Source organism: Amblyomma mixtum, chromosome 2, assembly GCF_055824585.1.
Source record: "Amblyomma mixtum isolate Tamu chromosome 2, ASM5582458v1, whole genome shotgun sequence".
NCBI classification, from domain to species: Eukaryota; Metazoa; Arthropoda; class Arachnida; order Ixodida; family Ixodidae; genus Amblyomma; species Amblyomma mixtum.
The window spans coordinates 90,823,120-91,111,477 of NC_143013.1; the positions used below are offsets into that span (position 1 = coordinate 90,823,120).

The window sequence follows — 288,358 nt, forward strand, 5'->3', positions numbered from 1 at the left end:
CAATCGTAGTTTGGTCTTCACGTGCTCTTTTGTTGTCTCAATCTCTGTTATAAGTTTTAGATTGTCATCCTAAATGAACTTGGCCGGATAAAAGTCTTGCGGCTCGGTTATTGGCCGTTAAAACTGTTTCAAATTTTAGATTAACACCAGATTGCTTGTCACAGAAGTTTACTTTTAAATTCCTAGAAAAATACGCTGAAGGAACGAAACGTTTATGCGAGCTTGTACAAAAGCAACCACAGCACTGGTCAGGTTTCAACACGCAAATTTTTTGTAGGCCGAGTTGCTTCTGTGAATAAAAATGCATTTTTTTGCTTCATTCATTCCGAGTTCTCTTAATCATAACAGAACTTTCTGTTGGGCTTCTTGGTTTTGGTTCATCGCTGATTTAAAGACACTATAGAAACACAGGCCATAACACCAATGGAGAGGAGTAGGAGGAAAAACGTTTATTGACTGATAAACAGGTATTGTCTGAGCTGATGGTTGGAGTCCTCAGTCCAGGACCCCAGAGGCTTTTGGATGAGCACCAGCTGAATGAGCGCTGGTTGGCTCACCAAGGTGAGAAAGAATGGTCATCTGTGCCTCCCACTGCTCGGGTGACGTGTCCGGTGTCTGTAGATGTTGCAGTTCAGCGTAGCACCCCCCATGATATGTGAGGGAGTGTCGGACTAGCGCTGCACTAAGGGCAGACATTTTGGTATCGGGTGGGATGGATTTTGTGGAACGTTGGAAGGTTTGGAGAGGTTGCGGGAAGGGAGACGACATGACGAAGCGCCAATTACAACTGGTTTATTGCGCCTGCGACATGAACACGTGAGGACAAAAGTAAACGGAACAAACTATAGCCTTCACTCTAAACACTAATGCGCCCATATGGGAGTTAAAAAGGAGTAAGCAGACTTCTAACAAACATTCTTTTGTAAAAGAGAGCGCGCTAGAGGACACCTTGCTTCATTTTTACTCCTCTATGCTTAAAGTGTTCTAACATTTTTCACGCGATGCCCAATTGAAACTGGCAAATGTGGCACGTGCAGGCTGGTAGCGAACGTGAATGCGCTTTCACATAGACAAATAATATTTCTTCACATCCGATAGGGAGGGCGTGATTGCAATTAAGACGGATTTGCGTGTTCTGTTTACTTACGTCCCATCACATCATGTATAGCTTCTATCGTCACATCCGCAGACAAGTCACCTACAGATCAAGAACGGTCTGTAAAAGCACGCTCAAAGAATTTCTTCTCGGCCGTATGCAATAAAACCTAAAATTCTCTCATGCACAGGCTGCCTTCTGAGTGAATCGCGCTCGAGCAAAACCCCTCAGTGTGTTCTAAAATCTTGGGTGCACAAAAATGCCGACCTCGCTTAGTGCGATGCTAAAACAGCAACGCAGGATATCCTTGCATTATATTCTATTTAATAAAGGCGAGTCCTAGCTGTGCAGCATATCTGGTGCCATTGGCTATATTGTTACGAAAAATACGAAGCTGGCAGTGGCGCGGGACGGAGCGCTCGCGCTAGGCCAGCGGCCATTAAATCATCTCTTGTTCATCGTTCATCCCCCTTCATTCTTCGGCTGGCAGCCACGTAACGATATTGGTGGCCACCAGAAAACATGACGTCTGACAGCCGCCCGCAGGGGCGGTCTCGGGAACATTTGTGCCCAGTTAGACCGCTTGTCGCCTGAAATTACTCAGGCCAATCCCGTTTGCCAGCAATGTCGCGAAGTCAGCTTTCGCTTACACGGGCAAAGGCGTCTAACATCGCATTTTCCAAAATGCTATATATGAAGTTTCTGCATGGATTGTGTGCCAGCCAGCTGGTTCCACCTTGCGGCTTGAAGGCGCTTCCCGCGTCCCTGGCCAAGTGAGGCCGCGGCGCGGCCAAGGTCAAGGCTCACAAGAACGACGAAGCCCGGCATGTAGTGTAGGGAGTGAAATTTTATTTACGTTTCCGCAAAGGAAGAAAAAAGGTGTGGCATCAGCCTCAGCAAAAGGGAGAAAGAAGCAAAATAATAAAAATAAACATGCGTGATTGCACTAACAAGATTGCACTAACCTGCCTTCCTTTTTAACTCCACAGCGTTAAGGAGCTCGTGTCGCAGAAAATCGGGCGTCGTCGTCGTCGATGTTGATCGTGAGCGAAAAACCCACGAAAAATCACCAGAGAAGCTATCCCAGGAAACAGTTGGGTCACCTAGGTCACGTGACCTTGTGGCGTCATCACAACCTGCCCACCTGATTGTGAGCGAACTGCACACCGCTTTAGGTGGCGGTTGAATTAATGGTTTGCTTCATGGGGTTTAACGTCCCAAAGCGACTAAGGCTATGAGAGACGCCTTAGTGGAGGGCTCCGGAAATTCCGACCACCTGGGGTTCTTTAACGTGCACTGACATCGCACTGTACACGGGCCTCTAGAATTTCTCCTCCAAAGAAATTCAACCGCCGCGGCCGGGATCGAACCCGCGTCTTTCGGGTCAGCAGCCGAGCACTATAAGCACTGAGCCACCGCGGCGGGGCGGTTGAATTAATGATTGGTCTCGAGAGGTTGTTCTGGAAGAGCAACTTGGATCGCACAATCACCACCGGTGGCAGCACCTGTCATCTCACTGCAGTGGCGCATCGCTTAACCGCTGCACCACTGCGCCAGGAGGGGTACCTGAACTCCCAGGGATCTATTAATGTAAAGAAGATAATGATCAATTCCCCATATATGGGCATTAATCCAATAACGCTATCGCGTCATACCCTTAAGGCGGGGCTTAAACGTCCCCTCCATTTTTTTTTTTCCGTAGGAATAATGCTCCCGTGCGTTCACCTTGCTTTTACAGCAGATAGGAAACATTAACAAAGACAGGCGGGATAGCTGGTGACTCGAATTGGAATGCACATTTTAGCCAGGTAAAGAAAAAGGAACGCAGGAAAGAAGGGACAGGGTAAAGCGCGAGAAACATTTTCCTATACGGCTCAGCCGTAGGAAATTGTTTTTGTTTCTAAAAACTGTCAGCGAAAACTCGACGATAATCACTCTGTGCGCGTTCAACGCTTGAATGATGATCTATTGGCTTGTCAGAACTGGTGTTTGAATAACAACGCGAATCCATGACTGAATACTAGGCATGTACTCAGTGCAGAAATTATTCAGGTAGACAAATAAGGTGCAAGAGAGAAAGAGAGAGAGATGCATTCTTGAGGGCAGCAACGCAATAGACGCTGTCCAAGCGCGGTCCTTCATTCCTGGTACTACGGACTCTGCTACTAGTCCTAACCGTCATCTTGATAGCCCCGTCCTCTTGGCTTCGTTGACAGAGCTCGTCCTGTGTTCCCTCTTTCTTCCCCGTCTTTTTCTAACTGTTGCCCTCAAGAAGAGATAAATGAAGCACTGCCCTCGTTTCAAAATGATAAGAGACCGCACTATATATCTCTCTGGAGTGTGTGTCCGCCACTTCGTAGCGTTGATTTGCACGTGGTCCATACAAAAAAGCGTACTCATCAACTACACTGCAGGGAATTTTCTCAGTAGTGTCCCTCCCTTTAAATGACGTACCAGCGGATCCCTACGAGTTTTCAGCTCACACGAAATCATTTTTTTTTTCGTTTTTGAGTATTTTAACTTTCTAAGCTGTTACTGCTGTTACTGCTGTTTCTGCATACTGTGCTGGCGATACAAAAATCCCGATGGCCCCAACGTGCTGTTTATTCAGTTGCCGTCATTGAGGTGCAATTAATTGGGCATGCCCACCACACGTTCCTTCTCCATAGGTTTAAAACAGCACGGGGCGATACTTTTGGAAAGAACAAAGGTACAGTTATGCCAGGGTGAATAAGAGAGACGGCTGTGTTTGCGTCTTGAAGCAACTGAACGCAGTTTCACAGATTTCAGATGCGCGTTATTCCTTTCGGGTGTATCCAAAAGCACGTTACGAAACTCACCGACATATCACGCCCTGTTCTATCTGCCGTGTGGGAGGCGTGAATAATGTGCCAGCGGAGCCCCTTGAAATTTAAGATTAACGAGATACACGCTGCAAGGTCGTGATCCAAAAAGAAGCTTTTTTTCTCTACATTTTTGCTTTAAGAAAATTGCCTCACGTGGGCCATGTACGATTCGCTGCTTAGGACAGACCGCCTGACTGGCGCCGTCAATTATACCAGTGTCAAGCGAGCAAAATAAAGTGCACTTACGAAGAGTGTCGCATGCCAAAAACACTCTTTAGCACAGCTGAACGGCGTAACGTAAATGCACTCGCCGAAGTGCGCACTCAGGTCGGAGTGCGTTCGCTGAACCCACTTTGAGGGCCGAGTGCGTAGCCTCGCCAGCACCGACTTCGAAGGCATAAAAAGTGCGCATAAGTTCATTTTACTTGTTTCAAAATTGCTCTTAAAAAAGATATCTTCGGTATAGCTACAAGCGCAGTAACACAACAAAGGAACGCGATCAGATGATGCAACTCCGCTGTACGCCGCCATTTTGTTTGTCAAAATTCTGGATAATCTTTGCTGTTGACTTTTTCTTCCTTTTCTATCTTTTGTATCGTTGTTAAAAGTGTTTAAGCTCTTTTTATCTGCGTTATCACGTCAAACAATCAATTCTTAAAGAGTCCTTTTTCTTTCTCATCGGTGTGTCCAAAAACTCTGCTTATTTTCTATCACCTTTTTTTTTTACTACGAGTGCACTTTGCTTTCCCGTTTAGCACCGCGTAGCTTAAAGTGTCACTCGAGATGCCGATGCGCACTCCCCGTAAGTGCGCTTAACTTGAGCGCTTCACAAGGTTGCGTGTTTCCTGAATTTTGAGCCAGTATGCACGTTCACGTAGGCGCCTCGTGTTCTTTTCATGATTTGCTGCGGTTCGTTTGGTGCTCTGTAAGTAATGAACAAAGAAGCTTTGTGGCCCCCCCAAACGAAAACAAAAATGGCTGTTTTAGATGATGGAGCATGTTGCAACAAGAAACGTTACTGACCGCGTGTTACCACTCGAAACAACACGCGAACTTTGCCTGAGGTATCGTGAGGACAGTCGCCTGTATGTGAAGATTTCATTGTACCAATCTTCATATCGCTTCTTGTGCGTGAAGACAAGTTTCACGCTGTCCAAACAGATAACCCGAGATTTTGTGGGTATAACAGAATCTAAGCCTTTTATATGGAAACAAAGAATAATCAGCTTACTTTAACATGTCCAAGTACAAATATTATCTGAGATACGCATTCTCATGACAGCTGTTTTACATAACATGGCCGCACCGATATCACTGCGCGTGCTCAGGAGGAGTCCGGTAAACCGATATACGCCTCGTTAATACGTCTCCGGTATGCTAAAAACGCCTATTGACGCCTACAGCGTACACATGCATGACACTCTTGGCTGACTACCTACCGTTTTGGAACTCTCCAGAAGATGCAAAAGTGTCATCCGTGCCGCCCTATCTTTAGCGCAATTTCGCTGGAGCAAGGACTTCGCACCTAAAGCTGCCTGCTAGCGGATTTCAGCCTCCATATTCGCCATTTCATAAGGTAAAGCCTGCGCCCTTTTTTTCTGTTTTCCCACGAAAGACCAACAAATGAAGCATATACGTTACAAACGTCTAAACACCAGCGGCCTCCGGAGCCTAAGCCAGTGGTCACGCTAAGCAAGTGGTCGCTTACCGGCTGTGAACTTTATGTAATGACGTAATGACTCCTTACCGACGCGACTGCGACAGTCGCTATGAGCTAATAGCTGGCAAGCAGTGTCAGTTAGGAATTCCTGTACCAAAAGATGGATTTACCAATGTCAACAAAGGAAAATAATCTATTGGTCAAAGAGTCAGTAACATATGAAGATATATTATAACCGTATCAGACCATGCCCTACAATCACATCATTTCGGGGCTAATTTCTTGCAAAGGCTGCCGCGGTAGCTCAGTAGTTATGGCGCTCGGCTGATGACTCGAAAGACGCGGGTTCGATCCCGGCCGCGGCGGCTGAACATCGATGGAGGCGAAATTCAAGAGTCCCGTGTACTGTGCGATGTCAGTGCACGTTAAAAAACCGCAGGTGGCCGAAATTTGCGGAGCCCTTCACTACGGCGTCCCTCATAGCCTGAGTCGCTTTTGGACGTTAAACCCCAATAGACCAAACCAAAGAGTCATTACAGAAAGCTATTGAGTATAACTCTCCTTTCTTCAACGCGGCAAGAATTGATAAAAACATGAATTTTTTGAGCGTCACAGTGACAACCAGTTATTATAGGAAACTAAAAGATGTCCGGTACAAGTGTTCGCTTCCCGGACAGCACTGCCAAGCACAACACATAATTACATTCCCAAAGAAATTAACATGCCAGCGGTGAAGTGGCACAAAAGTGCGACGCTAAATGTGCACTGGTATATCCCTTCACAACAGTACATGACAGTCACGTTTCAGCCTGAGTACAAGAAAAAAAGCTACAGAAAACGTTAACAAGCGTTTATATTCTTACTAAAACCAGCTCATCAGCATCATCATCGCGATGTATTATCCTTGTCGGATAATCCCTAAGACGGTCCCTGCCGCGAGAACTAGGCGTTTCGCTGACTGTTAAAGGCGGCAGCGTCACGTGCCTCACAGTGTGTTCGTGTCCGTACCCTTTGGACGGACCCTTGCCTGCAGATCGTCCGCGCTTTGAGGACTTCTTTCGACGCCTGCCGAATAATATGTACGGTACTTCTGTGACTGAACTAGAACTGCGATCCACTGCCCCGCTGCCAGTTCCTCTATCATCTGGATGTGCAGCGCTAGAGCTGATGTATTCCGCGAAAAATTCGCTGTAGTCAGGCAGGCCTAAACTAACCGCCCTTGTACTGAGGAGCTCCGTATTGTGCGCACTGGCTAACCTGTAACTAAATTCTTCAGTTAAAGTGTTAGTGGCGTTTGAAAAGCTATTTTCGAATATGTCTGTTGCAGCTCCAGTGGTGTGTGAAAAATTACTCTTAACTGTGATGTTACTCTTAGCTGCAGTGATGTTAGTAAAATTATTCTTAACTGTGTCCGTTACAGCTGCAGTGGTGTTAGTAAAATTGTTCTTAACTGTGCCCATTGCAGCAGCGGTGGTGGAAAAATTATTCTTAACTGTGTCCGTTACAGCTGCAGTGGTGTCTGAAAGACTATTCTTAACTGTGTCCGTTGTAGCGCTGGTGGTGTCTGAAAAATTATTCTTAATTGCGTCCGTTGCAGCAGCGGTGGTGTCTGAAAAATTATTCCTGTCTGTGTCACTGAAAATAGCGCCGGTGTCCGAAAAACCGCTCTCGTCTGCGTGCGTTACCGTACCGCTGGTTTCCGAAAGATTGTTCTTGTTAGCGTCAGTTCCAATGGCAGTGGTTGCTGAAAGATGAGTGTTGTCTTCGTCAGTAACAACGGCGCTGCCATCCGAAGAATCAATCCTGTCTGCGCCAGGCAAACTGGTCTGCGCAGTATCAGAGAGGGCCACAGTAGACGAGGACTCCCGCCTGACGTCGGCTTTGGTGGTACTGGTCGTGAACCAACTGCCCTCAGAACTCTCAGGCTGTGACGCTGCAGATGAGCTACCGAGAGTGACGTATGATTTTGTAGCGGCTTTCCGACCAGCGGTTCTTCGTGCTGTTTTGCGCAATTCGTCGTACGCGCTCGGAGTCGGGCGCGCTGTGACAGCCGCACTGGTACTGACAGCCTTTGGTCGAGGTCTCGACGCGATGTCGACGTCCAGGATAGGAAGCTTCGTCGTCAAGAGGTCAACCGTGGTAACCGTCTCGAAGTAGTCCTCTTCGAAAGGCGTTCGAGGCTGGGTTCGCCGTCGCTCAGGGTCTCGCTGGTCAGGCCTCGTTCTGCTCCTGGCGTTGACGCGGCGTGTCGCTGCGGTCGCCGAATCTGCCGGAAGCGGAGGGAGCCCCCGTCGAGCCAAAGGCGTGCCGTTCATCACCCTCGTGAAGAGGGACAGGTCGACCACGTCGCGGTCTTCCGTCTCCGAGTACAGGGCACCGTTTCTCACATCGTTCACGTAGGTGTAGTACCAGAAGGTGTACACGGGCACCATGATGGCGCCCAGCCAGAACACGGAGACGCACACGCACAATCCCGCGAACTGCGAACGAGATTGGGACAAAAAATGAGCGGCTGCTAAGCGTGTTTCAGTCTACTGCAGTAAGAGTTGGGTCACCAAACGACAATATTTGTAATAAAAATTATGGTAGTGAAAGTTTTTTTTATGAACGAAAGCCGAGGTGCATTCAAAAAACATAAAGGAGTAAAAATATAGCAAGATGTCCTCTAGTGCAAGCACTTTTATAAAAGGAAGTGCGCTAGAGGATAGCTTATTCCCTTCTACTATCTCAGAGGCGTATTAATGTTCATAGTGTAGCGGCTAAGAGGCGAAGGTTGCCAGATAATTTTTCGACCATCTCGGAATCTTCTACATGTACCAAAGCCTGAGACGCCATCATCATCGACGTCACACCGGTTATGCCCGCCCGCAGAACAAAGGCCTATATCGCGGCCGCGGTATTCTCGTTTATTTCTCTACCTCATTCGCCCAACTGACTCTGTCGTCGACTGCTGCGTTCTCCTTTTCTGGGAATCCACTACGTTGCCCTGGTGGAGCATCTATTAACGCGATAACGTTAAGGGTCCCGTTCAGCCGGAAATCCGGCGTTGGCGTTGGCGTGTTAAGAAAATCCGGATTGGTCGAGAGGGTCCTGGCATCGCAACAATGTGACCGCGCGCGGATAATTCAAACACTCCACAACGATCACACAGTGCAACAGTGATGACTTCGATGAAGGGTCGTGACGTCATCCCACCACCTTAACGTAGTGCCTCTGAATATAAGAAAGCAATTACGCTAGAAACAACAATGGTCGAGCCGGGCCTTGAACCGCTGCCCCTTGGGCCGTGAGGTGGGCTTGCTACCCCTCGCCCACTGAGGAACATTAATTCGTCCGACTTGGTCAAAGGGAGGCCTTCTGTGTCGTGCGGTAAATTCTTAAAAAAGTTAGGAATAAAACGATATAAATAAAACGAAGAACAGTGTACGCGTCTGCCAAGACATATGCAAACAGGACGACAGAAAGAGGATGAGACCCATACCCTTTAGGCGAAACTTAAGTGTACCTCCATTTTTTCTGTTCGTCCTGTATGTTGCACCCATGGCCACCCGAGTTGGGCATTGGGGTGATTTTGCACCTATCTGCCATCTAAATGCGACCACCGTGGCCGAGTCCGAAATTTCTATCTCGTGCTCAGTAACAGAGTGTCTCAGCAGCCACAACGAAGCGACACGCGAAACTGGTCGTTTGAAAACCATTTTTGTAAGTTTGTTTCGAAAGGGCCCTGCAGAAAAGAAGCAACATATCCTTTGTGCACCTTGACGTTAAGGGCAGCAGCTGCTTGATACTGGATCGGTGAAAATTTCGAGCCTTACCGATACAGTTTCATTTCAGTGCCTTGATGGATAACAGTAAACGCTGGATGAAGGGGCAATGGGACTATAAACGCTAGCATAAAATGGGTCTACATCAGCGAATCAGTCTATATTCGTCAGATAAGCAGGTTTCACATAAAATTGTGTAATTTGTAAGAGAGCAAACAGTGCAAACATCTAGCATAAAACACACTGACATGACGAACAAATTTGTTCAATTTATTCAAAGTTTCCCGGCTAAAAGACAGGTTCTCAACAGGTCAGCCATCTGCCCCGAAAAAAAAAAGAGATCTATTCCCACTGCAGTATTTTCACGTCTTGAGAAAGAAATATTGTTCAAACGCTGCGTTTCTCAACAGTTCCGAAGACATAAACAAGAATATCGAAAACGGTGTTAAACTGTCTTGCAATTTTTGGACTCTTTCCATTCGTAAATTTTAATATTGTGGTCTGTCCACAATATCTTCAGGGAACTATGGGTAAAAATTTGCAGAGGATAAGTAAAGCTGACGAGCTATAGGTATTTCACCATCCGCCAGTTCACCAATAGAATTTTTGAGCTAGCTCCTTTAACGCCAATGATATCGGTGATTAAAAATGGCGTTCCTCCTCTCCCCGTTCACTCAAATCTCCAGCAGCCCAGAAAATAAAGAAAACAGGTTGGGGCTGAGACCCCCCCTCCGTGAATACGTCACACTTCGCCACCCGGTTCGTTTGCCGGCCCATATATAGCGTGAATCCTGAAAAGTATTCCTTCTATGCACTGAACACATTTGCCGGCAATCTTCGATGCAGTTTCGCAGTCCCTTGAACGTTCTGTGGCAAAACGTATCTTGCGAGTCGTGACGAACTGAAGCCGAAATATAATTAGGAAAATGTAACACTGGTCCGTGCAGACCTCCTCGCAATACCTTCTCATTCAAGATGAAGTACATTCCGCGGGCATGTGTGTTTAGCCGAGTTTCGCCCACAGACTACTGTCGGCTACAACTGAAGAGCGAAGCGGCAGATGCCCCCCAAAGGAGCTCCTCCAGTCAATGGCGTCGAAGGATTTTCATGAGGACGAGGTTAATCCGATTAAGCCTTGGGTGATCGCCTTTCATCAGCCACACACTGCGATTGAACGCTAGCAGGTCAAAGGGGATTAAACGCGGCGTCATGAGAATCGGTTAACGCCATTGGACGGAAGGTATCATTTGAGGCTCCTTTGCCGCTTCGTTCCTGAGTTGTATATGACTATAGAGGTTCAGGGGATCTCATACCATCACGCGTCATTTCGGCGCTTTCAACTCTCGTATGTCGCAGTTTTCTAGTGTCGGATACAAGTCGAGAACAAAGCGGCTTTTCACCGTCAAATGACCCCCTTTCCGCCTCTGGCTTCGCCCATTTCTCGTGAACCTGCTAGCGTGAGCAGCACTGCAATGCAGGGAAGAGACTATGCCTTTTCATCTTCCAACAACTGCATTGTCACGCATAGGAGGCTTATGACGATCGGCCGACGCCATTGACTAAAGGGGAAAAAGCCTCTTTTTTCTTGACTTGTATCCGACTATAGTCAGCTCGCAGTTCTTCCCGACCAGGCTACAAGTATACATAGAGCAGGGGTGAGCTAACGAGGAGAGGAATTATAAACAGCTCATGGAAACTGCAGCCTTGGCAATTTCGGGTTTGGTAATTATGAATAGCTAGCTCGCGGGCGCCGGCCAGCCGACAACTACTTTCAAGGCCGATGGCTCATAGGCTCTATGGTGTCCGACTGGAGAGCATGCACGGGTTCGAGGGCTGTATAGCAGCGTGACGGCCGCACTTCGATGGAGGCCAGACAAAATTAATCCAGAGCCATGCAAGCTGTCTTCCTTTAAAAGTTTACAAAGCTTTTAACGATTTGGGTATAAGCAAAGTACTGCGGATACGCAGCAGATTAGCCGGTGCAACAAAGACGTGCGTGGTTCGTGTTCGGCCGATTTTAGGGAACACTCACCTGCGCTTGCACAGCGTCGCGCCGCGCTCCGGGCGACTTATTGGGGTCGATAGGCTGCTCTGGAGGCTGCGGGCGATGGTCGTGACGCTGGCATAGCGGAAGGCCTAGCTCGTCCGTCGCCACGAAGCCCCGCTCCACATCCAAGATTCCGAGGCCGCGCTTCTCCCCTTCAGGCGCCCGACGGGGGCTGCACGGAGGGTGTGGGGAGTCCGGAGACAGCACCGCATCGCAGGACTGCGTGGAGAGATGCAGAACAAACTTTGTTAAACGAAGAGGACAGGCTTGAGGTGGAGCTCTTTCTCCAGGGTTTTGTAGACAGGCGGCGGCGTCGCAGACCAGGCGATCAATCAGACAGAGCCAGCCAGCGGCCATGAAGACTGTTAGCTACGCCTCCCGTTAAGTTAAGGGTTGGGTTTAGGGTGAATGGTCAGGCTGAGGACAGCCTGGAAAGCCAGACAGCATGGCAGGGCGACCACAGCGGAGACATTAAGTGTGCCACTGTAACCACGGAAATGATGAAGACAGGGATGATGAAGGAATCTACCTTCCGTTAGCGGAAGGTAGTGTCCCAATGTCACGAAAGTAAGGGTTGGCTGGCAAGGAAACTCGAAAATGGTAAAAACGGTAGCTCTCGGATCCACTCGGCCGCGCAGTTGTCGAGTTTAGGCGGCTCGCCGATAGCATGGATTAACAGCTCTTTGAGAGAATGCCTGCTAACTGCTAGAGACCACTTTATGCTACCCAGCGTCTCCTTTTGTCCTTCTGTCACTGTGAAGAGAAAGAGCAGCTTGTATAGCTTTTGCCATAACTCATGCTGTCTTCGGCTGAGACGCAATGCCTCCGCGGCGGTGCGCAGGAAGTGACGTCAAACACGAGACGAGTTGCACTTCCCATTGTACCTCAACCTAACATGCGAAACACTCGCAGGGAGTCGCCTCTTTTTCTGCCCTCTGGTAACCCGTGGTCTCTCTTAGACTATTGGATATCTCGGAGACCATTTTTACTGGAAGACTATGCCAACGAACAGCATTAGCGATCTGTGCATATAAATCATTCAGTAAGGGCGCACAGAGCGCGGGATCATGCTTGAACCAGTTTGAAGGAACAGCACGGGCAACGCGGGACGTGCGCGCACACGTGTGCCTCGCCTTAAACACTGTCTGAGGAACAAATAAAGCAAACAAAAATCTTCGATTACCGACCTTGTCAAAACGGGAACAAACGTGTCTGACCATGACAACTAACGTTTTGACGTTGTCTGTCCGCCCTAAGCCGGTTAGCTCCTCCTTAGACAGCCTGGCCACCACCGGGCTCTCCTGGGGTCACCATATCGACACCCTGCTTAGCGCGGACACCTGATCAACATAGGTCAGCATGGGGCAGAGCTCCCTGCCTCAACCTGTCCTCTAGAGACGGCCTCGAAGTCCTGATCAGTTGAGTGTTTCTTCTGCTCCTGCGTTTTTCTTCATTTTGAGTGTGTTCCCCGTTGCTTTGGAAGCAAGTCAACCGCAAGAAATCGCTATAGACCCTACAGGGTCTCAAATGGCCCCTCCCCCTTGCCCTCATCGCCGAAATGTTGCCAGCAGCTGGGCATTAATGGTGCCCCGGAGACCACCATGATAACGCTGTAGCTGAAAAGGGCTGGAGAGAGTGACTTGCTCAGCGAGGAGACTGCGGTCAGCCGCTGCGGAGGAGCAGCAGGACACTGACACGTCACCTAACGATGCCTCGATTGTTGCTAGCGGCGCTGAATCCATCGCCGAAGTCGAAGACGAAGGTTTCAATCTGGTGAGCCATCGTAAAAGTCACTTGGTGTGCATGGGGATGCTCGCCAAACCATGTGACGTCAAGAGAGACTTGCGACATGTGAATCAGATAGCCCTCCTTTCTTCCATTGAAAGTACCTTTAAGACTCCGCCTAATCGCACCCGATTTACCGCCCAAGCTGCTCTCTTGGTAGATGTGACATTGGAAGATCATGACAACTCCCTTCTTCACTGCCGACACATTTGTAGTATCGAGGTACGCGCCCGAATTCCAATGAGTACTAGCAAAATACTCGCATATTTAAAAACGTCTCAAAATGGTATTTAGACGAACTGCTATTCTATCTTCGCTACCAAGGCGTCATAATGCTGGGCGTTTCCTACGAAAGATGAAAATATTCTACCAGTCGGAAACAAAACCAACGAGCTCGGTAGTCTTGGCTTTTTCGCCCAATACTGAGCGACCTCAGAAGATAAACTTCGGTTTCACGAGGCATCTAAATCTCGACTATACTCCGCATCCACCAAGATGCCACACGCGTCAACGCTTTGGCCATATCGCCAAGTGTTGCCGTGGCGATCAGCGCTGCAGGAGGTGTGCAGGGCCACACGAGTTTCATAACTGCAAGGCAGAACCATCTTGCGCCAACTACCGGAGAAATCAACCTGAGAGTTTCAGTGGTTGACCTACTCGCGCGGCTGCTATCAAGAGAAAGCGTAGTTTTGTTAACAGGCACAAACCCATTTCTACGCAGTCTCAAGACAAGTCTTTGGCCCCGCCCTCTGCGCCACAGCCACAAGCTGATGCTGCCAAGTGGAAGAAAAATAAGTCATCTACTGCTGCTGATGCTACTGGACCTTATTTACCGTGTGCACATCTCCCAGGGCCAACGCCAGCAGAAAAAATTACGAGGAACTTTAGCGGCTAAAGTGGTGAAAGGCGAAAGCCTGAGTGCTGCATTCTGCTACGCGATTGTTCAGTGCAAATTTTATTGGTGCATTAACTGGCAATTAATGACGCTTGAGCTTCGCCTTTAGGAGTGGAACGCGACAGCGTGTTGTAGCGCTGCCACGGAGTCCAAGGAACGCCACCACCCGTTCGGCGCGATGCGTTGCCCTTTGAACGCAACGCTTTTTGAGGAAAGGAAATGGGGCTGTAATTCTCTGTCATCTCGGTGGACACCTGAGCCGCATCGTACAGGAAGGGAGAAAGTGTGAGTGAAAGAAGAAAGAGGGGCGTAATGAAGAAAATGAAAACTGTATTAAAGGAAAGAAATTACGCAGTAACTGTTTCACATATCTCAGTAGACATTAGTCGAAAATTGTATTTGAGGAAAGGAAGTTGCGCAGTACCTGCCTCACATATTTCGGTGGACACCCGTCAAAATTCGCGCGTGGTGACGTCACGACAAGTTGGACCGATCTGAAACGCGGACAAATACGCCTGGCTCGGCGGTAAATTGGTTTTTGAGCAAAGGAAATGTATCTGTCTCTCATATCTCGGTGGACACCTATACCTCGCCGCAACGGGAAGGGAGGAAGATGGGGGTGAACGAAGGCACCGTATTTACTAGACGCACCTTTGTTCATTCCAAACCATCGAGCTGGCATGGCGGAGTGGGGTTTGATTCCCAAGGTCGGCCAATTTCATACTCGGTTGAATTATTTATCTGGTCTGACTAGAAAGGCTAATGACACTAATTGGTTAAGTAAGCAATTAACTAAACTAAGTCAAACTTACTTAAAGCATCACTAAACGATCCCTTTAATTGGTGGCATGGTTAGTAGCCAAAGTACAATTGGCCCTGTTTGAAATTCGCGCACTGTGACGTCACGACCGTTTCGACCAATTGAAAAGCGTGACATTTCTGTCGACAGCTCCTGCTTACAACGATGAGGCATTAAAGGCTTCCGCCTTAATAGGAGCTTTCTCCTCGGAATGCTCCCACGAGCACGCAAAAGCGCAGCTCTTACATGGCCGTGCTGCAGAGTTCGCGCACAAGAGATATTTAAAGAGATGATGAAGACACAAGTGGAATTATCAGCGCTCTATTTGCAGCTCTATGTGCGCAGTCGGAAACGATGTCATTCGATATTTCGAAGAGCCTTCTTGCAGCGCTGCTTGCTTTGGAGTCCGTCATACTATATGTTCGTCAGCGCAGGACTTCCTCGTCTATAATGGATATCGGAACAAAGTCTCGCATCGAGGAGATTCTGTAGGACGACAGTGGGCATGCAGTGGAACTATGCTGTCCTTCGTACACGTCTAGCTGGTCTTTCATTTTATTTGAAAGAGTCTCCCGTAGCTGTTTTGACGTTATGTAAACTTGGTCTCCCAACGAGTCATGTAACACCGGGATATGCACCCAGCCAGAAGCACACATTGCCAACGTTCCCTAATGTAAGCGCTGCTGTTTATATCCGGCGAGATGTCTCACACATTGAGCTTCCTGTACATGACATCTGCACGGAATTTATTGAAGTTTCAGCAGTCCAGGGTTGCTTGGGAAACCAAGAACTCTCCGCGGCATCGGTCTGCGTGCTCCCACGAGTCAATGTTGAACTGAAGCGCTGAAGAGCCTATGTGATCTCTGCCCGGAGCCTTACCTTATATGTGGAGGTTTCGAACCTTTCCATCCATGTGGGGAGGCAAGGATACAGACCTTCGGGGTAGGGTGCTAGCTTATTTTCTGGACCCCTTAATGCTGACAGTTGCCAATCATGGAACGCCGACATTCTTCTTCGTACAGCGCCATAGACATCACCAGGTGCTCTGTAGGTTTGTTGCCATCGTGGTCAACGTTTCCTGCTAGAATGTGCAGTGATCACTACCCCAATTTTATTGACATTACTGGTGTCAGCATGTCAGGGGTTAGAAAAGACCGAGTGACTAGCTAGGATCAATACAGAGATCAGCTTAAGTTGCTTTCTAATGGCATCTCCGTCGGCATGAAAAGGAGTCACGACGCTGCCACTCTGTCGTTAAAGCTACCTGCATCTTTCCCAGTATCGGACCTCAGGTTGACAAACCTCTGTGCTACGAGACGGAGGGCAGAGCTGCGACTCATGCGCAGCAAGGGTAATCCAGCTTGTATATAGAACGACGTTCGATCGGATGAATTCGGCTGTTCGACGGTACGTGAAAGAGCTTAGAAGAGAACAGTGGGTTTCCATTTGCGCTAAACATTGTGTCTTCCTCACTGCCAAGGCTAAAAGCAATGAAACGTTTTGCAGACGCGACGTGGGACAGTGGTGCTTCAACAATATTAAAGATGCACTCAGCTATTGGCACCAGCAGAATTCTTTATTTTCTGCCTTTCCTGTCGCCATCAGAGAGCCAGTATAAGCGCCTTGAAATCATTAACAAGAAAGGCCTAAAGATTGCGCTGGGAGTTCCACGCCAGGCTTTTTCTATCAAGGTCTTAGAAGAAGCCCGTTGCCTTCGGTCACGTCTTCAGGCCTCCAAAAAAAACTGTACAATTAGTTTGCCTTGGAGAGACCCGTACAGGTAAGGTGCTGCTTCGTCGACTACGAGCTAGGACCCAAAGTCACTTCTTTGCAGTCCTTCACATCTTAAGCACAGTGGGTTGACCACCCACGGGATGCAGGCGTCAGCAGAACACGCCATGGTTTATTGATGACATTCACTGCCGCCACGACATCCTAGGCTTACGCACAAAACGATTGCTATCTCTGGCGGGAGTTAAGATCCTTGGTCCTTGAACAATCTGAACAGCGCCTACGATGGCCACCTACAAGTATATACTGATGGCATTTGTAGTTCCTGACCTTGAAACACTTGAAATATTCTGGGCTTGGCACCTGCAAAGAGTACTGTCGGGGATCGAACACGGGCACCCCCCCCCCCCCTCAGGGTTCGAACCCGACCGCAGCGGCCACGTTTCGAGGGAGGTGAAGCGCAAAAGGCGCCTGTGTGCTGTGCGATGCCAGTGAAAACGTTAAACATCCCCAGGTGGTCGAAATTATCCCTGAGCCTTGCGCTGCGGCACTTCTTTCTTCCTTTCTTCTCTCACTCCCTCTTTCGAACCGCCGTGGCGGTTGAGTGGACATTGCACTCGGCTGCTGACCCGAAAGACGTGGGTTCGATCCCGGCCACGGCAGTCGCATTTCGATGGAGGCGAAATTCTAGAGGCCCGTGTACTGCGCGATGTCAGTGCACGTTAAAGAACCCCAGGTGGTCGAAATTTCCAGAGGTGAGGGTGATAACTTTTTATTCAGCGAAACAAGAGTTTTCAGGCAAAATGGCCCTTTACACAGGTGGAGTCCTTAGTCCGGAATCCCACTGGGTGAGGCCGTTACTCGCGCCCGTTGGACTAGAGCCTTTGAAACTCCAGCCCCGAGCAGTTGAGCAGGGCTGCCTCCCATGCCTCTTGGGAAGGGGAAGGGTTTGGGAGAAGGAAAGGATTCTCCTGACAGGCTCAAACCATGTGGAAATTATCGGACACTTCCCTACAGTGAGGGCAGCACCCATCAATTTTGAGGTCAAAATGTTTCGCTATAGCAGGACACAACAAAGCGTTGGTCTGCAAGCGCCTCAGAGTTCGCTCATCGGCTTTACTCAGGCCCTTAGCAATGATCGGAAAAAGCCGACGCTGTTCGCAATAGTATTCTAGAATTTCCCTGAGCCGCTGAAGCGGTTGTCTAATCTCTGAGCTTAGATGTCCGGTGGGTCTACGCGCTCAGGCGGCCGCGTCCGCAGCCTCGTTACCTCTAAGGCTCTGATGGCCCGGAGTCTAGACTATGCGTGTGGGTGAAGGGTCCGATTCCCTTACTGTCAGCTTTAGAATATGGTAGGCTAAAGGTGAAACCTCGCCGTTGCTCCACCGCCACCACCGCAAGCCAGGTAGCGTCACAGGCTCAACGCTAATCTGTGACGATTACCTTCGAATTCGGGTCCGAAGCGGCAAGAGCGATGGCTACCTCCTCGGCCTGCGTATATAATCCAATGGGCGACGGCCCTCCAACATCCCTGGTTGGATGCGTGTTGATGTTCACGAGGGCCCGAGCGCGGGTCTCTCGACTAAACAGGTGGTAAATTAGTTTTTGAGGCAAGGAAATGGTGCAGTATCTTTCTCACATATCTCGGCGGACACCTTAACCGCGCCGTAAGGAGAGGGAGGCAGGTGCGAGTGAAAGAAGAAAGAGAGGCCGTAGTGGAGGTCTCCGGAATAATTTCGACCGCCTGGGGATCTTTAACGTGCGCTGAAATCACACAGCACACGGGCGCCTTCTGCGTTTCGCCTGCATCGAAACGTGGCCGCCGCGGTAGGGTTCGAACCCGGGTACTCCGGGTACTCCGGCTCGGTAGACGGGCGCCTTACCACTGAGCCACCGCGGCGGGTGGCCTCTCAACTGCCTTCGTCGGATTCCGGGGCTATGGCATAACAGCTCTGGGCGAAAAATTTCCGGAGCCTTTCTCTACAGCGCCCCCCATGGCCTGAGTAGCTTTGGAACGTTAAACCCCCATAAACCATTACTCCCTCCTCTATCCCTTTCCTTACGGCGCGGTTCAGGTGTCCACCGTGATAGTCACGGTTGGGGTAGGGCCCTATTGGCCCTTTCCCCTCACAATATTAGGTGGAGTCCCTATGTCAGTGCACGTTAAAGATCCCCAGGTGGTCGAAATTACAACGCTCAGGCCTCTCCTCAATTCCACGCACTGATCTTTCGCCTTTCCTTCCCGAGCCCTCCACTACGGCACCTCTTCCTATCTTCTTTCACCTCCACCGTCATCCCTTCTCGTACGGTGCGAATGGGGTGTCCACCAAGATGTGAGACAATTACTGCGCCATTTCCTTTCCTAAAAAAAACACATTTTTTTCCACCCAGTCTGGTTGATGGAGTCATGACTCCAAACAAAATCTGCCCATTGGTGGGCAAAATTGCTGGCTTTTCGCAGTTTGCACTACAATCTCGCACAAATCGCTCAAGCAAGCGCATTTAATGCAACGGGAAGCGATCCAGAAACGAGCGAAGCGATGTTTCGAGCAGAGTTCATTACGCATTTCAGGCACTATAGGTCGTGTCTTATGCTGCATCGTTCATCATACTGCAGAGAAGCTGTTGGTTGCGTCGACTGTCGCTTTCGTCGCTTTCGTCGCTTTCGTCCCCGTCGCCTTCGTCGCTTATGTGCGCATGGAAAGAGGAGCTTTCGGAGCGCCTACAGCGTCTTTTACGTGCCACCTCTTTGACAGCGGCTGCATGGCGTTGTCGACGCAGTCCAACTGCTCATCCTGAGGTGCTTCGGTTGGCCCGCCAAGAGCTGTTGTACACTCAAGGTGCCCCTGCGTTTGCATCTTCCGCCGGGGCTACGTCCCAACCAGGTGGCAGGAATTTCAGTGCGTTTTTTAGCCATTTCAGGGGTATTGCTCAGTCGGTCATTCTAGTTGATCGCAATGTCGTTTCCGCAGCCCCATTTTTAGCAGGCTTGCCGCAGGTTTCAACTGAACTCCATGACGGCCTTATGGCTGTGCCAACAACAGATGAAATCAAGGAGGCGTTGGACTCCATGAAACGAGGCTCAGCGCCTGGTCCAGACGGCCTTCCTGTGGAGTTCTATTTAGAATTTTGGGATATTGTGGGCCCTATTTTCTCGGAAGTATTAAAAATATGCTTTACTGAGCACGTATTTCCTGAATCATTCAAAAGAGGCCGCATTGTCCTTATTCCTAAAAAGTCTCCTATTTCGACATGTCCGGCAGATTGGCGCCCTATCACCCTGCTAAATTCAGATTACAAAGTATTAGCAAAATTACTCGTTCGTCGTCTACGAACTCTCCTCCCGTCACTTATTTCCTGCCACCAGGTTTGCTCCATCCCAGGCCGTGAAATACACAGTTTATCTTCTGTAACGCGAGACATCCTAGCGTATACTTTACGACGGCGCGCACAGGGTCTTCTTGTTTCCCTTGATCAGGAAAAGGCGTTCGACTTCTTAGAGCACGAGTACATTTACGGGATGCTGGATGCTTTCGGCTTCCCACCTTCTTTCGTGCTTCTCATTAAAGAGATGTACAGAGATATTTCAAGCACTCTGTTCCTCGATGGCCGGGAAAGTACCGCATTTGATGTTCGCCGCGGCGTCCGTCAAGGTTGTCCGCTCTCCCCCCTTTTGTTTGTGTTAGCATTAGAGCCTTTCCTCTTGGCAGTCAATCGCCACTCCTTTATTAGAGGTTTGGCTTTGCCAGGCAGCGAAGCGGTACGCGTCACTGCTTATGCAGACGACATCACTCTGTACTTAGCTGATGAACGCAGCCTGCTTGAAACTTTAAATGTTTTCCGTGAGTACGCCTCCTTGTCTGGGGCTGCTCTTAATTACTCGAAGAGTTGTTACTTTTTTGTGGGGTCTACCCAGACTCGTATTGCACCTTCAACACCTTTGCAGTGGTGCGCGCAGATGCGCATTTTAGGTGTGACCTACGACTGTGCTGGAATATGGAATGGTGTGTGGTCTTCGGTCGTCGAAGACGAAGGGCGCGAAGGGCGCAGGCATTCGATTTGCCTCTGCGTGAGAGGCGCTACCTGGTTCAGTCCGTCATGCTCGGTGCCTTCTGGTACCTCTGCTACACTGTTAAACCACCCCTCCGTGTCATAAGGCGAGTGCAGACTACAGTTTTTTCGTTCTTTTGGTCAGGCGGAACCGAGCTTGTGGCCCGTGCTGTTCTTGGACAACCACGGGAGAGAGGAGGGTTTGCCTTTCCAAATTTGTCCGTCACGTCCTCGCTGTTAGCGTTGAAGAGTATTTTGCGTATCCTGCTAGGAAACGCGTCTCCAAAGGTCTGGACACGTGTCGCGGGTTACCGAAATCCCACCCGAGTGGGGAATTCGGTAACCCGCGACACGTGTCCAGACCTTTCTCTCGTCAAAAATGCTAGAGCGGCTGCTTGGGAGAACTTGGGAGATTCTCTAGGCAGCGATCACCTCCTTCTCCGGATTACACTCATGGCGAAGGCAGCGCGCAAAAAATGGGGTCAGGCCAAGCTGACCGATTGGCACAAATTCCGAAATCACACTATCCCTCCCGTACTATTTTCCGGCGGCTACGCGGAGTGGGCTAACCACATATACAACATTCAGAAACAACACGTCACAACACTACAAACCACCGAAGAGATCCCCGCAGTGGACACCCACCTCCTGCATTTGTGGGAGGCGCGCCGGAGCTTAACTAAACGGTGGAAAAAGCAGAAAACTAATCGCAAATTACGCGACCGCATAGTCAAACTCACAGAGCAAGCTGCAGCGTATGCTGCCGAACTCTCAGATTCAAATTGGATAGCACGCTGCGACGCCGCAGCTAATCAGATGAGCTCGAAGGGGACGTGGCGTCTCTTTCGCAGTCTAATCGACCCCTCTCAAACGAGAGGGGAGACGCAAAAGCAGCTCCGGCGGGCTCTGCAAGGGTATCAAGGTACGACGGCGCAACTTGCGGACACTCTGTGCGACAGATATCTTTGTCGTACGGAGGACCCGCCTGGGCCTGAGTACATGTACTCTGGCAGGCCTAATGAAACACTTGATGCCCCTTTTGAGTTGCACGACCTTAAGGCGGCCTTAGCAAAAATGCGCCGGGGTACGGCTCCGGGACGGGATCACATAACAGTGAACCTGTTGGCGAACCTACCGGACTCAGCCTACCTCCATTTATTAGAATACATCAACCAGATCTGGGACGGTCGTCCACTCCCTCCCGAGTGGAAAACGTCACTTGTGACGTTTATCCCTAAAACAGGTAAGGCCGTGAATACGGACAACCTGAGGCCCATATCACTGACCTCATGTGCGGGCAAGCTTATGGAGACGATGGTTCGGGATCGCCTCTCTCCATACCTGGAGAGTAAGGGCTTCTTTGCAGTTACCATGTTCGGGTTTCGCCCCCACATGTCTGCACAGGATGTCCTTCTCCAGCTGCACAGGGATGTAATACGACCCACAACTATGCAACACAATGACAAAGCCATCCTCGCCCTTGATCTGAAAGGAGCTTTCGACAATGTTAAACACGGAAGCATCCTGGCCAACTTGAGTTCTACCGATTGTGGGGCTAGGGCCTACGCGTATGTAAGAAATTTCTTGACTAATCGCCAGGCCTTTCTTCGGATTGAGGGCGAGGAATACGGCCCTTACATGATGGGAACACGGGGTACACCTCAGGGAGCGGTGTTATCACCGCTCCTGTTCAACATAGCTATGATGCACCTCCCAAGCCAACTGGCCCGGGTGGAAGGCATTCAACACGCGTTGTATGCAGATGACATTACAATTTGGACCACTGAGGGGAGCCTTGGGGACATGGAGGCCCGCCTTCAGCAGGCCGCTTCCATAGTCGATGCGTATGCCATTGACTGTGGGCTCCAATGTGCTCCAGCGAAATCAGAGCTTTTGCATGTCAGAGCGAACCCAAAGGATAGGACAGCAATTCACATCTCTCTGTCAGGAGGTCCTATTAGAGAGGTGGAGGAGCTCCGTATTCTGGGCCTTTTCATTCACCACAGACTCAGACCGGACTCCACCATTCTGAAACTCAAGAGAGTAGGCGAACAGGTAGGGCGCATGATCCGCCGCGTTTCCAACAAGCGGGGCGGTCTGCGGGGCAGGGACGCGCTTCGGCTCGTCTATGCCTTCGTGACTAGCCGGATCCTCTACGCCGTGCCATATCTCCGCACTACTAAGCAAGACGAGGCGCGAATAGACGCTGTCATCCGCAAGGCAACTAAGCGAGCCCTGGATCTCCCGGTGACTACCTCTAATGCCAAACTCAAGGCATTGGGGGTGCTAAACTCCTACCAGGAGCTGCGGGAGGCCCACCTCGTGAACCAATACACGCGGCTCATGCAGACGGCCCCTGGGCGCCGCCTGCTAAACCGCTTACACATCCAACACGACTGCACTCCAGAGGAGGCGGAGCGTATCCCAGTACTGTGGCGCCATATGCTCTGGGTCTCCCCGCTCCCCCGTAACATGGACACCGACATGCACGTAAACAGGCGACAAGCGCGGGCTCGGGCTCTTGAGAGACAACACGGCTCCCGACCCGGTGTATATTATGTAGACGTAGCAGGCCCATCGCCCACGGGATTTTACACGGCCGCTGTCGTTCACCAGGAAATGCACGTTGATGGACTCTCTTTTCGAGCCCCGAATTCAATGCGAGCCGAGGAAGTAGCGATAGCGCTTGCTGCCGCCCACGCCAATTCGAGAATCATCATTACGGACTCCCGAAAAGCATGTGATCATTACTTGGCAGGGGAGATCTCCCCCTTAGCTGCTTGCATTCTAAGACGGACTGCCACTGATCCAACACCCAAAAGAATCATTTGGGCTCCTGGCCACCAGGGCTTACGAGGTAATGAGGCCGCTGACGCGGCTGCCCGAGCGCTTACTCACCGGGCTCCTCATCCCAGCTCTTCTGGCTCGGAGACTAACCAGCCGCTGCTGCGATTCAAGGAAATTATAACGCATTATAGCGACATCCACCGCCTTTTCCCGGCCCCTGCAAAGGGGCTGAGTAAGACGGAGGAGCGAACTTTAAGGCGCCTGCAGACAGGTACTCTACTCTGTCCTGCAATCTTAAAGCATTACGATCCTAACACGGATGGGCGATGCCCACACTGTGGGGAGACCTGTGATATCTTCCACATGGTGTGGGCATGTACTCAAAATCCCCACCTCCCCCCTTCCCCTACCCCTTCCAGAGAGGCATGGGAGACTGCCCTTCTCAACTGCTCCTCGCTTGAGTCCCAAAGGGCTCTGGTGAAACGGGCTAGAGACGGGGCATTGTCATGCGGTGTCCCGGACTAGGGACGCCGACCATGTAGCGTGGCCACTCTGTGGTTCCCAAACTCTATTTCCGAAATTAAAAGTTTTCACCACCACCACCGGCGCGAATCCTGGCTCGGTACTTTTTGGGCCCTTCTTTACGCTTTTTGGATCCGGCGGCCCCTGTTAATCATGGACCCCAGTCAGAGCAACCTACAGCTTTCTACGCTTCATCAGTAGCCTTTTACAGGCATGTTAGAGCAGTAGCACCTGCTGTCAACATCGTTGCAGACCGTGTGGTGGACATTATGGGCACGCTATTGTTACCTGTTGTGCCGGCGTCTCGCCGCTCACCTATGCGCCGGGTTCAGTGGGCGCGTTTAGCGTCGACACCTCTCCCAGATCATCTACGTGACTTTGTCTGGAAACTTGGCTGGGCAGTGCTCCCTACTTGTGATCGGTTAGAACGGTGGGGTGTGTTACGCTCCAGTACCTGTCCGAAATGCCCGCTCCCGGAATCTAATCGCCACGCTACAGTCACCTGTGTTGTAGCGCGTGTCTTTTGGCGCGCGGTTCATGCGGGATTTCGTGGGCAGGGCATTTCGTGCTTCGTCTCCCGCGGCCGCTTCCCTAGCGGCCGTTTTGCTCGCCTGTTAATAGTTGCAGGTCTTTTTAGTTTATGGCGCAGTCGATGCGCCGCGGTCGCTAGTGGCTTTCGACGCCGCGCTGTGTGGCCAATTCTCGGCCGTCTCCGACGGGAGCTGATCAGTTTTTTGTCCGAGGAACTCTTTTTCTTGGGTGAGGAAGAGTTTCTCCGACAGTGGTCATGCCCATTTATCTCTGTAAATAACGGTCGTATTGTCTTGGTTTTTAGGCCAAACTGGCGCTAAAGTATCCTTTTCAATGTTTCAATGTCCAGTTATTGCCTTTTCGCTCTTCTGACAATCGGTATATATGCATTCCTATTTTACATCGCCCATTAACTTAGAAATGTTTATGGTACCTCTTTAATTGGCTCGCCTTACATGTGTCATGTGTTCTTGTAAATGTGAATGTATCTAGTAACCTTGGCATGTGTACATATGTAAATAAAATTTTTTCTAAACAACCACATCTCTGACGCATTTACGCGTCACTTTTCGGAGCTGTTTGCTTCCGAGGCCGAAAGGCGGGACGACGCCTCTTTCACGGACTCCCTCCGTAGTTTCTGCGCTACGCTACCGCAGGTCCCGAGCGATCTCGGCGCGCAGCTGAGCGCTCCCGTAGGTGCGGAAGAGCTCTTCGCCACCGTAAAGGGCATGAACGCCGCCTCAGCTCCAGGCCCTGACGGCATTCCCATCAGCTTTTATGCTAGGTTTTACACCGTCCTGGAGGATCACCTCCTCAGGATGGTGAACGCCTTCGTCAGGGACGGCGAGAGGCCGGAGTCTTTTCGAGAGAGCCGCGTAGTGCTCATCCTGAAGCCCGGCGGGTGTCGATCTGACCTGCAGGCGTGGCGCCCGATCACTCTGCTAAATGCAGACTACAAGATCGTGGCGTCACTGCTGGCTAAAAGGTTGAGTAAGGTTTTATCGGTGCTCGTAAGCCCTGCGCAGACCGGCAGCGTGCCTGGACGCTCGGTGTTCTCGTCTCTCGCACTAACGCGTGACTTGTTCACGTTCACCTCGAGAACAGGAATTCCGGGTTGTTTTGTCTCTCTCGATCAGGCTAAAGCCTTCGATCGGGTCGAGCACCGATACCTTTTTGGAGTTCTCGGGGCTTTCGGCTTTCCGCCGGAGTTCGTAGAGCGGTTGGAGCGGCTGTACTCCGATCTCACAGCTTGCTTGCTCTTCAACGGGGCGTTGACCGCACGTTTCGGGATAGAGCGCGGTATACGCCAAGGTTGTCCCCTGTCACCTATGCTCTTCGTGTTATGTTTAGACCCGCTCTTGCGTCGCGTAGCAGAGTCTCCATCGACTCGCGGTTTCCCTTTGCCTGGCCAGGGCCAGGTGAAGGTGTCAGCGTACGCTGACGACGTGTCCTTGTTTCTGAGGGACGCGGACAGCTTCGTAGCGTTTGTACGGCTTTTTTCCAGTTACAGCGAGCTGTCCGGCGCCCTCCTCAACAGGGGCAAGAGCAAGGCTCTGCGTTTCGGGGCCTTCGCGTCGGACCTGCTGGGCGAGGTGGAGTGGGTCCCGGCTTGTAAGGTGCTAGGAGTCGTGTTCCTTTCCTCGGGGGAGGTGGCCCGCCACTCGTGGACCGAGTTGAGAGCGACCGCTGAGCGACGCCTGACAGTAGCAGCGCGTTTCCGCCTGTCGCTGTCGGAACGCGCGTTTATCATCAGGTCATCGGTGTGCGCGCCGCTCTATTATATAGCTCGCGTCGCTTGTCCGCCGCGCGCCTTTACGCGCCGCTTGGCCACTCTCTGTGGCAGTTTTTTCTGGGCGGGAAAAACGGAGACCGTCGCTCGCGCGCTCCTCCGTCTTCCCACGCGCATGGGCGGGTTCAGCCTGCCCAACCTGCGCACAATGTGCAGCGTGCTTGCTGTTCGAGGCGTCCGCGACCTGGTCGACGCCACCGACTTCCCGGGAAGAGGGCTCCTCGCCTACCTTCTCGGGACTTCGCGGCGCCTCTTTTTTGGTGAACCTCGCATTGGAAACAGTGTCACACAGGACAGCTGCCCCGATCTCACTTTCGCCCGCAACATCCCAGACGCACGCTGGGAAAACCTCGGCATGAACATAGGTAGCGACCACTATGTTCTCAGCACAATCTTCACGGCTACACACAGCAAAACCCCCAACCGAACAATCAGGCACACTAACTGGGACGCCTTCCGATACGTGCGCGCCAAACGCACTTCGGCCCCCATAGACGACCTGGACACATGGACAAACTCGCTGCTCGAAGACACCGCCAATGCCACCTCCACGACTACCCAGGACGAGGATGGCCCCTCTCCCGACGCCAAACTCATACACATGTGGGAGGCCCAGCGCAGTCTTAGCGCTCGCTGGCTGCGCCAAAAACACAATCGATCCCTCAAGCTCCGTCTCGTTCGCCTCGAGCGAGAGATCGAAGCTTACTCCATCAAACTGAGTCAGAAGCAATGGCATCAAACCTGCGACCGTCTTAACGGCCAGTTAGGATGCAAAAACTCGTGGTTCTTGCTCAGACATCTACTGGACCCAACTCACACCAAATCCACATCTCACAAGAACCTCACCCGTGTCATACACGCTTTTCAGGGCACAAATGAGGAACTCATCGCTACCCTGAAAGACAAATACATCAATACTTCCACTGAAATTCCCATCCCTTCAGGGTACACGGGTGCTCAGAACACCAACATGGACGCCGACATCACGGCAGGAGAAGTCCGCGCCGCCCTCAACGGAGACGCCGCGTTTGAGCGCGGAGTGATCGGACGCGTGGTGCATCGGCTCCGTCGATTTCTCGGCTGGAACCGCGGTAACCTGATGTAACGCCTATCAAACCTGTGCGACTGCTACCGTGAAGTCAGCAGGATCCTGGAGAACCCGCTCACACCCAGGTACGCTGAATTTTCGGCCATTTCGAGCAATCCTCCGCATCACCACATAGCGGTCGAGCTAAGCCTAACGGCTCCGGCTCCTCCGCCGCTGGCTGCGGAGACGCCTGCCGGCCAACCTCTCAACATGGCTCTACCTGAACAACGCGGATACGACCCCACGACTCTGTCGTGGTCATCTGTCCCTGTAAGCCAGCCAGAGGACGGCCCATCCACCATTTCGGCGCAGCAAGCTGCCCTTTTCCAAGTCGTTGAGAGCCGGTGCCGCCGCCGGCAGAACGCACGAGGAGCGGCAACACCCAAGACTCCTCTCAACAATTCAACAACGGGAGACGCTCGCGCTCCGTCTTCTGCACCTCCACAGAAGACTTCTTCACCAGTCTCGAAGTGGACTCCCAAGCCAACGGTCAGGATGGACCCTGACGACTACGTGGTCGTGCTGCAGCCACGCAGTACGGTCTCCCTCAAGACGGCCTTCCAGCAAGGTGAGCTCGGCGCTGCCATTTCGCAACTCATCGGTAGGCAGCACATGAACATCATCACCATTTCACCAAATTGGGAACAGAACATCATCGTCTGTGGCACGCAGAATCCAGAAGTGGTTAAAAAGCTCCTCACGGACATTCAACTTAACACCAGCAGAGGATCGCTCGCATTTCACGGCCACCTCAAGCTCACCGGTGATGTGTGTCGCGGTGTGATATCTGTTCACAACTTAGAAACCAGTGAGTCACTAAAAGGTAATGCGCAGTGGCGCGGTGGTGAACTAGTTCATGTGCGCAAGCTGGGACAATCAAACGTAGCTGTGCTGACTTTCGAGGGACGCACTGTTCCGCGTTACGTCCACTATAACGCAGAACTGACTCCCGTCAAGGAGTACAAAAAAACAATGCCAGCGTGCTACCGTTGCGGCACACTGGGGCACCGGGTGGACAACTGCCCCACCCCGGTCAAGGAAAGATGCGGCCTTTGTGGCCAAAACGTGGGGCTTGGTACTGAGGGGATGGCCCCCCACGTCTGCAATCCTATCTGTTTAATCTGCGGGGGCCCGCACCTCACCAGCTCCCGCGAATGCACCGCGAAATTCATCAAGTTGCCGCAGCCAGGGCCCAGGACGCCACCCAATGGAGCCAATGCCGGCGCTACACGGGGAGGGCGGCAGCGAAACAACCAGAAGACGCCACGGCGTGGCGTGATGCCTCCCCCTGGCAAGACAGCAACAGTAACGCCACCACCCGGAGCAGCGGAGTTCCCAGCTCTCAGCGCTTCATCTGGCGGCGCCGCCTGCAACCAACCCAAGGTAGGCAGCTGGGCGAGGGTCGCCTCCTCTCCTTCCCCTCCTCCCTCCTCCCCCACCAGCACCGCCGAGACACAGGAACTCAAGCGCGAGCTCGCCCTCTTGCGAGCTCAAAACGAAAAACTAGCCAGCGAGCTTAACTCGCTCAAATCCCAATTCCATACTCCGCCCGCGTCGAGCGACGAGGCAGAAAACATAACAGACAGGGAGATCCCTCCTCCTGTGGAGAGTCGCGCAGCGGCCCTGGAGACCCGGGTGACCGCAATTGAAACACAATTGGCTGACCTCCCCAAAATTATCCATGACACCATCGCGCGTCAGGTGGAGAGTGTCATCGCACAGGTGACACAAGCCGTAACGCACATTATCCAAAAATGGATAAAAGATAATCCGCGCGTCCTTAAACGCGTAGGACCCATCAGGGACGCTAACCGCCCCTCAAAATTCAATAGAGCTATTCCCGATGAGTTTGACTTTTCGGAAGACTCCTGCACGTCTGCGCCGGGCACTAGCGGACTGGGGAGTCTTAACAACGTGACCCCACCCTCCGCCTCCGACCATGGCCCCCAACCCTAAGTCGCGAGCAAGAACAACTCAGCCGCTTACACTAACGCAGTGGAACTGCCGAGGTCTCAAGGACCACAAGAAGCGGACTCATCTCCGCCTCTATCTTGAGACCTTTGAGTTCCTCGTCGCCGTGGTTGCCCTTCAGGAACCCGGCGCCGGTGCCAAACTAACAAACTACACTACATTTCAACACAACCCGCAGACATGTATACTTGTTCACAAGCGATACACTGCGCAGGAGGTCACACTTCCCACAACACCGTCTTTCCCATACACGATGGTTTCAGTGCTGCCCCTGAAGCGGTCTGACCCACCTGTACACATTCTAAATATTTACTGCCCACCGAAACTTAACAACGTCACGTTCAATGAAATTTTCACTCAAGCTATGCAGGTGGCGGGTAGGGATCCCCTCCTAATCGTCGGCGATTTCAACGCCCCGAGCAGGCTATGGGGATACCCCCGGGAGGACAGGCGTGGGAGGAAGCTTGCGGAACTTCTTTCCACACTTGGACTCACCCTGCACACTGACCCCGCCAACCCAACACGTGTCGGCAATTCCATTCAACGTGATACTTGCCCGGACCTCACATTTACACGCAACATACGACATGCCGACTGGCTGAATACAGAGGACACTCTAGGTAGTGATCACTGTATAATCAACACAACCATTTACATGCGTCCCCTGAAACGCCCACTAAAACAAGCTCCTATCCCTGACTGGACGACTTTCCGCACCTCTCTACCTATTGTAGGCCCCCTCCAGTCGGGATACGACGCCTGGTCCAGATCGCTCACTTCTATACTCACACAACACGAACAGCAGATACAGCTTACAGAAACACAAACAGACGTGGACAACCACCTTCTCCACCTTTGGGAGGCCCGTCGCAGCCTCACGAAGCGATGGAAGAAACAGAAACATAACAGACGCCTAAAGAACCGCATCCTCGAACTCACACAACAGGCAGCGGAATATGCTACTCAGCTAGCCGACACTAACTGGGTGGACCGGTGCAACGCGGCTGCTCGCCAGATGTCTGGCCGCAACACGTGGCGCCTGTTCCGCGCTCTCATCGATCCAATACAAACGCGCACGGAAACCCAACGCCAATTACATAGGGCCTTGCACAACTTTACAGGAACGACAAAACAACTAGCGCACACGCTCAGGGATCGCTACCTGTGCACCACTAAGGACCCCCGGCAGGCGGCGTACTCGTATGCAGGCGAAGAGAACACGGAGCTGGACAAGCCGTTCCAGCTCCACGACCTCCGGGCGGCCTTGAGCAAAATGAAGCGGGGCACTGCACCCGGGCGCGACAAATTTACGGTCAAGCTCTTGGCCAACCTTCCCGACGCAGCCTACGCCGCGCTCCTCAAATACATCAATAGCATTTGGGACGGAGAGACTCCTCTCCCTCTCGATTGGAAATCGGCTCTCGTGACCTTTATTCCGAAAGCCGGCAAACCTATTGATGTGGAGAACCTTCGCCCCATCTCCCTCACGTCTTGTGTCGGCAAGCTGATGGAGACGATGGTGCGCGACAGACTCTCCGATTTTCTAGAAACACAGCACACTTTCGCGGACACCATGTTCGGTTTTCGCCCTCACAAGTCTGCACAGGATATACTTCTGCAGCTTCACCACGACATCTTAGATCCTGTCGAATGTCCCCACAACGACAAGGTGGTCCTGGCCTTGGATCTTAAAGGGACACTGAGGAGAGCACTATTAATATATTTTTTATAGCAAAATCCGATAGTTCGGCATGTCATGGCTTTGTTGCCGCTTGGCCGGCAGCGAAAAATGCATTTATTTCTAAGAAATTTGGATTCGAAGTTGAAAAGGTTTTTCCCGCCGCTGTGATTCAAACTTGGGATTCGGCTATGACGACAGAGGACTAAGTGACGTGAAACATGACGTGATGCAGACTCCGTTATTTGCCAGCAGTGCGGCCTAGCAGCAGCCGAAAAGAAAGCTACCGCCGGCCGCACGTTGAAGGCATCTATCTATCGGCTATTGCGGCCGTCGCTACAGTCGCTTTGCTTACGTTTGCACCGGCGTTTTGCGAGCGTTACGATGGATCTCGTTCTCGAAGTCGTCAACGAAGTTCTCGCAAATAGACACCTTTAGCATACCGTGTACCTTGATACCGCTAGCGGAATACCGGGAGCCCGCCTAACGCCGGCGAGCAGGCGCTGATTGGTCCCGATGCTTCAGGCGAGCGCGTAGCTGCCCAGCACGTGGCGCCATCTGGCGACGTCAAGGAGATTTGCGCATGCATTGGCTGCGCCTCAGTGATTTGTGCTTCTCGTGTCCTAGCGTTGCTAGAACCATTGGTTCCAGCAACACTGTTTTGTTATATGACGTCATGACGCTTGTACTTGCGAGTTTGGCCTGTGGCGGCGATACCTGTATTTTGGTTCTTGCTCTTTTCTACGTCACAATAGCTTTGTTGTCAGTATGAGTGGCGTTTTTGTAATCAGGAGCTGGTATTCTGTCGATACAAGCCAACTTCAATTTCTCCTCAGTGTCCCTTTAAAGGCGCATTCGACAACTTCAAACACGAAGTAATCCTGGACCACCTCAGTAACACCAACTGTGGCCACAAAACATTCAACTACATAAAACAATTTCTTACAGACCGTCAAGCCTACATACGCATACAAGATGCGGAACACGGGCCATACACCATCGGCTCGAGGGGAACACCTCAAGGCGCGGTCCTGTCTCCCCTCCTCTTCAATTTGGCAATGCTTCATCTTCCCTCCAAATTGTCCTCTTTGCCCGGGATACATCACGCTCTTTATGCGGATGACATTACAATCTGGGCCACGCAAGGTAACCTGGGCCACATGGAATCCTGCCTGCAAGCAGCGGCGACCCTAGTCGACGACTACGCGGCCTACTGCGGACTGCAGTGCGCCCCATCGAAATCAGAATTTGTGCACATACGTCCCTCCCCTCGGGACACAACCCCGCTTTGCATCAGTCTCCCCTCGGGACCGATCCGGGAGTCCAAGGAGATCCGCGTCCTTGGTCTCTTCATACACCACCAACGCAGAGTCGACACCACCCTAGCCAAACTTCGCACGGTGGGAGACCAGGTGGGCCGCATGGTCCGCCGGGTCTCCAACAAGCGGGGCGGATTACGAAGCAAGGATGCACTGCGGCTTGCCCATGCTTTCGTAACGAGTAGAATCCTCTACTATACCCCCTACTTGCACCTGCGCAAACATGATGATGACCAACTGGAGGTCATGAACCGGAAAGTCATCAAGCGGGCTCTCGACCTCCCGGTCACCACGTCCAAACAGCGACTTCTGGCCTTGGGCGTGGTGAACACATTTCGGGAGCTTCGAGAGGCCCACTTAGTCAACCAATACACGCGTCTTGCACAGACCACGTCCGGTCGCCGCCTCTTGGACCGGCTACACATCAAACATGACTACCATATTGAGGAAAGGGAGACAGTGCCAGAACCCTGGAGACGCGCCCTCCGGGTCCGACCCCTTCCCCGCAACATGTCCAGAGAAGACCATAGCGGTCGTCGCCAGGCGCGCGCGGAAGCGTTGGCGCGATACTATGGTAACCAACAACATGTGTATTACGTGGACGTTGCCGGCCCACACCACGGGGTGTGGTACACGGCCGCAGTCGTACACAACACAAACACAGTCAACGGGCTCACTTTCAAAGCCTACAGCGCAACACACGCGGAGGAGATTGCCATTGCTCTTGCTCTCACTACTCCCAAGTCGAAACACATCATCACCGACTCGCGAGGGGCCTGTCGGAACTACGAGTTGGGCTGGGCTCCCCCGCTTGCCTGGCGCATACTGGAATATAGCTGTCGATCTGAAGATCCAACTCCACGCAACCTGATTTGGGCCCCCGGTCACCAGGGACTCCAGGGAAACGAACAGGCCGATCAGGCCGCCCGCGCACTCTCTCCCCGGGCTATCTCCCTGTCCTTGGAAGGGTACTCCCAATCAGACAATCTGGCCATTACATTCAAACAAATCACCGATTACTACAAGGAGGAGCACCGGCGCTACCCGGCCCCTTGTAAGGGTCTGGATCGCGCTGACGAGCGCCTCCTCATCAAAATTCTTACTAACACTGTACTGTGCCCGGCGGTGCTTAAACATTTCAATACATCCTTTGATGGCGCGTGCCAGTTCTGTGGGGAGGTGGCTGACACCTTCCACATGGTTTGGGCGTGTCAGTCAAACCCATCTATCCCCCCCAACCCCAACCCCACTAGAGAGGACTGGGAGGCGGCCCTGCTCGGCTGTCAGGACCTAAAGACCCAAAAGGTCTTGGTTCACCGGACGCGGGCGGCGTTGCTTGCCAATGGGGCCCCGGAATAGGGGCTCCACCTAGTATTGTTAGGGGAAAGGGCCAATAGGGCCTACCCCAATCACCTCTCTGTAAATATTTATTGCATTATAAATGTTTTTCACCACCACCGCCCTCAACCAGATTAAAACCACCGCAGCCGCTGGCGACGACCACATAACCAACAAGATGCTTCGTAACCTCGAAGATCAGTCCGTCGAGGCACTCACGGACCTCTTCAACCAACACTGGCATGAGGGTCGCCTTCCAGACACTTGGAAGCATGCCAAAGTGGTTTTAATACCTAAGCCAGGCAAACGACTCGAGCTGGGCAACCTTAGGCCGATCTCGCTCACGTCCTGCCTGGGAAAGGTCATGGAACACGTCATACTCAATAGACTCTACACTCACGTAGACCAAGAGGACCTTTTTCCCCCCACTATGATCGGCTTCAGGACCGGCCTCTCCACTCAAGACATTATGTGGCAAATCCAACACGACATCCTCGATCCGAGACCCATCCGAGCTACACGAACCATCCTAAGCCTAGATGTCAGCAAGGCTTTCGACAACGTGTCACATGCTTCCATCCTGGCAAACCTTTCACAAATGAATGTAGGCACTCGCACTTACAACTACATCGCCGACTTTCTTCATAACCGTACAGCAGAACTTCACATTGCAGACCTCCACAGCGAGAAGATCACACTAGGCACCCGAGGAACACCACAAGGAACAGTCCTATCTCCGTTCCTTTTCAACACTACAATGAGAGGCCTCCCTCCGCTCCTGGAAGAGATACCTCACATTAAACACTCAATATATGCTGACGACATTACCCTGTGGACCAACTCTGGCTCTGACGGGGAAATCCAAAACTCCCTCCAAACAGCAATCGATAAAGTACACTCCTTTGTACAGGCGAACGGGCTCACATGCTCCTCCACGAAGTCCGAATTACTAGTCAACAGGGACAGACGAGTTCGCATGCCAGTCCCCGACCCGCAAGAACCTATTGCGCTTGAAGTCGACACACATCCCATACCTCCGGTCCGCACCATCCGCGTTCTGGGTATGTTAATACAGAACAACACGCAAAACTCGGAGGCCATTCAGCGCCTCCGCACCACAGCCAATCAGATCAACGGCCTTATCCGCCGCATCAGCACCCGCCGCAGAGGTATGAAGGAGGATGACCTCTGTCGGCTCACGCAAGCTTTCCTCATTAGCAGGATAGTCTACTCCTCCTACCCCTACTATCACCTCCGCCGGAAGGACGAGGAAGCTGTGAACAGCATTATACGTTCAGCGTACAAAGCGGCACTGGGGCTACCTCAGTACGCCAGCACACAGCACCTCCTCCAACTCGGCATCTACAACACGCTCACAGAACTCATAGAGGCACACAAGACCGCCCAAATCCACCGCCTCTCCCGCACTAAACACGGGCGGCTCATACTTGACCGTCTCAACATCAACCCCATAGGCGACGTCCACCCCACGACGCCCATTCCGATAGGGGTCTATAGCCGCCTAGTTATAAAACCAATCCCCAAAAACATGCTACCTGGCCGCCATGATACGCGCCGTCAGCTGAAAGCACAAGCACTAGATGCCACATACCTTGCCGACGAACACGCAATATACGTAGATGCTGCAGGGCAAAGTGCAAACACATACGTGGCTTGTGCAACCACGCCACAATCTACTCTCGTCACCGCCGCCACAGTAGTAGCTCACTCTCCGACAGCGGCAGAAGAAACCGCCATCGCGCTGGCCATCGCTGACCCACGTACGCGCACAGTCCTAAGCGACTCCAAAAGAGCGATACAAAATTACTCGTCAGGTTTTATCTCCCACCCCGCTGTACGCATCCTTCGCGGCTGCACTCTCTACCATAAGATCAACCTGGTCTGGGTACCCGCCCACGCGGGAAACTCTGGAAACGAAGGGGTCGACCGACTAGCCCGAGGACTAACCAACCGGGTGGCCGGCCCCACGGACCCAGACGCTCTTGCCGAGGCTCCCCAGACCTTTGCCGAAATTACTAACCTCCACAGAGAGATGAGACGCCAGTTCCCGCCTCCACACCCCGACTTGAATCGAGCGCAAGCCAGCTTGCTCCGCAGGTTGCAGACGCACTCCATCCTTAGCCATTCTAGACTTTCACTCATCACAGACGGGGAATACGACCCCGTCTGCCAAAATTGTTACCAGGGAGAAATCGCCACCCAGGCACACATCCTCTGGGGTTGCGCGGGAAATCCGCCACCTCGAACCTTACTGCCAGCTCCCTCCGAAGAAGGATGGAACCAACTCCTCAAAAGGCCAGACAAGAGCATCCAACTGGCTCTCATTTCGTGGGCCCAGGAAGTCGCCCCCACCTGGGGGCCACACCAAGCCCACCTGCCCTAAATCCCACCAATCTATGGCAATAAAGTTGTTTCTCTCTCTCTCTCTCTCTCTCTCTCTCTCTCTCGCGTCCCCATAGCGCATGGTAAATTTGTTTTTGAGGAAAGGAAATGGCGCAGTATCTGTCTCACATATCTCGGCGGACACTTGAACCGCACCGTAAGGGAACGGAGGAAGGTGGGAGTGAAAGAAGAAAGAGAGAAAGAGGTGTCGTAGTGGAGGTCTCCGGAATAATTTCGACCACCTCGGGATCTTTAACGTGCACTGACATCGCAGAGCACACGGGTGCCTTTTGCGTTCCGCCTCCATCGAAACGCGGCCGCCACGGCCGGGTTCGAACCCGGGTACTCCGGCTCGGTAGAAGAGCGCCTTAACCATTGAGGCACCGCGGCGGGTCATAGTGCATGGTTATTGGTAGTTATAAGGAAAGGCGCGGAAGTAAAAATTAGGGAAGAATTTTGGGGGAAGGAAATGGCGCAGTGGCTCTCTCTCTTCTCGGTGGACACCTCAAACAGGCAGTGCGGAAAGGCGTAAGGTGGGAGTGAAAGGAGAGAGAGGTGCCGTAGTGAAGGGTTCCATAGTTTCGACGACATAGCGATCTTAACGTACACTGACATGGCACAGCACACTGGCGCCTTTTTCGCATTCGCCCCGCCGCGGTGGCTCAGTGGTTACGGCGCTGGGCTGCTGACCTGAAAAACGCGGGTTTGATCCCGGCCGCGGTGGCTGAATTTCGATGAAGGCGAAATTCTAGAGGCCCGTGTACTGTGGGATGTGAGTGCACGTTAAAGAACCCCAGGTGGTCGAAATTTCCGGAGCCCTTCACTACGGCGTCCCTCATAGCCTGAGTTGCTTTGGGACGTTAAACCCCGACTCCAGTGCGCCCCAGCTAAATCAGAATTTGTGCACTTACGTCCCTCCCCTCGGGACACAACACTGCTTCGCATCAGTCTCCCCTCGGGACCGATCCGGGAGGCCAAGGAGATCCGCGTCCTTGGCCTCTTCGTACACCACCAACGCAGAGTCGACACCACCCTAGCCAAACTTCGCACGGTGGGAGACCAGGTGGGCCGAATGGTCCGCCGGGTCTCCAACAAGCGGGGCGGATTACGAAGCAAGGATGCACTGCGGCTTGACCATGCTTTCGTAACGAGTAGAATCCTCTACTCAACTCCCTACTTGCACCTGCGCAAACACGATGATGACCAACTGGAGGTCATCCTGCGGAAAGTCATCAAGCGGGCTCTCGATCTCCCGGTCACCACGTCCAACCAGAGACTTCTGGCCTTGGGCGTGGTGAACACATTCCGGGAGCTTCGAGAAGCCCACTTAGTCAACCAATACACGCGTCTTGCACACACCACGTCCGGTCGCCGCCTCTTGGACCGGCTACACATCAAACACGACTTCCACATTGAGGAAAGGGAGAGAGTGCCAGAACCCTGGAGACGCGCCCTCCGGGTCCGACGCCTTCCCCGCAACATGTCCAGAGAAGACCATAGCGGTCGTCGCCAGGGGCGCGCGGAAGCGTTGGCGCGATACTATGTTAACCAAGAACATGTGTATTACGTAGACGTTGCCGGCCCACACCACGGGGAGTGGTACACGGCCGCAGTCGTACACAACACAAACACAGTTAACGGGCTCACTTTCAAAGCCTACAGCGCAACACACGCGGAGGAGATTGCCATTGCTCTGGCTCTCACGAATCCCAAGTCAAAACACATCGTCACCGACTCGCGAGGGACCTGTCGGAACTACGAGTTGGGCTGGGCTCCCCCGCTTGCCTGGCGCATACTGGAATATAGCTGTCGATCTGAAGATCCAACTCCACGCAACCTGATTTGGGCCCCCGGTCACCAGAGACTCCAGGGAAACGAACAGGCCGATCAGGCCGCCCGCGCACTCTCTCCCCGGGCTATCACCCTGTCCTTGGAAGGGTACTCCCAATCAGACAATCTGGCCATTACATTCAAACAAATCACCGATTACTACAAGGAGGAGCACCGGCGCTACCCGGCCCCTTGTGAGGGTCTGGATCGCGCTGACGAGCGCCTCCTCATCAAAATTCTCACTAACACTGTACTGTGCCCGGCGGTGCTTAAACATTTCAATACATCCTTTGATGGCACGTGCCAGTTCTGTGGGGAGGTGTCTGACACCTTCCACATGGTTTGGGCGTGTCAATCTAACCCATCTATCCCCCCCAACCCCAACCCCACCAGAGAGGACTGGGAGGCGGCCCTGCTCGGCTGTCAAGATCTAAAGAGCCAAAAGGCCTTGGTTCAACGGACGCGGGCGGCGTTGCTTGCCAATGGGGACCCGGAATAGGGGCTCCACCTAGTACTGTGAGGGGAAAGGGGCAATAGGGTCCTACCCCAATCACCTTTCTGTAAACAATTTAATTGCCCATAAATGTTTTTCACCACCACCACCCACAAACCAAACCAGCCTTTTCGCATTCCGGTTCAGGGCAAAGGGTCTGGGAGGCGGTTAAAGAGAAACGATGGCTGAGCACCTACTTGTGCTAGATGCAGCGTCTGCGACGTTTCAAATTCGGGAATTTTCGCTTTAGAAAATTTCAGTCACTACTTTGGCGAAAAATAATTTACGGAATTTTAGAGAATTTATTGAATGGTCGAATTCAACCCACTTTTTTCCAAGCTCAGTTTTCAAGCTGCTACAGGAAGGTATACCTTAACTATAGGGATTTTTTGGTCTGAGGGAATTTTCAAGCGGGTTCCAAGAGAGGGCAAGCGTAGCAGGGTGCGGCAGAAAGTGAGGTGGGGGGATGAGATTAAGAAGTTAGCGGGGATACGGTGACCGCAGCTAGAAGGACAGGGTTCATTGGAGAGGCATGACAGTGTCCTTTGCCCTGCAGTGCGTGTAGTCACGCTGCTGCTGCTGCTGCTGATGATGATGATGGTAATGAACAACACTGCAGCGTAATGCCCACAGTAAGCGTCCACGTGTGAAGGCCCTATCTGGCATGTTGGGAACAGCGCTACCGCAGGACAGAGCGAGAACACAACAGGCGCTCCGTCTTGTGTTAGCGCTGTCCCCAACATGATCGTAAACCAGCAAACCAAACTCTCCTCTATCTGGCATCTACCTAATGCGAGTGCGCAAACTAAGCGTCAACAAATGACGCTCACCAGTGTCGATAAGGCGTGGTTCAGCAGAAATGAAGTAAATGCTGTCCGCTTACGGCTGATGATGTAAGATTCATCTTTCTTCACTCAAGCTGGTGAGTTCGCAGCCGAGGGGATGGACCGTTGGTCAATACTAGGCTGACCTAATCAGGAAAAAGCCGAAGTACAGCGTGAGAACACTAATGCGACACGTATACTGTCATACAACAGTTATTTTAGGAGCCGTAAGCAACAACGGCCCGTAAAACAGCTAAACATACCAACCAGCAGTAGTGGCCAACGCCTGAAGAAAGAACTTTCTCCTCTTCTTATCCTTCGCCCATCGGCGCATGGCCACAGAGGCTCTTTCATAACGCCTTTCTTCTTTTCAAGCGTGTCTAACCTCAAAGTGCATTCTGCATTCTTATGGCAATAAAGCCCGATATTTTTCTTGTTTTCTGCTTCCTTGCGTTGCCATGTTTTTTTATGTCTACCTCGACACCCAATGAACACAAATTTCGGTTGCATGTTTTCTTCTTTACAGTGATGCGTACATTACTATACATGGATAACAATGCAATATTCGCCTACGACCGCTAAATGATCTATAATTGAATTTCTTTTCTCACCTGTGTCAGTTTCGGTTTCAAGGACCGAGCGTGGCTATGACGTCAAAAGAAGAAAATTGCAGTATAATCTGAAACGGGCAGGACAATACTCGAATGGGTAGGAATCCGGCCAGAAAGTAGCACGCACAAGATGGTAAACATCCCGGCAGGAATCAGGGCCAAGATATGCGTCCCACCTATGCCGCGGAACATGCACCCCGTGTATAACAAGGAAAGGCGAGAACATAGGGCTAAGGCCTACGAGAGGAAGATGAAGGAGCGACCGGCAGACCAGGTGGCGTACGTAGACGCGGCGTGCGGACAGCACGGGGCGGCTGTATCCGCTGTGGTCGACGGGGCAGGAGTACCAACGGTAGCGGCTTCGAGCCGCACGAGAGATGCCAATGCGGCGGAAGAGTTGGCGATAGCGCTCGCTTGCGTCGGTACCAAGGCCACGACGATTTTAAGTGACAGCAAAACTGCAGTGAGAAACTTCGCGAAAGGAAGAATCTCGGAAGAGGCCAAACACGTCCTCGAGGCGAGGCCGATAGAACGTAACATAGAGATAATATGGATCCCAGCGCATGAGTCTATTGCAGGAAATGAGGCTGCACACGAGCTTGCCCGAGCTCTCTATCACCGGGCGGCCGCAGAGCAGCCCTCCCGCATAGACATGAAAGATAGCCTAATTTCATACCACGAGATCACGGAACATTATAAGCTGAGCAGGAGGGTCTATCCGCCGCCCGACCGTTCCCTCGCAAAAGAGGAGGCAATTGCGTGGAGAAGATTGCAAGGGGGGAATCATATAAGCCCCTTCTGGGTATACATAACAATCTCCAAAGAGGAGAAAGACCAATATTGCATAACGTGCGGGGAGAGGGGCACTCTCGACCATGTCATATGGGAATGTGCTGGAAGCCCGGGCGCCGAGCAAAAGTTAGAAGATAGAGAAGCCTGGGAGACCTTGCTGCGGAGCGAGGACCCCGCTAAGCAGCAACAAGCCATCCGCCTGGCGGCTGAGGCCGTGAAGAGACAATGTGTCTTCACCAGACCTTAGTTTGCGAGGCTCCTAAGTAGGGCTCCCTTAGGCCTGCGTGCCGGGGGGTCCAAAAAGGAGTCTCATTTCGGTGGAAATAAACGTTTTGATGATGATGATGATGCAGTATAATCTAATGCCAATCTGCCTCAACAGCCGGAATATAACGAGTGCACAAGCACTGATAATATTGCAGTTTTCGTCATGCCTCACCTTTGACGTCATAGCCACCGCTCGCCTGTTGAAACAGAAATCAAAACAGATGAGAGAAGAAATTCGATTGCAAGCTATTTAGCGGTCGTCGGCGAATATCACATGGTGATCAATGTATAGAAACATCGTACGCGTTATCTCAGATAAGAAAGCACGCAACGAAAAATTAGGTGTCTATGCAGAGGTGGCACATCGGTTAATTGTTAAGAGTCTTCACTCCACACGGCACAGACTTGCGAAAGACCATAAAAAAATTTAGCATAAGTTAGGAAGACAGGTCTTTAAATCTAATGCTACCAAAAAATAAAAAGGCCTAAAATTTTCAACTTCAACGAACTGAATTTCTGCAGTTACGTTTATAGCCATCCAATCGGCATCAACTATAATGAACACAGCCTCTGTGCCCAACAGCCAGAGGCAACCATACTGCATCCAGGAGATATCCATAAAATACACCTGCCAAGTAGTCTGGAAATTTTGCATGCCTGTGCTAACTTTGAAAGCTGAATTCTATTTTGCTGAATACATTGCGATATTTATGATAGTAGCAGTTGGAAAAAATATTTTTGACTATCTCCTGGATGCCGCAGTCAACCCGTGTTGACCAGGTCCATGTGACCTCCCGATTTCCCAAAGGCATGCAGATTCTGCAAACCACGCCTGACTGATGCCACCCTCCTTTTATCAAGAAAGGAGCGCCACTAACGCCGCATAGGTGCTCTCGTCCCTCCGTGTGTGGCAACCCTTTCCTGCAGCCTTACCCGTGCAGTGGAGGAATTGTCCTTCAGAGGATCCGGCTCCGGGTTGCCCTCACTCCTGCCGTAACTAGAAAGTGCCCTCAATTTATAAATTTGTATCCCCGGCCCTGGGTGTCCGGTCTGCAAGATTCGAAAAACCGATGCAATATCAATCACCTGGTATGGGTTTTCCCGGCATTGAAGTCGACAAAAATCCTTGCACCTGTGTGCAACGGGCTGTCATCACCGCGGCGGCCGAATTTCGATGGAGGCGAAATTCTAAAGGCCCGTGTACTGTACGATGTCAGTGCACATTAAAGAACCCCAGGTGGTCGAAATTTCCGGAGCCCTTCACTACGGCGTCCCTCATAGTCCGAGTCGCCTTGGGACGTTAAGCCCCAATAAACCAAACCAGACAGTCCTTTGTCATGTACTTACGGCTTGGACGCTGTGGCAGCATCACCGATCACTCCCAACTTCATTGCTCAGGACAACCTTTTTAGTGCACTAGAATTAAAATCCCCATTCTCAGATTCCGCCGATGTTTGCCTGCCTATATCCATGAACTGCTGTGGGTTTTCTTGGCACTGCAGCCGACAAGAATCCGTGCGCTTGTGCGCAGCGGGTCACGCTGTAGGTGCGCTACACTAGTAGCGTATATACAAGCCCTGTAGAACGTGTTAGGTACGGACCGTGTCCGTTTGTGCTGTCCAATCGGAGCATTGTTCTGCCCTACCCTCCTCCGCTTTCCTCCTCATGCTCCTGTGGTTTCAACACTCCTACCACCGCCGCAATGCCTACATGCGCTGTTTTTCTTCTGACGTCACCATGCCTTGCCACCAATCAGAGCTCTCACACTCCTACCCCGGCCGTCACCCCTTTACACTTCTCCTGCCTCCTCGCGCTCTTACGGCTACCCCACCATCGCCTTACACCGCTCAAACTGGGAATTGGCACTTAACAGGTGCACTGTAAATGGGTGACTGACATGACATATAACTCACTTCTGACTTCAAAAAAAGCCGCCCCAGCTCTGAGTGCACTGGGCTGCAGCCCCGCTGGAGCCACCTTTGTACATGCCACGAGGCGAAGTGGCATTGGAGTAAGTGACGGCAATACCACCCGACACTACTTATATCAATGCCACTCACAACTCCGTTTAGGGAAAGCGAGGTAGAGTGCAACATCAAATTGCAAATCGTTGCCATAAATTTTAGTGTGGTAGCAAGGTGCAGCTTCCAATTTAGGGCATACATACGTACATCACTGAAGCTTTTTGGCAGGCAGCCCACTGGGTTGTGGGCAACCTGCCAGGTGTGTATACCTGGCAGGCCTTCACCTATATGAAGGCTTTTAAGGTAAAGGCCTTTAGGATGAAGGCCTTCATAAAAATGCCTTCTGGATAAAGGCCTTTATGGATAAGGTCTTTAGTGTAAAGGCCTCTAGGCCAAAGAATGCTCTCGCATTTACAGCACGTAACCTTAAGTGTCCACCGTAAGTAGTGCTACTGCACGATATTTCGTGCTTAGCCACGCTACTCCATCTGCTATTTTTATTCACAAGTATCAGAAACAACTTTTACACATTATTTGCTGCCATTTAGCGTTGTGTTCATTAAACATGAAAGGCCAACAAAAGAGGAACATGTAAAAACTGAATGATATTTAAACTCTCATCCATACAATATACCGTTACGTGACGGCAAGCCGATGAACTACACATGATGACAGGTGGCGATGATAGGATTTTAATAGCTGCGAGCCTAGCACGAGTGCTCCTGCCCGCGCCACTGCCCGCTTCATCGTATTTTAGTCCGTCACATGATTCAAGGCTACCGAGCGATCGTTCCGATTGCACAAACTAGAAGATTTGCAGTGAGATGCAACGCAGGACACGGCGATGCTCGTGATAGAAGGTATGAACAGAGAAGAGCAGATGAAGGGCTTGCCGTCACGATGAAAGAGGTGAACAGATGATGAGTGGATGAAGCCAGGTCTACGAAGACTGAGGAGCCACCACTCTCCGGAGGTCAACGCCAAGGCCCATGGACACACCCGATGGCAGGGGCTGGGGTACTGTGTTCTCATGTGGGGGTGAGTGGTCAGTGTGGTCTCTGGTCAGTGACGCCGGTCTCGGATCAGTGGGGTCATATGGCGTTGTGTCTTCTAAGCTCTCACGTGTGGCCGGTCAGTGGCGGCGGTCATCGTGTCTCCTGGTCAGGACTTGGGGCGGGGCACAGGAGAGCGACGACGTCGGGGCATACCTGGCAGGATGGTGAAGCGCCGGGAGGTTCGAAGCCAAGAGCATTCCACAGAAGACCGCGGTGGACAGCAGGCTCCTGAGCTCCGGGACTGGGATGATGAATGTACCTAGCACCTCACACAAATGTTATGTGACGGCAAGCCCATGAACTAGACGTGATGACAGATGGCAATATGATTTTTAATGGCTGCGAGCTTAGCATGAGCTGGCAGCCAGCATGAGAGGATGCTGGCTACCAGGTATCCCTCCATTGGGCTCCTGACCACGTCGGCATCCAGGGCAACGAGGACGCCGACTCCCTCGCAAAGGCGGCCCACAACGATGGGTCACCTATGTCTGCCAAAGTAGCCCCCCACGATTTTGCCCGGCAGCCACTAAGGCAGGTGGTAAGGGCACAGCACCCTGACAGGCGCATCGCTGCGTGCCGGCCCTTCCACCGACTCCCGGACAAGATCCCCCGCAGGGAACGTGCCGTCCTGCTGCGACTCCGGATCGGCTGTTCCTGGACGCCGACGCGGAAGTTTGTAGTTGGCAGAGCCCCCTCCCCTGCCTGTCCATCGTGCGGAGATACGGGCACCCTGAGACACTTGTTGCGTGCGTGCCCAACTTTTGACCTGCCCCGCAGCCGCCTCTTTGCAGGTTACCGTGCCCTCGGCCTTCCAGCAGACACGGAGGACCAGCTGCGCCTGTTCCCGGCCAGGAACCACCTATCCGCCTGCCGGGTCCCGCTGGCCTACCTCAAGGTGACCGGCCTCGACACCCTCCTCTAGTCCCGCGGAGGCCTGGACCCACAGCCCCTGTGGACCCGCGACCTCCAGGATATTCGGGACTCCCTACCGTGTCCTGCTGGCCTGCAGCAAGGAGACCGGCCAGGACACTTTCTTCGAGGCCTGCGGACTCCTGGACCTGCAGCCCCTTGGACCTGGACCCTAGACTTTCAGCACCTCTCAGCCATATATGGAGGTCTAGGAGACCGACTTCTCCTTGCCCGATGCTTGCACACTACCCCAGTGCATCGTGGCTCCTCCCCCTGCCAGGCATCTGCACACTCCCCCAGTGCGCCTAGGCTCCTTCCCCCAACCCAGTGCTTGCACACAATCCCAGTGCGCCGAGGCTTCCCCCCGCGAGCTGTTGTTGCGGCGGCGACACGATTTCAAGACCCCTCGCGAGGACAGGGACCTCTCCCGTCGCGGTGACCCCCCCCTCCCTTCCTCTCCCCCTACATCCCTCTACCTTCCCCTGGTCCCCAAGAGTGATGCCACTAACTGGCCAACATATGTCGGGACCAGTAGCCTCTCCCCAAAATACCACGTAGTTCCACTACTACTACTCTTCTGCTTGAGACCGGGGAAGCGCGTGGGCGTTCACGCACAAGGCTCCGCTCTTCGCCGGCAGGCGACCTCGTGTGGAAACATGTTCCCGTCAGCTCATCCCGTCCGGCCTCGGAGCTTCCCTCTTGCCCTAGCGTGGGCGAACGTTCGCTCGTAACCGTGCTGATGAGTCGGACGTCTCGATTCCTCAGCGTTGCAAGCTGGCCTTATTGTGTCGTTCCTTTGTTCCCTCAGAGCAAGGCCCACCGTGGTCGGCGTGCGCTCGGTAGCGTACGCAACCACGGGGTGGTGTCCGCGCGGTTTTGAACTGGGTCACACGCGGTTAAGCGGGGAGAACGTATTTTTATCTCCCCAATAATTAAACCCCACACAATACAGATATGCAGATAAGCATACACAAACAAAATTTAAAAAAAAACATTTTAATGGATATTTTATACACCCCTAAAGTAAAAATGGTGAAGGACAACTTCCGTGAAATGTGGAAGCACAAAATGAAAGGTAAATGGGCATGCTCAAAATGATTTCCAAATTCGAAAGAACAGCAGTGATAAAGACAAACAGCAGAATTAACAGGTACATGCAGCGTATACAGATCAAACCTGAGAAAAAATATTTCATAAAAGGTAGTGCATAGATAGTACATCTATAACATTTGCAAAAAAGAAATTACTTTTTCTCAATGCTATTTCCAAACTACTAAAAGAATATATCTCTGAACTCTGTATTTGAATGCTCATCAGATCAATTTCTTTGTGGGAAAAATAATTTAATATACTTGGTACTTTGTGTTGTAACATTTATTAACCATAATTAGTGCTGCTACGATGGACTTCCCAGTGCTCAGGATGCCTAGTGGTACAATAATCCACATTCATTTACAAGTTTGCTAGATTAGTTATGAGATTAATGCCTTGTTTCTTTTTGTCCCTCAACTTTTTACAAAGGTGATAGTTTTACAAGAAATTTGTTAATTAGTCTAAACCTCTTAAGCAAGCAGTCTGGTGAAAGATTTGCAATAATCCTGATTATGTTGCATTCCTGTCAGTTTCCTCATGTTTCATGAGGTTGTCTTGCCCCGTACTAAAAAGTAGTAATTTATACGCGAAATTAGCAGTCTTGTGTTAACTAGAAATAGGTCTCAATTAATTGCACTAGATTAATCCTATGGAGTTAGCTAGACTCATAACATGATTAGTGTGGGACTGCCACACCATGTCCTCTGAAAAAATTACGCCTAGAGTTTTAAATTTCCTCACAATTTCAGAAGGCTGACAATTCATTTCAAGAAGATTATTCGAAACAATGTCTCTGCCTTCAGCTCGGAAAACGACTGCTTTAGTTTTTTTGTGCATTAACAACCAAGCCATTGTAAGAGCGCCAATCATCAAGTTTGCTTAAAGTGCTGTTTACGCGATTAACAAGCTTTTCGTAATTGTCACCCTCAAAAAACAGGCTCGTGTGATCTGCGTATATTATGAATTTCATGCCATCACGAATGTTAACATTATCATTCATGTAAATATTATATAAATACGGTCCCAAGATGCTGCCCTGAGGAACACCAACCAAGGTAGGTTTAAGTGTGGAGGTGCTGTTGCTTACTGAAACAAACTGCATGCAAGTACTAAGAAGGTACGATTCAATTAGTTTCGAGGCAATGCCACGAATCCCTTAGAATTCTAATTTTTTTCAGTAAAATACCCCAGTTAAGAGAATCGAATGTCTTTGTAAAGTCTATAAAGACACCCAGTACATATTGTTTTTCTTCAACGGCTAATGCAGGGAATGGCCACAATAAGTGCTACACTGATAAAAGAAAGAGCTTGCCATTTCTATATAACCTTCCATAGCACTCGCTTGACGAAGTTGACAAATGTCTAGATATTACTATAACCAATAATCCTAGCTGGAATAAGCATATATTAAAAATATGAAGTTCATCTTTCTGGAAACTTTGCTTTCTTAGGCATAAATTAAAAGCTGTGCCTGGTAGTGCCACAAACTCTTAGCTTACGCATCCATCGGCAGACCTAGACTCCAGTACGAATGCACCATCTGGGACCCTCGCACAAAACATAACATTGAGGCATTAGATATGACCCAGCGAAAGTCTGTTAGATTCATCTTTAACAAATATCGTTCTACTGACTGTATAGCCACTCTGAGGCATGAGAAAACATACACTGCAAACACAAAGAAAAATTGAAAAGATTGAAGTTTCTTTTCTTACTAAAAAATAATAAACTCTCCATGAGCCCTGATGCTTTTATTAAACCCGTCAAAATGCGACTAACTAGACATCGACACGTATAATCACAGACACCATGAGGCACTAGAGTCAGTGTTTTTAAATGCTGATTTTTTCTGCACACAATAACTGAATGGAATGAACTCCCCCTGAAGCACTAAACAGCATTAATTCCAATGATAAGTTTGCTTACTGAGAGTTGCCGAGTTATTTTTTGTTCCTTGCCATGTGCTAGTAGTCACACTTGTTTTTCTGAGATATTATTTGCTGTTTTCTTTTACGTTTTTCTGCCCTTCCTGCTAGGGCTTATTTTAGGATTTGCAGTATACTTAAATAAAATAAAATTTATTCCGGTCACTTGAAGTCCAAATTTGTGAAGTTTTACTAACCATCATATTATTTTTATTTGCTAGTCATGTGTCAATTCATGCATTTCATTTTGTTACTCATCTTGCATCACCACGTTACAGACTATATGCTGTTATGCTATCTAATCAAGTAGTATGCACACTTGTCGGAACATTGTTGTTTTATTTCCTATCGTTCTCAGTCAGTCTAAGTTTATTGGTTTCAGCTGTGAAGGCCATACACTGTTCTGAAAAAAAAAAAGAAGAAAAAAAGCACCAACGTTTGGTTATTTATCTTTTCCTGAAAATTCTTGTCGCACTGAACAGATATTCGATATTTGAAGGTATTCTTTCTTTATATTCAAATTAAAAGATTTCATTATTCACATACGTTTCATGTTTCGTCTTTAACTCATTGACTTCTAATCCCTCCAGATTCACGCCCACCCTAAGCAGGACCATTACAGTGTCGACAGCCTCTGGCTTTGAACAGTTCTTTTTAGCCATTCTGGGATCGCATGCTGTGATCAATGGATGTTGGACAATTTTTTTATAAATGGCAGCAATGTTTGCACATTTCTCAAGTAATTCATCCCACTGAGTTCCTTACCAAGGCGACATCACTGGTGAAGAACTGGTTCGTGAAGTATTCCATGCTGATCCTTACATGCAATACTTTCTAACACAGCACTCCGTGTATTCTCTGCATAGCGGTGTGTGTATTCAGCGAATAATAAAAGATATGCTTGATCTCGTTGCGTCAGATGTTTGTAAAGTGCAGGGTGGAATCGGAAGTGTCAAGGTAATAACTGCAAAGCTTGCACCCACTTGTGTACAATGTGCCGCAATGAATGTGGTAAGTTGTGCACAACGAGTTGGTAAGAATAGTGAAGAGAATCACTTTGATGACTTCCAGGATATTTCAGTGCTTAGGAGGTGCCTCATGAACAACAGGCATACACAAATGCAGACTGCACGCTGTTATTTTAAGACCAGAAGAAAACAGTTAACAGCACGTTATCTTCCAAAAACATAACATTAGAAAAGAAGTCAACAATAGCCTGTTGCAATTTGATTAAGTCACCTTATTAATGTTCCGAGACAAAAAGACATTGGCAAACCTATATGGAAGGGCATTATCCTGATGGCATGCAATCTGTACTTTTCTAGCACTACAAGTATTTACAAATTATGGCAAAATCTAGCTGATACGCGTTTCACAGTAATGCAAAAAGATTTGTAAGAATTGAAATTTTTATCCTCAAAAAATAAGAGAAATCCGTATGCTGAAGCATCAAAAATGCAATTATGCAAATTTATTCGTGGCTGAAGTAAATTCTGGAAGCTGTTATAGTAGGCTGATGTCAATTCTCGAACGTTCTCACGGCTTGCAAAGCTGGACCCATGAGTGTGTACATATTCACTCAGTCTAGTATACAACAGTAAGAATGTTTGCACTATGTTCTTTGCATGCGCACTAGAGAATGGAAATTTCAGCACCGGCGATGTGCGGACAATGCTGTACTGGTGTAGGAATGCTTAGGACACCCGAAATTTTGCACACTGTACACAGCACACTTTGGCCGTGAAAGCTAGTGAATTTGTATCGCGTCAAAAACTATTCCAACTGTGACTGTATCACTGAGATATCTCGATCTAAGGCACAGAATAGATGTAGTAGGGTGATCACAGTGGCTTTTTTCAATATCAATTCAATGTATTTCAATGTAACAGCTGAAATCACTCAGTCAACCATGTTGAGTTTCAATTAACTTTTTATTTATTTCTCTCCATCAAATTGCAAGAGGACACAAGAGCCCACCCGCAGGTTTTTCCCCTCATTGAAACGTGATGATATGGCCAAGTCTTTGTACATACACTTGCCGGTGCTCCTTAAAAACATGCAAATATATACATATGTTACAACAGGTAGAAAAACTGCACATTGTTTTTCATCACATGCTACACAAGTGAATGGCTGCTTCAGCACTTAAAAACCTTCAAAAGATACCAGGCTGACTCTGAAAACGATGTTATGCCTCGCGGATCTTCCACAGATGACCATCTAAAAAGCAGTGCTGAAAAAGAAAAATAATAAAGAGAAGGGATCTCATGACATGTGCTGGCTCAATGAATTCAAGCAGTAAAGCATATGCACAGCATGCAACTTGGGGGAGCAAGAATAATATCACTGAAAGCCTTTTCCTATTATGTATACAGTAAAAGCTCGTTAATTCGACACTGACGGGGCCGCGAAAAATTGTCGAATTATCCGAATGTCGAATTATCGAATGAACAACAAAAAAAACAATGTTTGCCGCAACCTTTATTTGGCAAAGAAATCTGTTATCGTTGCCTGCTTTTTCGAGCGAATTTGAGCGACTACGATAGCTCTAACAGCTGCCAGGTGCTGCGCGGCGCACGCACCGTCAGGGGTTTTTTCACAGAAGTCCTCCCGCACGGACAAGGCTTCTGCGGCTTCTTTCACCGTGCACTTCAGCATTTGGGACAACTGCTCACAATTGTCACCTTCCGACGAATCGTCGTTGTCAGCGCCTGTCACTTATATTATTACATCCTCGGTCAGCTGACAGGACACAAAGGCGAGGCGCGCAGGCACTGCGCGCTACCCACACGAAAGCAGCGCGGGGAGGAGGTGAAGCAAGCGCGGCTTCGGCCGCTTATCTGTTCTTTCAGCCAGCGTCCGCTTTGCGGTTGTTGCTGCGACGCGCGTCTTATCTTTTCTCTTTATCTTTCCTCTGATCTTTTAACTCTCCTCTATCTGCACGCAGCGGCGGTGGTTGCTCGGCTGAGCCAGTAGGCAGGCCCATGCAATTTCCTTTCACCCTTCTCTCAGTCGCAACAAAACAGCAACAGCAAGCAGCCCGATAAACACGCTGACAAAGCGCAAAATTACCAAAAAAGGCGCCGCCTTATGGTTAAATAACCACGATCGTAGCAGCAAGAACACCTGGAAATGACGACACACGCCAAAACGAGACTTGCTGTCGATAGGGTGGACGACACCAACAGGACTGCTGCGAAGCACAAAAAAAAAAGACACCAGCCGCTTCGGCCGCCGCCGTGGCCGCCGCTAACCTCGCTTCCCTCGCCCTCGCTATAGTGTACTAGAATATGGGCTGACGGCGATGACCATACAGATGGCCTATCAGCCGTACAGTAGCCCTGCTCGTGGCAGTGTTTTTTTCTTTTTGCTCTCGGCACACCGGCTTGGCGGGCTGCGGAGTGAAGTCAAATTAACCGACGCACGGCAAAATTTGTTCGAATTAACGAGAGTTTCGCCCCATATACTCCTATGTATAATTGTAGGGACCTCGCGTGCGCGTCGAATTATCCGATTTTCCGAATTAACGGGGGTCGAATTAACGAGCTTTCACTGTACTGTCGATCATTGATATGCCAAACCTGCGTATATGGAATTATTGTTTACATCCAATAGCCGTAACATCCCCTTGAAAATCTCACGCAAAAGTCCGACTGTAGCAGTTGCGCTTATCAAAGAACCATTCAGTCTAACATTCAATACATAAAATGGCGCTCCACGCCCCTGTAAGTGGTGCTCCTCCTAACTGCCCTCCTGTGATAACTTCACACGCACAGAACTGCGTCACTAGCGCCGATCGCTGAGCGCCTTCAGAGAACGGGAAGTGCAGTTGCATCGACTGTGCGCCCTTGAACGAACGCTGCCTTCGGTCTGGCATACCCATTTTGCACGTTACACAGCTGTCATGCAGAGAAACCGGCGTTCGGAACACTGCTTGTCATGCACCGCTGGGCAGCTTTGATGACAAAGGCGCTGCGGAAGCCTACCATGCATTAATTTTAATGAGTAATTATTGTGTTCAGTGTATTGGTATGCCACCATGGAGATAACAAACTTTCGTGTGTTAACCTCGGATATAACAAACTTTCGTGTGTTACCTTGGATATGATGAACTTAATTACCTATGCCATGTCGGATATAACAAACTTAAGCGTGTCAACCGCGGGTATAACGAACATCGGGCCGCTAAAGCGTCCAAACAATCTGCTGAGGAGAGCATAAGAGTTCTTTATTTGCATGTTTCACACATCGAATTATCAATGTATAGAACAATTTTACAATCCCCTCCGAGCTCGGTACATCCCGGGTCAAGTGTATTAGAAATGAACTCTTGTTCTGGCTACAATTAACAATATTTTTCTTTTTATCGAAAATAAGCTTCTCAGTTGCATGAATTATTTTCTCCTATTTAAGATCGACAGCGATGTGCACTTGCACTCGGGACACCATGAATATGCAATGTTCAAAAGGTGGAACACAGGCAAAAAGTTCTTTATAAAGAACTGTTTCTACTGTGGCTAGTTTATGGGTGGGGTTTCCTTAAATTCTTGTCTTGCTACACCGACTGTTGCTCCGTAATTGAAACAGTACAAAATAGCTGAAATTCCTTTTGTAATAAAGTTTGATGGCAAAACTTGGTGTAATTCTATAAACTCCTTTTCAAAGCTACTCACAGTGTCAACAGTCTGCCGTCCTTGGCACTGATAGCCGAACCATACTTTATACTGGCCGTCCTGCTCCTGCAAATCAGTGGAACAGTGGGAAACATGAGTTCAGCGCTACGGGGAACAGGTATGGTGCGGCAACCCCAAAATAGCAGCCACAAGATACTGAACAGAAAGATGTGTGTTTGCAAAACGCTGATATAAACATCAGCTGCTTGTCAGCTTAAAGGTGCACTGAAGAGGACTCTGAACTCGTCTTGTTGCCGCGGGAACTCAATCTGCACGTTCTGAGCATTCTTAGAAACTTCGATTTATTGCCCTGTGTGGCTGATTTTCCTAATTAAATCGAATTAACGCCCGGCTCCCGCCTTTTGCTCCCGAGGGCAGAGCGGCGGCTTGCCGCTCTGCCCTCGGCGGAGTAATACGTAGTAGTCCGGAGAAGAAAATAGTCCGCATGTATTTTTATTTCTGCGGGCTTATTTTGCGGCTATATTATCTGCGAATGAAATTATTTATTCACGGAAACCTAAAAAACAAAATAAAGCGAAAGCAAAGCCTCCACGGAGCTGGCTGAAAGGCACTCCACGCGTTGGTCGACTCAGCGGACCGTATGAGGGAAAATTAAAAAAAAAAGGCGGGAGCCGGACGTTAATTCGATTTAATTAGGAAAATCAGCCACACAGGGCAATAAATCGAAGTTTCTAAGAATGCTCAGAACGTGTAGATTGAGTTGCCGCGCCAAAAGGACGAGTTCAAATTCCTCTTCAGTGCACCATTTTATGAATTTGAACGATACAATAAAAACCAGTCCACGGTTCTATTTTATGACAATGTATCAGACGTTTTCTGTACTTTTCCTTGCATACTGAAATAACTGGACAACCGAAACAAAAATGACATATCACTGGGTTTCAAGTGCTAAGTGGTGTTTTATATGTTCATATGAAATTTGGCAAGAGTCAATTGCTCCGTGAGTGTGCAGCAATAGTATCAAGAGAGCTTGCACACGAAAATGTAAGGCGAAATTTTCTACTTCAGCACGAAATTGTCCCAAATGTGCCCAGCTAGACTACCGTATTTATTCGAATCTAGGCCGATAGTTTTTAAAAAAAAACGAGATGTAGAACTCTTATGTCGGCTTAGATTCGAGGATTTCGTTTCGAGGTTTCGTATTCGTAAAATACGAATAAATGTAGCACGCAGGTGGCGCCCCCACAAAACGCCAACGAAAGACAGCACTGTAGCCGTTGCTATCCGTAGCCGTTGCTATCCGTAGCCGATACTGATCAAAGCACACATGAGCACTGGCTGCCATTTTGGCCTTGTTCTGTTCTCGTGCGGTGGCATGAGCACATTCGCAGCAGTGAAGTTTTCGTGCGTGGTTTTTATCACCAACACCATGGCACCAAACAGGCGGTGCCATTACAGTGCCGCCTTCAAGCGGAAAGTTATACTCGCTGCAGAGCAGTCGTCAAATCTTCAAGCCGGGCGGGACGGCTGATCCCGGGCTGGCGTTGCATATGTCTCCTCGCCCAAACGCCAGCCCGGGATCAGCCTGAGCGGGTTCCTGGCAATAAATGTCGTTTGCGTGCTGTACCTCTTGTTCGCAGTTGTTTTTTCGGCCGGCCTACAATCGAGGTAAGTTTTTTTTTTTCTGTGGCCTTCAACTTTTGGGTCTCGGCTTAGAATCGTGGCCGGCCTAGATTCGAGTAAATACAGTAGTGCTGAGCTTGAAGCTGGTGTCACTTACTGAAAGTGTAGTTCCTATGTTGTTATTGTTGCTATTTTGCAAAAGTTCACCACATCAACCAGCAAAATGAAATGGCTGGCACTAAAACCATGCAGGCATAACAAGGAACAGGAAAGAGAAGAAAGGTGAGTAGCATTTTAAACTTCCACATCATTTCGTTCGATCTCTCACATGAAAGGTGGTTAGCAATTATCCAGATGCACAAGTCCACAGGCCTCAGTGCTTACCAGCACAGAGCACAGTCAGGGCACGCGTGGCCTGGGATATCAGCTCACGATTTGTTCTGGCATCACCGTTGAGCGCATTCAGGCTCTTCAGCAGGCTTGGCACTGCAGACTGCAGGATCCTGTAGTGGAAGTAGAGAGTAGAGGCATGTTCACCCAGACAGTTATTTCAAAGTATTATCCTTCACATACTACTAGTATAGTAAATATAGGTTTCTCATCTTCTTGATTGCTCTGGCATAAGGACACTATAGTGTGGAAGAAGTCTCTTGAAAGTGATAACAATCACAGGTGGTAAAGACAAATACAGGTTACAAGATATTCAAAGCACATACTCTTTAAAGGGGGAAAAAAAAAAGGCGAACAGATTAGTCCTCATGTACAGCAGTTGGTAACTGATGTGATACCTTCACAAGAAATTTGATTTGCAATCTACTGCCTTCAATAGACTACCGTATTTACTCGCATAATAGGCGCACTTTTTTTCCAGAAAATCCGGCTCAAAGTTCGGGGTGCGCCTATTATGCGGGGTAAAATTTCCGGAAATTTTTCGACTCGCAAAATTGAACACACCGCGTAAACGCACTCGTGTACGGGCCGCACCCCGTTTTCGCGAAGAAAATATTGAAAGAAAAAAAAAAAGATCCGTGTAGGGCCGCACCGAAACTTTCCACGACACACGCGGGAATAGCCTTCGGAATGCATGCGCCGAGGCCTCCGCGATCGGCTCCGGCTGCGCGCAACGAGCGCTTGATCGCGGAGGCCACACACGCGCACAGGAGCTTCCAGATGCCGCCCACGGAGGGCGCCCAAGGCCAAGCTCATCATCATCATCGTTTTCCTCCGCCGCGAGCTTTCGCTATCTCTATCGCCATCAGCATCACCAGCTCGTTTTTTTTTTTTTGTTGCTGTCAAGTGCCGGGATTTGCGGTAGCGCGATAGTTATCATGGTTTATGGCTTTGCCGCGGAGCGTTGCTGTTTTATCTCGACGGGCAAGCACCTTAACAGCTCCACAGCTGGGAGTTTGCTCTCGAACACGCAAGCGTGCGGCAGGTCGGAAAATACGACGTGGCCGAGAAGTGCGGCAGTTGCGACTGCGGCGTCCCTAAATTTTCGTACACGACTCCAAGCGCCGAGGTTTTCGCGGGCCTAAGTCGGGAACGTTTCCGGCTGGAGATGAAGCTTTCCAAACAGACGATTAAAGTGAGCATCCCTGAAAACTGTGTGCGGCTGTTCTACGCAATGTCGTTGTGCGTGCTGTGGGTCTGCAGCAGCTGCGACGGCAGCAGCACTAGTGAGGACTAGTAGTCAGTTCAGTAAAAAATTTGTTAAAATAAAGATTGGGAAGCGGGGGGTGGCGAGGCGTCGGCTTGCAATCGTGTAAATACAGTATTGATCACAGTGCCAAGTTTGGGATGCGCCTATTATGCGCGGAAATAAAAAAATCTGATTTTTCGCGCCCTAACTTGGGGTGCGCCTATTATGCGAGTGCGCCTATTACGCGAGTAAATACGGTATACTTGGACAGTTTATTGAACACCAAGAAATTTTCTGGTACTCATCACAGCAGAACAAACTAAATTCATTCAATACACAACCCTTTCAATTGTAGCCCAAACAAAGTATAGCAGAACCTCGTGAATACGTTCCAGTTCCCTACGCTCAAATTAGCGGGCAATAAAAATATCCCACAGATTTACACTATTTTTTCACTGGTTAATGCGTTCCCGGACAATACGATTTTCCAGCTATGCCTGCAATATGGACTTCACCACACAACTAGAATGTCTAGCAATAAGGTGGCTTCACTGCACTACACCGGTGTAGTTGGGAGAATAGGAACTCAAAGAAGCCAAATAAACACTTTCAGGCCACACTAACATATGGGTGGGCCGTTCCAGCACAGAGCGAAATGAAGGAGAGGAACACAGCTGTATTTTAGCAAAGCATAGAGGCAAGGAAAAGCATCTGAGAACTACAACAGTTAAAAATGCTGCAGTCAGCCCTCGTGATGCCTTCCCTGCATCATTTGAGCGAAAGGTGGTGAAGTATAAAAAAAAAAAGTTAATGGCATCCATGGAGGAAGGAAAGAACTAAGGAGAGGCCCTGACGTCACGTTTTGGGAAGCCGCCCCGCAACCGGAAGTTGGCTTGGCTCTCCTCACTATCTGCCTTCTCCACCGAGCTACGGGGCGGGGATCGCGCGCGGCTCGCAAGCGCTTTGTAAAAGAAAGGTATAAAAAAAACCGCGCCGCTCGCCGCTACACTCCTACACCTCCCTCCCCGTAAACACGCACTTAGACACAGACCGGCGCACAGGTGCGGTGAACCTTTTCCGACGCCAGGCGAAGAAAGACGACATTGCGCGCCGCTTATAGCTCAGCTCACCATCCTCCTCGGGCTACCGTACACCCGCCATGTGGCCTTCGAAACGCAGCTCAGCATCGCCGAGAGCGGCTTCATGTTTCTCTGCTGTTTGGTGAGGTGCGAAAGTTCGCTGATCAAAACAATCAACGCTTCTTCGCGTGTCGAAGCGCTGTTCCGGAGTGCCACCTTTTCGCGAGATTCATTTCAATGCATCGATCGCTCCGCGTAACGACACCAAGTTTGACGAACAAAATATCAAATTAGCGGTTATTTGCTGCATTAAAAAGCAACCTTAGATGCGTGCGTAACGTCACGACGCCAGGCATGTAGACTTTAAAACGCAAAGCCGAACACACCGTGCCGAAAGCCCGTCCACCGCCACCGAGAAACACTCGGGCCCCCAGCAACAACGACGCTAACGACGCCGTACGCCGTTGCTAGTGGCCCGAGTTTTCTTAGCAACAACTACAACGTTGCTAGTGGCCCGACTTTTTAAGCCTAAATTTTGACGTCACTTCCGCCACATTCTCGCCAATGCATTGGGAATACGAAGGGCCTCTCCTCAGTTTTCCTTCCTCCATGATGGCATCCCAGCTACTTCCACCATTGCCATTGGCGTATCGGATGTGTTGCAAAGTTTTTTTTCCACACTCGGGACCACGAAAATGCGAACTAAACTCTGTGAGCTTTAGGCATGGAACTGCTCTGACCTTGTGCCAAGCAATGCCAATCAGCATTTTTATAAAGTTAAAGTGAAATTTCAGAAGTGTACCTCATCCAGCAGTCACATCTCTCAAAATCTGGCGGCTTGCATCACAGGTCTTCCCAGATTAAAGGGACACTGAGGAGAGCACTATTAATATTTTTTTTATAGCAAAATCCGATAGTTCGGCATTTCATGGCTTTGTTGCCACTTGGCCGGCAGCGAAAGATGCATTTATTTCTAAGAAATTTGGATTCGAAGTTGAAATAGTTTTTCGCGCCGCTCTGATTCAAACTTGGGGTTCTGCTATGACGACACAGAACTAAGTGACGTGAAACATGACATTCACATGACGTAACGCAGACTCCGTGATTTCTGGCGGCCAGCAGTGCGGCCCAGCAGCAGCCGAAAAGAAAGCTACTGCCGGCCGCACGTTGAAGGCATCTATCGGCTATTGCGGCCGTCGCTTCGTTTACATTTGCACCGGCGTTTTGCCAGCGTTACAATGGATCCCGTTCTCGAAGTCGTCAACGAAGTTCTCGCAAATAGACGCCTTTAGCATACCGTACGTGTACCTTGTTACCGTTAGCGGAATACCGGGAGCCCCCATACCGCTGAGAGCAAGCGCTGATTGGTCCCGGCGCTGCAGGAGCGCGCGTAGCTGTCGGGTACGTGGCGCCATCTGGCGACATCAAGGAGATTTGCGCATGCATTTGCTGCGCCTCAGTGATTCGTAGCTTCTCGTGTCCTAGTGTTGCTAGAACTATTGGTTCTAGCAACACTGTTTTGTGCTATGACGCCATGAAGCTTGTACTTGCGAGTTTGGCCTGTGGCGGCGATACCTGTATTTTGGTTCTTGCTCTTTTCTATATTACAGGAGCTTTGTTGTCAGTATGAATGGCGTTTTTGTAATCAGGAGCTGGTATTCTGTCGATGCAAGTCAACTTCAATTTCTCCTCAGTGTCCCTTTAATAGGTTTTCCCTTGCACCTTTTCAAAACTTATCAACGAAGTTTTCTTTTCAGAAATACATTAATATATTTTTGTATTTCTTTTCCAGTATCTTGGCATATGTCCGAGTTGAGATAAATCTAAACTGTTGGCGAGCCAAACTATGCAAACAAAAAACTCACTTTGAGCACTCGTTTCGTAGTGGCACCAAGCGCTTTGACAGCTCCAGGAGAAAACGAAGAGCCTGCATTGGAAAAAAGAAAATAATTAAAGGTGGGAAAGCACTAGTCACAGCTACTGTTCAAAGGCAGCAAAACATTATTTGGTGCCCATACCAACACACTGCACATGATCATATGAGACACCAAAGCAGTCACAGAAAATGAGCCACTACAGAGCTGAGCTATCTGCACACAAAAGCAGAAAGCATCGTTATTCTTGCTTTCCTGTACAGCTGGAAATTTCTCAGGCTCTCGTTATGTTGTGGAGCTGGAGAAGGTTCTTCATACTTTGACTATTTGTCCCAATAGGCAGGTGAAACAAATGTTTTTATTACGATAGCACTTAGGCTGTCATCATGTAGTTTCCTGCTACTCCGTAATGAAATTTCATGATTGGTCGCTTCCCTGATGACATCATTGGGGTCATGTGACCCCAATAAACCAATCAGAGAGCACCACCAAATTCGAAATTCCCTGATTGGTCAAGAGAGGTCACATGACCTCGTGACATCTTTACAACCTGCTCACTGTATTGTGAGAAAACTACCCACTACTGCAAAATTCAATACAGGCTGTCATGTAGTTTCCTACTACTCCATAATGAAATTTCATGATTGGCCAATTCTCTGATGACATCACTGGGGTCATGTGACCCCAATCAACCAATCAGAGAGCACCACAGTAAAGTTCAGGTTCTCTATCTTCCTCGCACCAGAGGTGCCCCGCCAGAGACGGTTGGTTTAACTCAAAGACTGAAACTTGATCTCACGCACCGGGGTGCCCCGTCAGAGACGCTCTCGTGATGAGTTGAGATGCAGGGGTAAGGCTAACACTTGACGATTTATATACAAATATTTACATTGCATATACAAGTTCAGGCACTCGAGACAAATTAAACCAACCGTCTCTGGCGGGGCACCTCTGGTGCGAGGAAGATAGAGAACCTGATCTTTACTGGCGCAGTCGACAGGATCCTGCGGCCATCGGAAGACGGCGCAGGAAGAAGATTGAACGCAGGGAGAAAGGCGACGACAAGGTAACAGGTCAGCGTTCGAGAACGGACCTGCGGAGAAATGGCGGCAAGGATGCAAGGACCACGGCAGTAGTCCAGCGACGCGGGACTGCATACGGTCCAGAAAAGCAGCGCGTCGATAACTCGACAGTCACCGGCGTCGCGAAGCAAGGCGACAGCAGCGGGCACAGGACCAGCGGCGTCGGACAGCTCATCGCAGCGTGCGGTGAAAGTGGCGGTGGACCCCGACGCCAAGGAGCTGGCAATGCGTATCGACGCATCGAAACCGTGAGTTTCCTTGGTCGCATTGTTCACGTCCCTGTGTTCGAGCCGGTAGGACAGTTGAGGGGTACGGAAGGCGGTATGGAGAGTTATCCAAGCCGGCCCTCACTTGATGTGAAGTATCGAGTGGAATTGGCGAAGGCGCGCTTAGCTTATTATCAGGCTGAGCTTGCAAAAGTGAATGGAGGAAAGGCGCCGCAATGCGAGGAAAAACCTCCGGATGTTAAGTGCGTCTTGGAGGTATTAGAAGCAAAACGCCAGCAGCTAGCGCTGGAGCTCGCTGAGCTGAAAGACTCTAGAAGAGCCAGTGATTCAGCCAGGGAGAACTGCTCCGAGTCCTGAGAGGTGAGGCCGCCTGTGCTGGAAGCCAAAGGATTATGCTTGTCATGCACAGGTCAGGGAAACAGCAGTGAGGACGCTGAAAGCAATCAGCCGGTATGCGGGAACGCATCTTTGATAGGAAACGCCGCAAAAGGTTCAGGAAGTGACAACAGGATTCCTGAAGGACGCGGAAATATCACAGCTTTTCCGCCACCGCGGGCGGCTAGCGAAGAACAGGAGCAGCCCAATTCTCACGATCTAGGACCAATCGAGACCAAGGTGTCCGATAACAAACAGGACAGCGGTGGAATTCCTGCAGGCTCTATGACTAAGATTGTGACCTCGGACAGAGAGCTAGTAACAGGTGAAAATCTGGCGTTGCTGCAAACACACACTGTGTCGGCCATAGGGCAGGAAGTGCCTCGTAGCGTCAGTGATGGCAGGAGCGTTCCATCCGAGCCAGAGAACGGAGGTGGGCCTGTTGCGCCTACCGGGCGGAGCTCCGTGCAGTTGTTGAACGCACTCGGTGTGTGTCCGGCCAGGTCGTTTGAGGACCCGGAAATGAGTGGCGACTTGCCGCAAGGCAAGCTCGGGTCAAGTGACTGCGAGGAAGCTCATGGAGCCTCGGAGTTAGACGATGCCACGAAGCCGGCAAATGCCTATCAAGCAGGGAACGGCAACGTCAAGGTTTGCCCGTGCAGGAACGGGACAAATGGCTCCAAGCGAGGCAGAGTAGCTGGAGGCAGGTGCGTGGCCTTCACGTTGAAAGTCAGCGCGTGGAGCAGTACGTTCCGTACTGCAGTACGCCAAATCCCATGTGGCAGAAGCGGCCGCACTGATATGATTACACTGGACAGGGGCTATGCTCCTTACGCAGCACGCGGTTCGTACCGGCGCGCCAGAGAGAGCGGGCCCTCAGGTGCGTCGTGTAGTCAGGGGTTTGGACCCATCAAGGATCGGGACGTTTTTGATCCTGGAGGGCACCAGCTTTTGAGCTCTCGCCCCGCTGTGGCACCGGCCTAATGAGCGTAGTAGCCATTGGGCGTTGATCGTATCGATTGAGACGCGTGGTGGCTCGAACGCGCACAAGGACGCTCGGTGCGACTAAGGAGGCTCACGTGGCCACTTACGGACGTCGTGCGAGTGCTACTGAACGCTCAAGTTGTGTGTGTGCGTGTGCGTGCGTGCGTGTGTGTGTGCGCGCGCGCGCGCTCGTTCGCGAGCAAGACGAGGGTGTCCACTTGGAGGTGGTGAACTGGGTGCAACGCACTAACTTGGACGCTGTGTTACGGCGTACGGCAGGCATGCCACTGTGTGTATTTAAGTGTGCATTTTCGTAATGTTGTGCTGGTGCCCGTGTGCATTTTTTTTGTTTTTGGTTTTGTTGGAGCAACTGGTCGCAGCGCGACAGCTTGGACTTTGGTGAATACGCTGGATTTACAGGTGTGAAACGCGCATTTGAATGTGTACGTTTTGTTTATGTTATTTCACCAACAGGGTGGTTTTGTGACACGTACCGATCCCTTTGTTATAAATCTAAAAGTGGCATTAGAGCCCTTTGTAGAATCTTGGGAAGGGCGTGTAAGGGATCGTTAGCGTTCGCGGGGGTCATTGGAACGCGGCTGGGGGCACTCAAAGCGGAGCATCTCCTTTCTTGGAACGCGGCCGCTCGCGAACGCCGGGAAGTACGGGTGTCTGGCACGAATGTGTATTTGTGTTTGTTTTTATTTTTATTTTGTGGTGGAGAGAACGTTCTACTCCGCACATGCTGGCACGACCGTGCGTTTGTTTTTCTGGAAAGGGTGTTACCCTATGGTAGTTGGAGGGCTGACCATGCTCTCGATTAGCCAATGATATGAAGAATGTAGAATGATTGGGTGCTACGGAATGTGGGCCAGGCCTTTAGGGCTTTAAAACGGCCCCGGAGCCGGAATCGGGGTTCTGGGCTAAGGTGAGATGCTACGCATCTTCGGCTACGCCGAGTAGGGGCCTCCCCTAGTATTAGCCAGTTCCACCTTTTTATTGTTGTGTATCTCTTTCCTGTTTAATTTGTCTCGAGTGCCTAAACTTGTATCTATTGTAAATTGCTGTACATAAAACTTCAAGTATTCGCCTTGCCCCTGCGTCTCAACTCATCACAAGACCGTCTCTGACGGGGCACCCCTGGTGCGAAGAAATAAGCTTCAGTCTTCGAGTTACCAACCGTCTCTGGCGAGGCACCTCTGGTGCAAAGAAGAAGAAGAACCTGATCTTTACTACCACCAAATTTGAAATCCCCTGATTGGTCAAGAGAGGTAATGTGACCTCGTGACATCTTTACAACCTGCTCACCGTATTGTGAGAAAACTACCCACCACTGCAAAATTCAATACAGTTGCCACCTGCCCACCGTGGTGCTGCGCACGAGCCTTGTACATATATGGGAGCTTTTTAACTGTAAGTAAAAGTAGTAGGTAGGTAGGTGGTCAAAATTTCCGGAGCCCTTCACTACCGTATCCCTTATAGCCTGAGTCGCTTTGGGACGTTAACCTCCCATAAACCATACGGGAGCTTAGAAACAGCAGCCTGGGTCTCACAAACCTCACCGGTGGCTCTGTTTGAAACAGCCATCTACCACTGCAGTGGTGCATTGCTTAAATGCTGCACCGCTGCACAAGTAGGTGCATATGGGCTCTCCGCGATCTATGAATGCAATTGAGAGGGTTGTGACGTCATCAATACTGCGCGGACACCAGCAGACCAATCATAGGGCACTGCTGAAGTTGAAAACGTGATCATAGGGCACTGCTGAAGTTGAAAACGTGAGGACCCCCAAAATTTGAAAGTTGGCCGACCCCCAAAAATTTCTAAGGACCGTCAAAATTTTGGAAGTAGGCCCACCCCAAAAAATGGATTAAGGTGGATTAGTGGGTCAGACTGGCATAATCCCATACATAGTAATCCAATGGAAGGTACTGAAACATTCTAGAGGGTGATGACTCACGCATACCTTATAAGGGCAATGGAGCCAGTTCCAACAGGAGTTTTGGCAGGAAAATTGGAAGAAGTATTTTAGATACTCATTACAGAGACCACATCAGGCACTAAATGCTATTGCTTTTCATCTCTTGGATTTTGGCTGCCATGTTTTTCCCACTACAGCATCAGAATTAACTGCTATTCTAACAATATTCTAACCATCATATGACCAGGTGCAAACAAACTGTCTAAAAAGATCATGGAATGAGAAATCCACTATTATGACAGAAAAAACACATACATACAGATTCCAGCATGGCTGCAAAGCTCTTCCAATATGACACAGCTGTACAGGGTCACAAGGCACAGTTCCTGACAAGCCTTTTAAGTAAGCAAGCTGCAGCCATAGTGCTCGAAATAATAATTTTGTCGCCTACTCCTTTAATCATTCTTTGTAAATTAGACCCCAGCGTTCAGGAAAGCCACTCCTTACACTCCCTTTAAAAGTGTTAGACAACACCTGTGACATTTAGAAAAGGGAAAAACTGACAAACACTTATACTATCCTGCCCAATACTTACACTATCCTGCATAATACAAGAGCCTAGTGGCAGCTGTCATGCTGTGCTAAAAGTGCAATGAAAGCAATGTCAGTAAAAGGAAGAAACTCTGCACATGCAGCACAATGCAACAGCTATCCCAGCCCTTCCTCCTCTCATAGTCTACTGTTGTGCCTACACCGAAGTCATGGATCTGGGGCTTGGTGCCAGTAACAGCTCTCGCTGTACAATAAAGAAGTGAACCCAAAAGCCTCATAAAAGCTGCCTGCATCTTCAAGTTACTCGACCAGGTTGGTGTTGCATAGAAGACGGTTATACCTGGTTGAGGTGGGTGCCTGACGCACTCTTCTTGGCCACAAAGTGCTTCTGGGTGAAGTCCAGCAGGAAGCCGACGTACGCCGCCCTCCTCTGCGTGGCGGCATGGCATGCTCCTCCGCATCTCTCCAGCGTGACCTGCCCACATGCAACCGCATTTAACAGCCGCAGACTTGAGAGGCCTCAAGAAAGCAGGCCTTTTACGAGCGACTAGTAACTTCATGTAAATCAGTTCTGAGATGCATGCACAAAACGAATTTCATGATCATACATATATCTTCTTTTTGAACCTCATTTGCACGATTGCTGCAGCGTTTGGCTGCTCCTTCTTAACAACTAATAGGCACAGAACTTGCCCTATATCGGTGTAAATTCGTGTACCATGTACAAGCGCTCTGACATGGTCACTTCATAAATAAACATCCATAAAACAAATCTTATTTGAAATGCAGTACTATTTGGAGTATACAGTAGAACCCCGTTCATACGTTTTTCACCGGACCGGGAAAAAAAAACGTAACAGCCGGGAAAACGCAACAGTGAGGAAAGCACCGAAAATTAATGAAAACAGTGCAGCTTTGACTTGAAACAATTAATTTCCGCAAATTGACCCTCGAGAATGGTGGATTGCAGTTTCTTCCGCTCGCTGGAAAGAACAACGCGTTTCTCAATAGCAAAGGCCGCATTGCTGTCAGCGTCGCTTTACGGTGCGGCCACACCGCACGCACGCAGCAGTGCTGTGCAGTTCACGCGCTCACTGCAGTCCACGCTGAAGTGACGTTGTGCACAGCGTCAAGCACTGAAATGTTCGTAGGCTGCTCGCCGCGCTGCTCCGCGTAAGCCGCCCTGGCTGCCTGTCGACTGCGTTTAGTACGTCCAGCTTTTCCTCAAGGGAAAGCCCCTTCTGCTGACTCAACGCTATCACGCCATCAAAGCACAATAAAGATGTTGTTGCGACTGAGAAGGATGAAAAGGAAATTGCACGGGCCCTGCCGACTGGCTCCAGCCGAGCCACCACCGCTGTCACTTGCAGATAGAGGAGAGTTAAAAGATAAAAAGAAAGAGTGAAAGAAAAGACGCGCTGATAAGCGACCGCAGCCGCACGCCTCCTCCTCACCACCTCCCACGATAAAGATCGCGGCGTTCGGCGTGCGAGGCAGATAGCCACCTAGTGGCGGCCTCCCCAACTCGCGTGCGGCTTCTTGCAGCCAGTTCCGTAGCCAAGCCGGGCCAAGACTCGTCAAAAATCAAAATGGCGGTTGGCGCGCATTGCCCGGGCGGGTTCGGGGAGCCCGGTTGCGACGTATCATGCGGGATCGTTTCCTCGGCTACGACGTAACAGCGGGGTTCCCAATACATTGGATCCTATGGAAGCTATGCCGGGACCCGAAGAAAACGACTTAACAGCCGGGAAAACGCAGCAGTGAGGAACGTAACAGCGGGGTTCTACTGTACAACCCAACAAAATCTACAATTACAATGAGACTGTGAAGAATTGCAAGGAAAAATGCTACTCAGTTGTCCAGGCTTCAATGTACTGCAAACAAAGTGTTGAATGTTCCCATAAACATTAAAGACATGCAAGGCAGAAGACCACAGAGCACAGAACTAAAGCAAAAGGCTATGCAGTCAAAAGAATCCGAATTCTGTACACCAGAAGAAGTCCTCACCAGAAGTGGATGTTCTCCAGTGCTGTGAATGGAGCTTTGTGTTTGCTGCAGAGAGAAACCACGAAATGGTCACTGTGTTGAAAGCTCTTCCACACTGTTTCGGCAAGAATCCTTAAAATCAGAACACACACTCAGCAACGCTAAGCAAGAGAAGCAGGTGTGGTCAACTAAGAAGGGCTGCCACATTAGGTTCACACACGTACCGATGGAAAGAGTGGCAGATAGTGGACAACGACGTCCTTCAACTTCCTCTCAATGTAGGCGTCGGTCTGCGGGCTGAGCGACAGGAGTCCACATAGGAACTGCACGCAGAGACAGCAAGGAATTGACGGTCATGATCGCGCTGCAATTTACTCTGTGGAGCATTAGAATATTACGGCAAGTTTTGCATTTTTAAATGTCACCAAGTGGAAGAACAATACTGAAAACCCAGACTGCTTCTCCTTATTGTTGTGACATACTATTTTGCACAACTACAGTAGAATATCGATGATAAGAAATTTAAGAGGTACAAATTCCCTGGACTAAGTGCACTGTGTGCAATGTGCACAATTTTGGATGTTCCGAACATGCTCCTGAGCCACTACAGATGATCTGAAGGAATGAGTCGTGACTGCACCCCCGAGCAATAAGCACTGGTCACACCTCGTCGACGGTACGATCGCCAATTACGTGGTAAGCGTTGCAAGCAGTGAGTGGCGACACGCGACCTACACATTGCCGATGTTGTGAGTGAGCAATGGCGCACAGCCATAAATAAATCCTGTCAGCTCTAAACAGATTTACGTGAGTGTGATTCCCACGCATCTGTCTACTGGATTTGTTAGTTTTGGATGATGTGAATGAAGCGTACCGTATAGTGCGGAATATAGGTCGAGGTTTTTTCCGAAAAATATTTCCAAAAGGTCAACCCTCGGCTTATATACCGGCCTTTGGCACAAACTGAATAGTCGTCTGGCAACATGTGCGAGCCGCGGACATTTTGGCATCCGCATCATTATCGCTTCCATGTTGACGGTTCTTTCCTTCCTCTTTCTCAACCGACGCGGCCAAACGTTGACGGCGGTAATCGTTCTTGGCGTTTATTAATTTCGCGTCAGCCCGCAAAATGAGTACCGGTACTCGATGTCAGTTCACTGCGGCGTTTAAAAAAAAAAGTTATCGAATTCACCGAAGAGTATGGGAACATATCCGCCCAGCGACACTTTGGAGTCTCGGAGAAGAGCATCTGGTACTGGCGAGCGCAGAAAATCGAGCTGTCTGCCTGCAACGCGCGGAAGACGTCCTTTCGCGGGCGCTGCGCGGTGCACCCTGAGCTCGAGGAAAAGGTATGCGGGCATTCAAGAGATGTTGCATTAGCAACTCGTTGGACGGTACCGAGGACGACATGCTGTGGGACGCAGCCAGCGCGAAACAGTCGTCTTCCGACGAGAGCTCAGACAGCTCGGACGAATGAGGCGGCTACGAGTCTGGTGGCACCAGTGAATAAAACGAAGTTTTGTGCCTCATAATTTTTATATTGACTTTTGTGCTTAAAGGTAAGGGGGTCAGCCTATATTCCGCCTCGACCTATATTCCGCATTATACGGTAATGTGAGCATCTTTTCCGGCCTCGTGAGGTTCATGGCATAAAGATTTTACCGTATACTGCAACAAGTTATGTACAAGACTCATCACTGCTTATCTCATGGAAAGAGAGCTCCTACTGTAGAATGCCAGGCAAAACATAACACACATTCTGAAAAGTCTATGCCAATGACTCCCGCCTGAAACCCACACCCCGTAATTCCTGTGCCCCAAAGTCCTGCGCCAAATGTCACGGTATTCTGCATCAACTGCAACCACCCACACCTGTAAGAATCCTGCAGTAGGTTTGATCAGCAGCATGTAGATGATTCGGCCATGCTTTTTAAAACAGTGGTCACATAAACAAGGTCTGTGCAACACAAATTGCAAAACTTGAAGACAAGACACCAATGTAAGGGCTCTGCGTGATGCTGAGTTATCATGCCTGTCATATAGGCTATGTTTGGAGTTTAAGCAGAACTTGAACCATTTGCTGGCAACGAAAAAGGCTAAAAGAAGAAGAAAAAAAAAAGAGATAACACCCTTAGAAGGCGTCTTTGAAATACAAGTAAAACCCGCTGAAAATGCAACAGTTTACAACAGGCAGCCAAATGGTTCCAAATTTGCTGCATGAACCCCAAATGGCTTTTGCTGACAGGGGAGGCCCAAATGCATTCAAATCTAGCTAGTAAAGACTAGCCGGAATAGTCCAAAGCTCGAATGGAACCAACTGAAATCTAATTTCTTCCAATTAGTGTCTGATTGGTTCCAATTGTGTTGTGGCCTATTCCAATTGTTTTTTTAGAGCGAGAGCTCTACTCTTAGGGGTATAACATCCGATTTCGATGTGGATGAGACAATGACCTTCAATTCTTCACAAGGTCAAGACTGAACTTATCAGCGTTGTGGTATGGCCCCAAGCTATGGTAGCAACACCAAGTGATCATATGACTGTGACCACTGGCTACCTTACCTTGACCCTTGACCTTGACATTTGATTTGAGACAGTGGGCACCTGACCTTGACATTTGATTTGGGACAGTGGATACCATGCTTAACCGAGCTTTCGCTCGTATAACTAGGTTCAAGCCATGTTGAACCCCAGTCACCATTTTTGTTAACTGGGAAAGAAGAAAGAGAAGGATCACTGGTTTTCCCTGTCACTGTCAACCACTGGCCTGCACCATGCCAACTTCCCGGCACTGGTCATTAGTGCTGTCCACTGCACTCCTCAAAGCCCCCCCAACTGCAGCATGTTACTCACCAGTGGCAGGTGCTGTTTGATGGCGGTCAGCTGCACCTGGGGAATGGGCTTCCCCATGTAGAGGGCACTGGGCAGGACCAGCGAGTCCAGCAGCCTGGGAAGCACACAGTCTGCCATGCCCTGCAACACGGTGCCAGCGATGGCAAGAGGACAACTGAAGGAAAAATGGCTGGCGCTTTAGCATTGCTATGGAGTATTGTGTGAAAGCATGGTTTCTTTGCAGATGGACACCACAGCCACCTACTTCAAAGCGCGATTGAGGTGTCCGTAACCCGAGTGTCAGTTATACGCATTTCCTTGCAGAGTATAAACCTGGTTACTAGTTTTTAGAAAAGAAAAAAATGCATAACTGCCTCAATTTGTAGGCGGACGCTGCCGCCTACTCACAGCGTGATTGAGTTGTCCACTGGCCCTGTCAGGCAGTTACAATTGCTACTCAGAGGCTTCACACAGACGGACACAGCTGAAACCAAAAAAAAGGCGGGGAATGGGAGTAGAAGTGCTTTCGTACTAAAAAGCTGCGTGACGAAAGCCGGAGGCTTCAAACTGGCTAGAAGTGAAGCTGGCAGAAATTGATTGGTTTGGTTGGTTTATGGGGTTTAACGTCCCAAAGCGACTAAGGATATGAGGGACGCCGTAGGGAAGGGCTCCGGAAATTTCGACCACCTGGGGTTCTCTAACGTGCACTGACATCGCACAGTACACGGGCCTCTAGAATTTTTCCTCCAAAGAAATTCAACCGCCGTGGCCGGGATCGAACCCACGTCTTTCGGGCCAGTAGCCGAGCACCATAGCCACTGAGCCACCGTGGCGGTTGGCAGAAATTGACAAGAACAGATAAGAAACATATGAACTGATGGACACAGCAGTTTCTAAGCCTAAAAGAGAATGCTTTTCATCGGCAAAATATGGTTCGCGTTTTGAATACCAGATGATCTGACATTACTAAAAAAATACTGATGCGACATAAACCACCACATCTTTCAGTGTTTGTGCACACTTAAACACGAGCGTGTGTATGCTATTTTAAAACTTACCTTCTAGATCACTGAATTTCAGTTCCTTATTTTCCCAAACTTCTCCCAAACGTACACCCCTAAAGGAAGCCGAGCGCCAGGCCGGGGAACGCTTGTACCCTTTTGTACCGGTGGGTGCCCGGCGGTGGGTTTCGAACCACCCACCTCCCGCAGCCGAGACGGGCGCTCAAATCACTAGGCCACGACTGCGGTGACCCATATTTTACCATTTTCCAGTGACCATTTTCGGTGACCATTTTCCCATACTTTATCGAATATTACTTTCAAAGCCCTCAGCACAGACACAAAAAAAAGAAATGAAAGCAATTTACAGGTGCCAACAATTATTCCAACATAAAAGCTTGAACTGGCATAATCAACATCTAGAAACACAACTGAACCTGAATGCAACTTCACAATTAATTTCACTGCGTACAAGCTACAAAAAAGTTGACTAAGTTTTTGTTTTCCAAGGAGCACAGATCTCTTTCACTAAAAGAAGAATTTCATTAAGACGAAGAACCACCTGGTTTTATCCACATCTGCACCAGAACCACAATATCTTCGCTAAATAAAATAATTAAAAAAACTGAGCACGGGTGACTTGAGGTCTCACTCTAACAGTTTTCGCAGCACTGCAGGACTTTCGCGCATGTGCTCGTGCTGGGCCCATTTCCCTGCCCGTTGCCTTTCCCGTTTTTCTCGCGCGTTACCATGGAAACAGGAAAAATCTGTGCCCTTTCACTCACCCTTGTGTAGATGAGGTCAGCGCACAGCCGGAACAGCTGACCGCACAGGTGGTACACATTGCGCAAGCTGCCACGTGACGCAGCAGCCGCAGCACAGCTCCGCAGCTGGGCTGTTGCCACGGCAACAAAGTCCCGCAAGTAGAGGGCGACACTCTGCTTTAGCTGAGCCAGGGAAGAGATGCCGTCCATCGCGGTGACGATGTCAGCGTACTGTGCCAGGCAGTCCAGGAAGTGCACGGCAAGGTCATCGTGTGCCGCAACCTCGTCCGACGGAGCTGCTGCTGCCACCAACTCATTGTAGCGGGCACACTCCTTCCGCCCAAGGACAATCCTGAAATCGGACTGCCATAAATGTCTGAAACAGGCCGGGAGGCTCAGCACGCTACAGTGGATTCGGGCTAAAGCTGACTGCGATGCACCCAGGGAGCCTCTAGATAGCATGAAACTGTTATGAACCGTCCTGTGGTCACAGTTGCATGAATACTAAATGCTGCCACAAGCTTTTGGTGAGGTTATCCCTTTCTTTACAATGATACTATTCAAACTACTATTCAAACCACTATTCAAAAAACATTGTTCTTCCCTAATCTTCTATTAGCTCTGTGCCTCACTTCTGTCAACCCAGCGATAAAGCAATAATTAAAATTCGGCTATTTTTTTATTGTTGGTTCATTTAAGCAGGCGCATAAATTTTTGCTGAATTTTCAAGTTTTCTAAGCCCACACAAAGTGCTCACTTTTTAGGCAGGTGTATGGTTTAATTCAAGCATTCTGCTTTCTTGGTTAAAGTACTTAAAAAAAAAAAACACAGCTTCTGTCACCAAACGCAGCTTAACACGGAGATTCATCGAATGCTACGTCATCATAACATGCTGAGGTTCAGAATTTGAGCATGGAAAGCTTCAATGCCCGGAAGCAAGGCAGAAAGTGCAATAATAAATCCATCACAAGTAGTTTTAAGCTATTACTTAGTGTTTACATTGATATTGTTTGTATTCACCTTGAGATAACAAACGAAAATCTCAAGCTCCCAGAATGTTTAATTAACAAGCACTAATCACATTTACAAAATGATTGGTAGTTGCCAATAATGCTGCTGGCAAATAAAGTGAGGCTGCACTCCCTTATACCCTTCAAGTCATCATCATCCATCATCAGCCTGACTACGCCCACTGCAGGGCAAAGGCCTCTCCCATGTCTCTCCAATTAACCCTGTCCTTTGTCAGTTGCCACCACTGTATCCCCGCAAACTTCTTAATCTCATCTGCCCACCTAACTTTCTGCTGCCCCCTGCCACGGTTGCCTTCTCTTGCAATCCACTCCGTTACCCTTAAGGACCAGCGGTTATCTTGCCTTCGCATTACATGCCCTGCCCAAGCCCACTTCTTCCTCCTGATTTCAACTAGGATGTCATTAACCGGCGTTTGTTCCCTCACCCACTCCGCCCACTTCCGATCTCTTAACGTTACACCTATCATTTTCCTTTCCATAGCTCGCTGTGCGTTGTTCTTGACTTAAGATGGACCCTCTTTGTTAGCCTCCATGTTTCTGCCCTGTAGGTGAGTACCGGTAAGATACAGATTACATCAATTCGAAGGCGAGCTAGCACGACTCTGCGTGCGGTGTCAGCCAGCACTCACCGCGAGAGTCTCGTCATCTCGGAGCAAGGTGGCTCCACCCCTATGCAGCATCGCAGCCAAGCCTGGACCAGCCTCACTTCACTGTTTGCGACCCGGGCCTCCAGCTCCGACGACCCCTGGTCGTCTTCCAGCACCAGGCACAGGAAGCGGCCGGACGCGCTGCGGCGTTGAATCAAGAGTGACGAGCATGCCTTCGGCTCAGTCAGAACTAGGGGAGCATGATGAATGAAACCTTACTGCATTCATTCAGGATGAATTTTTCTTTAACTACAAAGTTTCTGAGAAAGCTGTTAGCTTTCCTTTGTAGCCGTATGGCTGTGCTTGGGTGGATGTCAGTCAGTATAATCACTCCCTTATTACCAAATTACTCCACCTCGGGGGATTCCCCTAAACATTTGACCAACACTGTTCCCACTTCGAGTTACTGATCAATTCGCTCTTGCCCTACAATGAGCTTGCCGTCCCGGTTAGCTCGATTGGTAGAGCGACTGCTCCGGTGAAGCTGTGGTCCCAGGTTCGAACCCCGGACCAGGATGAATTTTTCTTTAACTACGAAGTATCTGAGAAAGCTGTTTAGCTTTCCTTTGTAGCCGTATGGCTGCGCTCGGGTGGATGTCAATGGGTAATTACTCCCTTATTATGAATTCATTCTAAATCAACGAGTGTCAAATACTGACCTATAAGCTCAAATTTGATTTTAATTGCAATATAGGAAACTGCACACCGAGTGATTGGAAACCAAGTGAAGAAAGCAACCTGCACTGCTGAAGATGTGCACTCATTTTTCCATAGCAATGCATCTGTAAGCCCTGTTAGATAAACCGCTTTAATCGATGAAGTGAGGTCAAAATTGCACAAGGCATAAAGACGGCTCAGACCTAAAACAACAGTTTGAGGGCCGTGTGTGTGACATGGCAATAGATACATACATGAGAATAGATACCGGTCTTAAAATACGCATAGCAACAAGCTGCTACTCAGACTCGTACAGTAATACAAGCTGTTTCATCACTTTACTTGCAAAAGAAAAATGCTTGCACGAAAGAAAGCTCCATGACACTCAGCTTCAGGAATTTGACTATGTAAATTACATAAATTAATGTGGCATAGGTATCAGTTTGTGTTCCGAGACAGAACGCCTACAAATAACACACACAGAATACTTTTGTATGCCTCCCCAGTGAATTTATCTTAATGGCTTATAGCGCTTTCACAACACAGCCATTAACAATAAACATTTTTTCCATGATTTTTTGAGAATGCGCAAGGCAATGTTTCAATCAAACATCAAATAATGCTTCACGCTATTCAATTTGTAGTGGGCTCGCTAAACAAAAAACATTATTGCTCTCAGCATGTTCAAATATTCATATAAGGCTGGATATTTGAGCTGACAGGAATGCTACCACCAGGGTCCTCTCTTTCCTCTCTTTCTCCAGCTCACTATTTCTGCATTAGGATGTGATACTATGCAGCATTCCGGATTTGCATTTAGCTCTCTTTCTATGAATTTAGGTCTAGAGGTGTGAGAATATCAAATTTCTGGTTGTCAATCCAATCGAATATTTTCAAACAATTTCGAACATCAGTACAGGTAGTTCAAACAAAATATAAATGCTTTTCCCCAAAACACAGCTGCCAAGAGAAACAGAGATAATAAATTTTGTTAGCGTCATAATCAGCATAATATGCTATGCCTGTGAGGACTACCAGGCATTAATGAATTTCATTAATGAAGATTAACAACACCTTATTTAAAATTCTCTGAACAACACTTGCATTCAGAGAAAAAGGGCTAACATCGCAGTCTGATTTCTCATCACAAAGAAGCTCACTAAATGCTGCCATGAAGCATAAAGGTGGCCATGAGGTATTTGCAGAGAGGATCTGCTTGATCAACACCACACAAAAAAAAAATCAATTAATTAAAAAATCCCCTGTGCTCCTTGGTTTCTGTGGCTGTTGGCTTCTCTCATATTTATAACGAGCCCCTCATTCCCCTTCCCTTGTTTGCTTAATTGCTTAGCGAGGGCCTCGGTTCTGGCAGCCTTGACACCATAGGAAGCATAAGAGGGTTCTCACGCAGCTTCCACCCTCTCCGTTCGATGGCGTTCTACGTCACACCAGCGGTAACTCAGGACGTTCCACGTCCGCCGCTTACGAACGTGGGTGGCGCTGATGAACACTCTCAAGGTTAGATTATTTGTAAAAATAAATACCCCCAAAAGCAGAAGGTTTGACAGCCGTCGCCGTAGCTCAGAGGTAGAGCACCGGACGCGTAATTCGGAGGTCGTGGGTTCGGATCCCGCCGGCGGCATGTGGTTGTTTTTTCTTCTGCTTTTCTAATCAATTAGCTTTAAGCGACAACATATTCAGTAATATTCTTACTTGATCAACACCACACAAAAAAAAAACAATTAATTAAAAAATCCCCTGTGCTCCTAGGTTTCTGTGGCTGTTGGCTTCTCTCATCCTTACTGACAGGTTACTTATAACGTTTACGTATAACCTGCTTATAATGGTTATTTTTGCAGCTGCATTAGTGCCTCATCAACCCCAGTTCCTGCTCCATTCAACACTGCTGGAAGAAAGAAAAGAAAGCTCAGTAAGCACACATATAATTCGCTCATGATCTAGCTCCATGAACATTGATGAAGTGAGTTCTTTGCGCCCTGCCTCTGCAAAAGTGGGAGTGCTTGTCAAGACTAGTGGTTGGTCACCAGAGACCAGTGTAAGCAGCAACCCAACTCACCTTGGGTGCATGTGTGGCGAGCATCCAAAGTGCTCAAAGAGGCTTGCAAAGCTGGCCTTCAGTGGGACTGCCTGCGCCGAGGGCCTGCAATGACAAGTGCTTGCTGGTTGCAGTGCGCAAACCGCTGTTTGCAAGCTGTTCGTTTGAGGTACGAGAGATGTAGTGATGCTTAAAGGGTCAGTCTACTGAACTTTATCGGCCATATTTTCTTTGCGGCAACCGATAGCTCTTTACTCAAATTACCGTTTAGCCAGGTGTGGTGCCATGAAGTGTGGTAGAACATTTTAAAATAGAATTTATTGATATAGCAGCACATCTGTATGAGATGGTATCCTCAACTGGCAACCATCTGGATTTCCGCCGCGCGGCGACAAACATGGCGGCGCCCGTCGAAGCTGGACCTCCCACTTCGGACTGAATTCTCGTTGTTGCTGCCTTTTTCAGTGCGTTCACTGGCCATAAATGGGGCACCGGTCTTTCGATTCGTCTCATCTCGCCTATAAGAAAACGTATAAGTGATAAATTTGCTTTATTTTAATGATTAGAGTGATGATTCTGGCGCTTCTAGGCTTAAGTAGTGAGTCGGATTGTTTACAGCAATGCTTCCCGTTCTGACAACCAGATGGCGCCACTATAGGCTGAGTTTATTTTTGAGTCTCTGCTAGCATACGCTGAACTAAAAGTGGGAATGTGCCTGCGTTAAGTGTACGTATAACAATGAATATTCATGTGATTTACACAGAAAAAGCAAGAGGTACACCTTCCACAGTTTATTAGAACAAAACGTACGTTTCTGTGACATTGGGGCATACAAACGGTACATAGTATATTCAGTTATGCTTCTACAAAAAAAGACTACCACCTGCTGCAACAAAATGAACGTTTGTGGTCGCCACCATGCATTTTTACGTGACTTTTAACGCCGAAATAAAATATAAATTTCTGCCTAAACCGGGAGCAGTTCCCTCGTTATTGATGTTATAGGGTGCCAACTACCAGAAGATGCCATTATTTATACACTCATCTCGGTGAGTAGACTGACCCTTTGGGGGATGAGGTTCTTAAAGCTAATTTTTTTATTTATGGCTAGAATCTCATGAAATTCTGCACACAGATGCGTTTTTCTCTTTTGATTCCAAAAATGTAATCATAATTGAGCTGGTGGTCTTAGATTAAAAGTTATCTTAAATTCTAGAGCATAATTAGGTGATTTCTTAAGCAGCTTTAATGAACTTTCTGATTGCATTTTGTTGATTTTAATTACGTGAATTGATAGCCACAGATTTCCCATACCCAATGACATTCCTACTTTTTTTGTTAGGCCATGTATAAATAGCAATTTACAATTAGCTTAATGCCTTTAGAGAAAAACGAAGAATGTCATCGGGTATGGGAATTTGCTGGCTATCAATTCATGTAATTAAAAGCAACAAAATGCAACGAAAAAGTTCATTAAAGCTGCATAAGATATTACCTAATTACGCTCTAGACTTTGTAAGATTATTTTTATCTAAGATTACCAGCTCAATTATGATTACATTTTTCGAATCGGAAGGTAAAAACGCATCTGTGTGCAAAATTTCATGAGATTCCAGCCATAAATAAAAAAGTTAGTTTTAAGACCCTCGTCCCCCCCCCTTAATTAAGCTTGGTGCACTAGGCTGGATATCTAACAGCACTTGGTCCCATAAAACACATGTTCCACATTAAAAATTGCTTAGTTAAGATTGCAAAAGTTAAGATAACTTTCGTCATAGCAGTGCACAACTTAAAGTGGCATAAGGCTGCTGTGGTGGAACATCAGACCTCAGTGAGCCAAATAAAAAAAGTGGCGGATGCATTTCAGTGATGCAAATTTTTTTGCGCACAACACCATAAATAACAAAGATGGCAAGCTAGCCTGCTAGTTGGCAGTCTTTGCCTTTGCCTAGATGAGCACTGCTGCCATTAATGCTTGCTGCTGATCTGAGAAATCTTTTGAAGCAACTGGTTAGCCAAATGGAATGAGCTCATTCAACGATAATAAAAAAGAACTGCTCTGAACCTCTTCTGCTGTTCATCGGTGGGCATTTAATGTTGCAAGCTTAATTTGATGAAAGCCATTCCAAATTAACAGCTTGGCATTCAACAAGGCAGCACTCCTTACAAACTCCCCCTGATTTGAGAACTAAATGTTTTTCTCTCTCTCTCTCTCTCTCCCTGTGAACTTACAAAGTCCTTATGTTTCGCTTGCTTATTCAATATAACTGTTTATTTCTGTCATTTCATTTTCACACGTGCCTTGTCTGTGGTCTTGCATGAAGAGTGAAAGGTTTTAAATCAGGCTAACTTCTCAGGCTATAGAGGCCACATACATAAAAATTACGCATGAATTTCAATGGTTAACTAGCATGCAAGGAACAGAGACAAAAGATTACACTTAAGGCATATAAAATTTACTTGAGCGAGAAAATTCAAACGTGCCAAATGCAGTCTGAGTGATAAGCCCCGAGGCAATAAAACAGTGCAAGCCTTGTTACAACCTCTTCTTGTCTCTTTCCATGTGTGCACTGCACCATTATGAACATATTCCAAACTTTCCACTGCAATATCAATAAGCATTCTATGTGCACGGCCAGAAACAGTACTCCTCGGTTTTGATACCACAGGATGTTACGAACAAAAAAATTAGGCGCCAACATCTGATGTGACAATTCTGCAGAAGCACTTGGATTTACCCTCCATAATTACTTTGAAGCCTCTAAGCCGAGGCTTCCCACAGGTGACAGAACTTATGTGGAGGATGAAGGTGGGTGGGAGTGGGTTGATGATGGTGCGTGGCTTATGGAGGGTTGGAGAGGTGGGTCGAGTGTGGCAGTGGGTGGGCAGGCAGCCTCCTAGCTAGGGGGGTGAGGTGGGGAGGTGGCTGGTCGGGGGGGTGTCTCTGTAGGGTGAAGGCTTCACTCTCAGAGGCCACAGAGCGACAGACACAGCCATTTTCACACACTGTGACACCGGTACTACTGCTTATGCAGTGAAAAGGGACTCGCACCAAACATTCGACCACCTGCCACTCAAGGATTAATTTTTCAAGCCAGCAAACATGTTCCGGTGGTCGCTTGAGACTAATTAGCACCCCCATGTTTTCACAATGCCTCATGAGTGACTCACAGGTCGAGTGCCAGCAGAGTGATGTTTGCTGCCAGGTCAGTGAAGCAGGTGGGTGGTGGCGCAGACTGGACAGGCAGGGCAAGCGCCTTGTGCAGGAACTGCAGAATGCTCTTGAAGATGGCCTCACTGAAGCCTGCACGAGAATTAGGCTTCTCACTTGAGTGTGCTGCCGGTGGTGATGGGAGCTTGTACAGATGCCACGCCTGCCCCAACTAGTCCTGTTAATGGAATCTTTTGATTGGAATCCTGATGACGATGTGCAATAGTGGCTCTCATCCCTTTTTTCATCTGCTCTGTTGGAGCACAGAGTTTGCACTGGGGGGGCCTATCCTTGCTGGTAGTAGCACAAGCAGTAAGGAGACAGTGCCCCAGTGAAAACTCAGCACTTAAGGGGGGACGAGGGTCTTAAAACTGACCTTTTTATTTGTGGATAGAATCTGATGAAATTTTACAAACAGATGTATTTTTCTCTTCTTATTCCAAAAATGTAGTCATAATTGAGCTGGTGGTCTTAGATCAAAAGTTATCTTAAATTTTAGAGTGTAATTTGGTAATTTGTTACGCAGCTTTAATGATCTTTCTCATTGCATTTTGTAGCTTTTAATTGCATGAATTGATAGCCAGCGAATTCCCATACCCAATGACATTCTTACTTTTTTTGTTTAGGCCACATATAAATAGCAATTTACAATTAGCTTAACGAGTTGCAGTGTCAATACTGTGACCTTTTACTCTTGGCATAGTATATCAGGATGACATCCCTTCAGAGAAAATTGAAGAATGTCATCGGCTATGGGAATTTGCTGGCTATCGATTCATGTAATTAAAAGCAACAGGATGCAATGAGAAAGTTCATTAAAGCTGCGTAAAAAATTACCTAATTACACTCTAGACTTTGTAAGATCTAAGACCACCAGCTCAATTATGACTACATTTTTGGAATCGGAAGAGAAAAACACACCTGTCTGCAAAATTGCATGAGATTCTAGCCATAAATAAAAAAGTTAGTGTTAAGACCCTCGTCCCTCCTTAAGGTGGCGGGCGGGAGGATGATGCAGAGGACGAGAATGACAGCTGCTATTGCAAATCGCCGCCAGGATACCGATCGGAGAGCTCCTTTACCAGTTGGAACCCGACAGAGCATCAATGCGCATTACTGTGATTGGAGCGTTATGAGGGACTGATCAGGGCAAGTGCTGCATTGGTCTCCGCTGCCAAAGAGTAAGCCAGAAAAATGTTTGTCACTGCCAGCATGCCATACCAGCACTTGTGATCACGAATTCCCAGTTTCACTGGTCTGGCAGCACCACACAGTAGCACGCTGTAACTCAGCCAAGAGGTGGCACAGGGCAAATGGAGCAGCAGAAACAGTGCACTGTGAACAAACCAATGCATGACGCCGCCATCTGTAGCAGTGGAAATTGGTCAGCTTTAGGAGTGTACAAATGGTTCAGCCTTTGAGAACGAATTGGACATTTGCTTGCATTTTGGAATGCATGTGATTAAACACCACACCACATTTTTTCACACTCAGATGTTCAAGCAAATAAGATTACTGCAGCCTAAGTTTTCCTGTCTCACTGGTGACAGTCGTGTTTGCAACACCAATGCAAAGAGTGGCGTTGTAGCCTGTACTTGGTGCTCTTTAGTAGTGCTAACAGTTATTTTCGCAGCGACATGAGCACAGAAGGAATCAAACTTCCTGTCTGCATTTCATCCCCTGCAATCCCCCTGTTATGATGCAACTGTTGCATGATAATAAAATTGTGCTGACCTCTCACTTTCCGCACCCTTCAATGCCTCATCTTTAAACGTGCTTTCATTTCTTTCTATTTATTCCAGTCCAATCCATTCCACGTCCATTTCGGTGTTCCAGTTGTCTATATAGTACTTCCATACTAGTTGACGTTACATGCATTGAAGGAACATGTCTCATATTTAGTAATGGCACTCTTGCATGTCACTATCAGCTGTCACATTTAATTCACTCGGAAAATTTTGCCCTTTGCAAAGAGCCCTTGTCAGCAGAGATCTGCTGAGCTTTTCGTGGTGCCTTACCAAATATTTATACCCAGTACAGTTAAATGTAGTATTTGATGTGATGTTTTTAAAACCCAGTCTTGACTGTACAACGTCTACGATAATCTGATAGACGGCAATAGGAATAGGCAATAGGATATACGGCAAAGAAGGAAAAAATGCACCCCAAAAAAAAAAGAATTCAGGTAATTCACCACAGAGGAGAGTGTCATGGTGTAGCTATGATTCTGCAGCAGCATCCACATTTTCAGTGAAAGATTAGACAAACCAAGCTAAATACATGAATTGAGCACTTCCCAGTAGTATTCCCACAGAAGATGAGGCGCTCTTCAAGAAACTTGCATAGATAGTGGCACCTCTTTTCTCTCAAGATAATTTCGAGAAACTCCATGCCTATATGCTGGAAGCACAAAAAAAGTGTCAATTCGATCTGCAACAATTAGATGACTATGCTAGAGAGAGTGAAGAGTCTTTTCATTGGATTTTGCACCCAAAATGAGATAGAAAAAGGAACAAACAAAAAAGAAAAATAAACCAGGCTCTGCTGCGCTGTTGTTTTGTATAATACAGTAACAGCTCGTTCATTCGAACCTCGTTAATTTGAAAATCCAGATAAGCCTAACTGCCAGCAAGGTCCTAGGTAACGGCCATATAAGCCTATGGCATCACATGCTCGCTAATTCAGATGCTATGGGTCTCGCATCAGTTAATTTTAACAGACTCCCAAAGGGAGACTGTATCCAGCTATGACCAGTGCAGCAAGAAATAGTCTTTAAGCCTACTCAAAACCTGACTTCCATGCTGCAGAGTCACACGTGCACCTCGGACGCACCCGCAGTGGCAGGTGTAACAACAAACCGATGGCCCTGCCTCTAAGAACAGTCACACCACATAGTTTCGGTTTCGTTTTTCTGAACTTCATGCCAGGCCACACCAACCAGCCAGCCGAGCTCAGCTATGCACCGTTTGTGCTCTGACTGGCGCTTCGCGCTAGTCTTCTCTATCCCCATTTTTTTTCTTGCCGCTTTGACACTGCTCAGCGCGTGACATTCGCAGTTTGTGCAGTGAAGTCTTCTCACACAAGGTGCTGCCACTTGTGAGGTAAGCTATGCAGTAGCGGTGAAGCTCCACCGCTAAAAATAGTCATTTTCGCGCCGTTCTCACCTTAAAAGCAAGCAACCAATGCCAGTCTTTCCCGAAACCAATTTACCGTGACACAAGCGGTTCTTATTAGTTTTTTAGGGGTCATTCAATAATTTGGCCTTTCAAATAATTTGGAAATTTTTTTCGGACCAGTGAAGTTCGAATTAACAAGCTTTTACCGTACAGTAAAATGCAGGGAAATACATTTAAAAGATTGTGTATTCGATACTGTGGCCAGCAGATCTAACACAGCTCAACAAATGGCATAGAGAGGGCGGGTAGATGTTTCTTCCAATCACAAAGTGAACAAAGCAGGGGAAGCCTCAGGGAGCTTAACCAATGTTTCAGCAAGAGTGCTTGTCTTCGCCCAGTCAAAGGCAAGTCCTCTTGTCGAAATGCCGGCAAGCTCCCTGAGGCTTCCCCTGCTTTGTTCACTTTGTGTTTACAACTCAACAAACTTGTTAAGTGACTAAAATGCAGCGAAGAAAAAATCAACACCTACCCTTGTGTTGTGCAAGAACCTTCCGGTCGTTCTCAGTTCTTTCAAGGCCTAATGAAAGAGTCCGCTTGTGAACACTCCTGCACGGGTAGATGCAAAGCTTAAGGGAATGGAAAAAGCAGAATTACCATAATTCTCAGTCTATAAGCCGTGCCTGTCTAAGAGTCACACCCTTCTGCAAAAGGCACTTATTAAAAAAAAAAACGTGCACAAGTTGCACCAGTGTATACTGATGCATCTGTCAGCCCTTTAACTGCCAAATAAATTCCCGAGAAACGTAGCAAAGTCGCCAAGTTTTTTCGTGAAAATGACTGCTGTCGAGCTCAAAATATGCACTAAAGGTATGAAGTATGTCTTTTCATGGACAACTACTGCCCCGCAGCATTGAAATTATCAACCGACATAACTGCCGACCGTAACTCGCCTTTGGCAGTGGAAGCAGCACAACCATGGGCCGAACAAGTGTGAATCATCATTGCCAGTACAGTTGGACCTCGTTATAACGAAGCTGAAGCAGCTCTACGATTACTTTGCTACAGCCGTAGCTTCATTACAGCCCGTGTTGACCGAACATGCAAAGGGGATCATCGTGCCTTCGTTATATCCCTTATTCATTGTAAACCGTTTCGTTATAACGGGGTTCGACTGTATTGGTATGCTCTTCCATGGCGAGTACAGCCCAGGGTTGGTGGTTAAAGGGTTAATTTGGTAAGCTCCACAAAAACGCACCGAGTATCCCTTCCTCAGAGAGTGCAAAGAAAATACACGCTTGTGGCAGCTACCCCGGGCAGACAATTCTCGAGCTAGAGCCACTGTGCCTTTTTCCCATGGTCTGCCTCTTTTGCTGGCTTCATTGACCAGACCTCTTGTGCGGCTTTGTGCCAGTCCACAATAGTTCTCTCATTCTCGACGAACTGTCTCCCCATGTGCAGTTCCCAGTGCATATTCAGTGGCATGCCACTTGGATTTTCCATCAAAGCTGCTTTCCCTTGCAAGAGATATATGTTTGCGTCATGTCTGTTAGGCGCAAAGAAAAATCAATGTGACAATGAGATCGAAGCTTTCGAAAATATGGCAGGACCAGCTGGACTAGAAATGAATGCACCGAGAGCTGCCTGGCGAACCTTCTCTGTTCAACGGTGCATTTTTAACAGTGCGCAGACCCTGGTGCACAAGTCACAAAATCATGTACCGTATTTTCCGGTGTATAAGACGCGGCTTTTTTTCGAAAATCTTGCTGGTGCGTCCTATACAAGGGTGCGTCTTATATGAGAATTTTTCATCTTTTTTTTGCGAGTTCATCGATTACTCCGGTTCATGCTCAAGCTTTTTTCACCTAAAAATATCACTACCAATAACGCGGTTGTAACACGGTTAATACTTCAATATCGGGACCGCCTTGCGTGACATTCTAGGTGATCTTTATCATAAAACGGCGGGGATGACGACTTCCGGGATCACAAACGTGCGGCTGTTTCGGAGGCCCCAAGCAAAAGTAATGAGAAGCGCCAAAAGATGACGACAATCGCGCTTCTCGCCATTGTCAAAACAAGCCGGCGTTCTTTTTTATGATGGCTTTCAAAGCACCCTTCACCCCTTTGCAACTTTTTTTGCTCCGTGTACGTAGTGCATGTTTCAGCCGAGTTGCTCCCAAAAATTGAAGCAACCTTTTGATAGCGCATCTGAAGATGAAGACTTCGAAGGTTTCAAGTAGAAATAAAATGTTCTTATGGGCATATGGGGAGCTGTATCGTTTTTTTCTTTATTTTTTGCTAAAACGTGGCGTGAGTGCTGCCTTTTTAGATCACTTAGCGTTGCTTAAGAATTGCTCACAGGTACGGTGCATTTCGCGATAGTCGCGCAAGCGTGTTTAATTAAGCCTCACTAGCCTAACTGGGTAAACTGGTGTGCGTCTTATACACGGGTGCGTCTTATATACGAACTTTTTCAGTGACAGCTTGCATATAGGGCAGGTGCGTCTTATACAAGGGTGCGTCTTATACACCGGAAAATACGGTAAACTGCTCTCCCTTTTACTGGTCTCAGTAAAAATCAATTTTATGGCTCGTTCTGCCTATGTTGATGTTTGTCTGCCAGCAAAAAAATAGAAAAGCACTCTTATTACTGAGAAAATTGCATTTAAAAGTTTCCCCACCGCTCAATTTCAAACTCGTAACATCTACACCAAATAAAGGACTCTGTGATCACTGTTCTGAAGCAAGTGACAATGTAGGCTAGCCTCTGAGATCTCTGCCAAAAAAGTTTGTTCCCGCCCTGCAGCTTACTTGCGAAATCAGCCAGTGTTGGTGACAACTGTACTGCATTTTTTTTTAACTTTTATAGCTTTAAAACCTCCGTTTTCAATTAAAGTAGTGTCTTTGTCACTTGAATACACTGACCTACCGAAACAGACAAACTTCATTCAGTCCTCAGTATTCATTTAAGGATCACGCCCACCTTGCCAACATTGTCTTTGGGCAACAGGTGAAGGCGGGAGGACTCAGTTTCGACACACAATGGTGCCAGCCTAGACAGAGTCTAACATGGAGCAAACGTGGCAAGAGGAATCAGAGGCAGTAGTCTCGGTCGGGCTAGTTGTTCAATGGACACATTCACCATGCAGTACGAAACAAAGAGGGACACGACAAACGAACGATAGGCATTGGTCCACCACGTCGTTTGCGCGCCGTGTCCCCGTCAATTTTGCACCACATAGTCGAGGGAGAGAGAGAAATGGACAGAAAGGCAGGGAGATTAACCAGGCGATGCCCACACAGTCAAAATGTTCACACAAAGCATTCACTTGTATGCCGGGAAATTATCCTCGGCCCTATAGTACCTGAGCTTGTCTACTGCTTCGTGGATGGTGCCCAGCATGTCCTCCTGCTGAGATGGGGAGCACTGGTCCAACAGCAGGGACGTCTCCGGCACTGGAGGAGAGAGGCAGAGAGAGAGATTTCCTTGCTTGCTTGTGAAACAAACGAAAAACAAGGCTGAAAGTTTAATTTCTTTCACTTGTGCTGTGTGGCAGTGCTCACAAAGAGAAACTAAAACGGGCTCGCATTGATGGTAGACACTCTGACAAGTGAAACCAAAGTGTTTACATTCATTCATGTTTATTATTAAAACCCATTAATTATATTATTTAAGACATTTAATCAGCAAGCTAATCACATTAAAACACTCCTATCTGCACTAGACTCTGATGTGTGTAAAGAGAGTTTCCTCCAAGGCAAAATCGCTTGAGCAAGATTTTCTGGTAAGCTGAACAGTTAGGTGACTGCTGTTTTGTTTCCCGTTGGTCAGTTGTGTGTCCAGTACATTTGCGCAGTTAGGCCAAACGGGAATTCGGTGCGCTAGAAGTTTGGTTTTCACTTCGGTTCCGTTGTTCAGATCCAGTGCTCATGGATGACATTTGTTCGGATAGAGATGGGTTAATGTCTATATACGCGGAACTGGTCATTCTCTACATTCATAGATCCCTGGCAGTCTCCCTACCACTCCTGGGGCAGTGGTGCAGCGGTCAAGCAATGCACCACTGCCCTTCTATAACAGGTGTTCCGATCCATGGGACTTGGGTTGGTTGGATTGGATTGCAACGCTGTAAATTTCTGCAGTCCCACAAGAACATAACTGAATGAATTTGCATGTGTAGACATCCTTCTAAAACAGGTGTAGTATTTTTATTTGTGAAATTTAGCTAATAGTTGGCACAGTGTGTACACCCTTTTTTGGTTCTATCTTTTTACAGTTCCCAAATGTTTAACATGCAACAGCAGCCCAACCACTAACTTTGTTCGGTTATCCCCAACTTTTTAACATTTTGGCATGTCCCATCTAGTTGGAACTGCCACCTCATCGGGGAAAAATGTCAAGCTCTATAAAAGTCGCTGAAGAACATTTCGAAGAAATACAGTCTACCACAATCTAGAGAGCATCATTGATGCTGGGAAAGGATACACAATGGCTTAGGTATCTGCCAACCTTCCGATAACGAAACGCAGTTTCACCTTTAAAAGGCTAGCTGTCACTTTGCACTGAGGAAACCCACCTAACCATTGTGCATCCCTCGGCCGTAAATGCAACTCAAGCCCCCACAGTTCGGAAGAAGTGTCAGACTGTTCCTATTAATTGCCCAAAGGAAAGGACAGGGCCGCACTCACCCAAGAGTGCGTGCTCCGAGTGGTCCAGCTGGGAGCTGCTGTCCATCACTTCCCGGATCCCTTCCGTGTAGACCGGCAGCAGGGAGGACCGCAGTGACTGGCAGGTGGTGCTTCCACACTGGGAGCCCAGGCCCCTGCCAGACGAGCATCATCAGTGCCCGGAACACGACAGTAGGCCTACGCCAGATCCATGCCCAGTAAGAAACTACGTAATAGAACTACTTGTCATTGTGATGGATTTTAATAACAACTGTACAAGTAAGCAGGAATGAAAAAAAACTATCATTAAAGCAGCTACTGAAATACAAAATCCGTCCACCGCTTCACATGCTCTTCTCATATCTCATCTCTTCATATGTGCGTATCACCATATTTTACCTCTTCATATGATCTTACCATATCCTCTAGCCAAATTCAAGTTTCTTTATTTCAGCCTCTTTTACATCGATACTGGGGGCCGTAGACTAAAAGCCACAAAAACGGTTCAACGAAGCCCAAGGCCCAATACACTTGACATAGGCTGACACAGCAGGAAACCGTATACAGTGCAAGAATTTACACACACATACACATACGCATGCAAGCAGGGAAATTAAACTGAAACCAAAAAGAACGAAAACAGAAATTTGCACAGAGAAATCAGTTGAGAGATGAGCAACCGGAAGAGGAGGAGGTGCAGTCGCTCACACGCAGCGCTCGAAGAACCAGCTGGCCGTCCTCTGGGCTGCCTTGGCCAGGTCGGCGGCACTGCTCTGCAGCAGCAGGAGCACGGCAAAGAGGCTCCGCAGTGCCACGCGGAGCTTCTCCACCGGGCTCTCCGCAGGCACCAGGGACAGCACCGAGAGCAGCCGGTCCACCTGCACACCGTCAGTGGGGCACCCTCATCACCTGAGAACAGTCTCTCGATTTTGTCGCCAAAGGGTGCCAAAAGGTAAACTGCACAAAGTACAGAGTCAATCACACTTGTCTAGAGCGCTCAAGCGGTGTGCTGGGGAGCAAATGAAGTCAAATCTTATCGCAGCTGCTTTGCTGGGGGTGAGGCGCTGGTGCCTGTGTGGAGCGCATGTCTGTTAGGCTTTTCCCCAGCGTGAGTATTATCAGTGAAGGTCAATGCCTTCTTTAAAATTTCGCATTATTTCCACCGGACGGCACAGCTCGAGCGCTCTAGACAAGTGTGATCGACTCTGTACCTGCACAAAGTGAACAAACGCATGGCATACACTTCGGCGCATTTGTTCCATGAGTCTCTTCATTTTGAGAAGTTTATATTTTGACATACTTTTGTGAAGAAATGCTGAACCAATTTGCCCAACAGTATGCATTAATATCTTGAAGCAATACTGCTTAGTGAACCACGGAAATTTTGTGTTCAAACTCTTGCCAAATCATTGAATTTAGTGAGTGTACTGACCACAGTTAACATAATTTATATGTGCCAATTATGAGTCACTGTGGAGAGAGCATAATTTTTTTTTCAGGGACATAAACTCTACATAATCAGATAAAAGTAGTTTCATAAAAAAAATTTTAATAACTGCGTGCAATTTGAGTGTTGTCACACGGCCAGAACAAAAACCAGCTCTTATTTTTTAACTACAAAGTCTGCTGATGAGGAACCAAGGTGGTTCATATTGCAAACACATGGCCAAAATTAATTAAATGGAGGGCGAATTTCCTTTTCACACTGTTTGTGTTCTTCTTTACGGTAATTAAGGCCTTTGATCCTACATTCATGACTTATTCAACTGGAAATTGACCCAACACACTCCAAATGAGTGCATGTGTAACGCGTCGTGGTGGTGGGGAAGAGAACAAAAATACTACCGTAATTCCTCGCGTAATTTGCACACGCCTAATTTATTACATGGGTTTTTTTAAAAAAAAAACACTTTTACTAGCACATTTTGTGCTCATGTCCCTGATATGCCAGACCCCCAGTGTGCACGCGGGTGCGCGCTAGGCAGGCTTGGAAAGATCAGCGTGACTGCGTCGCTGTGCGCACCAGCACAAGGTGTGAGTGGTGAGGGGACAAACTGCGTGCTGTTTACCTAGATTACTTGCGCTGGCGGTCACTTCCCCAAACGAACAGTTGCCAAATGAAATTTCCAGCAACCACTGGCGTGCACTAGAATCCGAAACTACCTTACTGTATGCAGTTTGCTTTGCCACTAGTCAGCCAGGCTGCACGCGAGGGCGCCTCTTTATTGCCTTTTATCTCCATTTGGCTGCGACTGCTATATCTATGATTGTGTATAACTGCATGTTTATTGCTTTGAGCTGTACATGCACTGTCATGGCATCCCTCACGGAACTACATAACATGAGGTGAGGTAAGAGGGGTTATGCGTCAACGTTTTTCTGGTCACTGAAGGATAAGAGTTTGGGGTGGACGTCTGAAAGGGATGGTCACACTTGCGTCGCAGTTCAGGTTGCTGCTTTTCTGTCCGTTTCGTGAACCATCTTGCTTTGTTCTGCCTGCAGAGCACTTGCACCTCTGACAATCAACTGCCGACCTCACTCCTCCAGTAAGAAGGTACCTGGCCACCTTATGATTTATCACAGCATTCAGTAGACTTCTCTGTCATGTAAACATTCATTCAGACTGCAATAATACTTCACTAAGCACAGTTATGTTATTCAAGCAATTGCAACAAAATAAACCTTATTCTACTATTGCGGCATGATTCCACCTGGCTCTCAATGCCTTGTAGTCCTTACCAGGATAGTAAATTATGGTAATGACAGGTGACAACAAAACTGGTCTGCAATATTTTTTTTATTAGTTTGAAACTACCTGTATCGATAAATTTTCAAAATGATTAAAATGTATTCAATTTCTTTTACAATCAATTTTTAATACTTTTATTCGTTTTGAAACCAAAAAAGTTGGTATTCGCACATCGCTACCGAAGACCTCGCATCCCATAACGGCACAAACGGCTTGTCAGAGAAAGCCATTAAGGGTTCTGTAAAGTATGTGACCTGATGAGTGTCCTTGACTCCATCAGGCTCCTTCCGCGGAGGCTGCCACGATGTGCCACTCACCGGCTCCTCGAGGTCGACGGAAAGTGCCAGCACCAGGAAGAGCAGTGAGCAGTTCTGCAGGCCCAGCTCCGTCAACTCCTCCACCCGCTTGGCATGGAAGCGACTGCAGATCCTGTTGCCACGGTAACCCCAGTGTGAGTTCAAGCACCAACTGAGCAAGTCTCTCAAAGCCTCACCCTGTCTATCGGCTCTTGGAAAAGAGGTGTGCATACTGACACTTTGCCAACTACCCTGCTAGCACCACCAAGCCATTGGAGAGTTAGACTCTCCTCGTTTCATTGCCTGGGAGGGAGTTGGGGTGGTGCAGTTATGAAGAGAGGACAGGTGCAGTAAACTATGAGCTCCCTACGTGATTTCAGTCCCATTTCAGTGAAGCTCCTCTTTCCCAGGTCCACCATTGAAAACAGTATGGAGCTTTGTGTTACCTTTGCTTGTTTTCTCAAGAATGTAGAGAGAGAGATCAGATGGTGCAAGAGAGTTCGAAGCCCATTAGAAAAACACCACGAAGAGGATTTTGTCTTGATGTTCACCCAAAACACAACACTTTGATGCACTGGCCATCACGTATTAGGCCTAAGAAAAGGCCATCATTTTAGGCCTTCACTGCCCTGCAATGGCTTCACACTAGAGATCTAGAAACCATATTTCTGACGTTCCACAAAGCACCATCTCTGCAATGAAGCCCCCCTAGTTACTGAGCACCTAGTCAAATACAGCTGCTCTAACTACAATGGGGGAATTGCAATCTTACCCTGAAAATTAATTTCCACTTCCTGCACCTTTCCCAATCCTGCCATTATTTTGCATGAAAGCAGCCATCGTGTTATGTAAGCAAGCAAGCGTGCTATTTTGTAGAACAGCTTCGAAAATTCACATATTAAAGTATCCACTATAGCACTCTCTCTGCCTCCTTGTGCAGATTCCATATCTGTTGCACAATGTTTAATTCCGCATGCAGTCTGTGACAATATCTGCCATTGCATGCAAGTTCCCTATGCACGCAAACAAGCGACAATATCCTGCGAGGAAGTCAGAGGGTAGACCTTACCGTCCTCGCAGTGACTTCCAGGCGCTCGCAGTGCCCTCTAGGGAGTGCCTGTGCAGACTCTGTGCCAGCAGCATGAGGAAGAGCTCGTAGCTATTCTCCGCGCCCCTGAAAAGACGTGGGAGGGTGAACAGCTATCGGCAGAGCATATACCTAATGTTGCCCTGGTTCTGCCTGAGGCAGCTTTCCTTACGAACCCCTTCCAGCTTTTCATTAGTTGGACACGAAAACCAGTGTAAGGCAGAGGAAGAAGAATGGTCTACCGTGTCTACAAAAGCTCATCATCTGCACTAAGCACTATATACAATCACTGCATAGGACTAGCCAATCATGCTTGATGTCCTTGTCGTTAGATTGCAATCAAACTTTACACCTACCTGGGTACTGGGTCATCCACACTGGCCAGTGCCCTAGCCCGAACCTGCATCTGCTGGCTTGTCTGGCTGCAAACACACAAGCGTTTGCCAAATGGGGATCACCAACATTTCCTGACATAGAGGTGGCAAATGGCAAAGCTGACCTCAAAAACAGAAGAACAGTTGTTTGGCTCCCTAATGAATGCAAATTGATGCCCATCAAAAAACATAATCCCTCAAGAATTAAAAAAATGAATCACAAAAAATTACAATTCTGGATTTCTAAATCTTGGAATAAGATTTCAGATGCTATATTAAAGCATCTACATAAGCTGCACAATGGTTCTTATTTTGCCTCCCACAGAACAACTATCTAGACTCTTTCAGAGACAGAGTGATGCCTTAGGCATACAGAAATACGATCCTTATTATGGACTGTGCCTAAACATGCAGACTTTGATCACAGATCAAATCACAGATCACAGTGTACCCACATTTAGAATAGAAAACTTCCTTAACGCTGCAATTTAAACAATCCATAAAAGTGGGATCTTACTAATAAATGTACAACAAAGAGAGCTTTTAAATCTGTGTTAATTTTTTTCTACATAAAATACACAGCAGCCAAAAACAAGCAAATACTAATGGCTGTAAGGCAAATATTCTCCTCGCTTCACCCATTTGCTGAGTGAACTTCAGTCAGCCTGAACTCTGACTAAATGTACATTAAGATTTGTCCCATAAAGAGAAAACAAATACTACTGCTGTTATAAAACTTTCATGCCAGGTACAGTCTTTGTCAAAAGTAATTGGGCACAGGTGGTTTGTTTCTTAGCCGTGTAACGAAGCACTTATGGCAGGCCTTAGGTTCTGATTCTGTGTAATAGTAGCCTTGTACTCAAGTTCTGACATCTTTCAGTCTTTAGGGGTGCCATAAAGGCTCCATCATGCGGTTGAGAAGCACAAAAAGGGGAGCACTTTGTTAACCTAAAGTGCAGTGAGGCGGAAGCCTTAAGTGCGGTGTTGCTGCGTGTGTCACTGATGTGTGGTCAAGATGTTAAAGGTGCACTGAAGAGGAATCTGAACTCGTCTTTTTGCCGCGGGAACTCGATCTGCACGTTCCGAGCATTCTTAGAAACCTCGATTTATTGCCCTGTGTGGCCGATTTTCCTAATTAAATCGAATTAACGTCCGGCTCCCGTCTTTTTTTTTTTAATTCTCCCTCGTACGGTGGGCGGAGTCTACCAACGCGTGGAGTGACTTTCACCCAGTCCCGTGGCGGCTTGCCGCTCTGCCATCAATGGAGTAATACGTAGTAGTCCGTAGAAGCAAATAGTCCGCACGTATATTTATTTCTTCGGGCTTATTTTGCGGCTATATTATCTGCAAATGAAACTATTTATTCACGGAAACCTAAAAAATAAAATGAAGCGAAAGCAAAGCCTCCACGGAGCTGGCTGAAAGGCACTTCATGCGTTGGTCGACTCCGCCCACCGTACGAGGAAGAATTAAAAAAAAAAAAAGGCGGGAGCCGGACGTTAATTCGATTTAATTAGGAAAATCAGCCACACAGGGCAATAAATCGAAGTTTCTAAGAATGCTCAGAACGTGTAGATCGAGTTGCCGTGGCAAAAAGACAAGTTCAGATTCCTCTCCAGTGCACCTTTAAGCTTCACCTCTAAGAGTGGAACGTGACCAGGGAGTCAGGGAGTCCACAGAACGCCATCACCTGTTCCCCTGTACGCCTTGTTCGGTTTTTGAGGAAAGGAAATGTATCTGTCTGGCATATCTCAGTGGACACCTGAACCTCTCCAGAAGGGAAGAAAGGAGGATGGGAGTGAACAAAGACACCCTATTCACTAGACACACCTTCCTTCAATCCCAACAAGTGAGCTGGAGTGTGCTGGTCTCGCACTCCGGAGACCCTGGTTTGATTGCCCAGCTCGACCAATTTGCTACTCGGTTTTATTTATTTATCTGGCCTGATTAGAAAGGTTAATTAGGCTAATTGGGTAAAACTGAACTCAGTCCCACTTACTTGCAGCATCACTATACGATTCCTTTAATTGGTTGCATGGTTACTAGCCAAAGCACAATTTGAAATTTTGGAATTCGCGCAATGTGACATCACGACCATTTCGACCACTTGGCGGCCACCTAAGGTCTCGTTTTGTTTTTCGGAGTGTTGCTTTTGCAACAAAACCTGTTGCTCAGTTACTTCTGGCAAAAGGGGTACCTGCCTCTTCAGCAAAAATCCTTCTTGAGACATAGGAGACAGTACAGCCACATTCAGCACCACTGCTGTGTAGCTTCTGGTGAAAGCGAGTGGAAAAGGAAGATTGTTACCTGCCTTTTTGGATATCTCATCTAAATACTACATAAAAATATAGATTCGTGAAAGGGGAAATTCCAAATCACACTGAATTCAAATTATCCGCAGAGAAGATATATTACAGTGAAACCTGACTAATTAGAGACCACCATTAATATGGACTGCCAGCATAGACCTGGCAAAAGCCCATGCATATCTATGGCATCGGACACTCGTTAATTCAGACACAGGTGGGCTTGCACCGGTTATTTTGGAATGGCTCCCATTGGAGAGTCAAGTCAAAATGCGACCGAAACAGGCATTCATCCAAATAGCCCTAATCAAGCATGAATTGCATGGTGCAGCAGTATTGCCTATGAACCTCTGCAGTATGTGAAATCACAAGCGCAATGACAATCATTGTCGAAAATGGCCAGGTGCAAAGTTTCAGTTTCACTTTCCTATGCGGGCTATTGGCCACGCATCAGCCAGCCAGCAGAGCACTGCTGTGCATCGTTTGGACACTGACTGGCACATCGCTGGTCTTTTCTATTCAGAAACTGTCTTGCCATGTTTGTACTGCTTCCATCCCTGTGATTCTTCTTTCCTGTGCACCGAAACTGCATAGGAATATGAATCCCTAATGACCCTCAACAACTTTCTATTCAGAACACATTTTCACTTCTTTTTATAATGCCAAACTTGCCTAAGTAGGTCAGCTACCTCCATCCTACATGTGGTGTGGTCGTAACACAACAAAATGAGCATGAGGTGTTGAAATGCCTCTGTCCCATGCTTGAGGTCTCAAGACCCTCAAACATTTTTTGAAAAGGTCCTATTTTTCGTCGTACAGGATCTTTTCTCTAGCACCTCTCCTTGTTGGAGAGGAAGAGAGAATGTACACATGAGCACATCAGAAAATGCATTCTGAACAGTGGGCCCCACAGAAGGTGCAACATTCTGCCGCCCGACTGGTACAACCTCAGGAGCAAGTCGTGCGTGCCACAGTGGCACTGCTGGGCTCACCTCATTGGGTGAGCCCGTGTACCTTATATTCCACTAGTGATACCAAGAGGCCACAGAAAGGAAGAAAGCCTCAAAAATGATGAACTTGACCACAGGATCAGGAATAAATTTTGTCGCAGTTTAAACTCTGCTCTCACCAGACAACCTGGAATGCCTGGACCCCACACGAACCAGTAAGGAAGCTTTCATTCTGCAAGAGAGAAGAACAACACTGGATCAGAGACAGACATGTCTTTCTCGGATAACATGCTCAAAGCTAGCATAAGTGCATGCCAGATTAGAGCACCTTCAAAACTGTGCACGTTCCTTACATGGAACATGCGTGATGCCCTCTCCTTTTTCATGCGCCCCAACTACAGCTTAACTTTGCTTGGACTCTGCTAAATTAAATTCAAATTGGAGTTCTGCACTAACGTTCATAAAAATGAGCCTCAAACACAAAGAAATGAAGTGTTTGCTATTATAAACAGCTACGGTTCAAGAATGGAGGTGCACCGACCCTCTTGGTACTCGGAAGTCAATATGGCGAGGTCCGCGAAGTATTTCCTCTCGATCGAAGCCAGTGAATTCCTCAGCTGTATGAGGCGATGAGGTGGCACATCACCTCGCATGCAAACTTCAAACCCCGGGCATCTGGAATGCCCTAGCCTTATCCACCAAAGTAAGACACTACTCTCCATTAAAGGGGCTCTTATACACCTTCCAAGGGGAGTACACAAACTTGCTCAATCACTACCCTGTGTTGTCATGAACACCAGAGCCAAATAATACAATTTCACATGCAGTGGGTGGTTGCCTCGTCTTTTTTGAATTCGCCATGGCTCTTGCTTGCTGGAATAGTATTTTGGCACAGCCTTGGTGCCAAATTTCACCAAAAACCCACCAATTTATAGCAGCATGAAGCAGGTTTAATGCATACTACACACGTTGGTGCAATTTGCACAGCATTCTTACCACTGTGTTTCTTCTCTAAGAGTATAAGGAACCATATACAGTCAAATCCACTTATAGCAATACTGAAGTGCCATGGAAATACCATTGTTATAACCAATAATTGTTATAACAGGGTTGTGCTGAAAATACCATAGAACACATGCAAAAGCTGACGGTGCCGCAACTGACCATTGTTATATCCGATATATTGTTATAACCGGTATTGTTATAAGTGGGTTTGACTGTATAAAAACATAACACGGCAAATGGCATCTACAGTCCTGCTTGTGATCACGAAACCCCAACTTTGTTTTTGTGTAGTTGAGACTGTACAGTACGCATTTCTTCTTTTCAGAAAAACTTTTCACGGGCACCTGACTGTGACACTGCTTACGCTAATCAAGCTACGGCCAGGGAACACCTCCAAGGATGTTGTTACAGGCATGGGTAAAAAAAAATAGCCTTGATTTTCAACCCAGTCACATTGTTTAAAAACTGAAACAAAGACACATAAAAACACATGGCTACCAGGTTCTTGAGGAAGAAGTCGAGCAGTGGCTGCAGCAGGTCCAGGCTGGCCTCCCACACCCTGTGCAGGCCCATGCAGGAGCGGACCACCACTCGCATCAGCACCTCCTTCTGCAGGAAAGCATTGTTTACTGCACAGTACAGTAATTAGAACGAAAGGGTGTCTACAGCTGGGGCACCTGTGGCCACTTCAATTAGTGCTGCATCAGTGTTGCTCCAGAAGGAAAAAGAAAGTTGGACCGGGAAGAATGTCACAGGCAAGCATTGCTTTGTCATGCACCAACTCACTTTTCAGTTGATACATCCTAAGTTAGAGTATAAATGTGTGTACATTACACACATCCCATCCAAATGCAACATCACCTAAAGCTTTGCTTTGTCAGACTTCTCAAGTGTCTTCAGCTGCAGCCCTATGAAAGCATGGAACTGCAGCCTATCTTTGTTCACTAGGAGAGTGCAAATACAGTAGAACCCCGCTGTTACGTTCCTCACTGCTGCGTTTTCCCGGCTGTTACGTCGTTTTCTTCGGGTCCCGGCATAGCTTCCATAGGATCCAATGTATTGGGAACCCCGCTGTTACGTCGTAGCCGAGGAAACGATCCCGCATGATACGTCGCAACCGGGCTCCCCGAACCCGCCCGGGCAATGCGCGCCAACCGGCATTTTGATTTTTGACGAGTCTTGGCCAGGCTTGGCTACGGAACTGGCTGCAAGAAGCCGCACACGAGTTGGAGAGGCCGCCACTAGATGGCTATCTGCCTCGCACGCCGAACGCCGCGATCTTTATCGTGGGAGGTGGTGAGGAGGAGGCGCGCGGCTGCGGTCGCTTATCGGCGCGTCTTTTCTTTCACTCTTTCTTTTTATCTTTTAACTCTCCTCTATCTGCAAGTGACAGCGGTGGTACACGCCGAACGCCGCGATCTTTATCGTGGGAGGTGGTGAGGAGGAGGCGCGCGGCTGCGGTTGCTTATCAGCGCGTCTTTTCTTTCACTCTTTCTTTTTATCTTTTAACTCTCCTCTATCTGCAAGTGACAGCGGTGGTGGCTCGGCTGGAGCCAGTCGGCAGGGCCCGTGCAATTTCCTTTTCATCCTTCTCAGTTGCAACAACATCTTCATTGTGCTTTGATGGCGTGATAGCGTTGAGTAAGCGGAAGGGGCTTTCCCTTGAGGAAAAGCTGGACGTACTAAACGCAGTCGACAGGCAGCCAGGGCGGCTTACGCGCAGCAGCGCGGCGAGCAGCCTACGAACATTTCAGTGCTTGACACTGTGCACAACGTCGTTCAGCGTGGACTGCAGTGAGCGCGCGAACTGCACAGCACTGCTGCGTGCGTGCGGTGTGGCCGCACCGCAAAGCGACGCTGACAGCAATGCGGCCTTTGCTATTGAGAAACGCGTTGTTCTTTCCAGCGAGCGAAAGAAACTGCAATCCACCATTCTCGATTTTTTAAAGTCCTAGGGTCAATTTGCGGGAATTAATTGTTTCAAGTCAAAGCTGCACTGTTTTCATTAATTTTCGGTGCTTTCCTCACTGTTGCGTTTTCCCGGCTGTTACGTTTTTTTTTCCGGTCCGGTGAAAAACGTATGAACGGGGTTCTACTGTATTCGATGATTTCAGTTTCATTTGGTTTATGGGGGTTTAATGTCCCAAAGCGACTCAGGCTATGAGGGATACCATAGTGGAGGGCTCCGCATAATTTCGATCACCTGGGGGTTCTTATAACGTGCGTTGACATCGCACAGCACACGGGCCTCTAGAACTTCGCCTCCATCGAAATTCAACCGCCGCAGCCGGGATCGAACCCGCGTCTTTTGGGTCAGCAGCTGAGTGCCATAACCACTGAGCCACCGCGGTGGCGATGATTTCAATGTTTCGTCAAATAAGTAAAGTATTCTATTAGATTCAATCCAAAAGTTTGGTCTTTGAAATATTGAAGCAATCGTCTTGAGCGAATGATGTTCCTTGAACAAAGTAGTTTCTATTCAGCGTACTAAAGCGCACGCGCAGTCAAAGCCCCTACTCTATGGACACTTCCTAGGCGTATGCGCCACGCGACTGTGTGTCCGCATGTATGCCGGAGTTGGTCTGCGTACACGCACAACAGCAGATGTGAGCAGGCACAAGCACAGCACCAAGACCTGCACCTGTCGATGCCTGCAGCCGCGCTTACACAGGACGAGTCTGAGCTGACTGCAATGGCCACAGCCACTCTTCTCCAAAAGAAATTTGCTAATCAAGCTTGACGGTATGAGCACGAAGAACACTAGTACGAGACACATCGAGATGGGTGCCCTTTCCTCATGCCTGGTGTAATGTGGCGTTGGGCGCGCGGTGCATAAGCCTAGTAAATGTCACGGAGTCACTGTTTAAAAGCAACGACTGCGCTAAAAGCGAAGACTGGACTAATGAGGAACCAGTTCGATTTAATTCAAGCCTACATTTGCCATATTAATGGAAAACTTCTTTAGTTTTGCACTGTTAATGAAAGCAGCTGTACCAGTAAGACGGTACAGTCAGACAGGGGCTAGATTGAAAGTAATGAGTGACAAAGGTTTATTGGTCACTTTAAAATTTTACATGGCTCTTGCAAAGAACTTTACACGAAGAAAAAAAAAAGGCACAAAAAGGAGGGTCCCCCAATTTATGAGACATGAAGCAAAAAAATTTTGGGTAGATCAATTGGACTGATGCTGAGGAAATGTGATATAGCATTTTTCTTTCACTCGCCACTCGATTCCAATCGATTATATTGCAATTCCAATTCTATTCTACTCCTGATTCTATTACCTTTTTGATCGCTTCTTGTATTCATTTTTGCTATGTCACTCCTAGTCATTTTCATTAGAGCAGAGTCATTCTTAGTCTGGCATCTCCCTCCTGTCCGCTGCAAGCGCAGAGAGAGAGAGAAGAAGGGGGGGGGGGGGGGGGGGCAAGGGAAAGGGAGAAAGACGGCTGGCAGGTGGGCAGGTGGCAGGTGTGGCCACCTGCCAGGTGTGATGACGGTGGTCGCCAGGTTTTTCACTCCAACTAGGTTCTAAGCTATCACCTAAAAAATGGAAGCAAGGAGAGACCTGCCACTCACCGGCTCAGCTGTCACTGCCATCAGGAACCTCTGGGCTGCACTGTAGTTGCTCTTTCCCTGCAACCAAATACATGGAAACACTTCAGACACAAGTGCACTTCTTGGACATACGATGTTGACCTAGTTTTGATGAATGAAGAGGTTAACCACTCACTTCACCATTTGGATAATGAAAACAACTCCATTCCATCTGTATTCTTAATAAATATCCTTTCTGTGGCTTTTTCTGGCTATGGTGATGTTTGTCCAGCATCAAAAGACACAAGAGTATTTTTTTCGGAGAGAAAATAAAAGCTTGCATTTCTGACCGTAAAATTAAACATACATGTCCGCCGCTTATGAACGTGGGTGGCACTGATCAACACTCTCAAGGTTAGGTTACTTGTAAACATAAACACCCCCGAAAGCAGAAGATTTGACACCCGTCGACGTAGCTCAGAGGTAGAGCACCGGACGCGTAATTCGGAGGTCGTGGGTCCGGATCCCACCGGCGGCATGTGGTTGTTTTTTCTTCTGCTTTTCTAATCAATTAGCATTAAGTGATAACATATTCAGTAATATTCTAAATTGATTAACACCACAAATTAAATAAATAAATTTTAAAAAAAATCCCGTGCCCCTTGCTTTCTGTGGCTGTTGGCTTCTGTTTTATTTATAACGAGCCCCTCATTCCCCTTCCCTTGTTTGCTTAACACACATTACGTTGTGTTTACACATTACAGCCCCATTTGCAAGCATGCCACTAACCCTCTACAGTAAACCTCATTAAGGCAAATTTGCTTTGGTGACATTTATGTTTAGGACATACTAGTTGCATAGCGGTTTGTAACGAATGTCTTGGTTAATGAGTACCTATCAAGCAGGTGAGGCAGAGAGGGTCTCTCATACAGCAGCCACAGACTATGCTGCTCATTACAAGGAAGCTCCACCAGTGCTTCTAACATGCGGATCATGGCAACACGTCGATACTATGACGCGGCATGCAACGAGCATGCCTGAGTTAGAGCACTCTCCCCTCCTGTTGCCAGAGGTACCAGCATAACTGTGCCATACCAGACCATAGCCTCGACTACCCAGTTTGCGCGCACAGCACCAGTGCCGAAGCGGTCATGGCCTAAGCTGACCAAATGAATCCATCACCTGATTCGACCCCATCTCGCTGCGTTTTCTCACTACTGACACTGCTTGGATTGCGCGCTTCCCATGTCCAGTGCTTCCCATGAGACATCACTCATCAGAGCAAGTTTTTTGAGTGGTAAGGCGCTTGGAAACTGTCACCTTTTGCGTGCTTGCAGACACAGACAGTGAAGATGAGACTTCTCTAGAGTGGTCCAATAGCAGAATTGTTGCTGCTATCACTGACAAAATGCCGTCCAATGCAAAAAGCTCTGATGAGGAAGATGGAGATGGCCCAGGCCACAGCGTTGGAAAAACTATGTGAGTGCTAGATGTGCTTCGCTTGCTCGCCTAAATGTGGGGCCTAATAGAGGAGTTGGGACCTACTTTAAGCTGTTTGAAACTTCATCAGTAGCTGCAAGGCCACTTTGACAGCAGACATAAATAATCGATTCCTATGGTCCTATGTGTCTTCGGTTGAGGCGCATTGCTGCTTTGAGCATAGTTTTTATGCTGTCTAGCAAGGTACACCTTAATAAGTTTTAGTGTACCACCACTACTGCTACTACTAATACCACTACTGCTACTACTGCTACTGCTACTAATACAACTACTACTACTACTACTACTACTACTACTACTACTACTACTACTACTACTACTACTACTACTACTACCAGTCTACTACTGCTACTACTGCTACTACTGCTACTACTACTACTACTACTACTATTACTACAGGCAAGATAAGCCTGTTGCTGATGATGATGATGATGCTTCTTTTTGTCCCACCTTGACGCCCCAAGTGGTGTCCCTTGTGGCCTCAGCAATGGCGCTCAGCATCCACAGGCAGAACGCAGCCTGGCCAGTGCCTTCCACGTTCGCCGAAAAGGAGGAAAGGCAAAAACCACCTGCGAAAGGCAAGCAGTTTAAATTCTGTGCACCAAACTGCCACAGTCTAATTCACACGATAAGCTAATATATATTCAACCCTCAATAATTCTAACTCAAAGAGGACCGAAAGTTTGTTCGAATTCACAGTGTTTGAATTAAGGGGACCCTCTTTGAAACATTTGTTGCGGATGGAACTGAGGTGCTAATAGGAATAAACCGGAAGTTTGAACTAATGAGTGTGCACAGTTTTGGAACATACAGAGTATTGTGAATATGCACTGCGACATCATTCATGCAACAAAAACCTGTGCGTCAAACTCCACGCCCCCCACCCTTTCCCACTTTCTTTTATTTTGTTAAAAAAGCATTATAGAACAAATGTCCAGCTGGTAGCACACAATTTATCAAAGCTCAAGCATGCCACACCTACCAAGATCCAGCTCCAAGTTTCGGCCAGCCTTTGGGCACACCACTTCGAGGACAAAGTTCACATAGCTCCAGAATGTCTGCGGGAAGAAAAGAAAGTGAAAAAAATATATATATATTATTAAAGTAGCCACTGAATGCCCTTCAATGAACAGACAAAGATACTGCACGACTGTATATTTGCAAGACACGTACGGTTACAAAAGCATCAAGAATGACTAAAAATTTCTCAGCTTGTAATTTCTTTATAGTGAAAGTCAGGTATGCAGAAAGGAAGCCTGTGGGCGGCAGAAGCTTTATATAATGTGACCCATCGCACATAGAATAACAAGCACAGTTAAACGCAAAAGATATCTGCATCTCACCCTTTTCAAGGATCATTCCAGTCCACTCCTCTGCATTGAGCAAACTGCTCTTATCTTTACAAACTTCAGATTCACATAAACAATACAAACATTTGGTTACAATACCCCTATTTCCATAATTCAGGAGTTCTGTTAGCTCGAAGGCCACTTGATCTGTGGATGGAAAACTCATAACCATGACAACAAAAAATTATCTTGGGACTAAGAAAAAAAATAAACATGACAACAGAGGTCTACGCTTCATTCAGTTCAGTTCAGTTTTATTTCCTTAAACGGACCTCTTTTACTTCGAAAACAGTCCTACTGAACCCCCGCTGTGAATCTGATGTCTGCTGATGCGTCCAGCCCAAGTGAGGATTCTCCATCTTCCTGAAGTACCACCCACCAGCTATCTACCCTCTGCACCCCCTAGCTGGAGGCTGCCCACCTGCCCACCACCACCCTCAACCCACCTCCCACCCAACCTTCGCTCTGCACAAAAATTTTCCCACTTGCACGAAGCCTCGGCTTAAAGTAAAAGCATCAAAGTATTCACTGAGGGTAAATCAAACTGCTTTCGCAGAATTGAGCATCCGGTGTTTGATTGTCTTGCAATTTTTTCAGGAAATGTAGCATGAGGAGTGGGATTTCACCTGAGTGAAAAAACAAACCATGATATTATTCAATGCTGAAGGTGATTGGTCGCATGCTACAGCACTAAAACGCTTAGCTAACAAGAATGTGAGAGGAATTTCAGTGTTCATGACAGGTTGTACTGTGAATCGATACATATCCCTCCAAGTTCTTGTTGGGTTTAGTGCTGCCATGAGTTTCATGAAAGAGCAAGAGTACCATTAGGGGTGAAAGTAATATTGTAAGCACAACATGCGACCTTCGTCTTCATCTGTACATATCCATCATCATCGCTCAAAGCACAACATGCGATCTTCGTCTTCATCTGTACATATCCATCATCATCGATCATCTTCTTCTTCGAAGGGTTGGTCGCCATACTTGCGGGTGCCATTAAAGCTCGCTCCATCCTGCGCTCTGTCTCCTGTCTCACAAGTGGTGGAGTGTGCTCTCGATCCCTGCGTCCTCTCCGCCGCCAGACTGCAGCTACGTTCCGGTCGCCACCTGCTCGTACCATCCGCACCGATGGATACCGTCAGCGACAACACCACTCGTACTCCCGATGGGCCCCCCGTTCTTCTTCCTCTCGATTCGAACCGTCTGGAGCCAGCCATGATGAGCCAACCCGGTTCTTCCCAATCTTCTGGACACCCCACTTGGACCATCACCACACTCCAGCGCGAGCCTCCCATTTTTGCTGGTCTTCGTGGGGACGATGTCGAGGACTGGCTCGACCAATATAACCAGGTCAGTGCCTATAATCGTTGGGACTCAGCGATGAAACTTGTAAACGTGTCGTTCTACCTCACTGCCGTGGCCAAGACTTGGTTCGTCAACCACAAAGATGCCATCCCGGACTGGGCTCACTTCTCGGCACAGATACGACAAATCTTTGGCACATCTGGTGCAAGCCCCGCTGTCTACAAAAAAAAGCTAGATACGCGCGTTCAGCTACCCGGTGAGTCCTACACATCCTACATTGAAGACGTGCTTTCGCTGTGTCGACGTGTCAACAGCGCTATGTCAGAGAACGATCGGGTACGTCATCTTCTGAAAGGGCTTGGGTCATTTGCCTTCAACACGCTTGCTGCTCAGAATCCAACGTCAGTCCAAGACATCCGAACAACTTGCCATCGTCTTGACGACCTTCAGTCGCTTCGATTGAAAGACACCTGGGACACCCCAGTTTCACCCGACGTGGACTTACGCTCCCTGATTCGTTCCATTATCCGGGAGGAACTGCACGGCTCCACCTTACCGCCAGTTGATTCCCACCCGCCTCCAGCTCCGCCGTCCTCTCCCACCGTGCCATATTTTTTCACCCTGGTGATGAGGTACTGCTGTGGACTCCAGTGCGTACCCCGGGATTGTGTGAAAAATTTTTGAGCCGTTATATTGGTCCGTATACTGTACTCGAACAAACGTCCCCGGTGAACTATCGCGTTGCCCCTGTTCATCCTGTTAATGATCGTCGTTGCCGAGGTGCCGAGATTGTTCATGTTTCACGCCTCAAACCCTTTGCCCGTCGCCCTACTGAGCTCTAATCTGCGCCCGGGCCGGTCGCTTTCGTACGCGAGGGGAGAAAGTGTAAGCACAACATGCGACCTTCGTCTTCATCTGTACATATCCATCATCATCGCTCAAAGCACAACATGCGATCTTCGTCTTCATCTGTACATATCCATCATCATCGATCATCTTCTTCTTCGAAGGGTTGGTCGCCATACTTGCGGGTGCCATTAAAGCTCGCTCCATCCTGCGCTCTGTCTCCTGTCTCACAATATAAGTAAGTGCCCACCATAAACCTGACAAAAAGTAGCACTGTCCTCCAATGCTTAAACACTGGCACCAATGCCCTCAAAGTGCACATAGCCAACCATGCATCCAACCTCCATCAAGGTGCAACCACTGCTCAGAAACTGGGAAGCGACAGTGCAGCCTCAAAAGCAGGGAACAATGCATAGACCCCTCACCGGAGGGGCAACACTAGTAACAAAAAGGAAGAAAAGACCAAGAACGCATCAGTAATTTGGTCTCTTCACCAGACTTACTTAATTAACACCATTGAATCCATCCAGAATCGTGCGGCACGCTTTATTACTTGAGATTATGATTTTCACCACAGCATTACCGCTATCAAGTCATCATCGCTATCAGCCCACTGGCCCTTAGACGTAAAGTTTCCCGCCTATGTTTATTGCACAAATTATACTGCAGCTTTTCTAACCTACGTGAGTCCCTTCTAGTCCCTCCTGTGCACACGTCATCCCGTTTATTCAACTCCATGAGCATCCAACGTTTACACGGATCAACTAATGCCTTTAACAAATCTTTTTTGCCAGCCGCTATTCAAGACTGGAATCAGCTTACTGACTCTGTTGTCATTGAATGTGATCCAGTTAGGTTTAAAGAACTTCTGATGTCTTATCTTGCTGTATAAATTGTTTCATTTTCCCTTTCGTGACATTATTTCTATTTATGCTTTTGTCGTGGGTGTGTTTTTTTGATTGATTTTTTTTTCTCCCCACCAATGTGAGTCATGATGAATGTACTACTCCCCCCCCTTATGTAATATCCCACCAGGGGCCTATAAGGGTCAAATAAATAATGATGATGAAACCTCTTCGGCGTAGTGGTCGTGCCTCCGGCCAATGATGTCGACCACCATGGCCCAGGCATCCCGTACACAGCTGCAGGGGAATGCTCCACCACTCTCCTGAGGTGCACCTCCTCGGCTCTGTTCAGGAAGAACAGGAGAAGCATGGACAATCAATCAATCACTCCACACCAAAGCCCAACTGCCAAAAGATGCTCCAAGTGGCGCAGGACACAAAACAAGGCAAGGGGGGGATAAAGGGCATACAACCAGCACAAACCACTGGCAACAAAAACGGAAATTTTTGCATTCAAAGCCGCTGCACTGACAAAAAAATTTCAATAATCGCAAATAAACTTAACCCTGCTTTTAGTAAAAGTGTTTATTTTTTCATATTTCTCTCACAATTTTATTACCTAATGTATTTATGTGAAATGAAGGATCCTCATTTTTAGTACCATTTGCTTCCAGACGGCCATATTTAAATAAAAATGTGAAGTACCAAATCTAAACGCAATTAAATTCTAAGCATACTCCCCAAGTTCAAGGCATTTTGTGACAGAAAAATTCCTAGGGGCTTAACGTAGTTAAGCCGAGCAGACGTGTGAAAGCAGGTGTTCATTCTTTAATTGGAGAGGAAAACTTAAGCTCTGTCTTAAGGATATGACGTGATACTTTTAGTGGGTTAATGCCCACATATGGAGAATTAATTGGCGTCACCCCGACATGACATGCATTACGCCCTGACATGGGATGCGCTGAGGAGTGATGTCACCTGGGAAGCATTAGACGTGGGAAGTGCGCTACCCATGACAATGTCAATGACGCAACAGCACAATGAGATGGGAAAGAATCACAGCTGAGTAATGACACTGGTCAGCCCACAATGTGGCAATGGCAGCTGTGGCACACGAACGAAAACGAAGGTTAGGCCCAGTAAGCCGTGCTGCAGAGAAGCCGGGTCCCTATAACGATAAGCGATAGCTGTAGATATGGGCACATTCACGTGGGTAAGAACATACTGGCACCCCCGGCAATGGGATGGGAGAATGCTTTCTTTCTGAGTGTCTCACAGCTGAAAGCACACTCGACGCGCGCTGCAATGTGTCACCAGCGTGTCGCTTTTGCCATGTCGCCACAATCTATGCATTGGGATCATCGATGAAGTTTTCTTGCAAAGCATGGTGTAGTCCATGGCTGCTTTACAAGAGACCCCTTCGGCCTTGCACAAGATGATAGGCACATGCTAATCGAGACGTTCACAATAAGCCACTACGACAAAAGCAAGCACTGAATGCATAAGGTTCAACGGAAGCCAAGTCTGGGATTTTATGAGACTGCACTGTAAGCGGACTTACATATAAACAAGTACGAGATTTTACTGTAGCTGTACATAGTAATGGTATATGGTAGTGGTATACAGCAGCACTGCGCTAAAAACCACTTCTCTTCGAGGCTATTCATTAGAGCACCGAAAAGCGCACCCTACTGGAAAAACCAGCCAGAGTTTGTGCTATGCGTAACAAGCATGCACAGTAGAAGCTGCTACCAGGACGCTGGTGTAATGCGTAAGTGGAAAAACATGAACACTTCTTCCCGAACAGCAAACTTGCATAAGCTATAGAATAAAGTGAAACTAACTACACAAAATCAAGCATCACAGACTGGTAAGTCACAAAAAAAAAGCTCACCTGGAAAAACCGGGAGGAGAGGCAGCAAAGGTCCGAAAGAAAAAGCACTGCCACTTGGGCAAGCAGGCCATTCTGGCCAAAGCCACCCAGGTCACAGAATGAGACCTCCAAACCTGCATGCCACGCAGTAAACATGCTTTAGTTACTATGCCAGTGACACCAGATTCAACTCTGACTCTTCTGTTTGTTTTGCCTTTTTGGGAATAGGCCAAAGCAACAGGGATTGGGTTCTTTAATGATTGCTTTTAACCTAAACTTTTTTCTTCCATGAGATACTACATCCACTAACACAGCTCACGGTAGTGAAGTCCTTCGCTAACATCACCCCGCTTCATCTACACATCCGCCCCCCACAAGGAGTTTGTATAGTGGTCCTGGATGCGGTTGTGAACAGGGCAAATGCAAAATTTTGAGCATCAAAACCAAAGACAGGAGAAGACACAGAGCATATAAAACTTTGTGTGCTGCAAATCATACTGTGCACTGTACTTATACCTTAGTGCTTCAGACCCAGTGTGCATAATGTGCACCCCCAAGTCTTTACACCTTGAGCCAGGCTTTTATGAAGAGTAGAATGCCAAGCACTCAATAAATCTGTATGTCACTGACAGCATCTTTGCTCATATCTCACCTACATTCACTGCAGCAATGATTTTTGAGCCCCCAAATCTTCGGCCACCCTTGAATTTTCTTGGACGTGGTGTGACTTGTGCAGGCCCTTTGAACTTACTGACGTATCCTACGACTGAATCGCATGACCCAGCATTCAAGGCCATACAGCTTACATATGCAACATGACCAAGTGACCCATCACACTGTGAACGTGTTAATTACACAATTTATCTATTACTCATTAAAGAGCACTATAAAGACTTGAAAGAAGCGCACATGTTAGCTGCTGTACGGTCAATCCAGCAGACCACATGAGCAGCTTAGCTTAGTTCCCAGAATGGAAAGCATGCACGGCCATATCCACCCACCATTGCATACGCCCAGGCCCAAGCGTTGCCGCTTTGCCAAAGCTACATGCAAAGTGCACTCGACAAAATCCTATACAAGGTACGGTACAAATAAAAACCACTCCTCTCGTTATTTCTTCTGTCTACATGTCCATTGAAATAGGGGGCTTGTCACTTGTTCAGAGTCAACATCTGTGCTTCTTTCATCTAAGACACACCAAACAGCAATGCAAGACAAATGTGCAAACTGGCAAGCCAATAATTTTTTTTTTTAGCCAGGAAACAAAGCACTGCGTCGCAGGTCGTCACCGCAGACCACTAGGTGGGTCGTTTGTGAACGTTGTTTGCAATTTTTCAAATCATCACCGCAGTGCTTTGAAATGAGTAACTAAAAACTTACACCATTACTCAATTGGCACAATATACAGAATGCTCCAACCTTTGCAGCAAAGCAGCCTAAAAGATATAGCTGGTTTCAGCTACGTGCAACATTAAGTCTTCTTCTTTTTTTAGCTTCCTTCAAGTCACATGGCACTCCCCAAGACAAAGCAAAAAAAAAAGGAAGAACACGCACAAGGCAGGAGCAAAAGTGCTGCTAACCTCTGAGCACATGGGACGAGGTCATGATGTCAGCCACCTGAAATGCAGTCCACCATGTCTCGAGCGCAATGTGGAATCGCCGGTTGTCACTGAAGCGGCAGTGCTGTACAGCGAAGAAAAGCAAAGCAGGAGCAAAAAAGGGTTTGTTCACAGGAGCTCGTTTGGCAAGATACAGAATGTGTGCACTGATTATGCATAGATTATGCATAGCAATTCTTGGTGCAAGATACGAACAGCTCCTATGAACCCAGTCCACTCATCCATGTGTAAGCGCATCCCTGTAATGCTCAGATATCGCACCCCTTTGCCCCTCGGCCCTGGGAAGCCACTGCCCTTCTCCTCTTGATGGCGCTTCTCCAGGGGAACAGCCTTCTCATATGTTACATAAGTTAGCACATCGTCTTTTTTTGATGCCTCTACCCTTCGCACCAAGGCGCTGCAGAGAAGCCACCATGGCTGGTGAATGCTGCTGAGCTCTGACACCTACCCTTCACACGCCCAACAACTGAACAATCGGAGGTACCATTGCACAGCTCGGAAGCCGCTGCTGTATGTTTGATCGCTAAACATACTATATAAGACTAGAGTTTGTATAAATTTTGAACGCAGCATTCGGAAAATCGTGTTACCCGGGAAACGTATTAACCAGAACAAAAACAGTGTAACTCTATGGGATGTTTTTATTGCTCATGATATTGAGCGCATGAACCAGCAGTGTATCAGTGAGATTCTACTGTGTTTACCTACAGCCGCTAAATAATTTATAGTTCAACCTCTTCGCTGATGCTATTTTTGTTTCAGTTTCAACAACCAGATGATGGCTATCACATCAAAGGTGCATCAGGTCATGTGAGGCACAAAAAAAAAAACCTGCAATAATATCGCTGACATGTCACTTGTTATCACTCCAGCTCTTGAGACAGGCTAGCTTAAGTGTTGTAGTGAATTAAAATGACATATCAGTGATCATGAACTTCAAGACTATGAAAATTTGCTCATCTGATATGATGTCTCCCCAGGAATGACAAATGAGCATGCTAGATGTGTCGGAATGTCTGTTCAATAACAAGAATACATAAAATTACCTTGAGTGATGAGGTAATCAAATAAGAGAGCATAATATATGAAATGAGCTGAACAGTGATGATATAAAAATGATCATGTCATCCTACTCGACAACAGCACTGATCCAGTTTCTATTCTTCGCTACCTTTTGATATTCACTCTTCCAGAGTGACCAATATTTGTGTTTTTTTTTCCCAATGGCTTCAAGCACACCGAAGACACCCAACTGTCTAGCCATGTCTGATCTCTGCCCTGTGAAAAAAATTAGCTGTGGTTTAACTACTGCTGAACCTGGTTAGAGAGCGAAACCTATGGCGTATCGGGCAACTATAAGCGGCTTGGCGTTGGTAACATTGAGTGAGTTCCGAATGCTACTCACTTAATTAGAACATCTGTAATTTACACTCATAATTAAATTATTCCTGAACGCCTCAGTACATAAGTCGAAGATACATTTCTAAGAGATCTGTGCATTTATTGCTGGACAGAACATTTCGTGCAGCAATAAAGATCGCTTTTCAAGAACAAGAAATAAAGATGGACATTGAGAAGTTTTATGCTTCACCAAGGAAGAGCTTTCTGGTGCTGTAACTTTTTTCTTTGCCAATTCAGTAAGCCTGGAAAAGTGTGGCGCCCGTGAATTCCTAAAGTTTTTGAGCAACACTTTTTTTTAACATCATACCACTGCATTTTGTGTGTCTAGGTCCAAATCCATGCACTAAAATTCCTCCACTGAGCACACTGACATCAAAAGCACCTCTGTCAGACAATTTCTGAAATGTGGCCGAAGTACTCGCCCAAATTTCCAAACAGAGTGTTCACAACTAGTATGATCAGAGAACTGAGCGAAAATACAGCTAAGAAGGAGAGAACAGAGGTGTCGTTGCTCACACTCCTTTCGGCTGGCAGGTCCGACAAGCGGCCCACAAGGCGCAGTGTCAGCCGCAGTTCCTCCGCAATGCAGTGGCACAACTCCCGAGGTCCAAGCCGGTCCGCATCTCGACACGGTGTCCAGTCAGCCAATGAGGAAGAGGCACTACTCACAACCCTGCAGCCAGGCAAGACATACACATTGCTCAAACAAAAACCAACAAAACACTTGAATGAGCTACATGAAAGAACTGTCTGGCAGTTTTTGAATCGCAAAAAAAACCTTCAAGGGATAACAGAAAATTCAAGGGGGCGCTTTGTTGGCCTAAAGTGCGGTGAGGCGAAAGCCTTAAGCGCGGTGTTGCTGCTTGTGTCATTGAGGTGTGGTTAAGATGTTAAGCTTCGCCTCTGAGTGTGGAACGCAACAGCGTCTTGCAACGCTGCCGGGGAGTCCACAGAACGCCATCACCCGTTCGGCTCTACCCCTTGCTCGTCGGTAAATTGGTTTTCGAGGAAAGGAAATGTATCCGTCTCGCATATTTCAGTGGGCACCTGAACCTCACTGTAAGGGAAGGGAGGAAGATGGGAGTGAACGAAGACACCATATTCACTAGATGCGCCTTTGTTCCTTCCAAACCATCGAGCTGGCATGGCGGAGTGGTTAGCGTGCTTGCCTTGCACTCCGGAGACCCTGGTTCATTCCCCAACTCAACCAATTTCCTACTCGAATTTATTTATTTATTTACTTTTTATTTATTTTATTTGAAGTATCACTATACCATCCCTTTGACTGGTTGCATGGTTACTAGCCAAAGTACAATCGGCCCCGTTTGAAATTCGCGCACTGTGACGTCACGACCATTTCGACCAATTGAAAAGCGTGACATTTCTGTCGACAACTGCTTACAACGATGAGGCATTAAAGGCTTCCGGCTTAAAAACAGTTAGAATAAAAAGGAGTGAAAAAAGTCAGTGCTTTACACGCTTGAAAAATTCATGCATGAGTGTCATGTGATGCCATACAGGCCAAGATGCCACGATGCTTTGTGTTCATGCTAGCAGCTCAATTTTGCATGTTTTTCATTGCTGCTGTCTTATTGCTCTTGACACCCTCTGTGACTGTGTATGATGCGCAAGAGCCTGCGTAGGCCAGAGGCCAGTGATAAGGCTACTTTCTACACTTATCATAAGCAGCAGGCCTCAACTCTTTCAGCAACTACATCATTACTTCTGAGCAGTACCTTTCCACTTCATGCCTGATGAAGCTCAGGAATGAAGACACCTCGTAGTGAAGCTGCGACGCACTGCTGGAACCTGCAAAAAGAAACAAACAATAAATGTTGGTGGCGCCGCAGTGGCTCAGTGGTCATAGCACTCAGCTGCTGACCCGAAAGACGCGGGTTCGATCCCGACCGCGGTGGTCGAATTTCGATGGAGGCGAAATTTTAGAGGCCTGTGTACTGTGCGATGTCAGTGCACGTTAAAGAACTCAAGGTGGTTTAAATTTCCGGAGCCCTCCACTACGGCGTCTCTCCTAGCCTGAGTCGCTTTGGGACGTTAAACCCAAATAAACCAATAAACCAAACCAAAATGTCGTTTTCTTCAAAACAGAAGGCAGCGATAAGCAAGAGCGTTTCTTTTTCAGTGAGCCCTACAGGCTAGAGAGCATCAAACAATTTAACTTCACAAAGTTTGCAACTTGCTTTCAGTGTCAGAAGTTTAGACCAATGAAAATTTTAAAAAACACATAAAAAAAGCTGCAATAAAGAATAGCCACACAAGAAAACATTGAGTATCGGTTCCAAACCAGGTCTGTGGCAAAGTTGAAAATAATCCAAGCAGCGCATGTTTAAGAATACCATGCACATGCGCGCATGTGTGTCATCTCATGTGTCTATTTTCTACAACAGCCAGAAGCAACAACAGGTGATGCCAAAACGTAGCAACTTCGAAAGCCCTGTGGAGACTGATGCCAATAGCATCATTTTAAGCCCGAAACAAATACAACAAAACATTCATTCCAAGCATCAAAATCAGAAGCTGTGTAAGCAACTTATGATTCCATAAACCCAGAGCATTTCAGAAATAGCAGACACATTTCATATCGCTTGAATCAGACCACTCAAAATCTAGATAAATGTATAGGTAACACCATAAATGTGCACAATAAACTGAACATGTAAGCACGAGAGAAGCTTCGTAAAATGATTGAAAAGCCTTGATAAACTGCAATGCAGAGACGTTACAGAACTCGAAAAAAAAGGAAAAAATGATGCCTGAGAGTCATGTCTTCACATCTTCCAACCGCCATGACAGCTCAGCCGCATGCAATATGACACGATGAGCAAATCCCAAATGGCCCCGAACAAAGCTTTGGTTAACACCCGAGAAGTTCCACATCAGTTCGACATCCCTTCATACAGTCATGCCACGATAAGCCTCAAGCACGCTGTTGAGAAATTAGGAAAGCCTTTCATTGCAGCATTTGTTATCCATTATTGGCATGCAGCTCTTTTCACAAAGGAATGCCACATCTCACACGGAGGCTGCGCACACAAATATCAGCCTGGTTTTCAGTACTATCTATACAGATCTGGTATGTGTGCTTATTATCATGAGAAAATAGAAACCACAAGGCAGCAGTACATATCAGTCCTGCACAAGCCAAAAACACGTTTAGGCAGCTCAATACACTAGCTCCAAGTAAAATGAATGGGCAAACGCAAATAAAGGTCCCAGTTTTATGCCTGTTCTAAAATCATATATAATAATAATATCATATAAAGCAATTGCACCATGGCAGCAGGGTTCGGAAAAACACTGACCTCCGAGCAAGAAGGAAATACAGGAGAAATGAGACGCTCAGCCCTGCAAAAGCTCAGCAGAAGTATTTACTTGCAGTGTAAATCAAAGAACTTTTTGGCCAGTCTGGGGAGTTCCTCTGAATGCTAGCAGAGAATACACAGACATATGTCAGAGACTTTTTCTTTGTAGCTTCCCCCCCCCCCATCCTCTATGCTACAGTTCTCTTTGCCTTCAAAAACTAGCAGCGACAAATCCTATCTTGTGTTCACTCAAATACAAATAATCCCATGGCCCAGCACAAGAACTTTGCTACTTATTAGGCCACTGTGGATTAAAAAGTCAATTTAGAATATGTAACTACTACCTTAAAATGCTGCCCAGAGTGCCTTTTTTTGCAGCAGAGTTCGTGAACCAGTAATTAGATAGCAGTATCGTAAGTACTTTGGTAGGCACACTGTAATGAGCACAGTTGCTTTGCCTACCATTTCCAAAAAAGAACCTGACCACTCCTGAAGTTTAAATGCCTTTACCAGATCTGACAAGGTCATACCAAGAAGCCAGCAAACCCGGGAGAAATAAGGCATGCACATAGCCATTGTATTACTTTTTGGCAGAAAAATGATCACTGACGTCCACCCAAGAGCAGCCATACGGCTACAAAGGAAAGCTGTATGAAAGCTATACAGCTTTCTCAGAAACTTTGCAGTTAAAGAAAAATTCGTCCTGGTCTGGGGTTCGAACCCGGGACCACCGCGTCATCGGAGCAGTCGCTCTACCAATTGAGCTAACCGGGACGGCAAGCTTATGGTAGGGCGAGAGCGAATTAATCAATAACTCGAAGTGGGAACAGTGTTGATCAAATGTCTAGAGGAATCCCCCAAGGTGGAGTAGATTTGTAATAAGGGAGTAATTACTCATTGACGTCCACCCAAGCACAGACGTACGGCTACAAAGGAAAGCTATACAGCTTTCTCAGAAACTTTGCAGTTAAAGAAAAATTCGTCCTGGTCCGGGGTTCGAACCCGGGACCACCGCTTCACCGGAGCAGTCGCTCTACCAACTAAGCTAACCGGGACGGCAAGCTTATGGTAGGGCGAGAGCGAATTGATCAATAACTCGAAGTGGGAACAGTGTTGATGAAATGTCTAGAGGAATCCCCCAAGGTGGAGTAGATTTGTAATAAGGGAGTAATTACTCATTGACGTCCACCCAAGCACAGCCGTACGGCTACAAAGGAAAGCTATACAGCTTTCTCAGAAACTTTGCAGTTAAAGAAAAATTCGTCCTGGTCCGGGGTTCGAACCCGGGACCACCGCTTCACCGGAGCAGTCGCTCTACCAACTGAGCTAACCGGGACGGCAAGCTTACGGTAGGACGAGAGCGAATTGATCAATAACTCGAAGTGCAAATAGTGCCTACTCCACCTTGGGGGATTCCCCTAAACATCTGGTCAAAAATGATCACAGTTCATTTTTAAAAATGCAAAGAAATAGTCAGAAAGTAGAAGAAAAGTGGGCCAAATCTTGAACCAGTGTTGATCAAACCCACAGTCTCTGCGTGTTGCCCGCAGTGCTCTACCACTGAGCCACTACGATGCCTGCTGTTTCTGCCATTTGCATAGGCTCATGCAAATGCACGACCCACGCTCTATGGTGTCAGCCAGCACACAAGACATAAAGCACTGCCAAAAGCGAAAAAAACTTACCATGTGAGCCCCTGTGAACACTTGGTTCGTTTTGAAGGGCAACAATCTTCGACCTGAGCAAAAAGTGAAGTGAGGAACATAATTGTAGAATAAAAGGTAGAACATAAGCTAGCAGTTGTAACTCGCACTAATTGCACCAAATGAACTGAGTGCCCAGCACTGCAGTTTCAAGACATACTAATTTCTTAAACTGCAGTTATGCCAAAAGATCTGTGAACCTAGGTTTTATACAAGGATGCATAAGCTCGCGTTTGCTTCTTTCATAATTCGGGTGCTAAATGGCTAAAGCGCCTGAACTTGCTTAACGAGTCAGACGTGTCAAAATTATCATTAAAACTCTTTGTTATAACATTACGGAAAAGTTTCATGAACATCAAGCACATATTGCATGAATATGTTTGCTTAAAATGTTGTAACATACACCTTGCAGCAAAAACTTTCAGCACAAAAGACACAAGCATGCAAGGAGGGAAGGCCATCCAGGCTAAGGTTACCATATGCTGCCAGCATGTGACAGAGTCTTTGCTTTAAAAAGTGTCAGTGATGCCTTTCCATCGTCTTAGCGAGCGCATTTCTCAGTTCTTATGCAGAAAAGTTAGCTGCTTTTATTTACCGTCTTTTTTTAAAGCCTGATCCAAGACACCACCCACTGATAGCTCAATACAAATGGCAAGCCCCATTATCATCAGCACTGTGGTCCAAGCTTCACCAAGCAAGAGGCCTTAAATGACTTAGGGAAACCACTCTGCCTGCACAATGCGATACTGGCCCCACCACCACCACCAACACTAGCAACAAGCAGGAGCATTACCGTGCCGTCCAAAACAGCCGGCTCAACTGGTTGCGCGAGAACCGGTTTCGGCACACCGGCTGGCCACACAGCCGGATGTAAGGTGCCTCTGCAGGAATTTGACAGCTCACAGCCTGAGGGCGCACACCAGTGCCACAGTCGAACAGAATGCCCACACTGACATCGGTCGGCTCTGCATGAGACACAGTAAGTAGTGAACAACACTGCCAAATTGGGAGGACTTTGAATCCTGCCTGATTAACCACAACAGTCACAGCAGTTATTTTTTCATGAGAAAACACAGAGAAGCCCGTTTCTCGGTTCTGTGAGTTCAGTTTTACTAAAGTGCTTTACAAAACACACTAAGCAATAAACACTAAGCAGAGTTGCAGGGTGGGCAGGTAGGTACACATACATGACTTAAAACTGTGCACAAGAACACACACAGAAGAACGAAGTCGAACAACATACTAGCAACTAAAGTTCATATCGCTTTTCGCACATTATACACACATAGGGCAGCACACAGTCTTTTCCTAACGTAGCAAAAGGTGGAACTGCAGCAGTTATATTTCTTGCGCGTGCTATGCACATCTTTTATCCATTTTTGTTTTTTCTTGCACCAGTGAATGTCTCACAGTCAGCATATCTCAAGGCGACAGCATGTGAATGAGAATTGATTCAGTACAAATCCAAGGCTGTGACTTAGAAATCAAAGTTGTACAAATACAAAGCTGTCAAGGATATGGTTCCCATACATAGAGTGAAGGGAGGGAACTGCCACATCACAAAAACAAGTTTTGACAAAAGTGAAACACTGATCTCTTGCTTCATTTGAATTTCAGTGCACAGGTGACGTTGTTACTTTTTTATTAAGATGTTCAATAAACAAATGCATGCTAGAATGATCCATCATTGATATTTATAGGAATCGATCGATTTATTTCTTCGCCTGGATTTTCAGTTACATCACACTATGGCAAAAGTGCAACGCGCTAAATAGATCCTGCAACATTGTCCCCTCTCCCCCCCCCCCTTTTTCCCGTAGGTCTTTTTGTTTTTTTCGCAAGGCAGACTGTTGCAACCACGACAGTAGGTCGTGGTCAAACCGTTCGTTAATTCCCGCCGGAATCTGACGCAGAGATGGCATACGACAGTACTGTTTTTTCAATACCAAATTTGGAAGATGTACTTTCCTGATTTGATCAGAATTATAAATCTGCGTCGTCTAGAGCACTGGCGACCTCCCCATAACAAGCAGCTTTCGCATAGTGCGCGTTTAGCGTTGCAACAGTTCACTAAAACCTCATTAGTTACAACATCAAGATTTCACCTGTCAATAACACAATTCTCAGATTGTTCCCTACGAATCACCAGAAAAATAGCATCAGAAATACTATCACGCACCAAAGACTTTACCGCCGAAAGGCTTTTCGAGGTGGCAGGGGAATGCTGTAGCTGTCATCCTGTCACCGATGAAAGTGGCTACGCTTCCGAACCTGTAGAGAAGTTTTCAGTGTATCAGGTCGGGTAGGAACAGCATACTACATTGCAACCGCTTGTCTGATAGCGCTTGATTTTCTCTAGGCTATCGACAAAAGTACAGTGTACTCACAGTAACAAATCCAAACAAAGCGCAACATAAAAAGAAATAGCCACAGGACGAAGCAGTAGTGTGGCCGTCGGTCGATCGGTCGCACCAGAGTAAGCAAAGCCGATCAACTAGCATTTGTCGCGGGTACTGCAAACTGATGTAATATGTTGTCCACAGTAAGCATCCCTCACGTGACAAGTTCACCACAACAGCAGCCAGACACGCGTCAGCAAATCTCAAATGCTCGCGTCCGTGGTCCATAAGCACGTTTCCCTCCACTTCCCTCCATGTTTTCAAAAACTACTCCGTAGAGGAACGCTTGCGAGCGCAACAACTTAAACGGCCGCATAGATGGCGACACCTTTCATACGCGCCTTACTACTTTCTCGTCTTCGTAGTAACTACCCGGGCACGAAGGTCTGCGTTCCGCTCCGTGTCTGGAGTTTTGTGCTTGTTTTGGTGCTTGTGTTCGGAAAGCCGGAGAGGCCCAAAGCTGCGGGTAGCCCTCAATGTGGTGAAAAGACGCGATTCGCCAGCTTAACCCGATACTTGCATAACCACTTGACAACCCGGCGTCAACGGTACGGAGCGTCTCTGGTACCGGAGCCCGGAGTTGAGCGGAGCAGGTACGTCGTAAGTGGTTTTTCTCGTGGAAGTGGATTTGTCAGTAGTGAATGCTCGAAAGCCATATGCTTTGCCACAATGCTTAAAGCATGGCGCCATCGAAACGATATGGTTATCGGGAAATGAAAGGCGCGGGAACTGTTTCACTTGGCGGACACCTCAACCGCGCCGTGAGGGAGAGGAGAGGTGGGAGTGAAAGCGGAAGGACGGAGAGGTGGCGTGGTGAAGGGCTCCGGGATAACCGGGGTTCTTTAGCGTGCGCTGACATCGCACAGCTCACAGCTAGGCGGCGCCTTTTGCATTTCGAAACGTTCGGCCGCCGTGGCCAGGTTCGAAGTCGGGTACTCAGTAACATAAGAGTAGCGCAAAACCAGGACGACGGACACAAGGGGAGAGAATACACACCAACAACACAGGCGCTACAACATAGCGCCTGTGTTTTTGGTGTGTGTTCTCTCCCCTTAAGGTGAAGCTTAAGCGTCCTCCAATTTTTTCTAGTTTTGATGCCTCGTCGCCACCATCTTTGCTGGTTGTGTCCCGATTGAGCTAAAAGCCAGGACCGGCCATCCTGGGTCGTGCGTATGGATATGAACGCTGCCCGCGGCTTGCAATCGGTGTTTTGAGGTGTTCCTGGACTGAGAATGCGGCTGGTTTTGTTGAAGTGAGCCATACCACATAATCCGAGTGGTGCACGGCGGTAGCCATTGCAAGCAGCAGTATGAACGCCGAAGGGCCGCGCCCTATACCGATCGAGACGACCGTTTTTTTTTGTTTCTTTTGTGGAGCCCATATTTATAGTTATAGATTGTAACTGCAATTGCGTACAGCGTACAGCTAGGGTCCCTAAGAACTTGCTAGTCTGGCGTCCGCCAGCTGCGGCGGTGGCTGCTGCTGAATGATCGTCGCGGTGGCGCTGCGAGCAACCGGTGTGCCATGCCAGCCACGGCGTCTGCAGTAGACGCGCGCGTTTCGCCCCGTGAAACAAATTCACTGCGCGTTTTCAGACGCCATGCGCATGCGATTTCACTGCTTTTTTTATTGCGAAAGCAATACTACGCCCATGAACGGCCTTTCGCGTAGCCGTTTGACATTTATAATGTAGACGGTAGACGTACCTCTGACGTCATACTAGGGTGAGAGATGGGCTACCAAGTCGAGTCGTCGCGCAGCGGCGGCCGGTAGCTACGCGTGACATTTAGAATGACCTATAGATGACGTCATGCCATGCCTAGTGACGTCATAGTGTGACGTCATACCAGGGTGTGAGATGGGCTACCAAGTCGAGTCGTCGTGCAGCGGCAGCCGGTAGCCACGCTATAGAGGCTAGAAGGTTTGACTAGTGTCGTGAACGTGCCAGCGGAGAGGAAATGATTTGCAATGACGGCTCACAGATGGCGCTACCGCTAGCAGGTGTGTTGCGCGCGCGCTCGGCCGCAATGCCGGGAAACGCGTTTCACTGCGCGCATCTCGCTGTAATGGCTACGATATTCGTCTCGCCAAAGCACAAAATATAATACGAGTGTCCATGTGTTCTGCAGTGCATGCGGCGTTGGTCAGTAGCGGTATTCTCAGCGAACCACTTTCGAAGCTACTGCTTCAGGTGGACACAGACTGCAGTGTTGAAGCCGCGAGCAGTTATATTTTTGCTTGTTTATGCTTTGGTTGACCTATTTTCGCGAAAAAAGGAGCAAGGAAAAACTGCTCAAGACAGCGACGAAGGGAAAGGAACGAGCACATGACATGACATGCGCAGAAACAAGAAAGTCTCGTTATCCAAGAGATTAAGCGTGTCTCGTATAATGACCGAGCGAAATTACGGCCTCACATGTGGAAGGCACCACTCGCGGATGGTCGTTACAGCCGCGAATGCAATCACAGAAATACGGGTGGTGGTAGTGGTTTATTTAAAAATAAAAAATAAAAAGTGAGGCAAAAGAGTGTTGCCGGCCGCGGCAATTGCTATCTTATATCTTAAGCACCCGAGCTGCAGCCGGGAAAGGGAAAGGGAGAGGAAAGGAAAGGAATGAAAGGGAAAGGGAGAGGATAGTGAGGAGAAGTATAGAGGGGAGCGACAGCAAGAAAGGACAGGGGAGAGCTTTGTACACTATTTACAGAACACATTAGCGCAACGTTTATTTACAAGAACAGTTCACTGCTGCAATTTCACTGGCATCGCCTCAGTTTGAGCAACTTTTGCTTCTCGCGATTGGATGCCTTATCTTTGCTCATTGCCTTGGTAAAAAAATGCAACCTCGTCAATACATAAAACTTAATCACATCCCTTGTAAGAGCGCGGGAGTGCTCGTTGCAGCCAACTTCTTGGAGTTCATGCCCTTGAAGAAAATGTAAAAAAGACATCATGCTGCCAGCATGCAGCTTGTTTCTGCTGAAAAAGGCAGTGAATGCATTTTCTAGCTTAGTTATAAGCACTTCAATGCACTTTGAAGCATACACCAAACCTCCATGGTCAGCGTGCCTCGTCAGTGAGGCATTCTCATTTTCATCAGCCTTGTCAGTGAGGCATTCTCATTTTCATCAGCCTGAAGGGGCAAAATAGCCAAGGCAGATGCACATGCGGGGCATGGGAATCTTTTGAGTGATTTTCTGACAACGTAGCCAGCGACATAAAAAATGATTCGGCTGTCGCTTTTCTTCTCTACGCAGACTTTATGATCAGACATGCTGTCCTGCTCTTGCAGCACTGCTGAGGCATGTGCAAGATTTCCCTCGTCTAAGAGGTCGTCAATTACGCTTGCTATCTGTGCCGCCTTTTCTTTCCTCACATCACAGGGCTGCAGAAGAGAGCTCACAATCTCAGCTGGTGAATTTCCATTCCTTGGCGGCTTTGCCAAGTTGTAGAAGGCAAGGTTATTCACAATAAGCAAAAACTGTTCTGGAGTGGGATGGTCATTGCAGCCAAATGATTGCCTCACAATTCCAAATAAATTCTCCAATTTGTCTTGGCTCAAATTGGCTGTCAGGAGATATTTGTATTTTAGTGATGATGTCACATAATTCACTAGTGACAGTGTGCTTTTCAGCGTCACACGAATTCCGAGGGCAGTCCCTGCACTGAGAAAACCACCGCCGTGTTGAGCGGCATACTGTTCCCATTCATTTAAGAAGGTTAGAAATTCTTCCAGAAAGCTCGCACTTGCTGACTCTGGGCGAAGCCCTTTGGAGGGCACCCTTGATGTCATAACAAATATCAACCATTCCATGAGCTTCACAAATCGTTCTGTTGGCTCAAATGTACGGAAAATCTTGTCTATCTTATCCTTGTAAAAAAAAAGTCCTTTCAAAACCTCATCACTGAATAGCTGGAAGGCTAGGTAGACATACATTTTGTCAAATGCATTCGGCTGCAAATGAGATAAAGTTAAATGTGGCATGACTTTCAATGTAAGCGCATCTTTGTCAAGCTTCCAAGCTTCTTTGATAATGCCGACGTGTGCATTACCACCTGGGATCTGGACTCCCTTAGAAGTAAATGCATTCCTTATACATTTTACGATGTGAGGAAAATCAGATATGAAATGAAGGTTCCTTGGTTTGTCCACGGGATGTTGAACCTTGCACTTGATTTCCTGGGCTGATGCTGGAAAGATGGAAATGCACTTTGATTAACACAATAAACAATATCATGGGTACAATGCAGACACAGATTAGCAGCTAGTTAATAGCTAAAGAAATCTAGCGACCAAAAATCGTGCTAGATAAAAAGTATGTACCTTTGATGCCAAATAGCCTCCACAGGCAACGATTCCACGAAGCACCATCGCTAGTCCAAAAGTCGACGAAGAGGCCTGCTTTTTCAGCGAGGATTGTGGCCTCCAGCAAAACCTTTGAAAGCACCGGTGCCTTAACATTCCCACGGGCGGTGAACACGCCAAGTATTTGTGTCCATGTTCCTGCAAAGATGAAGCGCTATATGATGAGCCGTACAGAAAACAGTAAATTGGCAGCTGCATCAATTTCAAGGTGAAGCACTCTCACAACATAAGCCACTTTTATTATAAAAGCAATGACAAACATCACTAACAAAATAACAGGATAAAACTGCATGTTGAAAATTTTGCAGCCATTTAGCTTTGCAACCGTTCAGTTTGAATAACTTACCTTGGAATGGCTGGAACATGACGACAAGACCATGGTCACTTGTTGCTGTTTTAGTTGTGTCGTCAGTAAATGGTCCAAGGTCTACGAAACCAGTAAGCTCGCCAGTTGGTTTCACACTGATGCTTTCCGAAAGCTTAATTTCGTCGAAGACAAGTCCACCATGGCGACTGAACTCATCCATGTCCTGGGTCTTCTTCTGCACACCTGAGAGAATGCTGGTACTAAACCCAAATGCACTTCTGAAACTTTGCATATGCTTATCCAGGCACGATTTGCTAGGCAGAGCCATTATTTCGTTCCGTCTGATGTGCTCGTAGAGCTTGGGGCTTCTCATACGCATAAGGATGCATTCCAATACCCATAACTTGTCGTACCGCATGCCGCGGCTCGACTTTCTGCGGGCTGCATCAAAACACGTTTTAACAGCAAGGCGCTGCTTTGGTGGAAGCCCATTTATCTTTGTTTCCAAGACAGAGCTGGAAATAGATTCGTTGATCACCCGAAGCTCTGCAACACTTTTCTCGGCGTTTGCCAGCTTTCTCCGTGCGCACAGCAATTTGAGGGACTTCCTGGCACTTCGTTGTTTGTACGATATACTCGGCTTTTTCTTAAGCCGATATGATCTGTTTAGTGCCAGCTTCTTCGTGTACTTGCATCGCAAACAGAGTTTGCCGTCAGCTGATATCCCAAGGCAGTTTTTTGCAAAGTGCTTGCCTCCAAACTCAACGCATTGCCCTGGCTGAATTAGGTGGATTTCAAAGCCTGGGCAAGGTATTAAGTTATCGACCTTTGTCAATGCCGCCGCAGCGTCGTCAGGCGTCTTGACACAAAATTCTTCCACCTTTACGTTCCGACAGAACACACAGCAACGATATGCACTCGTCTCAGCACAAGCGACCTCTGAACATGGCATGAAGGCAGCATGCTTAGTGACATGCAAATTTTCTACCCCCGAGCTGCAGTGCCACCCAGAGCATAACGTTGCAGGCTCATTAGCCAGCACAATTCGGCTGCAGAAGACAGAAGGCAGTGGAATGTCGCTAAATGGGTGCGGTCTTGCCTCTGAGAAGCTTTCATTTTCATGTTCCTGACCGTTGCCGTCTTCCTGGAGGTAGTTTCCCGCTCTGCGCTTCAGTGTTGGGGCGTAACTGTCTGCGAGATTCCTCTCTTTTCTCTTTTTCGGGACACTCTTAGACATATAGGCGGGCGCGTCAGGGAATATTGTGGGAACGGCGTCGTCATTGAGCACTGGGCGTTCACACTCTATTTCGACGACCTCACCATTAATGATATGCTTGAAAGTTCTTTGAACATAGCGATCGTCAAAGTGACGGGAACACACTACACTTGTCTCATCCAGAACTTTGTCCTCTCGCTTTATGTTCCTTGCCCATTCTTCTCGACGAAGAGCGTCTGTGGGAGCACGGAACAGCGAAACCTTTTCGGCACATGACTTATACCCCCCTTTGCACAGGTGCACAAAACACGTTCTGCCTTTCTTTGCAGGCATGTTCTAGATGCACAAATCACGTTCACGGCACCGTTGAATCACTGCGCACAAAGATGCCAGGCAATCAGGAGTGAAGTGAGAAGCAGAAACACACGAGGAAGGTGTCCTTTCACTCGACGAGCGACACGAGGAGCTGCGGCGGCAGCATCGGTCTTGTCTGCTCGCCTGCCACGAACAGCGCCACCTACGCCAGCATCGAAACAGGTTTCGGCGCGGCGGCTGGCGAGGGGGTCTGCTCACGACACTAGTCAAACCTTCTAGCCTCTATAGCCACGCATGACCTGTAGACGCGGCACACTGCGTTCCTTCTTTAGATGCGGCGTGCCTCGTTCCTTCCGTTACAGGCGCTGGGCTGGCTTTCACAACCTACCAGGTTTAACCAAAGCTAAGCCCCCACCAATTTTTTTCTTTGATCGGTTCCACAAAGTGATGTCACATGCACCTACCAGAGAAAATAATTAGGCTTGCGCAAATAGCAGATTTTTGGTTTAAAGTGGATGGTAATCTTCTTCAAATAATTTAAAAGTGAATATTCAGACAGACATTGCCATCAGCATTTTCCTAAAATGGCCATCTGAAAATAAGTGACTCGACCTACATGTAGAGCAGCCTATTTGCGGAGTCTTAGGTAGGTTCAGCTGAAATGCCGGTGTTATGCATCTTGTGTCAGCGCCCGTTCTCACTGTGATACGTGGAGATCCACTTGTCAAAACATTTTGTCAGTTTGCACACAAATCTGTGCAGTTAATGAAAATTCAAACTACATGCCATATACCCAGTTGCTCGTACTTATGTCGCTTTTCCAGTTGAGTGGTAGGTAAAGGCCCATTCACGCAGCAGACGAAATCGGTTTCGTTCGGGCATGGACACAGCACCACGTATGTGACCTGACGTCAATGGGTTCACCTCGTCCACGGAGGGCGCAGGCTTCGCAAGCCAGAAACAGGTGCATGGGTTGCACACTGCCACCTGAGCTCCAGTCTGTAGTGCTTTCAGAAGTACAACTCTTGAAAGTGTGCCATCATCGTCAAGCGAGCTCCCTGAATAACCTCAAATACTGGCATTTTCACTTTTCTTTTTCACTACGATGGAGACATTTTCATGCGATTAAATCGGTGTGGCTGGCGTGGTTTCCTGGCCTGCCCATTTCCTTTGTGTGGTGCAGTTGTGGGGTGCGGCACTTGCCTCACTCTTGGGAGGGATGTGCTAGGAAAGCAACGAGAGGGCGATGGTGCGGAAGGGAGAGGCTTACTACAGCATGCTGCAACTGATTTTTACGTCCATCTGCGTTGTCGTCCCCTGTGCACGTGAGCGGCTGCCGCCTATGGACGAGGCGAAGCCAGATGACATTGGTTGACGTGGTGCTCTGTCCCCGGTCAGAATCAGTGATTTCATTCATCATGTGAATCGGCCTTAACCTGAGAAAAAGCTTTCAGTTCTCGTAACCTTCAGGGCATGTGTCACGCCAGGATCTGAAACTGTAGGACCATTGGCAGTTGCATTTGCTGTATAGTCAGTAATTAGCTGACTGCACATGAGTGAAAGGTGTGGAAGCTAGGCCGTTTTATCTGCTCTGATTGGCACCTAATCAAACTTCTTATCTTCAGTGTCATATTGTATTGTTACGTGGCTGATGCTTTTAGCTGTGCATAAGCTTCGATGTCATGTCTCAGGAAGCACATTAAGCTGGAACGACATGAAGCTAGCATCCCAAAAACATCATTCACTTTAGGCAAATGCTCTGAGATTTTAAAACAACAAGCATTCAGATTGAATTGGATATCCAATACTTTACTATTCGACCAAATAGTTAAAATTCTCGAATATTCGCATACAGCTACAAATAAGAATGAATAAACAATCATATATTCACCACTGCTGCTAACATCAGTCACTACAGCACTAATTAATCAGTGGTAATCATGTGAGTGAGTGCTTTTTATCCTGTGAGTGTTTTTTATTTTTTCTTGCTCTGGCTCGTGTGTTGGTATGTGTGTGTGTCAGCAGGTACAGAAATCCTCATGCCGGAGACCCCGCTCTGGCAGGGAAGGAGTAATGGCACTTGCGTCGCCCACATCGTCCGAGGCGTCGGGGGGCTCGGGCACTGGTGCCAGCTGCAGCCCAGGCACACTGCTGGCCAGCGCTACGATGCGCTTCAGCTGCCACAGAATCTGCATGGGCTCCTACAAGACGGTGTTTGGCGAGTACTGGGTCACCGTCTCGAGCCGGGGCTTTGAGTTCTCCATCCCTCCACCCCGAGGTGGGTGCCATATTTGATGATTGCTCTTGATTGTGGCCCTCTGGGAAACTGGAAGTTGCAGCCACCACCGGTGGTGAGCCATTGCTGTAGCTGTCACACAGCGGAGGAATTCTTACAGCAGCAGTGGTGGCAGCCATCTTCTCATTGATTGTTTCATTCTAGCACTGATTTACACAGTTTGCAGCTTGTGCAACAGCTGTGTGAGGAGGAGCACAGCCAATGGTATACACGAATAAGGTGAGAGTAACACCAACTAAGGTTAGCGAGCGAGGGAAGGGAAGGGGGTGAGGAGAAGCACCGCAAAAGCTATTGGCGGAGAGCAAGCAGTGCACCCAAGATGCCGCACTGATGAGACAGTGTGGTAGGTATCAGCACTGAGGAAGTTATGGGTGGGGGGAGACACGTACCACAGGTATAAAAGCACGAAGCAGAATGAGCACCATCCGAGCAAACACCGCAGCTATCGCTGAACTTGGTGCATTACATAGCATAGCTAAACATTGCCAATTATTTTTGTCTTGTGTATTGTCTATGCTCCCTTCGCATTGTGTTACATTATGCTCACTGCTTCATAGCATCGGTGTGGTAAATAACTAGCGGCGTCATCTGTTGAGTAAGAGCAACAATAGGCCATTTAACCGGCAGGATAAGTCAATCTGCTTTACTTGTTTTGTGATTTTCTTAGCAACGCAGCTGTTTTGTGGAGAAAAAAAATTGCTGGCACCGTTTCCAAAGGCAATCCATTAGTCTAATAGCTTTTTAATTCCTTTACTGATTCCGTTCAGAATGACTGCTTTCAACTACAGCAAGAGTGATAGCAATTCATCGGAGAAAAAAAAAAGTTGGCAGAGCTGGCAATTCTACCTCTGCATGGCTCTATGTAGCCACTGCTGCGACATCACCACACCCCTTCTGATTGGCACGCTTTGTGACAGCAGTCACTGCTGTACCGCAGCCCGTGTTTCATTTTAAGGGTACGACACGATAGCTAATGGGCTAATGCCCACATCTTTCTCTGCTTAACATTCATAGATTCCTGGAAGTCCTGGTACCTCTCGTGATGCGGTGGTGCAGCGGTTAAGCGGTACTTCACTGCCCTGGGATAGGTAGTGCTGCCACCGGTGGGACTTGTACGGTTCAGGTTGTTCTGAGCAACCTCGTGCGACCAATAATTAATTTAACCACCATCTGCCAGGTTGAATGAGGATGGCATCTTCAGTAGGTACCAGTGTTATCCCTCTCTCACACACACATGCGCACAAGCACGCATGCATAAAGAGAGAGAGAGAAAAGGGTTTTTGCTCAATGGAGCAGTAAATATTACACCTTAAAAATGTGTTTCTACGCAGCCAAGCATGCTAGTTGACTGGAAAGCCTCTTAAAGTATGGCACATGCTCCGCACTCAGGGACATAACCCGCTTGCTGAGTTGTGAGGCGGGTGAACATTAAATTCTTTAACCAGGTGCACTACTCCTCTGATTTATTTCACTCCTTACGCCATCCTTATAATTAATTTCTTTGAAAATATTAGCTTTACACTCATAAGACCACTCACATGGAACACCACATTCGCGCTACAGGTCTTATGAGTGTAAAGCTAATATTTTCACAGAAATCGATCATAAGGGTGGCTTAAGGAGTGAAATAAATTAGAGGAGTAGTACGCCTGGTTACAGAAATTAAAGTTAGCCTGCCTCACGACTCAGCAAGCAGGTCATAAGACCTGTGGCACGAATCTGGTGTTCCGTGTGAGTGGTACCGCACCTTAGGAGCGACACAGCATCACAGCCTCATGACACAACAGTTCTTCGTACCACCGTTTCTCTTCAGCGGGACCGCTTCCATCATCGCAAAGATTGCCCCTTACGCAACTCGCTCGTCACACGTGCACACAAAGCTAGCCAGGGCCGGACACGGGCGGCGGGGGTGCGCGCACGCTACCACCGCTCCAGTCTGGCCGTGAGCTAGCAGAGCGGCTTCTCCGGCGACGTCCCTACTTTCCCCGGTTCGCCACTGCGGCGCTGGTGTCGCCTCCCCAAAATTGAGCTAGGTTTCCCCATTGTCACAGTGTTCTTGCTCTGTGCTCTCCAGAGTCACTCCGCTCATACGTAAGCACATCAGAGTAGTTCTCAGATGCTTCACCCCCTTGCCCTGTATAAAACACTGACGAAGCAGTGAATTTCCTGCCATTTGGTTAAAACTTGTGAATCTACACAGAAAAGGCCTGGTTGCGAGCAGTTTTAAGGCGGAAGCCTTTAATGCCTCATCGTTGTAAGCAGGAGTTGTCGACAGAAATGTCACGCTTTTCAATTGGTCGAAATGGTCGTGACGTTACAGTGCGCGAATTTCAAACGGGGCCAATCGTACTTTGGCTAGTAACATGCAACCAATTAAAGGGATCGTATAGTGATGCTCCGAATAAGTGGGAATGAGGTTAGTTGATTGCTTAATTAACCAATTAGCTTAATTAAACTTTCTAGTCTGACCAGATAAATAAATAAAACCGAGCAGGAAATTGGTCGAGTTGGGAATCGAACCAGGGTCTCCGGAGTACGAGACGAGCACGCTACCACTCCGCCATGCCAGCTCGATGGTTTGGAATGAACAAAGGCGCGTCTAGTGAATATGATGTCTTCCACTCCCACCTTCCTCCCTTCCTTATGTCTTCGTTCACTCCCACCTTCCTCCCTTCCCTTAAGGTGAGGTTCAGGTGTCCACCGATCCTTTCCTCAAAAACCATTTTACTGATGAGCATGGTGTAGAGTGATTGCCTTCTGTGGACTCCCTGGCAGCGTTGCAAGACACTGTCGTTCCACCTTTGGAGGCGAAGCTTAACATCCTAACCACACATCAGTGACACAAGCAGCAACACCGCGCTTAAGGCTTTCGCCTCACCGCACTTTAGGTCGACAGAGTGCCCCTTGAAATTTTTAGGTGAAAGGCTGTGTAGCATAGCCTCTTGCATTCATGCAAAAAATACTGTGTCAACGCACGCATTTTACTATGAAATTGGCCAGTGATGGTGACACCTGTGTTTCATGTTTTTTTATTTCATTTTCCTAGCTGATAAAAATTGCTTTCAGTGAGAGTGGTCTCCTTTCGATCGGGACACGGTACCTTATCGATACAGGTCAACTGCAGTTTGACCTCAGTGTCTCTTTAATATGCACTGACATCGTATAGCACGTGGTCTTCTTTTGTGTTTTAGCTCCATCAAATCATGGCTGCCGCTGCTGGTATTCGGTCCTGCCTCCTTGGGCTCAGCAATTGAATGCCATAGCCACTAAGCCACCATACTGGGCTCCCGTTTGCAAGTGTAACACGCGTTCAGGTCTAGAATGACCTGCCAGGTTGCCCCTACTTTGCAGGGGGTCCAGACGTGCTTGTGCACCTCTCAGCAACGGATATTGGGCAAGTGCTGGGCCACCTATCATGCTTGATGCCCGTGCTCTCCGTGACCACCAGCCAGGAGTGCTCGGTAGAGGTGCGCACCAAGCTCGGCATGAACCGCAAGCAGCCGGGATACTTCGACCACAGCGGGCCTGGTAAGAACAGTACGAGAACAGGACTTCTTCCTTTTGACTGTGTTGTTCGCCTCGCACCTTGCAAATTAGCTTCACGATCTTTGTTCAGGTTTCATTTCATTCCTACGTGTGGAATGATCTAACATGACAGTGCGAGCTGTCCAAGTACAGCATAATCTTGATGCAGGCGTGCTTTCTTTTCTTTTTTGGTTTACTACTAGTCTGTTTTGATTGCATGATGTTTTTGTTTACTGATTATTTTTCTGACACCTCCTGCCAGTGATTATGTTTCACTTGTGAGGGCTAGTCCTGAGAGGAGGCGCTGTAGGTCCGAGCTCCAAGTAGACAAACAGTTGAGTGAACAAATTTGTGCGTTAAGTTTTCTTTTAAGCAATCAAGAGCACCAAGAAGCAAAATATTTGAAATGTTTGAATCAGCCAAACAAAAACAGCATTGCTCCACAGTTTAGTTCTTTCTGAATTCAATGGTATAAAATTAATTGAAATTGCATCATAAAAACATATTGAAAACTTCCGTAAGACTAGTCATTTTGGAAAAAAGACACAAAGCTAAGAAAACTGCATTTGAAGGCAGTCGCCAGCCATTTGGAGGTCATTGTACAGGCCTCAAGAAACAGCGAAATGCAGATGTTCCAAAAGTAGTTCACAGTCGTGAGTAATACCAGGTAGGGGGGGAGGGGCCCAGCTCTCATAAGAAATGAAGCTGGCGGCCATCGGAGGCACGGTCATGGGAAGCGACGGCTGCGAAGTCCGGCAGCATTTCGCTTCAAAATTGCTATTTCCGTGCTTTGTAGACATGAAAGATTTTATTAGCTGGAGGTCAAATTTAGACCTTGAGATTTTTTAGGCAGGAACTTTAGAGTGTATTGATACCAAACCTGCCATTTCTGCAAAATCAAAATTTTCGCAATTTTTGATCATTTCAAGATCTGCATCTCCCCTTAATTCTTTCCTTACTGGGGAGAAAATGACCATTTTTTTATAGGTTTCAGTAGTTTTTTTTCTGAACACAACTATTGCATTTAAAATCTAACCCAATACACGAAAAGAGAGCTAAATAAAAGTGTTTTTTAAGCGGACAAGTTTGAATAACAAATGACGCGTTGGAACAGTACAACAAGACTTAAAAAAAATATTGAACAAAACTTTGAAAAACACGCTTGCATCTATAAAGAAAGACATTTTAAGAATTTTCTGCACTTGCAAAATGTTTGTCATTCTGTTAGCCAAAAACTGCCAAAAAAAAAAAAAAACTTCTATCCTGAGTAATATTCTTGCTACAAAAACAGTAACTAGAAACCATATAGTTGGGCACCAGAACGTAGTCGCCTCTGTGCTAGGTTGGTTTCCATCGTTGCCAATGTAAGAATTGAATCTCGATGTAATGAAAAGGCAGTATTTTCAGCATGGCTAGAGGGAGCAGCATGAAAAGACGGATGAGGACAAACTAGGAAACACAGGCTTCCTGCTTCTGGAGTAGTAGATAAAATTAATCACAGAGAAAGCAGAGCCCTCAGATTTGCGACAGGTGAGAGCGCACATCACGCATGCGGAGGCTGCCACGTGACTTTGAAGCTGCCGCGTTATCGGAGTGCATTAAAAATTGCCGCATTATGGTAAAAAAGAACTGCTTCGAAAAAAATATATATTTGTTTAATTAAAAGCCACATTGCGCAGCGTGCCTGTAAATGACGGGAATAGCTCGAAGTCGAGCGAAGGTGTTGTCGTCAGCGGGCAATGAGTGCAGTACCGTGTTTTCGCAGCGTGTTAAAAAGATGCTGGCTGGAGAGAAAAAAGAAAACTACTTCAGAAACGAGACTTCGGTTCATTAAATAACAAACCAGATGTGCAGCGAGCCCATGAGCAATGTGGAATGTTTTCAAATTGGTGCGCTAAGTCATCGTTAGTGGGTTAACGATGCTCAGTGGGCGTGGTCAGGAAAGAGTAAAGGAGAAAAGTAAACACAAAGAGGATACACGCTGGAAAAAAAAATCACCTTGTCAGTTGATGTGGTATCTCCTTTGTCATTGTCTGAAGGTTCTTGGTTAGTGTCACTGGTATCTGTTGAAGTTCAGTTATATAAGTGTTCACCATGTGGTGACAGTGCCATGTAACACCACTAACTGAGATTAAAGTTCAGTGTTGTGGGCCGAATAGTAGCTGAAGCTGTCTGTGGAGCAACTCTATGAATACGAGGGCATCTACCCAAATGGACGTTTACTTCCTTACTTCAATTGTACAGCACCTTGGTGGATTCCGCTAAACAAATTAGACATAACTCCACGAGTACATATCATACAGATCACTAGAGTTCCCTGTGTTGCTCTATTCTGCATGGCATTACAGCATGGGTGCATTTCTGTGTGTTGAGAGTGGGCTATAGAGTGAGTGCTGCGTTGGGAGCGGCTTCTTTTTTCATGCACACGCAGAGGAGAACCAGAAGCGGATTACCTTCCTGCCTGAGCCACCATTCTCGGAGGATCAAAAAGCTTTCCTGCGGCAGGTGTTTCCTGGCCCTCTGCTGCAGGAGCTCACACAAAAGCAGGCCACTGAAGTCCTCATCAAGTCGTCCCCATCACCATCAGTGGCCGTCACTCTTGTACGCTGCTCCCTTCTTGCAGATTGTGCATCATATGCAGAGTGGTGATAGTTACAGGGTAGCATCACTCATGGGCTCGGATCACTGGCAAGGTGTCATTAATCACAAGCTCACTTCATTCGTAGCGTCACTTGCAGGGTAGCATCTCTTGCAGGACAGCTGACTCGCAGAGAAGCACGTCTTGCAGGGTAGTGTCACTCACAGGCTGATGCACACGCAGGGAAGTGTCTCTTGCAGGGCCACGTTGTTTAAAGGGTCGTATCATTTGCATGGCCGCGGCGATTTTGACAGGGGCAACATCTCCAACAGGGTCAACTACTAGCAGGGTCGGAGTACATAGATGCATCGTCGTTGTCATATCGCTCGCAGGGTGGCATCACACAGAAGGTTGCAGCACATACAGCGTTACATTACTGACAAGGTCACATAATTTGCAGGGTAGCTTCACTTGCAAGGTAGCTGGACTCGCAGGGTAGCTGGACTAGCAGAGTAGGGTTGCTTACAAAGTAGCATAACTCGCAGAGTATAGCGTCCCTCACAGAGTAACGGCACTCACAGGGAAGCATCTCTCGCAGGGTAGCCTCACTTTAGGATGGGACCACTGATGGGGTAGTATAACCAACAGGGCTGACCACTTGCAGCATCACACTACATAAACGCATGGTCATATCGCTCGCAAGGTGGTGGCATCACACACAGGGTTGCATAACTAACAAGATCACATAACTCACAGGGTCGCATAATACACTAGGAGTCATTGTTGCTGTAATGGAGTCCAATGTACAGTTAAGCCTGGATGTAACGAACCTCCAAGCAGCAAATTCTTCAATGTTATGAAGTTTCAATTTCCCAACTCCACCACTGTCGAAGCATGAGCGTTTGCGAATTCTATGTAAAAACGTTGCTGCGGCAGTCTATCTTGATATAACGAACTCGCCGCACCGACAATCTATCAACAAGTGCTGTATTACTTCAAATTTGACCGAAGTACATGAATGTTTAATAAAATAAAGCACAAATTGCCATGAGAGGAGGGTCTACTATTGCAATGGGCGATTGCAGTTGACACAACATGCCGTGCTCGAGCACGCTCAGCACCTGTCCGGGACAAACACAGCAGTCTCTGTAGCTTTCACTTCTGAAACGTTACACCAAGTGGCACTACAAGAGCTATGTCCAAAAGCAGCGCAATAAACCAGTACCTAGCAAAGAATGCATGGCACAAGCAGTGCATGCTCGTAGTTACCGATAGGTTGTTTGCATGATTCACAGGAGATGCGTGGTGTGAGCAGGAACATTCCTTTTTTTTTTTTTCCGGAGATGAGCACATGGAAAAAGGTGGGTGTTTTTCATATTTTCATGTGGCTAAATGAGCTTGTGCTTCAAAATGGCGGAGATGTCACCACCGTACAAAAGAAACTGCTATCTGACGAGCATAGAGCAAGTCACACGGAACAGCAGCAAGAAAACTCCAAGCTCAGTCAGTGCCTTGATGGACTTCATTTCGGAGTTTGCAATCCTAACTTTCACCAAACACCCCCCCCCCCCCACTTCCTCCCTCCTCCCTTAGGCCTCAGGCCACCCTCGTCAGTAAATGTTGGAGAAGGAATGAACGAGGAAGCGCCATCTGACGAGCATGGTAAAAGTCACGTGAAGTGGCTGGAGATTTGAACCACCGCAGCAGGATAACAAAAGAAGCTAAATCGTCGCCGCCCTCTCCTCTCCACCAGAGTCCTCTGTCATTTCACGATTAGAGACCCGGATCGACCAGGTGGCCGCTTCTCTCGATGCCCTTCCGACGACCTCTCGCGCCCAGCACAGCTTCTCAAGTCCTCGCCGCCGTTCCTCTTCACTGAGAGTTTAGCACTCTTCCAGTCCTCGCAGTTAGCGTATTTGCTGGCATCACCACACTTTTCAACACCGCGCCCGCCAATGCACTCCACCATGAAACTGGTTGGGAAACGTGCTGCGAGATAACTGACAGCAGCATGTGACCTCGCCTATCACCCTGGCCGCCTTTTCATAGTCATGGATCGCATTTCCAGCCTCCTTTTCCTCGTCGGCACTGGCGCTGAAGTCAGCGTACTGACGTCCTCCAAGGAAATCCCCTGGACTTAGTCTCCGTGCGGCCAACTCAACCTCTGTCGCCACGTGTGGTCTCCAGTCCTGTACTTTGGACCTTGGCCAGCAGCGCAAGTTTTGATGGGTCTTCATCGTTACCGACATCCATCAACCTATCCTCGGATTCAACTTCCTGACACATTTTGATTTGGCCGTCAGCATACATTGCCATCGCCTCATCGACAGTACGACGCACCTTTCCATCACTGGTGTTATATCGGTTGTCGCTCCCACTGGCATCCACACGCAAATCTCACCATGCCTGTACACCCAAGTCCTCGCAAGACTTTCCCGAAACTTGGAGGCCTTGTAATCTCCACCAGCCACCCAAGCATGGTATAACCCACCACATTGTCACGCATGGTCCATCCATTGCAGCTCGTCCACGCCGCCTCTTCGGTGAGTGTCTGGTGATTGCTAAACGGGAATTAGACCACATGCTTCAGCTGGGTATTAATTGCCCTTCGTCCAGCACTTGGGCCTCACCACTCCATCTGGTTCCCAAGAACCAGGTTACTGGCGTCCGTGCAGCGACTACAGGGCTCTCAATGCTCACACAGTCCACGATAGCTATCCCCTTCCACACATTCAAGACTTCACCGGACATCTGGAGAGATGTAAGATCTTTAGTAAAGTGGACCTTGTCAAAGTCAAAGCGTACCATTAAATCCCCGTTGAACCGGCCGATATCCTGAAGATGGCCATCACTACACACTTCGGCCTGTTTGAGTACGTGCGCATGCCCTTTGGGCTATGCAAGGCAGCTCAAACGTTCCAAATATTGACTGCTGAAGTGACGCGCGGACTCCCAGCTGTATTTGCCTATATCGAAGACATCCTCGTCGTGAGTCATACTCGCCAAGATCACGAGCATCACCTCCGGGAACTCTTTCAACGCCTCCAAGAATTTGGCTTGGCCGTCAACACCCAGAAATGAGTCTTCGGCTCTTCTGAGCTCGAGTTCCTGGGCCACCACATCTCGGCGCAGGGAATTCGTCCATTGCCTTCTCCCGTCAAAGTCATTATAGACTTCCCAGTACCCACTACCCTGTGCAAGCTCCGCGAGTTCCTGGGCCTAGTGAATTTTTCCTGGCACTTTATCCCGCACTGCACCGAGCTTCTTCACCCCTCGACCGACCTTTTTCGCACAACCAAATCCTCCTCCTCCACAATTTCCTGGTCTCCCGCAGCTCAGGCCGCTTTCATGGCTGCAAAACAAGCCCTCACCGATTCGATCCTTGTCATCCACCCTAGTACTTCGGTGCCTACTCGTGTCGTGGTGGATGCCTCCAGCGTGGTCATTGGTGCTGTTCTCCAGCAGAAAATCGGCTCCGAGTGGCACCCACTGGGTTTCTTCTCTCGGAAGCTCCAACCTGCCGAGACTTGCTGCAGCGTATTTGGCCATGAGCTCTTCACCATCCAGCATTACCGCCACTTCTTGGAAGGCCAGCCATTTTACATTCTAATGCATCTGGTGTATGTGTTTTGTACGAACTCTTCCAAGTACGTCACCCGTGAACATTGTCAGCTGGCCTACATATCAGAGTTCACAACAGATATCCGGCACATCAAAGGCATCGACAGTGAGGCAGCTGATGCACTTTCACGCATTACCTCCATCAGCATATCTACATCTGCTGTGGACTGGCAACGTCTGGCCTGAGTGCAGCTTGAAGACCCTGAGCTTCAAATCCTGCATGACCACCTTTTGTGCCCTCCATCTGCAGCTTGTGCCTCATCCGCTTGTGCCCGGATCGCTCTGGTGCGACATTTCATTGGCTCTACCGCGTCCATTCATCCCGGAGGCCTTTCGTCGTGCCATTTTCCATTAATTTCACGACATCTGCCATCCCAGCATCAGAGCTACATAGCGCCTCATTATCTGGCAGTATGTCTGGCCGAACATTAACACGGACGCTCGCCAGTGGGCCCGCTCGTGCCTTGCTTGCCAGTCCGCCAAAGTGACCCGCCATACAAAGACTCCACGCCAGTCTTTCCTGCCACCTGGTTGTCGCTTTGACCATGTTCACCTTGACTTGGCTGGACCGTTACCTCTCTCTCATGGCTGCTGGTACATTCTGACCATGATCGACCACTTCACCCGCTGGCCCGAAGCAGTGCCCAATCCAGACATTACTGCGGAAACTGTTGCCAAAGCCTTCATTTCAGAATGGTTTTCCCGCTTCGGCTGCCCTGGCATTGTTACCACGAATCGCGGCCGCCAGTTCGAATGCCCCCTCTTCACTTCTTTCACCCGTCTGCTCGGCACTAAACGCTGCCACACCACAGCATACCATCCTCTGCCAACGGTGTGGTCGAGCGGCTCCATCGTCAGCCCAAGACTGCCCTCACTGCTCGCCTGGATCATGAGAACTGGGCTGACCACCTTCCTATTGTGCTTCTCGGCCTATGCACTGTTCTTCATTGTGACCTTGGCTGTTCGGCGGCCAAACTAGCTTTTGGTGCACCCCTGCGGCTTCCCGGAGACTTGTTCATTCCTTTGGCTTCCTAGTCCCAGCCCTTGCAGTACCTTCAATGCCTTCAGGACTGCATTCAATACCTACGCCCAGTCCCACCTCGATCATCCGACCGTCAGGTCTTTGTGCACCCAGACCTTTCGTCCTCGACGCATGTTTTTCTAAGGCGAGATGCTGTAAACGCACCTCTTCCGCCCTCATACGAGGGCCCGTACCACGTCCTCAACAAGACAACAAAGTCTGCAACTATCCTGCTGGATATTTGTGAAGAGTTAGTCTCATGGGTTCGCCTTAAACCCGCATACATGGAGACACCTCCCCAGGAGCTTTTCCTGGGGAGCATTTCCCTCTGCATTAACTGCACTGATTGCCCGTGAATTTCGCCCTAAAATTCGGAGCGTATGAACTGGGAGTGTGTCAGGGTTTTACTGTGCTTTAAATGCATTTTACAGGCACCTAATTCCAACTGCAGCTTTGCTTAATCTATATTTTTGTCTTATTCCGGCCCTTCCGGCGCATGTAAGAGCAGCAGCCAAGTTAGCCCTCATCAAGCCTACCTTCTAATTACCCATTGATTATTTTCTTGACCATCGATTTCTGCTTGCTTTGAGTTGTCGTTCTCTAAACAGGCACAGAGAGCATCAGTGGAATATATATTTTAGCTTCAGATTTGACTATGTTTTATTGGTTGCCTTGACCACATGGTGTGACACAGCCTATTCCACACAGCAGTTGCAGACTAATTTCAGGATGGGTTCCTAATTGAGGTCGTGCGCTTTTGACACAGTTTCCTGATCAAGCTGATGTAAAAAGCCTTTGAAATAGCCTGTATGTTGTAGAAAATCTTCCTTGTTGTGTTTGCATGCTAACATGCAAACACTACAAGGAAGATTACCACCAGGCTGGAATGACACACGAAAACTGTCTGTGAACACAATAGTTTTTTCTTTTCTGTTTGCAGCTTTGGAGAGGCACCAACTAGCGTGATTCATGTTTTATGATGGCACATGACTGCTTTAGCTGCCTAGGCTCTATTTAACCCGTGTCCTGTTGCTAATAATGGTTAAATGCTTAAAACTTATGTTCATTAACCAAGTAAAGGATATGCGTGTTTGTATTTGAAATCAGCATAGTAGTACCTCTTCTGCTATAGTTTAACCCAGGGAAAAGATTGGCCTTGGCCCAGTTTATTGGTTGACCAGGCTGAGATTTGCTTTTTACAATGGCAGCGGTTCAACCTCTTGTGAGTCAGGGTCAATTGTTAACTGCCACCTGCCACAGTCGGCAGTTTGTTCACAATCCATTTGGCAGGTTGTGATGATATCATAGGGTCATGTGACGTAGATGGGCGGTGGGCGACCTAGGTCAAGCAGGCTTCAAGGTGCTTTTCCTGGTTCTGTGGCGTCAGTGTTGGCATATCTCGCTTGCCCAGTGATGTCATGCGTGACATCACTGCAGCACAACGTGTCAACATGCTGCCATGAGTGGTTCAAACAAAGTGACAGCACGTATCTACCAGTGAAGATAATAATTAGGTTTGTGGAAATAGAACATTTTTGGTTTAAAGTTACTAGTAGTTTTCTTAGAATAATTTCGAAGCGAATATTCAGATAGTTTTGGCAAGCAAGGCTGCTACATGAAAACGAAGTGCATTGAAGCTGTGCCGAAAACATTGAAGCTGAGTCGTCATTTTGCAGAAATAGCCATCCGAAAATAAGCTACTCAACCTAGACATGGAGCCAACCTATATTCTGTTTCATATATAGCAGGCAATGCTGCGGAGGCTGCGGAAGTAGTGTACCCACATAACCATATTACTCCGCCACGTATATGCGTCCTTCTTGAAGCCTCAATGAGTTTGGATGAAAACAAAATAGCAGTATAAAACGAAGTGGTAACATTGAAAATTACCATCAAATCTCTTAGGCGCTCAGTACTGAGACCTTCTGGCTATAATTTTCCCTGTGAGTGAACTACTTTTTAGGTGCGGATGGAATAAGGGTGATTCGCCCTACCAGTCGCGTATCAAACCGCCAAAGTCATTCTTACTTGTTGAAGTCTCGATGAGCTGGAAGACGAAAATGTGGCAGGAGCTAAAATGAAGTCCAGGAGGTTGTCATTTGCGGCTTAAGATCTGTCACAAAGAAATATGCTTGTGTTCACTTTGGTTGCAGGGTGAACTACTTTTTGGGCACGTAATTAGCATGTGTGAACAGGCGTGTTGCATGTTATGTATGAAATGAAGTATATATATATGCTGGGTCAGAGGTAGGTGTAGCTGAAATGCAACTGTTATGCGTCTCATGCCAGTGCCCGTTCTGGCTATGGTAGGTGGAGCTCCATGTTTCGGAACATTTGTCAATTTGCATGCAAACCTGTGCAGTTAATGAAAATTCTAACTCCGTGCTGTATATCCAGCCCACTTCCACTGTCAGTCGCTTTTTCAGGTCACCAGTAGGTAATGCAAGAGCAAACCTCCCGTTCTAGTTACCTTTGTAGCGTGCGTCACGCCAAGATCTGTAACTGCAGGGACCATTGGCAGTTGGATTTGCCACATAGTCATTAGGGCTGCACGCAAGTGGAAGGCATGGAAGCTGCGCCATTTAATCTGTTCTGATCAGCACTTAAACTAACTTCTGGTCTTCATTGTTATCGTGTCATTATGTGCCTGCTACTTTAAGCTGTGCAAACGCATAGCTGCCATCTCGTAGGATGCACTTCGAACTGAAACTACACAAGGCCGGTGTCCCATAAAACATATAGTTCACTTGGAATGAATACTTTGAGACTTCAAACTGCAAACAGTCAGAGTGAACCGACTGTCAGGTACTTCACGATTTGACCAAATATTTGAAATTGTCAAATATTAGCAGAAGCATACAAATAAGAATGAAAAAAAAAAGATATGTTCACTGCTAGCAGCAGTCACGGATCTCGCATTACGTAGTGGTAATCGTCCTGTGAGTGTTTTCCCTGCCCTGACTTGTGCATTGGTATAACCACGTACCCGCAGGTACAGGAAACCCCCCCTCGGAGACCTCACTCTGGATCGGTAGGAGTAAGGGCACTCTTTTCAGCCATGTTGCCCGAGGTGTCGAGAGGCCCTTGCACTGAGGCCAGCTGCAGCCCGGGCACACCACTGGCCAACGCAGTTATGCGCTTCAGCTGCCACAGCATCCGTGTGGGCTCCTACAAGGTGGCGTTCCACAAACATTGGGTCACTGCCTCGAGTCAGGGCTTCGAGTTCTCCATCCCACCACTCCAAGGTGGGTGCCATTGCAGCCGCAGCCAGCACTGGTGATGTCTAGAATGACCTGCCAGGTTGCCCCTACTTTGCAGAGGGTCCAGACGTGCTCGTGCAACTCTCCAGCACGGACGTCGTGCAAGTGCTGGGCCACCTGAAGCGCTTCCAGCCTGTGCTCTTCGTGACCACCAGCCAGGAGTGCTCGGCAGAGGTGCGCGCCAAGCTCGGCATGAACCGCAAACAGCCAGAATACTTCGACCCCAGCGGGCCTGGTAAGAACAGTACAAGAACAGGACTACTCCCTTTAGACTGTGTTATTCGCCTCGCACCTTGCAAATTAGCTTTGCGATCTTTGTTCAGGTTTCATTTCATTCCCATGTGTGGAACGCTCTAACATGACAGTGCGAGAAGTACAGCATAATCTTGATGCAGGCGTGCTTTCTTTCCTTTTTGGTTTACAACTAATCTGTTTTGATTGCATGATGTTTTTGTTTACTGAATATTTTTCTGACACCCCCTTCCAGCGATGGTGTTTCATTTGTGAGGGCTAGTCCTGAGAGGAGGCGTTGTAGGTCCAAGCGCTAAGTAAACACACAAGTGAACAATTATCTGCATTAAAATTATCTCGAAGCAACCAAGAGAGCACACTTTTTGGAGAACTTTTATGATTGAATAGGTGCATACTTTAACCTTGCCGCTGCTTCGTACCCGTGGTAGTACTTGTAGGTCAGCCAGGGTGCAGTGCAGTGGAAAAAAGTGCAGTGTAGTGCTCATAAAAACAAACGTTTTTAATCGCACACTTCAGCAGATTCTGCTTCTATTTTTCCTTGTACATTCCTACCTACAGCATCACAAAACTTGCAGCTCTGGTGACGAGTGGTCCTGACTAACATTTAGTCAGGACCACAGGACTAACATTTAGCCAGGAGCAAAATGAGCAGAATGGCACTCCATCCACATGCATTGCAGTCAGTAGCGAGCCACAGTAGTTGCTTGGCACACTTTCCAGTGAAAAGCAGTTCAGTACTGGCATACTTCACTCATTTACTTCTGTATGTACTTTTTATTTAGGTTTTATGATGCAGGCAATAATTCAGAATGTCTGGGTATGACCAATATAACCTGCTTCAACTGTAGTTACGATTGCAGCATTCAGGTTTCTTAAGTTGAGACGTGGGATATCGTAATAAAATTAGGTGGGTATATGTGTTTCTTCTTCGTGTTTTGAAAAATATAATTAGTTTCAGTTTATCTCAATTGACCATCTGTGGAAAAGCGAGCGCCACGTGTCGTGCAAACAGGGAAGCTCCACCAGAACTTTTGGTTGGAAAGGTGTTCTCAAGTAAACATGTGCAATGCAGTGTTCGCCTGTTCTCATATGCTTGTTTTGCTGTTTTAGTGTTGTTTCTTTGCCAGAAACGTGCATATGCTGCTAGAGAGGATGCTAGAGGAAGAGAACATCCCATTTGTGTTTTTAGAAACGGGGCGAAGCGACGATTTCACATGGTAGCCTGAGAAACGACCATGTGTGGCAAAACCTTCACTCCACTACCTCAGCTTTCGCCAGGTTCATTGTGGCTGGCCCTTCAAGGAGGAACGTTACGTCAGAAACTTGATGATGAACCTTCAAGCAACTAACGATGAACAAAGCTATGTGAGAGTGGTGCGTGCGCGCAGTCTGTGAAAACTGGTGTTTATGTGACGATGGCATGGCTCGTCATACGGGCCTTCCTTGTCGTTGGGTGCTCCTCATTTGTACGCTTTCTTGATAGGGCATGAGTTTCTGCTAACTTCGTATAGCACATTTTTCCTCTGGGCACACTTAACTGATTGGTAACCGGCTCGTTGTACTATCTCAATCATGGCTCATGCTGATACGAAAGAGCGTTGCTCTGCCGTGCTTCCGCTGTTCAGATAGCACATTGTGGTATTTATGGTGAATGTTCATACGAGTATATATCTTTCGGTTTCCACCAAATACGCACGTGCGTCGATGGCAAAACTCTTCTAGAACGACCGAGCTGCGTGCACTTGGTAGCAAGCGCGAAATAAAGCAGGAACATTCATTTCGAAACGAGCTGGGCGGGAACCTGAGCTTCGTGCTTTTTTTCCTGAATGAAGTAATTCATGCAGCCAAAGGCCAAGCAACGAGCTGGCATTTTCATACAGGCGGCAAAAGCGAGGCAAAGAGCTCACATCATTCGCCCCACTACAGAGCAGGAATGCACGGCTGGCTCTTGTTTTCCAACCAAAACCAAATCGCCTATAGACGCTTTACAGCGCGGGAGCATGGGTGCCGCCATATTTGGTCACATGACCATTCCGCCATCGCTGGCCTTCGGGCCTTCTCGTTTCGGCGGCTGCCGGCGCGCTGGTGCCCGGCTGCAAGACGCTTCTCCGTCTCTCGTTGTGGATAACGAGCTCCCGGACACCGCAAAATTTTCTTGTGAGTTCGCATAGAACGTGTTGGCGCTGGAAAATGCTTCAACCAGCTGATTTACTCGTCTCCCTCAGACTGCTGGCATCGGCTCGAATGTGTCAACATACTGCGGTCAGCTACCTGCGCGTTCGTATTTATTCAATCAACTCACCACGTAACGATATTTGTGGACCGCATAACTTGTTGTCAAACTGCAAATTAAAAGCTGGCCAATGCCTGAAAGCGTGCTTTTTAGAGCTCAATATTTTTGCCGAATGGAGGAATATGTGTTCACAGCTATCAAGAATGTTCGCTGCTCAGCACTGTGCACGCGTCTTACAGCTGAACGTCTGCGTGCGTGTGATCGCCGGCTGATTGTCCAGATATTTACTTTATTCTCCATTAACATTCCGGCTTCCAAAGGAAGAGTATCGATCTTTTTCAAGGACTCCTTCAGAAGCTCAGCGACGTTCGACCATGCTCTCTTGCTAAGTAAAACTGAAAACTGCTGGGAGTTCAGCACCCACAGATGTAAGCAGCCGGAATAAGCTGGAATATTCGAAGTCCAGTAATGATAAATTTCACCGCTGTCCTGTGCATTAGCGCACTTCTGTAGAGCTTTGCACTGGGCGACAGAATTGCATGTTGAAGCGCCTCCTTTGAGGACTTTTGCAAATGCACAGTTGCTGCTTTCACCGTGCTAGCATTAAGTACGCATGACAGTTTAGTGAACATTGTGCCGACGCCGAGGAAGCGCTTATTGCAAAGGTCTAAAATGCACCGATCATTCGATGTATTGGATCAGTGTTTGTCGATGATGAGAAAAGTTACAGGCATAGGTACGCTCGTCCTGCCATTTCCGCAGGTACTGCTGGCGTTGAAATAAAGTGGCGCGCGGCGTTTGTGATATGTTTATTTTTTTGTGGAACAACACATTAACGTTCTGTTCTGCTTGGAAGCAGCATGAATTCGCAAGACAGCTCCTCCAAAAATGGCGGTAATTGTTTCGTGGTTTCCTTTATGTAACAAGCGCGTCTAATTTTCCGACTCTACACCACAGGGATACTAGATCTGGATATTAATACTGAATATTAGATACTAAAAATGTTGCATGGGATTGCTATTAACTTAACAAACATTCATTTTGAGACCTACATGGCATACAACACTTCATGACCAACGCGCAATAAACACAATTTGACAATCATGGTGCCACGGTGCCGAACGAACGCGTATCAGTTTTCTTTTTTTCCAAGAACGATATTTGAATGGAACGGGCTTCCGTGTGACGTGGTCTGTTTGACAGATCAGAAGTCTTTTTTTATCTGCTGTCATATCGTCATTTTAAGCGCAGTGTATTCATTCATGCTCTTTTGTTTGCTTTCTTTTGTATTTTTAGGTAACCGAGCGCATTTAATCTTGCTCTTTGTCTTTCTATGAAACCCTGTGTGTTAGCTTTTGCTTCTTTATTCGAATTTTTACTTTCTTTGGTTTGTCGCGATGTACGATATATCCTTGTACCGCTCCTGCCTTGGCCACCAAATGGAGGCTGGCAGTATTGAATAAATAAATAAAATAAATAATTCAACAAACAGCTAAATTAATTCAACGCATGACATCCATGTCACAGCTGGGTTGTTTGAGTCACTTGACGTTCGTACACAAGCTGCGCAACACCGTTTTGCAATGTGCGGTGATGCTGCTGACGCCCGCTTTGAAGGTCAGAAGTGGCGGACCTCCTAGTGGCGCCATCTGTCGTGGACAGAGCAAACTGTTCTCTGTAAACGGTCTCGCCTATAGAGGGCGCTGGCTGCGCCTTCACTGCGCATGCGCAGAAACTTTTCCATAAATGGTCAATTAGTTCCCATATTATAGGAAAATAGCTGAAGCCTAACAGTTAAATTCTTATGGGTTGTTAAGAAACTTATGATAGTTAGCTTTCTATGGGTAGTTAAGGAACTTGTTTTCTGCATTTTTTGGTATCAATTTAGATGGGGCTGTAGCCAAAGACCCACCATCTGGAGCTGTGCTAATTATTTTCTTGTTGAAGTACAGCATCATACAAAAATGTTAAATTTTGTCCAAGCATCAGAATCATGAAGAAATTAGATGATATTATGGTTTTAAAAATTTTAAATGTTTGACTCAGCCAAACAAAAACAGCAGTGCTCCACAGTTTAGTTCTTTCTGAATTCAATGGTATGAAATTAATTGAAATTGCATCATAAAAACATAATGAAAACTTCCGTAAAACTAGTCATTTTGGAAAAAGACACAGCTAAAAAAACTGCATTTGAAGGCGGTCGCCAGAAATTTGGAGGTCATTATAGAGGCCTCAAGAAACAGCGAAATGCTGATGTTCCAAAAGCATTTCACAGTCATGAGTAATACCAGGTAGTGAGGAAGGGGCCCAACTCTCATAAGAAATGAAGCTGGCGGCCATTGGAGGCATGGTCATTGGAAGCGACGGGTGCGGAGAGCTGCATTTCGCTAAAAAATTGTTATTTCCGGGCTTTGTAGGTAGTTGGAGGTCAAATTTAGACCTTGAGACTTTATCGACAGGAACTTTAGAGTGTATTGATACCAAACGTGCCACTTTTGCGAAATCCAAATTTTTGTATTTTTTGATCATTTCAAGATCTATGTCTCCCCTTAACTCCTTCCTTACCAGGGGGAAAATGGCCATTTTGAAGCGAAGAGCTTCACTAGGCTCGTCAACACCGCGCTTCGCGTGGGCCACCCCTGGGCGCCGCCGCGGCGCGCCCTTCCTCCTCCTCGCCACCCCCTCCGTTCTCCTCCTCACCACCGGTTTACCCTTCGCCTCTACCGCGTGGTCTCCGCCGCCGTTGGTTTTTTCGCAAGGCGTTGCGATAACGCGTGAGTGGCGGCGGCGGCCATAAAAGAGGCTGAGCGCCGCGGCGCGCGCTCCATCGCCACTTCTCCTTCTCGCCACCGGTTTACCCCTTGCCGCTGCTGCGCGGTCTCCGCCGCTGTCCCAAGAGAAGGTTCTTTCACAAGGCGTTGCGAGAACGCGCACGTGAGCGGCGGCGGCGGCCGTAGAAGAGGCGCAGACATTCGCCATGGAAGGAAGAAAGGAAGACCCAGAAATGGTAGCGAGAGAGTTGGCTCAAAATCTACACCGATATCGTGGTGCTCCCAGTGCATTGTGCGCGAACTGCGACAGCCATGACGTCAAACAAAGTATAACTGCAGCTTTTCGCTTGTATATTCAGGCTTAACCAGAGCTACGCAACTGCTAATTTTTTTTCATAGGTTTCAGTAGGTTTTTTTTTTCTGAACAAAACTATTTCATTTAAAATTTAATGCAATACACAAAAACAGAGCCAAATAAAAGTGTTTTTTAAGCATAAAAGTTTGAATAACAAACGGCGCATTTGAACAGTAAAACAAGATTTAAAAAAAAAAAAATATTGAACAAAACTTTGAAAAACACTCTTGCATCTAAAAAAAAAAAGTTTAAGAATTTTCTACAGTTGCAAAATATTTGTCATTCTGTTAGCCACAAACTGTAAAAAAAAACTTCTATCCTGTGTACTGTTCCTGCTACAAATCAATAACTAGAAACCATATAGTTGGGCACCAGAATGCAGTCGCCTCTGTTTCCGTCGTTGCCTGTGTAAGAACCGAATCCCGGTGAAATGAAAGGGCAGTATCTTCAGCATGGCTAGAGGGAGCAGCATGAAAAGACGGACGAGGACAAACTCGGAAAAACAGGGTCCGTGCATCTCGAGTCGTAGAGAAAATTAATCACAGAGAAGGCAGAGCCCTAAGATTTGCGACAGTTGAGAGCGCACATCGCGCATGCGGAGGCTGCCACGTGACTTTGAAGCTGCCGCGTTATCGGAGCACATTAAAAAATGCCGCCTTGTGGTAAAAAAGAACTGCTTCAAAAAAAATATATATTTGTTTAATTAAAAGCCACATTGCGCAGCGTGCCTGTAAGTGACGGGAATAGCTCCGAAGTCGAGCGAAGATGTTGTCGTTAGCGGGCAATGAGTGCAGTACCGTGTTTTCGCAGCGTGTTAAAAAGATGCTGTCTGGCGAGAAAAAAGAAAACTACTTCAGAAACGAGACTTCGGTTCATTGAATAACAAACCAGATGTGCAGCGAGCCCATGAGCAATGTGGAATGTTTTCAAATTAATGTGCTAATTCATCGTTAGTCGGTTAACGATGCTCAGTGGGCGTGGTCAGGAAATAGTAAAGGAGAAAAGTAAACACAAAGAGGATACACGCTGGAAAAAAAATCACCTTCTCAGTTGATGTGGTATCTCCTTTGTCATTGTCTGATGGTTTTTGGTCAGTGTTGCTGGCATTTGTTGAAACTCAGTGGTATAAGATTTCACCATGTGTTGACAGTGCCGTGTAACACCACTAACTGAGAATAAAGTTCAGTGCTGCGGGCTGAATAGTAGCTGAAGCTGTCTCCGGAGCAACTCTATTAATGAGGGGGATCTACCCAAATGGACATTTACTTCCTTACTTCAATAGTACTTGGTTCTGCTAAACAAATTAGACACAACTGCACGAGTACATATCATACAGGTCACTAAGGTTCCCTGTGTTATTCTACTGTGCATGGTATTACAGCATGGGGGCATTTGTGTGTGGTAAAAGAGGGCTATAGAGAAAGTGCTGCGTTGAGGGTGGCTTGTTTTTTCATGCACACACAGAGGAGAACCAGAAGCGGATTACCTTCCTGCCTGAGCCACCATTCTCGGAGGATAAGAAGACTTTCCTGCGGCAGGTGTATCCTGGCCCTCTGCTGCAGGAGATCACAGAAGACGAGGCCATTCAAGTCCTCATCAAGTCTTCCCCATCACCACTGGTGGCCGCAATTTTTGTACATTGTTCACTTCTTGCAGATTGTGCATCGTATGCAGAGTGGTGATAGTTACAGGGTAGCATCACTCACGGGATCGGATCACTGGAAATGTGTTATTAGTTACAAGTGCACCTCATTTGTAGGCTCACTTGCAGGATCGCATCTCTTGCAGGAAAGCTGACTCGCAGAGAAATACGTCTTGCAGGATAGTGTGACTCATAGACTGATTGCTTACACAGGGGAGCGTCTCTCGCAGGGCCACGTTGTTTAAAGGGCTGCGTCATTTGCATGCCCGTGGCATTCTGACAGGGGCAACATCTCCAACAGGGTCAACCACTAGCAGGGTCGGAGTACATAGACGCATCGTCATCGTCATATCGCTCACAGGCTGGCATCACACAGAGGGTTGCAGCACATACAGGGTTGCATTACTCACAAGGTCACATAACTCACAGGGTAGCTGGACTAGCAGAGTAGGGTTGCTTACAAAGTAGCATAACTCGCAGAGTATAGCGTCCCTCACAGAGTAACGGCACTCACAGGGAAGCATCTCTCGCAGGGTAGCCTCACTTTAGGATAGGACCACTGACGGGGTAGTATAACCAACAGGGCTGACCACTTGCAGCGTCACACTACATAAACTCATGGTCATATCGCTCGCAAGGTGGTGGCATCACACACAGGGTAGCATAACTAACAAGATCACATAACTCGCAGGGTCGCATAATGCACCAGGAATCATTGTTGCTGAAATGGAGTTCTATGTACAGTTAAGCCTAGATGTAACGAACCTCCAAGTAGCGAATTCCTCAATATTATGAAGTTTCTCAATTTCCCAACTCCACCGCTGTTGAAGCATGAGTGTTTGCAAATTCTATGTAAAAACGTTGCTGCGGCAGTCTATCTTGATATAACGAACTCGCTGCACCCACAATCCATTAACAATTGCTGTGTTACTTGAAATTTGACTGAAGTACATGAAAGTTTAATAAGATAAAGCACGAATGCCACGAGAGGAGTGTCTACTATTGCAACGAGCGAACGCAGTTGACACAACGTGCCGTGCTCCACCACAATCAGCACCTGTCTGCGACAAACACAGCAGTCTCCGCAGCTTTCACTTCTGAAACGTTACACCAAGTGGCACTACAAGAACTGTGTCCAAAAGCAGCGCAATAAACCAGTACCTAGCAAAGAATGTAAGGCACAAGCAGTGCATGCCCATAGTTACCGATAGGTTGTTTGCATGATTCACAGGAGATGCGTGGCATGAGCAGGAACCTTTCCTTTTTTTTATTACTGGAGTTGAGCACCTGGAGAAAAGTGGGTGTTTTTCATATTTTTATGTGGCTAAATGAGCTTGTGCATCAAAACAGCGGAGATGTCACCACCCTACAAAAGGAAGTGCCATCTGATGAGCATGGTACAAGTCACATGGAATGGTGGGAGATTTGAACCACCGCAGCAGGATAACAAAGAGGCTAAATCATTGTCGCCGCCCTCTCCTCTCCACAAGAGTCCTCTTTCATTTCGTGATTAGAGACCCGGATCGACCAGCCGGCCGCTTCTCTCAATGCACTTCGGACATCCTCTCATGCCCAGCACGGCTTCTCCTCAAGTCCTCACCATCGTTCGTCTTCGCCGAGAGGTTCGCACTCTTCCAGTCCTCGCAGTCAGCGTATTATCTGGCATCACCGCACTTTTCAACACTGTGCCCGGCAATGCATTCCACCATGCAAATGGTTGGGGAACGTGCTGCGAGATCACTGACGGCAGCATGTGACGTTGCCCTTCACCTTGGCCACGCTTTCATGTCATGGATTGCATTTCCAGCCAGCTTTTCCTTGTTGACACAGGTGCTGAAGTCAGCGTCCCTCACTCTGGACCTTGGCCAGCGGCGCACATTTCGATGGGTCATCATCGTCACCGACGTCCATCAACCCATCCTCGGATCCGAACGCATTTTGATCTGGACGTCAGCATGCGTCGCCATCGTCTCATCGACAGTACAATGCACCTTTCCATCACTGGCGTTTAAACCGGCTGTTGCTTCCACTGGCATCCGCACACTGATACCATCATTCTCGTACGCCCAAGTCCTTGCAGATTTTCCCGATATCACAAGGTCTTGTAATCTCCACCAGCCACCCAAGCATTCCCCAAGCCACCCACCACATTGTCACGCGTGGTCCATTCATTGCAGCTCATCCGTGCCGCCTCTTGGGCGAGCGTCTGGCTATTGCTAAACGGGAATTCAACCACATGCCTCAGCTGGGTATTAATTGTCCTTTATCCAGCACTTAGGCCTTACCACTCTATCTGGTGCCCAAGAACAAGGTGACTAGCGTCTGTGCGGCGACTACAAGGCTCTCAACGCTCACCCGGTCCACGACAGCTATCCCCTTCCACATATTCAAGACTTCACTGGACATCTGAAGAGATGCAAGATCTTTAGTAAAGTGAACCTCGTCAAAGTCAAAGCGTACCATCAAATCCCAGTTGAACCGGCTGATATCCTGAAGATAGCCATCACTAGCCATCACTTCAGCCTGTTTGAGTACGTGCACATGCCCTTTGGGCTATGAAACACTGCTCAAACTTTCCAAAGACTCATTGTTGAAGTGACGTGCGGACTCCCGGCTGTATTTGCATACATCGACGACATCCTCGTCGCAAGTCGTACTCCGCAAGATCATGAGCGTCACCTCCGGGAACTCTTTCAACACCTCCAAGAATTTGGCTTGGCCGTCAACGCCCAGAAATATGTCTTCGGCTCTTCTGAGCTCGAATTCCTGGGCCACCACATCTCGGCACAGGGAATTCGTCCATTGCCTTCTCACGTCAAAGTTGTTAAGGACTTCCCAGCACCCACTACCCTATGCAAGCTCCGAGAGTTCCTGGGCCTAGTGAATTTTTCCTGGCACTTTATTTATCCCGCAGTACGCCGAGCTTCTTCTCCCCTTGACCGACCTTCTTCACACAACCAAATCCTCCTCCTCCGCCATTTCCTGGTCTTCCGCAGCTGTGGCCGCTTTCACGGCTGCAAAACAAACCCTTGCCGATTCGATCTTCCGCTTCGCTGTGACCCCATAAATTCTCTACAATGCTGGGGTCAGTCATTTCATAGGCCGGAGTCACCACTGTAGAGAATTTACGGGGTCGCAGTGGAGCACTAGAACAAGAGGCCCAGCGTGGCAGGCTTCTCGAACCGAACAGCCCGTGCCGTGCCTTGCGCACTGATCACATGCCATTCAACTTTATTTTCCTCTTTCGCAGGCTGGGAATTGCCATTCTTAGCGGCTCCACTTTATAGCGTCACTGTGCACTACATCATCATTCATGGGAATGAACTCTGTTCATCAACGCAAAGCACTCACAAAAATGACGCACACATGCCAATGCATTTCCATTTCTATGAACTGCACTGATTGCCTGTGAATTTCGCCCTTAAATTCTGAGTGTATGAACTATGAGCGTATGAAGGTTTTACTGTGATTTAAACGCATTTTACAGCCACTTAATTCTAACTGCGGCTTTGCTTAATCTGTACTTTTGTCTCGCTCCAGTTCTCCGTCGCATGTAAGAGCAGCGGCCAAGTTAGCCCTCACCAAGCCTACCTTCTAATTCCCCACTGATTAATTTTTAAAATGTCCTAAATTCTCTTGACCATCGATTTCTGCTTGCTTTGAGTTGTCGTTCTCTAAACAGGCATAGAATGCATCAGTGGAATATAAATTTTAGCTTCAGATTTGACTATGTTTTATTTGTTGCCTTGACTGCATGGTGTGACACAGCCCATTCCGCACGGCGGTTGCAGACTATAATTTCAGAATGGGCTGCTCCCAATTGGAGTTGTATGCTTTTAACACAGTTCTGTGATCAAGTTGGTGTAAAAAGCCTTTGGCATAGCCTATATGTTTTATAAAATCTTCCTTGTTGTGTTTGTGTGCTGACATGCAAACACTACAAGGAAGATTACCGCCAGGCTGGAACGACACGCGAAAACTGTCTGTGAACACGATAGTTTTTTCTTTTCTGCTTGCAGCTTTGAAGAAGCACCAACTAGCGTCATTCATGTTTTATGATGGTACATGATTGCCCTAGCTGCCTAGGCTCCATTTAACCCGTGTTCTGTTGCTAATAATGGTTACATGCTTAAAAGTTATCTTCATTAGCCAAATAAAGCATATGCGTGTTCATATTTGAAATCAGCATAGTAGTACCTCTTCTGCTATAGTTTAAACCAGGGAAAAGATTGGCCTTGGCCCAGTTTATTGGTTGACCAGGCTGAGGTTTACTTTTTCCAATGGCAGCTGTTCAACCTCCCGTGAGTCAGGGCCAATCATTAATTGCCACCTGCCACAGTCAGCAGTTTACTCACAATCCATTTGGCAGGTTGTGATGATATCATAGGGTCATGTGACGTAGATGGGCTGTGGGCGACCTAGGTCAAGCAAGCTTCAAGGTGCTTTTCCTGGTTCTGTGGCATCAGTGTTGGCATATCTCGCTTGCCCAGTGATGTCATGCGTGGCATCGCTTACCCAGTGATGTCATGCGTGACGTCACTGCAGCACAACGTGTCAACATGCTGCCAAGAGTGGTTCCAACAAAGTGGCAGCATGTATCTACCAAAGAAGACAATAATTAGGCTTGTGCAAATAGCACATTTTTTGGTTTAAAGTTACTAGTAATTTTCTTGGAATAATTTCGAAGCGAATATTCAGATAGTTTTGGCACGCAAGGCTGGTACATGAAAAAGAACTGCATTGAAGCTGTGTCGGCATTTTGCAAAAATGGCCATCCAAAAATAAGTGACTCAGCCTAGACATGGAGCCAACCTACACTCTGTTTCATATATAGCAGGCAATGCTGTGGAGGCTGCAGGAGTAGTGTGTCCGCGAAGCGATATTACTCCGCCACGTATCATTAGTTCTTTTCGAAGTCTCGGTCAGTGTTTGAACAAAAACAAAGAGCGGTATAAAACGAAGTGGTAGCACTGAAAATTACCATTAAAGCTCTTAGGCGCTCAGTACTCAGACCTTCTGGCTATAATTTTCCCTGTGTGTGAACTTCTTTTTAGGTGCGGATGGAATAAGGGTGATTCGCCCTACCAGTCGCGTATCAAACCGCCAAAGTCATTCTTACTTGTTGAAGTCTCGATGAGCTGGAGGATGAAAATGTGGCAGGAGCTAAAACGAAGTCCAGGAGGTTGTCATTTGCGGCTTATGGCCTGTTGCAAAGAAATATGCTTGTGTTCACTTTGGTTGCAGGGCGAACTACTTTTTGGGCACGTACTTAGCATGCGCGAACAGGCGCGCTAGCTTTAGCAGTGTTGCATGCAATGTATGAAATGAAGTAAATATATATGCAGGGTCTGAGGTAGGTGTAGCTGAAATGCAAGTGTTATGCGTCTCATGCCAGTGCCCATTCCGGCTTTGGTAGGTGGAGCTCCACGTTTCGAAATGCTTGTCAATTTGCATACAAACCTGTGCAATTAATGAAAATTCTAACTCCGTGCCGTATATCCAGCCCACTTGCACTGGTAGTTGCTTTTTCAGGTCACCGGTAGGTAATGCAAGAGCAAACCTCTTGTTCCAGTAACCTTCGTAGCGTGCGTGGCGCCAGGATCTGTAACTGCAGGGACCATTGGCAGTTGGATTTGCCACATAGTCATTAGGGCTGCACGTAAGTGGAAGGGATGGAAGCTGCGCCATTTCATCTGCTTTGATCAGCAATTAATCTAACTTCTGGTCTTCATTGTTATCGTGTCATTGTGGGCCTGCTGCTTTTAGCTGTGCAACCGCATAGATGCCACCTCGCAGGATGCACGTCGAACTGAAACTGCACGAGGCTGGTGTACCGGAAAGATATAATTCACTCTGCACCAAAAAAATTCAGGGGGCGCTTTGGCTCTCTAAAGTGCTGCAAGGTGAAAGCCTTTCCTGGTGCACTGTTTGGCATTGATTTCTGTATTTTTTTTCCTTTTTTTTGCTTTTTTGTTTTTGTTTTCATTTATTTAGATTTTTATCTACTTTATTTTTAACTTTTTATTTTTTCTGTTGTTTTTTATTTATTTCGATTTTTGTTTTTAACATTTTATTTTTATTTTTTAAATTTCCGTGGGTGACCTCTTACTCCGAATCCACACACCCTGATGTCATAACCATTTCGACCAACCGAAAAGCGTGACACCTCTGCTGACAAGCTTCTGTTGACAACCTTCTGTCGACAGTGATGAGGCATTAAAGGCTTTCGCATTAATGCTTTTGAGATTTCAAACTGCAAATAGTCAGATTGAACTGACTGTCAGATACTTCACGATTCGACCAAATATTTGAAATTGTCAAATATTCGCAGAAGCCTACAAATAAGAATGAAAAAACAATATGATCACTGCTAACAGCAGTCACGGATCTCGCATTACATAGCGGCAATCGTCCTGTGAGTGTTTTTTTCTGCCCTGACTTGTTTGTGCATTGGTATATGCATTTGCCAACAGGTACGGGGAACCCTACCTTGGAGACCTCACTCTGGCTCGGTAGGAGTAAGGGCACGCTTTTCAGCCATGTTGCCCGAGGTGTCACAAGGCCCTTGCACTGAGGCCAGCTGCAGCCCGGGCACACCACTGGCCGACAAAGTGATGCTCTTCAGCTGCCGCAGCATCCGTGTGGGCTCCTACAAGGTGGCATCCGGCGAACACTGGGTCATTGCCTCGAGCCAGGGCTTTGAGTTCTACATCCCACCACTCCAAGGTGGGTGCCATTGCAGCCGCAGCCAGCACTGGTGATGAGCCATTGCTGTAACTGCCTCACAGCAGAGTGATTCTTGTGGCAGGAGCGGCGGCAGCCATCTTCTCATTGATAGTTTCGTTCTAGCATGGATGTTCACAGTTTTCAGCATATGCCACAGATGTGCGAGGAGGAGCACAGCCAATGGTGTACAGCAATAAGGTGGGATGGTAACACCAACTAAGGTTAGCGATGGAGGGAAGGGAACCGGATGCGGAGAAGCACCACGAAAGCTAATGGGGGAGGGTGAGTGGTGTACTTGGGGTGCCATGGCCGTTACTGACGAGGTAGTTTGGTAGCAACACTGGGGAAGTTATGTGTGGGAGGGGAATGTATGAACGGTGTGAAGTACAATGAGAATCACATCAGCAAACGTGACAGCTATCACTGGGCTTAGCACATTATGCTGCACAGTTAAACAATGCCAGTTATTTTTGCCTCTATCTTGTCTATGCTTCCTTTGCATGACGCCGGTACGTTTTTAAGACAACTTTGAAAAGCACACATTGTCTGGGAAAACGAGCGATCGAAGCCGCCTAATTTTGAAAAATATAAGTGTTGAATGAGGTACAAAGGACAATTTCACATCAAAAAAATGTTGATTAGCGTTTCTGGCACAAGTTCTGAACAGATCCTAGCTTCTCTAGTGCTGGCAGAATTCAGTCCGCGCTTGCGCTGTCTTAAGCGCAAATGGAACTTTGCAGCACATTAAGTCCGTCGACGGTAATGGCGAAAGTAACCAACATCCCTTCCTGGTAATTTTTTGGAAGCTTCACCCCTTCTGCAACGAAGTATTATGTGAAAACCACCACAGTGGACCCGGCCTGCTGTATATGTAAGTGTGTCGCTGTGATTCATAGATGTTTCGCCCCCTTGCCCTTATGCGCCGCGAAGGCCCTCAGCTTTTCTCCTTTTCATGTCGCATCCCCGCAAAAAAACGGCTGTCTCGAATGGTAGTGCACGGTTTTTATTTTTGTTGTTGGTGATTATAATGCTTCGCCTCTTTGCAACTAGACACTGCAGAGAAGCCATCCCGGCGGGTGACTGCTGCTGCATTTCAACTCATGTCGCGTCTCGCGTGCCATCATGTTCGGCCCACTTGTATGTTTGCACGTGTGCGGTTGGTCAATAAATGTATTATACGACCACATTTTGTCTAAATTTTAAACGTAGTAGCTGGGAACCGGGAAATCGTGTTATCCGAGAACGTGTAACTCAAGCGAAATATAGTGTAACTCAATGGGGCATTTTGAGTGTCCGCGATTTTGAGCGTACGAACCGGGACATCGTATGAACCGGGAGTGTATCAAAGAGGTTTTACTATACGTTACACTCACTGCTTCGTCGCATGAGAGTGGTAAATAGTTGGCGGCATGATTTTACAAATAGTGGAATTACTGGACTGTCTTACCAGCATGCAATCATCCATTTGGTGATTTTCTCAGCGACTTGGTAACCGTTTTCTGGAGAATAAAAATTGTTGGCACCATTGCGAAAGTACTTTTTGCTTCGTTTACTGATTCCATTTGGAATTACAGCTTTCAATTACAGCAAGAGTGCTGACAGAAATTCATGCAACTTGACATGTGAAAAAAGTCATTCTGATCCTACTACCACTCTGTTTTCCTCAGAGCGCCTCTGCTGCTTGAACTCTAGCAACAGCAACAAACAGTAGTTGCAGAGGCAAACAAGATTCGGGTGCCCAGAACTATAGTAAAACCGTGACACGTTTTTGAAACAAGACGGGAAAAAACATATTATCCGAGAAAACTTAGATACGATTTCAACCGCCCAATTTTGAAAAATGTAACTAATCTCAATTAGCATTCCTGGGCACAAGACCTGAGCAGTTTTTTTTCTAGTGCTCGCAGAATTTAGTAATCATTTGTGTTGCTCTTGGTGGGGAAAAAACTTAGCAACACATGCAGTCCATTTACAGCAATGACAAAATTAGTGATCTCTTCTTCGTTTACGAATGCTTTGCCTCCTTGTTCGGGTTGCATTGCAGAGAAGTCGCCGCACGGCTTACTGTCGCAGTGCTCGCTTCGTGTTCTCCAGAACTGACCTACTCGTATGTGAGCACATCCGTGTAGTTCTCAGATGCTTCGCTTCCTTGCCCTGAGACACTCCGAAGAAGCTGCTGCGTTTCTCTTCTTCATGTTGCGTCCTCGCGAGAAGGGCCCTCTCGTGTGTGAATGCATCTCTTTATTTATTTATTTTTTACACTTCGCCCGTTTGCATCAATTCACAACAGAGAAGCCAGCATTGCGGGTGTCTGCACCTGCATTCCAGCTCTTCCGTGCTGTGTGCCTCTAGGTTCAGCCCACTCGTATGTTTGCGCACATGCGGTTGGTGGCTAAACATGACATGTGACCAGGATTTATGCAGGAAATTATGTTATGAGGGTATGTATTAACCGGAAGAAGAATAGCGTAACTCTGTGGGACAGTTCTATTCCTGCGATATTGAGCATATGAACTAGGAATGCATCAATGAGGTTTTGATGTATTAACAGCAACAAGCAGTGAATTTCTGGCCATTTTTTATCTTTATTTTTTATTTCAAGATACCCCTAAAGGCCCTCTTCACGAGGGTATTACATAGGGGGTGGTAAAAATTTCAACTTGAATACATAGAAGGAACATTAACATGAGTAACAGGGCAAGAAAAAAGAACCAAGAAAAGAGCAATAACTGGTAGTCAGCAAGAATCGAAATGTGGCGGAACAACAAGACACAAAATAAACACAATAAAAAAAACAAGAAGATTGATTAAGAATTTCTGGCCATTTGATTGAAACTTGAGCTATCTACACCGAATAGGACTGTTTGCCAGCAGTTTTAGGTGAGAGGCGTTGTAGTATAGCCTCTCGGATTCATGCAAAGATACTGGTGTCAACGCACAAATTTTAATATGAAATTGGCCAGCGATGATGACACCCGTGTTTCTTTTTTTTTTTAAATTTTTTTCCTCGCTTATAAAATTTGCTTTCAGTGAGAGTGATCTCCTTTTGACCAGAACACGGTACCCTATCGATACAGGTCAACTGCGGTTTGACCTCGGTGTCTCTTTAATATGCACTGACATCGCGTAGCACATGGTCTTTTTTTGTGTTTTAGCTGCATGACAATGTGGCTGCCGCTGCTGGTATTCGGTCCTGCCCCCTTGGGCTCAGCAGCTGAATGCCATAGCCACTAAGCCACCATAGTGGGCTCCCGTTTGCAAGTGTACTACGCGTTCAGGTCTAGAATGACCTGCCAGGTTGCACCCATACTTTGCAGAGGGTCCAGACGTGCTCGTGCACCTCTCCAACACGGACGTCGTGCAAGTGCTGGGCCACCTGAAGCGCTTCATGCCCGTGCTCTTTGTGACCACCAGCCAGGAGTGCTCGGTAGAGGTGCGCACCAAGCTCGGCATGAACCGCAAGCAGCCAGAATACTTCGACCCCAGCGGGCCTGGTAAGAACAGTACGAGAACAGGACTACTCCCTTTAGGCTGTGTTATTCGCCTGGCACATTGCAAATTAGCTGTGAGACCTTTGCTCAGGCTTCATTTCATTCCCATGTGTGGAACGCTCTAACATGACAGTGCGAGAAGTACAGCATAATCTTGATGCAGGCGTGCTTTCTTTCCTTTTTGGTTTACTTCTTGTCTGTTTTGATGGCATGAAGTGTTTGTTTACTGACTATTTTTTTGACACCCCCTTCCAGCGATGTTGTTTCACTTGTGAGGGCTAGTCCTGAGAGGAGGCGTTGTAGGTCCTAGCTCCAAGTAGACAAACAAGTGAACAAATTTGTGCGTTAAAATTATTTTCAAGCAGCCAAGAGCCTACTCTTTTTGGAGAGCTTAACTGTTTAAACAAAGCGGCGTCAACATCTTCGTACTTTGACGCAAGAATCCACATCAAGCGACGCGGAGTCTTTCTTCAGCTGTTGTCACAATTTGTTGCTATTCTTCCAAATGGCGGACTCAGTAGCATTGGCAACACCATACTTTTTTGCCACCGCAGCCTTTTCGAATCGCTCTCGACATCCTTATAATGCTCTGCTTGGTTTCGAGAGACAAAGCTTGCCGTTTCCTGGCTTTCGGAGGTCCAGAGGCCATTGGAACTGAAGACGACCGAGGATGGTAGACTTACACATGTTGACAACTTTTCGCTACACGCAACGACACTTATCTCACTTATGGGCTCAGGCATGACAAGATGCTGCCGCACGTGTGCGTTGCGTGGTACGAGCAGCGCTTGCAGGGTCATGCACTCGCCGCCGCTCGAGCATGCTCCAGTCAATGGCTATGCCATCACGTGCTTTCAAATTCTATCCAGTAAGTGTGCTCGATGTAGGTGCATCGAAGAGTGAGAGGAACAAAGCCTGCTTTGCGACTTCTGTTTTTTTTTATCTCTCTTCTCCTTACCTTCAGCCTTGCTTTGAACCGTGCTGACGATGCTCCCCCACCCTGCCCTCTTCTTGCGCAGTCTGGGAAGCACGCTTGGCGCGCCCGTCGTGCTAGCCGATACCCATGGGCCCGTGCTAGTATGCGGGCCGCCAGGCTTTCCAGAAACTGCACTATACGTGGTCTCCAGTTACATGCTGCTGCATATTAAGCGGTACACCAATACATTGAACTCTATGGGAAGCGAAGCGGTTGTCGCAAAAGCCTCATATAATGCGGTCCCGCACTATAAGCGGTTACGTTACAAATGGTCTGAGCTGCATGATATAATCTGAATCAACTGTAGTTATGAATGCAAAATCTAGGTTTCTGAGGGGAAAAGTAATCACGGAGGTAATATGCTGGAAAAAAAATCACCCTGTCAGTTGGTGTGGTTGAGTTTGTGATGCTTTATCACTGTGTGATGTTTTTTGGCTACTGTCACTGGCATTTCTTGACGTTTACTGCCATTAAGAGTTTAGCAGCTGTTGACACCGCTATATAATGCCGCTAAACTGCAATTAAAGTTGAGTGATGGTTGAAGCTGTCGGTGGAACAACTATATGAATACGGGAGTAGTTACTCCTTGGCATTTACCCAAATGGACAATTACCCCTTTACTTTAATTGTGCACCACACTGAGGGGTTACGCCGAGCACATTTGTGTTGCTCTACTATGCATAGCTAGCCTTGTGGCACAGGGGCATTTTTCTGTATGCAAGAGGGTGCTGTAGAGTGAATGCCCCACTGAGAATGGGTTCTTTTTTCATGCACTCACAGAGGAGGACCAGAAGCAGATTACCTTCCTGCCTGAGCCACCGTTCACGGAGGATCAGAAGATTTTCCTGCGGCAGGTGTTTCCTGGCCCGCTGCTGCAGGAGATGAAGCAAACACAGGCAAACGAGATCCTCGTCAAGTCTACCCCGTCACTCTTTGTGGGCATTACCCTTGTACACTACTCCTTTCTTGCGTATTGTGCATCATGTGACAGTGGAAGTGCACTTATTGTAGTCAGTTTTCTGAAGCCATGGTAAGGCAGCTTTTAGCATGAAAAAAACCTTCCATTTTACAAGTGCACCCGTAGTTGATGGCAACTACACTGAAGTTCTTAATGGGTTTGCATGTTCATTATGGCAGAGGCCTTGTGCTGCCAAGCTGTTAATTCCAAAAGTAGTGGGCAATACCGTGTAAACACATGTGAGGGCCGTGCCCATGTGCGGGCCATACCTTGCTTTCCTGAAGAAAGTACTAAAAAAAAACCTTTGTAAGGGCCACACCCAACCTTCTCACGACCGACGCGGGATTAGCCTTCGAAATGAGTGCGCATAGGAGTTTCTATCCAACACCCACAGATGGCGCGCAAGGCCACGGCTCATCATTATCATCAACTTTTTTCCTCCTCCGCGAACTCGCGCTATCCATACCGGCATCAACCAGCTCCAGCTTTTTATTTATTTATTTATTTATTTATTCAATAAACCCCTAAAGGCCCTCAATCGAGGGTATTGCATAGGGGGGAGCAATGGCACACAACACAAAATAAGATTGAGCAAGCGCCGAGGTGCAATACATAAGAACAGAAAGCACATGTAGAAAACAAAAGAAATAAACAAAAACCTGTAGTATACATTGTAATTTACACGAAAAAAAAGAACAGATAGTGTTTTAGAGGCATAACAACCGCAGGAACAAAACAAATTAACAAAATTATTTATTAATAACAAAATTATTTCATGGCGTTGTGGCTTTTATGCGCTGTTTTCTGTATTTTTTTTTTAAAAGAGCATAGACACCTAATATTCGGGTGTGTGTTTTTTTCATTTTAATGGCATTATTATGGAATTATTATTGTAAAGGCATTTTTATACATGAATTATCATGTGGTATCCTCCTACGACCACTAAATAATTTATAATCAAATTTCTTCCTTGTGCTGCTTTGGTTTCGGTTTCAACCGAACGATGGTTGTGACGTCATAGGTTATAGGTCACGTGAGGCATGAAAAACTGCAATATAATTGCTGCTTCTGCATACGGTGCCATTTCGGCTCCTGAGGATGGCTGGTTTCAGCATTGTAGTGAATTAAAACGACGAAGCAGCGATTATGTTGCAGTTCTTCCATGCCTCACGTGACCTACAATTCACTCTCTGGAAACCGAAACAGCAGGGCAGAAAAATTTGATTATAAACTATTTAGCGGTCGTAGGTGAATACCACATGGCGATTCATGCATAGTAGTGTCTTCTGCATCATTATAGAGAAGAAAACATGCCACAAAAATTAGGCGTCCATACTCCTTTAACGAACTATGTATGCAAAGTGTTGAAATTTTAGAACTATGGGCAAGCACCTCAACAGCTACGGGCTAGCTTTAAAGGACCATAGACATTTAATTGCATGTCTTCTTCTTTCGAGTGATGCATTAGATGCTAGAATACATGGTTCACCATGTGGTATTCACCTACGACTACTACTACCTAATTTATAATTGAATTTCTTCTCTCATGCTATTTCGGTTTCATCATCCGAATGATAGCTGTGACGTGTAGTTGATGTTAAGGTCATGTGAGGCACTAAAAAACAAATATAATCGCTGATACATATATAGTTTTAATTTACTACAACACTTAAGACAGCCTACTTCAAGATTTGGAATGACGAAAAAAAATAGAGGGGTTCAACACTGCTGAACCAATAGTCGAGCGATAGCCCCAGTGATGCAAGACATAATGATGGCTTCAGTGTTTTATTATTACCTTGCCCGGTCGGGAGCTTTCACTGTGGGCGACCGGGCATTGCATCGAACACTACCAGCATTCGAACGCATCAAAGTGCACCGGCATTCTATGCAGAACCCACTTTCATGCTCTGCGCATGCGATGCCAGCAGGCGCTTTCCCGTTCCACTTGGCCAAGATGTATGACGTCACGGAGGGAGTAGGCAGCACACCTGGGATGCCTCCTTTCTTCTTCTCTGGAATGCAACGATGGAGCGCACATCTGCCGGAGTGGCCGGAGCTCTACGCGGCGGGCGTTGTATCGAACAGAAACAGCGTTTTGTTGAATGCATCAAAGTGCACTGGCGTTCTATGCAGAACCCACACGGTGGCTCAGTGGTTAAGGCGCTCGTCTAGAGAGCCGGAGTACCCAGGTTTGAATCCAACTGCAGCGGCCGTGTTTCAATGGAGGCGAAACACAAAATGGTGTGGCTCAACTCGGCTGAACCAGGTTACATAGAGCGAAAGGCAACCGAACCAGTGGCCAATGTCAATGCGGATCGAGATGTTGGTAGCATCCGCTGCCCTTTTCTGCTTGAGATACTCTTGTTGCCTATGCCGCTGCTTCTCCAGACGTACGAATACTACCTCCCGGTCTTCATCGGTTTCATCAACTAGACAAGCTTGCTTTCATGACTTATCTCTAGCTTACGCGGCTTCATGACGCTTTCTGTCGTAGGGATCGCTAGAAGCACCTGGCGCCTCCAATGTTCATTCGAACAACTTGTCCCGGTAACCGATTCTGGATCCGTGTCTCTGCGGTGTTCAGGCGGCGAGCGCTGGCCTTTGTTCAGCAAGAGCGAATCACGTGGTTAGTCGTGTGACATGACTGGCGAGAGCGAGGGGTCGGGGCGGCGGTCGGCGCAGCAGCGGAATGAGCGGTTACAGCTGCGACAAGTCACGTGGTATGACGTCATAGCCACACCTCTGGCGAGCCTCCAGTTAGAGGTCAAATCCAAGCGTTGTTTGACCTTCAGCTTTGCATGTGAGAAGAGGAGCTTTTCGCTCAAAAACAATGTGTCAGCAATTATATAGTTTTTTTCCGGTTCGTGTGACCTAAACACCAACTACACATAACAGCCATCATCCAGCTGATGAAACTAGAACCGTGACAGGGGCAAGAAGAAATTCGATTATAAATTATTTAGCAGTCGTTGAGGAATACCACAAGGTGAGCGACGTTTACTAACATGTAACGTTTCATTTTAAAGAAGGTCGAAGACGCGAAAGCAAAAATTTGGTGTCTGTGCTCCTTTAAACTGAAAGTTGTAGAGCTTGCTCTCAAACACATCTTTGGAATTTGAAGTCCAAAGCATTTTTTTTTATGCTTACTTGGGATAGGGCATTGATCATTAAACAAAAGAAATTCTGGCTTCCAACAATGAGCTGCTTTCATGATAACTTACCTGACGAACTCAGGTCCAAAATGTACAATTTCAAGAGCTCCTCTCTTAGTTTGTTCCTTAAATTTTGCTGCATGCAGAAGAAACGTTCAATTGTTTGTGCCCTGTGTTAATTTTGTCGCCTCACTTCTTGTCTACAGCTGCGCAAGCAAAAAGATGTTCATCTGCTCTTCACAGCACTGCCCAAAACTCCCTCCTTCCCACTGGCCAGCATGGCTGACCGTGGCAATGCACAGCGACTGGATGGCTCTTGTCCGCACTACAAAAAAGCACGTATTAGGCTGTGATTCGACCTCTAATAAAGTCCATAAGTGCCACTTTTTTTTCATCCTCCTCCAGTGAATCACTTCCTTTTGAGTACAGGCGCCACACATCTTAGGGCAAGCGAGCAAGGCCTGCGGTTAGCCTGTGCTGTTGTCCTTCATGTTACTTCTTGCTTTTGCAGAAATTTGACAACACACATAAACGGGAGACGCTATTTATAAGCTTGTGATTGTTTTATATTTAGTGAATAACGCACTATCACTGTCCTTCCTATCTTTTTATCACTTCGATCCTTCCCTACCTTCTACCTATTTTGGTTACTCCTGCTAGAGATCGGGTGGGACGAATGAGCACCGCGCGTCACAGTATGCCGCAGCATCCCGAAAAGCATCGCGCCTATGCAGACATGACGTCAGCACACATCACAAAGAAAACTCAAATGAGATGCACAAATCGAGTTTCTTGTGAAAGCGAAACTTCTCCAGTGTCTTTTCACAAATGTTAGGCAGTGCTGCAGCCGGCTGGCATGACGTCATATGATGTGATTGCATCCTGGGCGTTGTCTGCTTGAGTGCACCTGCAGGATATGGTTTGGCAATGCGCTTCTCGGCCACCGTTGCCCTAGGAAAGGGGCTCTTCACCTCGCATCACCGGTGCTCTTCGCTGGTCGCTCTCCCTGAAGCTATCGGCACCGGATTCACACTAGCAACCAAGTGGACGTGCACTACTTGTCCCATGTCTTCTTCACTGTGTCCTGCTATTTCTTGCTATTTTTGAGCATGAACTGTTGTAATTCGACATGGCATGATGTTACAAAAGCGAAAACTACAGAGACTACTGTGTTTGCCACACAGAGACATAGAGGACGCAGGAGCATGGCATGTTCTGTCAACTGTGGCCGCTCTTTGAAACCATGATCAAACAAAAACATGTGCTTTCGCACTGTGACTGTCGGGCATAGTGCAAGAATATTGTAGCTGTTGACACTGACTGTCCGCTGCGGCAGAGAGCGCGCAAACATCATGTTCGCACTAGTACATGCGTCAACCACAGCGGTGCGGAGACACTGCGGAGTAGTGGCCATTCGCTTGTGGAGCGGCAGACACGGCTGCGGTTTATATGGCTTTCGGCGCCATTTTAGGCTGTGTTTGTCGGAGTTTGGACCTGCCAGAGTGCATTACAAGGTGTGGACGTTAAATTCTTGACTTCCATGTTGTGGTAGGCACCGTGCACGAACAAATTTCGCTAGAACTACTAGCTTTTTATGTCCCAGTTTGGGGACAGCCACAGTGATTGTTGCGCAAATGCACGTGGTGGTGCGGGCCACTTTTTCTTTCCAATAACAATTTATTGTTTTCTTTGACCGGCACGAAAGCAATTATATTCAAACAGACATTGAGTGCGCAGGCTGTGTCCTGCATGGTGCTCGCATTGCATAACGCTCGACTAGCAATCACAAAATCGGTGATGTGAGGGCAGCGCTTAGTGCTCGCGGGTGCAGTAACGACTCCTCCATTTGTATCATCTGTAGTAGCTTCAGAGAGTATTCAGAACATCCGAAATTCTGGCCATTGTACACAATGCACTTTGGTCAGGCAATTTTACAAATTTATATCATACCGAAATTCGTATCAACCATGATCATCACATTGGGATTCTAACGTAGTACTGTTTTGCAATTTCCAATACTTCACTCTGTGTTGTAAACCATCGTTCCCATCCAAGAATGTTGACCATCACTTTTATTTCCTTGAAATGAAATTTCAAACGTAATGTTGTATTTTGTGTGCATAAATGTCTAACCATGCACTGAAATTCCTCTCCTGAGCACACCGACCTACAGCTTACATCAATACATCAACGCCTGCTGCCCAACAATGTTTTCCACTTTTTAACGACACAAAGGTCTTGTACAATCACAAAGATAGATTAACTAGGGAAATTAGCGAAGCATTTCAAATTCAGAAAAACCACGACACATGCGTAAGCACCCCATCTGTCCTCGTTCATGACTGTGAGATATCGTTTCTTGAAGATCATGGCTGATTGTAACATCTTATCAGTGTTGTTGGCGTCGATCATGCGTGCTCCCGGTTGTTTGTAGAGTATATTTTTTCGTGTTCTGTGCAATAAACCTTCAGTTGCTAGTAAAAGCGCCTGTCCTGTCGTCTTCTTTTCTTGTGTCCCTGTTCCTGCGCTGTTTTTTTTCTCAAGATGTACCAACTCGCCGTTTTACTGAAGCTTACATCAAACAACTTCCATTTCATTTTATTACCTTAAAGACCCACGAGGGGTATTACATAAGGGGTGGATACATATATTTTGCTGAACAAGTGTTAACATAATGAAACGTGACTGGTAACATTATTGGCAAAGTTGGATGAGCACATGATGGCTGCGATGTCGTTGGGTAGGTCGTTCGAGTCTGCTGCAGTACGGGGAAAAAATGATGCGGCAAAGGTGGTAGTACAGGCACGAGGCCTGGAAACTTGAAAAGGATGACGAGTGCAATGAGATATGCGGGCTGGAGGGACGATAGGGTGCACGATAGGGGTAGGGTGCGCAGCCTAGTGAACTATGGAAAAATTTATGGAACAAGCAAAGGCTGGCAATGCGGCGACAAAGTGATAAGGGCAATAAGTCGGATTCAGCTTTCAACGCTGATATACTGATGTCGTGAGAATAGGATGAATCGATGAATCTGGCTGCTCTGTTTTGGACTGATTTGAGTGCATTTATAAGGTAAGCTTGGTGCGGGTCCCAAATGGGTGAGGCATATTCTAATTTTGGTCTGACAAGGGATTTGTATGCTAATAACTTTACATGTTTAGGGGCTTGGCGGAGATGACGTCTTAAAAATCGAAGTGTTTTATTAGCAGATGAAATTATGTTCGTAACATGTGTGCTCCAGGACAAATCGCTACACAGGGTAATGCCTAAATACTTGTACGATAAAACCGATGCACAGGGATGTTAGCTATTACATATGGGAAATAAAACGGGTTGCGGCGACGCGTGAAGGACAAGATTTTACATTTATGAGGGTTAAGTTCCATTAACCAATTGGCACACCTTTCCTGAATGCGGTTAAGGTCGTCTTGAAGACTTTTTTGGTCAGAGGCATTACTAACTTGGCGATAAATTACACAATCATCGGCAAACATCCGAATATTACTACATACATTCGTTGGTAAATCGTTAATATAAATTAACGGACGAAAGGGACAAAAAACTTGCTGTGCGAGCCCCTGTGGACACATTCTGAAGGGTAACTATCTTTGACCTGAGCAAAAGCAAAGTGAGGAACATAATTGTAGAATATAAGCTGGCAGTTACAACTTGCACTAGTTGCAGTAAATGAACTTAGCGCCCAGCACTGCAGATTCAAAACATAATATTTACTTAAATTACAGTTGTGCTAGACAATTAATAAACATAGGTTTTACACATGCATGCATTACCAGGCATATGATTCTTTCGTAATTTGGGTGCTACATGACTACAGTTCCTGAACTTGCTTAATGATGTTAGTCAGACATGTTTTTATAACAATACTGAAAAGCTTTATGAACATCAAGTATATGTTGCATGAATATGTTTGCTTAAAATATTTAAAAATAAGCCTTGCAGCAAAAACTTTTGGCATAAACGACACAAGCGTGAATGGAGGAAAGGCTGTCCCTATGGTTACCATATGCTGCTAGCATCAGACAGAATTCGAGCTTTTGAAAGTGTCAGTGATGCCTGTGCACCATCTTAGCGTTCATTTCTCAACTGCTGTACACAAAAGCTTGCTGCTTTTATTCGCCCTTTTTTTCAAGCCGGAACCAAGACAACACTGGATATTTAAAGCCTGATCCAAGACAACAGCACAATAAGCACAATACAAAAGGCAGATCAAAAATTATCAGCAGCATTAAATTACCCAGGTGAAAATCTTTCCCAGCTCAACTGGTTTATGGAACAATTCCCAGCTGGTTCCAGTTGGAACCAACTGGAACCCATTTGGTTCCAACTGGAACCAGCTGGGAATTGTATGAGCTTCACTGAGCAAGAGGCTTCAAATGAGGCAGGGAAACCACTCTGCCTGCACAATGCATTACCGGGCCCACCACCACCACCACCTAGCAACAAGCACGAGCATTACCGTGCCGCCCAAAACAGCCGGCTCAACTGGTTGCACGAGAACCGGCTTCGGCACACCGGCTGGCCACATAGCCAGACGTAAGGTGCCTCTGATGGAATTTCTGAGGGAGTCTGAGGGAGCACGTTAGCACCACAGGTGAACACAATGTCCACATCAGCATAGGTCACCTCTGCACAAGGCATCGGCAGTAGTGAATAACACTCCCACACTGGGAGCTACTTTCAATCCTGCCTGGTTAATCATAACAGTCACAGCAGTTATTTTTTCACAAGGAAAAACAGAGAGGCCAGTTTCTCGGTATTGCGAGTTCAACTTTACTAAAGTGCTTTACAAAACACACCAAGCAATAAACACAAAACAGAGTTGCAGGGTGGGCAAGTAGGTACACATATCCATGACTTAAAACTGTGCACAAGAAAGAACACACACAGAAGACCAGATTCAAACAACATACTGGCAATTAAATTTTATATCGTTTTTCGCACATTATACACACACACGGGAGCACATAGTCTTTTCCTCACGTAGCAAAAGGTGGAACTGCAGCAGTTATATTTCTTGCATGTGCTATGCACACCTTTCCTCCATTTTTGTTTTTTCTTGCACCAGTGAATGTTTCATGAGAAGTCAGTGTATCTCAAGGTGACAGCATGTGAATGAGAAATGATTCAGTACACATCTAAAGCGCTGACTGCTCCATATCTGGCTGTGTCACAGCCTTTCCATGTTGCTCCAGTGTTTACATGTTAAAATCAGTTATGTCGGGCAAATGTGCATGGCACTACAAACAGAAATGACTCCATGAGATGCTCAGTCCTCGGACACTCACAAGATGAGTTGAGCAATCTTTAAGAGATTACACGCTTTCCTTGCCATATGCGAGAACGCCCTTGTCCCCGCCCTAGCGCCTTCTTCCTAGGCAACTACCATGCACACTCATTGCACCACCTAGAAATTCTTTTTATACTTATTTGCAGTGTGTCTGCATTCTGTCAAGGGAGCTATTCTGAAGAAGAGAGGCAGCTGTTTTTTCAATCAGCTGGAACCTTTACTAAGAAAGCACCTCTCCAATGTCAAATATTAAATATTGATTCCTTTATTGAGTCCATATTTATGCTCTCCTGGATTTACCGCTCAGACTGTTCTGGGCAAGAGAAAGGGGGATGAGGGTAGAGTCATATCGCTTGGAGGTGTCCCATGCCTTTGGTACGAATATGCCAGACATGAATTCAGTGCCCAGTCAAAGAAATGCTGAAGGGTCCAGTTGTAAAATTTCCAAATTAAACCAACTGGTCTAAAGCCAATTGTATTTTAGCCACCCATTGGGTTCAACCAATTGAGGCCAACTGATGCTTTCATTCAGAAATAATTTGTCACCCAACCAGACCAAATGGTCTACCAATGGAATTCAAATGGCACACTTTTTCGACCCAATGGTTTGAACGGGCCAGCCAGAAAAAATTTAGAATTCCATTTGGAACCAGTTGGCTTTCCTTCTGTGACTGCTGCGAGACTTCTGCCAAGATTTCTACAAGGTAACTGAAATTATAGTTCCATGCTTGTACGGAAATCAAACGCAACCAATCAGCATTCATCACACACAGGAACACTATTGTCAAACCCTATTCTAACATAAATTCTCAACATATATCCACAGAACAATTTAGAACACACTTTAACATACTTTTTCAGTCACTTAATACCCAAACATGAGATCCTCTAGACAGAGCCAGTGGCATTTGACCATTAAGCAAAGTTGTCTTATTTAAGAATTAATGTGATGGTGATGGTGGAAATGAAGAAAACAATTCAGAAGATTTAGCTGCTAATACCTCTTTTACAATAACCTAATTAGTTCAGTGTTCTGTTTTATGTATAGACACATGCAGGTCTCAGTGAAGAATATGGTTTCCGCTTACTTTCCTATTGGATCGCCCAATTGGAGCTTCCAACTGGTAGCTAGGAAACCATTGGGAGTGCCACTTGGTTCCAGTTTGGAAATCCGCTTCCAATTGGTTTTCTGGGTTCCAATAGGGCATTATAACTGGGAGTGCAGAAACCAATTGGAACCTCAGGAACCAGTACAGTAAACCAATTGGAAATGCAGAACCCAACTGAAACTAGGGAATCTAAATGGACTACCTAATTAGATTCATGAGCCCATTTGTAACCAAACGGTATGTCCAATTGTACCCATTGGATTTTTTTGTCTGTCTGGGTAACCGCAGGTAGAGTGAATGAAGGGAACTGTCAGTTCATAAAAATGAATTTCTAGAGAAGAAAAACAGTGATCTCCTGCTTCGTTTAAATTCCAGTGCATAGGTCATGTTGTTGCAGGGCATTTTAGTTAGGACGTTAAATAAACGAATGTGTTCATATGACTAAAATGATGCATCAGTGATATATTTATAACAATTGATTTATTTTTTTGCTGTATTGTCAACTGTATCAAAAACTGATTTATTTCTACATAATATTACGGCAAAAGTATAGCGCGTTTTACAAATGGATCCAGCAATGCTGCCAGTTCCCCCTAATTTTTTCTTTTTCTATCTAGTTCAATAGATGGCATTTACTGAAATCTCATTAGCTGCAACTCCAAGATTTTAATTGTCAATGACAAAATTCTCGGTGGCTACAGCTTGCCAAAAATTATAACCCAGTGAAAAAAAACAATTGGAACCGAACGAGTTTCCAACTGGTTTCAAGTGGTTCTGTTTGGACTGAATGGGTTCCACAAGGCGCTGGTTCCAGTTGGAATGGTGCTCCTACTGGCAAATCCAAATGGACTGCCAATTGGACCGATTGAGTTTTCATCTGGTTTCATTTGGAATGGTGTTCCAAATGGACGGTCGAAATGGACTCCCAATTGAAGCGAGTTCCCAACTGGTTCCAATTGGACAGCCAAATAGAGTGCCAGTTGGACATAGCAGTAGTATAATTGGTAATTCACTTTCCCATTGGCTACTCTGTTGAGTCAGTCCTTGCCAACTGGTGAGCCCAATTGGCCTTACCAACTGCATTCAATTGGTCTTTTTGTGCACCCAATATAATCATGTGAACACCTGCATATTTCAGGTTATTTTCCACAAGTACAGGGCACGTACGAGGTGTGGCGAGGGTGACGGGATAAAAGCTGCGTCAAGGGCAGCGTGACTGGCCCTTTCTCCCCGGACAACATGGCAGCAAGCACGACAGTTCGGAAGTACAGTAAATATATGATGGGAAGAATAACAAGGAATAATCCTTTAATATTAAAAAGATATAGAGAACAAGATAAGTGAAAAAACAGTGAATCAGTGTATTAGTTAAAAATACAATCAAATCGTACAGTACGGGTTAGTTAATAGTGTCGAATAATTTTTTCTTGGTTAGAAACTGCAGCTGCTCTTCCGTTAGCTTATATTTGTTTAGTGTACTTGGCAGCCTGTTTCGAAGCATCCGGAGACTGTAGTTAGTATATGGTCGCAGAACGTGCCAATGTTCATGGTGGCGGGTGGAGCGAGATGACATGTTAATCTGCAAGTTTGCAACGGCTCGTAATGTTGTTATATCTTTATGGATTTCAGATTTCAAGGATGCCAGCAACTGGCGCTCATAAAGCGTAGAAAGTTTAGTAATCTTGTATTTAAGGAATAGATCGTAAGTGTGGGCATTATGTGGAGAGTTTGAAATGGCTCGAACTGCATTTTTTTGTAAAGTAATCAACCTATTCACTAATTTTTTGGTGCCATTACCCCAAACCAGATGACAATATAATAGATGAGGTGCAAAAAGCATGTTATAGAGCATTAGTTTTTGGGGGACAGGTAAAAAATGCTGTACTTTTCTCAATATACCTAATGCTTTGCACAGTTTAGTTTGTATGTTTTCGGTGTGAATATCCCACAGCATATTTTCATGAAAAACGACACCCAGTGACTTTGCTGATGAAAAAAATTCTATTTCAGTATTAGTGATCTTCAGTGGATTAATGCGAACATTTCTTTGTTTAGCTTGAGAGAGAACTGCTTTTGATTTGGAACAGTTTGAGAAACACTGCAAAACTAATTAGGTTATAATAAGAACTATCTGCAGCTTAATCTGCTAAATTGTATACGTCATTTTTGCTGTCTCTGCAGTCGAAAATGAATTAAATAACTGCTCTTAACTGGTAAGTGCCACTAGCCCCCTTAAAGAAGCCCCACATATGGGATTCATAAATGGGAGCAAAAGTGTTTTGTACATGTGGATATATGTGTTGGGCTTATGTTAGGTATGTGACGTGTGACTCTACTAGCTGTTTCCTGAGTGTAATGTATGATCCATTTGATTTCTGAAAAAGCCTAGTATAGTTGTCATAATTTCATTTCCTTTAGAAACTTGGTATGAGGTAGAAAACCTCTCAGCATGAAGTCCTCACAGATAAGTTTTTCTTTTGCTCTCACATTGTGTACTTTGCGCAGCTTTATTAATTGGGCGGTATATTTTGTGAAAGTTCCCTGGATGTAATAATTGCCTGCATGGGACCTAACGGGGGCTATTAGTCACATTCCAGTTCACCCAATCGGTCCGATTGTGTACTAATTTGTGATTGGACTGCAACTGGACCAACTGGAAAATTTTCCAGTTGGAGGAAGTGTCAAGCTGGTTCATGATGACAGCAAATTTTTATGGTGCAAGCATCTGCGGCCGAAGAGCGCCAAGGCACAAGGTATTTTCGTTTGCTCAAGGTGGGGTCAAAGACCAATTTCGCAATTTCACCCTAAATAAGCCGAGCACCTGGCCAAGGGAAGCTTGTGTCCATTCTATCACCGGTGGGTACCCGGCGGCACCGGGGATACCTCCCTCATGCGAGGCGGATGCTCAAGGCGGTACACAAGCTGGTTCACATGCAATTAAGCGACTGAGCGAACTGAGCGGCGCGCCGCGGCGAAAAATGTTCAACTTGTTGAAGCCTCGCCGCTGGAGCCGCCGCGACGACTCAAAACACGTTTTTACATGTGAAACGGACTTCAGCGTCCCGACTCGTAATTCGCGAAACCGATTTGACGCACCTACAGCGCGAGAATACGATCACGTACCAAAGACCTTACCGCCGAAATGCTTTTCGAGGTGGCAGGGGAATGCTGTAGCTGTCATCCTGTCATCGATGAAAGCACCTACGCTGCCGAACCTGCACAGTTTCAATGCCTCAAGCCTAGCAGAAACAGCAAAGACTGCTCTGCAATCAAATCCTATCTGATGGATTCTGACTTTATCTAAGCTACCTAAAAATAGAGCGTCACAGTGACAAATTCAAGCAAAGCGTAACAACACAAACCGGTCGATAGAAGGGGGCACTAGGGCAGACAAAGCCGATTTATTAGCATTTGTCGAGGGAGCAACAAACTAACGTGCGTTGTCCACAGCAAGCGTCCCTCACGTAACGAGTTGGGCACTACAACAGCCAGACACTCCCCAAAAAAGCTCAAATTCTCGCGCCCGTCGCTCACGAGCACGTTTTCCTTTTCCCTCCTTTTGAAAACTACCCCGGAGGGGCGCGCTTCCGCGCGCAAGCAAAAATTTAAATGGCGCATAGATGGCGACACCTTTGATACGAGCGTTTCTCGTCTCCGCAGGTCCGCGCTTCGCTCCGTTTCTGGCGTTTTGTGCTTCTTTTCGCGCTTGTGTTCGGAGAGCCGGAGAGCCTCAAAGCTGCGGGTAGCCCTCATCAGGTGCTGAAAAGACCCGAGTCGCCAGCTTAGCCCGATATTTGCATAACCACCTGATTGCTGGACAACCCCGGCGTCTGTTTGTGTTGTATTTTAGCATCAGTGGGTTATCATGACTGTTCCGCCGTGAGATCGTGGAAGTGGGACGCAAAAAAAAGAGTCGTCCGCGGATGTTTGCGTGCACCGGGACGAGGCAGCAGCTTTTCTACGGGCGTGGAATCGGCCTCAACGCTACGAAACGTCGCTGGGACCCGGAGTCGAGCGGAGCAGGCCCGTCGTAAGTGGTTTTTCTCTCGCGGAAGTGGATTTGTCAGTAGTGGACGCTCGAAAGCCATGCTCCGCCACGACCGCGTTCACGGAGGAGACCCATCTTGGACCGCGGTTCGAGCTGCTTGTGTCGCCCGACGGTCGGCCAAAATGACGAGGCAGGCTGGATCCGTCCTCGTTGCCTCTCGTATTTTTGCGGCACGCAAACAATGCGGCTGTTGTTAGGCTTAATCCCTGGGCTCCCTTCTAGCGCTCGGGCCAAATCGTCGCTGCGGACGCCGCAGCCAGCATCGAAACGTTCTCTGCCATCTGCACAATAAGGGTCCCTTGCGTTCCCCGTAGTCACGGTACGTTACAGGCCTTCCTTGTTGTACGCGGCGCCCGCATTCCGCGCGGTACTAAGTGAAATACGATGACTGCTGGCAAGCTATATTTGTGCACTTTGGATGTCGCCTCTGTGAGCACCCCACGTTGCTGGAACCACAACGGGCCAATAAGACGGTACCGGCTACACTTGTGTCTCCTGTGTGTAAGCCTCAAAAAGCAACCGTTTTACGGGAGAAAGCGAACTATTCTAAAGCAAGGTCGGAAGGACTCGTAAGAGAAAAAAAAAAAATCTTGCAGCAAGCAGTCACGGTCTGGACGCTTGTTCTGCGTGTACTCGGCGGTCCGCCGTCATAACTTCCTAATCGCATTACGGGATAGTAAATTGCGCTTGTGAGTCTCTAAAACACTGCTTTCAGCCACGCCGCCGCCCAGGTTCTCGCACAGAGAAAGCTAAATTGCAGCTGCGTTTGTTTTCTTCATGCTTTGAGCTCAACCGATCAGCGGAATCTGCCACTCGCGTGCGTTCGCTGGATTCCATTGAGCGGAGCTGCGTGAGAAGCTTGGAGCGGGAAAAAAAATGCAACAAAAGGCCGTATTTCTGCACATTTCAGGCAAGTGGATTGATAGTGCTGCGCCCATCTCGCAAAGATGGCGATATGCACGACTGGCGAGTTTCATTTCTCACGCGCGTCTGAGGCCAACGTGCGTTCGTTGAGCTTGTCGCACGGTCGGCCACAGTTCATGTCTTCCATCTAACCGTCCAATCGGGTCTTGAGGCAGCAGTACGAAGTACTGTGTTGCATCCTCGGGCGAGGACACAGATCACTGATCATGAGAATGTTCTGATATTTGCTAGGTCATATTTGCTTGATTGTGCTGGTTGTTCCAATGAGTCACCATAATCTGGCTGTACCGCTGATAGCAGTGTTTGTTAGCATTACTGGCAGCCATGGGTCCTGTGTCATTCAGCTCGAGCTCGACCTTTGCAAGCTCTCTCACCAGTTAGGCAAGGTTTGAGGACTAGATAGATGCCCAAACACATGGGAACCCACAGTCAGACTACAATGCCCTCAGAGTAAGGAAAAGTTCTGGACAGCATTTACTGTTCTTACTGCATCTGCCAATCCTCTTGCCATTCAAAGATAAATTGATGGGCATAGAACGAGCTCAACATGTTAGAATAAATGCATGCATGCTTTCTTGCTTTTCATGTTTTCATTTTGCTCTGCACTTTGTTTCAAGGTAGGTAAGGATTTCACTGCACTCTTGCATACTGTATTCTAGCAGGCCTGATTGCCAGTGAGTGTTGTCTCTCCTACAACATTGTCCTCCTAATCGCCTTCATGTGCTGTATTGAAGGACCTTAAGAGAACAGTTAATTTTCTAGGTTTGTTTCGACGTAAGCTAAAGACTTGGCACATCAGTGCTACAGAACAGTGCAATATGATTTCATATTTGTAATGTCAGTTTATTCTATGGAGATGTGGCTTTCCTTGTTTTTTTGCTTGCTTACACTGTCTTCTAGCTTATCCACCATCCACTCTTGCCTAGCCCCTTTCGAAATAGCTGTGTTGAAAGCTGTTTTAACACCGAGGTAGGTTTTTGTGGTGCAGGGTATTCGACATTTGTTTGGTTCTGTGATTTTCAGGTGGATTCAGGCTCTACATCTTAGCTTGGCTTTTGGAAGAAAGTGTCAGCCTGACCTTAGAACAATGTCACATGCTGAAGCAAGACTTCCTAACGACTAGACTATGCATGATCTTTGAAATAAGTGCGCGCATAATTGACGTAGACTAAAAGAAGACATGGACGTCAGTTAAGCAAGCAGTTATTTCCAAGAACATGTCAGATTACATGGGGTATACATCCGTCATCTGGGCTTACCATTACTGGATGGAGCAGTGGCTCTTTGATATAGCATGTTGCAAACCTTTTTAACAAAACTGAAAGTGACTCAAGTGAGGAGGCCAGGGTAGGACAGTGGAATAACAACAAAAGATAGGATGCGCAGTTATCTGTGCCTATAAATGGTGCTACTTTTGAACATATACACTAGAGAAAAGTCCATGAATAACTTTACTCGTGCCAGTTCACCAATGCATTGGGTTCTTCTGGTGTGAGTGTTGACTGTTGGGCAATTGCTTTGGATATGTGAGAGCCCTTTAACAGATGTGGCCTAGTTTATATGCTTAGTCTGAACCAGATCATGCTGTTTCTTTTGGGTTTTTTTCACCCATTCCAAAATAGCTTAGCAGCTTTGTTGAAAAGCAAAAATATCTAGGAGCATTGAATTGACCTCCCAAGAAACTGAGTGTCCATTTGATAGCTACTGAGCTAGGTGTAAAGAATGAGGTTCGTTTATTTCATTTTCATTTGATTAATACTTTCATGGTATGGACTGCGTCTGGCACGCACGCTCAAGCTGTGAACAGCAGCTTACTGATGTCTCTCAAAAGAATAGTGTGTTGACTATTGTATCCTACCAGTGGTCATCTATTTGGCTTAAACTTGGAGGCTGGAAAAATGGCTTGAAATTAAATTTTGGACAGCACAGTGTGCTGTGAATAGGAAAATGATAATGGTAATCTTAAGACTGACCGAGAACAGCACCATTTAATTTTTGTTCCTAATGGAAATAGATTTTGTTTTATTCTGTCAATGTCCATGTTTGTCCAGTAGCAGAAAGACGCATTTATTGCTGCAAAAATTGGGTTTAAAAATTATCCTGCCTCTTGGACTAAAAATTTTTAGCTCATGACGTTGAGACTGAGATGGACTCCATGACCACCATTCGGGAGTGAGTGGCAGTGTAGTCTAGCTGTGGGGATCCTCATGCAAAAAACTGTCGATGCAGCGTAGTTTTGCAAAAAAGCTGCCGGTGGTGGTGACACCTGTGTTTCATTTTTTGAACTTTTTCTCCTTATAAATGTTCTGTTTTCAGTGAGAAGTAGTGTCTTTGTTATTAGAAAGGGGTAATCTGTTCACACAGGCCAACTTCACTTTGTCCTCAGTGTCCCTGTAAGAGACAAAGAAAGCAGTGAGGATTACAAAACAGAAACAAAGTGGGGTTAAAAAATTTTTACCAAAAATTAGAAGAAAATAGTGAACCTGTGCAGGGGGTGTGTGTTGTGGTGAATAGATAGCCGATGGTTTATTTGAATAAACAAAAAGGGTTCCAAAAGAGGGAAAACATAACCGAGGCCAGCCTAAAGTCACGTTGACAGATGAGATTAGGACAAGGATGGTTTATTTTCGCTGGTGCACGACCAGCCACAGTCGTCGCTTGAGGATCATTGGCGAAGGCTTTTCTGTTGAGCTGGAAGTAATCTGGATACCGATTACGCTAGATCGGTATCTTCCATGTACCAAGCTGCAATTTAATTTGTGCCTGGTTAGGCCTCAGTGCATTGTGAGGTGCAGGATACCCAGGGTCCATGCGGATTGTTGAAAACCTTGATACCCTCGACTATGGAAAAGTTGCTTTCAAGGGCCTTGAGAGTCCTGAAATTTCTGTGGGTCCTTGAAAACCTTTGAATTTGAATTTCGTGTGTATTGAAGGCTGTGTCATTTTTTTTTTTTTTTGAAAAAAGAAAAGGAGAGTTCAGGATATCTGAGCTGAATTTGAGGAGAGATAATGGGCAAGGACAGGGCATGTAATGCGAAGATAACCAATGGTCCCTCAGGGTAATGGAACAGATTCCAAGAGAAGGCAAGCATCGGAGGGGTGTCGAGAGTCAGGTGGCTGTATGAGATTAAGAAGTTTACAGCTATGGATAAGGTGGCCCCAGCTAGCACAGGATAGGGTTAATTGAGGGATATGGGGCAGGTCTTTGTCATGCATTTGACACAGTTTTGTAGGGATAGCTACACGACTGTAGCATTTGACACAGTTTTGTAGGGATAGCTACACGACTGTAGCATTTGACAGTTTTGTAGGGATAGCTACACGACTAGCATTTGACACAGTTTTGTAGGGATAGCTACACGACTGTAGCATTTGACACAGTTTTGTAGGGATAGCTACACGACTGTAGCATTTGACACAGTTTTGTAGGGATAGCTACACGACTGTAGCATTTGACGCAGTTTTGTAGGGATAGCTACACGAATGTAGCATTTGACACAGTTTTGTAGGGATAGCTACACGACTGTAGCATTTGACACAGTTTTGTAGGGATAGCTACAATACTGTAGCTGCGCCAGCCGCTTCACCTCTTCAGCATGGTCACACTTCGCTGTGGTCGCACCTGGGGTGGTATTCTCCCGGTGTCGCCTTTTGCGACATGTCGCAGTCGCACTTCGCTGATTGGCTCGAGCCGCGGTGACGGCGGCGTGACAACACGGATCCGCCTTCCTGCTACGTCGTCGTGACGTCGCCCCAATTTACTACGCTTAGTCGAACAACGGAATGCGCTGAAGCGATTCGCGCGGGCGACGGGCTACCGTTAGCGTACGAACGCAATCGGCAGTTGCGGCTTTTGCGCCCTTGGCGTGAAAACATGGCGACGTCCTTTCAAGCGAGAGCCGCCCGCTTCAGCCAATTCAGCAGTCCTTGCGATTCCGGTCGGCATGTTTACCGGCAACTACTGGTGTTGTTACTTTTCGCTATGACTTACCTTGCTTCGACGATAAAGTTTAAGCTGCAATTCAGCCTAGTTTTTTAGATACGCTCTCGATTCTGGAGCGCGCAAGCCTAATGGCACCTCCAGCTACACTGCTACCGTCTGCAACTGCCCGAAACGCAGCCGAAACCTAGCACAACCGTCCGGAACGAAAGAAAAATAGATTTGGAGCTTTTTCGCGGTGTTTTATAGACTTAAATGAAGTAAAGCGAGTTTATATTAAATTTGCAAATGTTTTTTTGAACATTAGACGTCATGTGATGGCAAATATTCTTGCTATAAAAGATACGAAACTACTGCTGCTAGTGAATCAGCAGTGGTAAATTGTCGCTTCTCGGAGTGAATGAATGCACCGCAGACGAAAGTGCCGGCGGCTTTTTCCGTTTCTTCGAGCATCTGTAAGCACTTTTTTAGGCCCCGCCCATATGCGACATGTCGCAAAAGGCGACACCGGCAGAATACCACCCCTGGACTGTGGGCGCACTGACCTTGAGTGGTTGCCTAGCAACCGTCGGGGTGTACACCCCAACCAGGAAGGGAGGAAGTGGGAGTGAAAGAAGAAAGACAAAGATGGGCCGTAATGAAGAAAATGAAAATTGTATTTGAGGGAAGGAAATTAGGCAGTAATTGTCTTGCATATCTAGGTCAGTTTGTAGAGGAAGGGATGAAGTGGGAGTGAAAGAAGAAACAGAAAGAGGGGCCGTAATGAAGAAAATGATTTTCAGGAAAGGAAATTACTAGTAACTGTCTCACATATCTTGGTGGACACCTGTCATCGGTTTGATGATGTCAGAGATTACCCAAGTAAATCATCAGTAGCATTGCATCCCTTAACCACAGGGAAGCCTAAGCGTAGTCATGGCCTGTAGCTCACTAATTAATGATGCAGTAATTCTCTGTCATCTCAGTGGACACCTGAAGCTCGCCGTACAGGAAGGGAGGAAGTGGGAGTGAAAGAAGAAAGAGAAAGAGGTACAGGACGGGAGGAAGTGGGAGTGAAAGAAATTACGCATTAACTGTCTCCCATATCTGGATGGACACCCATCATCTGTTTGTAGAGGAAGGGAGGAATTGGGAGTGAAAGAGGAAACAGAAGGAGGAGCTGTAATGAAGAAAATGAATTTGAGGAATGGAAATTACGCAGCAGCTGTGAATCCAGGTCCAGCTAGGAAGATGAAGGAACCAAACACAGCTTACAGTTGGACTCGGCATCACTCCAGGTTTAACCAGAGCTAAACCACAGCCAGTTTTTTTCTCGTGGAAGTCATCAAATTGGTGATGATGAAAAAAGGCAGCCATGAGAGAACACTTCCGACCACCTTTTCTTTTTTTGTGTGCGTAGAAATACACGTGCTGTGGAGAATTGCACTGCTGGATCCAAACAAGGTGCCGAATCTGTACCAGTTACTGAATCCACCTCTGAGCGACTCAACACTGGGATTGAATGCACATGCACATATATATTCCTACCTTTTCGCGCACATATTTATGTGCTGCGTTGTTGATGTAGCCAGTGATCTTTGGCATTTGTGAGACAATTCAGGAAACATTCCTCTAATAAATGCCTTCTAGGGTACATAGGTTTCATCATCGTTGCTGCTGCTGCCGTCTGAGCTACTTCAGCCGCTATATAAATTGATTAGAGTGAGTTTAGCTACTCGATCCGGTGACACCCTGCAAGCAGTAACATAAACAAACACACAAGGTTGCCTAGCGATTTTTCAGAATGCATTAAAAACAGCAAACTTGGCTTTGCTAGCCTCAGAGTGGTGGCATCACCTTTTTAGGGGTTCCTGCAAAACCACCTCTGCTCAGTGATTATGAACTCCTGAAGATAAGTTGTTCGTACGGAGGACTGTCGACAGTTTAATTGTTGTTAATTCTGAGCCAAGGGCATCGAGCATGTTACAGGGATTCAGTTTGAATAAGCAGTATACTGTGGAAAATTTGAAAACACTTTCTTTGATATCAAAGCAGATTGTTTGTAATGCTGTGGCTTGAGCAGGTGGCATCCTGCATACGGCATACGGTGGCTGTCCGTAGCTCCTGAAAGGCTTCGTTAGTGTGCTTTTTTGGAAGCTTGAAAGAAGCAGGTGGCCGAAATTGCGAAGAAGCGACTGTATAAAAAGAATTGTCGAGGTGAAGAGGTTGATTTGACGATCAAAAAAAATGTTGAAAGCAGCTTTTCTGAGTTAGATGGCTTAGTGGCTTTTGCAACAAAACGGACGCTACTAATGACTTGGCATGGGTGATAAAGACCAACAGTTTGACAAAAACTGTTCAAGGGAAAGCGGAAGACATTCTCAGAGGAAGCCGAGCTTTCATGAGAGCCGCAACTGAAAAGCGACTTAGCTTGTGTGGTTTCGTTGGTAGAAGTGCCTTGTGCAATAAAAGTTATATTCGTGATATGTAGAAACTATTCTCTTGATAAGTCGCTGGGTTTGTTCATCCTTGAAAAAAAAAAAATAAGTTGTTACAAATCTTTGAATTTCGTAGTTCAGAACCAGCGTAAACCCTGGATACCGCTTTGTGCACTGCGCAGCCAGATTTCATGGCATGCTAAATGGCAGTAGCCGTGTTTTGAATTCGTTCAGTATTGACCTTTTGTTGAAGTTATCACGACCCAGCTGCAGTGAATGCCTTCGTGTTGAGACAAATATTATTGCTCTGCAAATGTTGTCACATTGTAGAAACTGATCTTGTTTCTACAATGTGACAGCCTCACCAAGTGCATGTGACAATGTAGCAAGCGTGCAACTGTGTTGAGCTTTTCTTTATGTGTTCGTATTGTATGGATGTCTTTTTGTTTGTTTAATGTGTGCAGGTAAAGCTGTGACTTCAGAGTAGTCGCATGTTCTGGGTTTGTCAAGACATATCTCGATGCGCATAAAGTGGCGGCACATATTTGCACATGCATGAGGCTTGCCCAGAAGTGATGGATAACGTTGAGGTGATTGGCCGGCCATTTTGGTCGTCCGTTCCCTTCAGTTTTTCTCTAATACTTCTTCCATAAGGCAGCAGAGCTATCGCAGAGCATTTGCAGTTCGGCAAATAGCTAAGTTGTGCATTGGAATAATTGGCCTAGCTAGGGCTATTGTATGTACTGCAAAAACACTATGTCCATTTTTTTTGCCGTTTTCCAACTTAGTTAATTTAATGTTGTTAATGCTTCGGCAAGCAGGCAGTTACAAAACGAGTGTCGAGAAGACAGTACTAATGGTGCGGTGAAAAGATAGCCGAGAGCCTTAGAATACAGGCACCATATTTGGCAACATTTCGCTTTGTTTTCCTTTCTTTTGACCCTCTTGTCATCAGTCATGGCTTCCCAGTGAGATTGGCTGTGGCAGTTGGCACTGATGACAGTGGACCTGAACAGAGGAGAACCAAGTGGAATGTTTCACAAATGACTCCCCCCTCATATTAACATCCATAGAAACTGAAAAGTACCCGGGAGATATGTGGCGATTTTTCCGAGAGTCCTTCCTGGTGTCTACCCATATCATATGTTAAAACTTTGAGCGAATGATGAAATTTCAAAATATGCAGAGAAAGAAATCGTGAACTTTAACCAATGATCCACAGGTTCAAGTCTTCAACCAGCATTACTTGTACTGCTTGCAAATGCTGGCATATGTATTCTAGGTGATCTCCTCTCACCTCGTAGTGAATTGCACGGAGAGGGCCAGCTAGGTATGGTAGCATGTAGATTTGCCTTATGTTTCAACAAGGCAGACAGTGGTGTGTGCGTATTAGCATTTAACATGTATTGGAATAGAAAAAGAAGAAAAAAAATGCACTCTACAAGTCTGCCTTGCATGTAACGGAGGAAACAAATTTGCCTTTGCTCAATGCTTTATTACCAGAAAACATTTAACATGGAATGAGTTGGGGAATGGTGGCAGGCTGTTCTGGCTGTCCGGCTTATCTTAGTAGTATGGCTGTGAGCCTTGGGAATTATTCTCTGCACATTTGTTTGAAGGACAGAACAGACTGTGCCTTCATTGGCCGATGGTGTCCACATTTTATCAGAGAAGGAGTTAAGGAAGGTTACTGACTGACTAAGTGGAGTATATCCACTTTCATCTGTGTAGAAAGTGATCGCTGTTAAATGATATAGCGTGTTGTGGAGTATAAAGTAGAAAGGCAAGACAGTGACAGCGTAATGCTTGGCCATGTAAAGGATGAGGATGTGCTCAAGTGGCAACTCTATGCATGTATGATGAGAAAAATAGAAAGAAAATAAAAATTTAGGACTGATGGTGACCGAGCCCGGGAATGTTTGAGTGTTAGCAGTGGTGTGAGCAAATAATTTTTGTAGTGTTCTGGCCTGAACTACTAGGCTCTCCTCCGATGTTGGAGTGGAGCAGCGCATGTGCTGCAACACGTGTTGCCTTGTGTGCGATGCCCCTTCCATGCAGTACTGGTCGGCTTTCTTATCATGCATACTCTGCCGTGCGGCAGCAGCGTCCTGGCTTGTTGCCAAGTTTGCTGAGTGAGCCAACGTTGCTGGTGCTCCCATCAATGCATAAACACGCCATGCGGCTACTGGCGCCCAGCATCTGGGCTCACTGCCAAGATCTGTGCTGCAGGCCGCACTGCAGCAGCTGAGGGTTGAGTTAAGAAGAGCTGGGGCATTGAAAACGTTATTTTATTTGAAGAGACGATTTACTGACGGGGAAGAGACCACAGGCACACAGAGGAGCAGCTCAGGCAGATTTGGCAGGAACCATTAACTCGTACCACAATCAGTCACGATGAAGCACGATGGCACGTCTTCTTCTCTTCTTCCTTTTGATGTGTACTGGGTGGCAGCGCAAAACTGGGGAACGAACAAAGAAGAGCTGGCACTCTAAAAAATCCTGGAAGACCAGAACTACAAAGGACCGTAGACACTTAACTTTAGTTGTGTGTTTTCTTCTTTTAAGTGATGCGTTAAACATTCATCAAGCGGTATTCGCCTACAATGACTAAATGATATATAATTGAATTTATACTGTCATGGTGTTTCGGTTTCATGAATGGAACAATGGCTGTGGCGTGGGGTTGCTGTTTAGGTCGTGTGAGGCGCTTACAAAACAAATATAATCGCTGATACGTAGTTTTTATTCACTACAACACTTCAACCTGCCTGCTTAAAGATTTGCAATGTCAAAAAACAACATGTCAGTAATTGAATAGCCGTATTTTTGCGTGGCTCACATGACCTAAACACCAACTATCCGTCACAGCCATCGTTCGGCTGATGAAACTGAAACCAAAAAAGAGCATCAAAAAGAAATTCAATTATAAATTATTTAGCAGTTACACGCGGATACTACTGGGTGATCTATGTTTACTAATATCTAATGCATCATTTGAAAGAAGAAAACACGCAAGCAAGCAAACATTTGGTGTCATACTCCTTCAAATGTCATAAAGAAACATGAAAAAGAGGAGCAGATTGGGTAGCCATGCCAATACTAGAACTGCTTTTCCTTTTTTTTTTTTTTTTGACATGTAAAATCCTTTGGTGCTTTCTAACTCCTTGTTGTCCTTTACGGCTTCTGTTGCATCACTGGGGCATTTGGTGCTTCACTGAACGGAAAATACCTGCTTTAGGCACTTCCTTTGTGAAAGAACATTGTGAGCTGATCATCAAAAAAAGCCCTTACCATTGTTTTCGGTGGAGAGCTTGCAAACATGTGAAACCTACTATGCTTGCGCATGATTGGCAGAGCATCGATGTGGTGTGTCATGCCTGGCCCTTTACCATTCTGGCTGCCTGAATATTTGAAAGAAGAGGGTACACTTTATAGTCTCACTGAGACTACGGGACGTGTTTCAGGACCCCTTTTATGCTTGCACGTGGTGGCACCTTCAAAGTTTGTTCTGTCAGGATGTTCTCAGCGATGAGATAATGTGTCCCAATGGAGTGTGCTATCTGGCATGTTGCCGTGTTTGTGTTTAGAGGCTAACAAAGAGGGTTCAGCTTATGTTAAGGACAACACAGTGAGCTATGGAAAGAAAAATGATACGTGTAACGTTAAGAGATTGGAAGCTGGCTTAGTGGGTGAGAGAACAAACGCGGGTTGGTGACATCCTAGTCAAAATCAAGAGGAAGAAATGGGCTTGGGCAGGGCATGTAATACGAAGGCAATATAACTGCTGATCCTTAAGGGCAACGGAGTGGATTCCAAGAGAACGCAAGCGTAGCAGGGGGCGGCAGAAAGTTGGGTGGGCGGATGAGATTAAAAAGTTTGCTGGGATACGGTAGCCGCAGCTGGCGAAGGACAGGGTTAATTGGAGAGACATGGGAGAGGCCTTTGCCCTGCAATGGGCGTAGTCAGGCTGATGATGATGATGATGATGTGTTTACGTAATTGATTGTCAAGGCATCATCCTGTTCGCCCTAAAAACTTGGTTTGCGATCCTTACACACATAATCTTCCAGACAGGGCACAATCTGGCTTTGAAAGAAACCAGTGAGGAAGAAACTGGTGTGGTCTTGTTCATGGCTTCAGTGACTAGACCGGTACTAAATCTGAGAAGAAAAAAAAAAAAGCAGGTCTTGAATGATACTGGACAAATGGCCTTGCAGTGTGTGTATGTATCGTGAAAGTTTTAGTATGTGCAGTTTTTAATGGCCATATTTTTGATTGGTTCATTGTTGGCTGTGATACAAATAGTTGCTCTGCAAGTGAGCTGTTTGTTAGCTCAAAGTGAGGTAAATAAATAGGGAGCAGCATGGAGACGGTAGACCGTGCTTGCCGCATCAAAATCGAAACTGGAACCTTGAAGCATTCTCTTCTCACAAGCTTCCGTTTAGATTGGAGTTAGTAAGGTAACAAAAGTTTGATGCATTGGAACCTGCTTTTAGACACATCCAGTGCTGAGCATCTGAGGTTCTAAGCTTGACTGTCACCTCTTGTGAGCGTTATATTTTGTGCAGATAGCAGTGAGTGGTACACACAAGGGATTCCTGGAAAGTGCCCCTTGTTCTTTTTTCTTTGATAGCTCCATTATCTTCATGGTTTCGCTTCGCCCCATGGGCCTTCGCTTTATCAAAGATTAGCTCACTGTGCACATCTGAAAGAACATGTGTCTGGGCAGATAGAGCAAAAAGATAACCAAATAACCAAATAAATGAGCGTAGCTTGCTTTCTTAACACTGACTTCTTGTGTATGTAAGCTTGGAACATGAGGTGAAAGTAATTTGTTTTAGCGTACACCTCGTTCGGGACTTTGGGGGAGAGGGGGGTGGCAGGGGATAAATTAAGCTGCATTTTATCCAACTTACAACTTGCTTAAGCAATCAGCATAATAACCAAATGATCTTCCGTGGTCACGCATGAAAACCTCGAAGGTGCCAATAGCTCCAGAAAAAAGGGGGGGAGGGTCCGACTACCTTTATGGAGACAGATGGTAGGGGAGGTTTCTCATCCAAGCGAGATAGCTGACAGCTGTTGGCATCCAATGACTGCCTCATGTGATGGGAGAAGGGGGGCACCATATTAGTCTGTGCTCAACAAGCAGTTGATTGTTTAGGTTTATTGGGGTTTAACATTCCGTAGCAACTCAGGCATGAGGGACGCCGTAGTGAAGGGCTCCGGAAATTTCGACCTCCTGGGGTTCCTTAACATGCACTGACATCGCACAGTACACGGGCCTCTGGAATTTCGCCTTCATTGAAATTCGGCCGGGATTGAACCCGCGTCCTTTGGGTCAGCAGCCGAGCGCCGTAACCACCGAGCCACCGCGGCGGGTAACAAGCAGTTGAAGTTGTGGCTGCACACGTAATGTGTTGGCAGGCTGTAGAGGTGTACCTCCACTACTTGTGAAGGAACAATCAGCAGCATGATTTATTTTAAGTGCGAAGGCTGAGTTTTGTGACAAAGAGTATGGCATAAAGTGATGTGTCTATAGGATTCAGGAACAACCAAGTTTTAAAGGACATGTGTGCATATGAGAGCATTGTGAGTTATAAAAGTTACATTGCTCCCATTCTTGTGCCTACAAACTCCAAATAAGTGCACGTTTGGAGCCAAATGTTTCATCATCTGAGCCCACATCCACAGCTTTCCCCCATAAGCCCATGAGTCGCTTGAGGACATTAGACGACTTATGATTTTGTTTCGTCATTAGCGCAAGTTTTATGGTGTCTTTCAGGTGCTTTTCAAATGCAGATAAGCTTGTTTTGCCACAAGTGTCTTTGAGTAGGAATGACAAGTGTTTAATACTTTAAAGATACTTTATGCGTATGGCGGTTTTTTTTTCTTCTACTTTCCGGTTTTTTTTTCTTCTACTTTCTAATCAGTTATCTTTAAACCAAAAAAGTAATTGGACTGTTCATTTCCCATCGATCAGTAACACAATTTTAAAAAATACAATCGTCCCCTATGCTTTCCTTGGTTTTGGTGACCATTTGCTTCTTTCATATGTATGTCATAACAAACCCCTCATTTCCCTACCCTTGTTTGCTGCTCTTTAGGACTGAGAAATGTAGTTTTTCAGAAGTTTACTTAACTGGTCTATTTCAGTACCATGGGGCAGTGTTAAGAATGTAATTGTTTAAAATTGTTCGGATATGCTGGTTATCAACACCCAGAAAAGCATCCATGACTAAAATCATGCCCGTGAAATGTCAATATTTTAGGGGAACAGATAAAACTTTAAAGGCTTTCTAAGGAAATTACAGTTTAACCTCATTATAATGAAATAATGGATATAACGAAGGAATGGTGATTCCCCTTGGAAGCTCTGCCAACATGGGTTATAACGAAGCTATGGCTGTAACGAAGTAATCGCTGGGCCCTTTCAACTTTGTTAACACGAGGTTCAGCTGTATTTGTTTTGTCAGTGTACAGGGATGTCGTTCAGCAATCTAATGTGGAATATGATTTAATATAATTTTAACATTGGTTTTTGTGGAGCCTCAGATTATCATTCACTTGCACAGAAATTTGCGTAGGGGAACACGTAATCCTAGCAGAAAAAAAAAAAATCATTCCTAGCTTCTTTCTCTGTTTGTTAGCAGTTGGATGCGGAACCTGGGAGGCCGAGTACTAGTACATAGTGGAGGCCCAGTTCGCGGCCTTATTTTGTTTGCACTCATTTAGCAGAGTGGGAACTTTTTGTGAGAAATCTTAGAAGCCATTAGCAGATTTGAATAAAAAGTCAAGGCTCACATTTTTACAGGCAATTTTTCCTTATTTATTAACCCTTTGAGGGTCGAATTATTTTGAAGAAAACTTTCCCAGGTGGTCAAATTACTTTATTGCGGATCTTGAATCTACAAAATGTATATAATCGAGAATAAATAGTAAAAAAAAAAAATTAGGAACAGTACTTTGGTGACAGCATCACTCACAACTGGAAAATGTTCAATAGAATAGAATAGCAACGGTGATAAGCAAGCTAAGAGCAGCACCAATAAAGATGGAAATCAACTTTTGCCGCCTCTGCAAAACAGTGGCCACAAAGAGAAAACACGTTTCGCGCGACTCCATTGCGATCCCGCGGCGGAATCGAAACCGCGTAGGCGCGTTGCCACAGAGGGCGAGAATACCTCGCGAGCAACGGTGATAAGCAAGCTAAGAGCAGCGCCAATAAAGATAGAAATCAACTTCGGCAGCCCCTGCAAGATAGTGCTGACAAAAAGAAAACTCAAATTTCGCGCGACTCCATTGCGATCACGCGGCGAAACCAAAACTACAAAAGGGGTGTTGCCGCAGTCTGTGCCGCCGCGCTAAAGCTAGACATAAGTTCTGCTTATCTCCGTAAGAAGGCAGCACAAAATTCAAACACTTCTTGTAAGTCCTAAGAGGTGGCAGCACCCCCCAGTGAGCACGCATTGTTCTTTTGGCGCGAAATTTCAAACGGAAGATCGAAACCGTACCCGTACGGCAAAGACCTTGCGGGACAGAAAACCGCCGCCGTACATATACGGCAAAAACCTTCAAAGGGTTAAAGCAGTGGAAATGAATTGGTGGTCGGTAATTCTTCAGGGACAAGAATCTGAATAAATGTGGTGGTCATTTGTGGCATGTGCAATGATGCGTGACATGCGCGAGATGTCTGGATTTTCATTCAGGATATTTATCCACACAGCCTCTGTCACAGATATTTGTTTACTCGGTGGTAGCTTTTCTTGGCAATGAAGGGAAACCTACAGGGTAGAGTGTACTTACTGATGAAGGGTGGCGATTTGGGCTGGTTGGTTCATCATAGAAGAGAGAAAAATATGTAGCGCTGAAAATGCATGGACAACAGAAAAAAGACAAACACAAGTGCTGACAGTGTCCATACCATCTGTGTCATTCCGCTAGGTTAGGTTAGGTTAGGTTAGGTTAGGTTAGGTTAGGTTTATAGGGGTTTAGCGTCCTAAAGCAACTCGGGTTGAAGGACGCCGTAGTGAAGGGCTCTGGAAATTTTGACAACCCGGGGTTCTTTAATGTATATAAGCCTGCCTCTCGGATCAACTGAACTTGCGGCCATCGCGGTGGCTCAGTGGGTATGGTGCTCGGCTGCTGACCTGAGAGACGCGGGTTCGATCCTGGCTGTGGCGGTCCCATTTCGACGGAGGCGAAATTCTTGAGGCCCGTGTGCTGTGCGATGTCAGTGCACGTTAAAGAACCCCAGGTGGTCAAAATTTCTGGAGCCCTTCACTACGGCGTCTCTCATAGCCTGAGTTGCTTTGGAACGTTAAACCCCATAAAACCAAAACCAATCAACTGAACTTGCAAGTGCGCATATCTTTGAGAGGCAGCTTTGAGAGCTAGGTATCCAAGCAACCTGGGCTTTCTAGGTGTTCGTCTTGGCCACTGTGCTAGAGGAAGTTGAGCATTGTACCCGAGCAAGAGAAAGAGGAAGGCATGAAGGTTTTAGCACCCGAGGCTGCGACATTGCACCTGCACTTGTAAAATATAGGGGAAAAGTTCGTTCTCTGGACAGGGACACAGCCTGCGTTGTGCAGCCTGGCTTGTGTTGCAATGATGGCCTTTGTAACGGAGCAGCATAGGGTCATTAACCCTTTCACTGCCAGGTTTGTTTACTCACAGCTGCACACACCCTGCCGGGTTTTTTTTTTGCATGTTAGTTTCCTGGAAATTTTTTGCTAGTAACGCACTAAAACGCTCTGCAGGGAATGTAGGCATGTTTATTCAGGATAATCTTATAGATATTAGTTGTACTGAATCAAATCTTCCAGCACCAATCGTGCCTGTCGGATTTCCTTTTCTTACGTGGAATTTTCGGTGGATGGGGGACCATCCCCGGCATGCCTGCCGCTTGATTGGTGTAGACTGAGTCTTCTATGCTCAGAAATCATTTTATGCGTATGTCGTAGACTGGATGATGTACTGCTGTTTTGAGTTGTTGCCACACTATACTCCGCACATGAGGATGCACTCCTGGAAGTACTGTGCTTTGGGCTTTCCTCCCCTGGGGTGGAATGTGGTCACCAGTAAATATATTGAATCCAAAGCTTTCATTATTGTGTGTTAAACATTCATATGTGAACCTGTTCGACGTTTTGTGTAACCATTGCTTTTAACTTGAACCGAATTTCACGTAATGAAAACTCATCGCGAAAAGTGATCAAATCTGACACCCTGCTGACAGCTTACACCAAGAGTGCATTGCTTGCCTACCTCGAAAGAAAGGAGGAGCCATTTGACTAGTAGGTCCCAGTCCTGTCACATTCTTTGTAGACGCTTTACTTACACTCGGGCGAAAAGTGGACCAGGGTTCTGGGTGCCCAAAAAATTGCCCTGCCTTTGTTTCACTGATGTACCGCTGACTATATCCATTTGTTTTTCTCGCAGGTGGACGGGCGGCATGGTTCTTCAGAACAAGTTTGAGTCCCTAGAAAGGCAATCTGTGCTTGGTTTCCTGCATCATCATCGTGTGCGAAATCCTTAGGTAAGTGGTTAGCTTGCTGAGCCTCAGCAGGGTTCCACTTCATGGCATTCCTCAAAAACTTTGAAACATTATGCAGTTGTGCCTTATTAATGTGGACACTTTGGGAACAGCAAAACTGTCCATAAAGCAAGTCATCCGTAATAACGAATCATGAAGAAAAAAATATTCAGAAAAAAAAATAAAACGCTTATGATTACGGACTGCTTCAGTGTATAGCAGCGAGCAGTGAAGTGAAAATTGACAGTCATGGAAGCTTCAGCTGCAATAGTCTGGTCGCCATTATCATTAAAAGCACATTTGAAGTGGTCCATGAGACGTGTGAGGGTGCCCCTTGGCTTGAAGTATCTTCTACAATGACTGTTTACATCCCAAAAGCTCTGTAGTCACTCGGCTGACAGCTGCTGTATCTGGCTTTCAACGTAGTGCACAAAAGACCTTTTTCAAAGCTGTGCATGCATAGCAATAAATGGCAAGGCACGGTCACCTGGGTAGTTTGCCACTTTAAATCAAGGGGCAACACACAAAAAGGCCATTACCATGGCATCTGCATATGTGCACTACCTTTTGCTGGTGTTCTGGACTCAAAATACAAGAAGTGGAACATCTGGCAGAGGCACTCGGGACTTTGTTCTCAACCTTCGTCGTCCATATTAACGGGACAAAAATACGTCTCACAATGGGTACCGTATATTTTTGTTCTGTTCGTTGTCTGGACTACGAGTTTCCATATTAACGAGCTGCAAATGCATTCAAAAAGTTTGGTCCCCCAAAAATTGTCCGTAATTCGAGTCTTCCGTATTACTGGGGGTAGTGTTAACGGGGTGTGACTGTAGTAGCATCTTTGATAAACGACACCGGTGCACAGTCTTATCGTCGATGAATTGCACCTAAGTGCATAGGACTTCGTTGTGCTTCTGCTTGTGTTTCCTTTTCAGCGGTTCTTTGTGCGGCAACGACGGCTCCTTCTTGGGTGTTGCAGTGAGAGAGGCGCGTCGCTCACGGGCGTCGGCAGCTGCGGCGCCTCATGGTGCCTGGCGTGCCCAGCCAGGGGCTATGGACACTGGCTGCTCCTCCCCGAGGCAGCAGCAACAGCACCACCACCACCCTCACCCCCACCACCACCACCACCCCAGCCCTACAGCTGCGGTCATCGTTGTTGACAGGTCTGCTGCACTGGTTTGCCTTTGTTTTGTTTTGTCTCTAGCTGTGCAGGCTTGGCCCGAAAGTGCTTTGCTCACCCAAGATAGTTTACTGAAAAATGGGAATCGGAATGCTTGCACTAGCGAGAGGATGCGCAATGCAGAACGCTTTTCGTGCGCCGCATCCTACACCAGCTGAGAAGGGTTATCTTGTAGGCTATTTGGTGATCCATTCTTCAAGAAATGCTTCGGCGCGGCAGACGAGGACAAAACGTAGAAAAGACACCACAGAGCGCCACTACACAAAGCACATTGCCAGTCTAGTGGGAGAGAACACATAAAAGAGCCTACAGTAGAAGAAATATAGCTGAGAAGGGTTGTTTTGTAGGCCAGTTGGTGATCCATACTTCAAGAAATGCTTCGGCGCGGCAGACGAGGACAAGACGTAGAAAAGACACCACAGAGCGCCACTACACAAAGCACATTGCCGGTCTAGTGGGAGAGAACACATAAAAGAGCCTACAGTAGAAGAAATATAGCTGAGAAGGGTTGTTTTGTAGGCCAGTTGGTGATCCATACTTCAAGAAATGCTTAGGCGCGGCAGACGAGGACAAGACGTAGAAAAGACACCACAGAGCGCCACTACACAAAGCACATTGCCGGTCTAGTGGGAGAGAACACATAAAAGAGCCTACAGTAGAAGAAATATAGCTGAGAAGGGTTGTTTTGTAGACCAGTTGGTGATCCATACTTCAAGAAATGCTTCGGCGCGGCAGACGAGGACAAAACGTAGAAAAGACACCACAGAGCGCCACTACACAAAGCACATTGCCGGTCTAGTGGGAGAGAACACATAAAAGAGCCTACAGTAGAAGAAATATAGCTGAGAAGGGTTGTTTTGTAGGCCAGTTGGTGATCCATACTTCAAGAAATGCTTCGGCGCGGCAGACGAGGACAAAACGTAGAAAAGACACCACAGAGTGCCACTACACAAAGCACATTGCCGGTCTAGTGGGAGAGAACACATAAAAGAGCCTACAGTAGAAGAAATATAGCTGAGAAGGGTTGTTTTGTAGGCCAGTTGGTGATCCATACTTCAAGAAATGCTTTGGCGCGGCAGACGAGGACAAAACGTAGAAAAGACACCACAGAGCGCCACTACACAAAGCACATTGCCGGTCTAGTGGGAGAGAACACATAAAAGAGCCTACAGTAGAAGAAATATAGCTGAGAAGGGTTGTTTTGTAGGCCAGTTGGTGATCCATACTTCAAGAAATGCTTCGGCGCGGCAGACGAGGACAAAACGTAGAAAAGACACCACAGAGCGCCACTACACCAAGCACATTGCCGGTCTAGTGGGAGAGAACACATAAAAGAGCCTACAGTAGAAGAAATATAGCTGAGAAGGGTTGTTTTGTAGGCCAGTTGGTGATCCATACTTCAAGAAATGCTTCGGCGCGGCAGACAAGGACAAGACGTAGAAAAGACACCACAGAGCGCCACTACACAAAGCACATTGCCGGTCTAGTGGGAGAGAACACATAAAAGAGCCTACAGTAGAAGAAATATAGCTGAGAAGGGTTGTTTTGTAGGCCAGTTGGTGATCCATACTTCAAGAAATGCTTCGGCGCGGCAGACAAGGACAAGACGTAGAAAACACACCACACTGCAAACGCACCAACACTGCATAGAATGCGGCTGTTTCCCGCTTTTCAGCGGTACAGTTATTTTAGGCCGCAGAAATGACCAGCTTGAAAGAGAAATTTTCGAAGCACCAGTCATTCTTCGTGCGGGGACAAACACGTGCGTGAGCAATCCATCTGTGACGCTGCTCAAGAAAGAATTAGAATTTCTACCAAAATGATTGGATTTGGTGCAAGCCCCGCCGCGGTGGCTCAGTGGTTACAGCGCTCGGCTGCTGACCCGAAAGATGCGGGTTCGATCCCGGCCACGGCTGCCGAATTTCGATGAAGGCGAAATTCCAGAGGCCCGTGTGCTGTGCGATGTCAGTGCACGTTAAAGAACCCCAGGTGGTCTAAATTTCCGGAGCCCTTCACTAAACGGCGCCCCTCATAGCCTGAGTTGCTTCGGGACGTTAAACCCCAAAAACCTACATTTGGTGCAAGACGATGTTCGCTTGTGCCACACGTGCCGTGTTTGCTAATCATTTTGTACCTAGTGCTCTCTTCACCGTATTTTTTTTTTTTTTTTGTCGTTGATAAGCACAAAGCATATATTCATAGACGCGGGTTTAAAAAAAATCAGTGGTTAGTTGGCGCTCTGTGGTGTGTTTTCTACGTCTTGTCCTTGTCTGCCGCGCTGAAGCATTTCTTGAAGTGCACTAGCTGGTTTTTCTCCCCGCAGAGTGATTGGTCCAGGAGCTGTTTTTTTTCATTTCGTAGAAGAGAACAGCCAATGGGAGGTGCCCGTGACGTTAGGTCACTGACCTGCCTCCGGCTGTGGCGACGGGAGAACAGTGAGAAGACGCAGAGAGAATGTTCGCAATGTCGTCTATGCTCGCTGGTGGTGATGAAGCAGCAGGAGCGAATTGCTGGTGTCATGTCACTAACGTAACGGAAAGACGCACATAGTGTGGACGTCATCCTGTGAGGCTGCAAGACAATGGCACCATTAACGCAGCACCGCTGTGGGAAGTTTCACTGGTAGTGTGAGCAGGGCTTTATAGAAGTGCCATAAATCGCACAGAAGCATCACAATGTGCCGTATGCAGGAAACTGTCGACCACTACTTTAGGTGGCCTGTCTCTTAGAAGTTGAAACAAGTTGACCTTTTTCAAATGTTTGAGCAGATGCCTAGAGGTCTGAAAAATATGTTGGGAGCTGTATTTCTTGCATGTGAATTGATTATTCCACTTTGCAAATTGGGCTTCTCAGTGTCAAATGCCATTTTATTGGACCAGTCCTGTGCTGCCTCATGGTGCGGCAGTGGAGTTAGCTGAATAATGGCAAGAAGCCTCAAGCTCTGCTTTACTGCCAGCATCAGGTACCTTGGGGAGCGCAGTCAAATAAAGGGATTGGTTAGGTGTGATATTGGGTATTGGTGAGGTATGATGAAGCCGCTGTTTGCACTGTTCCTTGAGTGCTTCAGTAATAAGAATCTAATGGGGGCTTGTAAACATTTCTTTGCAATGCAGGCCACCAGCTCGGGGTGCAAGCTCCGGTACCCCAAGCAAACTGACACCCTCTCAGGGGCAAGCAGTAAGTGCTCGAATTCCGGCTGCTGTTCTTCTTTACGGGCTTTACCGATCTGTGAAATTAGCATGACAGCCGAAACTGGAATACGGGGATGTGTGGCCCGCACATCAGTAGCACATCACGATGTTGCCCTGCACATCACGATGTTGCACCGTTGGTCTTTGGCCCTTGCAAGGCGGTGCATGTTTTGCATGTACCTTGTGAGCACTCCTTGTGTGTTGGAAGTTGTTGTAGCGAACCTCGCTGTGCCTCGTATTCCTTTTCTCACTTTTTCTTAAAGGTTGCGGTGCTGGGGGTGCAGAATCAGACGAGCGACTCTGGTTCCCTGTACATCGTCTGCAGCCGGTGTGGCCAGATCAGCCACGACCTCAGCAAGTGCGACTTCTGCTCCCGGCCGATAGCGGCCACTGACAAGGTCAAGCAAAGGTCAGTTGCTGGCGCGGCGGTCTTTCAGCGTCGGTGTGTGCATGCGCGGTATGCAGAAGTGTCGTGCTGTCGGGGTTTGCATCGCGTCAAGAGTTATTCGGAGGGACACTGAAGACGAACTGAAATTGGCTGGTGCTGGTAGATTGCGCCGTTATAATCACAAAGACGCTAATTTGACTGAATGTGAAGTTGATATCCCTTTCAGGCGCCATTTTTTGTTTTGACTGAAGTCAATTATTTTTTAATCTAAGTAGTATATTCAGGCCTCAAGAAAAGGAATTTGTTAGTTTTCGAATGTGAAAGACCAGCAAGTATGCTTTTACAACGATGTGGAGAATTCCATACAAAGTGTCAGATTTGTTATATATAGTACCATCGAAATCTTCTCGTGTGTCAGGTAAGCACCCTAGGGATCGTGGAATCGCTTTGTATTCAACGATTCACATTGCGCTCGAAATTGAGCAAAAACAATTGATGTTTTCACTCGCGACAAAATCTGTCTGCACAAAAACGGTGGAAAAAGTGCTACCTAGCTCAGTCTTTTGTGAAATATTACTTACTGCATTCGCTACATGGTACAAAAAAGCAACTTATTTGCAACAAGAAGGGTGCTCAATTTGACTGAAATAGTGAAATCACCGTTAAGTGCTCCAGTTTCTCAGAAAAAGCTGTAAGTTTGCCACTTACACAATTGTGTACAAAGCGCCTGAAAGGGATATTGTAACGAGAGTACCGTATTTACTCGCATAATGCTCACACTCGCGTAATGCTCGCACCCCCCACATTGGCTATCAAAAATTGGGAAAAATTTTTTCCCCCGCATAATCATCGCACCCCCAAAATTACTGCCGCGAGCCGTCTGCTTGTCGTAGCGGTCGCCATCTATTGACCGCGGCTACAACTACCGTATTTAGGCGATTCTAAGCACCCCCTTTTTTTCACGATCGCGATCCCAACACGATGCCCAAACTGAGAGGGGGTGCTTAGGTTCGAAAAATCTAAACTGACTCCCCCCCCCCCCCCCCCGGGCCCCTCTTTTCGCTGCGAAATCTCGATGAAACGGGCGCGAGAAGAAACATTTTATTTAGGAAACATTCAAAAGAAAAATAGCTTTGAACAAGCCATTTAAAGATAACATCCGGAGGCTGTACGCAGAATGGATGGCCGAAGGCCAGCATGCTCTGACGCCGGGCGGCAAGATCAAAAGACCGTCCTTGGAGCTGCTGTGCAGCTGGGTATCAGAGGCATGGGCGATGATTGATGTAGACATGGTGGCCAGAAGTTTCAAAAAAACAGGAATTTCGAACGCCTTGGATGCGACTGAGGACCACCTGGTGTGGGACGACGAAGAAGCATCGGAAGATGAAGAAACCGATGCCGCAGAAGCCAACGATTCCAGTGTCGACACGGACTCTGATCAAGAGTAGAATTGCCTGATAAACGTACGCAACGCGAGTAGTGACGGGAGGTTGCGCGCGGCAAATAAAGTGCTTTAGCAGCTTGAGCTTACGTTCACCTTGTACTTTCATAACGAAGGTAAGTTCCGCTTGAAAGTAATGTTTTCGTTATATTTACAATAGCGGACCTGACAATCCCGATCTCGCACCCATTCATCTTTTCATTTAACACTCCGAAACATTTGCTTGAAAATTTTCCCCGCATAATTATCGCACCTCCCAACTTGTTGATTTTCAGGGAAAAAAAGTGCGAGGATTACGCGAGTAAATACGGTAAATGCATTTACAAAAGGAGAATGGAGGTCTGTACAAGGAGAGACAGCCGGCGAGCCTAAGGACAAAGGGCCGAGCGGTCTTGCGCCCAAACACACACAGCACTTCGTCCTTGTCGTTGTCCGTGCCTACTGCCATGGCAGTGTAAACTGGGGAAGGCCTAAAAATGAAATGGATGCATCGGCCACCTCTGGCTCTCTTGATGCAGAGACGTTTTTTTTTCTTTTTTTAGCGCAGATTCAAAACAACATTTTTTAAAAGGCAGCACAGTCGAGCAAAACGAAGCCTCCCAATGCACGGAGTCTCCCACACAGAGGCAGCTACCATAACCGTCATGCTGGTGCTACTGGGTGCTTCAAGCTGGCCGGTCCTGCGCCCACTTGCCTTTCTTTCCGTTCCGTACTCTCCATTCAATTCTCTCAGTGCTTTCTCTTTACCAACTACCCGTACAGCCTTCTTTCCACATTCATGCCTCTCTTTTTCTTGCACTTAACTGCTGTATGCATTACCCCAAGATCATTGAAAAGCTGGCGCCTCTTAGCAGCTGTCGAGCCTGGTGATGAAGGTTCTTTAGCTGCCATTAATAGCGTGGAGAAAAAAAAAAACTTTCTATATGCACATCATGGTTCCGAGTACAGCTCGAGGTGCATTTTGAACCACCCTTTGTACCACAAAATGCACCCTAGGTGCATTTTGAACCACCATTTTGAACCAGATTCTTTATTGCTAGTTCGTGAAATTTGAAATTTTCTGCCACGGAAAGTTGGGGGCAGGGCTTTTATGTGTGACAGATTTCTCCGTAAACAGGAGTTGCGCTTGGCCGTAGTTTCTCGGTGGTTGTGGGACAACCCGGACAAGTGCTGGGGTTAGGTCGTTTTTCATGCAAAGTGGACTGTATTAGGCTACTTTGCTTGCAATATTTGTGGGTGAATAGGCCGGAAGTTTGCATGGATGATGAAATAACTTTATTGGAACCCGTCAAGGAATCAGAGGGCTAAAAAGACGAGTCTTGACCGCCGTCATCTTCCTCCCCTTTCAGCAGGCTGGGATCCCTTGGGATTCAGCGGTGTCCAGGGCCAGACGGATAACTTCTTTTTGTTCTTCTTCTTTCTGGCTGGCCATTAAAGCCTCCCAGGACTCTATATTCCTGTCTGGTTTGTTGTGGCTAGGGCATGTCCACACCATGTGGATCATGTCTGCTATTTCATTACAATGTTTACACCTGGGGTCTTGGATCGCCGGATGCCATCTGCTTAGTGCGAGTGGGTTCGGAAAAACTCCCGCCTGTAACTTTCTCCATATGACCTCTTCCTTTTTGCTAAGGCCTTTGCATGCTCCAGGTAATGTCTGTCTTCCTAATCTGTAATGGCTAAGAATATCTTGGTACGTGTTCAGCTCCTCGCTCGTCTGAAGGGGCTCTCTGCTTGACGAGACCGCATTGGGGTCCCGGTGTGTGAGTCCTCGGGCCAATGCGTGCGCTGTCTCGTTTCCCCGGAGGCCCTCGTGGGCAGGAGTCCAAACAAGGTTAATTAGTTCTGCCGGTGTCGGGCCGGCATTCAGAATTTTGACTGCTTCGACAGATACCCTGCCTGCGTTGTAGTTGCGGATAGCCGATTTGGAATCTGTTATAATCACCCTGACATTCCGTTGAGTTAAAGCCAGCGCAATGGCTACCTCCTCAGCCGCTGTTGCATCTCTCTGTTGGGTGCTGCAGCACGAGACTCGGTCTCCGCCCTCCCTGGTTGCTAGGGCTACGAAACCCGTTCTGCCTTCATATTCCGCCGCGTCCGTGTAAACCACGTCCTGTCTATTGGCAAATTTTTTCTGCAGAGCTTTCGCTCTGTCCTTTCGCCTACCCTCATGGTGTACCGGATCCATATTCCTTGGGAGTGGTGGGATTCTGATTTTGTTCCTTATGTCTGTTGGGATATTCTCCGTGTGTTTGAGCCGCGCTCGAGGTTCGAAGCCTAGCCTTTCTAGTATTTTTAGCCCCGAATGGCTGCGTAGGAGTCGTTGTTGTTGCGCTACTCTGGTGGCCTCAATGAGCTCGTCTAGTGTGTTCGAAATCCCCATGTTTAGAATTTTCTGGGTGGATGTGTACGGGGGGAGGCCCAGAGCGGTTTTGACGCCTTTCCTAATTAGGATTTCAATCTTGTTTTTTTCTGCTTTGGCTAGCCGTAGATATGGTGCCACGTATGTGATTCTGCTGATTACAAATGATTGAACTAGTCTTAAGAGGTTCGTCTCCTTCATTCCCGCGTGTTTATTTGCTATTCTTTTGAGTAGCCTACACGTCTGGCTTACACTCGATTCGAGTTTTCGTATCGTTTCGGTGTTCTTACCGTTTGCCTGTATCCTAAGACCCAGTACTCTAATCATCTCTACTGAGGGTATTTTGTCCCCGTTTACCGTTAGCGTTATCCCATGTTCATGGGGCTTTCTTTGTCTCTTTTGTGGGCCGAGGAAGAGCGCTTCCGATTTCTCGGCAGAACATTTGAGTCCTGTTTGTTTTAGGTACGACTCAATTTCCTCGATCGCTCTTTGGAGGGTACCTTCGATGTGCGCGTCACTGCCTCTGGTAACCCAGAGGGTGAGGTCGTCCGCGTATATTGTGTGGTTGAGCCCTTCTATACACGCCAATTTATGTGGTAAGCCAATCATTGCAATGTTGAAGAGTGTTGGTGATAGGACCGAGCCTTGGGGAGTACCTTTGTTGCCCAGCCTTATGCCTTTCTCTTCCTTCCCTCCTAGGCTGATAGTAACTATTCTGTTTGAAAGAAAGTCCTTCACGTAGTTGTATACCTTTCCCCCTACATTTAGAGTTTCTAAGCGTTCTAGTATGGCTGCGTGGTCAACGTTGTCAAAAGCTTTGGCCACGTCAAGGCCGACTATTACTCTGGTATCAGCTGTTTCGTTGTCTAGCACTTGTTCTTTAAGTTGAAGCATAACATCGCATGCAGAAAGATGTGTCCTGAATCCGATCATCGTGTCGGGGTAAAGCTTTTGTTCTTCTATGAATCTGTTTAGCCTCGTTTGAATAACGTGCTCCATTAGCTTACCTACACATGAGGTAAGCGAAATGGGCCTCAGGTTTTCGAGACTTAGTTTCTTACCTGGTTTTGGAATAAGGACTAGGTTGGCCTCTTTCCACGAAGGTGGGATTCGGCCCTTATCCCAACATTCCTGCATGTACGCTGTTAGGTTTCTAATTGATGCATCATCCAAATTCCTCAGCATGCGATTGCTGATTCTGTCTGGACCTGCCGCAGTTTTAGTTCTGAGTATGTTCAACTCCGCCCTAACCTCTCCGATGGTGATGGGCCCATCGAGAAGAGGATTCTCTGCGCCCTTGTACTCGGGGAGGGGTGTGGGTGGTGTGCACCTCAAGTACTTGTCCCTCACTTCAGAGATTAGTTGATCACTAGTGCCTTCGTATTTATATACGAGTTTCTGTAGTTGTTGTCGTGCCTCATACTTTGTCTTGTCCGGGTCTAAGAGATGTCTGAGCATTTTCCACGTGTTGGCTTTGCTGATTCTGCGGTCCATCTGCTCGCAGATACTACCCCAGTTTTGTCTGGTTAAGTTCAGCGCGTGCTCCTCGATATCTCTATTCTGTTTGGCTAGGAGCTTACGTATGTTTCTGTTCCCCTTGTTTTGAGCAAGTTTTTCTTCTAGCTCCCTTTTCTTGCGCCACAGGCCTATCATACGCCTGTCTACCTCTTCTTGCGTTTCGTCTGCTTCCACCTCTTCGGTGGCTTCTTTAACTGCCGCGAGAATGTCTGTGCCCCAAGATTCTATGTCCCTGATTGCGTCTCGGGTATGAAGGTTCGCCCTGAATAGATCCCAATTTACCGCTGCGACCTTTTTGGGTTTCGGTGTGGGCGGTCCGTCTTCTACCACGATCTCAATAATTTTGTGGTCGCTTCCTAGGTCCTCCCCCGTGTTACACCACCTTGCCGTGATTTGGCCTCCGGTGAGAGTTAAGTCAGGTGTAGTGTCCCTACTCACGCTATTGCCCTGTCTTGTTGGTTTGATGGGGTCAGTGATCAAGATGAGCTCATTGTGGAGAATACTGTCCCAGAGTTCTCTGCCCTTGATTTGCGTATATTTGTATCCCCATGCGGGATGATGAGCGTTAAAGTCCCCGACAATGACGATAGGGTTTTTGCCCGCTATCTGTTTCGTTTTTGCGAATAGCTTGCCGAAGCCGCAATCCTTTCTCTGTTTCGGAGAGCTGTATACGTTTAAGACGAATAGGCTTTTCTCTCTCCGCTTACGCGGTATCATTTCGATTAGAGTGTGATCTAATTGGACGTGCCCTGTCTCGTGCTGCAGCGCGGTAACGTTGCGTTTGACAAGGGTGGCAACCTGCGTGTTGTCCCCTCGGCCCGGGTACGATTTGTAACCGGGTAGCTTCGCGTTTTTCCCGCACTCTTGTAAAGCTATAATTTCGGGTTTGTCTCCGTTTGCAAGGAACGATTGTAAAACGGCCCGTTTACGCAGAAAGCCCCTACAGTTCCACTGCCAGATAGTATTATTGTTCTTTGGCCAAGGCATTTTTGGTTGCTTGGAATTCCGCGTATATCCATTGGTCCCTTTTCTCAAATTCCGCCGTGAGAGCAGCGTCTCGCTTTGCAAATTCTACTCTGATCGTTTCTGTGACTTGTTTCATGAATTGCATTAGTGTTCCGTTCAGTAGTTTCATATCCTGTTGTTGTTTGTCGTTTGGTTGTTCGAATTTGGTCTCAAGATCCGACTCTTTGGTACGTTTCTTTTTTGAAGGGGGTTTTTCAACCTTCGCTGTCTCTACCTCTTTATCCTGCTCCACTTGCATAGGCGCCATTGCCTTTTCCTGTTGCGGTTTGTTTTCCTCGGGTTGTTTAGCTGTCGTTTCTAGCATTTTGATCCGCTCTTCTTGCTTCTTAATATAATCAGTTAAAGTCTTAATCTGATCTGCCTGCTGTTTAATAAGTTCTTTTAATTCTTTAACTGTCTCGGAGTCCTGGGAAACTTTAGTTGGCCAGCTCACCTTTGCAGCTTGCTCCTTGCGTGGCTGTTGCTGTCCGGTTTGTAGCCGGGGGAAGGACTCTGACCGAAACCTCGTTCTGCTGCCGGATCTATTACGGGAGCGGCTGTTCCTTCCGTCTTCTTGCTTCGCTTCTTCAGCCTCCTGTTTGGCTTCCCATTGGCGTTTCTTGACAATATAAGGGGTGCGAAAGAGATTTTTGCACCTCTTGTCCCCGGTGTAGTGTTCTTTGCCGCATAGCTGGCACTGCGGTGTACATTGGTGCCCCTCGGGGGGCGATGTCATGCCACAGCCGCGGCACTTGGTCACCTCACTGTCGCAGACGTCCGAGCGGTGGCCAAGTCCTCCGCACTTGTAACAGACCTCATAGCGTTTCTTGTATAGAAAGCATTTGAAAGTGATTCCGCTCAAGACTACTCTGCGTGGTACTTTCTCTTCTTCGAAGGTGATTAGGAAAGATTTGGTCTTCCCCATTCTTCGTGCATCTATGACTGAAGGGTTGAATCCGTTAATGTTCAGTCCTTCTAGTACATACTTGTGTGTGTATTCCTCATCGATGCCATGTATGACTCCCCTGCCGCAACTCTCTGGTGCGTTCATGTAGGTGGTCACACCGCGTTCCTTGTCTCCGATCTTGACAGTTTCAATTTTCTCCACCTTCCTCGCGTTTTCGTAGCTAGGCGAGTGGTAGGTAATCGTACCTTGCTTGACGTTTATAGCTAGTCTGTCCTTCAGTGCCTCCTCGTCCTTGATTCCGGCTTTCTCCCTGATGGCCGCCGCAATTCTCATCTCGGTGGTGCTCTTCAGCATTGTTAGTCCTTCTTTGGGACACAGAACTACTTTCCATCCGGTCGCTGGAAGTCTCGGGAGGTCTGAGGCTATTGAACGTTCAGCGAGTTTCCGTCCCGCCTCTCTGTAGGCTCTCGTGTCGCTGCCGTCGGTCGTCGCAACAGTGGCGGCGTTCGCTGCCGCCGCGTCTCCGGCACCATGTTGGCGTCCTAGGTGGCGTTCGTCGTTCTCCAATTTTTCCGCTCGCTTCTTCAGTCTCATAATCCATTCCTCTTTTTCTTTTTCTTTGGGGTCGATGTCGGTTCCCACCACCGTCACTTCCATCGTCATCGTGGAGCCGGGCGTGGTCGGCGGTGGCGGGAGCTCGCCGGTCGCCGCCTTCTCGGAAGTAGGCCTATCGTGGCGTGTGGCGCTGGCGAACTTGGAATGACGATACAGTCTTTAAAGATGCACTTACAGGCACAAATGTGGTATCCTCAGGTTGCTTGCACCTTAGGAAACAGGTTTAAAAGACATTTACGGTCAACGTAGGAAAAAATCCGCCATGAAATCACTGATTTCGCGGAGCCGACGTGAACGCGTCCGTACTCCTCGACGCCCCCTGGCGGTCCTCCTTTGCATGGAGGAATTTTTTCCCATCCAGCCAGTGATGGAAGACATCATTTCCACGGTATGGGGGCTGCAACAATTGTGGCTCCCATAAACAGCAGTGTCAGATTTATCTCCATTATTCTGGGTCTAAAACTCTGTGGCAGTGGTTCTCAGTCTTCTTGACCTTGGGGAACCCCAGTGGTTTTACAAAAGGCTTGAAGGATCCCCAAGTGTCTTGGTTTGTATCCCTTCCTCTCTAACATGGGCTCACAGAAAAAGCAGTCCCTCGGAATATGCCCACATTCAATTAAAGGGACGCTGGGGAGGGCGACTCATTAGTTATTGCTCTCAGTAAAAATTGATTCCCCAGCTCTTCCTGGCTGTGCTGATGTTTATCCGGCATCAAAGACTCATTCATGGCTAAGAAAATTGAGTTTAAAAATTTGCCCCCACTCTATTCAAACGTGCAGTCCATACCGAGAGGAACTGGTTGCCGCCATTTGGAAATGAATAGCGGTGTTGCTCTGCAAGGGTGGCCAGAGTAGTCGAGGTGTGAAATGCACCTGCTGAAAACCGGCTCCAAGGCGCGCTGACGCCATCATGGGGCGCTGAACGCACGGGCACCCACAGCTTGCTCGCTTCAAGAAAACCTCGCTCGGGCTTTTTTGCGCCTGAGTGCCTCTTTCGCGAAAAAGAGGGTGGGAATTGGACGGGTCGTGGAAGTTGAGTCGCACATCAGTTTACCTCCTTGGGGGGAAACCAAAGGGCACTCGAGGGAACCCACTTTCAGAACCCCATGCTCTGGTGTGCCACACACATTGTAGAGCACCCTGGAACTGTGTCCCACAGAACGTGTGGGCCCAAGCGGCGCATCATCTTGGACGGCGCATCGGGCGGTGGCTCTGGTAGCCAGCTGCAGCCAACTGAAGCCAAGATAAGCAAGCACACCTTCTACGGGTCCCACGCCATGGCTGCCACCGTGGTCGGGAACGACACCTTGCGGCTGGTGCAACCTGCCGTCACCAGCAACAACACCATGCTGCTGGCGGTGCGGCCAGCCGTGACCACCAATGGCCAGGCACGGCCACTCCTGTCTCTGGCCACTACGCAGCTGGTGAGCAAGCCTACGCGGACCGTGGCCACAGCCAACCGGCGAGGCAGGAAGGAGCCTGGTGAGTCCCTCTTTTCAAGCAAGTGTGTGTGTGTGCATGCATGTGTGTGCGTGCATGCGTGTGCGCGCAAGCGTGTTTTTATAGCTGTTTACAAGTATATTGAACTCAATACTGCTGTTCTGAACCAGGGGTTTTACTTCGATTGCAAGTATACGAGGTCTGTTAGAAAAGTATCCGACCTTTGGCCGAAGAAAAAAAACTGGCATAACTGGAGCGTTAGAAACCTAATAACCTTCAAAATGGTCTCCTTGGGGCTCCATATACATCTCCCAGCAGTGCTGCCATTGTTGGAAGTATTCCAAAAAGGCCCTTTTCGGAATGGAGTTTAGCTCTGCTGTCGTTGCAGTCATAATGTCCTTTCTTTTCTGAAATCGCGCTCCTTTCAATGGCCTCTTGATTTTAGGAAACAGCCAGAAGTCTTAGGGGGATATATCAGGAGAGTAAGGAGCCTGTTGAACTACAGGAGTCTGGTTTTTCGCCAGAAAAGTCTGAATCAAATGCGAGGAATGTGCAGGAGGAATGTGCAGGAGCAATGCCGCGAGGGATGCGCCAATTTCTTGTTGACCTCAATTCCGGTCTCTTGCGCCGCACAGCACCACGTAGGCGACGGAGGACATCCCTGTAGTACTCTTTGTTCATTGTTTGACCCTGTGGGGTGCGTACTCATGGTGTGCCACAGAGAGGGAGTCAAAAAAGCAGTCAGCATCGCTTTGACATTGCTGGGCACTGGGCGGGCTTTCTTTGGTCTTGGTGACGTGGAATGCGTCCTCTGTGACGACTGGGATTTGGTTTCCGGGTCGTACCCGTACACCCAATACTCGTCACTAGTGATTATGGCGTCGGTGAAGTGAGGGTAACTGTTTGTGGAATCCAGCATCTCCTGTGAAACTTCAACACGAAGCTGCTTTTTCTCCACCGTCAGCAGCTTTGGCACGAATTTCGCCGCAACTCTCTCCATGGCCAAATCTTCGGTGATAATGGAAAGTGCAGAAAAATTGCTGATGTCCACCTCTTCCGCAATTTCTCGGATAGTCACACAAGTCTCGCATCACCACAGCGTTCACTTCTGCAATTACCTGGTCATTTCGGCATGTTGATGGCCGACCGAAGCGTGGCCATCTCTCCACGGATGTGCGGCCGTCTTTAAACCAGTTGCACCACTGCTTAATCTGTGTGCTGCTCATAGCATCATCACCGAAAGCCGTCTGAACATTTCGAATGGTTTCCACTTGGCTGTCGCCAAGTTTCTGGCAAAATTTGAGGTAGTAGCGCTGCTCCTCTCGCTCCGCCATTTTCCTTGCAACAAAACACCGACGAGAGCACTGCGCACTGCCTCACTCAAACGCTGCTTCCCAGCGACTGATGCTATCGGCAGGCGGGAAAAAATTTGTGCATGTGCACGAGGGTTCAAGGTCGGCTGCTGTAAGCGCGCTTGTTTCATATCCATCAGGTGTTCGCAAAAAAAAATAAAGTAGGATACTTTTCTAACAGACCTCGTACACAGACAGCTGAGGTGCAAAGCAATGCAGGTGCAAAGGTCGTGACAGAGCGGCTTTCTATCTTTTTAGTCATTTCGGGGAGGTTTTCTCCCAATTGTTTAGGGTGAACCTGAGCTTTTTCTGAGAGCTTGCTGTACCTAGCAGTGGTTTCTTTGTTTCTGGCGAATTTAGCATCATTCATATCGCAAATAGGTTAGTTTTGATGTCATATACCAAACGTAGTAAATAACATTTCATAAAGCGGTGAGCTGGGTAGCATGTTGTCAGACCAGGACCACCTCATTGTTGGTGCCCCCTGTCAAAAGGTTTCACCAGATGCGTTCAGAGGCGCATCATTTTGGATAGGACCTGCTGTTCTTCTGCTGTGACATTGAGGCTGAGGTGCAGTGTTGACAGTGGTGGCGGACGCAGCAGTCTTGTGGCTCTGTGCAGTGCCTTTGATAAGTCACGCTTTTTTTGCCTGTTGGAGGTGACCTCTTTCTCTAACACATCCCCTACTGCCCTGCTGCTGAGCATAATGTTCGTTTCGAGCTAATTGTCTTGTCCTTGCAGAATGTGACTTGAGTGAGCACTTGCCACACTGTTAATTCACATCCATGTCGAGCTGCAGTAGCTGTTAAATGTCGCTTTCGTTTGGCACACTTTGCTTTGTGAAACATGCATGGTGATATTGTTTGTTTCCTTGTATAGTATAAAGTGAGCAATGAGGTTGGGGCCCATGCGGGTTCGGCAACCGGTGCCCAGATGGGGGCCCCCTGTCAGCTGCCGGCAAATCACCCCGATGGGTCCCATTTTGTACCTATGGGGGCAGGTTAAATGCAGCTGCCCACTACGCCGCCACGGTGGCTCAGTGGTTACGGCGCTCGGCTGCTGGCCAGAAAGACGCGGGTTCGATCCCGGCCGCGGCGGCTGAATTTCGATGGAGGCGAAATTCTAGAGGCCCGTGTGCTGTGCGATGTCAGTGCGCGTTAAAGAACCCCAGGTGGTCGAAATTTCCGGAGCCCTTCACTACGGCGTCCCTCATAGCCTTAGTCGCTTTGGGACGTTAAACCCCATAAACCAACCAAACCTAAACCAGCAGCTGCCCACTTTCGGCCCGGATTGCCAAGTGCGACCAGTGCTGATCCTGCAGGGGCCAGCCCCACATATTCCCCCCAGGGAGCTTAAAGCTGGTGTTAGAAAAAAAAAATTTTTTAATGAAGTCCCAATAATGGCATCTTCAAAAAAATGTATTTTTGCGTGCTTATTCCAAATATGTAATTTAATTTTATGCATAACAAGTCCTTGTGCACTTATATAATAAGTTATTTAACTTCTTGCCGAGAGCTTTCAATAAATTCTGCTGCAGGAAATTAGCTAGGATGTATGCCATTGGCTTGTCTTGACATTAAACTATGCAATAAGTGCAAAATTATTAACCTCCCTATCATAGAAGTTGAGTTACAGGGTTTTGAATTTGCCACTTCACAAATGGGAAGGAACTGATAATTTAAAAATCCTATAACTCACCTTCTAAGAAAGGCAGGATGATAATTTTACCCTTATTGTGTAGCTTGATGTCAAGAGAAACCAATGGCATGCAATCTAACAAGTTCCCTGCAGTAGAATTTCTTTCAAACTCTCGGCAAAGGTTACCTAACATATTGCATAAGTGCGTAAAGACTTGTTGCACATAATGCGGACGTGAACTTACCGTAAACCACATACTACTTACTCTGGTGCACAAAACTTGAATCACTAAGGAAAAAATATTTTGCTACATTTTACAAAGAACATATTCCATTTCATCCAGCGTTGATTTTAGCTGAACATGCACCTGTTAGTATGCTTGATGTTTTTAGCTTTTTAAGGGAAGCCGGTATTCTTCAAAAACTGTAATGTTCTGACCCTGTGCATCTCTACTTAGAACGATACACCTCAGCCACTTTCTCAGTCCTGAGAAGGAGGCTGAGGTTTCTGTCTGAGTTGTTGGGAGCCTCGAGATCCTTGCCAAGCCAAGGATGTCCACGGAGGTTAACCAACTTTTAAAAGCTTCTGCAAACAGCCATTTCGAAAATGTTTATCTTTTATCAACTAGGTAGTAAAAGTAACTTTTAGGCCCTGTACACCACCGTTTTTAATTGTTTTCAAACTTTGCTAAACCAGTTTTTCTAAACCTTGTTCTTAGCACATGATAGCCTTAGCCGCTTATGCGCCATTAAACCCAACACAACACAACTTGTTGCACATAAAATTAAATTACTTACTTGCAATCAGTATGCAAAAATACATGTTCCCTGCAGATTTCATGCTTGTGACTTCATTAATAACAATTTACTTCTAAGACCCTCCTCCCCCCTTAAGCGTGTATTTTTGGGCCTACCTGCATTGCGGAATGGGACCAATGGGGGTCCTGCAGGGGCAGCCCAAACCTGGCCCACATATTCCGCCATAGAGGGCCGATGTGGGTATTTTCAGGGCTGCCCCAATCCTAATTGCCCCCATTGGAACCCTCAGGCTGCCAAAATTGGGCTTGCCTGTTACTCCTACCTGAGATTTTTTTTTTTGTAGCACTGGGCGAGTATGGGTTGTTTGAGCTGCCACGGTGGCTCAGTGATTACGGCACTTAGCTGTTGACCCGAAAGAAGTGGGTTCGATCCTGGCCGCGGCGGTCGAATTTCGATGCAGGTGAAATTCTAGAGGCGCATGTACTGTGCGATGTCAGTGCACGTTAAAGAACCCCCGGCCGTTGAAATTTCCGAAGCCCTTCTGTACGGCGTCCCTCATAGTCCGAGTTGCTTCAGGATGTTATAGTCGGATACAACTTAAGTCTGCAGTGAAGCTCCGCCCACATTCAGCCTCCGCGCACAGAATTCCTCCACGACAAAAAAAGTAATCCGCTGCTTAAACGTTTCTTGTGACCAAAACAAGAAGCTCATCACAAGAAAAAGATTATAAGCTCTAGGATTTTGACATGGGGATTGTTTGATATAGTCAAGCATTAAAAAGCTGATTTCGTTTACAGTTGCGGTTGGCCAGCGGAGTAATACAGGATGCCGCGAACCGCGGCCCAGTGTTAGCAACTGCTGGTTTTTTTAAGTTGTATCCTACTATAGATCCCCATAAACCAAATATGAGCTGTTTGCACCGAGTCCATGTTGGGTTTAGTCTCCATAATGTTAGTTGGAAAAAGTTGTATTGCAAACAGGCTGTTTGTCTATTTTGACTCATAAAGAAGTGTGGTGAGTCTCATGTAGTCCAGTACATCCTGGTAAGGTGGCATTGGTATTGCTGTGTATTGTCTGGTCATTTTGCACAATTTACGGAATTATGAGTCATAAACATGTAATATTAAATAAATGTACTGAGAATTAATATGTGAATCACCTATTAGAAAAACTTATGGGCACGTATACCGTATTTACTCGCATAATAGTCACACTTCTGAATTTTGTTGTCAAAATTCAATTTTTTTTTATTCCCCGCGTAATGATAGCGCCCTGAACTTTCCGCTGCGATTTGTTGTTTGCCAAGTCTAGCCGACGATAATCGTACTTACCATCTGTCAGCCGCCAGTTCTGTTTTGATGTCCCGCACTGTGACAGCGGCAGCCGCCTGTTGGTTGACCTGCAGTCATCCCGCAGCAAACGCGTTCCGACTCATCACGGGAAGTCTAAATGCGCAGTTACCGAACATACGAATCACAGTGGCTGGTGACGCAAGGCTCGACGCCGGGTTGGGTTGCGGTGCAACGAAGTGACGCGGTGAGCCGGAGCGAAGCGACATTTGCGCATATCTTGCATTGCATTTGGCGCAGTCAGCGCAGTGTCGAGAGTGCCGTCCGACGGCACCGCGCCGCCCGCAAGCCGACCGTGCCAATCTCTACGGCAGATCCCTGGCACCAGCGTCAGAAAACCGCGATTTTCTTGTTCCCGTAAATGATTAGCCCTGGGGTACGGGAATGTCAAAAATGAATCCTCCTCGAGGATCGCTGAGCTTAACTGAGATACAAGTTAGTTTTATGTTCGCAGCCGCGTAGCAGCTGCCGCCGTTGCAGCGCGGCTGACCCGATCTGCTTGCACGCCAGCTCCGCTGCTAAGGCGTCGCTGAAATCGCTCGTATATCTTTCTTTTGATATGAAACAATGAGGTTATGGCAGTGCCATAAGTTGGTAAATTCAAAAGCGCCGTCCGCTGTGGCTTCGATGCGAAGCAAATTAGGCCTAGCGACGACTAGGGAGTAGCGCACCAGAGCGCCGTCGTCTGCAACGCTCGCGGGCGGCACCACTGCGGTAAGCTCGCGGAATCTGGTGCTGCGAGCGTTGCTAATGTGTCACCTACTTCAGCGATGCGGCAGGACCGGATAATTTTCGGCCTAACGGCGGTATAATGCGTAGCTTGAGCGCCGCGGGACGTTGCTGCAGAACGCTGTTGCTGCGTCTTCGGATGGGATCAAAGGCTGAATCACGGCCGCTTGATGCACTTTGCATCAAGCGGCCGTGGCTGTATAAAAGCGCCGTCGCACGGCTTATTTTGATGCATTGCTCATGAAACATGATTTTGTGCGAAGAAAGTACCTACGCTCTTGAAGCGGGCCAGCTCGTGCGTTTTTCGCGCTCGGACGCCTACGGGCACTTTCCGTCCACAGACGCCGCCATCGTCTCGGTTAATGACGCAGAACAAGGCACCGAGGTTGTAGTGGTAGTTATTTCTTGAAAAGGGAAAAATAAAAGAAGTTGAAGTAAAATAATGTTGCCGGCCGCGGCAATTGCTATCTAATATCTTAAGCATCCGAGCTGCAGCCGGCGGAAATAAAGGGAAATGGAAGTTTGTGCACTATTTACAAAATACAAAAGTTATCAAGTTCGCGCCGCTCGCGTGCTAATGTCCCAGCATTGTCGAAAATAAGTGCGCGCGAGCGGCCACTGCGCACCATCACTTACGAAAAAAAATTGGCAGTGGCTTAGCTCTGGTTAAGCCTAGATGTACAAGCGAAAAGCTGCAATTATACTTTGTTTGGCGTCATGGCTGTCGCAGTTCGCGCACAATGCACTGCGAGCACCACGGTAGCAGTGTAGATTTTGAGCCAGCTCCCTCGCTACCACGTCTGGGTCTTCTTCCTTCCATGGCGAATGTCTGCGCCTCTTCTACGGCCGCCGCTCACGCGTGCGTTCTCGCAACGCCTTGCGAAAGAACCGTCCCAAGCGGTTAACCGATGGCGAGGAGGAGAGTAACGACGGAGCGCGCGCCGCAGCGCGCGGCCTCTTTTATGTCCGCCGTCGCCGCTCGGGCGTTATCGCAACGCCTTGCGATAACGCGATAAGAACCGCTAGCAGCGTCGAAGGGTAAACAGGTGGCGAGGAGGAGGGAGGGCGCGCCGCGGCGGCGCCCAGGGGTGGCCAACACGAAGCGCGGTGTTGACGAGCCTAGTGAAGCTTTTCGCTTCAAAAGAAGTAAACTGTATGTGCATAGCCGCGCGCACATAGCGTCCTGTCTCGGACTAATCGCGTTCGGGGCACACTGCATTAGCTGCCGGGGTGGGGCGCCCGGCTACGTATACCGTCCGAGGTAGCACCCATGGAGCGTTCGTGTCACGCGTGCACTACCTGGCGAAGAGCAAGCGGGAAGTCAAGCCCGTCTGCTCGATGAACGCACAGAGGCTCACCATTGCTCTGTCACGTGTGCGCGCACTTCCGCGCGGCCACAGGAGCGCCTCGAGACTGTCCGGTATGATTCCCAGCGCCCTGTAGGCCGCGAGAATCTCGCGACTTGGCACTGCAGAAGCGGCACAGCGAGGGAGCGTGTGCTCCAATGTCTCCACTGCGCCGCAGTCACCGCACGCGTCGCTCGACGAAAGTCCGTGGCGCACCCGTCTTTCCCCGGGCCACGCGAAGCCGACGCGCACTCGGATGATCATAGCGCGCTGGAGGCGCGACAGTGAGCGCGCGCCGGCGAGAGAAATGCGCTCTCCTCGCGCGATGCGAGGGTCCGGGTGTTCGTGACGGAGGTGGTCGTAGATCGCCGCGCGCACGTCTTCCAGGGCGAGCGGTTCGTCGCTGGGAGGAAGCTGGTGTGCGGCGGTGGCGAGCTCGTCGACTTGCTCGTTGCCGCGGATGCCGCAGTGACCGGGTACCCACTGAACGCGAATGCTGCATCTGCGCTTCGCGAAACGCTCAATGCGCTCGCGTAACGCGCTCAGCAATGGGGTGCCACGGCCGGGGGCACCGAGGTCGCCAAGCGCGGTTCGCGATAAACCGCGGTTAGCGGCGCGACTCTGGACCAAGTCCGCTGTGTGGACATCAGTAACCACAGTTGGCGAAAACCGCGGTTATTACCGAAACCGCGGTTGATTGCGCCCGTGTGACAAGGCTGTTGTGAGAAGTCCGACCTGCAACTTGTGTTTTCGGTGCTCAAAAATTTTTTGTAGAAAATTTACCCCGCGTAATGATCGCACCCCTTAATTCGCGTCAGTTTAAAAAAAAAAAAAACGCGCGATCATTTTGCGAGTAAATACGGTATTAAAAATCATATAATTAAAAGTAACACGATACATGATGGAAGCATACTGGTGTGTTCATCTCCGCTGTGGTTCATTCAGTGCCCACTGCGGCATGCATCAGAAGCCTCACTTGGTCTGTCCACGATTTTTTTCACACAGAACCCACATTTATATTGCACATGCTCCTCAAGTACCCAAAAAACGACTGATGTGAATAATGCGGGCATTTCAGTGTTGCCGCGGCCTATGTTGGACCTACAATAGTTTTGAGTGGGCAGCCCCATCTGGGCAAGCCCATGTTCTTCCCGCATAAAGCCCTTGGCTAGAATCCCACAAGGGACCCATGTGGGCTGGGTGTAGAATTTTAGTCTCAATCAGCCCTTGGAAAGTCGATATGAGACACGTGGTACCAACAAGGGTAAGCCCAATTTGGACTTGCCCATGTTTAGTGCACACGGGCTTGACATCATGTGCTACTTGGGATAGGACAGAGGGTGTGACCTGGTGTGTTCCGACGGTTGCTTTTTGAGTTTCCCGACACCCTTTTTCGTTTTCCTTTCTGCTTAGCATGGATGTTGCTGTTGGCTTACAGGAGTCGGTCAGAAAAAGTTAGACAAGTGGTTTTCAAAACTGAGATGTCTAGTAAAGCAGTAAAACATGACTGAGGCTGGTTTTAGTGTGGAAATTCGTTGAGGCACTTTCAAGAGGAAGACAGCGAAAGAAGTCTAGTGGGGGCTATCGGGCAGACAGCTCGCTAGGAACTGTCTTGGCACAGTGCAGGGTCACTGAGATGGCAATCGGATCGTCTGTGCAGAGTGCCTGACCATCGCCATCTCGTCTGACGAGGAGGCGGACGGTGAGGGAAGTCTTGAGGAGTGCCCTCCTCAGCGCTCGGCGCCTTGCGAGGCGCCCACCAAGGAGAACCACGGTGCCTTGCGGCCGGCAGCGGCTGAGGTGCAGTGCCTAACGGTGAGTACCGCAATGGGCGTTAGCTGCAAAAGAGGACGGGAGAAGGACTGCTTCAGTGCAGTAGAGTGGAAGGATGGGCTGTCAGTACTAAAACAGAAGTGAAAGAAGTTTGATTGCATTTTCATTTATGTAACACGTATGGGCAACTGCAGATTTCGGGGTGCAGTGCAGATTCCGCAGATGCGGAAAGAATAAGGTAAAGTAAGTTTTATCTGCAGGGTTCTTAGAGATGCTTTCGTCAGATACTAAATGCTGATGTCAGAACACCTGCTCTTCGAGCTGTTGCAAACAAGTGCAGAGACCTTGCACTGCAGCTTCCACTGTGCTTGACCCAGGTGCACTCAGCAGTCCAGTGAGCAAACCTAGGGAGCACACTATAGTTTAACCCCTTAATAACGAAACCCCTCGGAACGATATTCTCGTGGCAGTGAAAAAATCCGGCGAACTTCGATGGAGTTCAATGCATTTGCCCCCTCTCAACAGCGAAGAGTTTTGAAAAGCAGTCCCACATTGACGAAAGTTTGAGGTAGTGATCTGCAACATTTTTTTGGCACATCAGCCAGTTGGGAACAGAGAAGTGCCAAAGCTACGGCAGGACACTGATCCGACAAATCGGGCAGGTACAGTCAGGGACGAAAGTCTCCGGACCACGTGTTCCTCAAACGAAGCTTATAGCTGTACTATCAGACAGCGGCTGGAGACTGCACTTGTGGAGATGAAAGAACAAAAATTTAACTTTTACCTCCACAGGTGTGGTCTCCAGCCTCCGACCAATAGCAGAGCTATCGGCTTTGTTAGAGGAACACGTGGTCCGGAGACTTTTGTCCCCGACTGTACATTTCTGCCAGCATGCATTGGCGCGGCTATTGCTGGTTACATTCTGTTGGTCGAATAATGATGATGATAGCAATGAGATTTTTGTTTGTTTGCTGAAAGTGGCTTTTTGCTAGCTCATCTGGCCACAATGACGCAGGCACATGACGTTTCGCATGATGGCACTGCTGGACATCCGGCATTTTTTTTTTCCTTCTTGCTGGCCACCGACACTGGCCGCTACCACGCTATCTCGCCGTCCGCTGCGTGCACGCTGAAATGGTGAAATCGCCTGTGCTTTGCTTACGTCCAGTGTTTTGTTTGGTGTCATGACTCAGCTTGCGACCCGCGTTTGACCAGACAACGACACCAAAGGAGGATGCCGCACTGAGAAAGTGCCTGCGGTATTTTCTCACGCTTCGCTGGTTAAAGACGAGCATTCCCGGCGAAGGACACCCGGGGCAGCGACCGACGACGGACAGAACCAAGGGCGGCGTTCGTGAAAATAAAGGGACGGAGCCGAAGGGTTACCCGTTTCCGTCAAGAGCCAACCACACTGTAGACAGCTCATCGCCGCAGTTGAGACCGTGACGCAGTTGAGGCCCGTGGCGTTGTAAGGATCACATGTGTTTTCGGCGACACGGAACCGCTTGCATCCCTGTTGCTGCTCTGCAGGAATTCGCAGCGGGCTTGCAATTTCTTCTCTCCTGTGCCCACGGGTTGACTCTGCAACGAGTGACTCCGCGTGCCACAGTGCTGTGCAAATGTGATTGGTGCCCATCTTGGGGAAATGTGCCTCATACTGGATTGGCCTCCGCCTGATGGAGTGGCGGAACCTTAGGGGATTTAAGGACAGTGCTGAGTGCGGAAGGACGCTCTGGGCCTTGTCGAAAAGGCTCATCCAGTCGCTCGACGTCATGAACTTCAGGAGGGGGTTTAAGGACAGTGCTGAGTGCGGACGGACGCTCTGGGCCCTGTCGAAAAGGCTCATCCAGTCGCTCGACGTCATGAACTCTTGAATTTTGATTCTTTGCTCTTCTAATCTTCAGTATGTAAGTAAGTTTCTTAAAAGTGCCATTAAATCCGCTTGTTTTTCGTTTCCCCAAACTTTGAAGCTTCAGTCTTTCCTCAGCCCGAAGACTCAGCATGCTACCAAACGGAGCCCGGGCTCGAGTTAGCCTGTGCGCCGCGACAACTGGTGGCAGCGGTGGGATGCTGCTACCTTGCCTATAACATTGGCCTGTTGGAAAGGTGCTGCCTCCTGTTAAAAAGCGCAAGTTTTTGACGCTACAGGAAAAGTCTGCGATCATCACCGAAGCTGCAAAAGGCGGAAAGAAGTCGGACGTTACGAAGGAATTCAGTATATCGTGCAGCTGACTTTCTACAGTTCTGAAATCCAAAAACTGCATCATGGCAGCACTTCAAAATGGCGCGCGCGCGCAGCGCAACATGGTGGCTACACCGGTTTACGAAGATGTCGGCAAAGCTGTATTCCAGTGGTTCCTCGACAAGAGAGCTAACAAGCCGCCTTTGTGTGGAAACCTTCTGCAGCAGAAGGCTATTGACTTCGCATGCATTCTGGGTCACAACAGCTTCAGGGCGAGCGCCTGAGCCGATTCAAAGCACGGCACTGCATCGTCTCCAAGGTGTTGTTGGGAGAGAGTGCGAGCGCCGACGCTGAAGAAGCATCATCCTGGATGCGGGAAAGTTACAAAAGCACAATAGACGAATACGAGCCCCCTGAAATTTACAATGTGGATGAAACTGGCTTCTACAAAATGTTGCCATTGATAATGCTCGTCCTGAGGGCACAACAATGTCATGATGGCAAGCTGAGCGAAAAGTGGGTGACCATTCTTTCGTGTTCAAACATGGACGGATCCGACAAGCGTCCCCTCCTCATGATCGGCTGCAGCAAGACACCACGGTGCTTTAAAGGGAAGGCTTCCAGTTGAGTACACTGCTAATTAGAAAGCTTGGATGATGCGTGCACTATTGTCCAGCTGTCTGGAAGCCTTTGCTGCGGATATGCAGAAGTAGGGCAGATCCGGTGCCTTTTTTTGGATAACTGCAGTGCCCACCACATCGAAGACATTGTCCTGACGAGCGCCCACCTGATTTTTTCTTCCCTCTCAACTGCGCAACCGTTATCCAGCCTCTTAATCAAGGGGTTATTAAGGGTGTCAAGTCTGCGTACCGGGGGAGACTCACCCGGCGGATGTTGTTAAACATCGAAATGAGGTGACCCACTGAAATTGGATCTTTTCATGATGCTGGAGGTGCTTGCCGGGGCGTGGACTGTTACGTCGGCTGCCCTTATCGAGAACTGCTTCAGGCACGCCGATTTCACCGCTGGTCACCACGCCTTGGCAGGGCCGGAAGGGAGTGTTCTGCAAGCAAGTGACGTTTTGCTCCACTAACCGAAGCATGGGACACACTTCGCAGTGTGGGCCCAACGGTGCCAGATGCTGTTGAACTGTGTTTTTTTTTTGTGTGTGTGGACGCCGACTTGATTGTGCATGACGAGTTCAACGACAGTGCTGTTGTCGACATTGTGTAGAGGAAACGAGGAGAGTGATGACGAGGATGGTGAAAACCAAGCACAAGAAAGGCAAGCAAGCTCGCTTGATATGCTTGGTGCTTTCGATGTTATGCGGACTTTCCTTAGCGACCATGACGACGACGAAGCTAGATAGCTTATCAAGCTGCGAAGCCCGAGTCGTGAAGCTCCTGGACAGCAACAGGAAGCAGAGCAATATAAGTGACTTTTTGTCATTAAAGGTGCACTGAAGAGGATTCTGAACTTGTCTTTTTGCCGCGGGAACTCGATCTACACGTTCCTAGCATTCTTCGAAACTGCGACTTATTGCCCTGTATCGCCGATTTCCCTAATTAAATCGAATTAACGTCCGGCTCCCGCCCTTTTTTTTTAATTCTGCCTCGTACGATGGGCGGAGTCGACCAACGCGTGAAGTTCCTTTCAGCCAGCTCCGTGGAGGCTTTGCTTTCGCTTTATTTTGTTTTTTAGGTTTCTGTGAATAAATAGTTTCATTCGCAGATAATATAGCCACAAAATAAGCCCGCAGAAATAAAAATACGCGCGGACTATTTGCTACTACGGACTACTACGTATTACTCCGCCGATGGCAGAGCGGCAAGCCGCCACGGGAGTGGGTGAAAGGCACTCCACGCGTTGGTCGACTCCGCCCACCGTACGAGGCAGAATTAAAAAAAAAGGGCGGGAGCCGGCCATTAATTCGATTTAATTTGGGAAATCGGCCATACAGGGCAATAAGTCGCAGTTTCTAAGAATGCTAGGAACGTGTAGATCGAGTTCCCGCGGCAAAAAGACAAGTTCAGATTCCTCTTCAGTGCACCTTTAAGGGGGGAAGAGGGTCTTAAAACTAACTTTTTTATTTATGGCTAGAATCTCATGAAATTTTGCACACACATGTATTTTTCTCTTCTGATTCCGAATATGTAATCATAATTGAGCTGGTAGTCGTAGATCTTACAAAGTCAAGAATGTAGTTAGGTAATTTCTTACGGAGCTTTAATGAACTTTCTCATTGCATTTTGTTGCTTTTATTTACATGAATCGATAGCCAGAGAGTTCCCATACCTGATGACATTCTTCGTTTCTCTCTAAAGGCATGTCATCATGATATACTACGTTGAGAGTAAAAGATCACAGTATTTTACACTGCAACTCGTTAAGCTAATTGTAAATGGCTATTTATATGTGGCCTAAACAAAGAAAGAAAGAATGTCATCGGGTATGGGAATTTGCTGGCTATCAATTCATGTAATTAAAAGCAACAAAATGCAATGAGAAAGTTCATTAAAGCTGCGTAAGAAATTACCTAATTACTCTAGAATTTTATGACTTTTGATCTAAGACCACCAGCTGAATTATGACTACATTTTTGAAATTAGAAGAGAAAAACACATCTTTGTGTGAAATTTCATCAGATTCTATCCACAAATAAAAAGGTCAGTTTTAAGACCCTTGTCCCCCCTTAAATTTTGGTTCTGGAAAGTAATGGGTGTGCTTGTTTGTTCATTTTCATGACAGCGAAATTCTCGCGGGAACGACAAAGTTTTCCTTGCCCGGTGGTTTCGTTATTGAGGGTTTCGACTGTATGCCATCCTGTGAGTGTTTTTTTTTTTCCTTGGTTCCTGCCCTGACCTGTTTGTTGGCGTGTGTGCGTGTGCCAGCAGGTGCAGGAAACCCCACCTCAGAGTCCCCGCTCTGGCCGCGGAGGAGTGATGGTGCTCTCGTCGCCCACGTCGTCCGATTCCTCGCGGGGCTCTGGCACTGGGGCCAGCAGCTGCAACAACCCTGGGGTGCCGCTGGCCAGCACCACAATGCGCTTCAGCTGCCGCAGCATCCGCATGGGCTCCTACAAGGTGGCGTCCGGCGAGCACTGGGTCACAGTCTCGAGCCGGGGCTTTGAGTTCTCCATCCCTCCACCTCGAGGTGGGTGCACCAGATTTGGTCATTGCTCTTGATTGTGGCCCACTCGCAAGCAGGGAGCCACCGCCATTGATGAGCCATTGCTGTAACTGTCACACAGCAGCGGTGGCAGCCATAATCTCAGTGATGTTCACAGCTTGCAGCTTATGCCACAGATGGGGAAGATGAAGGAGCCTATCCAGTGAACGCTATGTACAAATGGTTTGGTTGGTTTCTGGGGTTTTAACGTCCCAATGTGACTAAGGCTATGAGGGACGCCGTAGTGGAGGGCTCCGGAAAACTCGACCACCTGAGTTTCGTTAACATGCACTGACATCGCACAGCACACGGGCCTCTAGAATTTCGCCTCCAAAGAAGTTAAACCTCCGCGGGCGGAATTGAACCTGCATCTTTCGGGTCAGCTGCCGAGCACCATAACCACTGAGCCACCTCAGTGGCGCTATGGTGGGGAGGGTAACACCAACTAAGGTTAGCTGGGGGGGGGGGGGGGGGGGGGGTCAAGTGGCGCACTCGGGGCACCGAGCAACCAGCTATGCATTGTGGCAGCACTGAGGAAGTTAAGGGGGGAAGGGGAGACATGCCACAGGTGTAACGGCACGAAGTAGATTGAGCACCACCTGAGCAAACGCAACAGCTATCGCTGAGCCTAGCACATTACTCAGCAAAGCTGGACGCTGTCAATTATTTTTTACCTCCTGTCTTGTTTATTCTTTGATTGCGTTGTACAGTAGAACCCCTTTAAGTAGGTCGTACCAGCAGACTGTACAGTCCAACCTCGTTATAACGAAGTCGCAATTTGCGCGGAAATTTGTTCGTTATATCCGATGTTCGTTATAAAAGCATGCACTCAAATTCCGGCAGAAAAGGTCTATTAATAAACCCAAGTAAAGGCACTTTAGGATGGACAGCACAGGGTTGAAAAAATGCACTATTTTTTAATTTAACGCGTGGTATAAGCCTGTCAAACCTCGCCTTGCATCTCGTACTGGAAAAGCAAGAGCGAACTCACAAGTCGGGATGCTGGCCAGGTGCAAAAACTAATTTATTTAAAAAACGACGTAATCTTCGTTTGGCGGCACTTCACACTATTTGACAGGTTAAATTTTTCGACGAAATCAACACAGAGCAGTGCTTTCCCGATGTCAGCTGATTTGGCCACAGGTAGGTTCCCGAGGTACCCCCTCAACTTCGCGATCTTCACATGCATTGCTGTTTGTAGCATCATCTGTAGAAACCACCTGATCAACAATTTCTTGGTCGGTCAGTTTGGGCGCCACAGCCACCAGACAAGACGTGGCAAACAATCCGACGGCGGTCATTAAATCGCTGCAGCCAGCCACTGCTTGCATAAAAGTCATTGTGGCCTCAGACGCAAGTCAGACTTCTCGCCTCCCTTTGAAGGACGGCACCAGACACAGGCAGGTTAAGCGCTATAACGTCCTTGAACCATGCAAACAAAGCATCTTCAACATCCTGGTGGTGACAAAGCCTTGCACTCTTGCTGTCATTCTTCACAACGCCTGCAGAGAGGACGTTTGCAACCTTCTGCCTTGCGCTCAAGATGGTTGATAGAGTGCTAGGCGCGACACCGAAGTCCGCGGCAATGACTTTTCCTTACGCCCGCTGTCAACCGCCCTGAAGATCTTTATCTTCGTTTCAAGCGAAACTGCTGTAAGTTACGACGCGTTCCGCGACGGTGTCTACAGAATGGACTGCAGAGATCATAGAGATAGCGCGGAGATAGCGCGCGAGTCGGCAATCGTGCCGGCGGGGTGGCCGGGGAGCACGGGCGTTGGTTCGATCACGTGTCAGTCACATGCTACGCAGCCGTTGATGCTAGATTCATTCGCTCTCCCTAGATGGCGTGGCGTGCGGAAGCGCGGGTGATTCAAACACATCTTAGGTGCGGGCGATTCAAAAGATCAAAATTTAGCGTGTTTTGAAATTTTTTCCTCCTTGTTCGCGCATTTTGAGCGCTGTTAATACAGAACTGCTTCGTTATAACCGATATAGTGTCGAATTTTGAATTTTTCGTTTCGTTATACAGATAGAACTCCCATAGAAATAAAGCATGTCAAACCAAACTTTTCTTTCACTTCGTTATATCCGATAATTCGCTGTATCCGTGTTCGTTATAACGAGGTTCGACTGTATCAGTGTCTGCACTCTTATCAGTTGTTGGTGATGGCATGGCTCTGAGTATGCTCTCTGCCTGCTTACTAAGCGCGAAGTGTTGGTTTATGAAAGAAATACTCAAATACCTTGCATCCTGCTGTCGTCCCTTTACGTGATAATTATTTATTTTCAGTTATTGCAAGTTGTCACGTTTTCAACTTCGTTTACATCGTGTGGAAGTACCGCATTTACACGAATACAACATGGCTGCAAAAATATAGTTTGAACCGCATTTACACGAATACAACATGGCTGCAAAAATATAGTTTGATTTCATGTGCAAACCAATGCTTTGCATTATCATGGCGTCGTCTTTCGTGGCTTCAGTGTCACCTAAGAGGTAGTAGTTCAGAAACGCGCGCGACACAGGACACAGCAGCCAGCTTTACTTTTTCTGTGCACGCCGCGCAGATTCCTTCGCAGCCTCAAGGTTTTCGAAAAGTTGACTTCTCCTCGTGGCACTGAGCTTGGTGGTGAAGCCATCCCCCCAAAAAAGCACCAATTTATCTTATTTTGTGTCTATCTCCTCCTGATCCTAGACTTCACGCATGCCATGATGTCGTCATCCCGCAGGAAGTACATCGCCATGGCCATACGCTCCTTACTATAGCTTTTTCTTTCAAAAAAGAATCTTCACTATAACAGAAAAAATATATGCAGCCGTCTATGGAAGGGCACATGGTACTACTGCATCTTTACTTTACTCTATCTGAGTTTTTACTGTAACTGAGTTTACTATAGCAGGGTTCTACTGTATTACATTGCACTCGCTGCTTCATCGCATCGGAGTGGTAAGTAGTGTGGGGCATTGACAAACAGTGCAGCAGTGCATGAAACAGTGCATGAAGTCAGACGTGTGGAGCGCTCAGTGTTGCGAGCAGGTGTCTTAATCTGACACTGCAGAGTCTTCCTTTGTGTTTTGGCTTTGTCGAAAGGTGGCTACCCTGGCTGGTATTTGATGCTGCCCCTACTTTGCAGAGGGTCCAGACGTGCTCGTGCACTTGTCCAACACGGACGTCGTGCAAGTCTTGGGCCACCTGTCGCGCTTCATGGCCGTGCTCTTCGTGTCCACCAGTCGGGAGTGCTCGGCGGAGGTGCGCGCCAAGCTCGGCATGAACCGCAAGCAGCCGGGATACTTCGACCCCACAGGGCCTGGTAAGAACAGCGTTTGCATGGGTCTATCGCGTGTTGCGTAAATCAGAGAAAAACGAAAAAAAATTCTCTCAGTCTAACTACACGTTTCTTCGGGCTCAAATTTCGCACAGAGGTTGCATGTAGTGGTCAGTTTTGTTTTATACTACATTTAGGTGGGGTACTTGACTGATTCGGTCCGAATTATTTGGAAATCCCCATCGTCTGCGGCGACAGCGAACCAATACCGAAAGACTTCGCAGCAGTGGTACCAGTAGCAGTACCCATCGGAGAAACCCAGCTCCCTGGTAGAGGGCTCGTTTCTCCGTTGGGTGCGAGATGGCGCCACGAGTACCACTGCTGCGAAGTCTTTCTGTTTTGGTTCGCCGCCGCCGCAGACGATGGGGATTTCCGAATAATTCTGAACGAATCAGGCAAGTATCCCACCTAAATGTAGTATAACACAAAACTGACCACCAAATGCAACCTCTGTGCGAAATTTGAGCCCGAAGAAACGTGTAGTTAGGCCGAGAGAATTTTTTTTCGATTTTCTCTGATTTACGCAACAGTCGGTAGTCCCTTGAGGCTGCGTTTTCTGGCTGGCACTGTGTGAATTACAGTCCAGCCCGGTTATAATGAACCCGGGTGGAGCGAATTATGCCTCATATCAAACACTCGAAGCTGACTTGGCATTATTCGTGTGCAATGTGTATTTACATGATTGTAAATCCACCTTTTTTTTTTTGGAAATGACCTGGACCAAATTTACAGGTCGCCATCATGTCGGGCATGGTCAATTACAGCTGGGCAGGAATTTTAGTTCAGATCGGCCAAGGTCCAAATTTTCGTGGGTTGCCCGGGCCAAATTTTTGCTGCTTGGCGTCCAGTTGCTATGGAAACAAGCGATGCACAAGCGAAACTTTTGCTCAACAATGGCATAGGTATAACGTTAAGAGACCGGAAGTGGGCATAGTGGGTGAGGGAAGAAACGCGGATTAATGACATCCTAGTCCAAATCAAGAGGAAGAAATGGGCTTGGGCAGGGCAATGTAATGTGAAGGCAGGATAACTGCTGGTCCTTAAGGGGGGGACGAGGGTCTTAAAATTGACCTTTTTATTTGTGGCTAGAATGTAATAAAATTTTGCACATAGATGTGTTTTTCTCTTCTGATTTAAAAAATGTAGTGATAATTGAGCTGGTGGTCTTAGATCAAAAGTTATCTTAAATTCTAGAGTGTAATTGGGTTATTTCTTATGCAGCTTTAATGAACTTTCTCATTGCATTTTGTTGCTTTTAATTACATGAATTGGTAGCCACAGATTTCCCATACCCGATGACATTCTTACTTTTTTTGTTTAGGCCGTGTATAAATAGCAATTTACAATTAGCTTAACGTGTTGCAGTGTCAAATACTGCAACCTTTTACTCATGACATAGTATATCAGGATGACATGCCTTTAGAGAAAAACGAAGAATGTCATCGGGTATGGGCACTCTGGCTACCAATTCATGTAAATATAAGCAACAAAATGCAATGAGAAAGTTCATTAAAGCTGCGTAAGAAATAACGAATTACATTCTAGACTTTGTAAGATCTAAGACCACCAGCTCACTTATGATTACATTTTTGGAATCAGAAGAGAAAAACACATCTGTGTGCAAAATTTCATGAGATTCTAGCCATAAATAAAAAAGTTAGTTTTAAGACCCTCGTCCCCCCTTAACGGAGTGCCTTAAGAGAAGGCAAGCGTAGCAGGGGGTGGCAGAAAGTTAGGTGGGCGGTAAGAAGTTTGCGGGGACACGGTGGCCGCAACTGGCGAAGGACAGGGTTAATTGGAGAGACATGGGAGAGGCCTTCGCCCTGCAGTGGGCGCAGTCAGACTGATGATGATGGTGATGATGACGTAACACCACTAAGCTGCGATTGAAGTTCACTGCTGTGGGCTGGATTTTGGTTGAAGCTGTCTGTGGGGGCAACAGTGTGAAGAAGGGAGTAATTACTCATTAGCATCTAGCCAAATGGACACTTACTTCCTTACTGCAATTGTGCACCACCTTGGAGGGTTTCGCTAATCACATTACGCTTACAACTAGGGGTGTGCTAATATCAAATCGAATATCGAATAATCAAGGACAGACGCATTTAACCACTACAAAACATTTATTTGAGCACCCAAGAACATCACAGTTCAACTATCAGTGGTGAAATGAGCACAAAAGGTGTGTGTGGCTGCACAAAAAGTATCAAAGTCTCGAACATTGTTTTTAGAACAGTGGAAATATCAGAGAAGACGGCTTGTACACAGCACTGATGAAGGCTAGCTTGCCATCAGCACAAAAGCGCGTTGCTGGGATGAACATAAAAGGTTATCGTGAAGGAAAACCGGCTGCTCCACATGGTCAGGCAGAAGTAGTTCCCTTCTAGCTGAAACGACTTCTCCTGCCACAGAAAATGCCTTCTCAATAGGCACTGAACTGGCTCGTACTGCAAGGTATTTCGTGCACAGCTCTGACTATACCAGCTTCGCAGGTACAGCCACAAAGAAGCTCACCAGCATTGTCAGCTACTGCATGGCCCAACGTTACGCATTGCTCTGGGCACCGCCATGTTGTTATGTCTCTGTCGATAGGACTTGCGGACCGAAATGAACGCCGGTGCTCGCAATAGAATATTCGGCTAGATACAAATATTCGCGTCGTGCCGAATATTCGGCACAACACGAATACTTGGACTTCGAATCGAATACGAATACTAAAAATATTATATTCGAATTATATTCGAAAATTTCTAATATTCGCACACCTTTACTTACAACTTCATGAGTATAGCCCATACAGGTCACCAGGATTCCCCGTGTCGCTCTACTGTGCATGGCATTGCAGTATGGGGGCATTTCTGTGCGGTAAGAGAGGGCTGTAGAGTGAGTGCTGCGTTGAGAGCGGCTTAGTTTTTATTTATTTATTTTTTTTCCATGCACACGCAGAGGAGAACCAGAAGCGGATTACCTTCCTGCCTGAGCCACCGTTCACGGAGGATCAGAAGTCTTTCCTGCGGCAGGTGTTCCCTGGCCCTCTGCTGCAGGAGATCAAGCAAACACAGGCAAACGAGATCCTCATCAAGTGTTCCCCGTCACCCTCGGTGGGCACCACCTTTGTGCCCTACTTGCGTGCTGTGCAATACTTGCTGGGTTGTGCCAGTTGCAGGGTCGTATTAATCACAGGGATCACGTCACTGGCAAGGTGACGTCAATTACAGGCCAGGGTTGTGTCACTTGCAAGGTTGCATCGCTTGCAGGTTCGAATCACTTGCAGATTCAGTTAGCATTACACGCAAGGTCATACTGTCAAACCTCAATATAACAAACACTGATATTACGAATTATTGGCTATATCGAACTCTTCGTAAATATATTTGACAAATTCATGCAATTTCTACTTTATATATCGAACGCGGTTTGCCATGAAACGGGTATATCGAACTCCCCAGCGCCAAACTGTGCCCGTTCGGATGGCAGGCGGCAGGCTTCGCTGCACTGCACAAGTGACTGGTGGTGATGCGGCACGTGTTCACGCTAAGGTTTGCACTTTCATCTCGCACTTGCCAACAGCGGCGTGTAGGACTGTAGTCCGGCAGTCGGCACGCGTTCACGCCTCTGGCATTCGTCAACACCGCCATTGAAGCAGCACCAGCGGTTGTAAGCTTGCGGTAACAGTCTTGCGCTCATGTTGACTGTCACGGAGGTGGTGAAAACGGCGGCAGCTTTTGCTCTGACGTACCACTTTCCACTAATAAGGGATTAATTACTCATTGACATATTCCCCCACCCTTATTACAATTCTACTCCACCTTGGGGGTTTCCCCTAAATATTTGACCAACACTGCTTTCTACGCGACATGGCTGTGATGCGGAGAAGCCACAGTAGCCGACGCTTAACCTGCACTTGGTTTTTTTGCGCTTGTCGGAATAGCCGCTAGTGTCTTCGAAACGCCTCCAAAACCTGGCAAAACATCGCTTCGTTTCTCTAGTAAGGATCACCAGAATTTTTGTCCCTTCAATGACTAAATTGCGCACGTTTATGACGAAATTTTATATTACGAATTTCGTCTATAGCGAACTGTTTTATGATTTTTTACTTGTTCGCTGTAACGAGGTTTCACTATCACTCGCAAGGTGGCACCATTCATGGTGGCATCACTGACTGGGTTGCATCGCACACTGGGCTTTATGTGTTGCCATAATGGAGTTCTGTGTACAGTTAAATCTGAGTGTAATGAAACCGAGAAAAGCTTGCAATTTTTCTTGCATGCAGGTTTTCGTTACGCGCGATTTCCACCTGAAACTTCAAAGGACAAGTGAGCGGAAACAAAAATAAGAAATAAAAAAAATCAGCCCGCAGTGAACGATTGCAGTGTGATTAGTCCCGCAATGAAGTGGGTAAAGGGAAAGGTTGGGGGTTGAGGCATGCACAGGGTTAGGTGCTCAGGGGACCCCAGAAGTTACTCCAACCTCCTGGGTTCCACGGGATCCTGGCCTGGGGATATTAAGAGTTCTGGCTCTACATGTTGCACTGCCTTTTTGCTGTTTTAGATGCTGTTACAGCCAGTGGGGTACAGCACGTCCAGCTTGCAGGTACGAAGCTTTTCCTGTGCCTCTGCGTTTTGCCTATTTTGGGATGGGGAATGGGGCAGATATCTAACATTGCCTGTCTCGCAGTAAATTAGTACCTCAGCAAGTTTGACGTAAGCTTCTCAAAGACAGAAGCTACTTCACAGACTTAGTGTAGCCGCAGATTTTGTAGAGCTAATCTTGGCAGAAAAATAGTGTAGTGCGGCCTTGCCTGGTTAGTCCGGCATTGCTTGTGTTGGCATGGTCTCTTGCCACGGGCAAATAATGGACTGGTTCTCTGCCACCTTCAGTCTTTGTATGTCCACTAGTCTCGGAGCTTGTTAACTCGAAGGAATGCACTTTCATTTCCTGTTTTGTGTGGCCTGTGTGCCTCGTCACTACACCTTCCTTGACCCTTACTTTCTCTCACCATGAGCTGCACTGATGGATGCACTGTGCCGGTTGTGACATGTGAAGTATATTGTATTTTGGTGGAAAATTTTGCCAGGACTGCAATGAACAGAGCTAGGGAAAAGTACGATTGGGCACAAAAGTAGCTGGACACTAAAGATTGGGCACAATATTGACAAGCTTTGCTGGTACACATGGCTTGCCTGCTGAAGAGCAAGACCCCGTGTGCGGTGTGCGAATGAGGGAAGTCATGCATTGAAGACTGCTCTAGATTACTGCGTGGCGCTTAAAAAAGGCAACTTGATAGTAGCATGGGTACAGAAAATGTTGCATTTCACACACATGGAATCCGATAGGAATGAAACCGGCAGAGCTGAAGAAAAGCATTATCGACATGCGGACTGCCGGTACTCTGCTGTCGCCGATACAACATTGCGGCCATTTCAGCCATGTTCTATGAGTGCGGCGATGTCCATGTCAAGGAGGAGCCCATGAAGCGTCAGCCGCTTCTGTGTTCTTGCACGCGAACTCATCACCGAGCAATATTGTCGCCAGCCCTATCGCAGTAACCATCGGCGTCCGCCCTGCCCCATGTGACCTTGCCAGACCACCTCGCACTGCGTGCAATTGTATGGTTGCATTGTGGATGCGTTGCGTTGTGGTGGCTTCGTTTGTTCCGAGGTAGTGCTGTGCAAAGCGTAAAGCGATTGACCCCATTATGGTACAGAGTTGCTTCGTGCGGGCGAAATTCATAGCACACAAGCAATCCCGAAGGCAGTGATCCCGCCGATGACTGTGACGCCCTACTAACAGACATGTTGAGAGCGACAGGGCGGTGCAGACGCTGTCGACTTGAAATGTTCTGCGCAGCGACGTCGACAGCAAGATTGTTGCCGCTGTTGCGTCCACCCAAGGCAATGAGGGCATTGAGAACGAGGACAGCGGCGACGACGTGGCAACTTTAATAAGATTTCAACCCTACTGTGGCGGAAGGTGCTCAAGCAATGGCGGTTATGAGGGCGTTCGCTGAGAGGGGCCGCATGGAAAAGCTTGTCCCCCGGTCTCGCCGATTTTGAGACTGCTGTTGTAGCCGCACGGCTGCCGCGGCGGCGACTGAAAATGACGACTTCTGGTCGGCAGCAAACAAATAAGATGTGCGTACGTACGTGCGTTTGTGGGGAATTTATGCGCCTGAATTTTTCTTCTTTCGGATCGTGAATAATGGCAAATGTGTACCAATTGGTTAAGCTGTACTACCGGATAGCGCATACTTTTCCCACGTCCCCGCCAACTACGTATTAACGAGGTTCCACTGTAATAGATGAGCGCTGAACTCTTTCAGTATGGCACTGTTTGAAGGTTGGCTCGCCAAGTGCCACACGCCCACCGCACACTTTGGTTACAGTTGCCACACCGCACATTTTCCCATCCTTAATGCGTGCATCCACAGAGGTCAAGTGAGGCAGCAGTGACATCAGCGACTCCGCCAGTAACGCAGTCCGGCTCACCCACTGTCACGCACATGGTGATCCACAGCGTACCAGGGTCGGCCATCATGACGCGAACCACCCGCTCTTCAGTTGCCACATCTGCGGGCTGTGTCACCTCAGTGGTGCCTTCCTCCAATCAGGTGGGGCACCCTTACTCCTGCACTCGCGTGCATGCGCTCTCCACTGCGTGCACCGAGCCAGGTGTGGCTGCTTCGTAGGCTTGCTTGCATCCTCTTACGTGAAGAAAGGCCCACAGCACGTGCAGCTCGGTGTGCAAAATGCTATCCCTGCACCACAGACCCTGAGCTTCACAGAGGTTGAGAACTACCCATAACCCGAAGGAATGTAATGCACAGTAGTAGTATTTACAGTGTTTGGCATGGATTTACAGAAAGACGTTGTCCAAGAACTGCAAGGCATAGTCATTGTATTCCATCATTGGTGGGTGTACGAAGTTGCTCGCTTTGAAACCGATGTTAGATTCTTTCCCACTCTAAGCAGTGCCTTGCATGCTGGGTGCACGGTAGACATGGATACATCGCCAGTGGCAAATGCAAAGCCTTGTCCACTCTGGTCGTGTACCAGACTTGAAACTGTAGAGCGTGGGACCTGAAGGTTTGTTGGGAAGTTGCTGCTGGAGGCTACAGCTGGTTTGTTTCTCACGGTGTACTGCTGCTTCGCAACTCTGTTCCCGGCTGGCTATGGGGCATGTTGGCATGTCCTTGCCGTCCTCTCTGCCTTCGGTTTTTTGCTTGCTGTGGCCCTGGTGTTTCCTTGCTTCTTCCCCCCGCTTTACTGCTGCATGGTCATTGCATGGTCAAATGCTTGCCCTCGGTTGCCTCGAGTCCCTTGTCCGTACTGGCCGACCCTGTGTGTTTGGTCCACTTGGTTTTCGGCGCTTGGTTTTCACGCTACGAGAATGTGCACAAACAGGGCTGCTGTCTTGCAAGGAATCGGCATGTAATGATGGCGCATAACTGTAGTCTGCCTGTAAGTGAGCTTGCAAGGCAAAGGGACACAAGGAAGACTGCATTCCAGGTGTACTATCGCGCTCGTTGTGACTTGCGACGCGTTCGAAGTGATGCAACTGAAGTTTTCGATTTATGGTAAACCAATGTGCCTTCCCAGAATTGCACAGAATTCATTTGGCTTACATCCAGCATAGGGGTCCTCAATTTTTTATCCTTGGAGAACCCCAGTGGCCTTCAAAAGGTGCTCGGAAAATTTGTGTCTTGGTGTCTGTCTCTTCATGCCTAGGATGCTTGCAAAGAAAGAACATGCATACTTACGGTCGCTCAAACAACGCCTAAATTTTATAAGTATTGACTGACTATGGAATGTGACAGCCTGGCGTGAGCAATTAGAGTATGATTAGTCCTAAAACAAAGTGGATAAAACAAGGCGCAGGCAGGGTTGAAGAGTGTGCGTTTAGGTATTCAGGAGCTCGGGGAACCGAAAACGCACTCCAACGAAATTGGGGGTTCCACAGAACCCAACTTGAACTTCTGATCTAGTGCATCCAGAACCGAGAATGAGAATTCTTGGACCGAGCCTGTACCAACATGGTTAATTAAGCCTTCGTTGAGTGTACGTGATTGAGCTTTCTTTAAAAAGATTGCAGAAGCAAATTTGCCTTCATGTGTGCAGGGATCACCACAAGAGGAACGCTCCTCGGGACCAAATATGAAGTGAGTGCACTTGTGTGGCTTTCTTTCCCCTCTTGTCATATTTCGTTGATGGCTTCCAGACACGGGCGCATATCTGGAGAAATGCATGTTCACGTTGGCTGTAGTCGGATACAACTCAAGAAAGCTGCTTCAAATACTCCTTAACGGATGCTCTTTAAGGGGGGACACTGGTCTTGAAAAGAAAATTTTAATAATTTTGTCATAGTTATGAAATTTTCAGGGCACATGTATTTTTGTGCGCTGATTCTAGATATGTCATTTAATTTCATGTAAAACAATTCCTTGAGCACTTATGCACTTTTTATGCAAGTATTTTGCGGAGAGTTTTGAAGCAAATTTGCTGCAGGAAACTTGCTGAAATGTATGCCATTGGGTTCTCTTGATACCAAGGAATGCAATAAGGGTAAAATTATCCTGGCCGTCATAGAACTTGAGTAATAAAGTGCTGAAGCTGTCACTTCACAAATAAGAATACTACACACTTTTCTTCTCATTTCTGAAGCGACAACTTCAGAACCCTATCTTAAGTTTTATGATAGGCAGGAAGACAATTTCACCCCTATTGTATTCCTTGGTGTCAAGAGAATCCAATGGCATACATTTCAGCGAGTTTCCTGCAGCAAATCTTCTTCAAAACTCTCCGCAAAATACTAGCATAAAAAGTGCATAAGTCCTCAAGGAATTGTTTTACATGAAATTAAATGACATTTAGAATCAGCACACAAAAATACATACATCCTGAAGATTTCGTAACTGTGACTTCATTAATAAAATTTTTTTTTTTCAAGACCAGTGTCCCCCCTTAACTGTGAGGTCGTGAGAACTACTCTGTGCCATTGGCTGGAGGGTCTTCTCTGTGGAGTATTTCGAGCTGCCTTCTTGAGTTGTACCTGACTCTAGCACCGTCGTGTGGGGTTAAGGGGGAAGAGGGTCTTAGAAATAAATTTTTATTAATGAAGTCACAACCATGAAATCTTCAGGGAACATGCATTTTTGCGTGCTGATTACAAATATGTAACTTGATTTTATGTACAACAGGTCCTTGTGCACTTATGCAATATGTCGGGTAACTTTTGCCGAGAGCTTGGAAGAAATTCTACTGCAGGGAACTTGTTAGATTGCATGCCATAGGTTTCTCTTGACATCAAGCTATGCAATAAGGGTGAAATTATCATCCTAGGAGCCTTTCATAGAAGGTGAGTTATAGGATTTTTAAATCATCACTTTCTTCCCGTTTGCGAAGTGGCAAATTCAAAACCCTGTAACTCAACTCCTATGATGGGCAGGATAATAGTTTTGCCTTTATTGCATAGCTTGATGTCAAGTCAAGCCAATGGCATGTGTCCGAGCAAGTTTCCTGCAGCAAAATTTATTGAAAGCTCTCGGCAAAAAGTTCCATAACTTATTTATTATACAAGTTCACAAGGGCTTGTTTTACGTAAGATGAACGTTGAAGGATGTGAACATACAACGAGGGGCTAGTGCACTGGGCCACAGCACTGGTGTCCATTTCTTGTTTTTATGTGTCTATTGGGCTTTGCAGACTCCATTTTCAACGCTGTGTGCCACTCTTTCCGTTGACTCTGCTGTCCTACTTTTTGCCAATCCGCATTCAGTTCACGGGGTGTGCCGCATTGTGCACGCTGGTCTTAACTAGTGGCACCCCTTGTTCTTTTAAGGCAAAAGCCTTTAATGCCTCATAGTTGTTGACAGAAGGTTGTCAGCAGAGGTGTCACGCTTTTCGGTCGGTCGAAATGGTTATGACGTTAGAGTGCGCAGATTCGAAGTAATGAGGTCACCGACGGATGCCTTACTCCCCCTCTTGGAGCACACGGACAAAAAAATAGTTTAGTTGTCGTCCGCTCAGACGGGGCGTAAGGCGTCCGTGGGTGGCCACATTACATACCTTATTAGTGCGAACAGAGCCATGGATACAACCGAACTCATTGAAGCAGAGAGAGAGTCGTTCTAAAGAAGCAGTCAAAGTCGGCAGTCAAAGTGTGTAGTTGTAATGTGTAGTCAAATAAAGCAGTAGTACAGCGCAAACAGTCTCGCACTCAATGCCAAACAGTGCGCCAGGAAAGGCTTTCGCCCTGCACCACTTTAGAGAGCCACAATGCCCCCTGCAATTTTTTCTGCACTCTCTGCAGGCTGCTAGTGTACCCTCCCCCACCCAAGACGGGTGGCATTACCGTCCACAGTGCCGACCTCCGCTGCCTGCGGCAGGGCCAGTTCCTCAACGATGTCATTATCGACTTCTACCTCAAGTGAGTGGTGGCTCTGCTCTCAACCGCACGCCGTCGAACTTACCTTGGCCGGATGGGGCACTAACTGCTGTTGCCACCGCGCCCCAGGTACCTTCTGCTAGAGCGGCTCAGTGAGGAAGTGAGGCAACGGACGCACATCTTCAGCTCCTTCTTCTACCCTCGCCTGACCCAGCGGCTTCACCCACGGGCACCGGGACAGGCAGGCCTTTCGTGAGTGGTTGAGCTTTGCTCCTTGCGGCTTGTGCCTCGTATTGCCTCGCACATTGAGCAAGGAAATAGCTCGGAGAGGCTCTTTGTTACTCTCTCTTCTATGTAAGCTTCTACGTAACTTTCTTCTATGTAAGTTTGACTTGCAGCTCCTTCTCTGCGACGACTGTCATGTCTGCTTTGTTATCAGTCACCCTAACTTCTGCGCTTCATCACTGTGAACATCTGAACGTCTCAGTGATTCTGATAGTCTGGAAGCACTGTCATAGGTTGGCAACACTCGACAGTAATTGCCTCCTGTCGTGCTGGCTACAAATTTGTAGACTCACTTGTCTTCCAAACTGAATCATTTTGTGCTGGTTCGGTACACTGGAGATGCGTGCCAAGTTATGTTGCTAGGACACAAAAAAACCCTCATTAGCAGAGTAACTTCCAAAAATTGCTGTGCAGTTGTCACTGCCTGTCTCAGATAGTTTTCACGACGAAATCTGGGCACATTGCAGGCTGGCCTGTAAAAAGAAATATTTGGGGCCTTGTTAACCACATTCTTTAGAACAAAATGCAGTAGCAATTAGGTTGCTTGCTGTGGTGTCTACAATGAGTGTCTGATGTCCTTCTTGCGATTTTCTTGCCAGTACTTTAGTTGGAACCGGTTCCATTGCCGTTATATGGTATGCATGAGTCATCACTTTCTAGAATTTCAAGTACCCTCCATTGGATTATCATGTGGACTATACTAATCTGCCCAAATGATCTATTAATGCATCCACTAATGCACCTTGATCCATTTTCTGGGGGGGGGGGGGGGGGGGGGGGGGGGGGGGGGGGGGCCTAGTTTCAAAATTTTGGGGGGTCCTCAGATTTTACACTGGCTTGCCGCCTGGCACTGTGGGCACGTTGTGATGATGTTGCAAGGTCATGTGACCTCTCTGGACCAATCAGGTAACTCTGTGACACAGAAGCTGGCAATTTCTTTCAGACAACAACCTAAATATTATCACATTAAAGATGAAAGTGCCACCAACCATCGGTTTGACTCGACTGTCAAGTCATGCTCGTTCTAGCAGAAGCAAGTCTAAATTAGCATGCCATAATGGGCACCCCCTCGGCATCACTCTAGTCCATGCGATTTCATTGGTGGAAGGGATGGGCAAAGACTGGGTCCATTACTCGGGGCAATAAGGACCAAGCAGGCTTAGTGAGGGGAGGTGACACAGGCAACAGGGAAGACAAGGCGAGGTCTTCTAACATGCCTGCAAACCGAAAACAGCAGAGGGAATGGACTCAAAACAAACTGCACCTCAGGTCAGTGGAGGTGTGTCGCCTTAAAGGGCAACTCCGGCGATTTTTCAGCCATTTTAAGTTAATGGCTGTTTTGTGTTCCTAAGAACCTCCTGTAATGTGTACGATACAAGGTTTTCAAAAGCAACCGTAAAATAATTTTTAAACAGCAAAAAACGCAAAACTCGAAACCGAAACCGCAAAACCGAAACCGGGGAGGTGCCTTCGTGCGGTATTGACTGTGACGTCACGAGCGGGTTCGCCGCGCTTTGAGGTCCCCGAAGATATCGCAACTACCCTGAGACGCGCTGTCGACATGACTGAAAGCGCGGAGGATAGCTTTTCCGAGACCAGCGAGTCTTTAAAAGACGACTCATTCGACGATTTTGGACTGGACGAGTCGCCTTTCAGGTATGATCCACCGCCGCGCGAGCCAGCCGAGTCACACCACAGGCCGCGTCACCTGCAGCACGGAGACGGTCTGAACTCTGAGAAGTGATTACTTGAGTCATTTCTCATGCATGAATTTGTGACAGAGTCGTCAGAACTAAAGTTAATGAGATGCTCCCGCCGACAGCTGTTCGTGTGGCCGGTGCCGGCCGACCCAGCCTGATGAAAGAGTCTGCTGCCGGAACGTTGCCGCGGTGCACAACGTCCTTACAGGGGCATGCATCACCAACAGTCCTCTCTGCGAAGCTTTATCTCGACGGCGAGCTTTTGGAAGCGAGTTCACGCCAGCTACAGTTCTACAATCCAACATACCGCTTCTTCTTGACGGCCGCACTTCGTTCAGCTGGCCGCTGCGATAGACGGTTGTACTAGAATAACGTTGGCACAGAATATGCCTTCAAGCGCCAGTTGAACGAAGCCTTAGCGAGTCCAAAGCTCTCTTTGAAGTACACGCTGTCTTCATAGCAATCTGGCGCGAAATGTTCCGAGCACAAGCGGGAATGCTTCCTCGGAGACCAGTTTACACGGTGGACAGCTCTCACCAACTTGTCGCGAAGGTTCTTATCGCTAGGAAACCTATGCTAGATCACGGCCGTTGTCACAGATCAAGAATTTGTGCACCTTACAGCACAACAGAAGTTGCCGTGACCCATCACTCTGGCGTACACACCACATCAGGCACGTTGAGATGGCGCGAAATTGCACAGGTGGTCGAAATAATTCCGGAGAGCTCCACTACAGACCTCTTTTTTTCCTTTCTTCTTTCACTCCTCCCTTACGTCGCGGTTCGGGTGTCCATTACTGCGTCATTTACTTTCCTCAAAACCAATTTTCAGTTTTCCCCTGCACTGCCAGCGCCAGCACGCGCTCAATCAGCTTGACACGCCGCCCCGCCAGTGACGTCACAGAACAGGGTGGCCTGTAGAAGTTGCTCGGTCAGTGGGTGCCGCTCGCGTCAGCTCGCGTCGAGGAGCGCTTTTCTTCAAAATTCGCTTGCGGAAAAACTACGCCGGTTTCAGGTGCGAAATTTTACATGAGTCATCAGACTATCATAAAGAATACAGACTTAAAATTTCATTTCAATCGATGCACATCGAAAAATCGCCGGAGTTGCCCTTTAAGCTAGGGAGTCAATGAGAGGATCATGTCTAGGTTTTAAATGGAGCGCTCTTCCCTGACGCAGAAATTTTTGGCAACCAGTGATGACCCATCAACGTGTAACTATTGTGGTGAAGCACAGAGTATTATTCATATTTTAATAGTGCACACATTTAAAAGAAAAGAAAATGCGACCCATGCCAATGATTTATACTAACAAAACACTTCCCTGCATTCCATGCTTCTCTGTTTTGAAGTTTCATTGATTAACTGCTACTTTGTATTGAAATTTTTAAATTCCTCAGGTTTAATCCTGCTTTTAATGCTATGAAGAGGGTGCACAGTTTAAGGAAATACAGATCCTGAATCTTAAATCCCCACCTAGCTAGACCCAAAGAGTCCTAAGTAGCCAGTGTGGCATGAAACATCACGCATCATCATCACCTGTGTAGGCTGCTGCTTTGTTTTATCAGGGCATGCATGGGGAAGCCTCTAGGAGTTCCTTGCCAGCAGGCGGCGAGACTTCGCAGGTCCCTTGCTTGAAATCTGTAGATGCGTCTCCCCCGATGTTTTTTTTTATGCCTTAAGAGCAGCGAACCCACAGAGATAGCCCAAGGGCCCCTCACGCTCTCTCCCGGCAGGCTGGCGGCCCGGCGGCACCGCAATGTGCGGACGTGGACGCGCCACGTGGACCTCTTTGCCAAGGACTTCATTGTAGTGCCCATCAACCAGAGCGCCCACTGGTTCCTGGCGGTGCTCTGCTTCCCGGGCATGGTGGCCCGCGTCTGCCCACCCAAGGAGGTGGCACCCGAGGACCACACCCTGCTGGCCGACAGCCAGAGCCCCGCAGCCAGCCCCAAGACCCCCGGTATGCGTGCCACAACTGCACTCCCCTGGGGCCTGCGTGCCCGTGCGAGCCCGTGGCCTTTCGTTTTCTTGTGCAGTTAGAAGTGGACACTTGAACTCTGATCTAGGCACTGGGGGTTGCGGTTGAGCTCGCACACAGTCTCCACTTAGCATATTAATATTTATGACTGGGAGTCGAAGCCGCAGCTGCGCGAACAGATTTCCGTTAGGGGCCGCCCAGCGAGACCACTAGGCTATCGCCACAACCAACACGCCTCGTATTAAACTGCACCCACTCTCGCGCTGTGCATTGGAGAGCATCGACTTCATCAACTTCTATCTGCTCCATTCTGCGGCACTGCTTTCTCACCGTCGTCTTCTATGCAGGCCGCCGCGGTGGCTCAGTGGCTATGGTGCTCGGCTGCTGTCCCAAAAGACGCGGGTTCGATCCCGGCCACGGCAGTTGAATTTCTTTGGAGGAGAAATTCGAGGCCTGTGTACTGTGCGATGTCAGTGCACGTTAAAGAACCCCAGGTGGTCGAAATTTCCGGAGCCCTCCACCACGGCGTCTCTCATAGCCTTAGTCGCTTTGGGACGTTAAACCCCATAAACAAACAAACAAACAATCTTCTATGCAGCACAAATCCGTGCTTTCACTCCGATTCGAATGTAGTAAACATTTTCTATAGTTTTTTTTGTTCATGTTGTTCTTCAATATACCCACAGCAAGCTCACCCGCCAGACTCGTAAGCTGCGAGAAAAAGCCAACTTCGCAGCAGCCCTTGGCCACCAAGACAAAAACCGGCGAAATGGCGTAGGACTGTGCTGTGCGAAACACAAAGCAGCAAGGCCAAAAGTGGCAGCACGGTGGCCACCGCAGCGCAAAAGTCCGTACGCGCTAAGCACGAGAGGCTTCCTGCAGAATAATGCAGGCTCTTTGTTCTCAATTCACAGAATTCAGAATTTTCCGCTGCAGAAAATTGGGAGCTCCAGCTATAAATAGTGTTTCACTGGGAAAGACAAAGAAATTACTGCTGTCCTCTGGGGCTCCTTGTTTCTAGAAAAATGGGCCAAGTGGTACTGTAGTGGTAAACGGGCCAAGTGGTGAATATGACAAGCAGCACTTCCGGCCTGCATCAACCACGAATTTTGCCCATTTGTCAAATCGGGTGCCTTTTGTGTTGGTTGCTCTTTTGCTAGGCATTTCACAGCTCATTTTTCTAAAAATGAAAGCTCAAAGGGAACAAGATTTTCTCCATCATCCGGTGCAATAGAGGCAATTACAATCGTTGCATTATTTCTCAAGTGACAAAGACCATGGTATGTTATTTCGTACACAATATTTAAACACAAAAGAGCTAGTAGGTTTCACAGAGGAAATTTTTTAAATCTTCCTACCAAATATGCAACACCCAGTGTTGAGTGCCGTCATGAAGCATTTTATGGTGTGGCCAGTAGCAGTACATGTGAACTGACGTCAGAGTTGCTGTCAAAAATGCTACAAGACAGCTTGCAAAACATAAAAAGTAACAGCAAGGGCTACTAGTGTTGTCAGCCATCCCTTTAGCTGGTTAGAATGATTTCTGCTGCCGCCTTCCTCGCGATGCCGTCAGCTGCCACTTTTGCCTTGAGCTCTTCTCTGTGCTGACCGTCTTGCTCAGAGGGCAACCTCGAGGATGGAGAAGCTGTGCTGGAGTCGGACCCGGACGACGGTACGGAGCTGGAGGAGACCGGCAGTCCACAGCAGTCCAAGGGCTCAGCCGAGGTCCAGTCAGAGTGAGTAGCATTTGACGCATGCCCATTTTGCTTGGTGGCAGCATTGTCTTTTGTTTCTGCGGAGGAGGCTACAGGAAATAGGCCTTTGGGCATAACCTGCTCTCACAATCTTGCCCCCTTTCTTTTATGTGTCCGCGGATGGGCTGCTACAAAGCATGATCGTGCATACAGTCTAGCCCTTTTATAACGAAGTCACTTATAGCGAAATAGCGGTTATAACGAAGGGTTTTCAATTTCCATTCCCATTTTTGCATTTTCAATACATTTTGAATCCGGTTTTAACGAAGTAAATAAGAGCGCGTCAGCGGATATAACGAAGAGATTTAATACCAACCGAAAAATAATCTGCCAATCAACACATTTTTGCGTCCTTGAGGCGATTTTTTCCGCGAAAATAAGAGCAAAATTCGGCTGACGGCGTCCTTTCGTGGCGTCGTCTGCTCTCCTGCGGAGCGAAAGGTTGCTTCACTGCATCGCATGGCACGCCGGTCTCGTGTTGCGCCGTCCTTGAACGGCGTCACGGCGTAGAGCGGTAGAGCATGCCGCGCAGGGGAAAAATGTAAAAAAGAACAGAAACGATTTTTTTTTTTCGATGACATCGCAGAGAGTGGTCGTCTTGGCCAATCGCGGTTCTCTATTGCTCCCAGGCAGTCGGCGCCACGGCTGGACTGCAGTCTGCAGGAGGTGTGGCAGCGCGCGCTTTGTTTTATGTGGGTGCCGCGGTGCGCAAGGCAGGGAGAAAGCGCGGCAGCATTGTGCATGTTGGAAGCGTGGCTCATTTTTATGGTTATCGTGTTATCGCGGAGTTCGACCAGATCTTTGGTTCGCAGTTGGATGGTATGGAAGCCGCAATCCTGAAGTCCGCACTCGCGAAACGTGTTCAGGGGACGCTGGACGACTACTTTCAGCGGCAATAAATCGGTATGCCGATGTTTGCATTTTTTTTCGTAGTCCACATATAACGAAATAGCGGATATAGCGAAGTGATTTCCGATTCCCGCCGACTTCGTTATAACCGGGCTAGACTGTATCATGTCATACACCTGTCATCGCACATCTGGCATATGGCACCTGTCATTGCATGCATCACTCTCTTGGCGCATTGGACACATAACGTCATGCTAGTCATGTCATTGCGCACATCACTCACCTGGTGCCGTGCATCACAAACCTGCCGCATAGAAGTCGTGCACATCAAGTCAGTCCCATCACGCACCTGTGAGCGCACACACAACACACCACTGAAGTTGCGCATTTCACGAACCAGTCATATTGCACATCACACACCCTTTACATAGAAGCATGGCAAGGCTTTTCTTTTCTTTTTCTTGTTTTCTCGCAGCTGAAGGTGCTGTGCTTGGAGCACTGTTCTGTGGCGGTCTTCACCACAGCAAGAGACTAGAAAGGGGGGGCATTGATTATGGTTGGCACATCAGTGCATCAGCAGAGCGTGCCTTCCTTTTCTGTCTTCTAGGGAGTTAAAGGACAGCTCCAGAGCAGTTTCAGACATTAGACACATTTATCATGCTGTGCACCATGTTGTCATTGCCGGAATATGCCCAAAAAGACTTCTAGCATTCCGTAATCTCCTACCACAGTATCTGGAGTCTTAGCAGCAATCATGGTGAACTGCGGCAAATGTGCTGCCACTGCGTTGGCACTGTCCGTATATGATTGACCTAACACTAATTACATGACACGAAAGAAAAGAGAGATCGGGTGATTGTTTTTCCTTAGCGTTGTAAAGTGAATAGCAGTGCAGAAAAAATAAATGAGCCAGCATATCAAGAAAAAAAAAAGTACATGAAAATGGGAATCAAACACAGATCTTTGAGCTGTGAGTAGAATGTACCCTTCGGCTAAAACACGGTAGGATTTCTCGCATATTTCAGTTTATTATGGTCATAGCAGGTGATATCTTTCCGCCGTGTGGGCTTTGCTTCATTTCAGTCTTTGCAGGGGTTAATCGTCATGCATTTGACTTGCTTCTCGCATCAGGCATCCTTCTCAGCGCTATTGTAAAGCGCGCGCACTCACTTACAAAGGCAACTTTCAGCACACAAGCACTGCTGTCGGTGCTCACTGTTGGAGCTCATATGCTCGCTTTGAAGTTCTTCAAATGAGTGCGCATGAGTGAAATGAGAAGAAAAGTGTGTATATTCCTGTTTCTGAAGTGGCAGCTTCAGTACCTTATTACTCAAGTTCTATGAGAGCCAGGATGATAATTTTACCCTTATTGTATTCCTTGGTGTCAAGAGAACCCAATGGCACACATTTCATCGAGTTTCCTGCAGCAAATTTTCTTCAAAACTCTCCACAAAATACTTGCATAAAAAGTGCATAAGTGCTCAAGGAATTGTTTTACATGAAATTAAATGACATATCTAGAATCAGCGCACAAAAATACATGTGCCCTGAAAATTTCATAACTGACTAAATTAATAACATTTTCTTTTCAAGACCAGTGTCCCCCCTTAAAGAACAGCAAAAGCCTGAAAACCGAAACTTTCGACCAGAGTTTGACATCGTGACAGAGCAAAATATGACGCCATGGATGCTTTCACAAGAACCCTTCTTGTGCATGTTGATTGGCCAATATTGCTGTAGGTGACAGTTCCGATCACTATTTGTCTGAAGCGGTCAAACACAAGCTTGAAATTTTTTCCTTCAGCAAAATGCAGAGGGAATATCGGCGATGTGCAGCGTGTGACATCATACATGCAAGGTTGCCCAAAGAAATAGCCCCAATTGAGGCCGCAAAACGGAAAAAGTTATCATTCTTTTTAGTTGAAATAAAACACCTTCCATCTGTGAAGTGTGGCGCGAAGTGCATGAAGATACCCACGAACTTACCTTGAAAGTTTCTGCAAAATGCATGAAGGTCGAAAACCACTGGAGTTGCTCTGTGAGGGGTGGTCAGAAGCTGTTGCTGCGGTCGTGGTATCCTGAAGAAGTTGTGAGGTTTTGTTGAACGGTGTTCTCTTTCAGCATGGCCTACATTCTGATCCTGGACTCTCTGCGGGGGGGTCTCTCTGGCAAGGGCCGCATCATTACAACGCTTCGAGAGTGAGTGTGACCCCCCCTTTTTTTTCTTGCTTTGTTTGCCATTTTTTCTTTCCTCTCTCTGGCTGGCATTTTAAACATGTATACTCTTAGCAGCAAAAGTTTATGGGATGCGTGGCCTTGGTGGGGAGGGGGAGAAAGGGGGGGGGGGGGGGGGATGGTTGTGGTCTTGCATCATGATCCGGTGCCCTCATGATATTATCAGTGGATGGAGCATGCATGACCCCTCCTAACTTCAGGTATTTAACCCTTTGAGGGTCGAATTATTTTGAAGAAAACTTTCCCAGGTGGTCAAATTACTTTATTGCGGATCTTGAACCTACAAAATGTATATAATCGAGAATAAATAGTAAAAAAAAAAAATTAGGAACAGTACTTTGGTGACAGCATCACTCACAACTGGAAAATGTTCAATAGAATAGAATAGCAACGGTGATAAGCAAGCTAAGAGCAGCACCAATAAAGATAGAAATCAACTTTCGCCGCCTCTGGAAAACAGTGCCCACAAAGAGAAAACACGTTTCGCGCGACTCCGTTGCGATCCCGCGGTGGAATCGAAACCACGTAGGCGCGTTGCCACAGAGGGCAAGAATACCTCGCGAGCAACGGTGATAAGCAAGCTAAGAGCAGCACCAGTAAAGATAGAAATCAACTTCGGCAGCCCCTGCAAGATAGTGCTGACTCCATTGCGATCACGCGGCAAAACCAAAACTACAAAAGGGGTGTTGCCGCAGTCTGTGCCGCCGCGCTAAAGCTAGACATAAGTTCTGCTTATCTCCGTAAGAAGGCAGCACAAAATTCAAACACTTCTTGTAAGTCCTAAGAGGTGGCAGCACCCCCCAGTGAGCACGCATTGCTCTTTTGGCGCAAAATTTCAAACGGAAGATCGAAACCGTACCCGTACGGCAAAGACCTTGCGGGACAGAAAACCGCCGCCGTACATATACGGCAAAAACCTTCAAAGGGTTAAGGAGATTGGTTCACGTGGTGGTGACAAAAAAAAAAAAATTGCTTGCGCACGCCATAGCCCGTAAACTTTTGCTGCTGATGTATTTGTGCCAGGATTCTCTAGCCGCGCAGCACAAAAGTGTACTGGTATAGAAAGGAACAAGACACAACTTCCTTTCTCCATCTCAGCCAGTTATAGGTGATAGTTAGAGGTAGGTCATTTGATGGGTTGCATGCTGCAATTCTGCTTAATTCAGGTTTTACATGGCTCTTGGCGGCTGAAAATTGGTCAAAAAAATCACTTTTTCTTCTTTTTTCACGATCCTGAAGTCTTTCCACAGCTATCTACGAATTCCTGTTAAGAAACACTGCCTAATTATTGTGTTAAAGTGTTCCAAAGACAGGAATCCGCGCATGTGGCCCTTTAAATTGAGGTCAAATCGCACCAAACCTTGATCACCCGTAGTTCAAGAAATACTAAATCTGTCGGCACCATTTTGTAGGCATGTGCGAATAGTGTTTTTTTTTTTTCGTTCAAAAGGAATTCAAAGTGAATTGGAATTTTCTTTAAAAAAAAAAAAGTCACTGTAAAGCGCATGCCTGCAGATTTTGTTCCTTTTGGAGGATACAAATATTTTCATGACCCCGTTAGATTCGTGCCATTGAGATTCTGCTGTATCCGGGATCAGCTGTGCACATGTGCTTTCTATGACTATGTGGAATGGTGTTGAACGAGTTGAGGCCGCCGAAGGTTGCTTGTGGTGAGACAGGGATGCAAACGATGCATGCAGGTACCTGACGGAGGAGTGGCGGGCCAAGAAGCGCACCGAGCTGACCTTCTGCGCTGCCAACATGCACGGCTATACGCCCCACACGCCCCAGCAGGGCAACTTCAGCGACTGCGGGGTCTACCTGCTGCAGTACGTGGAGAGCTTCCTCGAGGTGAGCGCTTTTTGTACCCCTCACTACCGGGGGGGGTGTTGAATTGCTTGCCTTTTCCCCTCCGAACGAGCAGGGGCAGATTTGGAAATAGCATGTTACAGCTTTCAGACAAAAAACCCTGTACTAGCCATGCACATTCCTGTTAGGGCCACATCACCCAGCTTGGCAGCCAACACCATCATCATCAGCCTGACTACGCCCACTGCAGGGCAGAGACCTTTCCCGTGTCTCTCCAGTTAACCCTGTCCTGTGCCAGTTGCGGCCGCCGTATTCCCACAAACTTCTTAATCTCATCCGCGCACCTAACTTTCTGCCATCCCCTGCTACGCTTGCCCCTTCTCTTGGAATCCACTCTGTTACCCTTAAGGACCAGCGGTATTATTATTTCCCAGCCAACAACTGGGAAACAATAATGTTTCCAAAGAGCAACCGAATTTCACGTTGCTTTGAATCTCCCCACATGGCTTGCATATGTGCGAATTTGGAATTTGCAGAACTCCATGGAAAGCAACGAACCAGCCCCAACTTTGGAATCAGCGACAAGTATGCGTGATGTGACCAGAAAAGCGACCTCTTGTAGCAAACAAACCACTGAAGGCATTCGACAAACAGCAATGCCAGTGTTGAAAATTCGAGGATAAACTGCTGGAGTGCATTGTAACATCAAGGAAGGACAGCGATGGGATGTCAGGTTAAATACTCCCAAGTCAAAGCCCATGCTGTAGCGCACTGAATGGCCATACCACCTACCGTTTGATCCGTCGTATAATCCAGGTGTTTTATAATCGAAAATGTCACACGGATAATGAATTCACATGATAAACATGTCCACTACTCTGGCTTTCAAAGTTATCAAGGCAAGTGATGGGTAGATTCAGAGCTTTGTGAACCACCAGCAACATAACACTCTTCCAAAGGCTGGCTTGTGAATATGAAGACCTGGTGACCAAGCCTTACAATGCCATTAAGCACTACTGTAGAGTCCCGATTATGCGACTTTCAGGGGACCGCTCAAAACCGTATAATCCGTCATATAATCCACGCGTTTTATATTAGAAAATCTCACTCAAATAATGCATTCACATGATAAACATGTCCTCTACTATGGCTTCCAAAAATTAGTTATTTTCCTTGTGCGTTATAAAAGCGCCCGTTTTCGTTCAGCAAGAATTAGTTCTGAGACTGTGTGCAGGCATTCTTTTTGGCTTTAGATGAGGTGCGCAAATGCTCCCTTTTGTATGCATTAAGTAGGCGTCACATGCGCCTCGAAAATGATGCTTTGGACGTCGTACCTGAAATATTTGCTCCGACCCTTCGAAGACATCTTGTGGTGTGCAGTACAAGCATGCCAGTGACAAGTCTTTCTTATTCAGATTTTCTTGAACCGCTGTCACTCTGCAGCACCATTGCATGTGTACGAATTTGCATCATAAAGAGAGAGAAAAAAAAAAACGCGATGTTTGCCTGCGACTGGAATTTCGTTGTGGGGGGGGGGTTTGACTGTATCTGCATGCTGACAGAAAACTGACTGTGGCCTTGGAGATCATCATCCCTGCAGCAGGGTTGCTGTGTTTCATCTCCTGTTTCATCTCCTTTTGTGGCAGGTTGCGATGGTGCTGTGTGCTTTCGTGTGTCCATAGTTGGTGTCTTTTCTCCACCCTCTCTCCTGTTTGTTTCCCGGGTAGGGTGTGTGGGGTGCAACCTAGCAGAATTCTTTTCTGGTTGACCTCTCTCTCCCTCTTTCCCCCATTTCCTTCTTCCGCCGTGGTAGCATGTGCATCTGTATATGTGCCAATGCAGAAGCCGCCGAGCCCTGGGGAGCCGGTGAGGCTAGAGCTGGGCAACTGGTTTCCGGAGGGCCAGGTGGCAAAGAAGAGGTCCGCCATTCGGGACCTCATCCTCAACCTGCATGTGCAGCAGAACCCCGGGAGCGACTTCCCCCAACGCTGGCGCAAGGTATGTGTGCCCTCTCTCTCATTCTTGCGCACTGGCCACTCATTTGCTGCACAGTTAAGCACTGCTTTGCGTGCCTCTGGCTGTGGTGAGCTTCGAGGCCCCGTCTTCCGCAGAGCTCGAATGCAGAGGACAGGAAACCTCGTCTTGATGTGCAGTGCGAGCAGCAGCTCGGGGTGGAGCTAAACTGACGGATAGTGGCAGTAAAACCTTGTTACAACCATACTTCGCACCATGAGAGGTGGCTCAATCACACTCGCACTCATGACCACTCGCACTCATGACCACTCGCACTCATGACCACTCGCACTCATGTCCACTTGCACTCATGTCCACTTGCACTCATGTCCACTTGCACTCATGTCCACTCGCACTCATGTCCACTCACACTCATGACCACTGACACACATATCCACTCACTCGCACTCACACTCATGACCACTTGCTCTCACAACGATTCACTCGCACTCACAACCATTCGCTCACCCTCATGTCCACCCACTCTCATTCACGTTCGCTCACTCTTTCCTTGTTTGCTGACAACGAAGGGGATGAGAGATTTGCTGCCGCGGCCGACTGCCCTTGTGCCCCTAGCGTAGCCTGAGTCGCAACGATGTGGTGGTGAGCCGCCCAGGCTTTGTCGGGCTAGTTGGCCAATTTTCACAGTTCCTATGCTCGAAGGAAGTGGTCACAAGCTCATTTCAATTTCACTTACCCAGTGCCAAGGATTAGGTGCCACAAATTAGAGCCTTCTCGGTATTGGCAGCTTGAACAGCAGCACACGCTTGCAGGATAATTTTAGACGAAATGAAAACTGTCGCCCTAGCTTGATTCTTATTAGCTTTCGTTTGCTTGTGCTGCTTTTCTTTTGTAGTTTCTTTCTCGAGCGAAATGGTCACAATATTCGGAGACATTCTATTTTATATCCTTTTCCCGAGTACGTAAAAATTAAGTTCGAACTTTACGTCCAACCAACCAAAAAGGGTGAGGCCAATTTGGTTTTCCGCCTCATATCCACTGCCGAAAATCACCGCAACGTTTCTTCATCACAGTTGAGTTTCCCTTTCAAATCTTGTTGAGAGAAATAGCGTTGATGATGATTATTGAAGGATGCTTGACGTCTTGCAGATTCGACATTGCTCAATCACGTTGCTAGAGAATACTTGTGGAGAGGTTGCCTTGTTATTAACAATTAATAAAACAAAGAAAGATACAGGCGAAGAGAAAACTTATTTACATTTGACTGACTCGTAGCTTTACGTGACGAAAACAGCCCTCAGTCCTGCCGAAACAGCTGGTTTTAAACCCTGTGTCCCTGTCCTCGGTGGAGGCAGTAACCAATCAGGTAACTCCACAACCATCCACCCAATAAAATTATTGGGGAAAGGAAAACGTCGCCAATCAACAACTGGGAAAGGACAACACAGCCAGTCAGTGATTTTGGAAAGAAGATAACTCATCTCTACAAACACTGTACAAATATGTATATTTTCCATCATCAAGATTTCGGAGGATTCTCCCTTTCTCCCACGAGCTTCGCGAACATTCTTGCTTTCTTACGGTGTAGGTTGTTTCAACCTCTGGCAAACTCAGGTTCGAGGAAAGTCACCTCAAGGCCCATCTGTTCAGTACCGTCACTTACAAACTGCGTTCATGCCTGCAGCTAGCATGGCAATGTCCTGTTGACCATGCCTCAAGCTGTCTACGCGCACCGCCATAGACGTGGGACAAAAACCACGCGACGCGATGCGGATCCATCTTGCCGCAAGAATGTGCACCGTGGGATGCGACCTGATGTATACGTTCCCGGAGGGGGTGTTGACCTTTCCCGTATTCTCGGAATCCTCCGCTGTCCGGCTCCCCTTATCCCGCTGGGTAGCAAGTGTGACTCACCCCCTTCTCTGCAGTTTTGCGGAAGGCAGAAAAAAAAAAAGGACATTCCTTTATCGTTAACCCGGACGCGGCAGACAATGCACAGCACCGTGAACTTCACTATCACCATCGGCACGAAACAATAATTTCCAGCGCAAATTAAAACAAAATATTACTATTTTGTATATCTCCTTGGGTGTCAAAGGTATCATCATGCCTGATGGTATCATACAAAAAAATAAAAACCACATGCTTGATTTGCGACGCTGGGCTCCTTCAAGTACATGATAGAAACTAGAATCCTGTGGTGTTACCGAAAAGCGCACTTGGTTTTCGCGTCATTTCCGGGCTTGAGTCAGGCTAAATGCAGTTCAGGAGCTAAGCCAAGTAGGTCAGGTTTTCACGTGAGTCCTGCCGAATCAACAAATTATGGCCAGAGCAGAGCTCTGCAATGTGCACACGTGACAGAAAAAACCTAAGAGTCCACTGCAGCACTCGAGATCCCATCTTACGGTAGTTATTGCCAAGAAGCGGACAGGCATTATTTCAGCAGTAGGCCTTGTAACTCTTGTGTAGATGAGATCGAACCGTGCGGGGAGTGTGGCTAGAGACATCTATGTATATTCTCAGGACTGGCAATGCGAAATTAGATAAAGGATCTCGTAAAACTCGTAGCAGCTCATTGCATCCGCGAAGGGCCTGCGCCCATGCCAACGGTGAACTACAAAAGCAGTGAAAGATTGCCGTTCCCATGCCAGCAGAATCCTCTGCTTCGGTTGTTCAAAGACACTGGCATGATGCCTTATGCTGCCTCGAGCGCCCTCAGTAGTGAATAGTTCCTTCCCTCAGTTGTCAACATGAAAATAGCTAAGCTATTTGGAGGTCATTGTAAAGGCCTCAAAAAAGAGCGGAATGTGGGCGTTCCAAAAAATATTTCACAGTAGTGAGTAATACCAGGTAGAGGGGAAGGGGCCCAGCTTTCAAACAAAACCAAGGGGATGGCCATCAGGGACGCAGTCATGGGAAGCGACGGGCGCAACGTCCTGCCGCATTTTGCTATTTCCAGGCTTGGTAGGCACGAAATGTATAGATATTTTTGTACTTGGAGGTCAAATTTAGACCTTGAAACTTTTAGGCAGGAAGTTTAGAGTGTATTGATACTGCGTTAAGGCGGAGGCTTGGGCAAGTTTGTACATCATATGTAAGTAACACAGCGCTAGACACGGGACGAAGGAAGAACAACACAGCACAAGGCGCTACTAGCAACTCGATTTTTATTCCGTCAGAAGCGAAATATATATCCGGAAAGTAAAAAAACAAAGATAAACAGTACAGACACTCAGATGCATAAAGTGCAGTCATTGCAGGTGCATGCACAAGTCACGAAGTTAGATAGTGAATTTCTTTGTCAAGTAGCTTAATGGATGGCTTTGCTGACGCAGTTCTGTCCTCTCTGTTTAATGATTAGTGCCTCATGTTGTTCTTCCTTTGTCCCATGTCTAGCGCTGTTTTACTTATGTATTGACACTGAACATGCCATTTTCGCAGAATAGAAATTGTCGCGTTTTTTGATCCAAGATCCGTGTCTCCCGTTATTGGGATGCGGTCGTCATTTTCTAGAACTGTGTGCTGAGAGTGTAGCATGGTGTGTCCCCTGAAGGTTTGTTTGGTTTCATTCCATTCTTTTTCTTCTACTTTAAAGTCACAGCCTTGAATTTTTTTTATTACCGTAATTGCTCTAAAATATTCTAAATAGTGGCTTTTCTGGCAGTGGAGACAGAAGACCGAAGGATGGCCCTGCCGAATCGTCAAGCGGGCGCCTGCAGTGTTTGCCCAGGGAACAAGCTCCGGTATAGTAACGATCTCTTGAGAGTGGTGCACCCTTTAGAGCACCTCCTCAACCTTTCGCCCTTGATGTTTTCTGGGTCTATCCCTCCTTCTTCTCGGCCATCAAATTTCATAGGCAGTGTTGTAGACTTGGTCTCGCTCAGCAACCTGAAAGCGTTGCGGTATCCAGCCACCACGAGTGTTTTCAAAGTGGCGCCACCTTGTGGTGAAAATTTCTTTCCTTGCTTTGTTGTGGCTGCTGCAGGAGGAAGAAGAGGAAGAGGAGGCAGCAGCACTCCGCGTGGAAGAGCCGCCGCCAGTGCCCACCACTCTGATCGTGACGGCACCGGCATCAGTCATCCTTGTCTGCCCCGGGAACAGCAGCAGTCAACCCAGCTGAGGTTGTGAAGGTCGTCACTAGAGGGAGCCACCGTGACACACGCGGGCACTGCTGGCAGGAAGTGTCCGTCTTCTCCGCTGTTTACAACGCGCCCCGCGCGTTGGTCCTTTGCTTCTCAAGTGCCGCATCCTTGGACGGCTTCTTGACGCACCGAGTGACAAGAAAGACAGCCTTGCTTGGTGCCTCGAGTGCTTCTATGGCATTTGCATCTTCGGTTGTTCCTGGCCTGACCCTGTGAGAGCATCGCGATTTGTCCTAAGGCCACTGCAGCTTAACATGGGTGGCCTGTGTGCGGAGGATGCCCTCGCCTTCAGTGTCGGGATTGTTGATGTGCTAGCGGCTTATAAGATGACAGTGGAAGCCTTTTGGGACTAGCAACAGCAGGTGGCTGGCTAGAAAAACGGATCAAACTCTTCCACAGTGCTCTCTCCAGCATTTGCTCCGTTAGCATGGCAGTGGAGATTAAGGTTAACTTTATCTCTTGTTTCTTCTTTTCGAGCCAGGTTACCCTGCCCGAGTCAAAAGTTGAGGTTAACGCAGGGTACCCTAAAATCTAGAACAGGGTGTTTAGTACTTGGGCACAGTTGTGGTAGAATTTTTTTTTTTAGTTGTCTTTTCCACAGCAGTGACTTGGGCAGGTAGCACTGTCCCGCAGGAATACTAGCCGCAGCATTTAGTTTACTCGTCTATACAAAAAGTGCCAGCAGCCTCTTTCAGGCTGCTGCCTCCCAGAAATTGCAGCCTTAGTCGAAAGTACACAGCCCTTGCGGGTTTTTGCTTCCAGGCCCGTGCAGTGTGGCTCACTTTGCCTCGACAGAACTCCCAAATTCCTCGAAGCTGACGTGTAGGCTTACTGGAAGTGCTACCGGGACCCCACTGTGTGGCCCAGCCCTGCCTCTGGCTGGTGCATTTCTGACAGGTGGGCATGCTTTAGTGAGGCCTCAAGAACTCTGGTATGTTCATCTGGAAACCTCAATTTCTGCACTGGAAGGCGAGCTCAGAATCTCTCCACACCACCCAAAGGACAACAAGGCTTCATCGGTGGAGGTGGCAAAGCACCGTGCCTCTCCGCAGTCCTTGCATGTGTCGCCACCGTGCTGCCAGTGTCTGCCAAGTTCTGCCTGTCGGCAAGGTTGTCACCGGTCGTCGCCGTTGTCGTGCCTGCAAGTGGGGTGTTGCGTTCTGTGCGGTGCTCGAAGGGTGTTGTATGTGCGGGTTCATGCCTGCCGTGGGGCAAGAAGTGGATCGGGGGGAGTGCCACTTTGCTGAGCAGGGGCGTGCCTTTCCAAGCGACCAGCTTCTCTTGGCTGGCCACGCAGTCCTCTTCGGCGGGTGCGAGAAGGTTTGGCAGCACGACCAGACCAAGTTTTCAGCGTTGGCCTCCTCCTCGCTGCGGCATTGTTGGATGAGCCTTGCCCTGCCTGGGGTGTGGGCAGATTGGCAGTGTGGGGAAGCTTAAACTTTGTGCGCTCTCTGCAAGCACTTTGTTGTTCTTTAACCCTGTTCGTTTTTTTGTTTTTTTTCCTGCAAACAAACAGTGCAAACAGTGGAGTGCTGTCCAAAATACAGCATCGAGTAACTGCGGAAGGAAGTGTTGATGGTTTGGCGGCCCCAGTTTGCACCGACCGCGCTGTTGCGTTTGTTTTTCTGCGTTTGCCTCTTATCACATCAAACACTGTGTGCCACCTGCATGGTGTCGAGGGAAGGGATTGCATGTTTGAGTGACTCGTTAAGAGTGAGTGTCCTGTCAACCTATGCAAATTAGTTCTGATCACACAAGTTGGATCCTGAGCTCGACATTTTACGCTGGTCGGCCACCTGTCCTTTCTTTTGTGTCGGTCCAACGGACAGGGCAAAGTGGGGGCATTGAGTGAGCTGGCCCTGCTGAACTTTTGTTTTGTTTTTTTTGCCCGGTATCAAAGTAATGGAACTCAGTGGACACAGAATTTCAAAAGTGTTGTATTGTTCGTGTTGCTGGTTTTGATTTTGTTTGTCTTTGCATTGTATATAGTGCTAGCGTTATTAATGCTGTTCTTGGTGAGCACGTGCAAGTTCCCTTGCAGTGCGCCCTATTCCGGAAGAAAAAACACAACCATGTGTGCATGTGTGTTGCTGTGGGCATTTCATTTTTTTTTTCTTAGTGGTGTGTGGCTGCTGTTGATCTAGGGGCACTGGGTGGGGCTGTTTTACTTCACTTTTGTACTTTTGTTGAGAGCGTTCCCCGTTGTTGCTTGAGCACATAGTTAAACCAAAGTTGTTTTCGTACACGATGCCACCGGGGCTGGGCGCTCCCGTTATTCTGGCATTTTCCTCTTCGCCACACTCATGCATAAGGATGCAGCTCCATGTTTTCGTTCCTTCCACTAGTGGTGAACTTGTAGCCGTGGCTTTGGGAATGCCACTTGTGTGTCTGCCAAGACGGGGGGAGGGGGTGATGGAACTGTAGCGCCGCGATTTGTGCATGGAATTAACGCAGGTATTGCAGGTCCACACACTTGTGTACCGCTCCCCGTTAATGAAGTGCGTCAGCGTTTTAATCAGGTTGCGAGAAGGCTGAGTAGGTTCAGCGCCCTGCCTCTAGGGGAGGCACTCCCGTTCAACCGCCACCCGATAATGTGCATCACATTCCGTTCACTTTAAGGTTGCTGCCCCTTTCTTTTCCGTGTCGCACCCTCTCCTTCGCATCTTCCGCCCCGCCTTGGAATCCACTGTGTCTCCCACTTGTGTGCGTTTTCCGATGTTTGCATCGCGGAGCATGTTGCAGCTGTTCTAGCGCTCGCCGAACCCAGTGTTGCGAGTCTTCTGGCAAGATGCCACGATCTCTGCCAACACTGCCACTAAGTCAGCACCCTGCCTGCTTTGTTCTGGGCGAGCTTCCGTGTGCGTTAACCGGGAGAAGCGCCCGGAAAGGAGGACTCTGTGCCACTGTTCTTTTGTTTCTTCTTTGGGACTGTGTCCTGGGACCCTGGTTGCAAGTAAACGAAAGAGCAAGAAGTACTGCGAGTCAAGTGTTCTGTTGTTTACTCGTTGTGCCCGTTGTCAACTCACCGAGCAACCCGCCCACCCCAGCGTCTCCAAGTTCTTTCTACCCCTCTCCCTGCCTTGAACTTATATTTAATGACTCGTAAGGACTTGTACATAAACCACGGTGATGCCTCGACGAAGGGGAAGGTGCGGACGTCGTGAACCGTTTTTACCGGACCCCTGTTTATACACCGTAAGACAAAGAAGTTTTGTTGGTAAAGTCACTTGAAAAACTTGTTTGTGTTCCGTATCTGAGTGCAGCAAAAGAAAGCTGCTTGACAAAGTGAATAAACACGTGCATGAAAATGTGCATCAATATGTTCTTCTGGTGTACAGTTGTGCTTCCTGGTGAGTCTTCAGTTTGGTTGATTTAATAGGTCCAGGAGACAAAAATTGTCTTCTTAGGAACTAATCAGTCTGAAGTGTGGCAGAACTCATTGCCTTGTGGAGACTGAAAAATACATAGAAAGTGCTGAGCAACTGAAGCCGTCAAATGTGCATTGCATATCCTAGCTGGATATATTACCTGGATATATTTATTTATTTATAAATACTCTGTACCCCTCACTTAAGGTCCATTGCAGGAGAGGAATTGTCAAAAAAAAAAAAATGTCTGGCACGGACAACACACTATCAGAAAGTAGTCACGCATGAATACAGTAACGAATAACAAAAAAGCGTGCGTGGAAAGAAGCAACAAGAAGTACTTGAACAAAATGCTCGGTCAGTTCTCTCATTGCCTATAATACGACTCAAAAACTCTCACTCTGACATTTTAGGCAGCTGCAGCAGTCTTGAAGGCCGTCACACCTAGTGCTCAGCCAGTCTTTCCTAATAGGGCAGAGTCTACTCTACCATGCTTTCTGACATGCTCGTGTGTGCTCTGACCTCTCTCCTTTTGTGAAGGAGCCAGCCGTCTGTGCAATTTCGTTATTAATATCATATTCTATTCCGATGTAAGTATTCATGGAAAAGAAACGGGAGAAGCATGCAAGCGAGAGCTTCTACACTGGCCTGCAATCACGTGTGCTAAGGGAGGCTCTGGTAACTAAGGCCGAAAAAAAAAATTAAGCCATGGTTACGGCTATGTACGGTTAAATTCAGTCACTGCTGGTGCCTAGGCTGGAACTTAGGTCGGCAGTCTGAAACTAATCTTGTAACCTAGTGGCGAGGTGATGGTGATTCCACGATGTCAGTGCTGACCCACACAGCAGCCAAGCACATCTCGGAATGGCTTGTAAAAAGCTTTCAAAGGTCCTTCAGCTATGGGTTCTCTTTGGCGCTTGCTTAGGCTGAGTTCTTGATGCTGAAACTGCTTTAACTCTGCTTCGGGGACACTCATTGCTGTGTCGCATTTTGAGAGCAGGAGTAAAGACGAAGGACAATAAAAGTGGCAGGACAAGTGCTACTTGCAACTAGGTTTATGCAGAAACTTATTCTGTGAACAGCCGCCTGCACAGTCATAGTACTAGCCCAACGTCTTGATGCCTATTAGCCTTGCATTCTGCAATGCTTTGAGCGGCTCGCCGCTTTCCTGGCCTTGGGCAAATCGTAACGCTTGCACAGAAGAAGGATCTCGTATCGCACGCTTCCCCGGCGCACTTGTGAAAGGGAACTCTACATAGCCGACCGGTCAGCCTGTCGGCGCATGCTGGCGCCAGCCGAGATGAGTATGATCTGGTTCGCTGCTTTTTACGCTCGCTTTAGCGCTGTTCGACACTTGGCGTAGCTCTCACACACTGCTCTCCACGCCGCTTGCTCCCCCCGGTGTATCTATGTAGACACCTCACGTCGTCGCGATATCGGCTGTCGGGGCACTAACGGTTCTCGCTGCAAAACGCATAAGTCGCCTTGAGTTAAATGCGGTAGCGATGTGTACCATTCGAAGCGGCAACGCGTTAGTAGTTAGGCGTGCTCGAGTTTCGACTGAGTTGCGCAAGGTTGGAATTTGATGAGCTTATGGGCCAAGTGGAGTGGAGTTTAGCCGGAGTCCCAAAGCGACTCAGGCTATGAGGGACGCCGTAGTGAAGGGCTCCGAAAATTTCGACCACCTGGGGTGCACTGAAATGACGACATGCAAAGCAGCGCGGGAGACTGGCAGTTCAACACGGGTTCGGCCGTGGCGGTGGCATACTTCACGACCAAAGCCGCAAAATCTGGGTCTTCACTGAAGCCTGACCTTGAATAAATAAAATACATATTGCCGCGACTGGGATTCGAACCCGTGCCGGCGCGAACTGTGCAGCCGGTCACGCCCTTTCACTCTTGCTCAAAAATCCGGCGAGCGAAGCGGACTCGGCCGCTTTTGACTCCGACCAGGGCGAAAAGCGGCGCGGCGAGCCCGATGAGTTCAGGACCAATTTCCGCCGCCGAAAAAAAAAAAAAAAATCCGTGGCGACAAACATGGCGGCGCCTGTCGAAGCCCTAAGTTTCGGACTGAATTCGTCGCTGTCGCTGCCTTTTTCAGTGCATCCACTGACCATCACTGAAGCAAGCAGGTTTTTCGCTTCGTCCAACCTTATTTTTTATTTAAGGCGCGTTCACACTTGTCCAAAAAGGAAAAAAATTACCGAAGACACTTCAGAAATTCTAGCGTGCTTGGTGAAAGCCTTGTGGTCAACCCACCGCCGCTTTCCCCGAACCGCTTGGCCCGTGGCGGGCTTCCCGCATGTGAGGTTTTTATTTGGTGACTGCGGTCTCTATTTTGATTGCAGTGTTTTAGAGCGAGCTCTTTGGCGCCCGTTTCGCGGCGTCGCCGTCGCCGTTGTCCGTTCGGCGTTCACTGTGTTCATTGGCGTTGACGTTTTACACTCCGATCATTTTAAGGAAAGGAAGCGCTCATAACTGACTCCCTGGGTCAGTGGACGCCTGAATCGCACTTTTGTGTTGTTGCGGCTGCAAGAGCCATTGCATATATATCAACCGTCGCGGTGGACACCCAAAAATCATTACTGCGACACCCAACTGGCACTCTTCCTGCACGACTTACATTTAAACCTTGATCGTAATATCCCGACCGATGTAGTGTTTTTAAAAAAGACTTCGAAAAAGCGTTCGGTAAGGTCCCCCATGGTCGTCTCTTATTAAAGTTATCGCGCCTTAATATTCATCCATGTGTTCTGAACTGGATTCGCGGGTTTTTATCCCGCCTCGGTGGCTCAGTGGCTACGGCTCTCGGCTGCTGACCCGAAAGACGGTGGTGGTGGTGAAAACTTTATTTACAACTGGGGAGTTTGGGACACACAGGTCCGTGGGCCCCCGCTCGGCCCCACTGCACTCAAACGTTCATGTCCCGGAGGCTCATGACGCTGGCAGCCCGGCCGGTGGCGATGGCTTGCTTGGCCGGGTCCTCAGAACGCAGTAGGGTCTCCCAAGCCTCCCAAGTGGTAAGGTGCTCCAGGCCCCGCGGGGGAGGGTCCGCCGGGCAGAGGAAAATGATATGGTCTAGAGTGGCTTTGGGGTGGTGGCAGAGGGCACAGTAGGGGTTTGTGAAGACTTGGTGATAACGCGAGCGCATATAAGGGGAGGGTAATGTGCGTGTTTGAAGCCGCCTCCAAAGTGTCTGATGATAATGGTCGAGGGAGGGATGGGGTGGAGGGTAGAGCCGACGCTCGGCTTTGCAGGCCTGCGTCATTTCACTGAATGAGTGCATGCGCTCCCGCGAGAACCCCAGGTCGGAGGCCACCGGTGCCCGGTTGAGAGAAGCTCGGGCTAAAGCGTTGGCGGCCTCGTTTCCGGGATTCCCGGAGTGGGCAGGCACCCATATCAACTCCATGCGGCGGGGTGGGTGTGCGGCGAGGTAGTTCAGTATGCGAAATGCAGGGACGTGAACTCTCCCGCGAGCAAAATTTAGTATGACAGTTTTATAGTCGGATAGAATATATCGGGCCTCCGTCCGTGTGATGGCCAGGGCAATGGCGGCCTCTTCGGCCTCCTCCGAAGTGGCAGTAGGAGTTATGCGAAGGGTGGAAATCGGTTGGAGGGAGGGGTTCGTGGTGGCTACAACCGCGTCCCCGCCCGTGCATGCGGCGTCCACCCAAACGGCATACGGTTCCGTGCCATAGTGTTTGTGGAGTGCCCGTGCGCGAGCTCTGCGGCGGGATTCGTGGTAGGTGGGGTGCATGTTTTTGGGGAGAGGTTTAATAAATAATTCGAGGTGAATGTGGCGGGGGACCTGGAGCTGTGTGGGATCCGTGGCTGGTAGGCGGATACCGAGGGTGTGTAGGATGTGTCTGCCGGTGGTGGTTTTCGCGAGACGTATGTATTGTGCCTGTCGGTGGGCCTCGATAAGCTCCCCTACCGTATTGTGCAGGCCTAGTTGGAGGAGTTTTTCGGTTGAGGTATTTAGGGGTAGGTGTATAGTGCTGTCTTAAATGCTGTTCGGATCATGGCATCCAGGTGGAGATTTCCCCGGCCTGGAGTTTCAGGTAGGGGAGCGTGAAGGTAAAGCGGCTGAGGACGAAAGCATGAATAAGACTACATAGGTCATGCTCCTTCATGCCCCGGTGGTGTGCAGAAACGCGGCGGATTAGGTGGTATATCGACACCGTTGTCTGCTTGAGTTTTCGTATGCTGAGTGTGTTTTTCCCGTTGTTCTGTACATGGAGGCCCAGTACCCGGAGGGAGCTTAGCTCCGGGATGTGCCGTTTTTCCAGTGTCACCATGATGGGGGCTGTGGGGCGGATGATAAGGAGCTCCGACTTTTCCGGAGAGCAGGAGAGTCCGATACTCCGCGCATATATTTGGGTGAGGTTAGCTGCCGATTGTAGAGTATTTTTTATGTCTCCATCACTGCCATAGGTGGTCCATAGCGTGATATCATCGGCATGAAGGTTAGGGATGGTTTGTAGATTGCGGGTGAGGGGAATGAGAGTGACATTGAAGACAAAAGGGGAGAGGACGGATCCCTGGGGGGTGCCAACCCCACTAAGGGTGTATGGGGGGATATGTGGGGACCGAAGTGAATTTCGGCCGTGCGGTTAGTAAGGAATGCTTGAATATAGGTGTACATACGTTTACTTATGTTCAAGAGGGAGAGGGCTGCCATGATCGCTTGATGGTCTAGGCGATCAAAGGCCTTGGAGAGATCCAAGGCTAGGACAGCTTTTGTGTGACCCGGAATGAGGGGATCGAAAATGTCCTTTGTGAGCTGGAGCATGGCGTCCTGTGCCGACAGATGGGGACGGAAGCCCACCATGCTGTGCGGGTAGAGGTCTTGCTCCGCCATGTGGTGGGTGAGTCGGGCGAGTGCAACGTGTTCGAAAAGCTTGCCCAGGCATGAGGTTAGGGAGATTGGACGGAGATTGGCAGGTGTAAGAGGTTTGTGGAGCTTTGGTATGAATAAGATTTTGGCGTGACGCCAGGATTGGGGGACAGTGCCTTCCTGCCAGCATTTGTTTAAGTACCCCGTAAGCTGGGCGATCGACTGATCGTCCAAATTGCGGAGCATAGTATTCGAAATCCGGTCAACTCCTGGGTTAGAGCGGAGAGTCAGGAGGGTCGCTCTGACTTCTGCTTCCGTGATTTCTGCGTCGAGTTTGGCATTCGGAGCGCCTGTATAGGCGGGCAGGGGGTTTGAGGTACCGGGAGTTGTATGTGTGTTTCTAAGTATATTGATGAGTGCGTCGGGAGAAAGGTCGGTCTTGTGTATAAGGAGTGTGACCTGGTGTTGTGTGGCTGTTTTGGATTGCGTGGGGTCAATTAAGCGATGGAGGGAGGAGTTGCCAGGTAGGTACGTTTGGAGGACAGATTGCCAGCCAAACTATCGCAAATCTGACCCCATTTGCATCGGCAGAGCTCCTCAGCGTACTCAGTAATTTGTGTTTGCAGCGCGGCCAGCCGCTTTTTAAGGGTCCGATTGAGCTTTTGCCCTCTCCAGCGCTCTATGATGCTATGGTGGGCCTTCCATTGGATTGGAAAACGTTTATTGTCAGCACTGAGCCCTAGTGGGCATTATACTAGGTGACTTCGAGCCCATGGCTCTTGGCGACCTTGTGAGCCCACTCAGTGGCCCGGACTTGCGTCAACGGATCTGAGCTGGCCAGTATAGCCTCCCACCGCTCTAGAGAAGGGACTGGTAGTAGGTCCGCCGGTGGCGGCGCCTTTTTGCAGCTCCATAAAATGTGGTCATATCCGGCTATCTCGCCGCATTGTTTGCAAGTAGCGTTGTATTGTGTTGGATACATGTGTGCTAGTCTCGACGGGCTAAAAAAGGCTCGCGTCTGGAGCCGACGCCACGTTACCTCCTGGCTTTTGTCGAGCTTTTTGTCTGGTGGCGGATAGATCCTCCTTTCCAGTTTAAACTGATTGGTGTATTCGTGAAATGATATGAATGCATCTCTCGTGAAATTTGGGGACTCGACCCGGCTCACTGCTCGGCTGACACAACCTCGAGCTATACTGTGAGCCAACTCGTTTCCCCTGTTCCCCGAGTGTGCCGGCACCCATATTAGTTCCACCTCTCTTTGGTCCCAGTCTTTATGTCTTAATATTCGTTCTGCCTCCTGGGAGATCATACCCCGCGCAAAATTGTTGATAGCCACCTTGGAGTCGCTAATTATGGTGACTGCTTTGGTGCTGGCCATTGCCATGGCGATAGCCGCCTCCTCCGCTGTCCCTGAGTTTTTTGTTTTGACCGAACCGGCCGTTAATGTTTCACCCGAGTCGTTCACGGCCACGACCACAAAGGAGTCGCCTCCTTCGTATTCCGCCGCGTCTACATAGGTTGTGTGTTCCGAGCCTTCGAGCTTGGCTTCCAGGGCCTTTGCTCTGGCTCTCCTCCTGCCTTCGTGAAAAGCAGGGTGCATGTTTTTTGGAAGTGGTTTAATAGTGAGTAATTTTCTAACTTTGGTCTGTAATTTTGCCTGCGCGTTTCTTTCCGGAATTTTATCATGTAATCCTAGGTTGCTCAGGATCTTTCTCCCCGGGGGTGAGGTCGCAAGCCTCCTTAATTGCGCAAATATATGTGCCTCGCAAAGTTCCGTGGTGGTGTTGTAGATCCCCAGTTTAAGAAGTCTTTCCGTAGGAGTGCACTGGGGCAGCCCCAATGCTGCTTTATATGCCTGCCTTATGATCCCATCTATTTTGTTCTGTTCCGCCAGCCCTAGCTTGAGGTAAGGAACGGCGTAAACTATTCTGCTTATCACGAAAGCCTGAACCATTCGGCAGAGATCTTTCTCTTTGACTCCCCGTCTTTTGTTAGCTATTCGCCTTATGAGCCTGGTTGTCATGTTAATTGTGGACTTAAGCCTGTTTATTGTCTCTGTGTTCTTTCTATTGTCCTGTATTATAAGTCCTAGGACCCTGATTTTGTCAACTCTGGCTACCGGAGTCTCATTTACCAGTACGTGAATGTCTCCTGCGTTGGTATCGCGTTTGCTAGCCCCCCGGATCACCAGAAGTTCGGATTTGCTTGGCGAGCATTTTAGTCCTGCCCATTCCGCGTATTCCTGGACAATATCGATCGCGTGTTGGAGATTTTGTTCTATTTCCCCATCGTTTCCTGTATGCGTCCATATTGTTATGTCATCCGCATATAGCGTATGGTTTATACCTTCGACAGTCTTCAATAGCGGCGGTAGGTTCTTCAACGCCAGGTTGAATAAGAAAGGAGAGAGCACTTAGCCCTGCGGAGTTCCCTTATCTCCCAGCTTAATAGTTTCTGACTGGATGTCTCCTAGATTTATTTCTGCGGTTCTGCCGGTTAGAAAGTCCCTTACGTAATCGTAGGTCCGCTTTCCAGGGGCAATCTCCGCCAGATTAGTTAGTATGACCTCGTGTTTGACGTTATCGAAGGCTTTATGTAGGTCTAGGCCCAGTATAGTTTTGGCGCCCCCTTTGTTGGGCGGGTCTATGATGTCTGCTTTGAGCTGGAGCATGACGTCCTGCGTGGACAACTTGCTCCTGAAGCCTAGCATCGTTTCAGGAAATACCTCCCTTTCCTCTGCGTATTCCTGGAGTCTGTTTAATATGACATGTTCCATCAGCTTCCCCAGGCAGGACGTTAGCGATATCGGCCTGAGGTTGCCCACTTCAAGTTTCTTCCCGGGTTTTGGAATAAAGATTACTTTGGCATGTTTCCATTGTGAAGGTAGACTACCTCGTTTCCATATCTCATTTAGGTAATCTGTGACTGCCGTGACCGAGACTAGATCTAGGTTCCTTAGCATTTTGTTGGTTACCCCATCTGCCCCCTGTTGTGACCGTACTTCGGACCACGTGGGCCCGATCAAGCAGCTACCGTGAACAATCAAGAAGGCCGACAACCTCGCGACGACCATGGGAAGTGGGATGCTTGGAATGCCCCTCCGAGCCTCAGCGGATTAGTGTAGCAGGAATTTCAAGGGCCATTGTCAGTAGTAACCCCAGCGAAATTCCTTGAGCGGATTAGTGTAGCAGGAATGCCGGAGGTATTGTCCGAGCGACCACAGCGGAGATGACCACTATAGCGGCGAAAGCCGGGGACGCGCCGGAGGTATTGTCCGAGCGACCACAGAGGAGGCGACGTGCCGGCGCCGGTCACGCTGGCGGATAATTGAAGAATTCTGTGGCCCCGACTCGCGTTCTGGGCAATCGGCGGGGAAGCAAGTTCATTCACCTGCTGGAAGACTTCGGAAGATTCCTTTCCCGCAGGGCTGGATGAGTCAGCATCTCCCCCTCTCATCGACCCAGCTGCTAGAGAGTGGAAAAACCCGCACCTGCCCAGCCGTGGGTGGTAACAAGAACGTCCCCTTCGGTCCATCCGATTGGACAGTGCTCGTCGACCATTATTCCCCAGCCAGGGATCTGGGGAAACCGAACGATATTTAACTCGGCCGTGAGTGTGGCCGAGAGAAGCCTGCTAGCTCCAGTCGACTACGGTTGACGAAGACGTTCCCCTTCCACTGAGAGCCATTCTCAGTCCCGCTCTATGTAAATAATGTAAATATTCATGTAACCATGTAAATACAGTTTTTTTCTTCACTTCCCTTACTCCCCGTCTCCGGCCCACGTTCCTTCCTCCTTCGGCAATGCGGCGGTGATCCTGGACCCGTTGCCTGGTGGGACACGCTACTAGCACGGCAAAACATATCAACTGGTTGGCAGCGGCGGGATCTTCCACGCTTGGTCCTGGCTTCAGCAGTGGTGAGCTCTTGACTTTCGTTAAGAATCTGCCAGGCTTGATAACTCTGGAAATTTATCACTACCTGTAGATTGTTTTTCTGCACGTGCTCGCTTAAGCATTTCACGTAGCAGCTTATTTTGAAAGTCCTCGTTCGGAAGTTGCCATGGATTTGAGCAAGCTAAAGAAGCCAGAGTTGATGTTGCTGTGTGAAAAGCTGGGTATTGAGGCCAGGAAAAGTCACAGAAAGCCGCAGCTGATTGAGGCTATTAAGGAATGTGGTGCTAAGGAGGAGGGTGACAAAATTTGGGAGACCTGGGAAGTCATTCAGGAGGGAATCAGGAACGCTAAGGAGGAGGCCGACAGGATTGAAAGGGAACGCAAGGAGAAGGCCGACAGGGTTGAAAAGGAACGCAAGGAGAAGGCCGTCAGGGTTGAAAGAGAACGCCTTTACCGCAAGGAAGCCGCTAAGGAGGAGGCTGACAGGATAGAAAAAGAACGCCTTTACCGCAAGGAAGCCGCTAAGGAGGAGGCTGACAGGATAGAAAAAGAACGCCTTTACCGCAAGGAAGCCGCTAAGGAGGAGGTTGACAGGATAGAAAAAGAACGCCTTCGTCTCAAGGAAGCCGATGAAAGGCAACTTGCTTTAATGCGTTTGGAGTTGCAAATTTTACTGGCGAAGCGCGCCGAGAGGAATTCGACATTAAATCAGGAGGTTTCGGCGCGAAGTGAAATTAAAATCGTGAATGAAAACTGCGTGTCTTTGCCCATTGCCCGCGTCGCAAACGAGAGCCCGCTCGGGGTGCGTCTGACCGAGGCAGCCATCTCCCAAAACCTGCCTAAGCAGCATCACTCGATTTCCTCAAATCGCTCGGATATGCTGCCCAAAGAAAAGGGCCTTTGTTTTGGAGATAACGCTGCGCAGGTCCTTACCACTTCGAAGGCTCGTGAATTCGCAGCGCCAGCAGAGCACGTAGTTGAAGAGGGCAAACCTGACAGCGACTGTGGAGCTCCAAGCCAGAGCGCGGCGTTAGCTGAAAAGCGCGATGCCGCACAGATTGTCCTTGCAACCCAGATAGGCGTAGGCGCAGCGCAAAAAGGTAGTCCTCCAGAAAGCAGTCGCGCGCTGAAAGTGGCAACTATTGTAAGCGAGGAATGCGCCTCAGCGCTGCCTCGAAACAATGATCAGTTCAACGATCAGGGAACGACAGCCGCTCGCGACCAAACACCCGAAAATGAGTTATGCTCCAATGAAACCAGCGTGTCTTTGCCCATTGCCAGCGTCGCGATCGAGAGCCCGCTCGAGGTGCGTCTGACCGGGGCAGCCGTCTCCCAAAACCTGCCTAAGCAGCATCCCTCGATTTTCTCTAATCGCTTGGATATGCTGCCCCAAGAAAAATGCCTTTGTTTTGGAGATAACGCTGCGCAGGTCCTCACCATTTCGAAGGCTCGTGAGGTCGCGGCGCCAGCAGAGCACGTGGTTGAAGAGGGCAAACCTCAACCTGTAAGCCCGAAGCCTGTAAATTCTCACGGTGATGAGCTAGAGCAGGCTTTGTTACCAACAGACGATGAGACGAACGCCGGCGATTTAAGCTGTGACGGCTCCGCGCTACCTAATGACGAGCCAGCCCAGGACTTACTGGTAGCACAGGGGTAAAGAGTACCGACAGTAGTGCAGGCTATAGTGAGTCTTCCGAAGCAGGCGCAAGTGATGACCTGGGGCTAGGTGAGGAATTGAATACCAATCTAGTGTTGCCCCACTCAGATGGCTTTCTCGAACTCCTTCGTGTGGACGGGGAAACGTTCACCGCTGAGCAAGAGAAAGACCAATCTCTACGCAACTTGAGTCACCAAAGTGACATAGGTGTGTCACGGAAGAACATACCTTTCCAGCTCCGTTCTGGCCTGCTGTACCGCCAGTATAAGGATAGCAAAAGGTATCCAACACGACCAACTTACTGCCCGCGTCGCGATCGAGAGCCCGCTCGAGCTGCGTCTGACCAAGGCAGCCGTCTCCCAAGACCTGCCTATGCAGCATCCCTCGATTTTCCCAAATCGCTTGGATAGGCTGCCCAAAGAAAAGGGCCTTAGTCTTGGAGATAACGCTGCGCAGGTCCTCACCAGTTCGAAGGCTCCAGAATTCGCAGCGCCAGCAGAGCACGCGGGTGAAGAGGGCAAACGTGGCCCTGTAAGCCTTATAAACTCTCATGGTAGTGAGCCAGAGCAGGCTGGATCACAAACTGACAATGAGGCGAACGCCGACGACTTAACCTGTGACGGTTCCGCGATGGCTAGTGACGCGCCCCGCAAACCAACAGCGAGGGTTTCCACGGAGCGGCAGCGTATAGAGGTGGCCAAACGGGAAGAGTTAATTAAGGGGAAAGTGCGGCTCTTGTTGACTGCTCGACTGAAATCCGAACCGCGTAGCCGCCCCAATCTGGCACCTCGGTGCTCAAGAGTTCGCACCCGCCCCGTGGGAACACAAGCCAAGAGAACGCAACACGCGAACGCAATCCGAGAGAGACGGATACGCTGGCACGGCATTCGCACTCGTTCGTTCCCTTCTCGCATTATGCTTTCTGAGCGTCAGCCGAACTTCAGAACCGCGAGACTTGGACGAGGAACAGTTAAGGGTCCCAAGCTGAAATTCCTAGCCTTGTGTCCTGTTGCACCTGCTAGAGCAGCAATCGGACCGCGGCCGCGCAGGGGGCGGCTGAAGAATAGGAACCAGTAAATTACTCTAATCGTAACGCTGTTTCTGGACGGTTTCGAGGAATAATCCTATTGAGTTTAATGCTTGTTTTTTGTCTTTTGTTCATTACACTCTCCTATGCGAAATGAGAGCGAAATTTTGGAGATTGGCATTGCCGGACTCAGTTTACATGCGTTGCAGTAAAGTGCGAGGTAATGGAAACGCTGATGGCCTCAGCCGAAGCTTTCCCGTGTGATGCCCTTTCCTGACTCCACGGACGTTAATCCGCTATGCAAATTTGTATTTTGTTTTTTGCTTTAGCGGGAATCATTTTTGTCTGTTTTGTATGTGTGTTCAGCAGCTCCACCTTCCCTTTGTGCTCTCACGGGCGGTGGCTTTCTGTGACATAAACCGTGCTACGGCACCCCCCCCCCCCAAAATTTTAGGAAATTTTTCCCTTTTGGCTAAACAAGCTCTGTGTATTCTGGTTTGGTCAAACTTGGAAACTTTCGGAGGAGGACGTAAATTTCACGCGACAGCTCATTTTCCCTAAAGAGACTTTGTTGACCGAAAACAGCTTGGCAGTTCTTAAAGTCGGTTTGGCGCTTTCTGTTTGTTGGGCTTTGGACTTTGCTGGTTGAGCTCGTTACAGCTGTCAACGAAGCAAGAAGAACCTTTGGGCCCAGCTGTGACCAAAAGCCGAACGGACACAACTCCAGGTCTCTGCGCGCAGCAGCGTTGGCTGCAACCACTACGAGACCTCTTCGGACGGCGGACGTGCTGTTGTGACCGTACTTCGGACCACGTGGGCCCGATCAAGCAGCTACCGTGAACAATGAAGAAGGCCGACAACCTCGCGACGACCATGGGAAGTGGGATGCTTGGAATGCCCCTCCGAGCCTCAGCGGATTAGTGTAGCAGGAATTTCAAGGGCCATTGTCAGCAGTAACCCCAGCGAAATTCCTTGAGCGGATTAGTGTAGCAGGAATGCCGGAGGTATTGTCCGAGCGACCACAGCGGAGATGACCACTATAGCGGCGAAAGCCGGGGACGCGCCGGAGGTATTGTCCGAGCGACCACAGAGGAGGCGACGTGCCGGCGCCGGTCACGCTGGCGGATAATTGAAGAATTCTGTGGCCCCGACTCGCGTTCTGGGCAATCGGCGGGGAAGCAAGTTCATTCACCTGCTGGAAGACTTCGGGAGATTCCTTTCCCGCAGGGCTGGATGAGTCAGCATCTCCCCCTCTCATCGACCCAGCTGCTAGAGAGTGGAAAAACCCGCACCTGCCCAGCCGTGGGTGGTAACAAGAACGTCCCCTTCGGTCCATCCGATTGGACAGTGCTCGTCGACCATTGTTCCCCAGCCAGGGATCTGGGGAAACCGAACGATATTTAACTCGGCCGTGAGTGGTGGTGGTGGTGGTGAAAAACTTTAATCAAAGAGAGCTTGAGGGTTAAAAATAAATAAAAATAAATAACCCTGCTGCATGGTCGGTATCCTTAGTCCGGGACACCGCATGACGAGGCCCCGTCTCGCGCCCGCTTGACCAGAGCCCTTTGGGACTCCAGTGTGGAGCAGTTGAGGAGGGCAGTCTCCCATGCCTCTCGGGTGGGGGTGGGGGAGGGGGGAAGGTGAGGATTCTGAGTACATGCCCACACCATGTGAAAGATATCGCAGATCTCTCCACAGTGCGGGCAGCGCCCATCTGTGTTCGGATCGAAGTGTTTTGCTATTGCAGGACAGAGAAGGGTTCCTGTCTGCAGGCGCCGCAGAGTTCGCTCCTCCGCCTTACTCAGCCCCTTGGCAGGTGCCGGGTAGAGACGGTGGCTGTCGCAATAATAAATTAGGATTTCGCGGAACCGCAGAAGCGGTTTATGAGCTTCTGAGCCATGAGAGCTAGGATGAGGAGCCCGGTGTGTGAGCGCTCGGGCGGCCGCATCAGCGGCCTCATTGCCTCGTAGACCCTGGTGGCCAGGAGCCCAGATCACTTTTGTGCGAGTTGGATCGGCGAGAGCGCGTCTTAGAATTTGCGAGGCCAGAGGTGATATTTCGCCTGCAAGATAATGTTCACAGGCCCGGCGAGAGTCTGTAATAACCGTTTTCGATTTTGGATCGGCGGCAGCGAGAGCTATTGCGACTTCCTCCGCTCGTGTTGAATTTGGGGCCCGAAAAGATAGCCCATCGACATTCATTCCCCGGTGGACTACGGCAGCCGTGAAGAATCCCGCGGGCGACGGCCCTGTGATGTCCACGTAATAGACGCCCTATTTATACCCATATTGCCTCTCAAGCGTGCGAACCCGCGCTTGTCGTCTGCCTTCATGTGAAGCCATGTCCATGTTACGCGGGAGCGGAGCGACCAAGAGCATGTGGCGCCACAGCACCGGGATGTTCTCCGTCCCCTCTGGTATGCATGTGTGTTGGATGTGTAAGCGGTTTAGTGTGGCCGAGAGAAGCCTGCTAGCTCCAGTCGACTACGGTTGACGAAGACGTTCCCCTTCCACTGAGAGCCATTCTCAGTCCCGCTCTATGGAAATAATGTAAATATTCATGTAACCATGTAAACACAGTTTTTTCCTTCACTTCCCCTACTCCCCGTCTCCAGCCCACGTTTCCTTCCTCCTTCGGCAATGCGGCGGTGATCCTGGATCCGATGCCTGGTGGGACACGCTACGAGCACGGCAAAACATATCACCCCGCTGCCGACGTGATTCTTAGTTGACTCATTGCTCTCCATACCTCCGCTATCGAGATGTCCTCATCTAGCTGTGTGTTCTCTGCTCCTTGGTAAGCTGGAGATGAACCCCCTTTGTCTGTGTTAAGGTACCTGCTCTTCAGTTCCTCTATTAGGTCCGCGGCTGTTCCCTGGTATTTGTGAATCAATCGTTTAAGCTGCCCTTGTGCCGCCGACTTTGTTTGTCCTGGGTCTAGTAAGTGGCGAAGAAGATGCCACGTGTTCTTGCACCCTAGCTTTCCATTCATTTCATCGCAAATTTGTCCCCAGTGTTGACGCTGAAGCTCGTTTCTGTAGTCTTCTATCTGTTTTTCGAGTGTCGATATTCTCTTCTTTAGCCTTCTATTGTGTTTCTGTTTTTTCCACACTGTAAAAAAAAGATGTGAAATTACAGATATTTTACAGAAAGTTTCTGTGGCCGGAAAGAAAAATTCCGTGGCCCAACCAAAACATAGTTCTGGATTGGGTAATGACAGAAATTTTCAGTTTTTTATCCGGTTGCTCACACGAGGTAGGGACAGTAAAATGAAATCAACTACGCATGCACTTTACTCTATTGCAAAATACTTGCATAAATATGTAATGAATTTAGGTGTTATTTATTGCAAGTAAAGAATACTAAGCAAAATGCCGCACCGCATTTGTTTTTGCTGCGGGGCAGCAAATCAGTTTCGTCATGGCGTCGCCGTAGGCAAGTGCGTTGGTTCAGCGCCGCGGAGCAGGAACTTTTATTTTGGAATACTCTCTCCAGGAGGTATGTAGCATCACTTCTATTGCTGTACTACAATTATAAGTTGCTTTCCTTTGATTCTGCTGGTTTTTGTTGTTGGTGCGCCTGGTTTGGGGATTGATTCATGCGGATTGGCATTACTCAGAACGCTCCTGCTACATGTACTAATGGGGCTGTCACAATCGTCGACACGAATTAGCGGTTGATGTTCTCTAGATTTAGAGTTTGTAGTTAATGAGGTTTTAGTTAATGAAGAATGAATGTTCATGAGAAGGCGACAAGCTATAACGATGGCGGAAAAAAGGCTGACGCCGTTATGTAGGGTAGGACCACCGGTAAAAACGGAACCACGCGGCCGCGCAACCCAGTTGCTTGGAGTGAGCTCCGTGTGCGCTAAAGCAGCGACGCGACGAGGCGAGGGCCGCGGTAGTTCGCTCCGTTGCTTTGTGCACGAAACTTACTAAGTAAGGCGACAGGCGACGTGCACCAGTGCCTTGCACCAACGGTTATGTGCTTTCTCTCAGCGTCTGCGGATCTGCAGAGCGTCACTCAAGGCTTGAGTTTCGGTACGTAGAGTCCGTCCCCTTCGTGGAGATCATGACTGGTCGTCCGTGGGGCGTCGTTTCGTTTTAGAGCGCAGCTCTTTGGCGTCCGTTCCTGGGTTTCGCGTCGGCGTCGGCGTCGGCGTCGGCCTCGTAACCAGCTCCGCCCCCAATGTCACGCTTTTCAATTGGTCGAAATGCTCGTGACGTCACAGTGCGCGAATTTCAAATGGGGCCAATTGTACTTTGGCTAGTAACCATGCAACCAATCAAAGGGATCGTATAGTGATGCTGCAACTAAGTTGGACTGAGTTTAGTTAATTGCTTAATTAATCAATTAGCCTAATTAATATAGAGGAGAATGAAGAGGTCAGAAGAAAAGAAAGAAAGACGCGCGCCGCAGCGACAACAGCGTCCGCGGAAGGAGACGCTGCTGAAAAAAACATAAGTACGAAGCCGCGTTCCCTCCACCACCACGCACTTCCCCAGTCAGTAAGACGTTGCTCGTTTCATATACGTTGTGTCGAACATCCTAGACAGTTCCAACAATTGACAGGTTAATGACAGAACACGATGGATAGAAATACAATAATATAAATATGAAATAGCCTGATTAACCTTTCTAGTTAGACCGCATAAATCAATAAAACCGAGAACGAAATTGGTCGAGTTGGGGAATCGAACCAGGGTCTCCGGAGTGCGATACGACCACGCTAGCCACTCCGTAATGCCAGCTTTTTTTTTTCTTTATTACCGACTTGGCCGGGCAAACAAAACAAAAATACAATGACATGACAATAAAAGCACAGGTCAGTTTCTAGCTAGTGCACGATGATAAAATGGGTTAAATGATTTTAGTTGGTCGAGGACAGGCAGCCACTCAGGCTGAGGAGCTTGCTGTCCGAAAACTTCCTGAGTATACATGATGCTCTCAATGAAATACTGATGAGCCGGATTCACAACAACATGTTCATGCCTGACATCCATTCGCGTACGCCATAGGCTGTGCATGCAGAGCAACATTAGCAGGTCGCAAGGCACTTCACCTGGCTCTGCACATGGTAGGAAGCGTATTCCAAAAGGAGTCAGGGGGAAATCTTTTTTCAGTGTGCGCTTCAACACATCCCAAAGAAAAACAGCGTCATGACAGTCGAGAAAGATATGTTCTATAGTTTCCACTTTCTTGCAAATAAGACACTCTACTGACCAAGGTACAAAAAGGCCTTTGCTTTGCAACCATGGCTTCACTGGGAGGGTTCCAGTATGCAATTGAAAAAAGAAAGAACGCACTGAAGGCTTCACCGGCATTCTTTTGACTCTTTTTAGCACATCCCTTTCGGGACCCAGAAGATAAGCACTGCGATAAACAGGCACTGGCAGAAACACATCAAGCAGGTCCTTGTACATCTTTTTCCTTGTTACAATGGTTAGATACTCATCGGAAAATTTTGACCGAAGAATACGGACTGCTGCAACAACTTCTTGCAAAAAAGCACTTAACCCACTCCGCCCTGCAGACATAGATGACACAACATAATCAGGCAGTGATTCTGACAATCGCACTTGTATAACAGTTCGCAGAAAATCATTATCTTGACGCAAGAAAAAGAATCTAGTGACTATCTGTCTCAGAAATAAATTTGACAACCCTAGCCCCCCGTTCCGCACCTTGTGGAACAGATTGCATCGGCTGGTACGTTCCCATGTTGACGCCCAAATAAATGTTGCAAACACTCTGTGCAACCTTTGCACTGAAGTCCTTGGCAAAGTTAACGCTTGCAGAACGTAAAAAATCCTCGCTACTAAAAACATGTTGCACACCGTAGCTCTTGCGAACATGGAAAAGTTGTGACCGCCCCATTTGCTTGTCTGAGCTTTGACTCGTTCGGTTTCATGGGCCCAATATTCCTTGCTTTCTCTGTAGTTGGTTAGCGGCACGCCGAGGTACTTTCCTGGCGTGTCTACCCACTTCATTCGACAGAATACTTCTGGCGTGGCCTGCCACTTTCCATGCCAAAAACCAAAACATTTCTGCCAGCTTATCGCGCAGCCACTTGCATCACAAAAATTTACGGCTTCTCTCACCACTTCTTGCACGCTTTCCTGGTCTCTGCAGAACACTGCTATATCATCTGCATATGCCAATACCTTCACTTCATTATGACAAAAGGCGTAACCTCGAATGTTTTGCGTAGTTAACAGCTTTAAACAAAAGGGCTCCAGGTAAAGTGCAAAAAGCAGTGGAGAAAGAGGGCAACCTTGCCTCACTGACGACAAGACAGGAATACTATTACTCAGGCGGTTATTAATTATGAACCTTGATGTACAGCCATCATAAACCATTTTCACGCCATCAGTGATGATACATCCTACATTCACATGTTCCAAAAGCACGAACAAAATTTCATGCACAACTTTATCAAACGCCTTATGCAGGTCCAGTTGCATCATGGCGACACGACCCTCCGTTGCATCACAGCATTCAAGGACACTTCTAGCTACGTGTATGTTAGTAAAAATGGATCTTTCTTTTATGCCGCAGGTCTGGTGTGGGCCAACAAGGGTTTTAATTACTGTTTGGAGTCGTCCGGCTAGCACTTTCATATAAATTTTGTAGTCTACGTTAGTTAAGCTTATTGGGCGGTAACACTCAACTGACTGCAACCTACTCGGGTCGTCCGATTTTGGGATCAACACCACGTGGGAAGTTCGAAAAGACGGCGGAGTTAACTTTCTTTCGTAACACTCGCTTATTACGCGCTGTAATGCTATTGCCATTTCTGTCTTCAAAGCCTTGTAAAGTGCGGCACCGAGGCCGTCCGGCCCAGGCGACTTGTTCAAGCTCAGCTGCTGTATTGCAGCTTCGATTTCTGCTGCCGTTATGGGCTGCTCAAGTACCTGCGCCAGGTCCTCCTCGACTCTTGGCATTAGCGACAGGAATGCAGTTTTGTAATGTTCAACATCAGGCGTTTTAAGGCTGAACAAGTTTTGGTAATATTCCAGAAACGCCCTTTCAATCACCTCAGATTCGGAAGTTACATCATTGCGATAACAAATTTCCTTTATCTCTTTTGAAACTGCATACTGTTTTTCGTCGCTGAGCGCCCTTTTTGTGGGCGTCTCCCCAAGCCAAAATCTTTCGCTGCGTGCCCTTATCACAGCACCTCGATATTTCGTTTCATCTATTAGTTCAAGCTTAGTTTTGGTCTCTTTTATTTCTTGTCTGTACAACCCCGGCTTGACGCCTTCCATGCTGAGCATGAAATCAAGCTCGGTACGAAGTTCCTTTTCTTGCTGTTTTTCTTTACGCTTTAAAACACATGCTCTTTCTATAGCGGCCACTTTCACGTCGCATTTAAATTGTTCCCATGTTTGTATAAAGTCTGTCTCTTTTTCTAACAAGCTTTTGACTGAGTCTTTTAGTTTCTTGCTAAACTCGTCATCCTCCAACAATGAGTCATTAAATTTCCATAATTCCCAACTAAACTTGACAGTCCTTTTCCTCTCCCCAAGTGTGATCACGACTAAAGAATGATCACTGAAGCTGACGTGCACGGTCTGGTACTGGGAACACAAGGGCACAACTTCAGAAGGAACATAAATTCTGTCCAGCCTTGCGTGACTAACGCCTTGGAAATGCGTGTACTGTGCTTGTTCTGAACCTTGCATTATAATGCCAATATCTTCCAATTCTGCTTCATTAATCATCTCAGACAGTAGCTCGGCACTCGTGTCCTGCAGGGTTTTGTTCGTTGTTCTATCTTCAGGTCTACACACGCAGTTGAAATCTCCAAGCAATAGTACACGCTTTTCTGTCAGCAGGAAAGGTTGAGCACGGCGAAAAAAGGCATCTCGTTCGGGAATTCTATTAGGTGCATATACACACACAGCTCTCCACTCTACACCAGAAAAGTAAAAATCGCATGCTACAATCCGGCCACTTTCACAGGAAAATACAGTTTCCACAGCGACTTTGCCGTTTCGAGTTAAAATCAGACACCCTCCCGACTTTCCTTTTGCATGGCACACGCAAACACTGAACTGTGCACGGTAAATTTCTGCCATCGCATCTGTCAACTCTTCGCTTTCAATTTTTGTCTCTTGAACAGCCAACAGATCGATTTCGTTTTCGAACAAGAGACGTTTAAGCTGATTTTGCCTTCTTCGCGCAGAAAGACCTCTCACGTTCAGTGTGGCAATACGCAAGCTAGATGTTAGTTGAGGCGCCATCTAAATGGTTGGGATTCGCCGCTCTCAAAGTGACATCGGTTTGCAGCTCATCTCATCAAAAATCCTTCCAGCTTGCAAAGTACGGCGGTGTCAGCACTGAACCCGATCGAAGACCGGGTTACCAACACGAAGACCCTGCAAGGCACCTCCGCTAAGGCGGAGGGACACCCGACGAAGTCCTACGATCAGGAGGGATGTTCGGCTTGGGCTTGTAGGCCGCACGTCGAACAGGAGGCGCTTTGGGAAGAGGTTCCTCATGGTCCGTCCCGTCGTAGCTCGTCGCCTTGTCATCAGCTTCGTCGTGCGTCCTCTTCGCTGGCAAAGTTGACGCCGCGGGCATCTCCGTGTCAACGTCCTTCTCGTCGGTCGATTCCAAAACCGTCTCAGCTGCACCTACCGCAGCATCATCTGCTTTTCCCGCGTCCGCCTCAGTTCTGGTGTCAGGCACAGGCGGTTCTTCTAAGTTGGCAGCCTCATGTTCCGTGGGAAGCGTTGCTTTTTCTGAGGCTATGCTTTTCGGTACTGCGTCTTCCCGACTCTCACGGGTCGCCTCTACTGCGTCGACTTCGTCCATAATGTGCTCCTCAGTAGTATCCCTACGACCAGGACCAGCTACGGTAGCATATGTTCGCACGCACTGGGCGTCGTCGTGGCCGAAGCGACGACAGAGCCCGCAACGTGGCACACGGCACTCCCGACGTATGTGTCCGGTGCCGCGGCACCGGAGGCAGAGCGGAGCTCTGCCAGGAACGTGGACGAGAGCGACGTCCTCTCCAACACGCAGCTGGTGCGGTAAGTCCTCGATGGTAACGCCCACCTTCAGCTTCAATGTCACTGAGCGCGTAGTAGACGACTTGTCGACGCAGCCTTTGACTCTCCACTTGTCCCGAGTTATGTCGGTCACTTTTCCAAAAGCCGCCAGAGCTGCCTTCACGTCGTCATCTTTCACGCCGTGTAGCAGCCAGAACAGCTTCAGCCTGACGCCCTGGTTGCATGGGTCAATGACCACACAGCGGTGGTCCTTGACGTTGAACGCCTCCGCCTGTAGCATTTTGTTTTTTCCTTCTTCATTGCAGAATGTCACGGCCCAAACATGATTCATCTGATATGCCCCGAGGGCAACCACTTCCGGCAGCAATGACAGACGCTCAAGAGCGTCACGAAAGTTTTCAACACGGTATGGCCTGGCTTGGACGTCGCCATGCAAAAAAACAGTATGCAAAACGCTCGAACCTGTAGGCAAATGCGGCAAAATCAGCTGGTAGTCCTCGTTCGGTTTGATCGTACTCCTGATACCGCGGCCCGGCTGGGCCGCTAAATCCGCTCCTTGGGAGCCCATGATACACACGTCCGTCACGCTCGGTGGCCGGAAGTAGAATCCTCCGTAATGCCAGCTGAATGGTTTGGAATGAACAAAGGCGCGTCTAGCTAATACGGCGTCTTCGTTCACTCCCATCTTCCCCCTTTCCCTTACGGCGAGGTGCAGGTGTCCACCCAGATATGCGAGAGAGATACATTTCCTTTCCTCAAAAAATAAATTTACCGTCCAGCAAGGCGTAAGGCCGAATTGGCGATGGCGTTCTGTGGACTCCCTGGCAGCGTTGCAAGACGCTGTCGCGTTCCACTCTTACAGGCGAAGCTTAACATGTTAACCACACAACAGTAACACACGCAGACAGCCAATGGACGCGTCATTCGCTGGCAGCACTTGATTCATCATTCACAAGCACATTCTTAACGTACGCTCCCTTGCCGCACATGCCAAGGACGTACACCACGATCACATTCTGCGCCATTCCTCTGTACTTTGCTTTGCTGAAACCTGGATGGATCCCGAAGAGCCTCTCGAAATCATAGATTTCCTATACTGCTGTGGTGCTCGCAGAGACCACAACAGAGCGGCGGGAGTCGCTATCTACTTGCGCACAGGTCTCTCTGCAATACCAGTCGAAATGTTTGGCACGTCACATGAAGTTGCCGAACTGTGCGCCGCAAAGTTGCCCAACGGCTTGCTGGTAGTAGCTGCCTACTTCGCCCCTACCGCACTCACGAAAGACGTCGTGCACTTCCTGCAACTCGCATTAACCGTCCATCGATCCACACCGATGTTAGTAGTGGGGGACTTTAATGTTGACATAAAGACATTTCCTAACACTTATGCGGGAGAACATCCCGTTCCTCTCGCTCGTAACGCGTCCCACGGCTGTGACAACCTCGCGAGGCACTTGTATAGATCTCGTCTTTGAGAATCAAGCATTGGTGTACCAAGTCGAACATATATCAGTCTATTTCTCCGACCACAAAGCTTCCTTCATGACTGTCAAGAACTGTTAGTGGAGTCTTTGTTAAAGGAATATCTGTGAAAAATAAAAAAAAAATTCTGTGATAGCGCATACATGTGTTGCTCGATTTCTTTGCCTCAATCTATCGAAAAGGTGAAACAGCTTATTTGCTGCGCTCAAACTTCGCATTAGGAAGTAACGTAATCGTCGGTAATTTTTTAGAGGCTCGTTTTCTTCGCCTACTCTCGAGTTCTCCGCTTATAGCATGTGCTGAAATAAACGCTCCGTATGTGTTTATAACGACGTTAGGAATTCCTCTATATTCTCTTTATGAACCACAGCTGAACAGTGACGAGGTCGCAGCCTCACCCTTTGATGAAAAGTTTACCTGCAGTTTTCTACAGTGCACCCAAAAACTCGAGAGTGTAATCAACAGAAGAGTTGAGACGCGGAGCCTTCAGACAACCTCGAGCTCGGTACGCATTCCGCCAAATCTGCAACACAGGCGCTGCGCTTCTGCGCTACATCGGAGCACGGACGTTCACTAAAAAATTACCGACGATTACGTTACTTCCTAATGCGAAATTTGAGCGCAGCAAATAAGCTGTTTCACCTTTTCGATAGATTGAGGCAAAGAAATCGAGCAACACATGTATGCGCTATCACAGAATTTTTTTCGTCCCGTTGGCGTTTGGTGGCCTCTTAGGAATGTCACGTCGCGGGCTCTGTATTGTGACCCGCCGGGCATCCGGTCGTCCTGAGGGGCGGCTCGTTTTCTCATAGGCGTAGCGTGGCCTCTTGAAAAGTGTTTCGTGGGAACCCGCTGCACGAGCTCCTAGCGCGAATTTTCCTCCAACTTGAATTGTTCGCAGTGCTTGTCTCGTTGCGCGTTTATTTCCTTGGTTCTTGGATGCGCGCTCCCTCTCCCTCTCAGGTCCTCCTTTCTCGCCAGCACGGCGCCTTTGACGCGTCAGTCGATCCCCTTCTACGCTTCCTCGCAGTTGGAGTGGCTATACATCGTTTGATCGCGCGACTCTGTCGCGAAGCCGCCGCGCAGGCTCTGCCGCTGGTGAAAGAATATGGGTGCCATGCAGTCGCAGTTGTTATTCGACAAGCATCTATGCCTGCAGTGCGCTCGCCCTTACCCCGCTGCAAATATTGTTAGCCCTCCGTTGCCAACTAAGTACACTGGCCTTTCCTTTTTTTTTTAAATTTTGCGGATATTCCTCGTAGCCAGGGCAAAAGAAATATTTTAATTACAGCGGCTGTGTAGGCGGCAGCGGCGAAGACCAAGTCGGTGCGCTAGCAGGTGCGATGATAGGTCACTGATTTCTGCGAGAGGTGTGCTTTCATTCTGTTGATGCCATCCGGCTTGGTAAATATACCCGTAAACTGTCACCTCGATCTGCCTGCGCGAGAGAAAGGTGCATAAACGCCGGCTAATTTTTTTTTTCGCAGCATGCTTTTGGAAGTTTCGAAGTCCCATCTAAACGGTGGGCGAGTTGCTTCATGTAATCCATAGCAATATCGCATCAGACAGGATTCGAAAAGGGAATCAGAACATGGCGCTGTGTTTTATGTCCTTTCCTGTGGCCACTTTCTTGTGCTGTAGTGCATTTTCAGCTTTGTCCACTTATCGTGTTCCATATTTGTGCAGTGCGCTTTTACCACACCAAGAACATTGGAACCTCTACGAACCACTACTGAACAGGCCCATGAGCTTCCCGTAGCTGTAGGGAAGTGCATCGGTATCCGCAAGTGCCTGCTTTGGAAATCCCGTACTTGGAAGGTAAGTAGCGTTGCATTTTTTTACTGTAAAGAAATATTTGCAGCTTTTATTTCGATTTTAGTCAGATTGCGGGCTTCTGCAGATTGTGGGACAAGTGAAAAGGGCACATTGGTTCTCATGAGAAGGCTGTTGATAGATGTGCTTGTGGGGACAGTCACACCTTTACCCTATGTTATCAGCTAGGTGTTGCAAAATTTGTAGTTTACAGCCTTTTCTGTCCCAGAATAATCGAGGGTAAAGTGAGAGGGGTAAGTTTTCTTATAAAAGCATTTGATTTTATATTTTGAAACATTCTAATAGAACACCTCGAGTTCTCGGCAAATATATTAAAGGTTGGCATAGAAAATTTTAAAACTGCTTTCTGATCGTTCTTTGTGGTGACATCGAGCAGAAAAAACTGATAATTCAGAGCATTTATTCGCATTTTTATTCTTTCTCAAAATTTGATTTTCAGATTTGGCAACGTTCTGAAAGATTACTTAAAGAGCTTTCAGAAACTATAATACGATTGCATATTCACGACACAGAAAATGCTTTTCTTTATCGATTTTCATGGTCATGTCGAACATAAAGGAAGGAGTTTTGTGATGGCTATGTTTTTTTAAAAAAAAAGCTGATGTTTAGGTTTATAAAAATTTTTCGCAAAACGTGTGAGGCATAGAAAACAAAATTTTCCGTCGAGATCACAAAATGCCTCTCACAAAACTCGGACTGCAATTTTCCACCCAAAATGAACGTATACCAACTCGCCCAACTTTCCGTTCTACTGCAATAAAAAACTCGAAACGCGAAATCATTCATTCTTCACGCTAAAATAGATTGGAATAACTTCCCATCACACATAGCTACTGAGGTTAACGTACAATCGTTTCAGCATTCGTTAACGCAAACCATGTACTAACAGATTTGGTATTTTTGTTGTATTATGTGCATTTACTGAGCATTTTGTTGTGCGTTGTTTGCTGTGTTATTTGTGTACATTACTAGCTTTAATTCATTATTACGTGTATTTTGTTTCAAGTGCTGGTGCCATATTATTATGATTGTATCCCCCCCTCCCCCTATGTAATACCCTCGCACGAGGGCCCTTAGGGGTATGGTAAATAAATAAAAATAAAAATAAAAAGACGAGTTATTTTTTTTTGTGACTAAAGAACCATTCATGAGTGAGACAACCCACTTCTGACTGGCCAGGCTACTATTCCTGATCGGTAAAGGGACCAATAAGTCTTTAAATTATAAGTATTGTATATTGCTGGCAGTCTGAAGTGGCGCAGCTTGTAAACAGAAAGCCAAATGTGTCTAAGAAAATGATTTCTTTCATATTTGCGAACGCAACATGCCCTTTATTCACTTTTTGCGGCACACTGTCTTGGAGGAATGTGACTTTCTGACAACATATACCTTGCCAGCGATGCTATTGTTCTATAAAAGTTATACATTGTTTTGTGAAAGCATTGAAAGATGAGTGTAGTGCATCTTCATTAGCATATGTTTGGGTGATGCAGGGCACGCTAAACGAAACGTGTATTGAAGCCTACGTGCAATGTCGCAAATGTCAACTTTTGCATGTATTTTTCTGCTGCATAAATTGCGGCCACAGCAAGCATGATATTTTACAACCTAGGCACTTCTTTTAAAAGACCGGTTTTTGGTCTTTCCAGAAATGTATACCTGCAGCATCTGTCATGCCAATATCAGCACAGTCTCACTCTTCCTCAATAATGCTGCCTAGCATAAAAATATTAGCCAGTTCAACATCAAGTGCCCATATCAGCATTGCTGCAAGATGTTCCGCAAGATCGGCCCACTTTATAGCCACTTAGCCCGTGAGCATACGAGGATAAGGGATTCGGGTGAAACCGCTGGCATTGCTGTTGCAACACAGAAGGTTGACGTTGTTTGCACTGTGGATAATTGCATTCAAGTTGCAAAGGATTACAAGTCGATTGTAGCCCATTTAAGGTGACACATTCTTCAAGGCATGGAAGTGAAGTGCCCTTTTCCCAGATGCCGAAGAACATACAAGAACAAAGCATCATTTTCTTCACATATTTCTCGTTTGCATGGACGAAACATTCAATGCATGTCGCTTCCTCTTGCACAAACGTCGAACCTTCCATCAGCTGCAGTTGCACACGACACAGATGTGTCGCAGTTGTACTTGCCAACAATAGAAATGGCGTCAGCCATAGAAGGGGAGATATTAGAGGGTCAAGCAGCTTGCTGCGAAGACGACGCAGGAAGCAGCAAGAAGGGTGTGAAGGAAGCATTTGCTAACTTGTACATCAGGCTACTCTTTGAATGTCATGTGCCTTCGCGCACTGTCCAGATTATTGCAGAAGCTATATATGATATTCAGACTGCTAATCTCTGTGCAACTGCCTCCTTTTCGAAAGACAAACTCAAGAGTGCAGGTGTAGGCAACCGGGAAATTAATAAGATTGTGGATGATGTCGTTAAAGCAGATATAATCTCTAATCTGCGCAAGGCAGCTGATGGAACGTTTCATTCCCAACATAGTCGCGCATCATTCTTTGAGCAAGAACTGCACTATGTAGTGTCAGTAGCAATGAACCTAGGCAAGAACGGTAAGGGGAGCAGTGCAGTCTTTCTGTAATTGCAGTTGTTTAGCAATCTTGTCTTTCCACGTTTTCCCTTTGTGGATATAATGTTTCAAAGAGGCGTGGCAGGGAAGGCCGCTGCATGCAGCAGACAACCTGTCTCGAAATTAAAGTTGTTTGATATAACTGTGGTCTTGTAAGTAAATCCAAAACCGATTTGTTTTCCAGGGCCATCACTGGAATAAACCCAGCCAGGGGCACGAAAACTGAGAAGACAGAGAAGAAACAGCACTCTCTCTCACCAAAGGTCGCTGCACTCATTAGGGCACTTGCCGAGTTTGACTTTTAGTGACATTTTATTACTTCTCTTGCTGAATTAGACATTTAGCTGCATTTTAATCAATCACGAATGGAAATAAGCGTTTCAATAGTTGTGGTTTTGCTTGATGAGTGTTAATGATGTTCTATATTACTATTTACGAATCACTGTTTACAGTCATGTCATTCCATCACAGAAGCAGAACATAAAGAGTAGGTTAAAGTGTTGCTACGACACCTCATAGAGGCAATTTCAATTAGCCTTTTTTACGCATTATTAAAAAAAGTATTTCACATGTTTGCTTTGTTATGTCAATGAAAAAACTTGTTTTCTTCTTAAAACACTATGGCACTCTACGATGTCTCCACAAAAAAACAATTATGGTAACAGGTTTCTACGCCACAAGGACATCCTTGACCAATGAGCGCCAAACACTAGGCAATCGGTCATCCCTGGTCAGACGGTATAAAGAACATTTGATTTCTTAAAGGCAGTAATGACCTACAAAATGATTTGTTCTTGAGCTATTTGGTCGTTCTAGATGCAAACTTCGTACACAGCCTCGTGACCTCTCTTTACTGTGTGGCGTTCATTTGCTGGCTATAGTTTTATTGCATCAATATTGGCCTAGCATGGTCCAAGGTGAATTAAGGGTCCGCTACAAGAACAATGTAAACTAAGCAAAGCGAGAGTTGTTCCACCAATTTATTTGTTTTCTGCAGCAAGTATGTCATCTGTAAAACAATTTTGTGGACAATAAAGAAGGTGCAGAAAAAGCAACTGATATTTCCTGCTTTTTTATTGAATGTTTCTGTGCAACGGCAAAAAAATAATTCCAACAATGCAGGAAAAATATCTATGAAGAACAGAAATTAATATATATTTCCTGCATTTTTCAGAAGCTTTCTGTGCGGTGGAAACATATTTGTGTGAAATCACAGAAAACTTGTAAGAACAAAAACAAATATTCACAGAAACTTTCTGTGCGGTGAAAACACGTTTCTGTGAAATCACTGACAACTTTCAAAACACAAAACAGAAAATTACAGAATGTTTCTGCACAATGAAAAAACATGTTTTTGTGAAATGACTGAAACGTTCTAGAACGGAAAACAGATAATCACAGATATTTTCTGGCAGGAAAGCTGCCAGACTTTTTCTGTTATTTAACACAAATTTTTTACAGTGCACCTCTTCAAGAGGCTCTCGTGGGCTTCCCACATGTGGGCCAGCCTCGAGTCTGCGATGTCATGTTCGGTGGTTGGGGTCTGTCTAGTGTGACTGTTTACGTCTCTTTTGAGTGTCTCAACCCATTGATTTAGATCCGATATCTCCCTCGGAGCGGTTCTGTCCCGGACTTTTCGGAGGGTGTCCCAGTCTGTCAGCTTCGTTTCGCGCAGCTTCCCCTTCATCGGCCTGGTTTGTGTTTCAATCTCTATGATGTAGTGATCGCTACCCAAGGTGTGTCCTGTGTTTGACCATCGTTCACCCTCGAGGTCTTTGCCTAGCGTCAAGTCTGGGGACGTGTCTACGCTGACGCTATTGCCTATCCTCGTGGGGTCTTGCGGGTTGTTTAGTAGCGTGAGCCTTAAGTTTTGGATTTCTGTCCATAGTTTGTTTCCCTTAGGGGAGGCCGTTCGATATCCCCTTCCAAAGGTGGGCCAGGTGAGTGTCGAGGGTGGGCGTATCTGATGTTGTGACAAGGGTTCGCGTGTGTGTGGAGACATCGTTCATGAGTGATGCCACCCACTGGTCGATGCCTATAATGGGAGCGTCAGGGAGAGCCGCCCGTGCGGAGCGGACAGCATCCCAGTTGGTGACTGTGTGTTAGGTGAGGGGCTTGTCTTTGCTTGTACGGTACTGTAACGGAGGGGATGTAATGATCGCTTCCTAATGTATGACGCGTTGTGGTCCACGTAATACCAACAAGGTTGCGGCTCAGTGACAAATCCGGGCTGGTGTCCGCGCTGACACTGTTACCAGTCCTCGTGGGGGCGTTAAAGTTGTTGTGTATTGTGAGGCGGAGCTCTTGTACCAAGGACCAGAGACGCCGGCCTCGTCCAGTGGTGGTGCGTAGCCCCAGTCAGTATGCTGACTGTTGAAGTCCCCTCCGATTATCAATGGATGCTTGCCTGCAAGACGATGGAGATCTCGCAATAGCGTTTCCAATGAAGCCATCTGGTGAGATGGGTGGTATACGAGGGGGTACCCAAAAGAAACCTGACTTATTTTTGTTTGAACTTATTTGTTCACATTTTAAGCACTGACCTTCAATCTCCTTCAAAGTATTTCCCACTTGCAATGATACGCTTGTCGAATCTTTCATTCCATTTTTCAAAACATTGTTTAAATTCATCTTTTGTGATGCTTGACAGTGCCTCCGTCGTTTTTTTCTTCGCCTCAGCAACATCATCGAAACGCTTTCCATTCACCTATTTTTTCATTCTATGAAACAAAGAAAGTAGCACGGGGCAAGGTCGGGAGAGTATGAGGGTTGAGGAATAGGGGCATGCCATTTTTGGTCCAAAATTGTCGTAGAGACAGGTCTGTGTGAGCAGGGGCATTGCCATGATGGAAAAACCAGTCACCCGACCGCCACAAATCTGGCCGCTTCCACGACTCCTCTCACGTCGAAAAAACAAATCAGCATTGTTTTGAGGTTTGGTTTCACTTGACGAGCTTTCTTGAGGCGAGGTGAATTTGAAGTTTTCCATTGGCATGATTGTTGCCTTGATTCAGGATTCGATTCAGGAACACTTGAGTTGTCCCCATAGCATTGTCGTTGTACGTCTTTCTTAATATTTCAAGAGTTTCCATTCAACTTTTTCCGAGCAAAAATCAGAATTTCACCGGCGCACGCTGTTCACGAAAATCAGCCATTGCAAAAACGACATTCACACAAAACAGTCGTCACTCTAAACCTCTGCCTAAACTAGTCTGACCTCCTTCAACGACGGCATTCGGCTTACTGACTCTGGAATGTTCGTTCTATGCGCTCCTAGTGGCAAAACGCGGTACCACAGAAGCTTTTCCGACCAAAAAATTTAGTCCGGTTTCTTTTGGGTACCCCCTCGTATATTGGCGATAAAAATGGATGGTATTGAGTGTGTATCTTGTATGATTTCTGTGATTACGCAGGGCGTCTCTGAGGTGATGGGTTTGGTGTGTAATGGAAAGACGCGGGTTCGATCCTGGCCGCGGCGGCTGAATTTCGATGAAGGCGACATTCTAGAGGCCCGTGTGCTGTGCGGTGTCAGTGCACGTTAAAGAACCCCAGGTGGTCGAAATTTCCGGAGCCCTCCACTACGGCGGCCCTCATAGCCTGAGTTGCTTTGGGACGTTAAACCCCAATAAACCTAAAATCTGCGCTCTCGGGGCGCAAGAAACGGTACTCGGGCCCCTCCTTTTCTTGATATATATTAATGACCTACCGTGCAACATTTCTTCTCATATCCGACTCTTTGCCGATGACTGTGTCGTTTACCGAGGAATTACTAACTCCACCGACCATTTCGCATTACAAACCGACCTTATTCGCTACAGGACTGGTGTAAAACATGGCTCATGTCATTAAATATTTCTAAAACCGTGTTAATGTCCACCGTCGTCGTAATTACGTAGTGCCTAATTATAATATTAATAACCTGCAGATTGGAACATCCGAATCATTCAAATATCTTGGTGTGCATATCTCGCGTGACCTAACTTGGACCTGTCATATTAACCACATAATAAATTGTGGTAATTGTGCTCTAGGTTATTTACGCCGAAACCTTTCACTCGCTCCTCCCCCTATTAAACAGCTTGCTTTTCAAACCTTTGTGCGACCCAAGCTTGAGTATGCTAACGCTATTTTTGATCCGCACCACAATAACCTTACTAACGCCCTCGAATTGGTTCAGAACCGCGCAACGCGATTCATTCTATCTAATTGTTCCTACCACTCAAGCATCTCAGCACTAAAAGCTCGAATCAACTTACTCCCCCTAGCCTCGCGCCGTAGGTTAGCACGTCTTAACCTTTTTCATAAATTTTTCCATTCTTTGCCTTTGGATAACCCCTACATAAAAAGAGCTCACCGTATCGCCCGGTTCAGCCACAGTAATGCGGTGTATCCCCTACAAGCCCATACTGTGACATTTCAGCAGTCATTTTTTCAACGTACTGCACGAGACTGGAATGACCTGCCCACCGAAGTTGCCATTATCATCAACCCACTAGAATTCAAGCGGAGCATTGCCAACCTTTCATCTCAACATTTTTTACCATTGTTTGCCAGGTAGGTAGGTAGGAAAGACTTTTATTGCTCTAGAAAGGTCTTGTGCTATTAGCAGACGAGAAAGAAGAGGTCCATCTTCCTTCTTCTCACAGGGTCTGTGCCCCTATTACAGTGCTCCGCTGAGCTTCGCTACTCGTTGGGCGTGCTGGATCAGACCTTGTTGGAAACCCAGATCGCCGCTGCACTCGGTTCTGCACTCGGTTCTTTGCGAAAGCTGTCGTTCTTACTGCATTCCCACGTGATGTGGTACAACGATGGTTTGCTGCCACACCACGGGCAAGTGCCCGATATTGCGTCGGGTAAATCTTGCTAAGGATATGCAGGTTTGGGAATGTTCCTGTCTGCAATCTTCGCCAATACACTGCCTCTTGTTGATTTAGATCAGGATGAGGCGGCGGATAGCGGATCCGTACCCCCTTATAGTAGTTGAGAATGTCTGCGTACGTAGGGCCGACTCGGTCGGGTAGATCGTCCAATTGTGAGGAAGCTCGGCTCGTATACCCTCGAGCTACCTCGTCGGCGCGTTCGTTCCCCGCTATGTCGGTGTGTCCTGGCACCCAGTAAATGCAATGTGTGACTTCCGTCCGTCCGTCCGTCCGTCCGTCCCTCCGTCCGTCCGTCCGTCCGTCCCTCCGTCCGTCCCTCCCTCCCTCCCTCCCTCCCTCCCTCCCTCCCTCCCTCCCTCCCTCCCTCCCTCCCTCCGTCCGTCCCTCCGTCCGTCCGTCCGTCCCTCCGTCCGTCCGTCCGTCCCTCCGTCCCTCCGTCCGTCCGTCGCCAGTTGCGCATGCGTAGTAGCGGCGCATAGCTAGCGTACCGGGGCCGCCGCCGCGGCCGCGCGCTTTCCATCGCCCCTCTCTCTCTCTCCTCGTTGCTTTCGCAATCCTCCAGGTTCAACCAGAGCTAAACCACTGCCAATTTTTTTTTTTCCGGTGACCGAATCCGCTTCGCTGGCATGATTCTTGGACAGGTGTGAACGGGCCCTACTGCAACACACACTCGCGCTGTGCTGTACACACCGTCGTCTTCATCAACTTCCATATATGCGGCGCGAACAGATCAGATCAGCTTAACCTCGATCAGAGCTTAACCTGAGTCTAATCTATCGTCATGATATCGTGGCCAGACGTGCCGGCGACCCAGCAAAGCAAGACCATGAACCAATCACGCTAAACACATGCGTGCGCACATCTGCTCGCTGTAACTACGTTAAAACCCCACTTCTTGTTTATTGTACTTTGTATACCCTGAAAATCTGCATCACACGCACCACACCAAGCAATGATCAATCGTCTCTGGCTGGTCGCACAGCGGCACTTAACCGACGATGGCACTAAATATCCCCTTGGCGCGAAAGCAGGCTTTGACGGGTGCAATCGAAGTGTGAGATCGCACCTTAAGGTAATTCCTGCTCGTATTGAAGAACTCCGGGATTCCGTGTGGTCTGTTTGTGCTGTTTGGACATTTTAGCCTGTGAAAGTGCTAGCCGCATGATGGATCGCCGTGCAGCTAGAACCGGCTCGTTCAACTATACGAGTATATGTCCTTGTTCAGAGAGCAGTGCGCCTTGGTGCGGCGGTTTTATACATGATTTTAGTTTCGATACCTGGGCGCCGCCATGTTTGTTTTACTCGAGCGCCGCCTACCGCCGACGCCATCGTGGGCTGATAATTTGCAGCCCGTGGGCTGTAGCCGAAGCAGCGTGCGATCTCTGAAAGTGCCATTCGCCCGTTTTATTCCTGCCAAGCCTAGAAATTTTGGGTGGGCGATCGCCTCGTGTCCATCCTCGTGTGTGCTATGCCATTAGCTCCTGCAATAACCAACTGGAAGCAAGCGACCATTCCTCGACGCAGCGAACGATCAGCATCGGTGAGTGCCATGCTCGCAGTTCACACGTGTAGTTTTTGTTGCCGGTTGCCTGTTGGGCAAATGCGGCATGGTGTTGCATGTTAGAAAAACGAAAGCAAAATGTGTTGAAACACAAGATCGCGGAGAGCAATGAATATCTAGTTTTTCGAGGAGGGCAGTTTTTTATGAACGCTTTCGCTGCCTGCTTGAACATGGCAAGTGTGACTGACAGTTTAGATGCTGAGCTTGCGACAGAGTACCCCGTTTACAAACTGAACATTTTGGAAACAGCGAGTACATGACCGAAACGAATTCACGTTTGATGATTAGAATGTTTGTTTGCGGAGATACGCGCAATAAAATTGAAATTCGGCCCCTCCTGCCGCTTGCGTAGGGCTGTTCGTACTACGAGCGATACAAGCCAGTTGACTGAAAGCAATTCGCATTCTCGCGTTCTCCGCTCCCGCCAGTACTCACTGGTGCACAAATACCAGAAAATGTGCAATTACACGATCTAATAGGTTGGTACGCTAATGGAATGCTATTACCACTTACTGACAGGCAGAATCGCCGCACCTGTGTTGAGAATTCCAATCTCAATCTGGTAGGGGCACTGCTCAAGTCGCTGCGTTTGTTGTATCTCTGGCACGGTTATGCATAGTGTGGCTTTTTTTTTTTTACAGTGCATTCGATGCGATTTCAGTCGAATAATTTATAATAATTTATTCCAATGCATGGCAGAGTTTACCGTCCTGTGCATGCCGTGTATTTTTTCATCTTACGTTGCCATGGCTGCATTTTTCCTCACTTTGCAGTTGGGTAAAAGTTCATGTCGCCGCTTCTATTCATGCCATGCTGTGCAAATTAAATTAGTATTTTTTCACTAACGACATGTTTATTAATTAGTATTTTTGCACTAACGACATGTTTATTTTTTTCAGGTGGCAATCTCCACACCCTCCCGATATTGACGATCATGTGGGGCGGCGAAACGAAGTTGTGGCTAAATTTGTGAAGTCCTCACATAGTGTACTGCTGAATTAAAAGAGCTCTGCCAAGGCCGTCGAAATACTTGATCTCTTAAAATTATGCACAGAGTAAAGTTTGGTAACCCAGGCGCTGCGCTTCGTTCCGCGCCCGATATTAGGCACAGGCAGTGGGTTTGTTTCTGTTTCCATTTTGTTCAGAAAGTGCGCTAACGTTTAAGCTTTTTGTTGGCGCAAGTATTTTTTGTTCACCAACTACGTCCACTGCCGATGCAACTCGGGACCAGCGGAAAATCGGTGAAGAAATGAACACCGCAGACGTGCTGAGACCTTCGCATAACATGGTGCGCGTACATATTGGCGGCGTTTGTTTTTTTCTACTTTCGTCGACTATTTCCGCAACTGACAATAAAACAATGATGTCTAGAAGACGTTGGTGTTCCGTACAACATTGCTGCTTCTGTTGTACAGATGCAAACACGCGCTTGACCGGTAGCTAAGCAGCCGCGGACGTTGCTCCGCGCGCCGGATTATCAGCCCCGAAGAGGACGGCAACAGTGGGGTGTCGCGCAGCGCACGTGTTCGAGAGTATTTCTCCCTCTCCTGCCCGCTCCTCGTAAAATGGTGTATACAGCGCTGGATCATCCCGAATGGTTGCCGGTTCTTGACGCATGTACGAGGTCTATTAGAAAAGTATCCGACCTTTGGTCGAAGAAAAAAAAATGGCATAACTGGAGCGTTGGAAACCTAATTACCTTCAAAGTAGTCTCCTTGGGACTCCACACACTTCTCCCAGATGTGCTGCCACTGTTGGAAGCATTCCGAAAAGGCCTTTTTCGGAATGGAGTTTAGTTCAGCTGTCGTTGCAGCCATAATGTCCTCTCTTGTCTGAAATCGCGCTCCTTTCAATGGCCTCTTGATTTTGGGAAACAATCAGAAGTCGCAGGGGGCCATATCAGGAGAGTAAGGAGCCGGTTGAACTACAGGAGTCTGGTTTTTCGCCAAAAAAGTTCGAATCAAGTGCGAAGAATGTGCAGGAGCATTGTCGTGATGGATACGCCAATTTCCTATTGTCCACAACTCCGGTCTCTTGCGCCGCACAGCATCACGTAGGCGACCGAGTGCGAAGTTGTTGTACTGTTGTACTCTTTGGTCATTGTTAGACCCTGGGGCGTGCGTACTCGCGGTGTGCACACAGCGAGAGTCCAAGAAAGCAGTCAGCATCACTTTGACGTTGCTGAGCATTCGCCAGGCCTTCTTTGGTCTTGGGGACGTGGAATGCTTCTACTGTGACGAATGGGATTTGGTTTCCGGGTCGTACCCGTACACCCAAGACTCGTCACCAGTGATTATGGTGTTGATGAAGTCGGAGTCACTGTTTGTGGAACCCAGCGTGTCCTGTGAGACTTCAACACGAAGCTGCTTTTGCTCCACCGTGAGCAGCCTCGGCGCGAATTTCGCCTCAACTCTCTTCATGGCCAAATCTTCGGTGATAATGGAATGTGCAGAAAAACTACTGATGTTCACCTCTTCCGCAATTTCTCGGATAGTCACACGACGGTCCCGCGTCACCAGAGCGTTCACTTCGGCAATGACCTGGCCATTTCGGCATGTTGATGGCCGACCGGAGCGTGGCTCGCTCTCCACCGATATGCGGCCATCTTTAAACCAGTTGTACTATTGCTTAATTTGTGTGCTGCTCTAAGCATCATCACCGAAAACCGTCTGAATATTTCGAATGGTTTCCACTTGGCTGTCGCCCCGTTTCTGGCAAAATTTGATGCATTAGCGCTGCTCCTGTCGCACCGCCATTTTGCTTGCACTAAAAAACCGACGAGAGCACTGTGCACTACCTTACTCAAACGCTGCCTCCCAGCGACTGACGCTATCGGCAGGCGGGAAAAAATTCGTGCATGCGCACGACGGTTCAAGGTCTGCTGGTGCAAGCGCGCGTGTTTCATATTCATCAGGTGTTCGCAAAAAAAAAAAAATAAATAAGGTCGGATACTTTTCTAACAGACCTCGTATGCCCCTTGCAACATGGATGTGCGAGTTCTTTCCTGCATATTAATTTTTAGGCTGGTTTGCCTGTATAACGCTTTGCAATGCGTCTCCTGAGTTGTTTAGCAAAGCAATGTCATCGAATGATTGCAGATTACTAACGAATGAATGAATGACTGACTGACTGAATGAATGAATGAATGAATGAATGAGTGAATGAATGAATGAATGAATGAATGAATGAATGAATGAATGAATGAATGAGTAAACGTTTATTGACAAGGATGGTGGCTGGAGCGCATATGTGGGTGGGCCCTCATTCCGGGGCTCCGTAGTTTTCTGCCGACCTTCCTTCTGGCGATGAGAAGGAGCGCTGCCTGGTCGTCGAGGCGTGCGTTGGTCATATCCACCTCCCACAGGTCCAGGGCCGCATTAAGCGGCTTTTGATGGTGGGTATGTGTTGGGGTGTCGCTGCACCATGGACGCTTCTCTTCGTAAAGTGTTGGGTATAGGCGATGTAAATAGTGCAGGTTGGGATAGGTTTTTGTTTGTAGACGCCGTAGGAGGCAGGAGTCTTCAGAGGAGAGGGAGGCTGAGGGGAGAGGCGTCTATTAAGGCGCTGGGTTTCCAGCCGGATGGCGAAGTGGGCGGCAAGAGGGCATTCATAGGGCAGGAGGGTATGGCCCCGCTCGATGAGTACATTCTTGAGCTAAGATGTGCGCCCCGACGTTGCCATCAAGGCCCTCGTGGCCGAGGATCCCGGTGATGGCGTGGCCTTGGTGAAGAGTGCGTCCCAGAATGCGCAGGCTCGACAGGCGGCTTGAGAGCCTGTGAATATGTTAGCGCTGTTGGAGTGGGTGTAACTCATTTTTATTTCGAGGGCGATCGCTTCAGCGGCGTTCGGGTCTGGGGTTTGCGACCAGTCTTTGGTCGGAATTTCCGGAGCCCTTCTCTACGGCATCACTCATAGCCTGAGTTGCTTTGGGACATTAAACCCCAATAAACCATAAACCATCTTTTTAACCACGGTTCCGAAGCGAGGCATCATCATCATGGTCGCGGTGACTGCGTGCGCCGTTCTTCAAAGAGGAGACAACGAAGAAGAGGACCGGTGGGGCAGGCCTACGGCAATGACGTGACCGGACATCCGCTTGTGCTGCGTCTCAAAATTTCGTCCAGTCTCCACCTACCGGGGACGATCAGGACGGGGCCCAGCCGCGGGCCCAGCGGAGCGCTCCACCATGTGCGGCCGTATGGCATGGTAAGTCTTTCCACGCCTGTACTGCGCGGAGGCACCGCAGTCCCCGTTGGACAGAGAGTGGCATCAGCCGCTGCTGCGGGATGTTACACGTCGCAGACGGTATAAGGGCAATATACAGGCAGAGAAATTAAAAATCCCGAGTGGAGCATACGCTTTTTATTGCGAAAGCAATACTACTTGCACTTTCACGCCGTTGCCGTGCCGAGGCCGGTGACCACCATCGTGCCGCGGCGGTGACCACCATTGACCTTCATTTGACTTTGATTGCATTAGATTGGATTAGATTGGGTTAGATTGGATTGGACTGGGTTGGATTGGACTGGATTGTACTAGATTAGATTACATTAGATTAGATTACATTGGATTGCATTGGATTGGATAGGAGTGGATTGAATTGTACTGGAGTGGATTGAATTGGATTGGATTTGATTGAATTTGATTAGATTAGATTACATTAGATTAGAGTGGATTGGATTGGAATGGATTGGATTGGATTGCATGGGATTGGATTGGTTTGGATTGGATTATATAACCGATGCAACATCACAAGTCTAACCACAAGCACCACCACCAGCTACACTACCAGCTGTACC

General features: G+C 47.8%; 4 protein-coding genes across 10 annotated transcripts; 3 read left to right on the forward strand and 1 right to left on the reverse strand.

Annotated features, from left to right (window-relative positions):
* Positions 1–37,170: 37,170 nt before the first annotated feature.
* LOC149360115 (uncharacterized) lies at positions 37,171–40,977 on the forward strand. Its single transcript, XM_089567789.1, has 2 exons — positions 37,171–37,453; positions 39,922–40,977. Exons 1-2 carry the CDS (start codon positions 37,171–37,173, stop codon positions 40,893–40,895), a joined length of 1,257 nt encoding a protein of 418 aa, XP_089423915.1. The 3' UTR covers positions 40,896–40,977.
* Positions 40,978–49,772: 8,795 nt separating this feature from the next.
* Positions 49,773–116,304, reverse strand: LOC149360116 (protein MMS22-like). Its single transcript, XM_089572193.1, has 33 exons — positions 116,273–116,304; positions 116,065–116,156; positions 114,679–114,850; positions 113,868–113,920; positions 110,599–110,671; positions 109,379–109,535; positions 107,423–107,525; positions 105,864–105,976; positions 104,197–104,313; positions 100,604–100,679; positions 100,072–100,190; positions 98,164–98,220; positions 95,083–95,193; positions 93,759–93,811; positions 90,306–90,371; positions 89,932–90,036; positions 88,884–88,995; positions 86,526–86,695; positions 85,839–85,972; positions 84,515–84,605; positions 81,679–81,755; positions 77,994–78,126; positions 74,844–74,927; positions 72,092–72,250; positions 70,453–70,783; positions 68,688–68,807; positions 66,061–66,159; positions 65,858–65,902; positions 64,191–64,325; positions 58,701–58,762; positions 54,502–54,620; positions 52,534–52,599; positions 49,773–50,093 (listed from the first exon to the last, which is right to left on the reverse strand). The coding sequence occupies exons 2-32, from the start codon at positions 116,120–116,122 to the stop codon at positions 52,580–52,582; spliced, it is 3,324 nt and encodes a 1,107-aa protein (XP_089428319.1). The 5' UTR covers positions 116,123–116,156; positions 116,273–116,304; the 3' UTR covers positions 49,773–50,093; positions 52,534–52,579.
* Positions 116,305–127,437: 11,133 nt separating this feature from the next.
* Positions 127,438–161,755, forward strand: LOC149360117 (uncharacterized). 3 transcript variants are annotated; one of them, XM_089572191.1, is made up of 9 exons: positions 127,438–128,310; positions 130,739–130,908; positions 138,520–138,772; positions 138,846–139,022; positions 145,863–146,017; positions 152,514–152,766; positions 156,084–156,260; positions 158,014–158,129; positions 161,553–161,755. In XM_089572191.1, exons 1-9 carry the CDS (start codon positions 128,205–128,207, stop codon positions 161,697–161,699), a joined length of 1,554 nt encoding a protein of 517 aa, XP_089428317.1. In that variant the 5' UTR covers positions 127,438–128,204; the 3' UTR covers positions 161,700–161,755. The 3 variants fall into 3 exon arrangements, with proteins under 3 accessions (XP_089428317.1, XP_089428318.1, XP_089428316.1); XM_089572192.1 differs by having other exon boundaries at positions 127,471–128,310; positions 158,014–158,172; XM_089572190.1 differs by having other exon boundaries at positions 127,474–128,310; positions 158,014–158,168.
* A 9,636-nt stretch (positions 161,756–171,391) lies between these two features.
* Positions 171,392–250,733, forward strand: LOC149360118 (uncharacterized). Of its 5 annotated transcripts, none has more exons than XM_089572185.1 (22): positions 171,392–171,793; positions 188,534–188,630; positions 189,610–189,793; positions 192,924–192,987; positions 193,265–193,410; positions 202,396–202,718; positions 211,509–211,663; positions 216,695–216,956; positions 220,107–220,283; positions 223,245–223,399; positions 224,850–224,891; positions 226,729–226,908; positions 228,416–228,456; positions 230,607–230,723; positions 230,811–230,933; positions 234,401–234,627; positions 236,267–236,381; positions 239,370–239,447; positions 241,184–241,334; positions 243,135–243,290; positions 246,931–247,009; positions 247,252–250,733. In XM_089572185.1, exons 3-22 carry the CDS (start codon positions 189,684–189,686, stop codon positions 247,392–247,394), a joined length of 2,844 nt encoding a protein of 947 aa, XP_089428311.1. In that variant the 5' UTR covers positions 171,392–171,793; positions 188,534–188,630; positions 189,610–189,683; the 3' UTR covers positions 247,395–250,733. The 5 variants fall into 5 exon arrangements, with proteins under 5 accessions (XP_089428311.1, XP_089428314.1, XP_089428313.1 ...); XM_089572188.1 differs by having other exon boundaries at positions 223,245–223,360; XM_089572187.1 differs by having other exon boundaries at positions 216,698–216,956.
* Positions 250,734–288,358: the final 37,625 nt, after the last annotated feature.

What these genes read in the sequence shown, in the direction of transcription:
- LOC149360118 (XM_089572185.1), top strand. Translation starts at nt 189,684, where the DNA reads ATGGACACTGGCTGCTCCTCCCCGAGGCAGCAGCAACAGCACCACCAC. An exon ending in ACAGCACGTCCAGCTTGCAG is followed by an intron (nt 224,892 to 226,728) that starts GTACGAAGCTTT and finishes GTGCATCCACAG; the next exon opens with AGGTCAAGTGAGGCAGCAGT. An exon ending in TCCCCCAACGCTGGCGCAAG is followed by an intron (nt 243,291 to 246,930) that starts GTATGTGTGCCC and finishes CTTTTCTGGCAG; the next exon opens with TGGAGACAGAAGACCGAAGG.
- LOC149360117 (XM_089572190.1), top strand. Translation starts at nt 128,205, where the DNA reads ATGCCCGTGCTCTCCGTGACCACCAGCCAGGAGTGCTCGGTAGAGGTG. An exon ending in CTTCGACCCCAGCGGGCCTG is followed by an intron (nt 156,261 to 158,013) that starts GTAAGAACAGTA and finishes ATGCACTCACAG; the next exon opens with AGGAGGACCAGAAGCAGATT. An exon ending in AGTCTACCCCGTCACTCTTT is followed by an intron (nt 158,169 to 161,552) that starts GTGGGCATTACC and finishes TCTTGTCTACAG; the next exon opens with CTGCGCAAGCAAAAAGATGT.
- LOC149360116 (XM_089572193.1), bottom strand. Translation starts at nt 116,122, where the DNA reads ATGACAGCTACAGCATTCCCCTGCCACCTCGAAAAGCCTTTCGGCGGT. An exon ending in TTTCGGCGGTAAAGTCTTTG is followed by an intron (nt 114,851 to 116,064) that starts GTGCGTGATAGT and finishes TGTCTCATGCAG; the next exon opens with AGCCGACCGATGTCAGTGTG. An exon ending in CAGGCACCCACCTCAACCAG is followed by an intron (nt 58,763 to 64,190) that starts GTATAACCGTCT and finishes TTTCCAATGCAG; the next exon opens with GCTCTTCGTTTTCTCCTGGA.
- LOC149360115 (XM_089567789.1), top strand. Translation starts at nt 37,171, where the DNA reads ATGGTCCGCCGGGTCTCCAACAAGCGGGGCGGATTACGAAGCAAGGAT. An exon ending in CCAATACACGCGTCTTGCAC is followed by an intron (nt 37,454 to 39,921) that starts ACACCACGTCCG and finishes AAATTGCAGTAT; the next exon opens with AATCTGAAACGGGCAGGACA.